The following is a 288,358-nucleotide window of genomic DNA, read 5'->3' as shown; positions in this document are numbered from 1 at the left end:
AGGACCTCCTTGGCCAGAAGGGGGTTATTATTATTACAAATAGAGGCTTTCTCTTCTACTATTTTCCGTAAAGTCTTCGGAATGAGAGGAACTGGGGAAAAACGTAGGCGGAAAGGTTCTTCCAACTCATTGAGAAAGCATCTATCACTGCAGGATTGTCGGAGATCTTCAGAGAACAGAACCTGCTTAACTTCTTGTTCGTTGCAGATGCCATCAGATCCCAGGACGGACAACCCCACTTGGCTACAATGCTTTGGAAGACAATAGGATTTAGTTCCAAATCTGCTTGGTTGACTATTTTCCTGCTCAGAAGATCCGCTTGAGTATTCGAGGAGCCCCTGATATGCAGAGCTTTTCAACTCCGCAAGATGTGATTCTGCCCATCTTGAAAATCTTCTTGCATAACTGCAGCAGGGGCCTGCTTCTCGTGCCCCCTTGCTTGTTCAAATAGAATACCGTGACAAGATTGTCTGAACGGATCAGCACTGACTTCCCTGACACCTCGGTCTTGAACTTGTACAGTGCTAACATTACAGCTTTCAATTCTTTGTAGTTTGAAGACTGTCTCATTTCTCTGGAGGACCAGCGGCCTTGCACCCATTTGTTCTGGAGGTGCGCTCCCCAGCCCTGGCCAGATGCATCCATCGTGATGGTTACTGAAGAGAGAAACTGGAATTTCTTCCCTTTGAACAGATTGCTTGAGTGAAAGCCACCATCTGAGGCTCTGCACTGTGGAGGGAAGATAACTTCAACTTCGCCCCCAACTGGTAGCAACTGCGCTGCCAAGCCTGGAGTAAATTCTGCTGAAGATCTCGGGTGTGGATATTCGCCCAAGGCACTGCATCCGCAACAGCTGTCAGGTGTCCCAGTGTTTTCATAACTCTGTGGACGGACGGTGAGGGCAGAGATATTAGTGTCTTCACTTCCTTTTTTAATAATTCCATCTTTGGTAGAGGAAGGTATAACTTCATGGAGATTGTGTCTATCAGGAAGCCGAGAAAAATCTTGGAAGTGGAAGGAATCAGATCGGACTTTCCCCAGTTTAACAGGAAACCTACAGACTGGAGAAGTTTTATGGTCTCTTCTAGATGATGCTGCAGACGACTCTCTGACTCTGCAACGACAAGCCAGTCGTCCAAATAAGGGAAGATCTGAATCCCCTGAAGACGAAGCTCCACAACAACAATGACAGCAATCTTTGTGAGATCCTTGGGGCAGAACACAAGCCGAACGGGAGGGCCTTGAATTGGAAATGGCAGCGTTCTTTTCCCCATCCTGATGGCGACTCTCAAGTATTTTCTTGACTGCAACTGGATCGGAATGTGGAGGTATGCGTCCTTTAAGTCCAGAGAGGACATAAACTGATTCTTGCTGAGGACCGCAGTAATGGACCTTATTGTTTCCATTTTGAAATGGATTTTTTTCATGCAAACGGTTCACATAGCGGAGATCTATAATTAAGCGGCTTTTTCCGTCGGGTTTGGGAACACGAAAGACTCTGGAGTGGACGCCGGTATATTCTTGATGAACTGAAACTGGTTCTAAGGCTCCTTTTTCCAGGAAACTCTTTTAAAAGCTGGATGATCCTCAGATCTCTTCCATCGTTGAGAAGAAACCTGTCTCTTGGTAGATGGTTGAACTCTAGGGCATAGCCATTGTGAACCACATTCAGTGCCCAACAATCTGAGGTAATCTGCTGCCATTTGGGGTAGAAGAATGCCAGGTGTCCTCCCACTTTCTGACCTCTGGCCGTCAGAATTCAGGTTTGGTAGATCTGTTATCGTCGGTCTTTTTCTAGACTTTTCCGTAGGAACCCAGTTCTACGATCAGATCTTCCACGACTGGACCGGCCTCTAAAAGTAGATCTTCTGGAATCTTGACCCCTGTAGGGGACGAAAAAATCTTTTGTCTTTGCGTTTAGGTTGTGGAAAACTTAATGCTTTATCTTCCATATTGGCCTCAAGAAGTTTATCGAGATGAGAGCCGAATAATTTGCCAGGTTCGAAGGGAAGGGAACACAGGTTACTCTTTGAAGAGGGGTCTCCAGACCAGAGTTTTAGCCATATGGCTCTTCTAACAGAATTAGCGAGTGCCATGTTCTTAGCAATAAGCCTTAAGGAGTCAACTGGAAAGTCGCAAAGAAATTCTGCCGCCAGTTTCAGAGACGGAAGTTGCCGGAGTAGATCTTCCCTGGAGACGCCATCTTCAATGTCTCTGCCTAATTGGCTGAGCCAAACCCTCAGAGCACGGGCTACAGGTACCGTGGCCATAGCTGCTTTATTCATGGAAGCGAGATACGTATGTAATCTCTTAAGCAGAGCATCCGCCTTTTTCTCCATAGGGTCTTTTAACAATGCTGAATCATCTGAAGGGAAGAAAGTATTTCTTGTTAATCTGGTTACTGCTGAATCTACTCTGGCAGGAGACTCCCAGCTTGTGGATTCCGCAGGATCAGTCTTTGTAGATATTCTTGAATCTAGATCCTAATTAATTCTGCCTACCGTTGCTACCCATTCTTTATGCATTATTGCATCTAGGTCCGGTGGCTGGGAAACACGGGAGCCTTCTTTTTAGGGAAATAGAAGAGATCATCCTCCTCAACGAGTACCGGATTTCTCCTTACTGCTTCCATGATATTTTAACTTCTTTTATTAAACGGTTTGCATCCTTTTTAGTAAACAGAAAATTATCTTCAATGAAGTGCGAATCTGAATCGGTAGAAATCTCGCCCTCCGAACGAAGAGACTCCTCAAGAAGATGATGGGGATAAACATGGCTTCTTTGGTCTCTTCTTTCTAGATGGTTTAAGAACTCTTTGAACAGAGACATCATTTATTTCTATTCGGCATCTGACGGATTATCTGGCTGAGTACAATGCTCACAAATATTGGAGGAATGATCCGCGGGTAACTGTGCAGACACGAGATACAGAGAGATGACTGAGACCTCTGTTTCTTTTTGGATGGCGAGGAATCCTGCGTATCGCGGTGACACCTGACACATAGATCCTGCGGAAATCATCAGGGAGCGGCTGCTCACAGGCCTGACACATCCTGTGTCTGCTCTTTCTGGCTCTCTTTTCCCCCCTGCTTGATGCGGTGGACATCTGCAAGTCAAGGGAGGAAAAATAAGTTATGGAGTAAAAGAGAAATACATCTTTCTCCAGAAGGTGAAAGGATCCACAAAAATACCTCTGAAATGCTGGAGCTCTGCTGCCTGGTACAAGGGCACCGAGCTCCAGCTAAAAAAACGCTTTAAAATACCTTTCAAGATTTGAATTTTGGCGCTCAAACAGGTCCAGGCGCGCCTGGTGACGTCATCCCGGAAGCGCCTGCGTGTCACGGTGCGTTCCACCGCGAAAACCGGAAGTTCGGCTCCTGACTTCCGGCCCGCAGCTGTAATCCGGAGAACCGGACCTGTTACCGAAGACCAGGGGCTTCGGGGATGGCGCCAGAGCGGTCGGGAGTGGAGCCAGGGACACCATGGCTATTCCCACTCCCACGGCCATAAACCGTGGTCAAGGTATTGCGGCCACAGAATTCTTCCTATAGGTGGGCTACATCCTATGTGGAAGAGGGACAAATAAAAAAAAACACGCCAAGGCATTCGGGGGAGGTGACCCTTATAGGGGAGGCTATTAATTTAATTAATTGATTACTTGTTTTACTAGGTGGGGCGGTCCTAGAAAGAAAATCTCACACTATAACCCATCTGTGCTGCCGTAGGACGATAGGGGAAATGTCAATGCTTAACCTTTTAAACAGACCTAGAGGGGGATCTCATTTGCAGACAGCTTGTTCCAGGGTGATTGTCCCTCATCAGAGCAGAGAGAAACTAGCTTAGTTCTGGGTGAGAGGCCTAGGTCAGGATCAAGGGACACTATTCCTTCTTATGGAGAGTTGCCTAGTGGGGTGTGAGGAGTCTTATAGGGTAGACGACGCTCCTCTGGGTTCTTGGAAAAAATATGTAAATTAGTTTTCCTTCTAAAAGGAATAGAAAGCTAAGGGGTGCCTAAGGTGGTGAAAAAATCTGCTACAAAATTTGCAGGGTGCCTATTTAATCGGGACATTCATCTTTGGAAAATCTGCATCAAATCATTACTTCATCTGTGCAATGTTAATTCGACAGAAGAATATAGAGGCAGGGATTGACTAATTTCAGCCCCATGGAACTACACGGGGGAAGTCTTTATGTTGGGATTTTCTGGCAGGATTTCCACCACAATATGAGGGAATCCAAATCCTCTGTAAAAATTTGCCTATAAGACTCTTCTCAACTTCTATGCACTCTCCATAAAGAGAAATAGACCCCCCCCCCCCCCCCGTCCCTCCAGAGCTGCATTTGTATTTTAACTTCAGAGCTTACTTTTCAAAGCATCATATGTTTGTGCATTGTCCTGCTCGTGGGGCTTGCTTCCTTTTTCTGTGGTCTTTTACCACTTGTATTTTGGGATTTCTGATGAGATGCTATGCATCTAGATGTCGATGAGCTGTTGATTCACTCTAGTGCCTGTAGCACCGTGTAGCGGCTGTCCTGCACCGATGACTCTTTGTTATTGTCTGCCTATGTATGTGTCATTCCTTACTGTAATTCTGGTATTCTATTCCTGAAGTTAAGGGTGAACAATATTCTGCAGCAGACACAGCTTTGTGGGACGATACAAATGAAGAACGATAAACCCTGGGTAGCGATGCTGCATGTGTGGCTGCCAGCTGAGGTATCGTCTTGAGTAATCCTTCAAGGGAGTGTAGTCAGGGAAGAAAAATTGCAGAAAGACAAAGAATGGCTTAAAAAAGTAAAACCTTACTGTTCCCTGGAACTCCCATTCCGACAATTTTGGGTCCCCGAGCGGATCTTTTACCTCTTGGTCCATTTGGACCCCTCAGCCAATCACTGGCTGCTGAAGTCAACCCTCTCCAGTGATTGGCTGAACGGTCGGTATTCCTGTGTCACGTAGAGCCCAGGCAGGGCAATCGGTAAGGTTGGAATGGGAGGCAGCAGGGGATCGGGGAAGTATTACTTTTTTCTACTTTTTAAGCCATTCTGACCCTTTAAAAAAAAAAAATCCAGGTCAGACAACCCCTTTAAGTAAGTCAGTGAATACTACTGGTATTAGTGCTGCTGGGGGCGTGACTTTTACTGTGAATGGTGTGACAGGCAGTCGGGGTGAACGGGTGATGGATGTGGTGGTGAAGCCGGTTACGCACATATCTGTGGTTAATGTATTTATCGGTGTAGGATATTTAGAGGCTCTTGTATCTAGTGATATGTGTGGCTGGGGGCAGGTGGCAGCTGTATATATATATATATGTGTGTGTCATGGAGGTGCACGTCTTGCTTACAGAATAAAGATCCATCGCTGCAGAAGACTTTGCCATCGGTATGTTCCATCATATGTCATTCTGTATTACTGTATATTACAACCTTATTACCTGGTCATTCATTCTGCATCTCCCATGTCGGTAGATGATGGATAGACAGATAGATAGATATGAGATATATAGATAGATAGATATTATAATATGATATAATAGATAGATATGAGATAGATAGACAGATAGATTAGATAGATAGATAGATAGATATGAGATAAGATAGATAGATAGATAGATAGATAGAGATAAGATAGATAGATAGATATGAGATAGATAGATAGATAGATAGATAGATAGATAGATAGATAGATAGATAGAGTAGATATGAGATAGATATGAGATAGATAGGAAGATAGACAGAATAGATAGATAATAGATAATATATAGGAGATAGATATGAGATAAATATATAATAGATAGAAGATAGATATGAGATTAGATAAGAGATAGATAATAGATAGATATGAGATAAGATAGATAGATAATAGTAGATAATATGAGATAGATAGAGATAGATAAGAGATAATATGACTTAACAGATAGAAGTAGATAATAGATAGATAATAGATAGAATTATAGGATAGATATGAGATAGATAAGAGATAAGATAATAGATAGATATGAGATAGATAGATGATAGATAGAAGAAGATAGATAGATAGATAGATAGATAGGAAGACCTAAGGATACTTAGTTGCTAATGTTTATTAGATAAAAGGACAATAATGTAAGTAGAGTAAATATTATACAATATAAACTTGCGACAGTAAAATTATGTGGCAACACTTCATATAAAATTCTGTATGTTTGTAGTTGACGTGCGCATTTAATCACTATCGTAATGGAATAGCATCTGTGACTAAAAGCTGCACTTCAGATACAAAATTGGAAAATAAGTAAATAGATGGAATTAATGCATAGAAGACGACCCTCGTATAAAAGCAACATTGGATATAAGTGAAATATAATATAACATAGGACCAATAAAATTTAGATATAAGTGTGGTCTTGATAAAAGTAAGAAACCGCAAATTGAAGGTAAAAATGCAATATGATATATTCTCCTAAGATATGTGGACTAAAAAGTAGAGATTCACTGTCCTGGAAAAATCATGAAGTTCCAGGTAAGGCAGGTGTCAGTTCAATATATCGAAAACGGACCCTGACAGGACAAAGATGCAGTTTATAGTGAATGGTGTCTTACACCGTAGGTGACTCGGCGGCGTCCCGCTTTCAGTCAGAGAGGGATCCCTTAGAAAGATGGTAAACAAGTTTAGGAACAGTCTTACCGGTTTTTGGAGGTTCCTCACGTGTGGAAGGAGCCTCAGCTGTCTATCGGAACTTTGCTGTTTTCCGCTGTAATCAGGTAGAACCCCCGATAGATGTTTTGGGTCACCTGTTAGTTATTAGTTTGCTGCACGCGGTCCCGCTTGTAACACGCGGTTGCGATGTCGCAGCTCCCGATGAGCAGTTTCAGACCAGCTTTATAAAGACGGTGTAGACTTGTTCCTCAATAGAGTCGGTGTGGTGCACTCACACAAAGTAGAGCTTGGGGGGTCAGACCAGACGCGTTTCGGGGCTAAGATATCCCCTTCTTCAGTGAAATATTATATTTCACTTATATACATTGTTGCTTTTATACGAGGTCGTCTTCTATGCATTAATTCCATCTATTTACTTATTTCCATTTTGTATCTGAAGTGCAGCTTTTAGTCACAGATGCTATTCCATTACGATAGTGATTAAATGCGCACGTCAACTACAAACATACAGAATTTTATATGAAGTGTTGCCACATAACTTTACTGTCGCAAGTTTATATTGTATAATATTTACTCTACTACATTTATTGTCCTTTTATCTAATAAACATTAGCAACTAAGTATCCTTAGGTGTGCCCAGTCATTTTCTTCATATCCAATTGCCTTTTAACAGCGGGGTGACGCTGTAGGACTGAGAGCACCCTTTTTTGGTGTGTCTACCACCCTGTGCATCCGACTTACATATTTATTAGATAGATAGATAGATAGATAGATAGATAGATAGATAATAGATAGATAGATAGATAGATAGATAATAGATAGATAGATATGAGATAGATAGATAGATAGAAGATAGATATGAGATAGATATGAGATAGATAGATAGATAGATAATAGATAGATAGATAATATATAGGAGATAGATAGATAGAAAGAAAGAAAGAAAGATAGATAGAAAGAAAGATAGATAGATAGATATGAGATAAATAGATAGATAGATAATAGATAGATAATATATAGGAGATAGAAAGAAAGAAAGAAAGAAAGATAGATAGATAGATAGATAGATAGATAGATAGATAGATAGATAAATCGAAGAAATTCCACGGCACTTCCAAGAAGTAAAATAAATGAAGTGACTTTATTCACCAGACATGCAACGTTTCAATCCGCTTCCTGGGATCTTTCTCAAGCAATGGCGGGAAGCGGATCGAAACGTTGCATGTCTGGTGAATAAAGTCACTTCATTTATTTTACTTCTTGGAAGTGCCGTGGAATTTCTTCGATTTATTCATTTGGAGCAGGATCGTCTCCTCAGCCACTGGCACTCCATCTATACGCAAGAAACTGCAGTGCTGCCCAACTCTCATTTTTTTCTAGATAGATAGATACAGACAAGAGATAGATATGAGATAGATAATTAGATAGATAGATAGTGTCGGGAGGAGCTGTTGCAGTGCTGGGACATAGAGACTTGCTGTAATCATTCCCGTCCTGTAGAGGGAGCCGGTTCCCGGCTACACATAACAAACTAAGAGCAGTTCAGCCAGTGCCTAGGAGAGCAGTGCAGGAGATCCAAAGAGTCCATTACCAGGCGGTGTGATGTGGCCAAGGGAGCAGTGGCAGACAGGAGAGAGCGAGAAGGAGCGGGCAGTGCAGGAGATCCAAAGCAGGGTCCATTACCAGAGCTCAGGGGTGGTGTGATGTGGCCACCCAAGGGAAGCAGTGCAGCCCAGACAGGTACAGAGAGGCTGCAGCAGGCACAGCATTATTTGGCACTGAAGGAAAAGTGCAACACGAACCCGTGCAAGGGAGCAGAGCGTGGAGCACATGTGTCAGACAAGCAAGGCCTCAGAAGTGCCCGGCCAGATTCTCCACTGCAGCAAAGAGAAGGGTCCTACCTTGGAGAGATTGAGATCCAGATACAGCGTCCCTATTGAATATAAATTTACCTGTTTCACAAGTACAAGAGTTCATCTCTAGATTGCAAAATCATCATTAATAAATCTGTTCCAGTGTTCCTTAGTTGTTGGAGTGAGTTTGTCGCCATCCACCTGCATATCCCATCCACCTACATACCTTACACATGGCGTAGTCGGCAGGATGGATTTGGATATGGCAACACAAGGTGCAGCATCCTCTGTGAGCGGGACACAGCCCATGATCCCAGTGGGGGCGCTTCTGAGTCACCTACCCAAGTTTATCGGATCCAATATGTTACTAGAAGACTTGAGGCTGGAGGGAGCCACACATCTATGTAATGTTGCCCCACATCTGGAAGCAGAGCTAGCCTTGAACACATTAGAAGGGGAAGCCATAAAGACAGTACTGGCGAGGCTCAGACAGATGTTTGAGCAGATATCATGTATCCTGGAAGATGTGTATGGGAATACAGTGTCTGAAGCTATGCTGAGGAACAAATTCTTCACCAGATACCAGGGGGAAGATGAAACATTGCCCCAGTATACAAATCGCTTGCAGGAGCTTATGACCTCACTACAAAGAAAAGAAATACAGGAAGTCACATCCTTCACTAATGCAGAAGTGGTCCTGCGAAATCAGTTTCTCCTTGGCCTACGGAGTCAGCTATTATGGAGGACCCTATGTGAAAGACTCAAGCTGAAGCCCCACATAACCTTACACCATGAAGCTATTACCCTGGAAAAGGAGGAACAGGCTGCAACAGTCCCAATAGCCCAGCGAACAGAGGTAACTCCCACCAAAGAGAAGAGTGTGGAGGCCTCGGTGTTATCATTGGAAGAGGTGAATAGAGAACTAAAGGAGGCATTGATTGTGAGAAAGTAGAGAGTGGCACCCCAGACTCATGATAGAGGACAAGCCAATCCCACACCCAGGAAGTTCCATAGAGGGGCCCTGTTAGTTGTGGGTTAGAGAAGACAGTAGTAGTTTGTGACGAGGCAGAACTTGGTTTACTTGTGTGGATTAAGTTCCAAACATACAAGACCATCTTGGTATAAAGAGAGAGAGAACCAACAAGTTTATTTTTACAGCTATACACAACTGGTAACCTCAACATACAGTGCCATCTACTGGTCAAGTGATATTAATACACAATACTGTATATGGTACATGCTGTTGCTCAACACCCCTTCTCAACGGCATGTGCATAGTTATACAACATTCAGTCTCTTTTGTAGAAAACAATGATGTTCCCTTGGCAAAGGTTTGGTGAGTGCATCTGCAGTCATCTCCTCTGATGGACAGTACTGGAAGTCCATAACTCCTTGTTTTTGGATGTCCCTGAGCAGATGATATTTTACATCAATGTGCTTGGCTCTTGGGTTAATCTTCTCAGAGTGTGTATGCTTTATGCATCCCTGATTGTCTTCAAACATGGGTGTGGGTTGTGACATATTCAGTCCCATGTCTAGTAGAAGTTGACGAATAAAAATGGCTTCTTGACATGCATGTGCTGCTGCTATGTATTCCGCTTCAGTTGAAGAGAGTGCAACAGTCACTTGTTTCCGACTAGACCAGCTTATGGTTCCTTGTCCATACTGGAAGATGTAACCACTTGTAGATTTGCGGTCAGTGGTGTCTCCAGCCCAATCGGCGTCCACATATACAATCAGTTTGGGTTTCACGATGGTGGAAGTCGCAGCTTCGTCCGATTTGTTCCCTTTAGGGACTGCATTACCCTCTTTACTGCGTTCCAGTCGCGTTGACACGGTGTTGCGACTTTCCCACTGCTACGGCGATGTCTGGTCTTGTCACGGTGGCAATGTATAGCAATTTTCCAATTGCCCTGCTGTAATAATCATTGTTAGGTAACAAGTTTTCTGTTCCATTGTTTTTCGGATAATCTGGTTCTATTGGTGTTCTCGCTTCCTTTGCATCTTTCGTGTGAAACTGTTCTAATATTTCTGTAATTTTCTGACTTTGGTTAAGAAGATAGCTTCCATCCTCTTCCTACTCTATTTGAATTCCTAGGTAGTGAGTAATGTTCCCTAACTCTTTCATTTAAAATTTTTGTTTCAATTTGTGAACTATTTGGTCAAAGTCCCCTTCTTGTTCAAAGCACGTCAAGATGTCATCAACGTAAATTAGGATGTATGTCCATTTATTCTCTTGATTCTTTGAATACAGACATGGATCTGCTTTACTTCTTGAGAATCCTTTGTTAACTTTTTCATTCCACACTCTCACCGCTTGCTTGAGCCCATAGATGCTCTTTTGCAGTTTGCATACAAGGTCCTTTTCCTTCTCAAATCCTGGTGGCTATTCCATGTATATGTAAGAGGGTGAAACCACCACCATTGCCTAAATACGGTTTCTAATCCTGTTGATGTAGATTTTTACTTGTTAGAGTTGTTATTGTGCTCTTTAACCATTAAAGGCCGCTGTTCCTCCACACAGTTAAGTATTTGAATATGTATAAGAGGTAAAGATGATGACTCATGCTGCTGCTGCTGTGAAGAAGCAGGAAATGGTGAGCAGAGCAGACATGTCTGGGCAGAGACTGGAAGACAGCATTGTGTGCCCTCCTCGCGTCAGTGGGACTTGGAGTGGCCAGGGTCACTGTTGGAAGTGACTGATGGCTATCAGCAATCCAGATTGTGTCCAGGAGAGAGAGGATCGGTTCCCGGAAGGCTGGAAGAGCCGTGGAACGGTCGGGGCTGCCATAAGAGGTGAAGTTACTCAGCCTAGAGAAGAAGCAGTCCACCATTTTGTGAGCTGTCTGAGAGGACCGTCTTATAGAGATCGCCTTGACGTGCGGCAGATGGGCTCAAATATTTTTGTACAAAATATATTTGCCAAGCATCTCTAATTTATTAGCATAGCATTTGCAATGTAATATGTCTTTGTACTTTAGTTAGTTTGCAGAGTGCGTTGTGTTGTTCTATTTGTGTTTTCAGCCATAGCGATGTGCACCTGCGCATTGGGGATGTGCTGACTAACCCCCTTTTCCCGGTGTGGATCCAGATTCTGTTCCTAGGGATGAGCATCGGCGTTCAGGAAGCTGATCAGACAGAGGGTAAAAGTTTAAGGTCCTGCAGGATCACCTGGTTGTGGCAGGACTTGCTGTTCGGTTTGGAGAAACCAGCGGATACAGTACATATGTCAGGTCAGTGACTCAGCGGCTTGGTATTGACTTGTAGGCTCTGCATGTGTGCCATCTGTCAGGGTCTGTTCCCAGTGCGGCACAGTATCGACTTGCAGGCTCTGCTGTGTGCGCCGCCCTGTTAGGGTTGTTCAGTTGGACAGGAACAGTGACTCTGAGCCTGGAGTATAGGGTATCCTGTGTACTTCTATATTGCTGTCTTTTTTACTACTGTTATTGCTGTGTTTATTACTACTGTTAGTAAAATTTCTGTTTTTCAACAAAAGCCGGTGTCTGTGTCGCTTTCCTCGACTGTGATTTTGCTGTATACTGGAGAGCCCACCCCGGTACATGGCTTACAACTAGATTCTCCTTGATGTCTCCATACAGAAAAGCAGTTTTGACGTCTAGGTGCTTTACTTGCATTCCCTTTCCGGCAGCAATGCTAAGGAGTCTTCTTATGGTGGAATGTTTCACAACTGGAGAAAATGTCTCATCGTGAGTATACCTTGGCAACTAATCTTGCTTTGTATCTATAGATGTTGACTTCTGCATCGTATTTCACTTTAAAAGTCCATTTGCTTCCGATAGGTTTGCGACCAGGAGGGAGTTCTGCCAGTGACCAAGTTTTATTTTCTTGAAGTGATTTTATTTCTTCTTCAGCTTCTTTTCTCCACTGATCGGCTTCCCTTCTCTGCAAAGTTTCTATGTCTTCCCAGGATGTTGGATCCTGTGTTTCAGCAGAGTATGATAACCTGCGGGTTGGTATCCCTTTTGTCACCCGAGAGGATCTTCTGATTTCTTGTTGTTCAGTGGGTTCTACTGGCTCGTTGATTGTAAGTTCCACTTCTTGTTCTGGTCTTGTCCTGCTTCGCATGGGTCAGCGTTTCTTGCTGATTCAGAACGCAAATCCTCTCCACATTTTTCAAGAATTGTATTATCTGGTGCTTCACTTTCATCAAAATAAACACTGCGGCTTACTGTGACCTTGTTGGTCTTTGGACAAAGGATTCTATATCTCTTACTCTGATCACTGTAGCCCACCAGATGGCCTTCTATGGCTTTGTTCTCCAACTTGGAGTGTTTCTCACTTGGAATGTAGGCATATGCTTTACAGCCAAACACTTTGATGTGCCCTACGTTAGGTTTTAATCCATCCTACATTTCATATGGTGTAGCTTTTGATGGGAGCCTGTTTTGTAGGTATGTTGCAGTCATTATCGCCTCTCCCCAGTATTTGTTAGGTAAGGCAGCGTCTGAAATCATACATCTGGTCATTTCTACAAGAGTGCGATTCTTTATTTCTGCTACGCCATTATGGTACAGTTGTTTGGTGTGTAATACCTTATTTCTGTAGGTATGATTCCATCTCTGTACTCATATATTCCCCTCCATTGTCAGTGCGTATTATTCCAGGTTTCCTTTGAAACTTGTTGCTTGTCATAGCTACAAACTCTTGAAGTTTTTCTAATGTCTCACTTTTGTGCTTCATCAGATACGTTATTGTGTACCTAGAATAATCGTTGATGAAAGTCAGTAAATATCTGTTCCCGCCGGGTGTGGTGGTTTTCATTGGTCCGTACACATCACTGTGTATCAGTTCCATGGGTTTAGCGGTTTTTCTCTGACTGGTCTGTGGAAGAGAGGTTCGGGTGGCCTTTGCTTTTATGCAACACGTGCACTTGCTGAGTATGTGGCAAGGCAACATTTTCATGTCTTCTGATAGACCTTTTTTTGCAAAGTCCTTTATAGCTTCTGGGTTTCGATGCCCCAATCTTCTATGCCACAGGTGGATGCACTTGTCATGTGGGCTATGAGTGGCCGCTTTAGCCTTCTCACTTTCAGTGACGAGTTTGTACAGATGTTCATTTAACCTTCCTCTTGCTAGAATTTGCTTTCCATTTTGAATTGTGCATTCATTACCTCTGAACTGGACAGTGAGTCCATTGCTTGCAAGGGTTTTAACTGATAGGAGGCTTCCTTCTAGACTTGGAACATACAGAACATTCTTTACAAGGATGCTCTGCTCGCCCCCTGATGGCGTTTTGAAGTTCAGAAATCCCTGACCATTACCACCGTCCGCTGTAACATTTTCCCCATTTGCTAGGAAGACTTTGTCTCGTCGCTTGTCATGTGACTTGTTGCCCCTGAATCAATGTACCACCCGTGTGAGGTACTATTCTGAGTCACTTTAAAGGCACCACTCCATGATGCACTTTCATTTTCTTTCATGACCGCTTTAGCTCTTTCTCTTGTGGGTAGCTCCCGCTTTCGTTGCTCAGCTTTCCAGATTGAACAGTTCTTTTTCAGATGACCGGCCTTTTTGCAGCAAAAACATACCCTGGTTCCTTTGCTTTGTCTTATGCCTTCCTTCATGCACCTTCAGAGCTGTCTCTGATCTCTCGTTCTCTTTACTTTGCAGATTTTCCTTTCTTCTGCTGTATTCGTCAATTAATTTTCCCTTAACATATTCTAGCGTCAGTTCAGTTTCCGGTCTAGTTTCTAGAGCTTTTATAAGGGCACTGTATGATTCTGGAAGGCTCCTACATGATTGTCTTTCATTTCTTCGCCTATTTCACCCAGCTGGTCCACAATCTCTAGCACAGCCTTTACATGTTCACCAATTTCCTGCCCCTTTTCCAGCCTGATCTTATACAGTTTGCGCAGCAGATATAGTTTACTGTTTAGGCTTGCACGTTCATGCAGTTTTTGTAATGCAGTCCACATACCTTTAGCTGTGTTTTCTTTCCTTATATGAATGAGTTGATCATCCTCCACTAACAGGCTTACGACTGCTTTTGCTTGCCTGTTTTTTCTGTCCCATTTTTCTGGGTTGTCATTGGGTCTGTGTGTATCTAGTAGCTGCCACAAGTCATCTTTGGATAACATTTCAAGCTTAAACTTCCATAGCCGGTAGTTGGCATTGTTGAGCTTTGCTATTGTAAACTTCATATCTGAAGCACTTGCCATCTTTCAGTGAATTGGATGCAGCTCTTGTTTCCTCGCACAGGATTTGGTAGGATCGTAGATGCAGCACTTACTTTCTTGTAGTTTTCCTTTTTTTAGTGTCTAGGGCTGGGCCCATAACCTGTTGGTTGTGGGTTAGAGAAGACACTAGTAGCTTGTGATGAGGCAGAACTTGGTTTACTTGTGTGGATTAAGTTCCAAACATACAAGACATTTCAGCAAACTGTAACAGCAGCCATCTTGGTATAAAGAGAGAGAGAGAGAGAGAGAGAGAACCAACAAGTTTTTACAGATATACACAACTGGTAACCTTAACATACAGTGCCATCTACTGGTCAAGTGATATTAATACACAATATTGTATATGGTACATGCTGTTGCATCCCCAACAGGCCCAACCTGTAAGAAGATGCTGCACATATAACCAGGAAGGGCAGTTATCCAGGAACTATCCCAACTGTGGCATTATCATCAACCAGAGACATTTAAACTAGTTCCACCTGTAACTGATTGGCAAATCGCAGGAAGAAGTACAGATTTGTGCCCGCTGCTGGAAGCCATGGACTTAGTGGGATAGAGCTCAGTTGTTACAACTAAGTTTAATGGAGTAAAACTGTTTAGTCTAGTAGACACCGGGTCACAAGTAATGTCAATGGCCAAGAAAGTCTTCTACACCCACTGTCACTTTACCCTGCACCAGGGAAGCGCTGACTATGTGAATCTGAAAGTTGCCAATAGTCTGCCCATTGCAAGCTGACATTGAGTTTTCGGGCCGGACAATGGAAAATAAAGGAGTGGTGGAGGTACAAAGGGCAATGGACTCTGAAGTCCCTGCAATACTAGGGATGAATGTATTGCGGGAATTAGAAGGACTGATGGCTTGAGAGCTGGGTCCCAAATATTGGAAGAATGTCCCAAATCTGAAACCACCATAGGTGGCCCTGCAGAGATTGTTAAAACAGTGCCAGTGCAAGCAGCCCTGTCTGGCCTGGTAGGAAAAGTGGGATTGTGAGAGTACCCTCTTAAAATTTTTTGAAGTGCAGGCTGGCCATGAAGTGTTGTTTACCCCCCTGCCAGTGGGCACCAGCCACACACTGGAAGGAGCTACAGTGTTGGTTGAGTCCATGCTACAGAAAGAAGGGATACCTGTGGGACAAACCTTGGGCATAGTCCAGGATTGCCAAGTACTGATTAGATTCATTAATGTTAATAACCACAGTGTGATCCTGGCACCCAGAGAACTGGTGTCAGATGTGTTTCCCATCCAAGAGCTGCAAGCCTTACAGAAACCTAGCTACCGTATCAAGACGACTGATATGGCCACCACCACCACCACCCTCACATTGTGCCTGAGTGAGGACTGAAATCTATCAGAATAACTGGAGAACAGCTCCTGAACGAGGTATATTTGGAAGGTGCCAAGATGATAGAAGAGGAGAGGGAGCAGTTGGTTAAGGTCCTGGGGTCGTACCCAATGCTTTTTCCCATCATGAAGCTGAATTTGAAATGACATAGACTCTGGAACCTGAAATTCCGACTGGAGATGCTTGGCCAGTACAGGGGAACTACCGGCAAACAACCCAGCTCTGTACCAGGAGGTCAGGACCTTACTGAAGCAGATGCAGGAAAGTTGCATCATCTAGCCTAGTAAGCACCCTTGGACCTCACTAATTGCACTTGAAGAAGAAGGATGGGACCCTGCGTGTCTGTTGACTATAGGCACCTGAATTCATGTACAGTCCATGATGCCTTCCCAGTGGCAGAAAAAGACAAAGAGAAGACAGCCTTTGTTACATCTATGGGGCTGTATGAGTTCTTCCAGATGCCTTTTGAACTGAACAGTGCCCCAGCTACCTTTCAGAAACTGATGGAGCTTTGCTTGGGTGACCTGAACTATGAATGACTACTGATCTACCTAGATGATATCATCATTTTGTCAAGCTTTGCAGTGCACCTAGAGAGATTGTTTATAGGAGAGCATTGAGTATCTAGCCAATGTGGTGACAAGAGGAGGAGTCCACCCCATGGACTTGAAGATTCAGGCCTTGCAGCAATGGCCAGTTCCCAGCAACTTCAGTGATCTGGGGAACTTCCTGGGACTGGTCGGGGATTATAGGATATTCATCAAGGATTTTGCCAAGGTAGCAGCACCCCTGTACACTCTACTCAATGGGTACTCGCTTGGAGGAACAAAAAGGAAACCCCTTACCTGGAATGAGGAGGCTGACCTGGTCTTTAGGGAGCTAAAGAAGTTATTGACCAGTTCCCCCATACTGGCCTATGCAGATTTCACAAAGCCCTTTGTGCTACAAACTGATAGGAGCCTGAAGGGACTAGAAGCTATGCTGACCCAAGAACAAGAGGGTCAAGAATGTGTGGTAGCCTAATCCAGTAGAAATCTGTGTGAGAGTGAGAAGAACTCTGACAACTACAGATCCCTCAAACTTGAACTGCTAGCAGTGGTGTGGGCGGCGACTGAAGAGTTTGCAGACATCTTGACGGGAGCAGAGTTTGTGTTGATGACCGATAACAATCCACTGGTCCACTTGAATGGTGGTTGATAGCCCCCTGAGACTTAGATGGGAGACCATTGAAAGAAGGTACAAGAGATATATGACATGGTCACCCAGACCCTGGGCCCCTGCACATTATATGCAAACAAGAAATTGAGGGAGCTTCCGTTATAGCTGGGAGATTGAATGATGGCATGCAATTGGACAGCCAGGATGTCTGGGAAGCTGCATTAGTGGTGGGAAACCATCCCATACGAGGTAGTCTGGCAACCCAATTCAACCATACCAGTGTCTGAGGTGAAACCTGAGGCTGTAACCAGGCTTGTTTGCGCAGTGCACCGAAATATGCTCAGGCCATGCATTTTTCTGAGAAGGGCTCCTGAGTCTATACCAGAGAGCTCCTCTATGACAGCAATGCTGGGGAAGAAGAATGGTGGTCACCACCTCAACCAGAGCTGGTCCCATTGGAAAGAAGGGAAGGACCAGTTGTGAATCAAGAGAAGAATGATGGTCCATCTGTGGAGTGTTCAGCTGTACTAGGACATTCATAGCATACTAACTGTAGTAGGATGCCTTCCCAATATTATGACTATGTTCTCGGTACCTAGGTTGCTGGGACGGCCACCCTCAAACCAGGGAGGGAAGGTGTAGTGTCAGGAGGAACTAATATGGTGCTGGGACATAGAGACTTGCTGTCATCATTCCAGTCCAGCTGAGGGAGCCTGTTCCCAGCTAGAGATAACAGGGAAGGACAAAGCCACATAGGAAGAGCAGTTCAGCCAGTGCCTGGAGAAGGAGAGGAGGGAAGTGCAGGAGATCCAAAGCAGGGTCCATTACCAGAGCTCAGGGGTGGTGTGATGTGGCCACCCAAGGGAAGCAGTGCAGCCCAGACAGGTACAGAGAGGCTGCAGCAGGCACAGCATTGTGTGGCACTGAAGGAAAAGTGCAACACGGACCAGTGCAAGGGAGCAGAGCGTGGAGCACATGTGTCAGACAAGCAAGGCCTCAGAAGTGCCCGACCAGATTCTCCACTGCAACAAAGAGAAAGGTCCTACCTTGGAGAGATAGACATCGAGCACCAGGAGGGTCCCTCGCCAACTAGCAGAAACAGTAAGTGCGGCCCCTGGGAGACTGTACAAAGTTATAAACCAATTCCACAAAGACAGTAGTTACACCATTCCTGCTATCAACTCAGTTTCTTAAAGAGACAGCGTCCCTATTAAATATTAATTAACCTGTTTCACAAATACAAGTTTTTATTGCTCTGCTGCAAAAGCATCTTTAGTAAAGCTGTTCCAGTGTTCCTCAGTGGTCGGAGAGAGTTTGTCGTCATCCACCTGCGTATCATACAGATAGATAGAGTAGATAGATAGATAGATAATAGATAGATGGGAAATAGATAGATGGGAAATAGATAGATAGATACATAAATAATAGATAGATAGATATGAGATAGATATATAGACAGACAGATATGTAGCAGAGGTAAAAGGAATGGTTAATGTGCAAAGTACAAAATGCCAAGAAAACTGAAATCTACTTTTTCAGTGGTTTTGAATGGCTTTTGTCAAGGATTAACACTGTGATGTTTTATCAATTCCTTAGAAATAGATTTATCCATGTAATATCTATCTAATCTATCTATATTTCTGTCTAATATCTAGCTATATAATATTTGTCTAGCTATCATCTGTTTTCTATTAATGTATATGATATGTCTATCTATCTATCTATCTATCTATCTATCTATCTATCTATCTATCTATCTATCTATCTCTCATATCTATCTATCTATCTATCTATCTATTATCTATCTATCTATCTATCTATCTATCTATCTATCTATCTATCTATTATCTATCTATCTATCTATTATCTATCTATCTCATATCTATCTATCTATCTATCTATCTATCTATCTATCTATCTATCTATCTATCTATCTATCTCATATCTATCTATCTATCTCATATCTATCTATCTATCTATCTATCTATCTATTATCTATCTATCTATCTATCTATCTATCTATCTATCTATCTATTATCTATCTATCTATCTATCTATCTATCTATCTATCTATCTATCTATTATCTATCTATCTCATATCTATCTATCTATCTATCTATCTATCTCATATCTATCTATCTATCTATCTATCTATCTATCTATCTATCTATCTATCTATTATCTATCTATCTATCTATCTATCTATCTATCTATCTATCTATCTATCTCTCTCATATCTATCTATCTATCTATCTATCTATCTATCTATCTATCTATATATCTATCCATACTACATCCATCTATGTTTTACCCAGTTTCCTGCCATCCAGACAGCGATTTTCTTGTTCTTTTCGGGGTTTTTTCTCCCTGCCTTTCCGTAGCCATAACTTTTTTATTTTTCCGTTCACATAGCTGTATAAGAGCTTTTTTTGCAGGCAAGTTGTACTTTCTAATGGCACCATTTAATATTGCCTACGATGTAGTGGAAAGCTGTAAAAAATTCAAAATGGTGTGCAATTGGAAAAAAAATCCTGCAATTCCGCACAATTTTAATGGTTTTTACGACGTTCTAAATTTTTATATATCTAAATATATTTAGATTTTCTTGTGTTTTAATACAAAAAAAATAAAAACTTTGTAAAAAATATTATTATCGCCATATTCTGACCCCCATAACTTTGGTATAATGCTCCTGTACATATAATGCTTCCTCCTGTAGTATACTACCCAGTATATATATTGCTGTCCTGCATTAGTATAATGCCCCCGTAGTATAATACCCCTCTATATATAATGCTCTCCCCCGTAGTATAATGTCCCTCTATATATAATGCTCTTCCCCATAGTATAATGTCCCTCTATATATAATGCTCTTCCCCCGTAGTATAATGTCCCTCTATATATAATGCTCTTCCCCCGTAGTATAATGTCCCTCTATATATAATGCTCTTCCCCATAGTATAATGTCCCTCTATATATAATGCTCTTCCCCATAGTATAATGTCCCTCTATATATAATGCTCTTCCCCCGTAGTATAATGTCCCTCTATATATAATGCTCTTCCCCCGTAGTATAATGTCCCTCTATATATAATGCTCTTCCCCCGTAGTATAATGTCCCTCTATATATAATGCTCTTCCCCCGTAGTATAATGTCCCTCTATATATGATACTCTTCCCCGTAGTATAATGCCCCTCTATATATAATGCATTTCTCACATAGTATAATGTCCCTCTATATATAATGCTCTTCCCCCAGAGTATAATGTCCCTCTATATATAATGCTCTTCCTCCGTAGTATAATGCCCCTCTATATATAATGCTCTTCCCCGTAATATAATGCCCCTCTATATTTAATGCTCTTCCCCATAGTATAATGTCCCTCTTTATATAATGCTCTTCCTCCGTAGTATAATGTCCCTCTTTATATAATGCTCTTCCTCCGTAGTATAATGTCCCTCTATATATAATGCTCTTCCCCCGTAGTATAATGCCCCTCTATATATAATACTCTTCCCCCGTAGTATAATGTCCCTCTATATATAATACTCTTCCCCCGTAGTATAATGTCCCTCTATATATAATGCTCTTCCCCCGTAGTATAATGCCCCTCTATATTTAATGCTCTTCCCCATAGTATAATGCCCCTCTATATATAATGCTCTTCCCCGTAGTATAATGCCCCTCTATATTTAATGCTCTTCCCCATAGTATAATGTCCCTCTTTATATAATGCTCTTCCTCCGTAGTATAATGTCCCTCTTTATATAATGCTCTTCCTCCATAGTATAATGTCCCTCTATATATAATGCTCTTCCCCGTAGTATAATGTCCCTCTATATATAATGCTCTTTCCCCGTAGTATAATGTCCCTCTATATATAATGCTCTTCCCCCATAGTATAATGCCCCTCTATATATGATACTCTACCCCGTAGTATAATGCCCCTCTATATATAATGCTCTTCCCCATAGTATAATGTCCCTCTATATATAATGCTCTTCCCCCGTAGTATAATGTCCCTCTCTATAAAATGCTCTTTTTCCGTAGTATATTGCCCCTCTATATATAATACTCTTCCCACATAGTATAATGCCCCTCTATATTTAATGCTCTTGCCCATAGTATAATGCCCCTTTATATTTAATGCTCTTCCCCATAGTATAATGCCACTCTGTATATAATGCTCTTCCCCTGTAGTATAATGCCCCTTTATATTTAATGCTCTTCCCCATAGTATAATGTCCCTCTATATATAATGCTCTTCCCCCGTAGTATAATGTCCCTCTCTATATAATGCTCTTCCTCCGTAGTATAATGTCCCTCTATATATAATGCTCTTCCCCCATAGTATAATGCCCCTCTATATATGATACTCTTCCCCGTAGTATAATGCCCCTCTATATATAATGCTCTTCCCCATAGTATAATGCCCCTCTATATATAATGCTCTTCCCCGTAGTATAATGCCCCTCTATATATAATGCTCTTCCCCTGTAGTATAATGCCCCTTTATATTTAATGCTCTTCCCCATAGTATAATGTCCCTCTTTGTATAATGCTCTTCCTCCGTAGTATAATGTCCCTCTATATATAATGCTCTTCCCCCGTATTATAATGTCCCTCTATATATAATGCTCTTCCCCCGTAGTATAATGTCCCTCTCTATATAATGCTCTTCCTCCGTAGTATAATGTCCCTCTATATATAATGCTCTTCCCCGTAGTATAATGTCCCTCTATATATAATGCTCTTCCCCTGTAGTATAATGTCCCTCTATATACAATGCTCTTCCCCCGTAGTATAATGCCCCTCTATAATTAATACTCTTCCCCCGTAGTATAATGCCCATCTATATATAATACTCTTCCCACGTAGTATAATGTCCCTCTAAATATAATGCTCTTCCCCTGTAGTATAATGTCCCTCTATATATAATGTTCTTCCCCTGTAGTATAATGCCCCTCTATATATAATGCTCTTCCCCCAGAGTATAATGTCCCTCTATATATAATACTCTTCCCACATAGTATAATGCCCCTCTATATATAATTCTCTTCCCCCGTAGTATAATGTCACTCTATATATAATGCTCTTCCTCCGTAGTATAATGTCCCTCTATATATAATGCTCTTTCCCCGTAGTATTATGTCCCTCTATATATAATGCTCTTCCCCCATAGTATAATGCTCCTCTATATATGATACTCTTCCCCATAGTATAATGCCCCTCTATATATAATGCTCTTCCCCTGTAGTATAATGTCCCTCTATATACAATGCTCTTCCCCCGTAGTATAATGCCCCTCTATATATAATACTCTTCCCCCGTAGTATAATGCCCATCTATATATAATACTTTTCCCCCGTAGTATAATCTCCCTCTAAATATAATGCTCTTCCCCTGTAGTATAATGTCCCTCTATATATAATGTTCTTCCCCTGTAGTATAATGCCCCTCTATATATAATGCTCTTCCCCATAGTATAATGCCCCTTTATATTTAATGCTCTTCCCCATAGTATAATGTCCCTCTATATATAATGCTCTTCCCCCGTAGTATAATGTCCCTCTCTATATAATGCTCTTCCTCCGTAGTATAATGTCCCTCTATATATAATGCTCTTCCCCCATAGTATAATGCCCCTCTATATATGATACTCTTCCCCGTAGTATAATGCCCTTCTATATATAATGCTCTTCCCCTGTAGTATAATGCCCCTCTATATTTAATGCTCTTCCCCATAGTATAATGCCCCTCTATATATAATGCTCTTCCCCGTAGTATAATGCCCCTTTATATTTAATGCTCTTCCCCATAGTATAATGTCCCTCTTTATATAATACTTTTCCCCCATAGTATAATGTCCCTCTATATATAATGCTCTTCCCCCGTATTATAATGTCCCTCTATATATAATGCTCTTCCCCCGTAGTATAATGTCCCTCTCTATATAATGCTCTTCCTCCGTAGTATAATGTCCCTCTATATATAATGCTCTTCCCCGTAGTATAATGTCCCTCTATATATAATGCTCTTCCTCCGTAGTATAATGCCCCTCTATATATAATGCTCTTCCTCCGTAGTATAATGCCCCTCTATATATAATGCTCTGCCCCTGTAGTATAATGTCCCTCTATATACAATGCTCTTCCCCCATAGTATAATGCCCCTCTATATATAATACTCTTCCCCCGTAGTATAATGCCCATCTATATATAATACTCTTCCCCCGTAGTATAATGTCCCTCTAAATATAATTCTCTTCCCCTGTAGTATAATGTCCCTCTATATATAATGTTCTTCCCCTGTAGTATAATGCCCCTCTATATATAATGCTCTTCCCCCAGAGTATAATGTCCCTCTATATATAATGCTCTTCCTCCGTAGTATAATGCCCCTCTATATATAATGCTCTTCCTCCGTAGTATAATGCCCCTCTATATATAATGCCCTTCCCCCATAATATAATGTCCCTCTATATATAATGCTCTTCCCACATAGTATAATGCCCCTCTATATATAATGCTCTTCCCCCGTAGTATAATGTCCCTCTATATATAATGCTCTTCCCCCATAGTATAATGTCCCTCTCTATATAATGCTCTTCCTCCGTAGTATAATGCCCCTCTATATATAATGCTCTTCCTCCGTAGTATAATGCCCCTCTATATATAATGCCCTTCCCCCACAGTATAATGTCCCTCTATATATAATGCTCTTCCCCCGTAGTATAATGCCCCTCTATATATAATGCTCTTCCCCCGTAGTATAATGTCCCTCTCTATATAATGCTCTTCCTCCGTAGTATAATGCCCCTCTATATATAATGCTATTCCTCCGTAGTATAATGCCCCTCTATATATAATACTTTTCCCCCATAGTATAATGTCCCTCTAAATATAATGCTCTTCCCCTGTAGTATAATGTCCCTCTATATATAATGCTCTTCCTCCGTAGTATAATGCCCCTCTATATATAATGCTCTTCTTTCATAGTATAATGTCCCTCTATATATAATGCTCTTCCCACATAGTATAATGCCCCTCTATATATAATGCTCTTCCCCCGTAGTATAATGTCCCTCTATATATAATGCTCTTCCCCCATAGTATAATGTCCCTCTATATATAATGCTCTTCCCCCATAGTATAATGTCCCTCTCTATATAATGCTCTTCCTCCGTAGTATAATGTCCCTCTATATATAATGCTCTTCCCCCGTATTATAATGTCCCTCTATATATAATGCTCTTCCCCCGTAGTATAATGTCCCTCTCTATATAATGCTCTTCCTCCGTAGTATAATGCCCCTCTATATATAATGCTCTTCCTCCGTAGTATAATGTCCCTCTATATACAATGCTCTTCCCCCATAGTATAATGCCCCTCTATATATAATACTCTTCCCCTGTAGTATAATGTCCCTCTATATATAATGCTCTTCCTCCGTAGTATAATGCCCCTCTATATATAATGCCCTTCCCCCATATTATAATGTCCCTCTATATATAATACTCTTCCCACATATTACAAACCGGATTCCAAAAAATTTGGGACACTAAACAAATTGTGAATAAAAACTGAATGCAATGATGTGGAGATGGCAAATGTCAATATTTTATTTGTAATAGAACGTAGATGACAGATCAAACGTTTAATCCGAGTAAATGTATCATTTTAGAGGAAAAATACGTTGATTCCAATTTTCACGGTGTCAACAAATCCCCAAAAAGTTGGGACAAGTAGCAATAAGAGGCTGGAAAAAGTAAATTTGAGCATAACGAAGAGCTGGAAGACCAATTAACACTAATTAGGTCAATTGGCAACATGATTGGGTATAAAAAGAGCTTCTCAGAGTGGCAGTGTCTCTCAGAAGCCAAGATGGGTAGAGGATCACCAATTCCCACAATGTTGCGCAGAAAGATAGTGGAGCAATATCAGAAAGGTGTTACCCAGCGAAAAATTGCAAAGACTTTGCATCTATCATCATCAACTGTGCATAACATCATCCGAAGATTCAGAGAATCTGGAACAATCTCTGTGCGTAAGGGTCAAGGCCGTAAAACCATACTGGATGCCCGTGATCTCCGGGCCCTTAAACGACACTGCACCACAAACAGGAATGCTACTGTAAAGGAAATCACAGAATGGGCTCAGGAATACTTCCAGAAACCATTGTCAGTGAACACAATCCACCGTGCCATCCGCCGTTGCCAGCTGAAACTCTACAGTGCAAAGAAGAAGCCATTTCTAAGCAAGATCCACAAGCTCAGGCGTTTTCACTGGGCCAGGGATCATTTAAAATGGAGTGTGGCAAAATGGAAGACTGTTCTGTGGTCAGACGAGTCACGATTCGAAGTTCTTTTTGGAAATCTGGGACGCCATGTCATCCGGACCAAAGAGGACAAGGACAACCCAAGTTGTTATCAACGCTCAGTTCAGAAGCCTGCATCTCTGATGGTATGGGGTTGCATGAGTGCGTGTGGCATGGGCAGCTTGCATGTCTGGAAAGGCACCATCAATGCAGAAAAATATATTCAGGTTCTAGAACAACATATGCTCCCATCCAGACATCATCTCTTTCAGGGAAGACCCTGCATCTTTCAACAAGATAATGCCAGACCACATTCTGCATCAATCACAACATCATGGCTGCGTAGGAGAAGGATCCGGGTACTGAAATGGCCAGTCTGCAGTCCAGATCTTTCACCTATAGAGAACGTTTGGCGCATCATAAAGAGGAAGGTGCAACAAAGAAGGCCCAAGACGATTGAACAGTTAGAGGCCTGTATTAGACAAGAATGGGAGAGCATTCCTATTTCTAAACTTGAGAAACTGGTCTCCTCGGTCCCCAGACGTCTGTTGAGTGTTGTAAGAAGAAGGGGAGATGCCACACAGTGGTGAAAATGGCCTTGTCCCAACTTTTTGGGGATTTGTTGACACCATGAAATTCTGATTCAACATATTTTTCCCTTAAAATGGTACATTTTCTCAGTTTAAACTTTTGTTCCGTGATTTATGTTCTATTCTGAATAAAATATTAGAAGTTGGCACCTCCACATCATTGCATTCAGTTTTTATTCACGATTTGTATAGTGTCCCAACTTTTTTGGAATCCGGTTTGTATAATGCCCCTCTATATATAATGCTCTTCCTCCGTAGTATAATGCCCCTCTATATATAATGCTCTTCCCCGTAGTATAATGCCCCTCTATATATAATGCTCTTCCCCGTAGTATAATGCCTGCATACCCCTCCTACGCTGGGGGGCATGATGATATAGTTATGAACACCCGGGTCAGGAGGCAGGCATTTGGGTCATTGCGGTGCCTGAGATGTCATCGTAGCCTCCTGCGCCATTCTACTGCCTCGTGGGCTTCAGGACTAGTGGCTTAAGGTCTATGAAGCTGAACAGCGGGGACAGGAGCTGAAAGCTCTCTTGTCATGGCAGAAGCAGGCCTGGTCTATGGAACTGAGGGACAATCTGCAGTTTTTATTGGTACCATTATTTGGTGTGTATAAAACACTTTTATTCAGTTTTTTTGGGAGATGAAGCAACGAAAAAACTGCGAATTGGACATTTTTATATTTTTTTTCTGTTATGTTGTTTGTTTTTATTTTTAATATAGGAAAAGTGGAGTGATTTGAATCTATCTATCTAGATTTTTTTTATGTCTTTCAAACCTTTTTTTTTAACATAAGATCGTCTAATCGCTTCTCCCATATACTGCAATGATTTACCATTTAGTCTATGGGAGAGTCACTCCGTTCCTATCAGTCTTATAATTACTGTACGTCACTCAGTGTATTTGTAATGAGTATTCTATTAAGCTGATGAATTTCATTTCACTGTCTGAATTTTGCTGGAAAAAGAAAAACTTCCAAAATTGTTGCCCCTGCTTTTAGAAATTCTATTTACTGCAGTGTAAACTATGTCAATCTTGTAGGAATTGCTTACACCCAGTCACCTGTCTGCGTTTGCTTACATTTTTGAATACTTTCCAGGAAATCTGATTTAACGTATTGTCTGTTCATCCAGGCATGTCATATACAATGCAGTCTGTGGGGTAGTGAATGTGTGAATGGTTATGCAAAATGTAAAAAATAAAAAAAATTAAAAATAAAAAAAATTAAAAACACTCTCCAACTATATTCAGAAGATAGCATACCCTGACCATGGTCATCATGCTATCAGACACAACTTTTCCTCATGTAAGTAAGTGAAGGAAAATTCTAAATTGGCATGCCCTGGTATCTCATGTGCCTTAAAGGGCATGTCCATCTTTCAACTCTATGTCCCTTTTAAAGGGTAACTGTCATGTTTTTATCAAAAAATCTATTTTAGCATATGTTACTGCTGCAGTAGAATTATGCATAAAACTATCTTTAGTTTCTTCACATGCCACTGTTTTCCTTGAGTTTTTCTCTTAGTTACGGCTGTTTAAACATTTACAATATGAGGATCTTCTCAAGATGGCTCCTCTGCCAGTTCTCTGAGGCCAAAACTGCTTTCCCTCACTTCCCATACACACTAGCTGTAGCCAGCAGCTCTCTGCCAGCCAATCAAATTGGATTACTGAGAGACACGCCTCCTCACTCTGAAGCCTAATGCAGGCATGCAGTGTGAAGGACCGCCCCTCCGTCTTCTGTTTATACTAAAAGGAAGACAGACAAGCCCTAGCAATGGTCTTTTAAGGTAGCAGTGGAATGGGACAGAGGACATTAATGAAAGCTGTTATTATAAGGTAATTACAGATCTTTTGATAATCATTAACAGACTAACTCAGTTATACATGCCTAGCTCTAATAAACTAGCAAATAAAAAACAAATATGACAGTTACCCTTTAAGGTTTATGTGCATTCATTTATAAAGATTAGAGTTTTTGTTTTTATGATACCGAGCTCAAAATCCCTGGCACAGACAGAGAGGAAATATAATAATGTGGCTCCAGTAACCAGTAAATATTCCTAATTTTTGTGTTATTACGGAGTTTAATTTAGAAACAGAGTACAGTAAGCTCCCCCTAGTGGTGGCTGTGGGAAGACAAAATTTTACCACAGAATTTTTTGTTTATTCAAGGAATTCATAGCTTTTTGTTAGAAAAAATGAGCTGGAATAAAATATGAAAAAAATAATCAGTGCAGATCTATCAAGGTTGGACCTGCATAAATAGTAGTAAAGGTGGACATTTAAAGAAATGAAGGACTGTATATTGTAGGGTGCTCAATGGACCCGGCAATAATTGCTATATGTGGTACGGCCATGGAGCTAGGGTCTTCAGAGAAGAGATAAAACTAGACCTTTTATTGAAATCCATAACAAAACAAACTTATGCTTAAAAATGCTGTATAAAATTTGGGGTATAAAAAAGGAAGAAAAAAATAAAATAAAAATGTACATTGAAAAATAAATAAAAAAGATAATAAACTGAAAAAACTTAAATGATAGAAATAATAAATAAATCATAACAACAAATAATGAAATGAAACTGCGCCATATAAAACATTAAAAAGGGTTATTCCAAGATTAATGCTAAAAATGAAATCGGAAATCGGACATCGTATAGTACATGACAATCTCTTTCTAATAAAGCTAGAACCAGCCCTGTACCTCACATGGATCCAGAGATCTCCACATTCATTGCTCTGCTAGATTTATTTCAAGCTGGTAGCTCAGGGGTGTGTCTTTTCTGCTGCAGCTCAGGGGGTGTGTCTTTTCTGCTGCAGCTCAGGGGTGTGTCTTTTCTGCTGCAGCTCAGGGGTGTGTCCTTTCTGCTGCACCTCTCTCCCTATCACAGCTAAGGGGCACATACTTTATGCTGTGGATCTCTCACTGTCACAGATCAGGGTATGTGTCCTCTCTGCTGTAATTGTCTCTTTGTCACAGCTCGGGGGTGGGGGGGGGGTCCTTTCTGCTGCAGCGCTCTCTCTCTCTCTCTCTGTAACTGTTACATTTTCTAACAGTAGAAAATGGTGGCAGTTTAAGGATAGAACTCAGCATGTGTGACCACCTAAGCACTGTTACTGAGGTAGTGAGAGAATCAAGGAAAAGAATAGACAGCAGGTGGCGCTATGCAGATACATCTTATTAAATAACTCAGTGGATGTACCAAATTTTAAATTACATACAATTACAAAAGTATTCCGATCCAGGTGCTCCAGAATAGTTTTCATGAGACAGTCCCTTTAATGAAACAAAATAAGAGTAAAAACTAAAAAAAAAACGAGTAAAAAAGATAAAGCAGCTTGTACCTCCTCCTGTGATGCACCAGCTGGATTCTGATCTAACACTTCATTAGCGGCTCGGCTCCTCATGTCTCTAATTAGATGCTTTATATTCCTGATTTCTCTGCACATGAATTACCGGTGGTTTTCTGCCCGGCCTCTAATTTTGTCCTCATCTCTCCCAGAAATAGACCGTCCTGTTCCGAATCTTGTATTTTTCATAATTCTGTTCAGCCAACCTCATTTCCCACTCCTGGACCCTAATGAAGAAATAGAAAGTGAGATCCTGGGGGGTTTCTCTGAGAGCTTCAGAAGGGCCGACCCAGATAACGTGCTCCGTCCTCATTCTCCACGCTTTAGTTGTCATTATACTGCTTTACCTAATGTCAGTCTATAGTCCGAAATTCATCACGTGGTGACAACCAATAATGAGGGTTGTCACTCTCTGAAAATGATGGGTAACTTCTCATCTACTCCAAGAGCGGAGAGATTATCTAAAGACTTAATCAATTTTTTTTACATTTAGATTTTTTTGGTACCCTGTAGATATAAAAATAACAATAATAATATTTTAGCTATATAGGGCCAAAGTGATCCTTCATAACTGTACTGCTGCTTAACCCCTAGGACACAGACTAGTTTGCTACTAGGCTAATCCGATGATTAATGTAAAATATGGAAATCGGACATCATATGGCACATGACAATATCTAACAAAGCTAGAACCAGCCCCTGACCACACATGGATACAGAGATCTCCCCATTCATTACTCCAATTGCTCTGGTTGGGTTTGGGATGGTCCCAACGCTATGCTGGGTCTTACAAACAACATTGAGGTGTCTCCCTGTGTTGCTGCTCTCTGGAAGGGATGGTAAGGAGTGGTGTACCCCAATGGGAAATAAATCCAGAGAGTCAGGGTCTGCAGTAAACCAGTGTACTTCTTTACTGGGGGAACTCAAGTGCAAACCAATACAAGTAAGGCACTGGGCTGGCTTCTCCAGTCTCCTTCTAGGTAGAAGAAGGTTTCATGCTAAGGAAATGCCTGAGCTAGCTGTCCCTCTCTTTCTCAGAAGGCTTTCTGCCTGGCCAAATGCTGGTGGCCCAGAGTGTGTGGCTCAGCATTCCTATCTCAGTGTCTTCTTCTGGTCACTCATGCAGTCTGGCATGGAGTTTCTCCTGCGAAACACTGGTCCCTATCAGAAGATGATTAAAGGCTCTGACTGCTCTTCTTATATACAATTTCTAGCTGAACTAAAGCTTTCTATTGGGAGGGGTTAGTGGAGAAGCACGGCCTAAACAGAAACATTGTTACTATTTCTGTCTGTCATAGACTTGTATAGAGCTTTAATGCATGTCTATGAGAAAGAAGCAGCAGGTTTTTTTTTAGACATAAACAAGTCTTCAGACATAAACACAAAGCTTATCCAGTCAGAAAAACCGTGTGTCTGTTTTTTTTATCCCTCCCAAACTATGCATAGTTAGAAAGTCATAAAGTCTCTCAGTATTAGCTGGCTGTGCATTAACCTTTTCCACAAAGCAGTGCAGCTAGAGTGTAATAACAGTGCAAATGAACATGATACATTGCGATAAACATATAAATGTAGTTCAACAATATAAAACAGCAGGCAACCACATAAATAACAGTGCAAGTTAACCCTTAAAACTGCTATAAAGAGTTGATGGCTTTGCCTAGTAGCAAAAACTGATCAGATCCTAACAGTGAAACGCGATGTGCCGGCGGTATAACAGTATGTCTCAGAGCATGAAAGGGTTAGTATTTTGATATTAAGGGGTTTGGTGGGGAAATATATATATATATATATATAGTCAGGTCCATAAATATTGGGACATCGACACAATTCTAACATTTTTGGCTCTGTACACCACCACAATGGATTTGAAATGAAACGAACAAGATGTACTTTACCTGCAGACTGTCAGCTATAATTTGAGGGTATTTACATCCAAATCAGGTGAACGGTGCAGGAATTACAAAAGTTTGCATAAATGCCTCCCACTTGTTAAGGGACCAAAAGTAATGGGACAATTGGCTTCTCAGCTGTTCCATGGCCAGGTGTGTGTTATTCCCTCATTATCCCAATTACAATGAGCAGATAAAAGGTCCAGAGTTCATTTCCAGTCTGCTATTTGCATTTGGAATCTGTTGCTGTCAACTCTCAAGATGAAATCCAAAGAGCTGTCACTATCAGTGAAGCAAGCCATCATTAGGCTGAAAAAACACAACAACCCCATCAGAGAGATAGCAAAAGCATTAGGCGTGGCCAAAACAACACTTTGGAACATTCTTAAAAAGAAGGAACGCACCGGTGAGCTCAGCAACACCAAAAGACCCGGAAGACCACGGAAAACAACTGTGGTGGATGACCCAAGAATTCTTTCCCTGGTGAAGAAAACACCCTTCACAACAGTTAGCCAGATCAAGAACACTCTCCAGGAGGTAGGTGTATGTGTGTCAAAGTCAACAATCAAGAGAAGACTTCATCAGAGTGAATACAGAGGGTTCACCACAAGATGTAAACCATTGGTGAGCCTCAAAAACAGGAAGGTCAGATTAGAGTTTGCCAAACGACATCTAAAAAAGCCTTCACAGTTCTGGAACAACATCATATGGACAGATGAGACCAAGATCAACTTGTACCAGAGTAATGGGAAGAGAAGAGTATGGAGAAGGAAAGGATCTGCTCATGATCCTAAGCATACCACCTCATCAGTGAAGCATGGTGGTGGTAGTGTCATGGTGTGGGCATGTATGGCTGCCAATGGAACTGGTTCTCTTCTATTTATTGATGATGTGACTGCTGACAAAAGCAGCAGGATGAATTCTGAAGTGTTTCGGGCAATATTACCTGCTCATATTCAGCCAAATGCTTCAGAACTCATTGGACGGCGCTTCACAGTGCAGATGGACAATGACCCAAAGCATACTGCAAAAGCAACCAAAGAGTTTTTTAAGGGAAAGAAGTGGAATGTTATGCAATGGCCAAGTCAATCACCTGACCTGAATCCGATTGAGCATGCATTTCACTTGTAGAAGACAAAACTGAAGGGAAAATGCCCCAAGAACAAGAAGGAACTGAAGACAGTTGCACATTGGCTTAGCAAAGCATCACCAGGGATGAAACCCAGCGTCTGGTGATGTCTATGCGTTCCAGACTTCAGGCTGTAATTGACTGCAAAGGATTTGCAACCAAGTATTAAAAAGTGAAAGTTTGATTTATGATTATTATTATGTCCCATTACTTTTGGTCCCTCAACAAGTGGGAGGCACATATGAAAACTGTTGTAATTCCTACACCGTTCACCTGATTTGGATGTAAATACCCTCAAATTAAAGCTGACAGTCTGCAGGTAAAGCACATCTTGTTCGTTTCATTTCAAATCCATTGTGGTAGTGTATAGAGCCAAAAATGTTAGAATTGTGTCGATGTCCCAATATTTATGGACCTGACTGAATATATATATATATATTTTTTTTAAAGCTGTAAAATGTTCACGTCTTGGTCCCAGCTGGACAGTCCATAAATGCCAGATAAGATCCTGATAGCCAATCACTTACTAAAGCCAGTCACCACTATAGGCAGTAACTGGCTGAAATGGCCTTTCCTGGCATTACTGGTGTGTTTCTCATGGCACAAACACTGGAATGCCAATAGCAAGGGGATCTATAAGTCTTATTCTTTTTTTTATTTTAAACCCTTTATGGCCCCTTTTATGAAAAATATTGTTTCTCCAAAAAATCCCTTTATTAATTTGTGTTCTTTGACATATAGTAAATGTACATCATGGATTGCAGTGCCAAGAGGCCTTCTGGAATTATCAGGGAGATCACAGGGTTACAGAAGCTGTGTCCATCTATGATTAGCAGCCAAGCTCGTGTTGTAACAGCTGGGAGCAAGCTAGCTCTGTTCTGGGCCATTTAACCCCTGTGGTCCATGGTCAACAGAGACCTTGGCATTTCTGGTTCTTGACGGAGTCTGTCCATTGGGGCCCCTGCTGTGTGATAAAAGGGTGCCAAGAGATTACCAAAACTAAGAGATTGCCCATCAGTGTCACACAATAATGCGTCAGAATTTGGCAGCACAATACATGCAATAAAACAGCTTCAGGTCCCCTAGTATTATTTCCTGGGTCTTGGACATTCGTAGATACTCTTTAATCGAAGCACAGAAAAGATAAAAAACTACAAGTGAGGCTGTGGTCACACTTTCTTCATGGTTTCCATTAATGGGGACTTGACAGCTAATTTTGCTAATTTAACATAATCTTTAAAAAGATCTTAACAAATTCTAGCATTTTACTAATTTATGGGGTTAGTCATAATTCCATTGCGGTTCCAGATTTTTGATGGCAAGAATAAAGCTGCAGATCCAAAAGTAATCAAACTCTGACCAAAAAACACCATTATTAATGTTGATCTTACCTATGGCCACTAGGTAATTTCCAGAACATGAAATTGATTGGTTTCCATCTGCACTAGTTTTTATAGATGACCCCATAACATTGTATGGCACAGAATGCACATGATCTACTACTCACAAGCCTGAAAACTTTATAGATTCCCACAGGCTGAAATATTGATTAGATTTTTAATTGATTTTTTCAAGGCCGTTAGAACAAGTATAGAGGGAACTCATGACATGAATAGATAAGTTGGAAATAATCTATTAGCACTTAAAGTGCCCATGTCATCTACAAAAAAAAGCAGTCATTTTAGGTTTTTCCTGACCTGAACTTGACTTGAGCAGCAATGTATCCTTCAAGAGATCAATCAGCCCTTCATAGAAGTCAATGGAGCTGAGTGTGACCTTGATGGTCATATTAGATTCCTATTGAAAATGCAAAAACTCTGCACATTTTATCCTATGAAGTGCCATGGTTGGAGACACAAATTTTAGGTAAAAAGACCATATAAAAAATGAGTGGAATTTTAAGAATATTGAATGCTTTGATTTTGTATATTTGCTTTTTGTCTTTCTGTGAAATTTTCTCCGTAGATCTCCTGTGATATCTTATTTCACAGATCCGCCTTGCTCAACATCTCAGTGTCTCCTGTTTGCTTTGCTTACTGGTGGCAGTGGTCTCCTTCACTGTTTCCGTGGCTCCGTCACTCTCTTTTCTTTGGCGTTCCTGGCTCTTCTGGCCTCCACATGAAGATTGAAGCTATACCTGGTGCACCCCAGGATGGGGATTTCGAATTTGTGCTAGCCACCGAGAAGGAATTTGAAGAAGTTGTCTCCATCTCCCATGGGATCTATGGAGGACTGGATTATCTGCCAAGTCGATACCACAGTTGGGTCAATGAGAAAGACCGAATGGTTGTACTAGCCAAGAAGGCAGGAGATGTTGTAAGGAAACACAATGGTTCAAAGACATTCTCATTACACTTTATGACCTACTGGGCTTCCCTCTTGCCCTACGGGTTTAACATACTGCTTACGACCATGGGTATATGTTGACTAACACTGCTGTCTCTGTCCATGGATACTGTCCTGTCCCTGTACTCCTTTCTTCAAGCATTGATATGGACTTTAGGAGGTCAGAAGGGCCATTCACACAGCCGTTGGTGCAACACAGAGAACTTGCACAATATATTGAACTTTGGTCACAAATGTGCCCTGATTTGCTGTGTCAGTGGTCCTTCCAGTCAATAAGTACCCTTAAATGACATTAACCCCAATGAATGAACAGGACTGAAGTCTCCAAATTAATCCACTCATCGCTTTACAATAAATGTTTTGGGCAAAAATTGAACTTCCCTATATTTTGTTTTGTTTACCCAAAAAAAAAAGACATCTGGATTAACAAAGGGAAACTTGGATTCCCCTCCCACCACCATTTACCCTTTTCCTGGTTGAACATAATGGACTTATGTCTTTTTCAACTGTATATTATGTAATTTTCTATATGTGGACAAAAAAGTTCAGCAAATATGCTGGTGGTTGGAAAATTCGTAAATACCTTTACATTGACTTACCAGCCATGATGGAAGCCATGACCATAAAGTTGCATAAATACATATAGAATTGTTAAAACCTAAAGAGTGGTCCATTATTTTAATACAGTATATCAATTATCTTTGGACCAAGAAAGGCTACATATTCTGGATGCCCAGTTGGTCACCCAAAAGGATAACCTGCACTGTAATGTTTACCCTCAGTTGTTTACAATGCCAACTACAAGAGATTTAGAGCCATCGCTAATAAATCTGTTCATCCTTTGAACTCGATTGGCTTTTATGGATGGAATATGGGCTTTGCTTGGAAGCCTACTTTGTATTGGCTTTAGTTAAGAGAACAAGGTGGTCCGGAAGCCTTCGTATGCTGGATGGCTCATTGGTCACCCAAAAGGATATGCAGCGCTGTAATGTTTATCCTCAGTTGCTTGCAATGACCTTTGAAGGAGATTTAAAACTATCACAAATAAATCTGTAGATCCTTTTAATTGTATTGCCTTCTATGGGTGGAACATGGATTTAACTTGGAAGCCACATCTGGTTTGGCTCTAGTTAAGAGAAGAGGGGGGTCCTGAAAGGCAAGTCTAGATTATTACATATACTGTAGTAGCCAAACTGAGAAAATACCCATTGAGATATTAGTCGAGTCCATCTAGATTTTTTTTGGACTGGGTCTTTTGCCACCCATATGGATGGCTGAGAAAGATCAGATAAGTATTAATTTTAATTGCCCTTGTGGGGGGCATGGTAGTAGACCAAGCAAATAATAGAGAGGGAAGCACTGAAGCAGCTTATAGAATCTGCATATACTATGTCAAAGAGATGTGCTGTCCCTAGTTCCATAGTGATGGCAACATAGGTTAGAGCATAGCATTCAATTCTTCTCATATGATGGCTTTACAATGCATTCGGAAAGTTTTTAGACCCTTTTCACATTTTATATTTATGGCCTTGTGCTAAAATAGAAAAATATTACGTCCCCCGTCCCCCCCATCATTCTGCACACAATACCCTATAATAATATATAATGAGAAATGAGAAGAGAGAATGTTGGAAATCTGTGTTATTAAAAAATAAGGAAAAAGGAAAAACTAAAATGTCACATTGAGATAAGTATTCAAACCCTTTAGACAGGACTTAGTTGAAGCCTCGTTGACAGTGATTACAGCCTCCAGTCTTGGGTATGATGTCACAAAATTTGCACACCTGGATTTGAGGATTTTCTGACATCCTTCTCTGCAGGTCCTCTCAAGCTCTATCAGGTTGAATGGGGACCATCAGTGGACAACCATTTTAGCTCTCTTCAGAGATGTTTGATTGGGTTCAGGTCAGGGCTCTGGCTGGGCCCCTCAAAGACATTCACACAGTTGTCCCTAAGCGACTCCTATTGTCTTGGCTGTGTGCTTAGAGTCATTGTCTTGTTGGAAGGTGAACTTTTGGCCCAGTCTGAGGTCCAGAGCAGTCTAGATCAGGTTTTTGTTAAGAGTATCTCTGTACTTTGCTCTATTCAGCTTTCCCTCAACCAGTCTCCCTGCCCCAATCACTAATGATGCTGCCACCACCATGCTTCACTGTAGGGATCGTATTAGACACGTGATAAACAGTGCCTGGTTTACTCCAGACATGTCACTTAGAATTGAGGCCAAAAATTTTAACCAGACCAGAGAATCTTGTTTCTCACAGCCTGAGAGTCCTTTAAATACATTTTTGCAGGCAGGCTATCATGTGTCTTTTTGTGAGAGGATTCTTCTTTCTGGCCACTCTGCCATAAGGCCCAGATTGATGTAGTTCTGCAGTGATGGTTGACCTTCTGGAAGTTTCTCCCATCTGCACACACAATTTACCAATAGGTTCTTGGTGACCACTCTTACCAAGACCCTTCTCCGCCAATTGATTAGTTTAGTGGTACACCCATTTAAGAATTATGGAGGCCACTGTGCTCTTAGGAACTTTCAGTGCAGCAGAAATGTTTTTTTTTTTTACCTGAAGATCTGTGCCTCCACACAATCCTGTCTCTGAGCTCTACTACAGGCAGTTCTCTCCTCCCTTGGCTTGGGTTTTTCATTGTCAGCTGTGAGACCTTATATAGACAGAGGTGTGTTTTTCCATGTGCAATCAACTGAATTTACCACAGGTGACTCAAATCAAGGTGTGGAAACATCTCAAAGATGATCAAGAGAAATGGGAGGCCCCAGAGCTAAATATCAAATGTCATAGCAAAGGGTTTGAATACTTTCAAAATTTTATTATTTTTATTTTAATAAATTTACAAAAATTTCTAAAATTCTGTTTTCACATTCTCATTATGGGATATTGAGTGCAGATTTATGGGGAAAATTAGATTTTTTTTTTATTTTAGCACATGGCCGCAACATAAAATGTGAAAAAAATGAAAGGTTCTGAAGACTTTCTAAATGCACTGTATATGTTCTCAAATAGATCTGTTTGGCTTATAACACAGATCTTTTTGTTTTTCTTAGAGTATGTAGATGCTAATATTTTCAACTTCAATACTAGATTGGCCTCCTTTCCATGTTTGTGGTTGACGGTGGTGAAACGGCTCTACTTGAAGGACTGCGAGTTGCACCATGGGAGCGAGGCAGAGGTGTGGCAGGGGTTCTGCAGAGGTTCTGTTGCCAACTGGTGAAGCATCGATACCCAAATGTCAAAGTCTTGAGGCTGACACGAGATGACAAGCTATCTCCAAAGGAGCTTGACAAGTATAGAGTCATTTCTAAACAGGTATGGCCATTGTATGGTGGGAGATGGTGGTGGTGGACAAGCCTTGCAGTATGAATCTACCAGCTTGGAAAACAAAAGTAGAACTTTAACAATATTTTTCTCTCTTGTTTCCATTCCCCCACTTTCCTGTCCTTGTTGACATTTACATTCCATCTTACATGTATCACACAGGGCATACTTCTTGTCCGTTTCAATGCACCTGAGTTTTCTTCTCGTTTGTCCTCCATACCACAGCCCTCTGGGCCATCTCGACCACCTGTCCTCCTGTCTCCTGAAGAGGTCTTTGCAGTTTTCTTGGAGCGTGGTGGCCTACTGAAAGACCTACTGCCCAACCAGACTCTCATCCAGGATTGGCAACCATTCCAAGCACTACCTGGGAACCATGACCTGTTACGCCGCAAGTCTCTTCGCTGGATGATTGATGATAGAGTTCGACCCCAGGTGGCCTCTCTCTGCACCCCACCATTCCCTATTCCAGCAGGACCGCTCTGTTTCTACCTCAACATTGATGTCTTTGGTTCTGGTTTGCAAGGGGCACAAGAGCAATTATTATCTCACTTAGCTGCCCATGTTCCCCTGCTGCCAGGAGATGTAAAATGTCAGATCTTCCTGCCCCCAAGTATGTGGAGGCCAATGGCTGAGTTTTGCACCTCCGTGCTGGGTGTCCAGCTGGATAAAGGTTACACAGAGCAATATCTTTTAGAGGAGGATATATAGAGGGACTTAAAGACCCCTAACAGTCTGCCCTAATGCATCCCCAATCTGCATTAAAATAGCCACTTCCAATGGCCAAGCCCACCCATTAGATGTATATCACACCTAGCCTCCTACTTGCTCATTACTACAAATGTATGTCTGCTAGTTTATGTGAAATAGAAATCCTAGACCACCAATACTCAACAACATATATGTGCATAGAGCATAAGAGTCATGGTGAATATCATTATATATTGTTATAGCTGGCTTCTCATGGGCGAGGCATCAAAAGCATATGAACGTGGCTAAGTGTTGATTGGATGAAGCTTGGGTAGTTTGTCCCTACTGGATTGTAAACTATGATATATATATTTATTTCCTTTTCTTACTGTCCTGCTAACATTGCACTATAGGTATGAGTGTACGTGTGTGTATATATATTAAACGATATATACAATATATATTTATACAGGGGGATCGGGGAGTGTACGGTATAATAAGGGAAAGGGGTAGGGATTTTATACTCTGCACTGAGATTTGTAAGTGTGATAAAATATTTCTATATTTATTGCACCTTTTTCAGATGGAGGGTAAGGCTGATGCCATGCACTGTGTATATATACATACACACACACATTTTTTATAGTGTAACCGCAGCTGTTTAGTTGTGATATTTATCTGTGTATGAGAGATATGTAGATTTATGCAATAATTTGCACTGCACATGCTGACGTTCGAGTCGACCTGACAACTTCACATAGCGGTAGCTGCCGTTTTGTAGACCAAAGCGGCTTTCTCTATATTAGAAAGGAAGAATGTTCATATATTTTTACGGTATATTAACATGAAGTGGCGGTATATGGATATACCAGCCTTGTACCATTAGAAGAGCACAATACGCAATTGCAAACATCATTATAGGTTAGGACCACCCCTGAGGATGAACGGATCAGGAAGAGTCACCATCCAGGGATCAGAATGGCCTTCTAAGTGCTTGTGTGCTGCAGGGAAAGCTTAGCGTAGCATGGCACCCAGTTAAAACAATGGGTGCCCGTTGACTTCAGTACATATTAGGGAGTCATGAGCGTTGCTTGACGAGTCTCCACCTAATAGGGCACCGCTCTTTGTTATCTAAGCTAGCCAACCTCAGCACTCATATAAATATTCCCCGGCAGCTACATGTAGTCACAACTAGATGTCACTACAAGGCCACCCACACCGTAGGGATCGATGGTGTCACCTTCCTCCCCACATATTACGCTTCTTTCCTTGCTGTTGCAGCTAATGCATTACAAATGTTATGTACACTTGAATATTGTGTTGCTTTGTACAATACTATGGATTTACTTGACAAGCTACTGAAATTTGCTATGAATCCTAGTGCAGCTATTGCTTTCTGTTATCTCCCATTGTTCAGTAAAGAACCAACCTGCCATGTCTTCCAGTCTTCCAACAGGAAAAAAAACACCCTCCACCGATGTCTCCTAACAATCCCAGCCCCCCTATTTATTCATCTCATTTGCCTATTGTTGTCTCAGACAAAGCAAGCTCATTGGCTGTCCATATCGTACACTATACAAATTTTTTTGAAGGTCTTTAAGTCAGAACTGGCTACTAAACATCCATAATGTGGAGCAATTGAAGGTACCCCAACAAAAAATTTCTATTGACATGGATGGATGTTTTTGTAAATTTCAAGGGGAACTCCACTTAAAGCTAAACACCTCTCAGCTGTTTAAAAAGCACTTAACTATGTTTAGATTACTTGGGTAGCTATTTTAATTTTAAAATTTGTGAAACCATTTTATATGGTTTTAGCCAGAAAGATGAGGTTGTCATGGCCGACCTCTGTAACTAAAATAATAAATAAACTGTTGTATAATGTTTAAAGCACTACTTTATAGGATAGACTTCCTATTTTTATCTTTTGTGTTGGTTATTTAAACCCCCAATCTATTATTCCCATTGGGTAGATACAAGCTTTAAATGGCTTGCATTGCTGCATTCTTTAACAGTGCCACCCCTTTACACTGGTTGTATGTGGCATTACAGCTCAGGTTCCATTAACAGATAATATCTCTTCATCAGGAGAGAAAAATGACTTGTGTCTAGAAGGCCAGTGTCACAAAATACAGTGTTAGGCCTCCTGCACACGACCGTTTCCCCCCCGCCCCGTTTACTGGCCATTTTTTGCGTTCCGTATACGGTCCGTATACGGAACCATTCATTTCAATGGTTCCACAAAAAAAACGGAATGTACTCCGTATGCATTCCGTTTCCGTATTTCCGTTTTTCAGTTTCGTTTAAAGATAGCACATGTCCTATTATTGCCCGCAAATCCCGTTCCGTGGCTCCATTCAAGTCAATGGGTCCGCAAGAAAACGGAACACATACGGAAATGCATCCGTATGTCTTCCGTTTCCGTTTTTGTTTCCGTTTTTTGCGGAACCATCTATTGAAAATGTTATGCCCAGCCCAATTTTATCTATGTAATTACTGTATACTGTATATGCCATATGGAAAAACGGAACAGAAACGGAAACACAACGGAAACAAAAAACGGAACAACGGATCCGTGAAAAATGGATCGCAAAACACTGAAAAAGCCATACGGTCGTGTGCAGGAGGCCTTATGGAACAACGGTTGTGGAACCACTATGCCAACTAATCGGTTTGGCGTGGGGCTAACCCTAACGGCGTTAGTCTGGTGCCTTCCTGGTATTTACCCTTTAACCTCTGTACAGGGATGTTGTCTTCGCTGTGGCTTAGCACCCAGACTGCTACCTCCTGGGATAACCCCGGTGTAGTTAGCAGCTGACACACATAGGTCAGAGACACTAGTACAAAGCACCAGAGGAACAGACAAGGCACTAATACAGAACCAGACAGAATATAGGTAAGAGTCAAAACATGGAGCACTGACACACAGACTACAAGAACCTAGACATTCAGACTTCAGGAACGGACTTCAGACTTCTGGAACAGACTACAGGAAACCAAACACACAGACTTTAGGAACAGACTTTGCACTACTGGAATAGACTACAGGAACCCAGACATAAAGACTTCAGGAACGGACTTCAGACTTCCTGAATATACTACAGGAACCCAGACAAACTTTAGGAATGGACATTGGACTACTGGAATGGAATACAGGAACACAGACATACAGACTTCAGAAATGGGAACGGACTTCAGCATAGGAATACTGGAACCCAGACATACAAACTTCAGACTTCTAGAAAGGACTACAGGAACCCAGATATATAGACTTCAGGAACTGAAACGGACCTTAGGAGAGGAATACTGGAACCCAGACATAAAGACTTCAAGAACAGACTTTGGACTTCTGGAACAGACTACAGGAACCCAGACATACAGACTCAAAGACTTTAGGAACCCCTTCAGATATAGCAGATACATGTGAAGAAACGTAGCAAGACGGACTTTAGGAACAGAACTCTATGACACAGTACAGACACAGCTGATCAGACAAGAACTAGAACTCATGAGCAAACAGAACTAGGACCGAATTCAGACAACCGATGAAACAGTCTTTACAGACTCCAGAAACAGATAGAACTAGGACATATATAGCAGACTTAACAAACTGATTAGTCAAACAGAGTCAAACACACAGAGCGGGGTGATTAAGTCTCGCAGAACCAAACTGAGGAGAGATACAAGAACATGGGTACTAATTCACACCTGCAAGTAACTGAGGCGAGGAGCAAAGAACAGTGGAACTAGTGTAAATTCACTTCCGGTGCCTGAACACACCATGGTGGTAATGCCAAAAATCATAATATATTGCTTTGGATGGCGGATCTATCATTTCCATGTTCCATGTGAATTGATTGTTTAGTCAGGACAGCCCCTATTGGTTCACTTTGGCATGATAAAGAAAAAGAATTGGGACCAGTTCCCCTGTCCTTTATAAGCCCCGATTAAGATCGGCTGCAAAAGAGTGGTGTGCTGTTGCATTGACGCTTATGGAGATTAGATCCAATTTATCCAAGTGGTGAAATGTGGTACTGCAAGCAGTTAAAAAATGTAAATTGCAATAACATATAAAATAAGCATCGAAAAGAATAAGGTGAGGAATCATTTTCATCATTAGAACATATATAACTGGGATGACCATTTTCAGGAGGGCAAAAATCATCTATGTACTAACCCTTGTATGTATATTTTGCTTTTAGGATGATGTCTGTGATAATCATACTGCCGTATTTCTAAACTGGCTTAAATGTGATATTATATATGTGATCGGCAAAATGATTAATGTTTATACATCTGTAAATGTAAAACAATGCAATATCTTACCCCAGCAGTAATGGAAACATCGGATCCACATAATAAGTCCTGTACATGCACTTCCTGAACCCATAAACAGCTTCCTGCAAAACCCGACACAGCTCTGATTATTCCCTCCATAATAAATAATACCGCCACAGCTCTGATCATTCCCTCTATAATAAATAATACACATCATAGTGAAGCTAGTCATGTACTCACCGGACAAAGCCCACCTACAGGCAGCCCATTCAGGTATGTAGGAAAATGTATCATTACAGAGCACTCAGAGAGTCTTCAGACACTTTCACTTCTTTCACACTTTGTTATGTTCTTTCACACTTTTGTTACGCCTTGTTCTAAAATAAAAAAGGTTAAAGTTTCATTCCGCATTCAATACCCCACGAGAAAGTGAGAACAGAATGCTAGAAATCTTTGCTAAAAGGAAAAACTAACATCTTGGATTGACATAATTATTCAGCCCCTTTACTCAGTACTTAGTTGAAGCCCCTTTGGCAGTGACTACAACCTCCAGTCTTCTTGGGGATGATACCACAAGGCCTGCACACCTGGATTTGAGGATTTTTATCCATTCTTCTCTGCAGATCCTCCCAAGTTCTGTCAGGTTGAATAGGGACCATCGGTGGACAGCCATTTTCAGGTCTTTCCAGAGATGCTCAATTGAGATCAGGTCAAGGCTCTGGCTGGGCCACTCAAGGACATTCACAGAGTTGATCCTAAGCCACTTTTGTGTTGTGTTGGCTGTCTGCTTATGGTCATTATCTTGTTGGAAGGTGAACCTTAGGCTCATTCTGAGGTCCAGAGAAGTCTGGATCAGGTTTTCATCAAGAATATCTCTGTACTTTGCTCTATTCAGCTTTCCCTCAACCCGGACCAGTCTCCCTGTCCAAGCTGCTGAAAAAAAAACAACCCCCTCCTTCCCTACCAAGAATAATGCTGCCACCACCATGCTGTAGGTATGGTATTGGTCAGGTATGAGCAACGCCTGGTTTACTCCAGACATGACGCTTAGTTTCATCTTGGTTTTATCAGACCATAGAATCTTGTTTTTCACAGTCTGAGAGTTGTTTTTTTTTTGCAAACTTCCGGTGGGGTTTCATACGTCTTTCACTGAGGAGAGGCTTTTTTTCTGGCCACTCTGCCATAAAGCCAAGATTGCTGGAGTGATGCAGTGAAGGTCGACCTGGAAATTTCATTGGTTTCTTGGTCACCTCTCTTACCAAGGCGCTTCTCCCCCGATTACTTAGTTTGGTGTGGCGGCCTGGTTGCTCCAAGCTTCTTTCATTTAAAAATTATGGAGGCCACTTTGCTCTTGAGAACTTTGAGTGCAGCAGAAATGTTTTTGCCCTCTTCTCCAGATCTGTGCCTTCACACAATCCTGTCTCTGAGCTCTGCAGGCAGTTCTTTCCTCCTCATGGCTTGGGTTTTGCTCTGATATACATTGTCAGCTGTGAGACCTTATATAGACAGGGAAGTGTCTTTCCAAATCATGTCCAATCAACTGAATTTACCACAATTCAACATGTAGAAACCTCTCAAAGAGGATCATGAGAAATGGGAGGCCGCAGAGCTAAATGTCAGGTGTCATAGCAAAGGGTCTGAATAAATGTCATGCAAAATTTCTAAAATTCTATTTTCACTTTCTCATTATGGTGTATTCAGTGCAGAATGAGGAGCAGTATTATAGTAGTTATATTCTTGTACATAGGAGTAATATTATAGTACCAGATAGTAAATGTTGTAAATATAGAATTTTATTATAGCAAAGCAAAACATCAAAATTACATACATAAGATGCAGGAGGACAGGGAACAAAAGGGGCAGGGAAGGGAAGAACGGCGCCACCCTGACCAAGGCACGCCGAAACGCGCGTTGGGGTAGCGCCATCCTGGTTGTCCCACTCCTGGTCTGTTTTTGGTGAGTCTCATCTGCATTTCCATCCTCATGGTTTCTTCCTATCTGGATGTCTACTTACCTGTTAGGCTTATATCTAGTGTGGCATGGTGTTTATTCTTTTTCCACCCTACAGCCCTTTATTTTTGTTTATGCCTGTGCTTGGTTTTTGCAGTTATCTTGTGACTCACCCTTTACTATGCACACATAGTTGATCTGCGGGTAGGTTATTTTTCCATATACATCCCGTTGATCCTATACATTCCAGTATTTCTGACCGGAGTGTCCCTCCCAGGGTGGCGCCGTTCTTCCCTTCCCTGCCCCTTTTGTTCCCTGTCCTCCTGCATCTTATGTATGTAATTTTTATGTTTTGCTATGCTATAATAAAATTCTATATTTACAACATTTACTATCTGGCACCTTGAGCTCCATTTTCTTTGCCGTTCTGATATTGTACTCGGGAGCTTGTGCCGAGTTATTTCTCAGGGGTGTCATTGTGGGTACATTGGGTGGGCACAGCCTCCCTTCTCCTTTCGACACTCCTGGGGTCTTTTTTCTGTAGTATTATAGTAGTTATATTCTTGCACATAGGAGGCAGTATTATAGTAGTTATTTTCTTGTACATACTGTAGGAGCAGTATTATAGTAGTTATATTCCTGTACATAGGAGCAGTATTATAGTAGTTATATTCTTGTACATAGGAGCAGTATTATAGTAGTTATATTCTTGTACATAGGAGGCAGTATTATAGTAGTTATATTCTTGTACATAGGAGCAGTATTATAGTAGTTATTTTCTTGTACATAGGAGCAGTATTATAGTAGTTATATTCTTGTACATATGAGCAGTATTATAGTAGTTATATTATTGTACATAGGAGGCAGTATTATAGTAGTTATATTCTTGTACATAGGAGCAGTATTATAGTAGTTATATTCTTGTACATAGGAGGCAGTATTATAGTAGATATATTCTTGTACATAGGAGCAGTATTATAGTAGTTATATTCTTGTACATAGGAGCAGTATTATAGTAGTTATATTATTGTATATAGGAGGCAGTATTATAGTAGTTATATTCTTGTACATAGGAGCAGTATTATAGTAGTTATATTCTTGTACATAGGAGGCAGTATTATAGTAGTTATATTCTTGTACATAGGAGCAGTATTATAGTAGTTATATTCTTGTACATAGGAGGCAGTATTATAGTAGTTATATTCTTGTACATAGGAGGCAGTATTATAGTAGTTATACAGGGAGTGCAGAATTATTAGGCAAGTTGTATTTTTGAGGATTAATTTTATTATTGAACAACAACCATGTTCTCAATGAACCCAAAAAACTCATTAATATCAAAGCTGAATATTTTTGGAAGTAGTTTTTAGTTTGTTTTTAGTTTTAGCTATTTTAGGGGGATATCTGTGTGTGCAGGTGACTATTACTGTGCATAATTATTAGGCAACTTAACAAAAAACAAATATATACCCATTTCAATTATTTATTTTTACCAGTGAAACCAATATAACATCTCAACATTCACAAATATACATTTCTGACATTCAAAAACAAAACAAAAAGAAATCAGTGACCAATATAGCCACCTTTCTTTGCAAGGACACTCAAAAGCCTGCCATCCATGGATTCTGTCAGTGTTTTGATCTGTTCACCATCAACATTGCGTGCAGCAGCAACCACAGCCTCCCAGACACTGTTCAGAGAGGTGTACTGTTTTCCCTCCTTGTAAATCTCACATTTGATGATTGACCACAGGTTCTCAATGGGGTTCAGATCAGGTGAACAAGGAGGCCATGTCATTAGATTTTCTTCTTTTATACCCTTTCTTGCCAGCCACGCTGTGGAGTACTTGGACGCGTGTGATGGAGCATTGTCCTGCATGAAAATCATGTTTTTCTTGAAGGATGCAGACTTCTTCCTGTACCACTGCTTGAAGAAGGTGTCTTCCAGAAACTGGCAGTAGGACTGGGAGTTGAGCTTGACTCCATCCTCAACCCGAAAAGGCCCCACAAGCTCATCTTTGATGATACCAGCCCAAACCAGTACTCCACCTCCACCTTGCTGGCGTCTGAGTCGGACTGGAGCTCTCTGCCCTTTACCAATCCAGCCACGGGCCCATTCATCTGGCCCATCAAGACTCACTCTCATTTTATCAGTCCATAAAACCTTAGAAAAATCAGTCTTGAGATATTTCTTGGCCCAGTCTTGACGTTTCAGCTTGTGTGTCTTGTTCAGTGGTGGTCGTCTTTCAGCCTTTATTACCTTGGCCATGTCTCTGAGTATTGCACACCTTGTGCTTTTGGGCACTCCAGTGATGTTGCAGCTCTGATATATGACCAAACTGGTGGCAAGTGGCATCTTGGCAGCTGCACGCTTGACTTTTCTCAGTTCATGGGCAGTTATTTTGCGCCTTGGTTTTTCCACACGCTTCTTGCGACCCTGTTGACTATTTTGAATGAAACGCTTGATTGTTCGATGATCACGCTTCAGAAGCTTTGCAATTTTAAGAGTGCTGCATCCCTCTGCAAGATATCTCACTATTTTTGACTTTTCTGAGCCTGTCAAGTCCTTCTTTTGACCCATTTTGCCAAAGGAAAGGAAGTTGCCTAATAATTATGCACACCTAATATAGGGTGTTGATGTCATTAGACCACACCCCTTCTCATTACAGAGATGCACATCACCTAATATGCTTAATTGGTAGTAGGCTTTCGAGCCTATACAGCTTGGAGTAAGACAACATGCATAAAGAGGATGATGTGGTCAAAATACTCATTTGCCTAATAATTCTGCACGCAGTGTATTCTTGTACATATGAGCAGTATTATAGTAGTTATATTATTGTATATAGGAGGCAGTATTATAGTAGTTATATTCTTGTACATAGGAGCAGTATTATAGTAGTTATATTCTTGTACATAGGAGCAGTATTATAGTAGTTATATTATTGTATATAGGAGGCAGTATTATAGTAGTTATATTCTTGTACATATGAGCAGTATTATAGTAGTTATATTCTTGTACATAGGAGCAGTATTATAGTAGTTATATTCTTGTACATAGGAGGCAGTATTATAGTAGTTATATTCTTGTACATAAAAGCAGTATTATAGTAGTTATATTCTTGTACATAGGAGGCAGTATTATAGTAGTTATATTCTTGTACATAGGAGCAGTATTATAGTAGTTATATTCTTGTATATAGGAGCAGTATTATAGTAGTTATATTCTTGTACATAGGTGCAGTATTATAGTAGTTATATTCTTGTACATAGGAGCAGTATTATAGTAGTTATATTCTTGTACATAGGAGGCAGTATTATAGTAGTTATATTCTTGTACATAGGAGCAGTATTATAGTAGTTATATTCTTGTACATAGGAGCAGTATTATAGTAGTTATATTCTTGTACATAGGAGGCAGTATTATAGTAGTTATATTCTTGTACATAGGAGGCAGTATTATAGTAGTTATATTCTTGTACATAGGAGGTAGTATTATAGTAGTTGTATTCTTGTACATAGGAGGCAGTATTATAGTAGTTATATTCTTGTACATATGAGCAGTATTATAGTAGTTATATTATTGTATATAGGAGGCAGTATTATAGTAGTTATATTCTTAACCAAATCTCTTTTTATTGAGACAGCAAATAGTTAGAAAGTGCAACAGTACAGCATACGCCATACGCAGATGGCATCAAATTAGTGCAATCATATATAACCGCAGCCAAATAAATGAGGGGGGGGGGGAATAAACAAAAATAGACATACAAGACATCGGATAGAGATAACGAAAACACAAACAAGAAGAGGGGAGGAAAAAAGGGGGGGGGGAATGGGAAGGAAAGGGGGTAGGTACAATGATGGCAGTATCAGTCAGACCCCTATAAGGTTGTTCAAGGCGTTAGGTGACGATATGCTTTCCAGGGGCTCCATATATCTAGGAAACGAGGGCGAGTGTGAGATTCCCAGTGAGCCAGCTCTTCAAAGCGACATATCTGATCCACTTTCTCTTGCCACATCAGCAGCGTAGGCGCAGAGTCGTTCTTCCATAGCAAAGGGATTAGCAGGCAGGCAGCAGTAAGAAGTAATGTTGGTAGGTTGTTCTTAGAGGGAGTAAGGGACACATTGGGGCACCAAAGCAGAACTAATTGTGCATTTAGACTTATATGTGAGTCACAGATGTGCCTGATTAAGCTCTCAATCTGTGTCCAAAAGGGACGGATTAGACTGCAGGACCACCATATGTGAGAAAGCGACCCCTTCTCTGTTCCACACCTCCAGCACCGATCGGGCATTTCCTGATTGAGATTATGAAGAAACTCAGGCGTTTTGTACCAACGTGTGAGTAGCTTAAAGGAGTTTTCCTGTATTTTGATACAACGACTGAATCCATGAGAATTGGAAAGGATAAATGCCTTTTCAGGTTCTGAGAGGTGGAACGAGAGCTCCTTTTCCCAGGCAGTTAGAAAGGACAGTGCCGGGGGTGTGGAAGAGAGAAGTTCCTTGTAGAGAGTCGACAAAGGCTTCTTCGGGGGGGACCGGCATAACTATCTTCTTTTCTAATTTGAGAAAATGAGGAGGCAGCACACTGTGTAAAAGCAGGGTGCACGTCCGGCAAATGTGGACCCGCACCTAGGTCCAATAAGCTAGAAGAAAAAATAGCCAGCAGCACTCCAGGAGATAAAGGCAAACGGTGGTTTATTGACCCAAAGTCAGACAAGCGACGTTTCGACAGCTTATTGCTTGACATGCTTGACAAAGACAGCAATAAGCTGTCGAAACGTCGCTTGTCTGACTTTGGGTCAATAAACCACCGTTTGCCTTTATCTCCTGGAGTGCTGCTGGCTATTTTTTCTTCTATCTTCTTTTCTAGCCATGTGGGTTCCTTCGAGCAGAAGGGAGGGAGTTTCAGGTTCGCAGTATCTTTGCGAAAGGCCGCAAGAGCCAGGAAGGATTGCTTTTGAGCCTCCGGTAAGGCCCAAATTGTGTCCCATGCCAAGTCCCCAGCCGCAGATACAATGTCCTGCAGTTTGTGATTAGACAACTGACGCCAGACCCCGGTAGGTGCAGAGGGAGGTGGGGGATTGGGGAATCTAAGATCTCTGGATCTGTATAATTTAGCCCACTCAACGAGCATGCCCTTCCAAATGAGGGAGGCAAAGGAATGTGAGGGCGTGCAGTTACGGAACCCCCATAGGACGAGAGTGTCCTTATATGTAACTAGGCCACGCTCTAGAGCTGTGCACAGGTTTGGGGAGCTTCGCGAAAGGAGAGAGAAGCACCTATTCAGGTGTGTTGCAGTGTAATACAGGTGGACATCGGAAAGGCCGAAGCCACCAAACCTCTTTTCCCTCGTCAACGTGGAGTAAGCTATCCTAGATGGTTTATTCGTCCAGAGGAAAAGGGAAAATCTTCTACGTAGTTCTCTAAAGTACGAAAGCGGGAGCCATATGGGTAATGTCTGCAGCAGGTATAGGAGCTTGGGAACAATGAAGGTCTTGAGATAATTCTTCCTGCCTATCCATGATATGAAAGGAAGTTTTACTGACTGTAGATGGGATGTAATTGAGTTAAGCATAGGGGTGTAGTTAAGGCTGAAAAGGTCGTTCAGGTTAGCAGAGATGTGAATCCCCAAAAATGTGATGTCCCGTGCAGCCCAGGTGAAGGGGGTGGAGCGTTTAAGCGACGCAACGAGAGCGGGTTTACAGGTGACATTCAGGGCAAGGGATTTGCTATAGTTTATTTTGAAATTGGAGACCCAACCAAATTCTTCAAAAATAGAGTGCAACCGGGGGAAGGATTTCTCCGGGTTGGTGGTCATAATAAGAAGATCGTCTGCAAACGCAGCCGTAAGGTGGGTGTGGGAAGCTTTCTGGAGACCTTCAATATCGGGATCTTGCCTGATTTTGCACAGGAGAGTTTCCATGACTATCACGAATAGCGAGGGGGAGAGAGGGCAACCCTGCCGAGTGCCATTAGTAATGGCAAAGGCAGGTGAAAGAGTGCCGTTGACTTTGACCCTGGCAGAGGGGGCCGAGTATAGAGAGAGAATAGCTGAAATAAGTTGATCAGGAAAGCCAAATTTTGACAAAGCCAGTGACATATACTGCCAGCTCACTCTGTCAAACGCCTTTTCTGCATCAGTGCTCAGCAGAGCTAGTGGAGTTGAAGTAGTCCGTGCCCAGTTCATAAGATGAAGGAGGCGAACGGTATTCTCATTGCCCTGTCTGCCAGAGACAAAGCCAACTTGTTCCTTGTGGATAACATCCGGGAGAACTTTTTGAATCCGTTGAGCCAGGATCTTAGCCCACCATTTAATGTCCGTATTAAGTAGGGAGATAGGGCGGTAGCTACCACATTGCAACGGGTCTTTATTCTCCTTATGAATAATGGTAATATGGGCTGTGAGTGATTGGGGAGGAAGGTGGCCACCCTCCAGGAGATAATTACATAAAGAGCTAAAGTGAGGGACTAGAACAGATTTAAAAGTTTTATAATAGGAGATGGTGAAACCATCAGGGCCAGGGCTACGTCCGGAGGGAATAGTGGCTAGAACTTTCAGGACTTCTGGGCCAGAGATAGGAGCCACTAGTTGGGAGGACTGGTCTGGGGATATGGAGGGAAGCTGAAGGGAGGAGAGGAACTTATTCGAGGCCTCCGCGATGGAGCAGGGAGATGATCCAGGAGGGGCCGGGAGGTTGTAAAGGTCTTCATAAAAAGCACAGAATGCTTTGGCTATGTCAGGGGTGGATTTAAGATGATTGCCCGCAGCGTCTTTAATTGCCGGGATGAAGGAGTTAGAAAATTGTTGTTTAGTTAGTGCCGCCATAAGCTTGTTCCCTCTGTCACCGTGTGCATATGACTTAAAGCGCGCACGTAGGAGCAACTTAGCCGAAGTAATGTTTAACATATCTTTTAGTTGAGATCGCGCGACCGAAAGCTCCTCCGCGAGGCTTATCGCTTGGGATTGCTTATGGCTGAGCTCGAGAGTAGCGATACGGGATAGGAGGGTAGACATGGCCTGGGCTCTTTGTTTTTTAATATGGGAGCCGAGAGCGATAAGCTCTCCACGGATCACAGCCTTGTGGGTTTCCCAGATTATAGCAGGTGAGGGAGGGGAGGGACCTGCGGTGTTAGTACTGAAAAACTCCTGGAGGGAGGTGGCTATTTTCTCAGATGATACCTGGTCCTGGATGATGGTTTCATTAAGACGCCAGTTCCGTTCCCGTGTAGGGAGGGCGGACAGCGATACCGTCAGAAAGACGGGGGCATGGTCCGACAACGTGATGCTGCCTATTCGGGTGTTTACAATTTGTTTGACATGTTCAGAGGAGAGAAAGACATAGTCTAACCTGTGGTGTGAGGACTTGGCATGGGAGTAGAATGAGTAGTCACGACCAGTAGGGTTCAGGGTACGCCAGGTGTCAATAACACCTAATTTACGTAGAGCCACCCTCAGGCGTCTAAGACGGACATGAGTGATAGCCGATCTCCCCGAGGAGGAGTCCAGGAGTGGGTCTAGAGTTACATTGAAATCTCCCCCTAGTATTACCATACCCTGTTTGAATGCAGCAAGCGCCGAGAGGGTCTGAACCAGCCATGCAACCTGTCCCCTATTAGGCGCGTAAATATTGGCCAGTGTAACCGGTGTGCCTGCTATAGAGCCCTTCACAAATAAGTACCGGCCATCAGGATCTGAGGAGGAGGCTGTAACCGCAAAGGGCACCTGCTTGTGAATGGCAATACTGACACCCCGGCTAGCATAAGTTTGCGCACTGTGGAACCACTGAGTGAACTTTTTGGAAGGAAGATTGGGAATCTTACCTGCCCGAAAGTGTGTCTCTTGAAAAAAGGCGATCGAGACTTTGTCTTTCTGTAGCAAGGAAATCACTTGGGATCTTTTGCACGGCTCGTTCAGGCCCCGGACATTAAGGGATGAGACTACAAGAGAAGCCATTTTAAATCAGTGGGAAAGCACATTGCAATTAAGGTCTGAGCGAACCAAGCAAGAACATTAAAGTGGGAAAAGAGGACACAAGAGGGGAAACACATGAGGGCAAAAAAGGGTAGACAAAACGGCAAACAATAATTCAAAATCACATAATGCAATTTTAAGAGCTCCACGGAGCGCCTGTGAACCAGAGGATCCTTTCTCATCACGGACTGGTGCCGGGATCCATCAGGCGGGGGGTCTCGTAGAGCCGGAATAGGCCAAGAAAAGGCCATCAGGTAACAAGGAAGTCAATGAGGGAAACATTGGCAAACAAATCCCCTGTGCAGAAGGGGTGGGAGGGGAGAGGTGAATAAAACTCAGGAAGGTAAGGTCCACAGGGAGGTGAACAAAGGCCTGAATACATCCAGAAAGGCCTTATCAAAAAACTAGGCGGCCCTGATGCATGTCCTGAACAGTAAAACAGAGGAAATCTTCAGGAGAACACCGGAACTATGGCCGGCAAGAGATGACAACTTTCACAGCAGAAAGGCTTCAGCGATGAGGAGAGCGTTCCGCAGCAGTGGAGGCTTGAAAACCCAGGCTGGAACGGGATTTCTTCCCGGCCGGTACAAGGGACCAGGTTTCTGCAGTCGGAGGCGAGGGTATAGGGTCTCCCTGGTCCGCTGGCATCCAGGACGGGATTTCAATCGGGGCTATACCCAGTGAGACCCAGGCCCCGGACAAGTCCTGGGGTGTGCGTATGGTGATCTGCCTTCCGTTTTTGAAGACGGCCAAGCCAAAGGGGAACAACCAGCGAAACTGGGTCCCGGAGGATCTAAGCGCTTCTAAAAGTGGACGCAAAATACGTCTTTTTGTCAGCGTGGAAGGTGCCAGGTCTTGAAAGAACTGCAGCTGCGCGCCTTCATATTCTAGACGGTCTGTCTCTCTACTGGCCTTCAAAAGAGCCGCAGTGTCCACAAAGCTGAGGATACCACAGATAACATCTCTCGGAGGATCTGAAGCTTTTGGCTTGGGACGAAGAGCGCGGTGTATGCGTTCAATAACAATATTCGCTGCTCTTTCTGGATTCAAAAGATTCGCGAATATTTCTTTCGCGACTTTTTCGAGCGCTTCCGGTGCGAATATTTCAGGTATGCCTCGGATGCGAATATTACGTTTGCGGCTGCGATTTTCCTGGTCTTCGATTCGCAGGAGGGCATCGTTAATGAGATCTTTATGCGCACCCAGGGTAGAGCATGTTTCCTCACTAAAGCGAATAATCGCATCTTGCGAATTTTCCAGTGCCGCGACTCTCTGGCCGATGGAACGGAGATCGGTCTTTATTTCCGCCAAGTCCTGCTTCAGGGGAGCCAGAGCAGAATCCATAACTTCGCGAAGGATCGCTTTTGAAAGATTTGGTCCCCGCCGTCTGTTTTTATATTCGGAAGCATCCGAAATACTTCCCGCTTCTGAGCAGTCTTCCGCATCAGAGTGGAGTGAGGGAGCCGGCGCCATCTTAGGCGTCCCTGCAGCGGTGCCCTTGGCAGCTTTCCTCAGAAATTGCTCCATGTCAGGCTGTTTGGAGCGGTTCACAGGTGGGTCGACAGGTTCCCTGGGGCGATCTCTCCCCGTTTTGCCCATTTTTAGCTTCTGAAAAGTGCTATTTAAGGGGGTTTGTGCCGATTAGGAAGAGGAGCTCAGTCACCAGCAGCCATGCAGCTCAGCGGCCAAACTCCGCCCCCCCTAGTAGTTATATTCTTGTACATAGGAGCAGTATTATAGTAGTTATATTCTTGTACATAGGAGCAGTATTATAGTAGTTATATTATTGTATATAGGAGGCAGTATTATAGTAGTTATATTCTTGTACATATGAGCAGTATTATAGTAGTTATATTCTTGTACATAGGAGCAGTATTATAGTAGTTATATTCTTGTACATAGGAGGCAGTATTATAGTAGTTATATTCTTGTACATAAAAGCAGTATTATAGTAGTTATATTCTTGTACATAGGAGGCAGTATTATAGTAGTTATATTCTTGTACATAGGAGCAGTATTATAGTAGTTATATTCTTGTACATAGGAGCAGTATTATAGTAGTTATATTCTTGTACATAGGAGGCAGTATTATAGTAGTTATATTCTTGTACATAGAGGCAGTATTATAGTAGTTATATTCTTGTACATAGGAGCAGTATTATAGTAGTTATATTCTTGTACATAGAAGCAGTATTATAGTAGTTATATTCTTGTACATAGGAGCGGTATTATAGTAGTTATATTCTTGTACATAGGAGCAGTATTATAGTAGTTATATTCTTGTATATAGGAGCAGTATTATAGTAGTTATATTCTTGTACATAGCAGGCAGTATTATAGTAGTTATATTCTTGTACATAGGAGCGGTATTATAGTAGTTATATTCTTGTACATAGGAGCAGTATTATAGTAGTTATATTCTTGTACATAGGAGCAGTATTATAGTAGTTATATTCTTGTACATAGGAGCAGTATTATAGTAGTTATATTCTTGTACATAGGAGGCAGTATTATAGTAGTTATATTCTTGTACATAGGAGGTAGTATTATAGTAGTTATATTCTTGTACATAGGTGGCAGTATTATAGTAGTTATATTCTTGTACATAGGAGGTAGTATTATAGTAGTTGTATTCTTGTACATAGGAGGCAGTATTATAGTAGTTATATTCTTGTACATAGGAGCAGTATTATAGTAGTTATATTCTTGTACATAGGAGCAGTATTATAGTAGTTATATTCTTGTACATAGGAGCAGTATTATAGTAGTTATATTCTTGTAAATAGGCGGCAGTATTATAGTAGTTATATTTTTGTACATAGGAGGCGGTATTACAGGAGTAATATATTTTTTGTACTTAGAGGGCAGTATTTTTTATACTGACTGTATGTCAATACCTACATAGACATAGTGTATAGACAGGTTATTAAACTACAAACAACCGTCTTGTTAGCAAAAGAGTCTTTCTTAAATACACATACATAAAAACATATACAATGGAGTCCCCACCATTCAGTGGGACAGCAATAAATAAAAGAGGGACAAGTGGGATGAGACTAGGTAATTAAATGTATAAATGGTAAGCATAGCAAAAATATCTTCCAACTGGTCACATACAACTTACATAGCTAAAATACTTAATCCAAAATAGGAAAGAAGGAAGAAAAAAAGTACAAGAGGTAATGGGTCTCCTCTACAAGCTGCACAAAAAATTTGAAATCCAGTCTATCATTGTGGAATCACAAATGATAATATAATGTTGTATATCCGGTCTATTGTAGTGAAATCACAAATATTAATGTAGAGGAGATCCAGAAAAGTCAAAACGGAAGCTTCACGGTTCACAATCAGAGTATAGCCAAATCCCCCATACCAGTGTCCCTCACTTACTAACGCGTTTTGCCAAATGGCTTCGTCATCTGTTTGTAAACTGGTAAACATTATATTATCATTGGTGATTCCACAATGATAGACTGGATTTCACATTTTTTTGTGCAGCTTGTAGAGACCCATTACCTTTTGTACTTTTTTTCTTCCTCCTTTCTTATTTTGGATTAAGCATTTTAACTACTTAAGTTGTATGTGACCAGTTGGAAGATATTTTTGCTATGCTTACCCTTTATGCATATAATTACCTAGTCTCATCCCACTTGTCCCTCTTTTATTTATTGCTGTCCCACTGAATGGTGGGGACTCCATTGTATATGTTTTTCTGTATGTGTATTTAATAAAGACTCTTTTGCTAACAAGACGGTTGTTTGAAGATTAATAACCTGGCTATACACTGTCTATGTAGGCATTGTATAATTCCGTGTGGCCCTAATAGGTCAATATATAGGTTTTGTTGACTGTATGTCAGTAGCATTATTGACAAGAGTATGGGAAAAGCAGGGAATTACATATTTAAAGTCTAAAGTAGAGAGTCAAAATCTTTTGCAATAAAAAATATGGTATTGGCATTAAATTTTAATTAGGTCCTGGTGTTAGGGGTAATAGAGGCTGTTCATGAGAAAACTTCTGATTGTTCCAAGAAGAATAGACTTAAACGACATAAGAGAACTTGGATATCACTTTTCACTGTAGAAAAAAAAAGCCAATGGCATCTGAAGGATAGTCAGGAAGCCTTATAAGGGTAAAGAATAAGATTTGCAGGATTGGTCCAGAGGTTTGAGTGGCGGTGATTCCAGGTCATTGCTTGGGGACAATTACAATATATCTAATGTATGAAAATTCACATTATGTTGAAATGTTTAGTTAAAAAAAAGTTCTCATTGGATACAGAAGAATTTCAGGTCATCTGGAGAATTGAATTTCACAAAAAGGCACTCAACACAAATCAGTAGGGCATGAAAACTCGATTAGCTGACCGATGCCTGATTGCGGACCAGGGATACTAGGTTGCCAGATCCTGCAGACCTGCCTCTGACACAGTAACTAGGGATGAGCGAACCCGAACTGTATAGTTCGGGTTCGTACCGAATTTTGGGGTGTCCGTGACACGGACCCGAACCCGAACATTTTTGTAAAAGTCCGGGTTCGGGTTCGGTGTTCGGCGCTTTCTTGGCGCTTTTTGAAAGGCTGCAAAGCAGCCAATCAACAAGCGTCATACTACTTGCCCCAAGAGGCCATCACAGCCTTGCCTACTATTGGCATGGCTGTGATTGGCCAGTGCACCATGTGACCCAGCCTCTATTTAAGCTGGAGTCACGTAGCGCCGCACGTCACTCTGCTATGATCAGTATAGGGAGAGGTTGCAGCTGCGACGTTAGGGCGAGATTAGGCAGATTAACTCCTCCAAAAGACTTCATTCTGTGATCGATCTGCAGCTGTGGATCATTGAAGTGCTATTATTGACTTGCTCACTTTTTTGAGGCTGCACAGAGCGTTTTTAGATCACTTTTTTTCTGGGGTGATCGGCGGCCATTTTGTGACTTGTGGTGCGCCAGCACAAGCTATCACCAAGTGTATTTAACCATCGATAGTGTGGTTATTTTGCGCTATATCCTACATCAGCTGCAGGCTGAGCCTGTGTCACCGAAGTGCATTTAACCATCAACAGTCTGATTATTTTTTGGCCATATACTACATCAGCTGCAGGCTGAGCCTGTGTCACCGAAGTGCATTTAACCATCAACAGTCTGGTTATTTTTTGGCCATATATTACATCAGGGGCGAGTTGAGCCTGTCACCCAGCGCCTAAAAAATAGACCTGACATTTCTATTCAACCAAATCTGCACAGTTTTAGCTGGTCAAGTTATTTGTAGTGACCGTCAAAGCAGACTTTTTGTTCTGGGTTGAAAAAGCATTCCCAAATTTGCCATTCTGAAAATAACTAGTTTGTGGTATTTCAGGCCTACTTGAAATCTATCCCAAAAAGAAAATCTTACATTGAAGTTATTGATAGTATCATTCAGAAAAACCTAAGACACACGCTAGCGTGCTGATAGAAGTGTCATTCTGTGATTAAACCTATAACTGTCACACAGCGCAAAAAAAAAACAGGTCTCACATCTCTATTCAACCAAATCTGCACAGTTTTAGCTGGTCAAGTTATTTGTAGTGACCGTAAAAGCAGACTTTTTGTTCTGGGTTGAAAAAGCATTCCCAAATTTGCCATTCTCAAAATTGTGGTGAACGGGAACAATGAGGAAAACATCTAATAAGGGACGCGGACGCGGACGTGGACGCGGACGTGGACATGGTCGTGGTGGTGTTAGTGGACCCTCTGGTGCTGGGAGAGGACGTGGCCGTTCTGCCACAGCCACACGTCCTAGTGAACCAACTACCTCAGGTCCCAGTAGCCAGCAGAATTTACAGCGATGTTTGGTGGGGCCCAATGCCGTTCTAAGGATGGTAAGGCCTGAGCAGGTACAGGCATTAGTCAATTGGGTGGCCGACAGTGGATCCAGCACGTTCACATTATCTCCCACCCAGTCTTCTGCAGAAAGCGCACAGATGGCGCATGAAAACCAAGCCCATCGGTCTGTCACATCACCTCCATGCATATCAGGGAAACTGTCTGAGCCTCAAGTTATGCAGCAGTCTCTTATGCTGTTTGAAGACTCTGCTGCCAAGGTTTCCCAAGGGCATCCACCTAGCCCTTCCCCAGGGGTGGAAGAGATAGAATGCACTAACGCACAACCACTTATTTTTCCTGATGATGAGGACATGGGAATACCACCTCAGCACGTCTCTGATGATGACGAAACACAGGTGCCAACTGCTGCGTCTTTCTGCAGTGTGCAGACTGAACAGGAGGTCAGGGATCAAGACTGGGTGGAAGACGATGCAGGGGACGGTGAGGTCCTAGACCCCACATGGAATGAAGGTCGTGCCACTGACTTTCACAGTTCGGAGGAAGAGGCAGTGGTGAGACCGAGCCAACAGCGTAGCAAAAGAGGGAGCAGTGGGAAAAATCAGAACACCCGCCGCCAAGAGACTCCGCCTGCTACTGACCGCCGCCATCTGGGACCGAGCACCCCAAAGGCAGCTTCAAGGAGTTCCCTGGCATGGCACTTCTTCAAACAATGTGCTGACGACAAGACCCGAGTGGTTTGCACGCTGTGCCATCAGAGCCTGAAGCGAGGCATTAACGTTCTGAACCTTAGCACAACCTGCATGACCAGGCACCTGCATGCAAAGCATGAACTGCAGTGGAGTAAACACCTTAAAAACAAGGAAGTCACTCAGGCTCCCCCTGCTACATCTGCTGCTGCCGCCTCGGCCTCTTCTGCTGCTGCTGCCGCCGCCTCGGCCTCTTTCTCTTCCTCCGCCTCTGGAGGAACGTTGGCACCTGCCGCCCAGCAAACATGGGATGTACCACCAACACCACCACCTGCGTCACCAAGCATCTCAACCATGTCACACGGCAGCGTTCAGCTCTCCATCTCACAAACATTTGAGAGAAAGCGTAAATTCTCACCTAGCCACCCTCGATCCCTGGCCCTGAATGCCAGCATTTCTAAACTACTGGCCTATGAAATGCTGTCATTTAGGCTGGTGGACACACACAGCTTCAAACAGCTCATGTCACTTGCTGTCCCACAGTATGTTGTTCCCAGCCGCCACTACTTCTCTAAGAGGGCCGTGCCTTCCCTGCACAAACAAGTGTCCGATAAAATCAAGTGTGCACTGCGCAACGCCATCTGTGGCAAGGTCCACCTAACCACAGATACGTGGACCAGTAAGCACGGCCAGGGACGCTATATCTCCCTAACTGCACACTGGGTAAATGTAGTGGTGGCTGGGCCCCAGGCGGAGAGCTATTTGGCGCACGTCCTTCCGCCGCCAAGGATCGCAGGGCAACATTCTTTGCCTCCTGTCTCCTTCTCCTACTACTCAGCTTCCTCCTCCTCTTCTTCCACCTGCTCATCCAGTCAGCCACACACCTTCACCACCACACCTTCAGCACAGCCCGGGGTAAACGTCAGCAGGCCATTCTGAAACTCATATGTTTGGGGGACAGGCCCCACACCGCACAGGAGTTGTGGCGGGGTATAGAACAACAGACCGACGAGTGGTTGCTGCCGGTGAGTCTCAAGCCCGGCCTGGTAGTGTGCGATAATGGGCGAAATCTCGTTGCAGCTCTGGGACTAGCCGGTTTGACGCACATCCCTTGCCTGGCGCATGTGCTGAATTTGGTGGTGCAGAAGTTAATTCGCAACTACCCCGACATGTCAGAGCTGCTGCATAAAGTGTGGGCCGTCTGTTCGCGCTTCCGGCGTTCACACCCTGCCGCTGCTCGCCTGTCTGCGCTACAGCGTAACTTCGGCCTTCCCGCTCACCGCCTCATATGCGACGTGCCCACCAGGTGGAACTCCACCTTGCATATGCTGGACAGACTGTGCGAGCAGCAGCAGGCCATAGTGGAGTTTCAGCTGCAGCACGCACGGGTCAGTCGCACTGCGGATCAGACCCACTTCACCACCAATGACTGGGCCTCCATGCGAGACCTGTGTGCCCTGTTGCGCTGTTTCGAGTACTCCACCAACATGGCCAGTGGCGATGACGCCGTTATCAGCGTTACAATACCACTTCTATGTCTCCTTGAGAAAACACTTAGGGCGATGATGGAAGAGGAGGTGGCCCAGGAGGAAGAGGAGGAAGAGGGGTCATTTTTAGCACTTTCAGGCCAGTCTCTTCAAAGTGACTCAGAGGGAGGTTTTTTGCAACACCAGAGGCCCGGTACAAATGTGGCCAGACAGGGCCCACTACTGGAGGACGAGGAGGACGAGGATGAGGAGGAGGTGGAGGAGGATGAGGACGAAGCATGTTCACAGCGGGGTGGCACCCAAAGCAGCTCGGGCCCATCACTGGTGCGTGGCTGGGGGGAAACACAGGACGATGACGATACGCCTCCCACAGAGGACAGCTTGTCCTTACCTCTGGGCAGCCTGGCACACATGAGCGACTACATGCTGCAGTGCCTGCGCAACGACAGCAGAGTTGCCCACATTTTAACGTGTGCAGACTACTGGGTTGCCACCTTGCTGGATCCCCGGTACAAAGACAATGTGCCCACCTTACTTCCTACACTGGAGCGTGATAGGAAGATGCGCGAGTACAAGCGCACGTTGGTAGACGCGCTACTGAGAGCATTCCCAAATGTCACAGGGGAACCAGTGGAAGCCCAAGGCGAAGGCAGAGGAGGAGCAAGAGGTTGCCAACGCAGCTGTGTCACGGCCAGCTCCTCTGAGGGCAGGGTTAGCATGGCAGAGATGTGGAAAAGTTTTGTCACCACGCCACAGCTAACTGCACCACCTCCTGATACGGAACGTGTTAGCAGGAGGCAACATTTCACTAACATGGTGGAACAGTACCTGTGCACACCCCTCTACGTACTGACTGATGGTTCGGCCCCATTCAACTTCTGGGTCTCCAAATTGTCCACGTGGCCAGAACTAGCCTTTTATGCCTTGGAGGTGCTGGCCTGCCCGGCGGCCAGCGTTTTGTCTGAACGTGTATTCAGCACGGCAGGGGGCGTCATTACAGACAAACGCAGCCGCCTGTCTACAGCCAATGTGGACAAGCTGACGTTCATAAAAATGAACCAGGCATGGATCCCACAGGACCTGTCCATCCCTTGTGCAGATTAGATATTAACTACCTCCCCTTAACAATATATTATTCTACTCCAGGGCACTTCCTCATTCAATACTATTTTTAATTTCATTTTACCATTATATTGTGGGGCAACCCAAAGTTGAATGAACCTCTCCTCTGTCTGGGTGCCGGGGCCTAAATGTGTGACAGTGGCCTGTTCCAGTGGTGGGTGACGTGAATCCTGATTCTCTGCTATGACATTAAGACAGATTCTGTGCTGACATAAGGCCAGATTCTCTGTTACGGGACCTCTCTCCTCTGCCTGGGTGCCTGGGCCTAAATGTGTGACAGTGGCCTGTTCCAGTGGTGGGTGACGTGATGCCTGATTCTCTGCTATGACATGAAGACAGATTCTGTGCTGACATAAGGCCAGATTCTCTGTTACAGGACCTCTCTCCTCTGTCTGGGTGCCGGGGCCTAAATGTGTGACAGTGGCCTGTTCCAGTGGTGGGTGACGTGAAGCTTGATTCTCTGCTATGACATGAAGAAAGATTCTGCGCTGACATAAGGCCAGATTCTCTGTTACGGGACCGCTCTCCTCTGTCTGGGTGCCGGGGCCTAAATGTGTGACAGTGGCCTGTTCCAGTGGTGGGTGACGTGAAGCCTGATTCTCTGCTATGACATGAATACAGATTCTGCGCTGACATAAGGCCAGATTCTCTGTTACGGGACCTCTCTCCTCTGCCTGGGTGCCTGGGCCTAAATGTGTGACAGTGGCCTGTTCCAGTGGTGGGTGACGTGAAGCCTGATTCTCTGCTATGACATTAAGACAGATTCTGTGCTGACATAAGGCCAGATTCTCTGTTACGGGACCTCTCTCCTCTGCCTGGGTGCCTGGGCCTAAATGTGTGACAGTGGCCTGTTCCAGTGGTGGGTGACGTGATGCCTGATTCTCTGCTATGACATGAAGACAGATTCTGCGCTGACATAAGGCCAGATTCTCTGTTACGGGACCTCTCTCCTCTGCCTGGGTGCCTGGGCCTAAATGTGTGACAGTGGCCTGTTCCAGTGGTGGGTGACGTGAAGCCTGATTCTCTGCTATGACATTAAGACAGATTCTGTGCTGACATAAGGCCAGATTCTCTGTTACGGGACCTCTCTCCTCTGCCTGGGTGCCTGGGCCTAAATGTGTGACAGTGGCCTGTTCCAGTGGTGGGTGACGTGATGCCTGATTCTCTGCTATGACATGAAGACAGATTCTGTGCTGACATAAGGCCAGATTCTCTGTTACAGGACCTCTCTCCTCTGTCTGGGTGCCGGGGCCTAAATGTGTGACAGTGGCCTGTTCCAGTGGTGGGTGACGTGAAGCTTGATTCTCTGCTATGACATGAAGACAGATTCTGAGCTGACATAAGGCCAGATTCTCTGTTACGGGACCGCTCTCCTCTGTCTGGGTGCCGGGGCCTAAATGTGTGACAGTGGCCTGTTCCAGTGGTGGGTGACGTGAAGCCTGATTCTCTGCTATGACATGAAGACTGATTCTGCGCTGACATGAAGCCAGATTCTCTGCTATGGCATGAAGAGACTGATTCTCTGCTGACATGAAGCCAGATTCTTTGCTATGGCATGAAGAGACTGATTCTCTGCTGACGTGAAGCCAGATTCTCTGCTATGGGACCTCTGTCCAATTGATATTGGTTCATTTTTATTTTTTTAATTTTAATTTTAATTCATTTCCCTATCCACATTTGTTTGCAGGGGATTTACCTACATGTTGCTGCCTTTTGCAGCCCTCTAGCTCTTTCCTGGGCTGTTTTACAGCCTTTTTAGTGCCCAAAAGTTCGGGTCCCCATTGACTTCAATGGGGTTCGGGTTCGGGACGAAGTTCGGGTCGGGTTCGGATCCCGAACCCGAACATTTCCGGGAAGTTCGGCCGAACTTCTCGAACCCGAACATCCAGGTGTTCGCTCAACTCTAACAGTAACCACTGCTGCTTTATGTTCTACCACATCCCAACGTGGCAAAAAAGGCCATTCTGATTGGTCAACTGTGAAGATTTCTTTACAACTGGCTGCGGTCCTGATTGGATGAGGTGGTGATCCATGGTTTCTGCGAGACCTGGAACGCTGGGTGGCGGTAAGCTATGTTTACCACGTCATCTCTTACGAAAACCATACAAAGCCACCTACCCCTGATGAAGATGGCACTGGAGATAGGGAAGAGCAAATGACCCTACAAAATTTCAGTTGGAATTATTTTATTATCATTATTTTTGTCCTTCTGCTCCCTCTGACATCATGTTGCCTTCCTGTTGGACTTTACAGATGGCCAGCTTCAAGGCGTTGCATCTGATGGCTGGTTTGTGGTCTGACTATAACAGAAATTGTGGCACTACTTTTTTTCTACATTTATTTATTCCATATTACACAAAGGAATCTAACAATGTTACATCTCTTTCTCAGCATAAATCAAGAAGCTCCAGATTCATTCTTTTTCTCTTTCCACCTTTCTTATCTTTGTTCCTTTACTCTCTCCCTTCTCTCTTTCTTCTCCCTTTTTTCTGTCTATCCCTCTATCCTCTAACTTTGCACACGCAGGAATAGAGGAAAGAGGAAGAAAGAAGAAGGAGGAGATAAAGGATAAAGGAGAGAGAGTGCAAGGAGATGGATGAGGAGGAAGGAAGAGAAAAGGCAGGGTGGGGGGATAGAAAGGGAAGAGGATATAGAAAGCAGAGGTTTGTGGTCTCATTCTTTTGGGGGTCTGGTCTGGATTGCTCACTCATAATTAACCTCGATATAAATAGTGCTAAAAAGTTTGTAAATTCCGATCTTTTCTCATTTTCACCTATGAGCCCTGACAAAGAGCATATTTAGGTCTTCACTGTGGACCTGGGAAATGAATGTGCTGTAAGCTCCCCAGTGGTTCTCCCTCAGACCAGACTCAGGCAGGTCCCACCCACACAGTATACATTGTACCAGTAAGGTGTAAGGTTGACATTACAGATCTCTGATGATCGATCTGAGAAAAATCTCTTCATAGAAGGTCAAGTCAATTCATCTTTAGTAATAACACAGCATGTAAAGGTCCTGAGATCTGTGTTGTCAGAATTATAGTTCCTTTTTGTTGGAAACCAATCCACCATTTTGTCTGGCAAAGTATCCTCCATTAGGGATTTTAAGGTTGGGGTAAAAATTAATTTTCTTGGAGAAAGGGGTGAAAAATTAGCAGGGCTGCAGTTGCATCTTGGCCTTGGATCCTCTGCCACATAAGAAGACACCAGTATTATAAATGGCACATGATAGGCTGGGGCATGTTACTGATTTTGCATTGGGGCCCAGGAGCTTCAAGTTGCACCTCTGAACATGAGGTATGTATGAACTGGATGGGAAGTAGGAACAAGAAATCAGCTTTTTCCGTTAGTGACCTATTATGTACTAACTGGTCACCTGGTATAATGATATGCAGAAACTCTCCATTGGCATTTTCATCCTCTTCTTCTCCTCCTATCTCCATATTAGTCTCCCATAACTGTACCGCTCTGCATTGTATGCCAACTTGCCTCAGTACAAAAGAAAAAGAAGACACATCAACCATAAGGTGGACACAGCCACGTGGCAGTCCCCATTCTCCCCAATGAAATGAATGAATGCAGTCACTAGTAGGGCTTCCATACATTTCCAGAACCTGGATAAATAAGGTGTTATACTATGGTAAGGCCAGAGAAAGGCACAGCTATAGGGGTGCAGGGGTGGAATTATCACCTGGGCCCTAGTACCTGATGGGCCCACAGGCTCCTCTATCACAAGAGGACACCAATATGATAAATGGCACATGGTAGGGGGGCTGTTATAGTCTTTGCATTATGGCTCAGAACTTTAAAATTACACATCTGCCCATGAACTCACCCATATAGGGTATTTCACATAATGTACAGACCAAAAGTTTGGGCACACCTTCTCATTCAAAGAGTTTTCTTTATTTTCATGACTATGAAAATTGTAGATTCACACTGAAGGCATCAAAACTATGAATTAACACATGTGGAATTATATACATAACAAACAAGTGTGAAACAACTAAACATATGTCATATTCTAGGTTCTTCAAAGTAGCCACCTTTTGCTTTGATTGCTGCTTTGCACACTCTTGGCATTCTCTTGATGAGCTTCAAGAGGTAGACCCCTGAAATGGTTTTCACTTCACAGGTGTGCCCTGTCAGGTTTAATAAGTGGGATTTCTTGCCTTATAAATGGGGTTGGGACCATCAGTTGCGTTGAGGAGAAGTCAGGTGGATACACAGCTGATAGTCCTACTGAATAGACTGTTAGAATTGGTATTATGGCAAGAAAAAAGCAGCTAAGTAAAGAAAAACGAGTGGCCATCATTACTTTAAGAAATGAAGGTCAGTCACTCAGCCGAAAAATTGGGAAAACTTTGAAAGTAAGGGCTATTTGACCATGAAGGAGAGTGATGGGGTGCTGCGCCAGATGACCTGAACCCAATCGAGATGGTTTGGGGTGAGCTGGACCGCAGAGTGAAGGCAAAAGGGCCAATAAGTGCTAAGCATCTCTGGGAACTCCTTCAAGACTGTTGGAAGACCATTTATGTATATAATTCCACATGTGTTAATTCATAGTTTTGATGCCTTCATAGTCATGAAAATAAAGAAAACTCTTTGAATGAGAAGGTGTGTCCAAACTTTTGGTCTGTACTGTATGTGTGGTCTATGAGTAATGCAGAAGATGGTGGCATCTGTTTTTGGAAACCAGTGGGTTGGGCCTGCAGGACTACAAATTAATGGAGGTCATTTATTAAAACTGGTATTTTATTCTGTCCCCTGCTGGCATCAGATGCACCACAATTAATAAAAGGAGTATGTTTCTTAATAATTGTGGGGCAGCTTTGCAGGTCTGTGCACCAGAACTGAAAAATAATGCCAGCAAGGTACAGTTGAGACTGTAAATTTCAGTTGTAATCTACTTGGTGTAGATTATAATAAATGTGCTGGGCTGGCTATAAGTGGGTCTGCCTGCTAATTTTTGGAAAACTTATGATCAGGGCAAAAAAGAGGGTTGTAACACCTCTTCTGAGGCAGTTTAATAATGACACCTAACAGCTTCAGTCATGCAAATGACTGAAGCACGAGTCACCAGTATTTAATGTCGGAGATTTATTGTACAAACGAAAATAATTGAGAAAGTCAGTAGGATGACTAGCGAAATGTCTTCAAGAAAACAACATACAAGTCCAGTTGCCCTATCCTTAAAAGGGCAAAACAAAATGCAACAATCAGTATAATAAAACTTTCTGTTAAAATGATGCATAAAAAGCATCAAAAAGATACCATAATTATTCTTCCCACAGAACAACACGCAAAACAAAGCCAACATGTAACGTACAGTGAAGAGTTGAACACAGCAAGACCTGATCGCCCCCGCTCTAGTGAACGCAGTGCTGTGAAATAGTCAAGTTGACATGCCGCCATCTACTAAAAGACGGTATTCGGAACATAATTATATATTTTGCATGGCAGCTTGTACACATGGAAATTTATTCCACCACCTCATGCTTTGGATTGGTGACAATACACGACTCTATCTACTCCACCTCTATTGCCCTGCCAACGGTTCATGGTTGTGTGGCTGCTCCTCTCCTCAGGAATCTGTTTTATTCCTTTGAGTGCTGGATTTGGGTAAGCTACTTGCCCGTGTATGTATGGAGGTGCTTGCATAGGATCTGCTCAAAGTTTTCTCACCTGTGTGATTTACAGCTTAGTTTCCTGAGGCTTCCTGGTTAGGACTGTCCATACTTTTGCTGGTCACAGGTTTTAGCACTTCTGATACTGGGCTATAAGTAAGGGTACTTTCACACTTGCGTTTTTCTTTTCCGGCATAGAGTTCCGTCACAGGGGCTCTATACCGGAAAAGAACTGATCAGGTATGTCCCCATGCATTCTGAATGAAGAGTAATCCGTTCAGTTTGCATCAGGATGTCTTCAGTTCAGTCGTTTTGAATCAGATTAGTGCCGGATCCGGCATTCAGAGTACCGGAATGCCGGATCCGTCCTTCCGGTATGCGCATGCGCAGACTGAAAAAAAGGTGAAAAAATAAATGCCGGATCCGTTTTTGCCGGATGACACCGGAAAGACGGATCCGGCATTTCAATGCATTTTTTCGACTGATCAGGCATTTTTAAGACTGATCAGGATCCTGATCAGTCTTACTAATGCCATCAGTTAGCATACATTTTGCCTGATCCGGCAGGCAGTTCCGGCGACGGAACTGCTTGCCGGATCTCTCTGCCGCAAGTGTGAAAGTAGCCTTAGGCCTCTTGCACACGACCGTATGCCCTCCGAGACATCCGGTCCGTGAGCGGGACATATGTCCCGGAGCGGCATTGATCGTGCGCACGGGAGTACACAGCATCATAGATTACAATGATGCTGTGAACGTCGGGTTGCCGGCGGGGCTGTTGTCCCGCACTCATAAGATCATATGAGTGCGGGACAATAGCCCCGCGGGCGGCCTGACGTGCACAGCATCATTGTAATCTATGATGCTGTGTACTCCCGTGCGCACGATCAATGCCGCTCCGGGACATATGTCCCGCTCACGGACCGGATGTCTCGGAGGGCATACGGTCGTGTGCAAGAGGCCTAAAGGAGAAGGTAAATCTCCTCTTTTGTTCCCCAGTGTGTGCTGTATCCTCTCATCTAGAGACCAATGTGTTGCAATCTAAGTATCTTGCCCGATCCAAGGAGGACTCAATTAAAGTAGGAGGATTTCCTCTTCTAAATAGACGCTCAGATAATCCTTTAGCCTGTGTTTCGAAAGAATCATCATTGTTATTAATCCGCCGTACGGAAGATTCGGTTTAAAGTGCCCAGGGTGATAACTAGAGATCAGCGATAACTAGAGATGAGCCGAATTTCACAAAGAAATTTGATTAGTCATAAAACGCATTCCATTGTTTGTAGCAGGTGCAATGACGGGAAATGGTGATCGTGCCGCCCCCTATTATTGAACCTCTCAGATGCTATGTTCATCGCTGATCGCAGCATCTGACATCAAAATTGAGGCCGATCAGGGGTTAATCAGGGTTAAAAAAAAATACATACTGTTACGACCAGTGGGTGGGACTCACTGGTCAAACCAGAGAGTGTGGATTCTCTGTGTCAACCAAGGAATGGCAGCCACTAACCCCTAGGGTGTTATTCAGCACTCTCACAGGAGACAGGACAGAACGTAGCAAGAGAGTCAGACAACAGGTAACGCTCCAATAGCTCAAGTTGCAGTAAGGACCGCAGTTCGTGTGAACTGAGTCCAATAGCAGACATTGTGGTGATAGGTGGTATTGTAGAGAAGACTGGAGTAAAGGCAGCAGCTGATGATGATGATTGTCAGAGGCAGATGTTCAGAGACAAGCTGGTATCAGATACACTGCCTGCCCAAAAAAAAAGTCGCTACCTTGATTTAACTAAGCAAATAGTCATGAGCCTCCTATTGGGTAATTACTAAATGGGCGATTATCTTTCAGCTGGCAATAAGTTATTTGACCCCGACTGGTGCAATGAGTTGCTTCTAATTTCTTAAACAACCATGGCGAAAGACACATCTCGTGGTCATGGAAAAGATGTTGGTCTGTTTGAGAAGGGTCAAATCATTGGATGCATCAAGCAGAGAAAACATCTAAGGAGATTGCAGAAACTACTAAAATTGGGTTAAGAACTGTCCAACGCATTATTAAAAACTGGAAGGATAGTGGGGACCCATCGTATTCGAGGAAGAAATATGGCGGGAACAAAATCCTGAATGATCGTGATCGGCGATCACTTAAACGTTTGGTGAAATCAAATCGAGGAAAAACAACAGTAGAACTCAGGGCTATGTTTAATAGTGAAAGTAAGAGCATTTCCACACTCACAATGCGAAGGGAACTCAAGGGATTGGGACTGAACAGCTGTGTAGCCGTAAGAAAACCACTAATCAGTGAGGCAAACCAGAAAAAAAGGTTTCAATTTGCTAGGGAGCATCAAGATTGGACTCTGGAGCAATGGAAGAAGATCATGTGGTCTGATGAGTCCAGATTTACCCTGTTCTATAGTGATGGGCACATCAGGGTAAGAAGAGAGGCAGATGAAGTGATGCACCCATCATGCCTAGTGCCTACTGTACAAGCCTGTGGGGGGCAGTGCTATGATCTGGGGTTGCTGCAGTTGGTCAGGTCTAGGTTCAGCAACAGTATGTGCTCCAAGAATGAGGTCCGCGGACTACCTGAACATACTGAATGACCAGGTTATTCCATCAATGGATTTGTTCTTCCCTGATGGCACGGGCATATTCCAAGATGACAATGCCAGGGTTCATCAGGCTCAAATTGTGAAAGAGTGGTTCAGGGAGCATGAGACATCATTTTCACACATGGATTGGCCACCACAGAGTCCAAACCTTAACCCCTTTGAGAATCTTTGGGATGTGCTGGAGAAGGCTTTGCGCAGCAGTCAGACTCTACCATCATCAATGCAAGCTAAAGGCTTTTTTTTGGTGGCAACTTTTTTTTTGGACAGGCAGTGTATTAGCGTGATACAGAGGATCAGACAGGCTCAGGATCAGACAGGTCCAGTAGTCGATGCAGGCAGCAGGCAAATGGTCAAACACTGGAGATCAGAACAGAACAACTTTGCTATTACTGTAACTAAATGCTCAGGCAACTTCCTGGAAGAGGAAGCTGCTATTTAACCTGCTGGGAGGCAGGAAGCATGCGCCCTTGGAAGCATAAATGACAGGAAGCAGCGGGTGCGCACCCCTATGGGAGGCAGTGTGGCCAGAGGACACATCTGTCAGGCACATGCCTGCCACATCTGGAGGAGACAGCAGCGAGGCAGAAGATGCTGGAGAGATGACAGGTGACACAACAGGAGGTATGGCAGAAGGCCCAGGCCTAACACATACTTACCTTATCCATTTGCTTGTGGAGAGGCCGCTGTGGAAATCTCGATTGAAGAAACCGCACAAAATCACTGATGATGTCACTGCATCCGGCCAGCACACTGACATGGTTAAGTCACACGTCACTGCGTGCAAGATTTTGCACGGTTTCTTCGCAAGCAAATGGATGAGATGAGTATGTTTTTTTTTATTTTACCCCCATTTCAGAAACAATAGATTAGGCTAGTTTCACACTAGCGGCAGGGGACTCCGTCAGGCTGTATCGGCGGGTGAACAGCCTGTCATATCCGTCCTGCCACTAGTTCACGTGTGCCCCCGGACTGCCGCTCCGTCCCCATTGACTATAATGGGGGCGGAGCGGAGTTCCGGCGGCAGCACACGCCGAGAGGCGGCCAGACTAAAAGTACTGAGCGGAACAGCGCTCAGCTCTTAGCCAGGCTATGAGCTGTGCGCTGCGATTGGCCAGCGCTACAGCATAGGAGAAAGAGACGCCGGCATGCTCAAGTGGGTGGAGCCTAACTATGACTATACCGGAGGCTATAACCGGAGAACGGAGCGGCGCCCGGGGATAATAGAGCGGCGCTCTACACGTCTGTATATTCAGTTTACATACTTGATTCTGATGAAAGGTCTTCTTTAAAATGTTGCCCCCATATTGATATTAATCACATTGCTATTCAAATACTCAAGAAAGGTGGCTCACTCCAGACGGGGTTCTGGATAAAGGTGCTGCTAGCCCAGTAAGAGGAACACCCTTCCTCTAGTAATATATGGCAAAAAGAAATCAAAGTGTAGGGCGAGCACTCAACACTTGGACCAAACAGATAGCAATATGATAAAATTTAATTAAATCACAATGGTATAACACGTGAACATATACCTTAAATCTACAATTAGCATATAAAAACAGAATTAAAATAAAAACTGCAGATGGAATGCATTGATAGTACTCAATAGAATGGCCACAGTTCAGGATAATGGTGGTGTCAGTCCCTTATGTAGACAACATGAGAATGGCGTGTATCTGGATTATGGCACTTCAATATCCAGGGTACACTGGGAGATATGAAGTGTTGCGGGTTATGAGGACAAATCCAGTGTTAATAGTGTCCAGTGTTAGAACGGCTGAACCCTACAGCTCCTACTCATGTGAGTAGGCGTGTCCCAATGTCCTTGGTTACAAGTAATACATAGTATACAGTCACCTTGCTCAGTCAAAATGACATACCCGTCCCATAGGATTCACAGATGGAATTGTCCTACCTCCGTTAGTGTGGCTCGTCGGTGCCTCTACAGACGTGAGCGGGAGGTGAGCGGGAGGTGGGCAAAAGGTGAGCGGCGTGGGACGCTGTCGGCGTCTAGCTCCTGGCTCCTGTGGATTACTGATCTCAAATCTCGCGGGATTTCGGACGTAGTGAAGAGAAAGCTGAGAATTCATCAATTACCGCTCTTCACTGCCCGGAGACAGACTACGTCCGAAATCCCGCGAGATTTGAGATCAGTAATCCACAGGAGCCAGGAGCTAGACGCCGACAGCGTCCCACACCGCTCACCTTTTGCCCACCTCCCGCTCACGTCTGTAGAGGCACCGACGAGCCACACTAACGGAGGTAGGACAATTCCATCTGTGAATCCTATGGGACGGGTATGTCATTTTGACTGAGCAAGGTGACTGTATACTATGTATTACTTGTAACCAAGGACATTGGGACACGCCTACTCACATGAGTAGGAGCTGTAGGGTTCAGCCGTTCTAACACTGGACACTATTAACACTGGATTTGTCCTCATAACCCGCAACACTTCATATCTCCCAGTGTACCCTGGATATTGAAGTGCCATAATCCAGATACACGCCATTCTCATGTTGTCTACATAAGGGACTGACACCACCATTATCCTGAACTGTGGCCATTCTATTGAGTACTATCAATGCATTCCATCTGCAGTTTTTATTTTAATTCTGTTTTTATATGCTAATTGTAGATTTAAGGTATATGTTCACGTGTTATACCATTGTGATTTAATTAAATTTTATCATATTGCTATCTGTTTGGTCCAAGTGTTGAGTGCTCGCCCTACACCTTGATTTCACATTGCTATTCAAGTAGTCAATAAGGAAACCAAATCCTCCATTGTGCGTAAACACTAGAGTTGAGCGTGAATATTCGAATCGTGAATTTTAATCACAAATATCGTCACTTTGAGAATTTGCGAATTTATATTTAGTGCTATATATTGGTATTCGCGAATAGTGTTGATTGCGAATATTCTAATCGCGAATTTGTCATGAATATCAGCACTTAGCAAAATCCCTAGCAACTAATAGGAAAGTTGTCTACCCTTTAGTGTTGATATTGAATATTCTAATCGTGAATTTACATTGCTGATTTCTGCTAACAAGTAAATAATGACTGGAGATCGCGAATTCTCAAATTTGCTAATTTATGGCGAATATTGCCTATCCCGCTCATCACTAGTAAACACACGATGAACACGTCATTGATATAACGTAGATTTGTGGATGGGTTGAATATACGGATTATCAGCAGTGCAGACCATGGATTTTTTAAGTATCGCCAGAAAGAGGTTGGCAAAAGTGGGGACCGCGGATGCCCCCATCTCTGTACCACCTGCTCTCAAACTGAAAGGAATTGTGCTGTAAAACAAACAATAATTCACATAGGTAATCCACATCTTTAGTTTCCTTACCACTAGATAAAAGATGGTGTTTGACATCAATAGGGATGCGTGTGTACAGGTTCTCTTCATCTATACTGGCTTATTTGAAATCTTAAGAAATTCACTGCTAGTGTGGGGTAACGCTTAAAACAAAATAATAATTCTTTATTGAAATAAAATTAAAAGTAGGTAGGAACAAAACACAAAATAAAAAGTACTGATGTAAAGGCAGGAGAGCTGCCACCTCCACATCAACTACATCACTCAAACGGTGAGTAGACATAAAGACCGCCCACACACATAAGTGTGACCATGGTGAGGAGGTACAGGAGGTATGGGGAACCAAAAATAGCCCCCACTAGTCCACCATGCGGGTCAATCACACGTGGAGCCCTCCCTCAACCCCAATAGTGGTCAATTAGTGGGTGGTTCCCCTAATTTCTAAAAGCTACAGCTGTGTAAGGATAGGTTGGGGTCAGCCATTGTTTGCTGGAGCTGACATACTACATTGTAAAAAAGGAACGGTATCCCTCTCACTTATCAGATAGTTGCTCCTATAGGCTTTACCCATGCCCGTTCACAGCACGATCACCCTGCCTGTTCCCTAGCTCTACGCGTTTCTGCTTATATTTGCATCATCAGGAGCTGAACAGAAGCATACACAGAGGATAATAAGAGGATACACACACGCTGTTGGTGTGGAGCCTCCGGCACTAGTATGGCGGTGCACGGCCGCCTGCGCAGCTCACATAAAATAACAAGTCCCCACCTACACAGGGCTGGTCGGGCTGGTATCCAATCAGAAGGAGGAGGGCGGAGAGGACAACCAGAAGGTGCCACTCACCTTCCCCCCGCTCCGCATACCTCATTGGCAGTGTATAGAAGATCAAAGGAGTCACACACCACATAGCCCACAGCGAAACCTCAACATTGAAATCACTAGGTTTATATGGATAATTAGATTATTGTCCACATTAATCGGCACCCTGATGCTACTAATACAAGGATCACCACAATATGCCTAGGTCATGTGGTAATTAAGTTGGCCAAGGGGTTTACCTAAGCTCGAAATATGTGGGCAGATTACAAGAACGATGTGAACGATAAATATTCGTTCAATCCCTTCGGGCGGAGCGTCTGAAGCCTGAATGTCCACTGCACTTCCGTTTGCAGTAATTTGGTGTCGATGTCACTGCCTCGCGAGGACATATGGATGGATTCGATACCCTGGAACATCATAGGCTTGAGTTCCCCCGGATGTTTCAACTCCACATGTCTAGCTATAGGAATGTCAGATTTGTTCCGGATGTCATTCAAGTGTTCACCCACACTTGGTTTTGCCCACATATTGCATGCCAGAACGACATGCGGCCAAGTAGACGACCCCCACCGTCCAGCAATTAATAAATGCTCTAATGGTATATGAACAACTGGTTACCATACTGGAGAAAGAATTACCCGTTCTAATTACTCCGCAGGCAATGCAATTCCCACAACGGAAAGTTACCCTTGCCCCGGATTTAAGCCACGTCACTAATTGCGGTTTTTTATAGAAACTGTGAGTAAACCTATCCTTTAGACTGCGTCCCCGTTGGAATGTAATAGTGGAAGTAGACCCCACTAAATGACCAACATCGGGGTCCAGTTTCAAGATACCCCAGTATCTGGTCAAAATGTCCCTGACCTCCCGGTGTGCCATATAAATATCCACAATCTGGATTTTGTCATCCGCATTGGTTCTGACTCGTGGATTGAGTAAGGATACCCGATTCACTCCCAGGGAATAGTGGTTTGCATCCCTAAGTACTGCTTCAGGGTAACAACGCTGCTGGAACCTCTGCTTTAGATCTACCGCTGCCTTCTTGAAGGCCAAGAGATTGGAACAGCTCCTGCGCACGCAATGGTATTGACCTTTTGGTATTCCCCTCTTTAATGGATGGGGGTGACAGCTGTCCCAATGCAGGAGACTATTTGTGACCGTTTCTTTACAAAACAAGTTGGTACTGATATTACCATCTGCACCACGTGTGATGCTTAGGTCCAAAAAGGTGATGCGGAAGGGGTCTATTTCCGAGGTAAAGAAAAGCCCCATGGTGTTGTCTTCGAGAGCGGGCACGAAATTGTGGAAGTCCTCCTGTGACCTGTTCCGTAAGATGAGAACATCATCAATGAAACGGGCCCAGAGCAGGATGCCCACATCGCCATTACTTCTCCAAAAACAACATCTCTCTCCCACAAACCTAGGTAGAAGTTGGCATAGGACGGGGCACAGGGGCTCACCATCGCCACGCCCCTCGTCTGATGGTACACCCGGCAGTCGAATATGAAGATGTGCTCAAGAATAAAACTTAGTAGTCAGACCATATATGCATTATGTGCCCGAAACTGGTTCCCCTGTTCCTGCAGGAATTGACCCACAGCATGACAGCCCGGTTGGTGAGGTATAGAGCTATATAGGGCCTCGACGTCGAGCCTTGCCAACATTACACCCGCGGCCACCTGGAGAACATCCAACTTTTTAAGGATGTCCATAGAGTTGCGGACGTATGATGGCAATGCCAAAACAAAGGGCCTTAAAATAAAGTCCACATACACACTAGATTGATGTGTAAAACAACCTGTGCCTGACACAATGGGCTGATCTTTTAGTCGGTCTAGGCCCTGGTGCACCTGGGGCAAGCTATAGAAGCAAGCCTGTTGTGGAAAGTGTAGTATGTCAGCTCCAGCCAACAATGGCTGACCCCAGCTCTTAAAAGCTGTACATTGACTTATAGGATAGCTGCCTTACATCTGGTGGCATTAGAGGCAGAGCTTGTTAAGAGCTCATTTGCATCCCTTCCCTCCCAGAATTCCAGAGGAGCATGTATGGACTATAAGTCTCCTTATACTGATTAAGGTGCTCTCCCCCTAAGGAGAGTTAGTTCCCCCCCAACCTCTTTCTAACAAAGCATGAACCAGCCCTGTACCTCACATGGGTCCAGAGATCTCCCCATTCATTGCTTCATTTTCTCTGCTAGATTATCTTCAGCATGGCAGCTCTCTCCTTGTAACTGCACCAGCTTCTAACATAAAATATGGCTGGCAACAGTTCAAGAATTAAACTGAGCACGTTCGACCAGCTCAGTTAGATGGACAAAAATAAGGAAAAGAACAAACAGAAGGTGGCACTATAAAGATGCATTTTATTGAATAACTCAGTGGCTATAGTACATTTTCAATTACATAAGTGTTCAGATCTAGGTGCTGGTTTGGAAAATGTAGAACATGTTTTGTGACAAACCTCTTTAAGAAGCAGAGGCAATGAGGTTAGTGCGACCAGATGAAAGAGGATCAGAAAGATATCTAAACGCACTGTAATGGCCTTCAAGGACAGTGAGAGTATACACCCGCTAAACAGTGAGGCAGGCTGCGTCCTGCGAAGTTACTGGACCAGAGCCGGACAGATTAACGTCTCTATGGTGCGTCAAGCATTAAGTTAAAATCTTGGCTCGTTGGACTTGCTGACATTGTTGAGATCCAAAACCCTTTCTGCAGGAAAAAGAAAGAGTAATTAAGTATTCAAGTGGTCAGACCGGGGTCTAAGAAACCTGAAGACAAAACCTCCAACCCAAAAAGGAGAACAAGAGCTGCATAGAAACACAGAGGAATCCAAGCACTAGGCCCTACACAGAAGCTGTTGATACAGATAATCACAGCAATAATTATACAGTGCCTTGCAAAAGTATTCACCCCCCCCCCCCCCTTGACTTTTTTCATATTTTGGTGCCTCACAACCTGGAATTAACATGGATTGTTTGAGGATTTGCATCATGTAATTTACAGAACATGCCCACATCTTTGAAGCAATCTTTAAGTCTGACCACAGATTTTCTATTGGATTGAGATCTGGGCTGTGACTCGGCCATTCCAACACATTTACATGTTTCCCCTTAAACCAGCCAAGTGTTGCTTTAGCAGAGTGTTTGGGGTCATTGTCCTGCTGGAAGGTGAACCTCCGTCCTAGCCTCAAATCATGCAGAGTGGTGCAGGTTTTGATCAAGAATATCCCTGTATTTAGCACCATCCATCTTTCCCTCAACTCTGGCCAGTTTCCCAGTCCCGGCTGCTGAAAAACATCCCCACAGCATGACGCTGCCACCACCATGTTTCACTGTGGGGATGGTGTTCTTTGGGGGATGTGATGTGTTGAGTTTTCACCAGACATAGCGTTTCGTTTGATGGCCAAAAAGTAAAATTTTAGTCTCATCAGACCAGAGCACCTTCCTCCATACATTTTGGGAGTCTCCCACATGCCTTTTCGCAAACTCACAACGTGCCTTTTTGTTTTTTGCTGAAAGTAATGGCTTTCTTCAGGTCACTCTGCCATAAAGCCCAACTCTATGGAGCGTACGCTTATTGTTGTCCTATGTACAGATACTCCAGTCTCTGCTGTGGAACTGTGCAGCTCCTCCAGGGTTACCTTAAGTCTCTGTGCTGCCCCTCTGATTAATGTCCTCCTTGCCCGGTCCGTGAGTTTTGGTGGGTGGACGTCTCTTGGCAGGTTTGCTGTTGTGCCATCATATTTGGTTATGATAGATTTGATGGTGCTCCTGGGGATCATCAAAGATTTTGATATTTTTTTCATAACCTAACCCTGACTTGTACTTCTCAACAACATTGTCCCTTACTTGTCTGGAGAGTTCCTTGGTCTTCATGGCAGTGTTTGGTTAGTGATGCCTCTTGTTTAGGTGTTGCAGCCTCTGGTGTTTATATGTAATGACAGATCATGTGACACTTAGTTTGCACACAGGTGACATCATTTCACTAATTATGTGACTTCTGAAGGTAATTGGTGGCACCAGAGCTTTTATGGGCTTCCTAACAAAGGGGGTGAATACATACACACATGCCAATTTTCTGTTTTCTTTAAACAATAATTTTATTTATATATTTTTCTCATTTCACTTCATCAACTTAGACTATTGTGTTCTGCTCCATCACATTAAATTCACATTAACAAAACATTGAACTTAATGCTGTAATGTAACAAAATACGAAAAAAGTCAGGGGGGGTGGTGAATACTTTTGCAAGGCACTGTATGTAGAGGGCTGCTGCAGTCTGGCAGAGCGCTCTAACTATCAGGATAATATACACCTCACCTGGCGCCATATTAGTACATCCTCATGCTGAGGGACCGACAAGCTCTCTCTGTATACAGCTTAGAACGAGTGTGTGTTTTCAAGACACAAAACCAATTCCTGTCTCTTCTTTACCTAGAAGAAAGAAAAAATACAAGGCGTCATTGCTCGGTGTCAGGTTTCTTGGATCACCTTTGTTGTGTGATTAAATGATCAATTTAGTATTAATTGCTTTACCTGTCTCTTCCAAATATACCTAGGGCAGGGTTTCTCAACTCCAGTCCTCGGGACCCACCTACCGGTCAGGATTTGAGAATATTCCACAGAATGAATACGTGGTAAGTCCTGATGCATGGGCACTAATTATATCACTTGCTCAATACTAAGGAAATCCTGAAAACATGACTGGTAGGTGGGTCCCGAGGACCGGAGTTGAGAGACCCTGACCTAGGGTAATAAAACCCAGGTTATACCAACATGGTCCATTTCACTATATACAAGAAGATGCATAACTTATACCAGCTGTACATATATAATTATATACAGGAGATACCCAGGTTATACCAGCATGGTCCATATCATTATATACTAGAAGATGTATAACTTTTACCAGCTGTACATATATAATCATATACAGGAGATACCCAGGTTATATCAGCATGGTCCATATTACAATATACAAGACGATGTATAACTTATACCATCTGTACATATGTAATTATATACAGGAGATAACCAGGTTATACCAGCATGGTCCATATCACTATATACAAGAAGATTTATAACTTATACCTGCTCTACCTATATAATTATATGCAGAAGATACCCAGTTTATACCAGCATTGCTCAGGTATAATCTTGGCATCATCTAATAATTATATGTTTAGCTGGTATAACTTATGTCTTCTTGTGTATAGTGATATGGACCATGCTGGTATACCCTGGGGATCTCCTGTATATAATTATACGCTTGCCAGCATATTTGATGAGGTTCTAGTGGGTTCTAGCGGGTCACAAAAAAAAAAAAATCAAGAAAACAGTAACGGCCAGCGTCTCTGCAGCTGTTGTCATCTGATGAAGCTTCTGATTTCTCTGACGTGTCAGATTCGGATGACTGTTAACTAAGTGATCTTTTCAAAGCTGACAAGGACAATATAGAATCTGAGAGAGATGTACAATGTAAGGCTTGAAGAGATAATGGCAGTAAATATAGAAAAAAGATCACGGCAGAGCCTCACCCTCATAATATCCCCTGGTCATCAGAACTATGTTTCCCCCCCTTTTTGGCTGGCTTAACAATAATGTCCTTCTGGGAACTAATGCTATGGAAGTTAGTCGGCACTCCTTGTCGAATGAAGGTGGTCCCTTAGTGGTAGACAATTCACAAAGTCAGGTATGACAGAACCACAGCACTCAAAAGTTGTCATGCAGATAATTTATTTTATCCAAATCAATGTTCATATAGAAACTGGCCAACGTTTCGGTCTAGCCTAGACCTTGTTCATGGCCTTAGTTGTAGCAATAGAGCGGTTACATGGAGGATGGCTTCTGGGAACTGAGCCACGTCAAGGCGCGGGATTCCCCAATGGTGGCATTATCATGACTTTTTGGATATACAGTGCTGCTCATAATTATACATACCCCAGGCAAATTTTGACTTAAAGTTACTTTTATTCAACCAGCAAGTAATTTTTTGACGAGAAATGACATAAGCGTCTCCCAAAAGATAATAAGACGATGTACAAGAGGCATTATTGTGGAAAAAAAACATTTCTCGGCTTTTATTTACATTTGAGCAAAAAATACAAAATGTTCCGTTAGAGAGGTGAAAAAGAATCCAAGGATCACCACCAAGGCCATCCTGGTGAATCTGGGCTCTGCTGGTGGCAATGTCTCAAGGCAGACAATCCAACGGACACTGCACAATGCAGACCAAGGAGGACACCACTTCTCCAGATAAGGCTCGCTTGGCCTTTGCAAAAGCTCATCTGGACAAAGAAGAAGACTTTTGGTCTTCTGTGTTATGGTCAGATGAAACAAAAATTGAATTGTTTGGTCACAATGATGTTTCCTTCATTTGGCGTAAAAAAAGGAGAAGCTTTCAACCCAAAGAACACCATCCCCACTGTCAAACATGGTGGTGGGAACCTAATGCTTTGGGGGTGTTTTTCAGCCAATGGACCAGGGAACCTAATCACAGTTAACGGCACCATGAAAAAAGAGCAATACATGAGGATTCTTAACGACAACATCAGGCAGTCTGCAGAGAAACTTGGCCTTGGGCACCAGTGGACATTTCAGCATGACAATGACCCAAAACACACAGCAAAAGTGGTGAAGAAATGGTTAGCAGACAACAACATTAACGTTTTGGAGTGGCCCAGCCAGAGTCCAGACTTGAATCCAATTGAGAATCTGTGGAGGGAGCTAAAGATCAGGGTGATGGCAAGAAGACCCTCCAACCTGAAAGATTTGGAGCTCATTGCTAAAGATGAATGGGCAAAAATACCTGTGGAGACATGCAAAAAGCTGGTCTGCAATTATAGGAAGCGTTTGATTGCTGTAATACCCAATAAAGGCTTTTCTATTGATTATTGAGAAGGGTATGAATAATTTTGGACTGGACACTTTTTCCTCAAATGTAAATAAAAGCTGAGAAATTCCTCCCCCCCCCCTCCCACAATAATGCCTCTTGTACATCGTCTTATTATCTTTTGGGAGACACCTATGTCATTTCCTGTCAAAAATTACTTGCTGGTTGAATAAAAGTAACTTTAAGTCAAAATTTGCCAGGGGTATAACTAATTATGGGCAGCACTGTATAAAGGGCCTTTACTCGAATATAAAAAGTATACAAATTAGTGCCTGCCTGCAAGGAGGGATCAACAGTATATCTGATGCCACCAGTGAAAGCGTGAACCTCTGTGATGGCTCAGCTAAATCAGACAATGCAGCTCTTTCTGTATCTATGCCCCTTGTGGAATTACTTATACTGAAACCCTTTGGGCCTATAATCACTGTACCTCTTCATATTTTTGTTCTGATACTTAGATGATCCATACAGTTTATGTAGATGCAACCTACGTACTGATTTATAAAGATCTATTTCAAATCCCACACCATCGAAAGTGTCCACCAAACCAAAGTTCAGGCCCTTAGATAGAATAGACAGGCAATCGTTATATAGTGGTATCCCTGTGACATTAATCACACTGGATTTTTTGTAATTGGCATTGTTCACATTCAGGACACCACCTTCCTCTTGAGATTCAGTTTTTTTTTGTTAGTTTTTTTGTGTATTTTCTTTTTTGCCTCTACCCCTTCTGATTCTCCTTCTAAAGGGGCATTCTTGGAGTCACCACTGTACTGAGCCATATCAGATCTTTGTCGCAAAGCTGAGGAGTCGTCTGAGGCGCTGGATTCAGATTCAGTGGTCCAGTAATCATATATTTTTTTCTTTATTTTTATTTTGCCTTTTTGGAGTCCAATCAAAAATCCTCCCATTTTCAAAGTCCTGTTTATCTCTAAAATATGTGTCTTTCTGTTTCTCCTTTATTTCAGCTTGTACTGGCACTAATTTCTCTTCTAGTTTTTTGAAGAACAGTTGTACTTGGTTTTCTGTTAATCTGGTTCTGAGCTCTGTCTTGGCTCTTTCCATGTTCTCTGCTTCCTGTACCTGTAACGGTCACGTCCACACACACACAGAGGGAAGGATAGTGACCACTGCGCTCCACCCTCACCCCTGGCCCTGCCTACTTGCCTCACGAGTCCTGATGACAGGGGACAACTGGACGACAGTCCCTAACTTAGGATACGTGCAGGGACGACAGACAAGACAAAATACGGAACATGAACGGACCGGGTCAGAACCAAGAGAGCTACGCAGTACAAAGGGTTAAGCAAAGAATGGTCAGGAGAAGCCGGGGTCAAATACCAGGAGAGTAGAGAAGTACAAGAGGAGTCCTAAGAGAGTGGTCAGGTGGGAGCCGAGGTCACAATACCAGAACGGATGCGCAGTACAGGAGGAGCAGGCAAAGGATCGTCAGGGAACTGAATCAGGTGAGTATTCAGTAGTCCAACAAATAGCCAGGAACCTAGAAATTAACAGGCAACCTGTGGCTAGCAGGCTGCCTGTATTTATAGTGGGGAGTGAGGGTCATGTGACGTGGCCAGCGTCACATGACCGACAGACCAACTAGTTGAGCACCGAGTGATCAGCTCGGCACTCAAGGCAGACTTAGGAGCAGGGAGCCACCCAGCAGTAAAGCCGCCCTGGGAATAAGGTCAAACACAGATCCTCATTCCCAAAGCTAAGCAACAGTTCTGCGGGCAATGGGGGACCGAGTGCACCTTCGGAACCCCGTTACAGTACCCCCCCTTTTACGAGGGGCCACCGGACCCAAGACTTCAGGCGATGGCTTTTCAGGGTGTTCTAAATGAAATTTACGAACCAGTCTAGGAGCATAAACCTCCCTGGCAGGTACCCAAGATCTCTCTTCAGGTCCATACCCCTTCCAGTGAATCAGGTACTGCAAGGAGTTACGCACCTTCCTGACATCCACTATTTTAGACACAACATACTCGACAGCATCATTAACAAGAACCGGCGGAGACGAGGCTTTCGATGGTACTACCGGTTCAAAATATTTTTTAAGTAGAGATTTATGGAACACATTATGAATGTGGAATGACTCGGGCAGCTCCAACCTAAATGATACCGGGTTAATCATCTCCGTGATCTTATATGGTCCAATAAAACGAGGAGCAAATTTTCTAGAAGCTACCTTGAGAGATAGATTCTTGAAGGACAACCATACTTTATCCCCAACCTGAAAGTTCACCCCCCTTGAACGTCTCCTATCGGCCTTGAGTTTTTGAGAACTTTGAGCCTTTTCTAGGTTCGATTGAACCCGGGCCCAAACTGTGCACAGTTCGGAGGAGAGTTTATCAGCTTCAGGGTTAGAGGAGGAGACGGACGACCCAGAATGAAAACGGGGATGAAAACCATGGTTACAAAAGAAAGGGGAGACCCCAGCAGAAGAATTGACACGGTTATTCAAAGCAAATTCAGCCAACGGAAGGAATTTGACCCATAATTGCTGGTCATTAGCAACATACAACCTCAGGAATTGTTCCACAGACTGATTAAGGCGTTCAGTCTGCCCATTACTCTCAGGATGGTAGGCGGAAGAAAAAGACAACAACATTTTACATCTTTGACAGAAGGCCCTCCAGAATTTGGACACAAACTGCACACCCCTGTCCGAAACAATATTTTCCGGGATGCCATGTAAACGAACAATCTCTCTCATAAAAATAGACGCCAGGGTTTTAGCATTCAGAAGTTTAGACAGGGGAATGAAATGAACCATCTTGCTACCCGCTACCCAAACCACAGTCTTACCCTCCGCCAGCGGTAGGTCAGTAATAAAGTCCATCGAGATATGGGACCAGGGTCTACTGGGGATGGGTAGGGGTCATAGGTTACCAGCAGGGCGAGTCCAAGGTGTCTTGGACCTGGCACAAACCTCACAGGCTGACACGTAGGGCTTGATATCCCTAGTTAGAGTGGGCCACCAATAAGATCTAGAAACCAGATCCTTAGTGCCCTCAACACCCGGATGTCCACAAAAGGCAGAATCATGACACTCACCCAACAGCTGGAGACAAAATTGTACGGGAACAAACAACTTATCTGTTGGGGTGGATGCCGGTGCCAGATGTTGTTCAGCCTTAATGCGAGCCGAGATATCCTGCGTTAGAGCCGCTAAGAAGATGTTTGCTGGTAGGATGGATTCAGGCGTCTCAGTGGGTTGAAAAGCATGGAAGCTCCGAGATAATGCGTCTGCCTTCACATTTTTACTTTCCGGCCTGAACGTAATGGAGAAATCAAAACGGGTAAAAAACAGAGCCCCATGTCGGGGATTCAACCTCTTAGCAGACTCGAGAAACATTAGGTTTTTATGATCAGTGACAACAGTTACTCGATGCCTTGCCCCCTCCAAAAAATGTCTCCACTCCTCAAATGCCCATTTAATAGCCAGCAGCTCCCTATTCCCTATGTCGTAGTTTCTCTCCGTGGGAGAGAATTTCCTAGAGAAGAAGGCACATGGTCTCAGGTTAGTGAGGCTAGCAGGACCTTGTGAAAGGACTGCTCCTGCGCCGTCCTCGGACGCATCCACCTCCACAATAAAGGGTCTCTCCTGATCAGGCTGGATCAGAATGGGAGCGCTACTAAATGCCTTTTTTAATGTTTCAAATGAAGAAATGGCCTTGGTAGACCAATTCTCCAAATCCGCCCCTTTCTTAGTAAGGTCGGTCAATGGCTTAGCAATTACAGAAAAATTCATGATAAATTTACGGTAGTAATTAGCGAAACCCAAAAACCGTTGTAAAGCCTTTAAGGATGAAGGCCTTACCCATTCCTTAATTGCTAAAACCTTACCAGGATCCATCTTAAAGGCGTGAGGAGTCAAAACATGCCCTAGAAACAGTATCTCCTGTACACCAAAGAGACATTTCTCTTGCTTAGCGGATAGCTGGTTCTCCCTCAACACCTCTAATACTTGTTTGACATAACACATGAGATTCGAAATCAGGAGAGAATATCAAAAAGGCGTCAAGATAGACAATAATAAATTTACCTAAGAACTCCCTAAGAATATCGTTCATTGAGTTTTGGAACACAGCTGGGGCATTGTCCAAAAGGCATCACCTGATATTCAAAGTGTCCTATCGGAGTATTGAACGCTGTCTTCCATTCGTCTCCCTCCTTCATTCGGATTAGATTGTATGCACCTTTCAGGTCAATCTTGGAAAACCAGGTTGCCCCCAAAACCTGGTTAAATAAATCCTGAATCAATGGGAGAGAGTATCTATTTTGGACAGTGATTTTATTTAATCTCCGGTAATCAATACAAGGCCTAAGACCACCATCCTTTTTTTTTTTAACAAAGAAAAACCCTGCTCCCATAGGAGAGACTGAAGGTCTAATATGCCCTTTAGCAAGGCTCTCCTTAATATAATCTTCCAAAGCCTTGCGTTCGGGCCCTGAAAGATTATAAATTCGCCCTTTAGGAAATTCGGTACCCTCTATTAGCTCTATGGCGCAATCATAAGGTCTATGGGGGGGTAGAACCTCTAGAGTAAGGGACGAGAACACATCAGAATATTCCTTAATAACAGAGGGTATTGTATTAGACCTTACTGAAACCCCAGCCTGGACCACGGACAAGCATGAGTCACACTTAGGTCCCCATTTCACCAACTCTCCTTTGGACCAATCAATTGTGGGGTTATGTAAACTGAGCCAAGGCAACCCTAGTACCACCTCAACCGGTAGGTTCTCCAGGACTAGAAGAGAACATCTCTCAGAGTGGCACACACCCACGGACAGAGAAATTTCAGAGGTACATGACCTCACCGTACCACCAATCAGGGGAGTAGCATCAATAGCCATGACATGGATAGGTGTAGGTAAAGCAAACATTGGAATACCCAATTTACTAGCAAACTCAAAGTCAATAAAGCTGGCCGCTCAACCGGAATCAATAAAGGCCTTACCCGGCCACTTATTAACCCCCAGGGAAATTGTTATGGGTACCAAAAGCTTACCTTTAGAAAAATCAGGGTGTACCTGGTCTTTAGGTTGTCTTGCCTTAGGAGACTTGTCAGAGAGGACCCTCTTAGTGCAGCACGCCAGACCTGCAGGGTATAGCGACAGTGAGGTCACGGTATGGGCAATCGAGGGTTTTCTGAGGAGAACCCTGGGCAGGCATGCAACAGTGAAGGAGAGGCAGACACTAGTTCCTCTGGGGCACACTCTGTAGTTAGGGACCAGGCCTGATGGTATGTGAGGTGCCCTGGATGTTGTAGGTGTTTTGAGTGCCTTAGGTAAGGTCCCTTTAAGGTTTGTGACGCCAGTGCCTGTAACGGTGGCACACCGATTTGTAGGAGGATTAAATGAGTACACAGTTGGTGAACCAAACGTTGCTTTACTTGATGAAAACAGTCCAACTTTGTACATGAAGTTACAGTAGATGATAATGCAGTCCCTTGAACAATACTCCACAAGCAGGTTTACTTTCAATAATGGCAGGTATTAATCATGCAAGATACTTGGAGGGCAAACAGTTAATACTTTGCAGTACAATGCTGCTCTCTCCCCTTCAGCTATTCTAGCTGGCTGGATCCCAAGGCCCGGATGCCTAATTGCTGGCTTTAATCCTTGGTATATAAATCCTTCCTCCAGTATTGACCCTTGCTCTTTCCTTTATAGTACTTATGCCCATCAGGTTACTTATCTGTACTTGTATTATCCTTGCTTGGTAGGGAAGCTGCAGGTTTCTCCCAGGAGGTCCATCCCTACTACTGGGGTAATCTTCTGAGCTAACTGAGGGTCACTTGATCTACAGGCAGGCTAGTAGATCACTACTACGACATAGGGAATAGGGAGCTGCTGGCTATTAAATGGGCATTTGAGGAGTGGAGACATTTTTTGGAGGGGGCAAGGCATCGAGTAACTGTTGTCACTGATCATAAAAACCTAATGTTTCTCGAGTCTGCTAGCCTCCTGGTTGTAGCTAGCAGCCAGGGCTATCAAGCTGCATGTCAGGAGGAGGCCCTCAGCATATCTCCGGCTGGTGCCTTCTCACTTCTGTCTCCACAGACTCCTGACTATGAACTAACTCCTCCCTGTCTGGGCCTGAACATTTATACTAGGGGCTCCCTATCTCCCTCTAGTGTCTAGGATGCCTAACTACACCCTAATAGACCTGCCATGCATAATACAGGGGAAACATTGCATGTAAAAACACATAGAAAATGCATTAAAGTGCACAGTCAAATGTAACATTACTGTCCCTTGTGAGCAGAAGTAAAACGCAAACCATTTGACCTTTGTGTAGTGCCCACGCCTACTTAGTGGGACACTACATTAGGACACTTGTTGATCCAATGGCCAGGATCTCCACAGTAGAAGCACTCTCCGCGTCTGCGACGAAGATTACCCCGGGTCATGCCAACCTGCATGGGTTTCTCGGTGGAGACCTCAGTGTTGTTCCTGGAAAAGGTCACTGGCTGGATCACCATCTGAGAACAGAACTGTTGATCTTGTCGTCTCTCTCTAACTCGTCTGTCAAGTCGGACAACTAGGGTCATCATCTCCTCTAAGGTCTCAGGAATTTGGTAATTGACTAATAGATCTTTTAAATTATGAGCTAGATCAGACCTAAACTGACTCTTCAGGGCTGGTTCATTCCATCCTGAGGGGACACACCACCGTCTGAATTGGGTGCAATACTCCTCCGCAGGGAGATGGCCCTGAACCAGTGCCCTAAGAGCCGTCTCGGCTACCAGGGCCCTGTCTGGTTCGTCATAGAGGGTACCCAGGGCCTGAAAAAACCCCTCCACAGAAGTTAGACAACTGGCCCCAGGAGGTAACGAAAATGCCCAGTCCTGGGGATCACCCTGTAGTAGAGAAATGATAATCCCCACACGTTGGCTCTCGGGACCGGAGGACACGGGGCGCAAACGGAAGTAGAGTTTGCAATTCTCCTTAAAGGAGAGAAACCTCTTCCGGTCTCCAGAAAAGGGTTCTGGGAGCTTGATCTGGGGTTCAAAATGTGGACTGGAGGGCAGAGGAGTGGAAGAACCTTGCCCTAACTCACAAGAACGGAGTTTCTCTCCTAGCTCCTGCACCATCTGTGTCAAGTTAGAGACATGGGCCTGTTAATCTGTAACGGTCACGTCCACACACACACAGGGGGAAGGATAGTGACCACTGCGCTCCACCCTCACCCCTGGCCCTGCCTACTTGCCTCACGAGTCCTGATGACAGGGGACAACTGGACGACAGTCCCTAACTTAGGATACGTGCAGGGACGACAGACAAGACAAAATACGGAACATGAACGGACCGGGTCAGAACCAAGAGAGCTACGCAGTACAAAGGGGTAAGCAAAGAATGGTCAGGAGAAGCCGGGGTCAAATACCAGGAGAGTAGAGAAGTACAAGAGGAGTCCTAAGAGAGTGGTCAGGTGGGAGCCGAGGTCACAATACCAGGACGGATGCGCAGTACAGGAGGAGCAGGCAAAGGATCGTCAGGGAACGGAATCAGGTGAGTATTCAGTAGTCCAACAAATAGCCAGGAACCTAGAAATTAACAGGCAACCTGTGGCTAGCAGGCTGCCTGTATTTATAGTGGGGAGTGAGGGTCATGTGACGTGGCCAGCGTCACATGACCGACAGACCAACTAGTTGAGCACCGAGTGATCAGCTCGGCGCTCAAGGCAGACTTAGCAGCAGGGAGCCTCCCAGCAGTAAAGCCGCCCTGGGAATGAGGTCAAACACAGATCCTCATTCCTAAAGCTAAGCAACAGTTCTGCGGGCAATGGGGGACCGAGTGCACCTTCGGAACCCCGTTACAGTACCGCAATGGCGCTTTTAATTGTTATTTTGGAATAAAGATATTTAGTGATGGCTACCGCTATCTTTTTTCTATATTTACTGCCATTTGCTACACTGACATCGCTGAGCACCTGTACCGCTGTTTTGTGCACACACTCCTGTCCAGGTGTATGTGGTGGGAGTTTGTTGCTGTGCAGATTCTTGCGTTACAGTGTAGCAGTTGCCGGTCAATGTCTCTACTCTTGATGAGGCTAGAAGAGATAAACAATTATTAAAGACAAAACATTTCCGGAGCATCCATCCAACGATTGGGATAAGCCATAAAAAAGTCAGATCTGACTGTGTGACAGTGTGTTATTCAAAAAAACATTTCTGTAACCTACCATTTCAGCCAGACTTTCTGTTTGGACCTCAGTTAGACAAAATTTTGAAAGCCCTTAATGAAGGTAACGTGGTTAGGTTTGCAGAATTTAGGACAAGAGGTTTAATCGGTAGGTCCTTTCAGAACCACATAAAACAATCCTCTAGGTTCATAAAAATTCCAGATATTCAGACAAGAAAAGACAATTTAGAACTTAATGAGAAGGAACACCTTTCAGAGAAAAGCAATGGTCATAAACTTTCAGATCTATGATGTCAAGTCTGGAGGTGCCAGGCTTCAAAAGTTTTGGCATCAATGGGCCATCACCTCCTCCAAAGCTTGGGTGGCCACTACTGAGCAAGGAGGATATTCTCTAGTTTTCTGGTCTTTTACTCCAGACAAGTTCCTACTCAGCCATGCAAAATCACCAATTGTGCCGAGGTTGATTCATCAATTTCTGCAGAAAAGGGCCTTAGAAAAAGGTTCCTCTTGCTGAAAGAGGCGAATGAACCTATTCCAGAGTTTTCCCAAGCTGAGTGGATGTTGGAGACTAGTAATAGACCTGTTTTATAAAAAAAATTCTTGTCAAAAGGAAATTCAAGATAGAGAATATTTATTCTGTAAATGCTGTGTTGGAGAGGATTATTTAGCCACCATAGACCACGGTGATGGACCATGTGATTGGACCATGTGATCTGACATCACCACAGGTCCTTTAGCCGGCAGCTCATGATTAAAGAAGTAAGAAGAGACCGGCAGCTACGCGATCAAGAGGAGAAGGTGAGTTAATTTTATTTATTTTTTTAACCCTCAATTGACCACCTACTAAGCATTCTGTATTAAAGAATGCTATTATTTTCCCTTCTAACCATGTTATAAGGGAAAATAATAACATCTACACAACACCGAACCCAAACCTGAACTTCTGTGATAAAGTTCGGGTCTGGGTACCACAGTACATTTTTTATCACGCGCGTGCAAAACGCATTGCACCCGCGCGATAAAAACTGAACAACGGAACGCAATCGCAGTCAAAACTGACTGAAATTGGGTACCTACTCGTGCGGGTTTGCCGCAACGCATCCGGACCTTATCCGGACACGCTCGTGTGAACTCAGCCTAATACAGGTTATATTAATCGCATTGCGAATTCAACTTAGAGCTGGGTTCCTAATGGTTGTATTGCTAGAATATAACGAAGATTGAGAATATAGTGCTATATTCGTTATATTCGTCAATTCTAGCAATACAACCATTAGGAACTCAGATCTAAGTTGAATTCGCAATGCGATTAATGCAGGTTATATTAATCGCATTGCGAATTCAACTTACCACACTCTGCGTCAACTACGTAATTTTCCATGGGAGTTTTGCCATGGACCCCCCTCCGGCATGCCACAGTCCAGGTGTTAGTCCCCTTGAAACAACTTTTCCATCACTATTGTGGCCAGAAAGAGTCCCTGTGGGTTTTAAAATTCGCCTGCCTATTGAAGTCTATGGCAGTTCGCCCGGTTCGCCCGCTCGCGAACGTTCGCAGAAGTTCGCGTTCGCCGTTTGCGAACGGAAAATTTTATGTTCGCGACATCTCTAGTGACTACCTGACAGAAAGTGACAACGAATCCACATCTTTGCACAGATTTGGCCTTTTAAAGGCATGTGGTCCTAAAATTTGGATCAGCTGAAAAACAGCCTGTTTCAGTTTAATCGTTATTTTCAATTAATTGAATGCTCAAAAAATGTTTTGTCTCACTCTCATTTCTTCTTGTTGCATGGTGAAGCTCTACTTGGAACCTTGTTAAGATCCAACAATGTAAAATATGATTTTTTGCTATTTTTCAAGTGGTCTTAAACTTTTGATCAGGACTATATATAGTGATATGGAGCATGCTGGTATAACCTGGGCATCTTCTGTATATGATTATATATGTACAGCTGGTATAAGTTATACATCTTCTGTATATAATAATATGGGCTATGCTGGTATAAGCTGGGCATCTTCTGGTTTATACGGAAAACCAACCTTCTCTTGCTATTGACATAGTGACCTGGAGGTGGCAGTGTTGTGCAACAGAAGAGAGTTCTAAATAGTAATATTTATCATGGATATTAGCGCGGAACATCAGTTTGATGTTGGGCAGAAATTGTGAACTGATCAAATTCATTTTCTCATTTCATCCACTTTGAATGACCTTGGAAGACCTCCAGAAGAACCACACACATTGGGTGAAAAGCAACCACAGAGACGTGATAAGTTTACATCCATTGGGATTAATTACCTCATCAATTGACTGACAGAAGAATTGTTACACGTCCTATGGCAGTACTCTCAACTTCAGCTATGATAGCCTCAACTATAAGCCAAAAAGGAAGAGCCTAAGCTCATGGACTCCACCATAGTACAGTTGACCAATATTTTTACAGAGGCAAAAATTTAAACTGCACCCCCCTATGCCAAATTTTCAATCTAACTCCTTCCCTCCAGCCCTACTGTTAAATACATACTTGACAACATTACATACAGCGCTACAAAACATACAGGGTAATACAGCACCACATACAGGACAGACCAAAAGTTTGGACACACCTTCTCATTCAAAGAGTTTTCTTTATTTTCATGACTAAGAAGGCATCAAAACTATGAATTAACACATGTGGAATTATATACATAACAAACAGGTGTGAAACAACTGAAAATATGTCATATTCTAGGTTCTTCAAAGTAGCCACCTTTTGCTTTGATTACTGCTTTGCACACTCTTGGCATTCTCTTGATGAGCTTCAAGAGGTAGTCCCCTGAAATGGTTTTCACTTCACAGGTGTGCCCTGTCAGGTTTAATAAGTGGGATTTCTTGCCTTATAAATGGGGTTGGGACCATCAGTTGCGTTGAGGAGAAGTCAGGTGGATACACAGCTGATAGTCCTACTGAATAGACTGTTAGAATTTGTATTATGGCAAGAAAAAAGCAGCTAAGTAAAGAAAAAAGAGTGGCCATCATTACTTTAAGAAATGAAGGTCAGTCAGTCAGCCGAAAAATTGGGAAAACTTTGAAAGTAAGGGCTATTTGACCATAAAGGGGAGTGATGGGGTGCTGCGCCAGATGACCTGGCCTCCACAGTCACCGGACCTGAACCCAATCAAGATGGTTTGGGGTGAGCTGGACCGCAGAGTCAAGGCAAAAGGGCCAAAAAGTGCTAAGCATCTCTGGGAACTCCTTCAAGACTGTTGGAAGACCATTTCAGGGGACTACCTCTTGAAGCTCATCAAGAGAATGCCAAGAGTGTGCAAAGCAGTAATCAAAGCAAAAGGTGGCTACTTTGAAGAACCTAGAATATGACATATTTTCAGTTGTTTCACACTTGTTTGTTATGTATATAATTCCACATGTGTTAATTCATAGTTTTGATGCCTTCATAGTCATGAAAATAAAGAAAACTCTTTGAATGAGAAGGTGTGTCCAAACTTTTGGTCTGTACTGTACCTCTACATGTCAGTAGGAAAATGCCCCCAATGTGTGCCAGTACAAAATGTACACCTTATAATGTGCGCCAGTACAAAAATGCTACTGTCAATAATGCCTAACCAATGTGTGACCACTATGCCTTTTGTTTCCAGGTCTGATCAGGTGGTGCTATATTACCATTATATATTGTTTTGTATGCACTGTTTACGAGCAGGTGGCAGTGTGTCTGGCAGTGAGCTATAGGTAGAATGGAATTAACCATTCCATCCTCTCCCCCTCCTTGGAGGAGTGGGTCACCCATTTCTCCAAGGGAAGGGGTGTCTGGCCTGTTCAGAGTTAGTTGGAGGTTGTTGGTCTTATCCAGAGGCTAGAGAAGTAGTGCAGTGCAGCCCTAGCCTAGAAGCCTGACAGGAAGCACAGCAGGCAATCTGCAGCCAGAGTCAAGTCAGCCCTAACCCAGGGGTTATAGGAGTTGCAGCTGAGGCCTGTCAGTCTACCAAAGTGTGGTCAGAAGCCCACCGGGCACTGAGCCTGCTATCAGTGGCATGTAGCCCAGATGAAAGACGCCCCTACAAGATATTACCTAAGAGGAAGAGTTCAGCATGGCGGTAATAGAGGATAAAACCCAGTTCACCTGCCAGTGCACCCTAAAACCTGCTGGAGCCATGCAGTTCCTACCAATTATGAACTTTCTGTGCAGCTGCTACGCAGCCCGACCTTGGAGTGCCAGATCCAGGTAGAAGCACCGTGACACCCCTTATAGCCACACCACTGCTTGGCATCCTAACTAGGGATGAGCAAATCGACTTGGAACCGAACCAGAGTTCGGGAAATGTTTTTTTACAGTACAAATTAATTTATGAAGTTATTACACAAAGTTTCGAGAGATCTCGTGGAGCAATAAATTCGGCTCATTGGAGCCAATACATTTTAATATTGGAATGAAGTTTTATGCGAATCGACTTCGGATGTTTCATCCGAAGTTGATTCGCTCATCCCTAATCCTAACCCTGGAACTAGTAGAGCCTCTGGGGATGGGCTCGCTTGCGCTCCACAGTTATAGCATGATGCTTCCACCACCATGCTTGACTGTAGAGAAAGTATTAGGCTGGTGATGAGCAGTGCCTGTTTTCCTCCAGACATGGCAGTTAGAATTGAGGTCAAAAGTTCGATCTTGGTTTCATCAGACCAGAGAATCTTGTTTTGCACAATCTGAGAGTCCTTTAGGTGATTTTTTGCAAATTCCAAGCGACTTTCGTGTGTCCTTTACTGAGGAGAGGCATCTCAGGTGCTGCGATCAGCGATAAACGCGGCATCTGACGGGTTCAATGACACGGGATGGTACAATCGCTGTTCCCCATCATGGCACCCGATATTTACAAAGAATTGCGCTTCGTGACTAAATAATTAGTCACAAAGCAAATTTTTTTGTAAAATTCGGCGATGGAGCCGAATCGAAATTTTCAAGAACTTCGCTCATCTCTAGCTGCAGTGATGGTTGACCTTCTGGAGTTTCTCCCATCTGCACACAGGATCTTTGAAGATAATTGTTTTCTTGGTCACCTCTAGTGATGAGCGGCATAGGCAATATTCGAATTTGTGATATTTCGCAATTTTTTGGCCGAATATTCGCTATAAATTCGCAAAATATTGAATTTGTGATCTCCAGTCATTGTTTACTTGATTGCGAAAATCTGCAATGTAATATATTTGCGATAAATTTGCGAAAACTTTGCGATAAATTCGCGATTAGAATATGCAACACTATTTGCGAATACGAATATATAGTACTATATTCTAAATATTTGCAAATTCTCGAAGTGGCGATATTCGCGATTAAAATTCACGATTCGAATATTCGTGCTCAACACTAGTCACCTCTGCCACCTAGGTCTTCTTCCCCAATTACCTAGTTTGGAGAAGCTGCGAGCTGTAGGGAAAGTCCTGGTTATTCCAAACTTCTTTCATTTAAGAATTATTGGGACCGAGTAAGGGGGCTGAGCTAGCAGAGCATGGTGCTGGACGCTTGAAGCTCGAGCTCCTGACCACATCACCCGGCCTAATAGTTACCCTGATGACTCACCCTGTCTAACCATTGGCAAACTAAGCAAAGAGAGAGGTAGGGAGTAGTGATGAGCGGCAGGGGCAATATTCAAATTCGCGAATATTTGGGCGAATATTCGCTATATATTTGAAAATTCGCCAAAATTCGCATAAAAAAACGCATAAAAACTGCATAAAAATTCGCATAAACTGTTATTTAAAAAAATAATAATATTCGCAATTACAAATATATTTTGCAATATTCTAAATATTCGTGAATTCTCGAAGTGCCGATATTCGCGATTAAAATTCGCAATTCTAATATTCGTGATCAACACTAGTAGGGAGCTGGAGCATACCCCGAGAACCAAAAAGTCCCAAGGGGACTTTAATAAATACTTAAACAAGAAGTTACCATCGCCGGCCTGCTGGGAAAAAATGGCAGCTGCTGAATCCCACGCCACAGCACAAGAGGAAGACTCAGATAATGGCAGCTCCTATGCCCTCTCTGATACACAAGGGGACCCAGACCTGATACCCATTACCAGGTCCTTCCTCAAGCAATCGCTGACCCAAGCCCTATCTCCAGTTATGAGGAAGCTAGCAGACATCAAGATAGAGGTGAAGCAGATTGGCTACAGAGTGGAAGTGCTCGAGGACTCTCAGGCCTCTATCATGCAGCGCAGCACAGCAGGGTGATGCAGTCTCAACTACAGGCTCTCTGCACACAGATTAATAAGGCCTATCTCTACCTGGAGGATCAGGAAAATCGTGGACAAAGAAAAAATATGAGACTACGCGGCATACCCCGTCGTTCCCCGCCGAGGCCTTAACTGAAACTGTATGCCAGATTTTTTCCACACTGGTGGGGCCTGAACGAGCCGCCACCATTACTATTGAGAGAGCACACAGGGCCCTTAGACCGAAGCCCCCTACGGGAGATGCCCCCAGGGACACAATATGCGCTCTGTTAAACTACCTGGACACTGCTGAAGTCCTCAAGGCAGCGAGAGAAAGAGACAACATCCTGCTAGAGAATCACAAGATCTTGCTTTTCCAGGACTTGGCTGCGAGCACCCTGACCAAACGCAGGGCCCTGCATCCTTTGATGGACATATTGAGAGCCAAGAAACTTCCTATTCAATGGCTATTCCCGTTCGACCTCAGTACCGCTATTAACGGCAGACAAATGGCGATAAGACACACGGACGACCTAGTCAAGATATGGGAGGCCTTGGAGATGTCCCTAATCAACATACCATCCTGGCTTCCAACAGCTGCCCTGGAGGAATTACCTAAAATCACCTCTCCATCGCCATGGCAGCTGGCTTCCAGATTCAAGTCACCGAAGAGGAAGTCTGCACCTGTGGACTGATGACCCTCTTCTTTCTCCCTTTATGGGACCCTTGATATATGTTTTATAACAATACTGTTAAGAACTTTATTAGCTACTTGAGAAGCTAGATCATACATAGTGAATGCTTCTAGGTTCAGTTTCCCTTATCACCACATATACTGTATGCGAACTGAAGACATCCTGATGCATACTGATCGGAATGCTTTCCATTCAGAATGCATTAGTATTCCCAGTATTGAGCCCTTGTGACGGAACTCAATACCGGAAAACTTTAACGCTGGTGTGAAAGTACCCATAGTCTTCCTCCAAGAGACACAAATTAGACACCGCCATATCCCTAATATGATGAGTAAGTGCTTTCCTGCTTGGTACCATTCCACATACTCCTCTACAGCCAGAGGAGTCTTCATTTGCATAGGTAGAAATATACCATTCCTCTTGTCAGCCCAGCTTGTTGAACCTTACGGGCGATACTTGTTCCTCAAGGGTAAAATATTGAATACCATGATAACCTTGCCTAACATATATGTCCCTAATGTTAAACAGGTCCAGTGGCTCCTCCAGACTTTGGATATTCTGAAGACTTTCACAGAAGGTACACTAATACTGGGAGGGGACTTCAACCTTACTCCAGATCACACCATGGACTCCACATCACCTTCTCCATCTACTACCAAAAAACTGATCCGTAGCTTACAGGTAGCGCTATCGGATTTTCACATCTCAGAGGTATGGAGGATATTTAACCCAGAGGGTAAGGATTACACGTTTTATTCCCCTGTCCATGGCTCTTACTAGCGCTTGGACTATATGTTTCTTTCCAAAAACTCATTACCCACAGCTCAGAACATAACCATAGGATCCATTACAATTTCAGATCATGCCCCTGTTATACTACAAATGATACTACAAGACCTTCCCCCCAGGGCCTGGTCTTGGAATCTAAATGATACTCTTATTGAAGAGTCGAGACCAACAGGAAATGTATAGAACAAAAGATCAAAGACTACTTTACCACAAATTACATCTCTCACACCGCCAAACCAATACTATGGCCGTCATTAGGGGCAACCTAATTGTAACGCCCCAGAGATGCATTACCACTTATGCACCCTGCCTGCTACTATCTCGAATAGGCTAGTGTCATGTCATTTATTCCCAGGTCCTGTACAACGTGGAACTATAATGACTGATTAGGGAGGTCAAACCGCGGTGAAGGTCTGCGCTCCAGATTACCAAAGGTAAGGCATGATTCAGGAGGTGGGTAATCTAAAATTTAATATTTATTGATAATGCAGATAAAATATGATTCCTAAATAAAGAGTGCAATAACAAACCTTGGGATAAAACAGATGAATGTACACTGGCTAACAGCCTAGGTGTCCATCCCAAATGAAAGATACATATAAACACTAAAAATAGTGCACGGCGGCACCAGAAACCAGTTGTCCTACCGGTACCGTGAGACAGGAAACGGAACGTTCACCCTTGACAATGCTCCTATAGCAGCTTCTCCATAAATGTTGAAAAAATGAAAAAGATGATGTCAGGCAGTGATACACAAGAGTGTAGGGTCCCTGTATAGGCCCTATGGCTGACTAGCAAGCATGACCCTGATTCTAAGATATGGGTAGCAGCCTCACCACAGGGCACTCGTCCTTACAAGGACGACCCCGTCCGGAACCTGTCCCTCCCGTCCTTTACCCGCGACACTATGGACCTATTGAAGCGGGTAGATGGAGTATGCATCGACGACCACTCTTACCTGGCCAGTGTCGATGTTGAGGCCCTTTATTCCTCAATACCCCACGAAGCGGGTTTGAGAGCAGTAGAATATTATTTGAGCATGCGGGGTCAACAGTTTGCGGCTCATAATGAGCTGGTTCTACAGCTGCTCAAATTCTTACTTACACACAATTTCTTTATGTTCGACGGTCGTCTCTACCACCAGCTCAGGGGCACGGCGATGGGTTGCTCCTGTGCGCCGTCCTACGCAAATCTGCTCCTGGGCTGGTGGAAGGCCGTAACCGTCTTTGGAGAAGGGGAGTCGATGACCGGGCCCGTTGCCCTATGGGCCCGGTACATCGACGACATTCTGATTATTTGGAACTCCAGCCATGCAGCCTTTAAATTATTTGTGGATTCGCTTAACATAAACTCTATCGGTCTCCGTTTTACATACGAGATTAACAAAGAAAAACTTCCGTTTTTAGATGTATGCATATTTAAAAACCCTGGGGGGGAACTCTCAACTAGCATTTATCGAAAGACCACGGCAACTAACTCAGTCCTCCATTGGCAGAGTAGCCATCCGTTGCCCCTGAAGCGAGGTATCCCCTATGGGCAGTATCTGCGCCTACGGAGGAACTGCTCAGGGGAGAACGAATTCAAAATCCAGGCGGCAGACCTCCGACTAAGGTTTCTAGCCAGAGGCTATCCCGACTGCATTTTGAAAAAAGCATTTCAGAGAGCGACCCACATCCACAGAGACACACTTCTAGTCCCTAAGCAAAAACAGGAGACAGAGAGGAAGGTACGGTTTATAACCACTTTTGATGGCTTAGCCAATAAATCAAGGGAGATACTTAACCGTCACTGGTCCATTCTTATGATGGACCCTGATATCAGTGATGTTTTACATGACTACCCACAAGTGACCTACTGACGAGGCAAGAGCCTCAAGGACTTGCTTGTGCATAGTCACCTCTCGCCACCTGCTGCCCCTGAGACCTGGCTGAGCCGGCGGCCGGTTGGCAGTTTCAGGTGCAGCGGCTGTGTAGCCTGTGACAGGATTGCCACAGGCAAGACCTTCTTCAGTAACAATCTCAAACGGACCTTTGATATCAGAGATTTTATCTCTTGCAGAACCGCAGGCGTGATATATAAGATCACATGTATTTGTAACAAGGAATACATTGGTAAGACCAAGCGTGAGCTGCGAAGGCGAATTGGAGAACATCTCCTTGATATAGAAAAAGGACGGGACACGGCTGTGGCCCGCCATGTGTGTGATTTCCACCAAGGCGATCCGCGAGTTATCAAAGTTAGTGGTATTGAGGCAGTCTCCCCCCCAAAACGTGGAGGAGACTGGGATAAAATTATATTACAGCGAGAAGCCCGTTGGATTTTTCTTTTGCGCACAGTTGTACCGACGGGCCTGAATGAACAGTTGAATTTCAGCTGCTTCCTATGATGGGACTAGCTGGGTCTAGCTCTATTTAGACGGTTTCGGCGTTCATTCAGGTCCACCTAGCCAATTTATGTCTTAATACTGGCTTGGTACAGTGGGAGTATCTATATATACTATGTCCTTGGTGTTTCAAACACCTTGAATCATTCCCTCAATTTTATTGTACTCAATGCTTTCCAATCTGTCCGATCTACTGGCCACCACATCTATGTATCAGTGCTTGTCATTGTCCAGATATTTTATCTTGGTTTATATTGACCGGTTGCCCAAATACTGTGTATTTTCTGATGGTCCGATTGGGGACCGTTGCACTTTGGGAGCGGGGTGAGTTCCGATCGCCCTGTTACCCAATAGTGATTACAGGTAGGAACGTTATCATTACCTTTCTGTATTGCTGCGGCTAACTTAGCTGGCAGCCGCGGCATCGCGAGATCTGGCGATGCCGCGCATGCGCAGGAGGTAGCCGGCATCTATGGCACTTCCGTGCGCCTCAAGCCTCGCTTCTGCCTCCGCAATGGGCGCATGCGTGGCGCTGACGTGCGAACGCACGGATGCACCCATTGGCCTGACTACTCTGTGGGCGGCAGAGGCGGCAAGTAGGTAAACTATTTAAAAGTGGCTGGCACGCCAGTATAGTTGGCGTCCCAGTTGTAGCTTTCTGCGCATCATGTAGCTGCACATCCATAGTCTCTCCATCTACTGTATAGAGACCGCCCCAGGAGTTGTCCACCATCTGGGCAAACCTCCATCACTGGCTGACGAATTCTGTCCAGGCTGGTCTCTAGGGATTGAGCACTTACCTTATACTCATCCCTGGTGTTCTTTTCTTTATCTCCCCTGATGAACTGCTTGCGGTATATACACATCTGTTTGCAGGCAGTGAAACATGCGTGTAGGGAGCCTTTTTTTCTAGATCCTTTTATGGACTTCTAGTCTTATCTTCAGGGACAGGTTCCGGACGGGGTCGTCCTTGTAAGGACGAGTGCCCTGTGGTGAGGCTGCTACCCATATCTTAGAATCAGGGTCATGCTTGCTAGTCAGCCATAGGGCCTATACAGGGACCCTACACTCTTGTGTATCACTGCCTGACATCATCTTTTTCATTTTTTCAACATTTATGGAGAAGCTGCTATAGGAGCATTGTCAAGGGTGAACGTTCCGTTTCCTGTCTCACGGTACCGGTAGGACAACTGGTTTCTGGTGCCGCCGTGCACTATTTTTAGTGTTTATATGTATCTTTCATTTGGGATGGACACCTAGGCTGTTAGCCAGTGTACATTCATCTGTTTTATCCCAAGGTTTGTTATTGCACTCTTTATTTAGGAATCATATTTTATCTGCATTATCAATAAATGTTAAATTTTAGATTACCCACCTCCTGAATCATCCTGTACAACGTGCATTTATAATCTTGTTATGTAACTGTTCAATTGTAATGTGCCTGGTTCACCAGCAGGTGGCAGCAAACACGGCAGAGCTATCTCATAGAGAATGGAGCTTTTACTTCCATTCTAACACCCCCCTGTAAGACCATGTACCGGGGTGGGCTCCCCAGGATACAGCGAAGTCACGAACGAGGAAAGCAACACCAATGCCAGCTTTTATGAAAACAGAAACTTTACTGAACGGAAGTATTAAACACAATCTCAAATGTAGTGAACATATAATAAAGTTACATACGCTCAGCCTAGACGCCAAGCCCTAAGATGGCCGACAGACACCACTTGCGATAATTTACCTATTGCGGGCACAACTATCACTGCCCCGCCGTACCGCTTATTACCCTAGGAAACTGAAACAATTGTGTGGGGTGCAAGATACAGGCATCTCCCGGTGCAGCACAAGAGCTCACAATCTTACAGGTTTATACAATAGTTTCCCTTCCCTTCTTCCTAAACGACACCGTGACACGTGTCCGTAATACCTCCAGTCAAGACGCTGGAGTTGCTGAAGTTTGTCCCTTGTTGATCCAGGAGCAAACTATAGACTTAAAACTAGTAGGTCCTGGTGTTGGGTAATTTCAGAATCTTTGTAACAGAATCCTTGCAGCCTGCCTCACACAGGATCCCTATCTGACTAACTAAATGCAGGCTAGATCACAGTCTCTAGTTTTTCCAGGCTCCCACAATATACTGCAGTGCGTGCATGATCTGGCTTATCGACCTGGGTGTGTTCTTCATCCAATGGTGACTTAAACCAAATAACAAGTCTGCCTATCCACAGTGAGGCCCTGCAGGGTCTGTAGTTCCGTTCAACAGATTTTCCAGCCTTTTAGGAACTGATCCTCTCTTTCCTGGATGGCATCTGAATTGCTGACAGTCATCAGTTCCTTCCCACAATGACTCTGGCCACTCCAGGTCTTACTGACACCTGGATGCCACTAGATGCTGCCTTCCAGATCCTGTCTCTACAAAACATGTCTGCCGAGTCATTTCCTGGTTCTTCTTCTCAGCTAGTAACCACACCTCTCAATGCATGTTTAATTACTTGCAGTATGTTAGCTGTGTGGGGAAACAGCGGCCTCTTGTGGCAAAATGAAGAATGACAGTTCTAATAAAGTAATGTGTACAGAAACAGTATGAGCTGTTTCTCCATCTTACACCCCCTCTGTGGTGTGGTTGGCGTGTCCCACTTGCTGCAGGGAGGGTGGAGTTCTAGTTAGAGGTCAGTGGAGAGTGTCCCCTGCTAGGGGAAGGAAGCAGAAGCATGTCCCTGTTGGACGTGCCTTGTTTAGGCTAGCTAGAGCACCCTAAGCTCAGCTGGACATGGAGGCAGAAGCTTGAAGCCTCTGAAGACAGGAAATATAGTTCCCTGGACCATTTTAGAGTCAGACTACAAGAGAGAAGTTGCAGCAGCCTGCAGAAGCAGAGATTCTAAAGCTTGTCAGCACAGCAGAGCCAGAGAGCACCAGACGTAGCAAAGATGAGTTAGCTTGCCAGTTTACATGCTAAAGCCTGCTGGGAACCAAGATAAAGCCTGAGTCTGTTTGGAGAAACGTTTATGCAAAGTAAAGCTGTTATCAACTTCATCACAAGGTCTGGACTCAATTTATTTCTCCATCCCCTTCTTCAACTACCCTTTTTCTGCTTTCGGAAGATAACGCCTGGGGTCCAGCGTATCCAGGTAGAAGCACCATGACACGTGCGTGCACCAACATTAAGGGACATTATAGGTTACCCTACACCACTCTGGCATTCCTACACCTGGGTACCATCTACTACATCACAAAAAATGGACCCTGTGCCCTTGTTGCTTAACTGCAACTGGAGTCACAACAAACATGTACTTTAAGGGGCCCCTTGCCGTGCTACTTCAATCTACAGAGAGGCAAAATGCTCTCAAATCCCTACGTTCCCAATTTAAATACTTATTGAACATTAAAACAACCAAGATAATGCACTCCCTGCACTTTAAATATTATTCCCATGGAGACAGGAGAGCTAAGGTTTTGTTTAACATGTTACGTTCCCAGAGGAATAAAACCTTTGTACATGCAATAAAGTTCAAGGAGGGTAATAGATAGTGATGAGCGGCAGGGGTCATTATAGCACTATATTATAGCACTATATTAGCTAAATTGCACTAGATTATAGCACTATATTAGCTAAATTGCTCTATATTCGTTTTTTTTTAGAATATTTGCTATATTGCTATAACTTTGTTTTTTCGAATATTCGTAATATTCTAAAACAAGAATATATAGAAAATATTCGAAAAAAAAAACGAATTTAGAGCCATTTAGCTAATATGGTGCTATAATCTTTTTTTTTTTATAGTTGTAATTTTTTTCCAATCTGAACTTCAGATGAGAAAAAAATTACAACTATTAGACAAAGAAGATTATAGCACTATATTAGCTAAATTGCTCTAAATTAGTTTTTTTTTTGAATATTCACTATATTGCTATATATTCTTGTTTTAGAATATTACGAATATTCTAAAAAACGAAGTTATAGCAATATAGCAAATATTCGAAAAAACCCGAATCTAGAGCAATTTGTACTTACACGGCACTCCACCAACAGCAGGCGTATCTAAGATATCATCCGCGGCTTGTTAGGTTCTTTGCGGTGAAGGTCCACGTTCATACGACACCACGCAGGGCTTGATTCCAGCAGACACCAGATGAGTCTGCTAGTATTCCCGACTTCTTTTGAATTAAAATTTCAGTAGATACAAGAGGCTTCTACCATAGTGAAGCTCCGATAACTATTTTAAAAGGTTTATTTAGTACATACTTACAAACATGCACTTTAAAATTCGCATAAAAAATCCCAGCGTCTTATTCTTTGCCCGACCCAGGTTTCGCTCCTTAAGCTTCGTCAGGGGCACACATCATCTCTCCCTCCCCCTTCTTTTTTTATTTGGTAGGCTAGAGTTAATCAAGCACCTGATGTGCTACTCCAGACACCTTCTCTTTTTTGTTTACTTAACCCTACACTTGGATCTCTTGGTTCTCAATGGAAAAAAACGCAGATCTTTAAGTCCTAATTCACATGGGAATAATCGTTCTACCAATTTTTTTATTTATTTTTTGGCTAATTTATAACGGCTTGCAGGTCAAAATCTACATTCAGGCCCCCTGGTTGTAGCGTACACAAGTCATATATCCACCTACTTTCTTTTTTATTAATTTTCTCTAGAAAGCTTCCTCCCCTCCAATGGTTTTGTACTAATTCCACCCCCATAAATTTTAGTCCCTCTGGGTTCTTTTGGTGATATTTTTTATAGTGCGCCGAGACGCCATGACTTTCCAGCCCCTTCTTGATATTTCTTATGTGCTCCTGCACCCGGACCTTAAGGGGTCTGATGGTACGTCCTACATACTGGAGGCCACAAGGGCACTCCAGTACATATACGACCCCCTTGCTATGACATGTCATCTCTCCCACTACTTCCAATTGTTTGCCTTCTACAATACTATTAACTATAGTACTATTTTGTAATCTTTCTTTTTCTGTTTTTACAGGCGATGCAAAAACCACACCAATTAAAACTATTTTTTATTTTTTTATTTTTGTCCTCAGGTCGGTTGGCACTATGTACTAATTTATTTTGTAAATTAGGTGCTCTTTTATAGATGACTAGTGGTTGTTCAGGAATTACAGGTCCAAGTACTGGATCATTTTTCAGGATGGACAAGTTTCTTTTAATTGCGTTTTTTAGTTCCCCAGAACATTGTGTGAACTGGGTTATGAATGAAAGACGGAAGTCAGTTGTGTTTTTCGGTATTTTTGGATTATTTGGGGTCTTCTCTCGTTGTTTGATTGTATCTTTTATACATCTCTCCAATTTTTCACTCTCATATCCTTTTTCTAGTAAGCGTTCTTTTATTATTTTACTCTGTTCTTTAAACATAGCTGTGTCAGTGCAGTTGCGGTGGATTCTCTGGACCTGTCCCTTGGGTATATTTTGAAGCCAGGGGGCATAATGGCAGCTGGTTAAATCTATATACCCGTTGACATCAGTGGGCTTAAAATAGGTTTTAGTTTTAAGCTGTCCTTCTTCCACATATATGGTCAGGTCCAGAAAATCCACCGAAACCGCACTAACAGTGCTGGTGAAACTTAGGTTCCATTCCTTATTTTCCAATCCTCTAATAAACATCTCCAGCTGATTTTTTTCCCCTTCCCATATCACCAGGCAATCATCTATATACCTTTTCCAAATTCTTAATGTCCCACTTTTTTGTATTTGTTCACCTTGGGGTCAATGTTTTTCCCACATGGTCATAAAAATATTTGCAAAACTGGGGGCGAATTTCGCCTCCATCACCGTTCCGACCTTCTGTGAGTAATATTGGCCCTTGAACCAAAAATAATTATGCTCTAGGCAGAATTCCACACAGCATACAATGAAGTCCGCTTGTATTTTTGTCATGTCAGGGTCATCGTACAGGGTATCTTTTATTGCTTGTAGTCCTTTGTTTTTTGGTATGATGGTATACAGGGAGGATACGTCGATGGTAGCCATCCACGTATTCTCCCCAACCCCCTGTAGTTCTTTTATCATTTTCACCACACAACCACTATCCTTCAAAAAAGACGGTGCTAGTGGTACGTATTTCTGTAAAAATTATCTATGTATTCCATGATCCTACTGGTCAGGGAATTTATCCCTGACACTATAGGTCTACCAGGGGGATTTATAGGGCTTTTGTGGATCTTCGGTAATACATAGATAATTGGGGTCGTAGGCTCTTTTATATTCAGATATTCCATTTCCTTTTAATTGAGTATGCCCTTGTCTCCTCCATATTTGACCAAATCTTGTAATTTATTCCTATATTCTGGGAGAGGATCTTTTTTCAACATAGCGTAGGTTTTGGTATCGCTCAACTGTCTCAATACCTCTGCTTCAAAGTCCTCGACATTCATCACTACTACCCCCCCCCCCTTTATCTGCAGGCTTTATTATTCTTTCCTGATTGTCTTGTAACATTTTTAGTGCATCTCTTTCTTTTTTGTTCAAAATACCTCCTTTCTTTTTCAGTTTTATTTTTTCCAATTCATTCAAAATGCTTCTTTTAAAAGCTTCTACGCACTCATTATTTTTGTTTTTTGGATAAAATTTAGATTTTTCTTTTAGGTCTGTATGTATGTATTCTATCTTCTGCTCTGCATTATTTTGGTTAGTAGTTGATTCTTTCCCTAAGAAGAATTTGGCTATGTTTAGTTTTCTAATATATTTATGTATATCCACAAAGGCATCAAATTTGTTTAAGTTCTTAAATGGCGCAAATTTTAACCCCTTTCTCAGCACCGCTTTCTCAGGTTCTGACAAGGTGTGTCTGCTGAGATTGAATATCCCGTCATTCACACCTTGCTTTTTTTGTTTGCAGATTTTGAGTTTTTTTCCCCCTCTTTTTCCTCTATAAACCTTCTTTTTTGCGGTGTATTGATGTTTTGTGTGGTTTTGTCGTTCCTTTCCTGGAGTTTCTCCAGTTTTTTCTGTTCTTCCCTCTGTATACCTTTGATCGCTTGGTGTGGAAAATTCTGTTTGTCTAACTGTCCTCCTTCCTGTGTTTTATCATATGGTCCCTCCCCATTTTTCATTTGTTGCACCATGTTCCCCTGTTTCTTTTGTGTGTCTTCTCTTACAAATCTATACGGATTTTCATTTCTATATTGCCGCCCATATTGTTGGTATGGTCTCATCGCTCTCGGCCACTGATAGTGATTCGTACTCCTTCTATATCCATTATAATTACTGTTATAGCGTTGTGTACTCCATGTATTCATAGGTGGATCCCCATTACTCTCACTTTTCCCCATTGGATCCCATTCCTCCCACCAATATCTGGGGTAACTGTTTGGTCTAACATTCACACTATTATTCTTTTCCTCGGTCTCTTTCTGCTCTCCATGTTCTGTTTTATTTACCTTTCTATTTATTTCTGACCTAAACCTCCACCTGTAGATTTTTTTCGTCTCATATTCTTCACACGTTTTTCGATTATTTTTCTGCTTTTTCTCTTTTATTTCTTTATCGATCACTGTGATGCTAGCTTGACATTTTTCACTTAGCTTGATATATTCTCTCTCTTTTTTAAAAGGTTTTAGTTTTTCTTGTAGTATTTCTATGTTCTGGCCTATGTTCTTTAATTTATTTCTCCGTATTTTTATAATGAATTCCATAGCTTTGAGAATACAATGGTTCATTAGTTTTTCCCATTCATCCATATCATTGGTATCTTCCGCGTTTAAGGGAAGCTGCCATCGCAGGCCTTCTGGGATCTTACCCTCTGCTAGGAATCTCTCAAGGGATAAGACTTCCCAGGTGGTCCTAATTTCTTTACATAGGTCTTTTTCTAACTCTAAAAACATATCCCTCATAATTTTCTCCTCCTTCGTTTTTTCATTAACAGAGAAGATATTCTCAACATCACAAACCATATTTGCTCTAAAATCAAAAATATCCATGATTGCTGGACTCGGCGATTGTCCCACCAATAATACAATAAGAAAGAAAGGTATTTAGTCACCAGTCCGCAACAATGTTCCGCTGCAGGTCCAAAGAGTGTTGTGGGATCAATCACACTTTCATGGAGTATACATATAGGGTTCGGACCGCGCGTGTCATAAATAGACGGTATACAAACAGTTTTTTTCTTTCTCCTCCTTTCAGAAAAAAACCGAGGTCTGCAGACGTCCTATTTGTATATATCCTGCAACTTATAAAAATTATAATAGTGTAAATCCGTACGGTTGTACTGCCCTGAAGTTATAGCAATATAGCAAATATTAAAAAAAAAACGAATATAGAGCAATTTGTACTTACACGGCACTCCACCAACAACAGGTGTGTCTAAGATATCATCCGCGGCTTGTTAGGTTCTTCGCGGCGAAGGTCCACGTTCATACGACATCACGCAGGGCTCAACCACGGACTTGATTCCAGCACACACCAGATGAGTCTGCTAGTATTCCCGACTTCTTTTGATTAAAAATTTCTGTAGATACAAGAGGCTTCTACCATAGTGAAGCTCCGATAACTATTTTAAAAGGTTTATTTAGTACATACTTACAAACATGCACTTTAAAATTCGCATAAAAAATCCCAGCGTCTTATTCTTTGCCCGACCCAGGTTTCGCTCCTTAAGCTTCGTCAGGGGCACACATCATCTCTCCCTCCCCCTTCTTTTTTTATTTGGTAGGCTAGAGTTAATCAAGCACCTGATGTGCTACTCCAGACACCTTCTCTTTTTTGTTTACTTAACCCTACACTTGGATCTCTTGGTTCTCAATGGAAAAAAACGCAGATCTTTAAGTCCTAATTCACATGGGAATAATCGTTCTACCAATTTTTTTATTTATTTTTTGGCTAATTTATAACGGCTTGCAGGTCAAAATCTACATTCAGGCCCCCTGGTTGTAGCGTACACAAGTCATATATCCACCTACTTTCTTTTTTATTAATTTTCTCTAGAAAGCTTCCTCCCCTCCAATGGTTTTGTACTAATTCCACCCCCATAAATTTTAGTCCCTCTGGGTTCTTTTGGTGATATTTTTTATAGTGCGCCGAGACGCCATGACTTTCCAGCCCCTTCTTGATATTTCTTATGTGCTCCTGCACCCGGACCTTAAGGGGTCTGATGGTACGTCCTACATACTGGAGGCCACAAGGGCACTCCAGTACATATACGACCCCCTTGCTATGACATGTCATCTCTCCCACTACTTCCAATTGTTTGCCTTCTACAATACTATTAACTATAGTACTATTTTGTAATCTTTCTTTTTCTGTTTTTACAGGCGATGCAAAAACCACACCAATTAAAACTATTTTTTATTTTTTTATTTTTGTCCTCAGGTCGGTTGGCACTATGTACTAATTTATTTTGTAAATTAGGTGCTCTTTTATAGATGACTAGTGGTTGTTCAGGAATTACAGGTCCAAGTACTGGATCATTTTTCAGGATGGACAAGTTTCTTTTAATTGCGTTTTTTAGTTCCCCAGAACATTGTGTGAACTGGGTTATGAATGAAAGACGGAAGTCAGTTGTGTTTTTCGGTATTTTTGGATTATTTGGGGTCTTCTCTCGTTGTTTGATTGTATCTTTTATACATCTCTCCAATTTTTCACTCTCATATCCTTTTTCTAGTAAGCGTTCTTTTATTATTTTACTCTGTTCTTTAAACATAGCTGTGTCAGTGCAGTTGCGGTGGATTCTCTGGACCTGTCCCTTGGGTATATTTTGAAGCCAGGGGGCATAATGGCAGCTGGTTAAATCTATATACCCGTTGACATCAGTGGGCTTAAAATAGGTTTTAGTTTTAAGCTGTCCTTCTTCCACATATATGGTCAGGTCCAGAAAATCCACCGAAACCGCACTAACAGTGCTGGTGAAACTTAGGTTCCATTCCTTATTTTCCAATCCTCTAATAAACATCTCCAGCTGATTTTTTTCCCCTTCCCATATCACCAGGCAATCATCTATATACCTTTTCCAAATTCTTAATGTCCCACTTTTTTGTATTTGTTCACCTTGGGGTCAATGTTTTTCCCACATGGTCATAAAAATATTTGCAAAACTGGGGGCGAATTTCGCCTCCATCACCGTTCCGACCTTCTGTGAGTAATATTGGCCCTTGAACCAAAAATAATTATGCTCTAGGCAGAATTCCACACAGCATACAATGAAGTCCGCTTGTATTTTTGTCATGTCAGGGTCATCGTACAGGGTATCTTTTATTGCTTGTAGTCCTTTGTTTTTTGGTATGATGGTATACAGGGAGGATACGTCGATGGTAGCCATCCACGTATTCTCCCCAACCCCCTGTAGTTCTTTTATCATTTTCACCACACAACCACTATCCTTCAAAAAAGACGGTGCTAGTGGTACGTATTTCTGTAAAAATTATCTATGTATTCCATGATCCTACTGGTCAGGGAATTTATCCCTGACACTATAGGTCTACCAGGGGGATTTATAGGGCTTTTGTGGATCTTCGGTAATACATAGATAATTGGGGTCGTAGGCTCTTTTATATTCAGATATTCCATTTCCTTTTAATTGAGTATGCCCTTGTCTCCTCCATATTTGACCAAATCTTGTAATTTATTCCTATATTCTGGGAGAGGATCTTTTTTCAACATAGCGTAGGTTTTGGTATCTCTCAACTGTCTCAATACCTCTGCTTCAAAGTCCTCGACATTCATCACTACTACCCCCCCCCCTTTATCTGCAGGCTTTATTATTCTTTCCTGATTGTCTTGTAACATTTTTAGTGCATCTCTTTCTTTTTTGTTCAAAATACCTCCTTTCTTTTTCAGTTTTATTTTTTCCAATTCATTCAAAATGCTTCTTTTAAAAGCTTCTACGCACTCATTATTTTTGTTTTTTGGATAAAATTTAGATTTTTCTTTTAGGTCTGTATGTATGTATTCTATCTTCTGCTCTGCATTATTTTGGTTAGTAGTTGATTCTTTCCCTAAGAAGAATTTGGCTATGTTTAGTTTTCTAATATATTTATGTATATCCACAAAGGCATCAAATTTGTTTAAGTTCTTAAATGGCGCAAATTTTAACCCCTTTCTCAGCACCGCTTTCTCAGGTTCTGACAAGGTGTGTCTGCTGAGATTGAATATCCCGTCATTCACACCTTGCTTTTTTTGTTTGCAGATTTTGAGTTTTTTTCCCCCTCTTTTTCCTCTATAAACCTTCTTTTTTGCGGTGTATTGATGTTTTGTGTAGTTTTGTCGTTCCTTTCCTGGAGTTTCTCCAGTTTTTTCTGTTCTTCCCTCTGTATACCTTTGATCGCTTGGTGTGGAAAATTCTGTTTGTCTAACTGTCCTCCTTCCTGTGTTTTATCATATGGTCCCTCCCCATTTTTCATTTGTTGCACCATGTTCCCCTGTTTCTTTTGTGTGTCTTCTCTTACAAATCTATACGGATTTTCATTTCTATATTGCCGCCCATATTGTTGGTATGGTCTCATCGCACTCGGCCACTGATAGTGATTCGTACTCCTTCTATATCCATTATAATTGCTGTTATAGCGTTGTGTACTCCATGTATTCATAGGTGGATCCCCATTACTCTCACTTTTCCCCATTGGATCCCATTCCTCCCACCAATATCTGGGGTAACTGTTTGGTCTAACATTCACACTATTATTCTTTTCCTCGGTCTCTTTCTGCTCTCCATGTTCTGTTTTATTTACCTTTCTATTTATTTCTGACCTAAACCTCCACCTGTAGATTTTTTTCGTCTCATATTCTTCACACGTTTTTCGATATTTTTTCTGCTTTTTCTCTTTTATTTCTTTATCGATCACTGTGATGCTAGCTTGACATTTTTCACTTAGCTTGATATATTCTCTCTCTTTTTTAAAAGGTTTTAGTTTTTCTTGTAGTATTTCTATGTTCTGGCCTATGTTCTTTAATTTATTTCTCCGTATTTTTATAATGAATTCCATAGCTTTGAGAATACAATGGTTCATTAGTTTTTCCCATTCATCCATATCATTGGTATCTTCCGCGTTTAAGGGAAGCTGCCATCGCAGGCCTTCTGGGATCTTACCCTCTGCTAGGAATCTCTCAAGGGATAAGACTTCCCAGGTGGTCCTAATTTCTTTACATAGGTCTTTTTCTAACTCTAAAAACATATCCCTCATAATTTTCTCCTCCTTCGTTTTTTCATTAACAGAGAAGATATTCTCAACATCACAAACCATATTTGCTCTAAAATCAAAAATATCCATGATTGCTGGACTCGGCGATTGTCCCACCAATAATACAATAAGAAAGAAAGGTATTTAGTCACCAGTCCGCAACAATGTTCCGCTGCAGGTCCAAAGAGTGTTGTGGGATCAATCACACTTTCATGGAGTATACATATAGGGTTCGGACCGCGCGTGTCATAAATAGACGGTATACAAACAGTTTTTTTCTTTCTCCTCCTTTCAGAAAAAAACCGAGGTCTGCAGACGTCCTATTTGTATATATCCTGCAACTTATAAAAATTATAATAGTGTAAATCCGTACGGTTGTACTGCCCTGAAGTTATAGCAATATAGCAAATATTAAAAAAAAAAACGAATATAGAGCAATTTGTACTTACACGGCACTCCACCAACAACAGGTGTGTCTAAGATATCATCCGCGGCTTGTTAGGTTCTTCGCGGCGAAGGTCCACGTTCATACGACATCACGCAGGGCTCAACCACGGACTTGATTCCAGCACACACCAGATGAGTCTGCTAGTATTCCCGACTTCTTTTGATTAAAAATTTCTGTAGATACAAGAGGCTTCTACCATAGTGAAGCTCCGATAACTATTTTAAAAGGTTTATTTAGTACATACTTACAAACATGCACTTTAAAATTCGCATTAAAAATCCCAGCGTCTTATTCTTTGCCCGACCCAGGTTTCGCTCCTTAAGCTTCGTCAGGGGCACACATCATCTCTCCCTCCCCCTTCTTTTTTATTTGGTAGGCTAGAGTTAATCAAGCACCTGATGTGCTACTCCAGACGCCTTCTCTTTTTTCTTCACTTAACCCTACACTTGTATCTCTTGGTTCTCAATGGAAAAAAACGCAGATCTTTAAGTCCTAATTCACATGGGAATAATCGTTTTACCAATTTTTTGGGCTAATTTATAACGGCTTGCAGGTCAAAATCTACATTCAGGCCCCCTGGTTGTAGCGTACACAATTCATATATCCACTTACTTTCTTTTTTATTAATTTTCTCTAGAAAGCTTCCTCCCCTCCAATGGTTTTGTATTAATTCCACCCCCATAAATTTTAGTCCCTCTGGGTTCTTTTGGTGATATTTTTTATAGTGCGCCGAGACGCCATGACTTTCCAGCCCCTTCTTGATATTTCTTATGTGCTCCTGCACCTGGACCTTAAGGGGTCTGATGGTACGTCCTACATACTGGAGGCCACAAGGGCACTCCAGTACATATACGACCCCCTTGCTATGACATGTCATCTCTCCCACTACTTCCAATTGTTTGCCTTTTACAATACTATTTACTATAGTACTATTTTGTATTCTTTCTGTTCTTTTTCTGTTTTTACAGGCGATGCAAAAACCACACCAATTAAAACTATTTTTTCTTTTTTTTTTTTTTGTCCTCAGGTCGGTTATCACTATGTACTAATTTATTTTGTAAATTAGGTGCTCTTTTATAGATGACTAGTGGTTGTTCAGGAATTACAGGTCCAAGTACTGGATCATTTTTCAGGATGGACCAGTTTCTTTTCATTGCGTTTTTTAGTTCCCCAGAACATTGTGTGAACTGAGTTATGAATGAAAAACGGAAGTCAGTTGTGTTTTTCGGTATTTTTGGATTATTTGGGGTCTCCTCTCGTTGTTTTATTGTATCTTTTATACATCTCTCTAATTTTTCACTCTCATATCCTTTTTCTAGGAAGCGTTCTTTTATTATTTTACTCTGTTCTTAAAAACATAGCTGTGTCAGTGCAGTTGCGGTGGATTCTCTGGACCTGTCCCTTGGGTATATTTTGAAGCCATGGGGCATATTGGCAGCTGGTTAAATCTATATACCCGTTGACATCAGTGGCCTTAAAATAGGTTTTAGTTTTAAGCTGTCCTTCTTCCACATATATGGTCAGGTCCAGAAAATCCACCGAAACCGCACTAACAGTGCTGGTGAAACTTAGGTTCCATTCCTTATTTTCCAATCCTCTAATAAACATCTCCAGCTGATTTTTTTCCCCTTCCCATATCACCAGGCAATCTATATACCTTTTCCAAATTCTTAATGTCCCACTTTTTTTGTATTTGTTCACCTTGGGGTCAATGTAATGTTTTTCCCACATGGTCATAAAAATATTTGCAAAACTGGGGGCAAATTTCGCCCCCATCGCCGTTACGACCTTCTGTAAGTAATATTGGCCCTTGAACCAAAAATAATTATGCTCTAGGCAGAATTCCACACAGTGTACAACCTGGGTCGGGCAAAGAATAAGACGCTGGGATTTTTAATGCAAATTTTAAAGTGCATGTTTGTAAGTATGTACTAAATAAATTGAATACTGGAAGACTGGCACTCTCAACACGTGGAGTCGTATGTTTAAGTGCAGATCACAAATTTATTAATAAGTACATAAAAGGTTAAGAATGATAAAAAAAATACATACATTAACAGTAAGTATTCACCATGTGGTGCCAATAATGACAGGTAATGTCAGAGTCAATATTAACTTCTTCTGTGTTATAAGTCCTTTTTTTATATAGTCATTCACATCATATCCACAAACTGAGAAAAAAGGAAAAAGATCCCCCTTCTTACTCTCCTTAACGGAAGAAGGTCCAATGATATAAATACTCCAATTGTAGTGAGCTTTGGGTATAGCGTTTCTTTTGTACCCCTTTTGTACCTTGTGGGCTTACCTTTATACCGGTCAGTCACTCTGTTGTTTCACAGTATGTTTGATAACAACCCACTATGTGGGCTTACCTCTCCTTCATGTCGGTCGGTCACTCCGATATTCTGGGGCCTGCTGAAAGCCGGCGTCCCGGCTGTTGCTTGGTCAGCGTCCCACGTGGATTCAGAGACGAATTTGTCGCTCCGGAAGTGACGTATCGGCACTAGGGTTTTGTGCGTTGATTTTTCTTCCGGCTTTCTATAGCTCAGACCTTGTTGCGGCCGGTTGAATTTACAGTGCACTGTTGTTCCATAAGATGTAGAAAGTATCTTCTTATAGATGGGTCATGTTTAGATCTTTGGTCGGATCACTGGAAACCAAACGCGTTTCGAGGACACCTCTCCTCTTCTTCAGTGGCAATGACCCTACTCCATGTTTAGTTGGTTTTTATACTCTTAGTTGGAAAATTCAAAAATCAGACATGGAGTATATGTCAAAACATTTCTTTCAATTATAAACGTTTTAAATGTCAGTTTTTCTTTTCTGACATACACCCTCTATGTCTTTACTCATTGGAGCTTCCATCCATTACATTATTCTTCAATTTTTCCATTTGCGTTTTTGTTGCGTTTTCGATGCGGTTTTTATATGATACATGCGTTTTTTTGGGGAAAAGTTGCAACTCACTTCAAATTGTAAAGTCCTTGAGGGATTTTGCTGTATGAACTTTAGTTAAGTTTTTATAGTGTTTTTTATCATTATTTTCAGGATGTATTCAATTTGTATCCAGATGACACACTTGTCATCTCTCACCACATATTGTGAAATATTAACTGTCATTCTATCAATATACATTGTTTAACCACCTCCGGACCGCTGTACGCAGATTCGCGTTCCGGAGGTGGCAGCCCTGCGCTCAGCGACGCATATACGCATCATCTCGCGTGAGCCGGGATTTCCTGTGAACGCGCGCACACAGGCACGCGCGCTCACAGGAACGGAAGGTAAGAGAGTTGATCTCCAGCCTGCCAGCGGCGATCGTTCGCTGGCAGGCTGGAGATGTGTTTTTTTTAACCCCTAACAGGTATATTAGACGCTGTTTTGATAACAGCGTCTAATATACCTGCTACCTGGTCCTCTGGTGGTCCCTTTTGTTTGGATCGACCACCAGAGGACACAGGTAGCTCAGTAAAGTCCCACCAAGCACCACTACACTACACTACACCCCCCCCCCGTCACTTATTAACCCCTTATTAGCCCCTGATCACCCCATATAGACTCCCTGATCACCCCCCTGTCATTGATTATACCCCTGTCATTGATCAACCCCCTGTAAAGCTCCATTCAGATGTCCGCATGATTTTTACGGATGCACTGATAGATGGATCGGATCCGCAAAACGCATCCGGACGTCTGAATGAAGCCTTACAGGGGCATGATCAATGACTGTGGTTATCACCCCATATAGACTCCCTGATCACCCCCCTGTCATTGATCAACCCCCTGTAAAGCTCCATTCAGATGTCCGCATGATTTTTACGGATGCACTGATAGATGGATCGGATCCGCAAAACGCATCCGGACGTCTGAATGAAGCCTTACAGGGGCATGATCAATGACTGTGGTTATCACCTCATATAGACTCCCTGATCACCCCCCTGTCATTGATCACCCCCCCTGTCATTGATTACCCCCCTGTAAAGCTCCATTCAGATGTCCGCATGATTTTTCCGGATGCACTGATAGATGGATCGGATCCGCAAAACGCATCCGGACGTCTGAATGAAGCCTTACAGGGGCGTGATCAATGACTGTGGTTATCACCCCATATAGACTCCCTGATCACCCCCCTGTCATTGATTACCCCCCCTGTAAAGCTCCATTCAGATGTCCGCATGATTTTTACGGATGCACTGATAGATGGATCGGATCCGCAAAACGCATCCGGACGTCTGAATGAAGCCTTACAGGGGCATGATAAATGACTTTGGTTATCACCCCATATAGACTCCCTGATCACCCCCCTGTCATTGATTACACCCCTGTCATTGATTACCCCCCTGTAAAACTCCATTCAGATGTCCGCATGATTTTTACGGATGCACTGATAGATGGATCGGATCCGCAAAACGCATACGGACGTCTGAATGAAGCCTTACACGGGCGTGATCAATGACTGTGGTTATCACCCCATATAAACTCCCTGATCACCCCCCTGTCATTGATCACCCCCCCTGTCATTGATCACCCCCCCTGTCATTGATCACCCCCCCTGTCATTGATCACCCCCCCTGTCATTGATCACCCCCCTGTCATTGATCACCCCTCTGTAAGGCTCCATTCAGACATTTTTTTGGCCCAAGTTAGCGGAATTTTTTCTTTTTTTTTCTTACAAAGTCTCATATTCCACTAACTTGTGTCAAAAAATAAAATCTCACATGAACTCACCATACCCCTCACGGAATCCAAATGCGTAAATTTTTTTAGACATTTATATTCCAGACTTCTTCTCACGCTTTAGGGCCCCTAGAATGCCAGGGCAGTATAAATACCCCACATGTGTCCCCATTTCGGAAAGAAGACACCCCCAGGTATTCCGTGAGGGGCATATTGAGTCCATGAAAGATTGAAATTTTTGTCCCAAGTTAGCGGAACGGGAGACTTTGTGAGAAAAAAAATAAAAAATATCAATTTCCGCTAACTTGTGCCCAAAAAAAAAAATTTCTATGAACTCGCCATGCCCCTCATTGAATACCTTGGGGTGTCTTCTTTCCAAAATGGGGTCACATGTGGGGTATTTATACTGCCCTGGCATTCTAGGGGCCCCAAAGCGTGAGAAGAAGTCTGGTATCCAAATGTCTAAAAATGCCCTCCTAAAATGAATTTGGGCCCCTTTGCGCATCTAGGCTGCAAAAAAGTGTCACACATGTGGTATCGCCGTACTCAGGAGAAGTTGGGGAATGTGTTTTGGGGTGTCATTTTACATATACCCATGCTGGGTGAGATAAATATCTTGGTCAAATGCCAACTTTGTATAAAAAAATGGGAAAAGTTGTCTTTTGCCAAGATATTTCTCTCACCCAGCATGGGTATATGTAAAATGACACCCCAAAACACATTCCCCAACGTCTCCTGAATACGGCGATACCACATGTGTGACACTTTTTTGCAGCCTAGGTGGGCAAAGGGGCCCACATTCCAAAGAGCACCTTTAGGATTTCACAGGTCATTTACCTACTTACCACACATTAGGGCCCCTGGAAAATGCCAGGGCAGTATAACTACCCCACAAGTGACCCCATTTTGGAAAGAAGACACCCCAAGGTATTCCGTGAGGGGCATGGCGAGTTCCTAGATTTTTTTATTTTTTGTCACAAGTTAGTGGAAAATGATGATTTTTTTTCTTTTTCTTTTTTTTCATACAAAGTCTCATATTCCACTAACTTGTGACAAAAAATAAAAACTTCCATGAACTCACTATGCCCATCAGCGAATACCTTGGGGTCTCTTCTTTCCAAAATGGGGTCACTTATGGGGTAGTTATACTGCCCTGGCATTCTAGGGGCCCAAATGTGTGCTAAGGAGTTTGAAATCAAATTCTGTAAAAAATGACGAGTGAAATCCGAAAGGTGCTCTTTGGAATATGGGCCCCTTTGCCCACCTAGGCTGCAAAAAAGTGTCACACATCTGGTATCTCCGTATTCAGTAGAAGTTGGGGAATGTGTTTTGGGGTGTCATTTTACATATACCCATGCTGGGTGAGAGAAATATCTTGGCAAAAGACAACTTTTCCCTTTTTTTTATACAAAGTTGGCATTTGACCAAGATATTTATCTCACCCAGCATGGGTATATGTAAAATGACACCTCAAAACACATTCCCCAACTTCTCCCGAGTACGGAGATACCAGATGTGTGACACTTTTTTGCAGCCTAGGTGGGCAAAGGGGCCCATATTCCAAAGAGCACCTTTCGGATTTCACTCGTCATTTTTTACAGAATTTGATTTCAAACTCCTTACCACACATTTGGGCCCCTAGAATGCCAGGGCAGTATAACTACCCCACAAGTGACCCCATTTTGGAAAGAAGAGACCCCAAGGTATTCGCTGATGGGCATAGTGAGTTCATGGAAGTTTTTATTTTTTGTCACAAGTTAGTGGAATATGAGACTTTGTATGAAAAAAAAAAAAAAAAAAAAAAAAAATCATCATTTTCCACTAACTTGTGACAAAAAATAAAAAATTCTAGGAACTCGCCATGCCCCTCACGGAATACCTTGGGGTGTCTTCTTTCCAAAATGGGGTCACTTGTGGGGTAGTTATACTGCCCTGGCATTCTAGGGGCCCAAATGTGTGGTAAGGAGTTTGAAATCAAATTCTGTAAAAAATGACCTGTGAAATCCGAAAGGTGCTCTTTGGAATATGGGCCCCTTTGCCCACCTAGGCTGCAAAAAAGTGTCACACATCTGGTATCCCCGTACTCAGGAGAAGGTGGGGAATGTGTTTTGGGGTGTCTTTTTACATATACCCATGCTGGGTGAGATAAATATCTTGGTCAAATGCCAACTTTGTATAAAAAAAATGGGAAAAGTTGTCTTTTGCCAAGATATTTCTCTCACCCAGCATGGGTATATGTAAAATGACACCCCAAAACACATTCCCCACCTTCTCCTGAGTACGGAGATACCAGATGTGTGACACTTTTTTGCAGCCTAGGTGGGCAAAGGGGCCCATATTCCAAAGAGCACCTTTCGGATTTCACAGGTCATTTTTTTACAGAATTTAATTTCAAACTCCTTACCACACATTTGGGCCCCTAGAATGCCAGGGCAGTATAACTACCCCACAAGTGACCCCATTTTGGAAAGAAGAGACCCCAAGGTATTCGCTGATGGGCATAGTGAGTTCATAGAACTTTTTATTTTTTGTCACAAGTTAGTGGAATATGAGACTTTGTAAGAAAAAAAAAAAAAAATCATCATTTTCCGCTAACTTGTGACAAAAAATAAAAAGTTCGATGAACTCACTATGCCCATCAGCGAATACCTTAGGGTGTGTACTTTCCGAAATGGGGTCATTTGTAGGGTGTTTGTACTGTCTGGGCATTGTAGAACCTCAGGAAACATGACAGGTGCTCAGAAAGTCAGAGCTGCTTCAAAAAGCGGAAATTCACATTTTTGTACCATAGTTTGTAAACGCTATAACTTTTACCCAAACCATTTTTTTTTTAGCCAAACATTTTTTTTTTATCAAAGACATGTAGAACAATAAATTTAGAGCAAAATTTATATATGGATGTCGTTTTTTTTGCAAAATTTTACAACTGAAAGTGAAAAATGTCATTTTTTTGCAAAAAAATCGTTAAATTTCGATTAATAACAAAAAAAGTAAAAATGTCAGCAGCAATGAAATACTACCAAATGAAAGCTCTATTAGTGAGAAGAAAAGGAGGTAAAATTCATTTGGGTGGTAAGTTGCATGACCGAGCAATAAACGGTGAAAGTAGTGTAGGTCAGAAGTGTAAAAAGTGGCCTGGTCTTTCAGGGTGTTTAAGCACTGGGGGCTGAGGTGGTTAAAATAATAAAAATCAATCAATTTTTATGATAAAGATCAATCAATCTCTTTCCATAAAAAATCAATTTACTAAAATGTAGACTGCACATATATTGTGATTCTCCATGTTTGTCTTAGTTCTATATATTGACATTATATAGTATCCTATTCGGACCATTCAGAGCATGTGGATTTCATCGACAAGCAGTCATCCAATAATCTATGCTATATGGATTAACCACTGATCCACGGGATAAAAGGATTAGCCTAACTTTGTTTCTCAAAATTATAATAATAATTGTTATTGAGATTATAGGCTTTTTCCCAAGACATGTTATATTGAGTGAAGAAAGGGGTACATGTGCTTGTCTCCAAGGGAGAACCGCAGTACTGATTAACAGTTAAACATGCGGTTCCCCATCGAAGAAAAGCAAATGTCCCATAGTCTTAAAGGAAGCCAAAGATCTCCAAATCTGCGTTTAGTCCTCTTGGTATGAGGCTTCCAAAATCATAAATTCGTTTTGATTCAGCCCTCGACATTTTTTCAATGTGATTGCCGCCCCTCCAGTCGTGATCTATCTGCTCCAGTGCTAGGAAGGAAAGTCCCCCGCCATCTTTGTTGTGAATTTCCTTAAAATGTCTGGATAGAGCATTATTTTCACAACCTTTAGTTATATTGTTAAGATGTTTCGAGATTCGTACCTTAAGTTGACGTTTAGTCCTCCCAATATATTGTTTATTGCATGGGCACTGGATCAGATAGATCACGCTGGAGGAGTTGCACGTCAAAAAACCTTTAATGGTCATTGAAAATGCATTCTGAGTTGAGGAAATTTTTTCAGTTTTTTTAGGGAATTTAGTTTTTTTACACCCTATACAGGATCCACATCTAAAAAAAACATCCGGTTTTAACCAATTTTGATTGGTTTTTTTCTTTTTCTTTTAACATTTGGTGCTATCTGGATGCCTAAATTAGGCGCCTTAGTGTAAGTTATGAGGGGATTTACTGGTAATAATGGACCAATAGTCTTATCATTGAGGAAATGATGCCAGTGACGTTTTATAATTCCAGTTATCTTTTTGGAGCAAGCATTATACGGTAAGATCATCCTAAATTCCGAATTTTGATTCGGTTTTTGTGTTTTATTTTCATCAAAAAAAGTGGTTCTATCCAGTTTTCTCACTTTGTCTAGTGCCTCATCCAATAATTTTTCTGGATAAAGTTTCTCTTTAAATTGGGTTGTCATTATAGAGGCTTCCTCTTCAAATTGGATCTCTTCCGTGCAGTTTCTTCTAATACGTCGAAACTGCCCGAAAGGAATATTCATAAGCCAGTTTGGCAAGTGACAACTTGAGAAAAGGATGAATCCGTTCTTGGCTGTGGGTTTGTGATAGGTGTTACAAACATATTTATTCCCTCTTCTAGTGATCTGAATATCCAAAAAATCTACTTTTTCTGTGTTTAATCCAGTTGTGAAGCAAAGATTATATTTGTTGTTATTAAGATCGTCCAAGAATTTTGATAAACTGATCGCATCTTTGCGCCAAATAAAGATAATGTTGTCTATATAGCGACGCCATAGGACCAGGTCCCCCCCCAGTTTAGGACTGATGTTTTCTTGTTCCCACTGGGCCAAAAACAAGTTGGCATAACTGGGGGCGAACCTGGTACCCATGGCGGTGCCCTTCAGCTGTAAATAAAAATCCGCCTCAAACATAAAATAGTTGTGGCGTAAGATATGGTCAACAAAAAATATTTTTTTAAACATAATTTTCTAATAAATTTTTGAATACTTATATAAACATTAAACTTATTTAGTTTGGTGGTGGGCGCAAATTTCAATCCTTTATTCAATAATGTGATCTGTTGTGAACTAAGATTAATAGTGCTAAAGTTAATTATATTACTTGAATCCATATCTAATAGTGTCTTCTGTGCTCTAATTTTCTTTTTTCCTCTTCGTGTCTTTTTGATTTTGGAGGATATTGTTTGTGATGTTGTTGCTGATTGTCTTGTGCATAATTGTTCTGTGTGTTGTATTCGTGTTTCCGTAAGTGTGCTTTCGCATAAGTAGGTTTCCTCTGCTCTTGAGGTGAAATTCTGTGTCTCAAGTTGTAAGGAGGTCTGTGTGGAGTTTGTATTATTGTGTTTTGTTCCGGTGAACGTGACCCTCTCCGCCGGAGTCTCGGTGGATGATGAGGGGGAGTTTGATCTAAAAAAGAATGCTGTGTCAAGGTTTCATAGCGCTATGAAACCTTGACACAGCATTCTTTTTTAGATCAAACTCCCCCTCATCATCCACCGAGACTCCGGCGGAGAGGGTCATGTTCACCGGAACAAAACACAATAATGCAAACTCCACACAGACCTCCTTACAACTTGAGACACAGAATTTCACCTCAAGAGCAGAGGAAACCTACTTATGCGAAAGCACACTTACGGAAACACGAATACAACACACAGAACAATTATGCACAAGACAATCAGCAACAACATCACAAACAATATCCTCCAAAATCAAAAAGACACGAAGAGGAAAAAAGAAAATTAGAGCACAGAAGACACTATTAGATATGGATTCAAGTAATATAATTAACCTGAGCACTATTAATCTTAGTTCACAACAGATCACATTATTGAATAAAGGATTGAAATTTGCGCCCACCACCAAACTAAATAAGTTTAATGTTTATAAAAGTATTCAAAAATTTATTAGAAAATTATGTTTAAAAAAATATTTTTTTAAAAATCCAGTAACTATCAGTAATGAACGAAATGACCCATTTACACATACTCAACTAAAGTGTAAATCAAAAAAATTTCCTAGAGCAGAAATAAGCCGTGAAATGATGACTTTCCAAAAAAATGTAGAAACAGATTTGGAACGGATGAAAGAAAAAAATTATAGTAGAAACAATCTAACTAGGGGAGAAATTAAAGCCCTACAGGAACTCCAGAAAGAAAATAACATAATAATCCGACCTGCCGACAAGGGCAGTGCCATAGTTATTTGGGGACAAGAAGAATACCACAATGAATGTATAAAACAACTTGCAGATCAGTCTACATACAAACTGATTAAAACAGATCCTTTGGTAACATTTAGGGCCTCTCTATTAGAATACTGCGATAGAGGGTTACAGCAGGGAATCCTTCAAGATTCTGAACATAAATTTATTATGGGCACACCGGGGAGATTGCCAATATTTTACTGTTTACCAAAAGTACACAAGGACCCGATCAATCCCCCCGGCCGCCCTATTATATCGGGAATAGGTTCCCTGACATCCAATCTGTCGCAGTATTTGGATACCCTGCTTCAGCCATTTGTCAAAAAAACTATGTCCCACATTAGAGACACCACACAAATAATCAGAGAATTAGAAGGTTTGGACGTCCAATCTGAATGGATTATAAATACACTGGACGTCCAATCCTTGTATACTGTGATAGATCATAAGCAGGGAGTTGAGGCCCTCAAAAACCAATTAAGAGGGGACAATACTTTAAAACTGGAGCAGATAGACTTCATTGTGGAGGGTGTTGACCATATCTTACGCCACAACTATTTTATGTTTGAGGCGGATTTTTATTTACAGCTGAAGGGCACCGCCATGGGTACCAGGTTCGCCCCCAGTTATGCCAACTTGTTTTTGGCCCAGTGGGAACAAGAAAACATCAGTCCTAAACTGGGGGGGGACCTGGTCCTATGGCGTCGCTATATAGACAACATTATCTTTATTTGGCGCAAAGATGAGATCAGTTTATCAAAATTTCTTGGACGATCTTAATAACAACAAATATAACCTTTGCTTCACAACTGGATTAAACACAGAAAAAGTAGATTTTATGGATATTCAGATCACTAGAAGAGGGAATAAATATGTTTGTAACACTTATCACAAACCCACAGCCAAGAACGGATTCATCCTTTTCTCAAGTTGTCACTTGCCAAACTGGCTTATGAATATTCCATTCGGGTAGTTTCGACGTATTAGAAGAAACTGCACGGAAGAGATCCAATTTGAAGAGGAAGCCTCTATAATGACAACCCAATTTAAAGAGAAACTTTATCCATAAAAATTATTGGATGAGGCACTAGACAAAGTGAGAAAACTCGATAGAACCACTTTTTTTGATGAAAATAAAACACAAAAACCGAATCAAAATTCGGAATTTAGGATGATCTTACCGTATAATGCTTGCTCCAAAAAGATAACTGGAATTATAAAACGTCACTGGCATCATTTCCTCAATGATAAGACTATTGGTCCATTATTACCAGTAAATCCCCTCTTAACTTACACTAAGGCGCCTAATTTAGGCATCCAGATAGCACCAACGGTTAAAAGAAAAAAGAAAAAAACCAATCAAAATTGGTTAAAAACGGATGGTTTTTTTTAGATGTGGATCCTGTATAGGGTGTAAAAAAACTAAATTCCCTAAAAAAACTGAAAAAATTTCCTCAACTCAGAATGCATTTTCAATGACCATTAAAGGTTTTTTGACGTGCAACTCCTCCAGCGTGATCTATCTGATCCAGTGCCCATGCAATAAACAATATATTGGGAGGACTAAACGTCAACTTAAGGTACGAATCTCGAAACATCTTAACAATATAACTAAAGGTTGTGAAAATAATGCTCTATCCAGACATTTTAAGGAAATTCACAACAAAGATGGCGGGGGACTTTCCTTCCTAGCACTGGAGCAGATAGATCACGACTGGAGGGGCGGCAATCACATTGAAAAAATGTCGAGGGCTGAATCAAAACGAATTTATGATTTTGGAAGCCTCATACCAAGAGGACTAAACGCAGATTTGGAGATCTTTGGCTTCCTTTAAGACTATGGGACATTTGCTTTTCTTCGATGGGGAACCGCATGTTTAACTGTTAATCAGTACTGCGGTTCTCCCTTGGAGACAAGCACATGTACCCCTTTCTTCACTCAATATAACATGTCTTGGGAAAAAGCCTATAATCTCAATAACAATTATTATTATAATTTTGAGAAACAAAGTTAGGCTAATCCTTTTATCCCGTGGATCAGTGGTTAATCCATATAGCATAGATTATTGGATGACTGCTTGTCGATGAAATCCACATGCTCTGAATGGTCCGAATAGGATACTATATAATGTCAATATATAGAACTAAGACAAACATGGAGAATCACAATATATGTGCAGTCTACATTTTAGTAAATTGATTTTTTATGGAAAGAGATTGATTGATCTTTATCATAAAAAAAGATAGATTTTTATTATTTTAAACAATGTATATTGATAGAATGACAGTTAATATTTCACAATATGTGGTGAGAGATGACAAGTGTGTCATCTGGATACAAATTGAATACATCCTGAAAATAATGATAAAAAACACTATAAAAACTTAACTAAAGTTGATACAGCAAAATCCCTCAAGGACTTTACAATTTGAAGTGAGTTGCAACTTTTCCCCAAAAAAACGCATGTATCATATAAAAACCGCATCGAAAACGCAACAAAAACGCAAATGGAAAAAATTGAAGAATAATGTAATGGATGGAAGCTCCAATGATTAAAGACATAGAGGGTGTATGTCAGAAAAGAAAAACTGACATTTAAAACGTTTATAATGGAAAGAAATGTTTTGACATATACTCCATGTCTGATTTTTGAATTTTCCAACTAAGAGTATAAAAACCAACTAAACATGGAGTAGGGTCATTGCCACTGAAGAAGAGGAGAGGTGTCCTCGAAACGCGTTTGGTTTCCAGTGATCCGACCAAAGATCTAAACATGACCCATCTATAAGAAGATACTTTCCTCATCTTATGGAACAACAGTGCACTGTAAATTCAACCGGCCGCAACAAGGTCTGAGCTATAGAAAGCCGGAAGAAAAATCAACGCACAAAACCCTAGTGCCGATACGTCACTTCCGGAGCGACGAATTCGTCTCTGAATCCACGTGGGACGCTGACCAAGCAACAGCCGGGACGCCGGCTTTCAGCAGGCCCCAGAATATCGGAGTGACCGACCGACACGAAGGAGAGGTAAGCCCACATAGTGGGTTGTTATCAAACATACTGTGAAACAACAGAGTGACTGACCGGTATAAAGGTAAGCCCACAAGGTGGGTTGTTACCAGATATAACTTAATTGTCAAAGTCTGCTTGGGGTACAAAAGAAACGCTATACCCAAAGCTCACTACAATTGGAGTATTTATATCATTGGACCTTCTTCCGTTAAGGAGAGTAAGAAGGGGGATCTTTTTCCTTTTTTCTCAGTTTGTGGATATGATGTGAATGACTATATAAAAAAAGGACATAACACAGAAGAAGTTAATATTGACTCTGACATTACCTGTCATTATTGGCACCACATGGTGAATACTTACTGTTAATGTATGTATTTTTTTTATCATTCTTAACCTTTTATGTACTTATTAATAAATTTGTGATCTGCACTTAAACATACGACTCCACGTGTTGAGAGTGCCAGTCTTCCAGTATTCAATATATTTTGCAACCGTGAAGGGTGATTCATTTATAGACTAGAGCACCTCATAGTGGGTGCGAGTGGGTGGAGCTATTTCCTATATTTTCCCTTATGTACTAAATAAACCTTTTAAAATAGTTATCGGAGCTTCACTATGGTAGAAGCCACTTGTATCTACAGAAATTTTTAATCAAAAGAAGTCGGGAATACTAGCAGACTCATCTCGTGTGTGCTGGAATCAAGTCCGTGGTTGAGCCCTGCGTGATGTCGTATGAACGTGGACCTTCGCCGTGAAGAACCTAACAAGCCGCGGATGATATCTTAGACACACCTGTTGTTGGTGGAGTGCCGTGTAAGTACAATTTGTACACTGCAGGGCAGTACAACCATACGGATTTACACTATTATAATTTTTATAAGTTGCAGGATATCTACAAATAGGACATCTGCAGACCTCGTTTTTTTTCTGAAAGGAGAAGGAGAAAGAAAAAAAACGTTTGTATACCGTCTATTTATGACACGCGCGGTCCGAACCCTATATGTATACTCCATGAAAGTGTGATTGATCCCACAACACTCTTCGGACCTGCAGCGGAACATTGTTGCGGACTGGTGACTAAATACCTTTCTTTCTTATTTTATTATTGGTGGGACAATCACCGAGTCCAGCAATCATGGATATTTTCTATTTTAGAGCAAATATGGTTTGTGATGTTGAGAATATCTTCTCTGTTAATGAAAAAATGAAGGAGGAGAAAATTATGAGGGTTATGTTTTTAGAGTTAGAAAAAGACCTATGTAAAGAAATTAGGACCACCTGGGAAGTCTTATCCCTTGAGAGATTCCTAGCAGAGGGTAAGATCCCAGAAGGCCTGCGATGGCAGCTTCCCTTAAACACGGAAGATACCAATGATATGGATGAATGGGAAAAACTAATGAACCATTGTGGTCTCAAAGCTATGGAATTCATTATAAAAATAAGGAGAAATAAATTAAAGAACATAGAAATACTACAAGAAAAACTAAAACATTTTAAAAAAGAGAAAGAATATATCAAGCTAAGTGAAAAATGTCAAGCTAGCATCACAGTGATAGATAAAGAAATAAAAGAGAAAAAGCAGAAAAAATATCAAAAAACGTGTGAAGAATATGAGACGAAAAAAATCTACAGGTGGAGGTTTAGGTCAGAAATAAATAGAAAGGTAAATAAAACAGAACATGGAGAGCAGAAAGAGACCGAGGAAAAGAATAATAGTGTGAATGTTAGACCAAACTGTCACCCCAGATATCGGTGGGAGGAATGGGATCCAATGGGGAAAAGTGAGAGTAATGGGGATCCACCTATGAATACATGGAGTACACAATGCTATAACAGCAATTATAATGGATATAGAAGGAGTACGAATCACTATCAGTGGCCGAGTGCGATGAGACCATACCAACAATATGGGCGGCAATATAGAAATGAAAATCCGTATAGATTTGTAAGAGAAGACACACAAAAGAAACAGGGGAACATGGTGCAACAAATGAAAAATGGGGGACAATATGATAAAACGCAGGAAGGAGGCCAGTTAGACAAACAGAATTTTCCACACCAAGCGATCAAAGGTATACAGAGGGACGAACAGAAAAAACTGGAGAAACTCCAGGAAAGGAACGACAAAACCACACAAAACATCAATACACCGCAAAAAAGAAGGTTTATAGAGGAAAAAGACGGGGGAAAAAAACACAAAATCTGCAAACAAAAAAAGCAAGGTGTGAATGACGGGATATTTAATCTCAGCAGGCACACCTTGTCAGAACCTGAGAAAGCGGTGCTGAGAAAGGGGTTAAAATTTGCGCCATCTAAGAACTTAAACAAATTTGATGCCATTGTGGATATACATAAATATATTAGAAAACTAAACATAGCCAAATTCTTCTTAGGGAAAGGATCAACTACTAACCAAAATAATGCAGAGCAGAGGAAAGAATGCATACACACAGACCTAAAAGAAAAATCTAAATTTTATCCAAAAAACAAAAATAATGAGTGCGTAGAAGCTTTTAAAAGAAGCATGGGGGCGTGGCTTGGAGCGCACCAGAGCGGACGCATGTCTCTGTAGCTCCGCTACTCACAGTCTCAAAGTGGCTCATAGGACTCCTTGACAGAAGTTATTACTAGCCTAACTTCTTTTCTAACATCTAAAGGCTTGAACCGTCATGCTCAAGATGCCGAGGAGCAAAAGAAGACCAGGAACCCCAGCTAAACTCACCAGTTTCTTCAGTCCGGCATCGCTCCAAAATGGCGCTGGAGCGCGGGAACCTACATCTCCTGTGCGTGAAGAAGCTGCTCCTGCCTTCGGACCTCTTCACAACTCACCAGCCGACAGTTCACCGTCCTGTACATCGGACAAATCACAAGGCAAGTCGCATTCCTCCTCTCTATCCCCTGTACACCCAGATCTTATGGGCGCAGGGAAAACTCATAATGCGGAGCCTATAACATTTGAAGCTATGAAAGAGCTACTGTCTGATCTAAAATCTTCATTTAACAATGACCTTAAGACAGCTCTCTCTTCATTAAAGGCAGACATTTCTGCCATAGGTGACCGCACAGCCCATCTAGAAGAGAAAATGGAGGAGTTTACAAATGATCATAACTGTCTTGTGGACGCTTATAACTCTGCTGAAGATGACATAGCAGCTATTAAGCTAAAATTGGCAGACATTGAGGATAGAGCCAGAAGGAACAATATCCGATTTAGGAATATACCAGAAACAGTACAGGACGAACAACTGCAGGACTATTTGATTGATCTGTTTTCAGCTCTGCTACCTCAAGCTTCCAATACAGATCTACTAATAGATAGAGTCCACAGACTTCCTAAACCTAAATCTATTCCACCTTCCCTGCCCAGGGACACCATAGCAAGGTGTCACGACTGTGACTGATCCAGACAGGTCTGGGAGGAGAAGGTCGCAGCGACTTGCTACTCGCGATAGCTTGTGAGTTTGCTCCATGGTTCAGGGTATGTCATCCGGGTTTTGCCTTGTGAACCTTTTTGTCCTGACTGGGAGTTTGTAGGCATCCTTCTCAGGTGAGTCCTGTCTGCCACTCCCAGCTACTATATTAGTTTCAGTTTCACTTGCAGTCATTGCCAGATATAGTCCTTACTTCCAGTTCTATTCTGACCTTTGAAGGAGATCGTTTGATGGTGTTGCTGTGGAGCTCTTGTCCGGCGTGGACTGTCGTGATTGGGATCGCCTTCTCTGCTCGTGACTGGATAAGTCTATCTCTGCTATAGTTTGTTTGTTGCTGTCTTCCCCTGCTGTTCTCCTAGACATGAGTGGTGGCCTTTCCCCACTCTAGGCTTGTTAGGGTGACTGAGGGTTTAGGCATCCTGCTCGCCGCACGGGTTCACACCCCGTCTAGGGTATCAGGGCAGACAGGTGCCAGCTTAGGGTTAGTCAAGGGTGGCCATACTATTCCCATCCGTAGATAAGGGTCCCCCTTCCCCTCCGTCTGGTGCGGGATAGCGGTCGTGACAGTATATCTGGCCTTTTAAAAAAATAAAAAAAAGTGACATTTCTTTTTTTTTTTGCTTGCTGTTTTGCTTTGTATTTTTCTGTTCCACTATGGATCCGGTTACGGTTTTGGTGAAACAATTACAGGGATTATCCCTTGAAGTGCCAGGATTAAAAGCAACAGTGCTGCAGCAGCAGCAGCAGCCATCCTTGGGTTCCACCGTTGCTACGGGAAACCAAGGTACTCCTGAGCCAAAAGTGGCTTTACCTGATAGGTTCTCAGGAGGGAGAGACCAATTTGTAACCTTCAGAGAAGCTTGCAAATTGTTCTTCAGGTTACGCCCTAGATCCTCCGGCGGTGAGGAACAACGTGTGGGCATTGTAATTTCTCTCCTGCAAGGAGATCCGCAGGCTTGGGCTTTCTCCCTACCATCAGACTCTCTGGCCTTACGATCAGTGGAGGAGTTTTTTGAAGCCCTGGGTCTCGTATATGATGACCCGGACAGGGTCTCACTGGCTGAGTCTAAGCTACGTAGACTTCAGCAAGAGAACCGGTCTGCTGAACTATATTGTTCCGAATTCCGTAGGTGGGCTACTGATACGTTATGGAACGACTCGGCCCTTAGGAGTCAGTTCTGCCAGGGGTTGTCTGAAAAATTAAAAGACACGCTGGCGGTATACGAGGTCCCTGGGTCTCTGAAGGCTGCTATGTCTCTGTCCAAAAGAATCGACAGACGACTCAGGGAGAGACTATTAAATTTTATGGAGGCCTCTATAGGGCAGGGATCGGTTTGTTATGATCCAGTCGAACCAATGCAAATAGGGGGCGCCACTAGACAGGTGAATCCTCCTAAGTTCCGCCGTAGGTCAGAGGTTTGTTTTCGTTGTGGGGGGAGGGGTCATTTTGTAAAGGTTTGTCCCTCAGAACCCAAGAGACCACAAACAAAGGAGCCGCCGGAAAACTAGAGTCCCCAGATTGTGCGGAGGATAACAGTCTGGGCATATTCGTTTCCTCCATACGCATGTCTCAGTTTTTGTTGTCCGATACCGTTGAGGCGGGCAATAAGACTGAGATCTGTTCCGTTTTTTTGGACAGTGGGGCGGGGGTCAACTTGGTGGATTCACGGTTTGCTCAGGCTCTGGGTTTTACTCCGGAACCGATACGCAGAACTATTCCTGTTTTTGCCATCGACTCCTCCCCTCTTACTCAGAAAGAGTTAACTCAGATCATCCATAATATCCATCTGCAGGTAGGGGACCTCCATAAAGAGCATATCTCTTGTTATGTCCTGGACGGTCTTCCGGCTCCTATGGTATTGGGGCTTCCCTGGCTGGTGACTCACAATCCAGTGGTGGATTGGCAGGCCGGGGAGATTGTGGACTGGAGTGAACATTGTAAGGACAACTGCTTGAGTAGTAGGTGCTCTACACTCTCTGTAACATCTTTACCTGCCTTTCTGTCAGATTTTATGGATGTGTTCTCTGAGAAGGGTTGTCAGGGGTTACCACCTCATCGTCCATATGATTGCCCGATTAATCTATTACCTGGGGCAAAACTACCTAAAACCCGGTTATACAATCTTTCCGGCCCGGAGAGGAAGGCTATGCAAGATTATATTTCGGAGAGTTTGGCTAAGGGACACATCAGACCCTCTTCTTCACCTGTGGCTGCAGGGTTCTTTTTCGTTAAAAAGAAAGATGGGGGCCTACGTCCTTGCCTGGATTTCCGGGAATTAAACCGGATAACTATCCGAGATTCCTATCCTCTTCCTCTCATTCCCGACCTCTTTAATCAGGTTGCTGGTGCTAAATGGTTCTCCAAAATGGATCTCAGAGGAGCCTATAACCTGGTTCGCATCAAAGAGGGGGATGAGTGGAAGACGGCTTTTAATACTCCGGAAGGGCATTATGAAAATCTGGTCATGCCATTTGGTCTTACTAATGCGCCTGCGGTATTCCAACATTTTGTCAACAATATTTTTAGTCACCTTATCGGGAGATTTGTTGTGATATATCTTGATGACATCCTTGTCTATTCCCCGGATCTGGATACACATAAGATCCATGTGAGACAAGTGCTGCAGATATTAAGGGCCAACAAATTGTTTGCTAAGTTAGAAAAATGTGTGTTCGCCGTAAAAGAACTGCCATTTCTGGGGTATGTGTTGTCAGATTCAGGTTTCCGCATGGATCCAGAAAAAGTCCGGGCGATTATAGACTGGGATCTGCCTGAGAACCTGAAGGCATTGCAACGCTTCCTGGGGTTTGCCAATTTTTATAGAAAATTTATAAAGAACTATTCCTTGGTGGTCAAACCACTGACGGACATGACCCGAAAGGGATCCGATTTTTCCAAATGGTCACATGCAGCCAAAACTGCCTTTGCATCTCTGAAGGAGAGATTCACCTCGGCCCCTATTCTCGTACAGCCAGATGTCTCGCTTCCTTTTATTGTAGAGGTTGACGCATCAGAGGTGGGGGTGGGAGCGGTACTATCTCAGGGCCCGTCCCCTGGTGAATGGCGTCCGTGTGCTTTCTTTTCGAAGAAATTGTCTACTGCAGAAAGGAACTATGATATTGGCAACAGGGAACTTTTGGCTATTAAGTTGGCTTTTGAGGAGTGGCGTCATTTTTTGGAGGGGGCGGTTCATCCCGTCACGGTGATTACTGATCACAAAAACGTATTATATCTGGAGTCTGCTAAACGTCTCACCCCTAGACAGGCTCGGTGGTCGTTATTTTTTACTAGGTTTAATTTTGTAATAACCTATCGCCCGGGGGCAAAAAATACTAAGGCGGATGCATTGTCTCGAAGTTTTTCTGGAGGGGGTGATGTTGAGGTACCAGAGCCCATTTTGCAAAAGGGGGTGGTGGTCTCTGCATTACACTCAGGTTTAGAGGGGAGGGTGTTGGAAGCTCAGGGGGACGCCCCGGCCTCCTGCCCCTCGGGTAAACTGTTTGTGCCAGAAAATTTACGCCTGGAGATACTAAAAGAACACCATAACTCCACACTGGCAGGACACCCAGGTAGTAGGGCAACCTCTGAATTAGTGTCTCGTCGGTTCTGGTGGCCTAAGTGGCGCCAGGAGGTGTTGAATTTTGTGTCTGCATGTGCTACCTGTGCTCGTTCGAAGGTAGATCATACTCGTCCGGCAGGGCGTCTTTTACCTCTAGCCATCCCCAACAGGCCTTGGACGCACCTATCAATGGATTTCATTACGGATCTACCAGTATCAGCGGGGAAAACTGTTATTCTTGTAGTTGTTGACAGATTCAGTAAAATGGTGCACTTTATTGCTCTTGCCGCATTGCCTAATGCTAACACACTGGCTCAGGTTTTTATTGACCACATCGTGAAGCTTCACGGGGTCCCTTCCGATATTGTTTCGGATCGTAGTACCCAATTCGTTTCTAAATTTTGGAAAGCTTTTTGTTCTCGTTTAGGGGTTCATCTGTCGTTTTCTTCATCTTTCCATCCACAGTCCAACGGTCAGACTGAACGTACCAATCAAAACCTAGAGACATATTTGAGATGCTTTGTTTCCGAAAATCAGGAGGAATGGTCATCTTATTTACCGTTAGCCGAGTTTGCCATTAATAATCGTCGTCAAGAATCCACCGATAAGTCACCATTTTTTGGTGCGTATGGTTTCCATCCTCAGTTTTGTACGTTTAGTGAGGGGGGGCCGTCTGGGATTCCCGAGGAGGAACGATTTGCGTCTTCACTTTCTTCAGTGTGGCAGAGTGTGCAAGAAAGTTTGAAGAGAATGGGTGGTAGATACAAACGTGTGGCTGATAGGAGGCGCTCTGAAGGTCCGGACCTTGGGGTGAATGACTTGGTGTGGTTGTCTACCAGAAATATCAAGTTGAAGGTTCCCTCATGGAAATTAGGTCAGAGATTTATTGGTCCTTTTAGGGTAATTAAGATCACTAACCCGGTGGCTTTTCGTCTGGAGCTACCTCAGACTCTAAGGATCCATAATGTCTTCCACAGATCTCTGCTTAAGAGATATGTAGAACCTCCTGAACCATTGCCACTACCGCCTCCACCGGTGGTTGTTGATGGCAGTCTTGAGTTTCAGGTGGAAAAGATTGTTGACTCACGATATGTTCGCCGCTCTCTTCAGTACCTGGTGCACTGGAGAGGTTATGGTTCCGAAGAGAGAATGTGGGTTCCAGCTTCAGAGATAAAAGCGGACAGACTCATTCGGGCTTTTCATAGCTCCCATCCGGAGAGGCCTGGTCTTGAGGGTCCAGGGGCCCCTCGTAGAAAGGGGGTTACTGTCACGACTGTGACTGATCCAGACAGGTCTGGGAGGAGAAGGTCGCAGCGACTTGCTACTCGCGATAGCTTGTGAGTTTGCTCCATGGTTCAGGGTATGTCATCCGGGTTTTGCCTTGTGAACCTTTTTGTCCTGACTGGGAGTTTGTAGGCATCCTTCTCAGGTGAGTCCTGTCTGCCACTCCCAGCTACTATATTAGTTTCAGTTTCACTTGCAGTCATTGCCAGATATAGTCCTTACTTCCAGTTCTATTCTGACCTTTGAAGGAGATCGTTTGATGGTGTTGCTGTGGAGCTCTTGTCCGGCGTGGACTGTCGTGATTGGGATCGCCTTCTCTGCTCGTGACTGGATAAGTCTATCTCTGCTATAGTTTGTTTGTTGCTGTCTTCCCCTGCTGTTCTCCTAGACATGAGTGGTGGTGACTAGTGCTCCCATCGGCCTTTCCCCACTCTAGGCTTGTTAGGGTGACTGAGGGTTTAGGCATCCTGCTCGCCGCACGGGTTCACACCCGTCTAGGGTATCAGGGCAGACAGGTGCCAGCTTAGGGTTAGTCAGGGGTGGCCATACTATTCCCATCCGTAGATAAGGGTCCCCCTTCCCCTCCGTCTGGTGCTTCACGACTGCTGCTGGGATAGCGGTCGTGACACAAGGATCCATTATTATCACATCAAAGATTCGATTCTTAAAGCTGCAGCCAAAAAGCCAGATCTCCCTGAACAGTTTCAAGAAATCTCACTTTTCACAGATCTTTCACCTGCCACCCTTGCCAGACGCAGGGAATTCATTAAGATCACACAAATATTAAGAGAGCAAAAAATTCTCTGCAAGTGGGGCTTCCCAGTCAAACTCATAGTTTACTACAATGGTCGCACTGCAGTGTTAATGTCTCCTAAAGAAGCTATGAACTTCCTATCTAAGAACGCTCTCATCAAAGATTCAGAAGAACCAAGAAGCCCTCCAAAGAAAAAACACCACACACTTGCCCAGGAATGGACAGTTGTAGGCTCTCCCAAAGCTAATACCTCTCCCAGATAAACAACTACTTCAATACTGGCTAGTACCTAGATAGTTGTTCTATTTTCAGTCTGACTCAAAATAGTATCAGACTGGTGTGATAATGTTAGAAGTAGATTATTTCTCTAATTATTACCACCACCTCCCATGTTATGCTAGCGACCTGGGGTCGCATTGGTTCACTTAGAACCGGACTTTACTATCTCAATTTTATATTCTTTATGTTTTTGGTTTTACTTTATTTTAATGTTCTGTTTAAATCTACTTGTTTGTGGTACACTGGTAGTTTATGGAATATTCCACCATTGCAGGTATACTCTATATTATATCCCCTCTGCGCACTTCTTTCCTCTACACTGCGTGCAGAATTATTAGGCAAATGAGTATTTTGACCACATCATCCTCTTTATGCATGTTGTCTTACTCCAAGCTGTATAGGCTCGAAAGCCTACTACCAATTAAGCATATTAGGTAATGTGCATCTCTGTAATGAGAAGGGGTGTGGTCTAATGACATCAACACCCTATATTAGGTGTGCATAATTATTAGGCAACTTCCTTTCCTTTGGCAAAATGGGTCAAAAGAAGGACTTGACAGGCTCAGAAAAGTAAAAAATAGTGAGATATCTTGCAGAGGGATGCAGCACTCTTAAAATTGCAAAGCTTCTGAAGCGTGATCATCGAACAATCAAGCGTTTCATTCAAAATAGTCAACAGGGTCGCAAGAAGCGTGTGGAAAAACCAAGGCGCAAAATAACTGCCCATGAACTGAGAAAAGTCAAGCGTGCAGCTGCCAAGATGCCACTTGCCACCAGTTTGGCCATATTTCAGAGCTGCAACATCACTGGAGTGCCCAAAAGCACAAGGTGTGCAATACTCAGAGACATGGCCAAGGTAAGAAAGGCTGAAAGACGACCACCACTTAACAAGACACACAAGCTGAAACGTCAAGACTGGGCCAAGAAATATCTCAAGACTGATTTTTCTAAGGTTTTATGGACTGATGAAATGAGAGTGAGTCTTGATGGGCCAGATGGATGGGCCCGTGGCTGGATTGGTAAAGGGCAGAGAGCTCCAGTCCGACTCAGACGCCAGCAAGGTGGAGGTGGAGTACTGGTTTGGGCTGGTATCATCAAAGATAAGCTTGTGGGGCCTTTTCGGGTTGAGGATGGAGTCAAGCTCAACTCCCAGTCCTACTGCCAGTTTCTGGAAGACACCTTCTTCAAGCAGTGGTACAGGAAGAAGTCTGCATCCTTCAAGAAAAACATGATTTTCATGCAGGACAATGCTCCATCACACGCGTCCAAGTACTCCACAGCGTGGCTGGCAAGAAAGGGTATAAAAGAAGAAAATCTAATGACATGGCCTCCTTGTTCACCTGATCTGAACCCCATTGAGAACCTGTGGTCCATCATCAAATGTGAGATTTACAAGGAGGGAAAACAGTTCACTTCTCTGAACAGTGTCTGGGAGGCTGTGGTTGCTGCTGCACGCAATGTTGATGGTGAACAGATCAAAACACTGACAGAATCCATGGATGGCAGGCTTTTGAGTGTCCTTGCAAAGAAAGGTGGCTATATTGGTCACTGATTTGTTTTTGTTTTGTTTTTGAATGTCAGAAATGTATATTTGTGAATGTTGAGATGTTATATTGGTTTCACTGGTAAAAATAAATAATTGAAATGGGTATATATTAGTTTTTTTGTTAAGTTGCCTAATAATTATGCACAGTAATAGTCACCTGCACACACAGATATCCCCCTAAAATAGCTAAAACTAAAAACAAACTAAAAACTACTTCCAAAAATATTCAGCTTTGATATTAATGAGTTTTTTGGGTTCATTGAGAACATGGTTGTTGTTCAATGCTAAAATGAATCCTCAAAAATACAACTTGCCTAATAATTCTGCACTCCCTGTATGTATTGCAACACGCCACCTTATTGCCGCCCATTGGAAATCTAATCAGATTCCTAACAATCTTGATGTCATTAAAATGGTCGAAGAAAACTGTTGGTATGAAGGAGTAGCTGCTTCCGCTCTCTTTAAAAAAGGGAAATTTTATAAACAATGGGGTATATGGTTGAAGAGCAGTTTTCACGCCAATTCCATTCTAGCAAATTCACTAGCCATATAACTAGGCTCTAGCTGGTTCACAATAATATTTCAAAGCCTGTTTATATTATTTTACAAATGTCACACTTGAGATATAATGAATACCTGTGAATATCCACATTAATGTACCACTTTCCGTTATCTTACGTTACTGTACTTTACTCAATCTTGTTTTTAGTATTACCACTAAAATACTGATCCTTTATGTGAAAATGTACTTTTTATAATAGGTATCAGTATATCTGGTTCGTTCATTCTGTATTATTTTATTATCCTATGCCACTCCCCCCTCCTCCTCCCTTACTCCCCCCCTTCCTCCCCTTCCTCCCTTATCCCATATTTTCTTCCCCTCCATCCCTTCCTTTCCCTTATCTACCCCCCCTCCCACTTTTCTCCCCCCCCCACAAACTCTCTCATGACTTTGTATGTAATCAATGCTTGATTTGTACCGATGTCATTATTCCTTAACCGCTTTACGTCCGCCCATAGGATATAAACGTCCTATGGGTGGACGTCTATTTCTGAAAGCACGTTTTAAAACGTCTTTTCAGAAATAGCAGCTGCACGCTAATCGTGCAGCTGCTGATCGGGTTGCCCACTGTCAGTGACAGCAGGGCAACCCTAAGACAATGCAGGGACAGTGCCCAGGTGTCCCTGCCTTCTAGATCGCTGCAGACACAGCGCTCACCGAGCGCTGTGTATGCAGAGAAGGAAGCGCTGTGCGCTTCCTGTTCCGGCCCGGCGGTCATGTGACCGCCGTGACCGGAGAGTGCAGGGGCTGTGTGAGGTCTCTCAGAGACCGCGATCAGCCCTGCTGTGAGGCTGTACAGCGCAGGATTGCTTCTGTACAGCCTCTCAAGGGGTGCATTTGTCCTGTAACTGAGGCTACTATGTCAGCCCCAGTTACAGGAGAAATCAACAGTGAAAAAAAAAAGTAAGGTAAATGTCCCCCAGAGGTCTGGTATGACCTCATGGGGGACGAAAAGTGTAAAATAAAAAAATAAAAAAATAAAAGGTTGAAAATAAAAAAATAAAAAAAAGTTTCACAAGTAAGGAATGAAAAAAAAAAGTTAAAAATAGAAAAAATAAAAAAAGTATACATATTAGGTATTGCCGCGTCCGTAAAAACCAGCTCTATAAAAATATCACATGACCTAACCCCTCGGGTGAACACCGTAAAAAAAAAAAAAAAAAAAACTGTGTCAAAACAAGCAATTTTTGTCACCTTGCATCACAAAAGGTGCAACACCAAGTGATCAAAAATGCGTATGTCCCACAAAATAGTACCAATAAAACCGTCACCTCATCCCACAAAAAATGAGCCCCTACATAAGAAAATCTCTCAAAAAATAAAAAAAACTATAGCTCTTAGAACATGGAGACACTAAAACATCATTTTTTTGGTTTCAAAAATGCTATTATTGTGTTAAAGTGAAACAAATAAAAAAAAGTATACATATTAGGTATTTCCGCGTCCGTAAAAAACAGCTCTATAAAAATATCACATGACCTAACCCCTCGGGTGAACACCGTAAAAAAAAAAAAAAACTGTGTCAAAACAAGCAATTTTGGTCACCTTGCATCACAAAAGGTGCAACACCAAGTGATCAAAAATGCGTATGTCCCACAAAATAGTACCAATAAAACCGTCACCTCATCCCGCAAAAAATGAGCCGCTACATAAGAAAATCTCTCAAAAAATAAAAAAACTATAGCTCTCAGAACATGGACACATTAAAACATAATTTTTTTGTTTCAAAAATGCTATTATTGTGTAAAACTTTAATAAATGAGAAAAAGTATACATATTAGGTATCGCCACGTCCGTAACAATCTGCTCTATAAAAATGTCACTTGACTGAACCCCTCAGGTGAACGCTGTAAAAATAAATAAATAGAAACTGTGCTAAAACAACCAATTTTTTGGTCACCTTGTCCCATATAGTGTTATAATGAATGATCAAAAAATCATATGTACCCAAAAATAGTACTAATAAAACTGGCACCTTATCCCCTAGTTTCCAAAATGGGGTCACTTCTTGGGAGTTTCTACTGTAAGGGTGCATCAGGGGGCTTCAAATGGGACATGGCATAAAAAAACCATGTGGAGTTCCTTTTCTTCTGCGCCCTGCCGTGTGCCCATACAGCAGTTTATGACCACATGTGGGGTGTTTCTGTAAACCGCAGAATCTGGGTAATAAATATTGAGTTTTGTTTGGCTGTTAACCATCGATGTGTTAAAGAAAAAAATTTATTAAAATGGAAAATCTGCCAAAAAAGTGAAATTTAAAAATTTGATCTCCATTTTCCTTTAATTCTTGTGGAACGCCTAAAGGGTTAACAAAGTTTGTAAAATCGGTTTTGAATACCTTGAGGGGTGTAGTTTCTACAATGGGGTCATTTATGGGGGTATCCACTATGTAGGCCCCACAAAGTGACTTCAGACCTGAACTGGTCCTTAAAAAGTGGGTTTTGGCAATTTTCTTAAAAATTTGAAGAATTGCTTCTAAACTTCTAAGCCTTCTAACGTCCTAAAAAAATAAAATGACATTTCCAAAATGATGCCAACATAAAGTAGACATATGGGGAATGTTAAATAATAAATATTTTATGAGGTATCACTTTCTGTTTTAAAAGCAGAGAAATTGAAATTTAGAAAATTGAGAATTTTTCAAATTTTTGGGTAAATTTGGGATTTTTTCATAAATAAAGGTGAAATTATTTGACTCAAATTTATGACTATCATGAAGTACAATGTGTCACGAGAAAACAATCTCTGAATGACTTGGAAAAGTAAAGGCGTTCCAAAGTTATTACCACATAAAGTGAGATATGTCAGTTTTGCAAAATTTGGCCTGGTCAGGAAGGGGGCAAATGGCCCAGATGGCAAGTGGTTAAATATTTTGAAAAAACTCAATAAAAATGTTTTGTTTCAAAAAAAATAAAAAGAAGCATTTTGAATGAATTGTAAAAAATAAAACTGAAAAAGAAAGGAGGTAATTTGAACAAAAAAGAAAGAGATGCACTAAAAATGTTACAAGACAATCAGGATATAATAATAAAGCCTGCAGATAAAGGGAGGGGGGTAGTAGTGATGAATGTCGAGGACTATGAAGCAGAGGTATTGAGACAGTTGAGAGATACCAAAACCTACGATATGTTGAAAAAAGATCCTCTCCCAGAATATAGGAATAAATTACAAGATTTGGTCAAATATGGAAGAGACAAGGGCATACTCAATAAAAAGGAAATGGAATATGTGAATATAAAAGAGCCTACGACCCCAATTATCTATGTATTACCGAAGATCCACAAAAGCCCTATAAATCCCCCTGGTAGACCTATAGTGTCAGGGATAAATTCCCTGACCAGTAGGATCACGGAATACATAGATAATTTTTACAGAAATATGTACCACTAGCACCGTCTATTTTGATGGATAGTGGTTGTGTGGTGAAAATGATAAATGAACTACAGGGGGTGGGGGAGAATACGTGGATGGCTACCATCGACGTATCCTCCCTGTATACCATCATACCAAAAAAACAAAGGATTACAAGCCATAAAAGATACCCTGTACGATGACCCTGACATGACAAAAATACAAGCGGACTTCATTGTACGCTGTGTGAAATTCTGCCTAGAGCACAATTATTTTTGGTTCAAGGGCCAATATTACTTACAGAAGGTCAGAACGGCGATGGGGGCGAAATTCGCCCCCAGTTTTGCAAATATTTTTATGACCATGTGGGAAAATACAAAAAATTGACCCCAAGGTGAACAAATACAAAAAAAGTGGGACATTAAGAATTTGGAAAAGGTATATAGATGATTGCCTGGTGATATGGGAATGGGAAAAAAATCAGCTGGAGATGTTTATTAGAGGATTGGAAAATAAGGAATGGAACCTAAGTTTCACCAGCACTGTTAGTGCGGTTTCGGTGGATTTTCTGGACCTGACCATATATGTGGAAGAAGGACAGCTTAAAACTAAAACCTATTTTAAGCCCACTGATGTCAACGGGTACATAGATTTAACCAGCTGCCATTATGCCCCCTGGCTTCAAAATATACCCAAGGGACAGGTCCAGAGAATCCACCGCAACTGCACTGACACAGCTATGTTTAAAGAACAGAGTAAAATAATAAAAGAACGCTTACTAGAAAAAGGATATGAGAGTGAAAAATTGGAGAGATGTATAAAAGATACAATAAAACAACGAGAGGAGACCCCAAATAATCAAAAAATTCCGAAAAACACAACTGACTTCCGTTTTTCATTCATAACCCAGTTCACACAATGTTCTGGGGAACTAAAAAACGCAATTAAAAGAAACTGGTCCATCCTGAAAAATGATCCAGTACTTGGACCTGTAATTCCTGAACAACCACTAGTCATCTATAAAAGAGCACCTAATTTACAAAATAAATTAGTACATAGTGCCAACCGACCTGAGGACAAAAATAAAAAAATAAAAAATAGTTTTAATTGGTGTGGTTTTTGCATCGTCTGTAAAAACAGAAAAAGAACAGAAAGATTACAAAATAGTACTATAGTTAATAGTATTGTAAAAGGCAAACAATTGGAAGTAGTGGGAGAGATGATATGTCATAGCAAGGGGGTCGTATATGTACTGGAGTGCCCTTGTGGCCTCCAGTATGTAGGACGTACCATCAGACCCCTTAAGGTCCAGGTGCACGAGCACATAAGAAATATCAAGAAGGGGCTGGAAAGTCATGGCGTCTCGGCGCACTATAAAAAATATCACCAAAAGAACCCAGAGGGACTAAAATTTATGGGGGTGGAATTAATACAAAACCATTGGAGGGGAGGAAGCTTTCTAGAGAAAATTAATAAAAAAGAAAGTAAGTGGATATATGAATTGTGTACGCTACAACCAGGGGGCCTGAATGTAGATTTTGACCTGCAAGCCGTTATAAATTAGCCAAAAAAATAAATAAAAAAATTGGTAGAACGATTATCCCCATGTAAATTAGGACTTAAAGATCTGCGTTTTTTTCCATTGAGAACCAAGAGATACAAGTGTAGGGTTAAAGAGGACCTTTCACCTGAAAAAACATTGTGAACTAAGTATGCTGACATGGAGAGCGGCGCCCGGGGATCTCACTGCACTTACTATTACCCCTGGGCGCCGCTCCGTTCTCCCGTTATGCCCTCCGGTATCTTCACTCACTAAGTTATAGTAGGCGGTGTCTGCCCTTGTCCTGTGGGCGTCTCCTTCTCCTAGGCTGCAGCGCTGGCCAATCGCAGCGCACAGCTCACAGTCTGGGAGGTTTTTTTCTCCCAGGCTGTGAGCTGTGCGCTGCGATTGGCCAGCGCTGCAGCCTAGGAGAAGGAGACGCCCACAGGACAAGGGCAGACACCGCCTACTATAACTTAGTGAGTGAAGATACCGGAGGGCATAACGGGAGAACGGAGCGGCGCCCAGGGGTAATAGTAAGTGCAGTGAGATCCCCGGGCGCCGCTCTATATGTCAGCATACTTAGTTCACAATGTTTTTCCAGGTGAAAGGTCCTCTTTAAGTGAAGAAAAAAGAGAAGGCGTCTGGAGTAGCACATCAGGTGCTTGATAACTCTAGCCTACCAAATAAAAAAGAAGGGGGAGGGAGAGATGATGTGTGCCCCTGACGAAGCTTAAGGAGCGAAACCTGGGTTGGGCAAAGAAAAAGACACTGGGATTTTTTAATGCGAATTTTAAAGTGCATGATTGTAAGTATGTACTAATAAACCTTTTAAAATAGTTACCGGAGCTTCACTATGGTAGGAGCCACTTGTATCCACAGGAATTTTTAAGTAAAGGAAGTCGGGAATACTAGCAGACTTATCTGGTGTGTGCTGGAATTAAGTCTGTGGTTGAGCCCTGTGTGGTGGTGTATAGACATGGACCTTCGCCGCGAAAAACCTAACAAGCCGCGGAGGATATCTTAGACACACCTGTTGTTGGTGGAGTGCCGTGTAAGTACAATCTGTGCACTGCAGGGCAGCACAACCGTACGGATTTACACTATTATAATTTTTATGTGTTGCAGGATATCTACAAATAAGACATCTGCGGACCTCGGTACTTTTCTAAAAGGAGAAGGAGAAAAAAACTGTTTGTATACCATCTATTTATGACACGCGCGGTCCGAACCCTATATGTATACTTCCTTGATTTTTGGAGGATCCACGGACATGAAAAAATAGTCGTTTTGGTGTCCGCCTGGCCGTGCGGAGCCAAACGGATCCGTCCTGACTTACAATGCAAGTCAATGGGGACGGATCCGTTTGACGTTGACACAATATGGTGCTCCTCCTACTGGTAAGTGACAGATCATTAAGCAATGCGCCGCACAGACCTGTCACTTACCAGTAGGAGGAGCTCCCGGCCGGTCACAAACAGCGCAGCAGGTAAGTATGATGCTTCTAATATTGCTAAGTAACCATGGCAACCAGGACTGCAGTAGCGTCCTGGTTGCCATGGTTACCGATCGGAGCCCCAGCGATTAAACTGGGACTCCAATAGGAACTCTCCGCTACCACCAATGATCGGGGGGGAGAGGGGAAGCCGCACACTGGCCACCAATGATATTAATACAATAGAGGGGGGGGGCGGGGGGGCCGCACACTGGCCGCCAATGACAATACAATAGAGGGAGGGAGGGGGGGCCGGGTGGGGCGCACACTGGCCACCAATGATAATACAATAGAGGGAGGGAGGGGCGGCCGGGGGGGGCGCACACTGGCCACCAATGATAATACAATAGAGGGAGGGAGGGGGGGCCGGGGGGGGGGGGGCGCACACTGGCCACCAATGATATTCAAACTGGGGAGGGAGGGGGTCTGCCCCCTGCTACCTGGCAGCCCCTGATCTCTTACAGGGGGCTATGATACGCACAATTAACCCCTTCAGGTGCGGCACCTGAGGGGTTAATTGTGCTGATCACAGCCCCCTGTAAGAGATCGGGTGCTGTCAGGCAGCAGGCGGCAGTCATGTACACAGTTCGTAGTATATTCTAACTTGAAGCGTCCCCATCACCATGGGAACGCCTCTGTGTTAGAATATACTGTCGGATATGAGTTTTCACGATGTAACTCAAATCCGATGGTATATTCTATCATAGAGGCGTTCCCATGGTGATGGGGACGCTTCAAGTTAAAATATACCATCGGATTGGAGAAAACTCCGATCCGATGGTATATTAACTCCTGACTTTACATTGAAAGTCAATGGGGGACGGATCCGTTTGCAATTGCACCATATTGTGGGGGGGGGGGGGGGGGGGGGGGGGGGGGCGGGGGGCCGCACTGGCCACCAATGAAATTAATACAATAGAGGGAGGGGGGGGGGGGCGCACACTGGACACCAATGATATTACAATAGAGGGAGGGGGGAAGCGGGGGCCGCACTGGCCACCAATGAAATTAAAACTGGGGAGGGAGGGGGGTCTGCCCCCTGCTGCCTGGCAGCCCCTGATCTCTTACAGGGGGCTATGATACGCACAATTAACCCCTTCAGGTGCGGCACCTGAGGGGTTAATTGTGCGGATCACAGCCCCCTGTAAGAGATCGGGTGCTGCCAGGCAGCAGGGGGCAGTCATGTACACAGTTAGTAGTATATTCTAACTAGAACCATCCCCATCACTATGGGAATGCCTCTGTGTTAGAATATACTGTCGGATTTGAGTTTTCACGAAAAAGCTTTTATGCAGACGGATCTTCGGATCCGTCGGTATGAAAGTAGCCTACGTACACGGATCACGGACACCAATCTTGTGTGTATCCGTGTTTTTTCACGGACCCATTGACTTGAATGGGTCCGTGAACCGTCGTCCGTCAAAAAAATACGACAGGTCATATTTTTTTTGACGGACAGGATACACGGATCACGGAGGCGGATGACAAACGGTGCATTTTCCGAGTTTTCAACAGACCCATTGAAATTCAATGGGTCCGCAGAATATCACAGAAAACGGAACAATGGCCACGGGTGCACAGAACGGTCGTGTGCATGAGGCCTTATCCATAGCGAGCCACGGTCCAACTGTCATGTCAAAAGTAGAAAAACCCTCTAAAAAATTTCACCTTTTTATTGTAAAGATGTTAACCCCTTAGTGACATAACTGATTTTAACCTTTAGTCTTCTTCAGTTTAGCTGTATGAGACCTTGAATTTTGCAGGACGAGTTGTGTTTTTTTCTAGGAACTATTTAAGGGTATATATGGTGTAGTAAATAACTTTTACTATTTTATTTTTTAGTGGGAAAGATAAAAAAAACAGCAATTTTAACATCATTTTGTGTGATTTATTTTTAAAACATTCACTGTGTGGTATAAAATTATGATGTTGGCAAATTTATTTTATGCACTTATATAGCGCTACTATATTCCGCACTGCTTTACAGACATTAGCATCAGGCTGTCCCCAATGGGGCTCATAATCGAAGGTCCCTATCAGAGTGGCCCTTTGCAGACGAGTGTGTCCGGATTAGGTCCGGATGCGTTGCGTCTGCGATCAGGAAAAATTGTGTGAGCAAGTACTCAATTGCAGTCAGTTTTGACTGCGATTGCGTTCTGATGTTCAGTTTTTATCGCGCGGGTGCAATGCGTTTTTACATTTCCATTGTTGTGCAGAAAGGGTTAAACATGTTTGAAGTTTAGAGACAAAACTGAAGAGACCGTAGAGAAAGCTCTGCAGATAAGCACGCTGCAGTCTCAGTTATGTGAGAAGGATGATGCAGATGTGGAGAAGGTGTTCATACTGCTGTATAGTCTCTGCCAGCACAGCCTGATGTGGGAAACTAGCCTTAGAAAGAAAAAGCAGTATCTGCCAAGGAGTTACTTGATGCCATGACTCTGGTGATAGAGCAGGTCAGGTGGGATGTGCTAATTAATCATAAGAGCCTAATAATGAGGAAAAAAGTTAGGGGTTATTAAAACCGGCTCGTAGGCAAATACCTGTCTGCTCTAATGTACCTCATCTGGGGAAATAGTGGATGTCCGCTACTTCCACTGTCTACAGTATGGACATCGACAAAACAGTTCTGTCCACAAAGACTTCTCAAGTATGTAAGGTGGGGTGTCTCATTACATGGGCAGAGACATGTTTCACTTCTGAGCACACACAGGGGTGTAACTAAAAAAGACTGGGCCCCATTGCAAATTTTCAAACAGCCCACTCCCGAGCAATTTTCCATCCCATGGCTAGTCAAGACACCCCAAACCTCCCCCCATTCATTAGTTATGCCTTCTTAGTGCCCCCACACAGTAGTGCTCCCCCTGGGGGCCTGCTGGAGAGATCAAGGTCGGGGAATGAGGCCCAGGACGTAATGGATGACAGACATCGCCTGGGTCCACAATAGTCATTATTACCATGTTTACTTGCAGTAGGAGGGCCTCTTTCATAACCCCTAAGAGAAGGAGATCACACCCCTAAGAGAAGGACATCACACCCCTAAGAGAAGGACATCACACCCCTAAGAGAAGGACATCACACCCCTAACAGGAGGACATCACACCCCTAACAGGAGGACATCACACCCCTAACAGGAGGACATCACACCCCTAACAGGAGGACATCACACCCCTAAAAGGAGGACATCTCACCCCTAAAAGGAGGACATCAAACTCCTAAAAGACAAAGGACATCACACCCCTATAAGAAGGAGTTCACACTCCTAAAAGGAGGACATTTCACTGGGACAGTGGGGGGTGATCCTCTATATTACACTAGAAATCTACAACAATCTTCGCTTTTCTCACCAGACTCAACGTCTCCCGTGATATTTAACGCCTTTCCTCACTGTCTCCAAGAGATTGCTACTGGACATTACAGGGAGGAGGTATAAGAGGACAGAACTACAACTCCCAGCATGTCCAGGCTGATATTATGTGATATCAGAGTACATTACAGGGAGGAGGTATAAGAGGACAGAACTACAACTCCCAGCATGTCCAGGCTGATATTAAATGGGTTGGCCACTTTCTGGCTACTGTTGATCAATGTATTTGTAAGATGAAAGAATTATAGTGGCTCTCCCGTTTTGGTTTCTGGATGTAGGTGCTCTGTTCTCAGACTACCACACAGTCTGTAGAATATACAGGTGAAACTCGAAAAACTAGAATATCGTGCAAAAGTCCATTTATTTCAGTAATGCAACTTAAAAGGAATTGCATTAATGCAGCTCAAAATTAGAATTTTGTGAAAAGGTTCAATATTCTAGGCTCAAAGTGTCACACTCTAGTCAGCTAATTAATCCATACCCCCTGAGCAAAGGGTACCTCAAAATTGTGACTTTGGGGCTTTATAAGCTTTAAGCCATAATCATCCAAATTATAACAAATAAATGCTTGAAATATCTCGCTTTGCATGTAATGAGTCTATCTCATATGTTAGTTTCACCTTTTTAACAGGGGCATAGCTATAGGGGGTGCAGAGGTAGCAGTCGCTACTGGGCCCAGGAGCCTGAAGGGGCCCAAAGACCCTTGTACCAAATAAGAAGACACCAGTATTATAGAAAGTGCATGTCGGTCAAGTTACACCTCTGGCTGGAGGGAAGGGGTTAAGTCAAGAATTTGGCATTGGGGGGGGGGCATTTAGATTTTTGCCTCAGGCAGCAGGAAGGCTTTGTGCGTCCCTGCCTCTGGCCACAAAGCACTGAGGGAAGGGGGGCCCACGCTGAACTCTTGCAGCAGGGCCCATGAGCCCCTAGGTACGCCCCTGCCTTTTAACCCCTTAAGGACCTAGGACGTACCGGTACGCCCTATTTCCCGAGTCCTTAAGGACCTAGGACGTACCGGTACGCCCTATTTCCCGAGTCCTTAAGGACCGAGGACGTACCGGTACGTCCTGACTTAAAATCGGAACTCTGGCGCCGCAGGGGTTAATCGGAACGGGATTTCGGCTGAAATCATTCAGCCGGCATCCCGTAACAATGCAGGGGGGGGTCATTTGACCCCCCCGTATCGGCGATCGCAGAAAACCGCAGGTCAATTCAGACCTGCGGTTTTCTGCGTTTCCGGTCCATTCGGGTGTCCTGTGACCCGATGAACCGGAAAAAGACTGCGATCGGTGGCGTAATTATACACCACCTATCGCAGTCCGAGGATTTGGAGAGGCGGTGCTGGCCCTGGTGCTGAATGCCGCTGTCCAGGGTGCTGATTGGTGCAGGGGAGAGAGGCGCGAGATTCAAACTTCCTGCGCTCCTCTCTCCCCTCCTCTTCCTGTCCAGCACCCTGACCGTGCAGCACCGTCCAGAACGAGCTCCTGTGTCCCCCTAATCGGCATCCATCACCCTCCTGCACCCATCGCCACCCAGGTAGGTTAGGGTCAGTGAGGGAGAGGCACCGTTAGGCAGGGAAAGAAGGGAAAAGTAAGTTAGAAAAAAAAAAAAAAAAAGTACTTTTATTCCAAACTTCCAAACTTCCATCTAACCCTAACCCAGACCCCTCCTGCCACTTGCCCCCCCACCCACTCCCCACCAGCCACTTCCCCCCCCCCCCCACCTGCCTCCCCCCCCCACCCACCCCCCACCAGCACCCCCCACCCCCCACTCACCACCACTTTTTTTTTTCTGCGTGCGCTGACTGGCCGGCACTTTTTAGCGTCCGTCCACTGTTAGCGCATCGCCCGCCCCACCACCCCACCGACCGCTGATCAGCGTTGTACCGCTGATCAGCAAGTTTTAACTTTTTTTTTTTCTAACACTTGCCCATTTTTTTGCCTGGACTTTTTAGTACGCGAACACCCGTTGCCCCCACACACACGCACATATAATAAAGTTTGCCACACACGCACACCTACACGCACACACACCCATGGCCCACCGGATGTTCTCGGCCGAGGAGGCATACGCCCAGATTGCCTCCGACTCTGAGAGCCCCAGTGAGGATGAGGATGACCCCACATTCCTTTTGTCATCCGCATCCTCCTCATCATCATCTGATGACGATGAGCCACCAAGGCGGCGGAGACGCCGCCAGGCGGAGCCAGGGGCCCCACATGCTAGGGATCCTGTGGCCCACCCTAGTACGAGCCGCCCTGGGGTTCGTACTGGTTTCCCGGCCCACCAAATAAGTCCACCGGAGCCCCCTGCCGATGAACTTAGCTGGTGTCCCCCAGTGGACTTTGAGCCTGAGATTCCGGATTTTGCTGGCAATCCTGGAATCCAGATTCCCACAGTGGGGTTTACTGAAATAGACTATTTTAGTTTTTTTTTCAGTAACTCACTGGTGAATTTGATGGTGGAGCAGACGAATCTGTACGCCCAACAGTTCGTCGCTCAAAACCCAGGCTCAGTTTTGGCTAGACCCGGTGGCTGGACGCCGGTCAGTGCAGCCGAAATGAGGACATTTTGGGGCCTCGTGCTGCATATGGGTCTAGTCCAAAAACCCAGTGTCAGGCAATACTGGAGTGGGGACATACTCTACCAGACCCCACTGTACAGTATGGTCATGATACGTCACCGGTTTGAGGCCATCCGGAAATGTCTGCATTATTCCGATAATGCAGCATGTCCCCCCCGAAGTGATCCTGCCTATGACCGGCTGTATAAGATACGGCCGGTCATCGATCACTTTGGGGCCACATTTCAGCAGGCCTACGTACCTGGAAGGGAGGTCGCGGTTGATGAGTCTCTCGTTGCGTTCAAGGGGAGACTCAGTTTCCGCCAATACATTCCCACAAAGCGGGCGAGGTATGGCGTGAAGCTATACAAAATTTGTGAGAGTGCCTCAGGGTACACTTACAAATTTCGTGTGTACGAGGGGCGAGATTCCCGTATTGAACCCCCAGAATGTCCCCCCACTCTGGGTGTTAGCGGGAAACTCGTGTGGGACCTTATGTACCCACTGCTGGATAATGGTTACCACTTGTACGTGGATAACTTTTATACCAGCATTCCCTTGTTCAGGTCCCTTGCCGCCAGATCCACGTTCGCTTGTGGGACCGTGCGGAAAAATCAACGCGGCCTCCCTGCCTACCCCCTCCAGGTACCTATCCCCAGGGGTGAGACCCGTGCCCTTACCAGTGGAAACCTGTTGCTGGTCAGGTATAAGGACAAGAGGGATGTCCTTATGCTGTCCACAATCCACGGTAACGGCACCACCCCTGTCCCTGTGCGAGGTACCGCGGCAACGGTCCTCAAGCCCGATTGTATCGTCGACTACAATCGGTATATGGGAGGAGTTGATCTCTCTGATCAAGTCCTCACGCCATATAACGCCATGCGCAAAACCCGGGCATGGTACAAAAAAGTTGCGGTCTACTTGGTACAGGTTGCCATGTACAACTCTTTTGTACTATCCCGAAGCGCTGGCAGCACAGGGACATTCCTCCAGTTCTATGAGGCAGTCCTCAAAGACCTGATCTTTTCGGACCGGGAAAGAGCAGGCCGGAGTACCTCGGGAATTGGAGGCGCCCGGATCGTCCCTGGCCAACACTTTCCAGGTGTGGTCCCCCATACTGGAAAGAAGGGACGAACCCAAAAAAAGTGCAGAGTGTGTCACAAGAGGGGGATACGGAAGGACACCACTACTCAATGTGACACTTGCCCCGATCATCCGGGCCTCTGCATTATCAATTGCTTCAGGGAGTATCACACTTCCATGGAGTACTAAATTTTTATAATCCTCAACAGTCCACTAGAGAACATAAAACACTATGGCTCTCAGACTTTGGAGACACGGAAACAATTTTTCTTTCCCCAAAAAATATTAGTTTTAGAGCAGGCATCCTCAAACTGCGGCCCTCCAGATGTTGTAAAACTATAACTCCCAGCATGCCCAGACAACCTACAGCCATCAGCAGGGCATGGTGGGAATTGTAGTTTTACAATATCTGGAGGGCCGCAGTTTTAGGATGCCTGCTTAGTGTCTCCAAAGTCTGAGAGCCATACATATTGGGCATCGTCGCGTGCGTAAAAGTCGTCGCTATAAAAATAACTTTTGACCAAACGCCTCGGATGAACGGTGTTAAAAATATAAAATAAAAACTGTGCCAAAACACCAATTTTTGGGCAAAATTTCAATTTGAATCCATTTTGCCGGTAATAAAGCAAGGGTTAACAGCCAAACAAAACTAAATATTTATTGCCCCGATTCTGTAGTTTGCAGAAACACCCCATATGTGGTCGTAAATGGCTATATAGCCGCACGGCAGGGCATAGAACGAAGGGAACTCCATATGGTTTCTGGAAGGCAGATTTTGATGGACAGTTTTTTTTTTGACACCATGTCCCATTAGAAGCCCCCCCTGATGTAGCCTAGACTAGAAACTCCAAAAAAGTGACCCCATCTAAGAAACTACACCCCTCAAGGTATTCAAAAGTTACTTTACAAACTATGTTAACCCTTTAGGTGTTCCACAAAACCAAATAGTGAATGTAGAAACAATTTTAGAATTACATTTTTTTGTTACATTGCCTCAAAAAAGACTAATATAGAGCAACCAAAAATCAAATTTACCCCAAAAATAGTCCCAAAACAACAACCACCTTATCCCGTAGTTTCCTAGATGGGGTCACTTTTATGGAGTTTCTACTCTAGGGGTGCATCAGGGGGCTTGAAAGGGTACATGGTGTCAATAAACCAGTCCAGCAAAATCTGCCTTCCAAAAATGACGTTCCCCTTCTTCTATGTCCTGCCGTTTAGCCAAATAGTAGTTTACGACCACATATGGGGTGTTTTTGCAAACTACAGAATCAGGGAAACCCATTTTGAGTGTTGTTTGGCAGTTAACCCTTGTTTTACTCCTGGAAAAAATTGATTATATTGGAAAATTTTCCAAAAAATAGAAATTTCAAAATTGTTTCTCCATCTGCCATTAACTCTTGTGGAACACCTAAAGGGTTAACAAAGTTTGTAAACCCAGTTTTGAATACCTTGAGGGGTGTACTTTCTTAGATGGAGTCACTTTTTTGAAATTTCTATTCTAGGGGTGCAACAGGGGGCTTCAAATGGGACATGGTATAAACAAAACCAGTCCTACCAAATCTGCCTTCCAAAACCCATATGGTGTTCCCCTCCTTCTATGTGCTACCGTTCGGCCAAACAGTAGTTTACGACCACATATGGGGTGTTTTTGCAAACTACAGAATCAGGGCAACCCATTTTGAGTGTTGTTTGGCAGTTAACCCTTGTTTTACTCCTGGAAAAAATTGATTATATTGGAAAATTTTCCAAAAAATAGAAATTTCAAAATTGTTTCTCCATCTGCCATTAACTCTTGTGGAACACCTAAAGGGTTAACAAAGTTTGTAAACCCAGTTTTGAATACCTTGAGGGGTGTACTTTCTTAGATGGAGTCACTTTTTTGAAATTTCTATTCTAGGGGTGCAACAGGGGGCTTCAAATAGGACATGGTATAAACAAAACCAGTCCTGCCAAATCTGCCTTCCAAAACCCATATGGTGTTCCCCTCCTTCTATGTGCTACCGTTCGGCCAAACAGTAGTTTACGACCACATATGGGGTGTTTTTGCAAACTACAGAATCAGGGCAACCCATTTTGAGTGTTGTTTGGCAGTTAACCCTTGTTTTACTCCTGGAAAAAATTGATTATATTGGAAAATTTTCCAAAAAATAGAAATTTCAAAATTGTTTCTCCATCTGCCATTAACTCTTGTGGAACACCTAAAGGGTTAACAAAGTTTGTAAACCCAGTTTTGAATACCTTGAGGGGTGTACTTTCTTAGATGGAGTCACTTTTTTGAAATTTCTATTCTAGGGGTGCAACAGGGGGCTTCAAATGGGACATGGTATAAACAAAACCAGTCCTGCCAAATCTGCCTTCCAAAACCCATATGGTGTTCCCCTCCTTCTATGTGCTACCGTTCGGCCAAACAGTAGTTTACGACCACATATGGGGTGTTTTTGCAAACTACAGAATCAGGGCAACCCATTTTGAGTGTTGTTTGGCAGTTAACCCTTGTTTTACTCCTGGAAAAAATTGATTATATTGGAAAATTTTCCAAAAAATAGAAATTTCAAAATTGTTTCTCCATCTGCCATTAACTCTTGTGGAACACCTAAAGGGTTAACAAAGTTTGTAAACCCAGTTTTGAATACCTTGAGGGGTGTACTTTCTTAGATGGAGTCACTTTTTTGAAATTTCTATTCTAGGGGTGCAACAGGGGGCTTCAAATGGGACATGGTATAAACAAAACCAGTCCTGCCAAATCTGCCTTCCAAAACCCATATGGTGTTCCCCTCCTTCTATGTGCTACCGTTCGGCCAAACAGTAGTTTACGACCACATATGGGGTGTTTTTGCAAACTACAGAATCAGGGCAACCCATTTTGAGTGTTGTTTGGCAGTTAACCCTTGTTTTACTCCTGGAAAAAATTGATTATATTGGAAAATTTTCCAAAAAATAGAAATTTCAAAATTGTTTCTCCATCTGCCATTAACTCTTGTGGAACACCTAAAGGGTTAACAAAGTTTGTAAACCCAGTTTTGAATACCTTGAGGGGTGTACTTTCTTAGATGGAGTCACTTTTTTGAAATTTCTATTCTAGGGGTGCAACAGGGGGCTTCAAATGGGACATGGTATAAACAAAACCAGTCCTGCCAAATCTGCCTTCCAAAACCCATATGGTGTTCCCCTCCTTCTATGTGCTACCGTTCGGCCAAACAGTAGTTTACGACCACATATGGGGTGTTTTTGCAAACTACAGAATCAGGGCAACCCATTTTGAGTGTTGTTTGGCAGTTAACCCTTGTTTTACTCCTGGAAAAAATTGATTATATTGGAAAATTTTCCAAAAAATAGAAATTTCAAAATTGTTTCTCCATCTGCCATTAACTCTTGTGGAACACCTAAAGGGTTAACAAAGTTTGTAAACCCAGTTTTGAATACCTTGAGGGGTGTACTTTCTTAGATGGAGTCACTTTTTTGAAATTTCTATTCTAGGGGTGCAACAGGGGGCTTCAAATGGGACATGGTATAAACAAAACCAGTCCTGCCAAATCTGCCTTCCAAAACCCATATGGTGTTCCCCTCCTTCTATGTGCTACCGTTCGGCCAAACAGTAGTTTACGACCACATATGGGGTGTTTTTGCAAACTACAGAATCAGGGCAACCCATTTTGAGTGTTGTTTGGCAGTTAACCCTTGTTTTACTCCTGGAAAAAATTGATTATATTGGAAAATTTTCCAAAAAATATAAATTTCAAAATTGTTTCTCCATCTGCCATTAACTCTTGTGGAACACCTAAAGGGTTAACAAAGTTTGAAAAAACAGTTTTGAATACCTTGAGGGGTGTAGTTTCTAGAATGGGGTCATTTTTGGGAGGTTTCTATTATCTAAGCCTCACAATATGACTTCAAACCTGAACTGGTCCATAAAAAGTGGGATTTTGAAGATTTCTGAAAATTTCAAAATTTGCTTCTAAACTTCTAAGCCTTGTAACATCCCCAAAAAATAAAATATCATTCCCAAAACAATTCAAGCATGAAGTAGACATATGGGGAATGTAAAGTCATCACAATTTTTGGGGGTATTACTATGTATTACAGAGGTAGAGAAACTGAAAATTTGAAATTTGCTAATTTTTCAAAATTTACGGTAAAAATTGTATTTTTTTATGCAAAAAAATTAACTTTTTTGACCCAATTTTAGCAGTGTCATGAAGTACAATATGTGACGAAAAAACAATCTCAGAACGGCCTGGGTAAGTCAAAGCGTTTTAAAGTTATGAGCACTTAAAGTGACACTGGTCAGATTTGCAAAAAATGGCCTGGTCCTTAAGGTGAAAATGAGCCTGGTCCTTAAGGTGAAAATGAGCCCGGTCCTTAAGGGGTTAAGTTGCATTACTGAAATAAATGAATATTCTAATTTTTCGAGTTTCACCTGTATAGTATTAAATTTTTAATATTAACAGGCACTCGATCATCAGGAATTGTACCAAAAAAATATTTATTATATCAAATAAAAATGAATCAATATCAGCACAAACATCCCAAAATTATAAAATGCTAATAAAAATATTAAAATTAGTCTGTAGAAAAAAGGTATATTAGGCCTCATGCATGGGCAACATCCGTGCAGCGGGCCGGACCCATTCAACTTGAAAGGGTCTGTGGTATGTCAGTACTGCAAAAAAATGTCATATTTTTTTTGCGGTGCGGAACCACGGAAAGAAACACCACAGAAGCACTCTGTTGTGCTTCCGGTGTTCCGTTCCCGTGACTCAGTTCCGCATCTCACTTGAATGGGTCCGCATCCGTGATGCGGGGTGCACACGGCCAGTGGCCGTGGATTGCCGATCCCGCCATTTGCAGGCAGCAATACGGCCACGGCCGCCCAACGGCCGTGTGCATGAGGCCTTATACAGAGATCAGTTATGTTTTTGCCTGTCCAACCAAGAGACAAACAGTGTGTTGCTGGCAATGTGTCTGTCACCAGTGATGGCCACTTCGCAGTGTTCGCCAGCGAACACATGCAGGCTGCCATCTTGACTCACCCGTCCGGCGATGCAAAAGTACAGGGCCGTCTTTAATATTAATTGGACCCTGGGCAAAATTTACTTGGGCCCCCTGGATCCTGCCTTCCCACACCCTAGCATGCAATCACACCCTCCACCACAACACACACAAAAAAAATCCATATACCTGGTAGAGTCCAGTGAATGACTGTAAATACTTCCAGTTCTGACGACTCCAGCGGCTCAGGATCAGTGCTCGGGGCAGCTGGGCTCAGGCTGGAAGTGGGCACCGCTCTGCAGGAAGGAGACCGAGGCTCGGCTCACCCTAGTGTTACAGTGCACCCCAGCACCCCACAGTATGCAGTATAGCACCCTATAGTATATAGCACACCACAGTATGCAGTATAGCACCCTATAGTATACAGCACCCCACAGTATGCAGTATAGCACCCTATAGTATACAGCACCCCACAGTATGCAGTATAGCACCCTATAGTATACAGCACCCCACAGTGTGCAGTATTGCACCCTATAGTATACAGCACCCCACAGTATACAGTAGAGCAGTATAGCACTCCACAATATACAGCTCCCCACAGTATACAGCACCTCACGGTATACAGCACCTCACAGTATACAGTATACAGTACCTCACAGTATACAGTTCCCCACAGTATACAGCCCCCACAGTATACAGCACCCCATAGTATACAGTAGAGCAATATAGCACCCCACAATGTACAGTAGAGTAGTATAGCATCCCACAGTATACAGCACCCCATAGTATACAGTAGAGCAGTATAGCACCCCACAGTATACATCACCCCATAGTATACAGTAGAGCAGTATAACACGCCACAGTATACAGCACCCTACAGTATACAGTAGAACAGTATAGCACCCCACAGTATACAGCACCCCATAGTATACAGTAGAGCAGTATAGCACACCACAGTATACAGCCCCCACAGTACACAGTAGAGCAATATAGCACCCCACAGTATACAACACCCCACAGTAGAGCAGTATAGCACCCCACAGTATACAGCAACCCAACGGTATACAGCACCCCACAGTATACAGTAGAGCAGTATAGCACTCCACAATATACAGCTCCCCGCAGTATACAGCACCCCACAGTATACAGCACCCCATAGTATACAGTAGAGCAGTATAGCACACCACAGTATACAGCCCCCACAGTATACAGTAGAGCAATATAGCACCCCACAGTATACAACACCCCACAGTAAAGCAGTATAGCACCCCACAGTATACAGCAACCCAACGGTATACAGCACCCCACAGTATACAGTAGAGCAGTATAGCACTCCACAATATACAGCTCCCCACAGTATACAGCACCTCACGGTATACAGCACCTCACAGTATACAGTATACAGTACCTCACAGTATACAGTTCCCCACAGTATACAGCCCCCACAGTATACAGCACCCCATAGTATACAGTAGAGCAATATAGCACCCCACAATGTACAGTAGAGTAGTATAGCATCCCACAGTATACAGCACCCCATAGTATACAGTAGAGCAGTATAGCACCCCACAGTATACAGCACCCCATAGTATACAGTAGAGCAGTATAACACGCCACAGTATACAGCACCCTACAGTATACAGTAGAACAGTATAGCACCCCACAGTATACAGCACCCCATAGTATACAGTAGAGCAGTATAGCACACCACAGTATACAGCCCCCACAGTATACAGTAGAGCAATATAACACCCCACAGTATACAACACCCCACAGTAGAGCAGTATAGCACACCACAGTATACAGCACACCATAGTATACAGTATAGCAGTATAGCACTCCACAGTATACAGCACCCCAACAGTATAAAGTAGCTTCCAGTATATTAGTATAACAGCCCCTGTCACCTTTTCCTGATGTAATCTTCACACAAAAAAGCTCTACAAGTCTGGCAAACTTCTCCTGCAGCAACACTCCTGGTAGACAGGACCTTTGATGACCTCATAGCCATGTGACCAGTAATATTGCTAGGTTACTGTTCACATGGTGATGATGTCATCTAAGGTCCTTAAGAGAATCACAGCTCTCACAGTTCGCTGCCTGGAGTGCCGGCAGGCTGGCATGGCATGGCAGCAACCCCCTGTGTAGCTGACAGCCTGACACCCAGGGCAGTGGCCAGCAGGGCTCAAGAGGCATCTGCCTTGGGCCCCCCAGGAGCAACTGAGCCCGGGGCAGCTGCCTCTTTTGCCCCTTGTTAAAGATGGCCCTGCACAGGTAAGCCCTTACTTGTGCCTGTGCCGGGAGCCGGTCTGAAATCACATGCGGTCACCGGGAGCAGGCAGTTCCGAGAACAGCCCGATGAAGTCCCCCTCAGCCCAAAAAAGATAACTTAATTCAGATGTTGGTAATCGTAATTTGTGGTATATATATATTATGTCTTTTGATGAATATGAATGATGGTTCAGTAAATAACTTGGTTAGTTGTCAATACATTATGTATATGTTTCTTATTTTACAAAAGGTTTATATGTTGCGGCATTGTAGACTTTCTCAGGAGTTGGTCTTCTATATAAGCCAAATTCCACTCCTGGATCCAATCTCCTTTACTATATATATATATATATAGCGCGCTGTCATTCGGTATGCCTTGGCTCTTTATATCAGGGATTATGTTGCTGCATCAGATTATGACAGTACCGGGGTCTCCAGGGGCGTAACTAGAAGTGACTGGGCCCCACAGCAAATATTTGTAAGGGCCCCCCCCCCCCCCCAGCGCGCTTCGCACCTTCCTCCTCCTGTGTAAACCCCACTCCTTTGGCACAGTGTAGCGGTATACTGTATATTGTGGGGCACAGTGTAGAGGTATACTGTATATTGTGTGGCACAGTGTAACAGTATACTGTATATTGTGTGGCACAGTGTATGCTATATGTGTATAACAAACATATTTCACATGAAAACTTACAGTTACTTGGCTTGGCCCTTGGGGATCTCGGACGCCACTTCCACACTTGGTCGGGGGCTCGGTGGAGCTGATGTTGTGCTTTATCCTAATGAGAAAGATTTCATAATAAGGATTTGGAGAAGGGGCAGTGGGGTCGCAGAGCAGGGAGAGGCTGGTGCTGCTACTAGGGGGTCATACCATGGGGGAGTAATAAAGCCCACCATAATGCCACCCCCAGTAGGAATAATTCTCCTTATAATGTGACAGTGCAAAAATACCCCCTTGTAATGCCCCCAGTTGAGCTAATGTCCCCATAGTGCCCCCATAATGTCCCAGTATAAAATACCCCTATATAGTTCCCCCAGTAAATGCCCCTTAGTGCTCCTCTCCCCCCTTCCTGCTAGTGCCCCCCATAATGTACCAGTATAAAATGCCCCATATATAGTGCCCCAGTAGATGCCCCTCAGTGTCCGGCCTCTGATAGGCTGCCGGCCTAGTGTCCCCCATAATGCCCCCCCATCATGTGCCAGTATCAAGTGCCTCTCTCCCCCCCCCCCCCACATGTCCCAGTATCATAGTGCCATCTCCCCCCCCACAAAAAAAGTGCCAGTATCAAGTGCCTCTCCCCCCCCCCATGTGCCAGTATCAGGTGCCAACCCCCCCTTCCCCCCAGGTGCCAGTATCAGGTGCCAACCCCTCTCCCCCCCATGTGCCAGTATCAGGTGCCAACCCCCCCTCCCCCCCCAGGTGCCAGTATCAGGTGCCTCCCCCCATGTGCCAGCATCAGGTGCATCCCCCCATGTGCCAGTATCAGGTGCCAACCCCCCTCCCCCCCCAGGTGCCAGTATCAGGTGCCAACCCCTCTCCCCCCCATGTGCCAGTATCAGGTGCCTCTCTCCCCCCCAGGTGCCAGTATCAGGTGCCTCCCCCCATGTGCCAGTATCAGGTGCATCCCCCTATGTGCCAGTATCAGGTGCCAACCCCCCCTCCCCCCCCAGGTGCCAGTATCAGGTGCCAACCCCTCTCCCCCCCATGTGCCAGTATCAGGTGCCTCTCTCCCCCCCAGGTGCCAGTATCAGGTGCCTCCCCCCATGTGCCAGTATCAGGTGCCTATCCCCCCCCATGTGCCAGTATCAGGTGCCAACCCCCCCAGGTGCCAGTATCAGGTGCCAACCCCCCCTTCCCCCCCAGGTGCCAGTATCAGGTGCCAAACCCCCCCCCCCCATGTGCCAGTATCAGGTGCCTCTCTTCCCCCCCAGGTGCCAGTATCAGGTGCCTCCCCCCCCCATGTGCCAGTATCAGGTGCCAACCCCCCCTCCCCCCCCAGGTGCCAGTATCAGGTGCCAACCCCTCTCCCCCCATGTGCCAGTATCAGGTGCCTCTCTCCCCCCTCCCCATGTGCCAGTATCAGATGCCAACCCCCCCCCCCAGGTGCCAGTATCAGGTGCCAACCCCTCTCCCCCCCCCCAGGTGCCAGTATCAGGTGCCTCTCCCCCCCCCCATGTGCCAATATCAGGTGCCAACCCCCCCCCTCCCCCCAGGTGCCAGTATCAGGTGCCAACCCCTCTCCCCCCCATGTGCCAGTATCAGGTGCCTCTCTCCCCCCCCCCATGTGCCAGTATCAGGTGCCTCTCCCCCCCCCCAATGTGCCAGTATCAGGTGCCACCCCCCCCTCCCCAGGTGCCAGTATCAGGTGCCTCCCCCCATGTGCCAGTATCAGGTGCCAACCCCCCCTCCCCCCCAGGTGCCAGTATCAGGTGCCTCCCCCCATGTGCCAGTATCAAGTGCCCCCCCCCCCCGCTCCCCCATGGCAGTAACAGTCGGGTATTAAAAAAAATATATATAAACACTTCTACTTACCTCCATGTCAGCGATGCGATGCAGCCTCTTCCTGTGTCCTGCCCTGTATGTCCATATATGGAGTCAGTGCTTATATTTCAGAAAAGGTTTCTGCTGGGATTCAAACCCACAACCTTCTGTATCAGAGGCAAAGCATCTAACCACTAGACTATAGGAGACACTTTGCTGCTGACTGAAAAAAATTGAGACTTCTACTGTTATAGCTGGCTAAGTGTACATCTATACACATGACAGCTGCTCATTTATAGAGATATAGCAGAGCTGAGTGTGCTGGGACAGCTGTCATATAGAGATATAGCAGTGCTGGGTGTGTTGGGGCAGCTGTCATGTGTATAGCTGTACACTTAGCCAGCTATAACAGTAGAAGTCTCATTTTTTTTCAGTCAGTTGTAATGCAGCCTTTATGGTTGTGAGGGTTAATGCTTTGCCTCTGATACACTCAGACTTTGGAGGTTGTGCGTTCGAATCCCAGACACATCAGAAGACTTTAGGAGACAGAAAGATTAGATCATATTAGCGAGGGAGCCTGGTCAGCTGCTGTGAAGGGGCCCTGAACAGTTAAGACATCGATAGAACTTGAAAATAAACTGTCACACACGCTGCCGACGCCGAGGCCCCCTTGGCAGCCCCGAAGCAGCTGCTTCCCCTGCTTCCCCGGTAGTTACGCCACTGGGGGTCTCTCTGGATTACTGTAGTCTTGCCATACACGTTTCAGAGAAACCAGCTGCTTCCTCAGTGGCTCCGATCAGTAATCCATATATCGCTACTATGTATACCCAAAAACATGGGTGGAGTAGATTACTCTCTGGGATTCTGTTAAAAAGTGGAATGGATCCTCACATTGTTCTGGTTATGCCTTCAATAAATATACTAATAGATGTAAAAAATATGTTAAAATTGTGTACAAATAAATGAACAGATTATAGAGATATCTATACCAATTTACTTACACCTATTATATTTATAGTTTATACATATATTTTAGGGTTGGGCGAACCCGAACTGTAAAGTTTGGGTTCGTACCGAACTTTAGGATTTTTGGACCCCGGACTCGAACCCGAACATTTTTGTAAAAGTTCGGGTACAGGTTCGGTGTTCGGCGCTTTCTTGGCGCTTTTTTAAAGGCTGCAGAGCAGCCAATCAACAAGCGGTTAACTGTCTGACCTTAGAAGCCATCACAGCCATGCCTACTAATGGCATGGCTGTGATTGGCCAGTGCAGCATGTGACCCAGGCTCTATATAAGCTGGAGTCACGTAGCGCTGCACGTCACTCTGCTGTGCTTAGTGTAGGGAGAGGATGCTGCTGGTAATTTCAGGGAGAGAATAGGAGAGAATCTTTGTTCAGAATGTGAATCTAACTCAGCGATCTACATAGATTGTGTTGTGTGGGTGCAGGGCACAATCTTTGCCCTGCCCTGAGCCCAGTGACCGAAAAATAATATTTTATGCAAGCTCAGTGCACCAGCACTGCATCTGAGCTTTTGTGACATTGAAATCCGAACTTGAAAAACTGCACTAATAATCTGGTTGTAAAAAATCACGCTTTTTTGGCAATATACAACATCTTGTGCATTCGCAATATTAGTCAGTGCAATTTAAGCTAGAAATACAGCCATAATTTACAGTTTTTTTTTAAAAACACCCTTTTTGTGCAAAATACACTATTTTACATCCCTAGCTGCATCTGGACATGTGAAATTCAAACGTTATATACAGCTTTCATATTCTGTTAGTAAAAAAACACACTTTTTGGCAATATACAACATCTGTATTAGTCAGTGTGTAATTTAAGCTAGAAATACAGCCATAATTTTCTTGGTTTTTAAAAACTCTTTTTTACCAAAATACATAATTTTTCTGGCCTTGCAGCATCAGCACGTGTGAAATTCAAGGGTTATATACTGCTGTCATATTCAGTTATTAAACAAACACCCATTTTGGGCAAAAAAGTTTATTTTGCAGCCTTTGCTGCATATGTCATTGTGAGATACAGCCTTTACATAGTGTGGTTCTATTCAGTTATATGAAATACAGCCATTTTGAGCACAGATCTTTAATTGTGGCCTAGTGTGGGTCAGGGGGCGTGTGAGATACACCCTTTATATACAGGGGTTATATTCTGTTATTTGAAATACAGCCATTTTGGGCACAAATCTTTAATTGTGGCCTAGTGTGGGTCAGGGGGCGTGTGAGATACACCCTTAATATACTGGGGTTATATTCTTCTATTAATAAAACACCCTTTTTTGGGCAAAATACACAATATTTCAGGCCTTGCAGCATCAGCACATGTGAAATTCAAGGGTTATTGTAACGGGGTTCCGAAGGTGCACTTGGTCCCCCATTGCCCGCAGAACTGTTGCTTAGCTTTGGGAATGAGGATCTGTGTTTGACCTCATTCCCAGGGCGGCTTTACTGCTGGGTGGCTCCCTGCTCCTAAGTATGCCTTGAGCGCCGAGTTGATCACTCGGTGCTCAACTGGTTGGTCTGTCGGTCATGTGACGCTGACCACATCACATGACCCTCACTCCCCACTATAAATACAGGCAGCCTGCTAGCCACAGGTTGCCTGTTAATTTCTAGGTTCCTGGCTATTTGGTGGACTACTGAATACTCACCTGATTCCCTTCCCTGACGATCCTTTGCCTGCTCCTCCTGTACTGCGCATCAGTCCTGGTATTGTGACCTCGGCTTCCACCTGACTACTCTCTTAGGACTCCTCTTGTACTTCTCTACTCTCCTGGTATTTGACCCCGGCTTCTCCTGACCATTCTTTGCTTAACCCTTCGTACTGCGTAGCTCTCTTGGTTCTGACCTGATCCGTTCATGTTCCGTATTTTGTCTTGTCTGTCTTCCCTGCACGTATCCTAAGTTAGGGACTGTCGTCCAGTTGTCCCCTGTCATCAGGACTCGTCAGGCAAGTAGGCAGGGCCAGGGGTGAGGGTGGAGCACAGTGGTCACTATCCTTCCCCCTGTGTGTGTGTGGACGTGACCGTTATAGATTAACAGGGCCAATAACTACTGTATCATGAATCCTCTTACTACCCTGACTGACCATGTCTCTAACTTGACACAGATGGTGCAGGAGCTAGGAGAGAGACTCCGTTCTTGTGAGTTAGGGCAAGGTTCTTCCACTCCTCTGTCCTCCAGTCCACATTTTGAACCCCAGATCAAGCTCCCAGAACCCTTTTCTGGAGACCGGAAGAGGTTTCTCTCCTTTAAGGAGAATTGCAAACTCTACTTCCGTTTGCGCCCCGTGTCCTCCGGCCCCGAGAGCCAACGTGTGGGGATTATCATTTCTCTACTACAGGGTGATCCCCAGGACTGGGCATTTTCGTTACCTCCTGGAGCCAGTTGTCTATCTTCTGTGGAGGGGTTTTTTCAGGCCCTGGGTACCCTCTATGATGAACCAGACAGGGCCCTGGTAGCCGAGACGGCTCTTAGGGCACTGGTTCAGGGCCATCTCCCTGCGGAGGAGTATTGCACCCAATTCAGACGGTGGTGTGTCCCCTCAGGATAGAATGAACCAGCCCTGAAGAGTCAGTTTAGGTCTGGTCTATCTGATAATTTAAAAGATCTATTAGTCAATTACCAAATTCCTGAGACCTTAGAGGAGATGATGACCCTAGTTGTCCGACTTGACAGACGAGTTAGAGAGAGACGACAAGAACGACAGTTCTGTTCTCAGATGGTGGTCCAGCCAGAGGCCTTTTCCAGGGACAACACTGAGGTCTCCACCGAGGGACCCATGCAGGTTGGCATGACCCGGGGTAATGTTCGTCGCAGACGCGGAGAGTGCTTCTACTGTGGAGATCCTTGCCATTGGATCAACAAGTGTCCTAAGAGGGTCCTCTCTGACAAGTCTCCTAAGGCAAGACAACCTAAAGACAGGTACACCCTGATTTTTCTAAAGGTAAGCTTTTGGTACCCATAACAATTTCTCTGGGGGTTAATAAGTGGCCTGGTAAGGCCTTTATATTGATTCTGGTTCAGCGGCCAGCTTTGTTGACTTTGAGTTTGCTAGTAAATTAGGTATTCCAATGTTTGCTTTACCTACACCTATCCATGTCATGGCAATTGATGCTACTCCCCTGATTGGTGGTACGGTGAGGTCATGTACCTCTGAAATTTCTCTGTCCGTGGGTGTGTGCCACTCTGAGAGATGTTCTCTTCTAGTCCTGGACAACCTACCGGTTGAGGTGGTACTAGGGTTGCCTTGGCTCCGTTTACATAACCCCACAATTGATTGGTCCAAAGGAGAGTTGGTGAAATGGGGACCTAAGTGTGACTCATGCTTGTCCGTGGTCCAGGCTGGGGTTTCAGTAAGGTCTAATACATTACCCTCTGTTATTAAGGAATATTCTGATGTGTTCTCGTCCCTTACTCCAGAGGTTCTACCCCCCCATAGACCTTATGATTGCGCCATAGAGCTAATTGAGAGTGCCGAACTTCCTAAAGGTCGAATTTATAATCTTTCAGGGCCCGAACGCAAGGCTATGGAAGATTATATTAAGGAGAGCCTTGCTAAAGGGCATATTAGACCTTCAGTCTCTCCTATGGGAGCAGGGTTTTTCTTTGTTAAAAAGAAGGATGGTGGTCTTAGGCCTTGTATTGATTACCGGAGATTAAATAAAATCACTGTCCAAAATAGATACACTCTCCCATTGATTCCGGATTTATTTAACCAGGTTTTGGGGGCAACCTGGTTTTCCAAGATTGACCTGAAAGGGGCATACAATCTAATCCGAATCAAGGAGGGAGACGAATGGAAGACAGCGTTCAATACTCCGATAGGACACTTTGAATATCAGGTGATGCCTTTTGGACTCAGCAATGCCCCAGCTGTGTTCCAAAACTTAATGAACGATATTCTTAGGGAGTTCTTAGGTAAATTTATTATTGTCTATCTTGACGACATTTTGATATTCTCTCCTGATTTCGAATCTCATGTGTCTCATGTCAAACAAGTATTAGAGGTGTTGAGGGAGAATCAGCTATCCGCTAAGCAAGAGAAATGTGTCTTTGGTGTACAGGAGATACTGTTTCTAGGGCATATTTTGACTCCTCACGCCTTAAAGATGGATCCTGGTAAGGTTTTAGCAATTAAGGAATGGGTAAGGCCTTCATCCTTAAAGGCTTTACAATGGTTTTTGGGTTTCGCTAATTACTAACGTAAATTTATCATGAATTTTTCTGTAATTGCTAAGCCATTGACCGACCTTACTAAGAAAGGGGCGGATTTGGAGAATTGGTCTACCAAGGCCATTTCTTCATTTGAAACATTAAAAAAGGCATTTAGTAGCGCTCCCATTCTGATCCAGCCTGATCAGGAGAGACCCTTTATTGTGGAGGTGGATGCGTCCGGGGACGGCGCAGGAGCAGTCCTTTCACAAGGTCCTGCTAGCCTCACTAGCCTGAGACCGTGTGCCTTCTTCTCTAGGAAATTCTTTCCCACGGAGAGAAACTACGACATAGGGAATAGGGAGCTGCTGGCTATTAAATGGGCATTTGAGGAGTGGAGACATTTTTTGGAGGGGGCAAGGCATCGAGTAACTGTTGTCACTGATCATAAAAACCTAATGTTTCTCGAGTCTGCTAGGAGGTTGAATCCCCGACAACCCCGATGGGCTCTGTTTTTTCCCCGTTTTGATTTCTCCATTACGTTCAGGCCGGGAAGTAAAAATGTGAAGGAAGACGCATTATCTCAGAGCTTCCATGCTTTTCAACCCACTGAGACGCCGCCTGAATCCATCCTACCAGCAAACATCTTCTTAGCGGCTCTAACCCAGGATATCTCGGCCCGCATTAGGTCTGAACAACATCTGGCACCGGCATCCACCCCAACAGATAAGTTGTTTGTTCCTGTACAATTTCGTCTCCAGCTGTTGGGTGAGTGTCACGATTGTGGAGGTCCGGGTGTTGAGGGCACTAAGGATCTGGTTTCTAGATTTTATTGGTGGCCCACTCTGACCAGGGATGTCAAGTCCTACGTGTCAGCCTGTGAGGTTTGTGCCAGGTCTAAGACACCTAGGACTCGCCCTGCTGGTAACCTACGACCCCTACCCATTCCCAGTAGACCCTGGCCCCATATCTCGATGGACTTTATAACTGACCTACCGCTAGCGGAGGGTAAGACTGTGGTTTGGGTAGCGGTCGATAGGTTTAGCAAGATGGTTCATTTCATTCCCCTGTCTAAACTTCCGAATGCTAAAACCCTGGTGTCTATTTTTGTGAGAGAGATTGTTAGTTTACATGGCATCCCGGAAAATATTGTTTCGGACAGGGGTGTGCAGTATGTGTCCAAAATTCTGGAGGGCCTTCTGTCAAAGATGTAAAATTTTGTTGTCTTTTTCTTCCGCCTACCATCCTGAGAGTAGTGGGCAGACTGAACGCCTTAATCAGTCTGTGGAACAATTCCTGAGGTTGTATGTTGCTGATGACCAGCAATTATGGGTCAAATTCCTTCCGTTGGCTGAATTTGCTTTGAATAACCGTGTCAATTCTTCTGCTGGGGTCTCCCCTTTGTTTTGTAACCATGGTTTTCATCCCCGTTTTCATTCTGGGTCGTCCGTCTCCTCCTCTAAACCTGAAGCTGATAAACTCTCCTCCGAACTGTGCACAGTTTGGGCCCGGGTTCAATCAAACCTAGAAAAGGCTCAAAGTTCTCAAAAACTCAAGGCCGATAGAAGACGTTCAAGGGGGGTGAACTTTCAGGTTGGGGATAAAGTATGGTTGTCCTCCAAGAATCTATCTCTCAAGGTAGCTTCTAGAAAATTTGCTCCTCATTTTATTGGACCTTATAAGATCACGGAGGTGATTAACCTGGTATCATTTAGGTTGGAGCTGCCCGAGTCATTCCACATTCATAATGTGTTCCATAAATCTCTACTTAAAAAATATTTCGAACCGGTAGTACCATCGAAAGCCTCGCCTCCGCCGATTCTTGTTAATGATGCTGTCGAGTATGTCGTGTCTAAAATAGTGGATGTCAGGAAGGTGCGTAACTCCTTTCAGTACCTGATTCACTGGAAGGGGTATGGACTTGAAGAGAGATCTTGGGTACCTGCCAGGGAGGTTCATGCTCCTAGACTGGTTCGTAAATTTCATTTAGAACACCCTGAAAAGCCATCGCCTGAAGTCTTGGGTCCGGTGGCCCCTCGTAAAAGGGGGGGTACTGTAACGGGGTTCCGAAGGTGCACTCGGTCCCCCATTGCCCGCAGAACTGTTTCTTAGCTTTGGGAATGAGGATCTGTGTTTGACCTCATTCCCAGGGCGGCTTTACTGCTGGATGGCTCCCTGCTCCTAAGTCTGACTTGAGCGCCGAGTTGATCACTCGGTGCTCAACTAGTTGGTCTGTCGGTCATGTGACGCTAGCCACGTCACATGACCCTCACTCCCCACTATAAATACAGGCAGCCTGCTAGCCACAGGTTGCCTGTTAATTTCTAGGTTCCTGGCTATTTGTTGGACTACTGAATACTCACCTGATTCCGTTCCCTGACGACCCTTTGCCTGCTCCTCCTGTACTGCGCATCCGTCCTGGTATTGTGACCTCGGCTTCCACCTGACTACTCTCTTAGGACTCCTCTTGTACTTCTCTACTCTCCTGGTATTTGACCCCGGCTTCTCCTGACCATTCTTTGCTTAACCCTTTGTACTGCGTAGCTCTCTTGGTTCTGACCTGGTCCGTTCATGTTCCGTATTTTGTCTTGTCTGTCTTCCCTGCACGTATCCTAAGTTAGATTCTGTCGTCCAGTTGTCCCCTGTCATCAGGAGTCGTGAGGCAAGTAGGCAGGGCCAGGGGTAAGTGTGGAGAGCAGTGGTCACTATCCTTCACCCTGTGTGTGTGTGGACTTGACCGTTACAGTTATATACTGCTGTCATATTCAGTTATTAAACAAACACCCATTTTGGGCAAAAAAGTTGATTTTGCAGCCTTTGCTGCATATGTCTGTCACCGCCAGTTCTGTGAGAAGGTCTAGCAGACGTTCTTCTCTACCTCTTGTATGATGTTCTTTGTTTTGGTTTTACTTTCTCATCTCCTTTCCTTCTGCCAGGTGTCACTTATTTAGACATAATCGTCTTCCTTTATATTCCCTCCCATACTGCCTCACTTTGCGGTTTATACTACTTCCTGGGTGAAGTGTTCACTGCTGGAGGCTGTGTCTGCTGTTAGCTCAGATAAGTCCTTTACTTTATTGTGTTTGCTTTCTGGCTTGATTCTAGGTGACCCTGACTCCCTCCGTATTAAGTGCAGGGAGCCGGTGGTCGTGTCCCCTCACTATTAGAGGGTTTTCAGGTGTCACACAGGCTTAGGTACGTGGGCATGCAATCGTCTACCATCGAGACCCTTGTATGTGCATAGCAGTCAGGGAGAGTTCTTAGGGTTTTATAGGGCTCACCTATAAGCTCCTTAGTTTGGGATCAAGCCAGTCGCTCGTTTATTTATAAGTTCCAGCTATCTGCAAATCTAATCCATGACATTATAAACCGTCATAACCATCTTAAGCATGGATCCGGTTTCAGCCTTGATTAACCGCATGCAAGGTCTTTCGCTGTAGGTAGCAGATCTCCGTAAAACTGTGTCTCAGTTTCAGGTGACCGGTTCTGCTGGCGTTCATGGAGTTTGTTCCGAGCCTCAGATCTCGCTCCCGGATACGTTCTCCGGGGGTAGTGAGAATTTTGTTCGCTTTAGAGAGGCTTGCAAACTCCTTTTTTGCCTACTTCCCCATTCCTCTGGTGATGAGGGGCAGAGGGTGGGAATCATCATCTCGCTGCTCAGGGATAATGCTCAGTCTTGGGGCTTTTCGCTGCCGGTGTTATACCAAGTCCAGGATAGGCGTGAGAGAGTCATTGCCAATGGTCGCCGGTCTCTGGGGAGTCAGAGTGCAACCCTGACAACTATAGCTTCTTTAAAATGGAATTACTGGCACTGGTGTGGACGATGACCGAAACGTTCACGGAGTATCTGACAGGTGCAGAGGTGACCGTGATGACTGACAACAACCCGTTAGCACAGCTGGAGAATGCCAAGAACGGTGCGCTTGAGCACAGGTGGTTGCCTCGCCTTTCTAAGTACTATTACTGCATCAAGTTACGGTCAGGTAGGGAGAACGGCAACGCAGATGCACTCTCCCGAGTCCCTGTAGGGTTGTCGACTCAGAGTGCCAGTGAAGAGCTAGAGGACACTGATTACCCATGCTCCAGGACGTGGCACATTCAAGTGGGGTGGCGTCCTGGATCTCAATGGCATTGGGAAACACGTTGGCTGAGTCGAAGGGAGTCCAGAATAGCTGTAAGCACCTGTGGAATGTGAAAGAATGGGTCCAGACCAAGATCTGGCCTCGGCCAGAAGAGCAGGCCCGTGTGACTTCAGAGGGCCAAAAGTTGTTGAGACAGTGGGATAAGCTGACTGTTACCCAGGGCCTCCTGTATCGGACCATATACTTGCAATCAGAGTTGCAGTACCGGTGACAGATTATCATGCCCATGTCATTGGGACCGGAGGCTACCTGGAAAGCCCATGAGAGGGGCGCCCATTTTGGGAGCGACAAAACGTTCAAGTGGCTCCACCGACTGGTATACTGTCCAGATCTGGCAGACATGGTGGCCGAGGCATGTCTTAAGTGTTGGCCCTGTGGGGTGAACAAGAGTTCTGAACAGCGAGCTCCTGTCCAGGCCATCTGGACCTCATCGCCCCTAGAGCTCCTTATGATCGATTATGTACAGATTGGGTACACTGCACTCAAAACAATAGCCATAAGGCTAATTAATTCTGTTTTAGGCCTACATTCTTTCTTTTTTCTTTTTACATAAATAAAAATTTAAACCTTTATTATTTCCATTTAAAAATCAACACATAAATAAATATATTGTCTTCAATGTTGTATTTTTATCTTTAGTGTTTTTTTGTTATTTTTGATCTTTTTAGAGAGTTTACAGTACTAATAGCTGAGTATCAAAATATAAAAGTGGTGGCTGTGTTATTTAAATCACACCATCGCTACCAAGTGTCAGATTAGCAACTGTAAATAATTTACTTCTTAATTGCAACTTTCATGTGTTGGATTGTTCTTATATACAATTTACTTTGTTGCAAAAAATCCCTTCAGTTTTAGCTTACCTTAAATTATCCTCTCCTGATCTATTAGAGCTAATCTACTATTCATAGTTCTTTTCTCAGCTATATACTGCTCCTCTTTACATTAGGAGCTCTAAACCCCTGAAGACGTCACATTGTGGTGAAACATGTTGGGGGAGCTCTGTTATTTTAAAATCACATAACTATAGTGTTTGTTATAACTAGGAGATTGACCTGCAGGCGTTCCCAGCAGTGTTAGAAGCACATAGAAATGTAAAGAGGACCAGAAAGAGCTGAGAAAAGAACTATGAATAGTAGAGTAGCTCTAATAGAGCAGGAGAGGATCATTTAGGATAAGCTAAAACTGAAGAGATTTTTTGCGACAAAGTAAATTGTATATAAGAACAATCCAACACATGAAAGTTGCAGTTAAGAAGTAAAGTATTTACAGTTGCTAATCTGACACTTGGTAGCGATGGTGTGATTTATATAACACAGCCACCACTTTTATATTTTGATACTCAGCTATTAGTACTGTCAACACTCTAAAAAGAACAAAAAGAACAAAAAAGACTACTATAAGTGCTTAGCAAAATAGCAGTATATTGATCCGCCAACCGGGCGGCTTCCTCCAATGAAGCAGGTTCCAGATCCATCACCCATTCTTTCACATCTGCTCAATGTAAGGAACTGCTCTTGAATCATAACATCCTTTAGTCCATCAAAGCTGGTGATTTTCATCCCCTCCAACCCATTGTTGGAAAATAGTAGATAACTTGGCCACAAGTCCACAGAAGCATTGTGCTTTCAGCTTCTGAACTTTTGTCTTTGAGCCTCTGTGGAAATGTTAAAATGTTGCAGCAGGGCACTTTTGTTTGCCTCATATTCCTGATCCAGTTCAGGGGGAAGATCTACAAAGGTTTCAAAGTTTTTCCTTTCAGTCCAGATGTTAAGTACTGCGCCCAATGACTGCGGGGCAGCTGGTACTGTCTGTAGGTTTTCTCAAATCCTTGCAAGAAACTGTCCGTCATTTTCCAAAACAGTGGCCTGTGAAAACTAGTCTCTCTGGTCTCTCGTTGCCTGGACATTTTAGCAAGCTGAATTCTGTAGCTTGGCGTTCTGCAGCGTCTCTCTGCTGAAATTGTTGTATAAGCTTTAGCTTTGCATCCAGATCCACTGGGCCAAGACATTTTAAAGCACTTTGTAGAAAAGTATCCATAGCACTATCCGGATGTGAGCAGATAGAATCCTCAGATAATTGTACAGCCCATGACGCAACTTCCACAGCCAGACCAGTCTCGCAAAACTCTCGTTCATCGGGAAATCCGATCGTTTGTACACACCAAAACGATCATTGCCCAGTAGCAGATTGTGCCATGTAAACATGATCTCCTGTACAGCAAACGAGTCCTTATGGGGAAGAGCGATGACATTAGTGATCGCTCTTCCCCATACTTTGGAGAAGATCGCTGCATGTAAATGCACAGGTCTTCTCCACTAGTGATCAGCAGATTATTAGAAAGGAATGCTTCCTTCCCGACAATCTGCTGTAATATCATATATATTAGACGGGCAGATTTTCTGCCCAATAATGGTTGACGAGTGTTCCTATGAATGCTTGTTAGCGATGATCTGGCAGTCTAATACTGCCTCCGATTGCTTGTCCATTGGACAAATCATATCTTTTGGCATGCTGAAAGATCTGGATTTGCTAGTGGCAGACCATGCTGTGTAATCATGATCTGCCGCCGGCATACTGCTCTCCTGCATGGGGACGAGCGATGGCATAACGATCTCTCTTCCCCATGCTGCTGAGGACATCTCTGCATGTAATAGCAGCAGTGTCCTCTGCTAGCTATCTGGCCACTGCCGTGAGGGAATGCTTCCCTCCTGACAATCGCTTGCAGCATTGGGGTGTCTAATACACCCTTTGGTGCCCAATTGTTGGGCAGATTATCGGGAATGAAAGTTCCTACAAATGCTCCTTCCTGATAATCTACCTGTCTAAAGGTGCCGCAGATCATCCGAAGACTGAACGAAATTTTCATTCATTGGGTGAAGTGATTGTTGGTGCAGACACCTAAATCACCATTTCTGGGCAGCAGATCATGCTGTCCAAACAGCGATCTGCTGCCCAGTAACAATATATATGTATGAGGATGAGTGGTAGCAGCAGCCATCGCTCGTCCTCATACAGCGGAGGTGATCTCTGCATGTATATGCAGCTTTTCACCTCCACTAACGAGCAGCCACTTCCTTTACGACAATCGTCTGCTCATCGGCACAATGTAAATGCACTTTAAATAGTTAGGTCCTATTTGTAGCGTTTTGTTTTGCTGGCCATAAGCGACATCAATATCCCATAACATGTAGAAGGTGCGCTCATGGATACATACCGTACAATGTATTTGGGTACGAGCTTACAAAGTCTGTGGTGCAGCCAGCAGATTGTGGGGCATAGCTCTTATTGGGAATTCTGCGATGGAGTGGGAGGAGTGGGCACTGCAGGATTAATGACATTCGTGCAGCTGGGGGAAGAGGAAACTCCTTCTGGGCTGTGATATATAGACTTGGTTTATAATGTGTTGTAGTCTGATGTAAAGGTTCTGAGGGACTGTCTTTTTTTCCTTCTATGTTTCTCATGCTCATGTAAAGCATTTTTCTGGTATGCTTTTTTCCCTCTTGTGCACCAATTACAAAAGTTTTTTTTCCACCCCCTCCATAGTGGTAGAGGGAAGATCCTTCTGGTCTCTCTCACATTTACTGGTTTTATGATGTTTGTATGTCTGAAATGTGACAGCCCCACCACCTCCCACATACAGTACTGTAGAGTGAGCATCTGACAACAGGAGGAAATGTTACCGGACATCATAGTTCTCAGCCAGACCCCCAGTCCTACAACCACATAGCTGAAAATTGATGTAGTATATACTGCTATTATTCTGTGAGCTATTAGTAGGCCCAGAGGACATCTGGTCCTTGTGCTACTTGTTAGCTTTTCAAAGATCCTCAGTATAGGAAGGGCTCAGAGTAAAACTGGTAAAAAGGCAAATAGACAAAATTCCCTTGGCCAACAGATTGCAGTTAAAGGGGTTGTCCGGGTTCAGAGCTGAACCTGGACATACCCATAATTTCACCCAGGCAGTTCCCCTCACAAGAGCATCAGAGAATGCAAAGGCTCTTTTTTTTACAATAACACTGCCGGGCGGAAGCTTCCGCCCAGCAGTTGGTTCGGTGACGTCACTGGCTCTGATGGGCCAGCTTTAGCGCTGCCCCAGCCGTTTTACGGGCTAAGGCAGCGCTAAAGCCTGCCCATCAGTGCTGGTGACATCACCGGGCTCACTGCAGGCCAGCCTCCACCTGGCCTCCACCTGGCAGCCCCAAGGAGAGCCCGGTTCGTCACCGGAACTCCAGAAAATGCCTTTGCCCTGCGGGATTCAGATTTAATGGGTGGAGTCCATGGAGGGGGCTGAGACATGGGAACTTGTATTTCATGTAGAGCATGAGGAGTCTCCTTCTTGCTTTCTCCTTCGAACAGCTCTTACTTCAAGAACAGGTTGGATTACATCTACTTTCTGTGTATGTCTAGTATAATATCTCAGGAGGCTTTATAGATATTTTCAGCCTGTTACTGACCACATTTGCTGAGTATCCAGGGAGGACAGGACAGGAGGCTGCTGTGTGCTGGTGTCTTCTGTGTAATGTGTTGTGATTGTATCTTAATGTCATGTCCATTGCTTTGTCACCTCTATAAGTATTTTTAGAGATAAGTATCTGCCAGGGTTGTAGGTTGCCCGTGAAGTGTTCTTAGGACTGGAGGGAGTGTATATGACCCACAAGGTAAGTGCCGGAAAACGCAGATAGAAATCTCCCATTTCCAAGTCACATTTCCTTTATCCATAGCGAGCCACCGTCCAACTGTCACATCAAAAGTAGAAAAACCCTCTAAAAAATGTCACCTTTTTATTGTAAAGATGTTAACTCCTTAGTGACATAACTTATTTTAGCCTTTAGTCTTCTTCAGTTTAGCTGTATGAGACCTTGAATTTTGCAGGACGAGTTGTGTTTTTTTCTAGGAACTATTTTAGGGTATATATGGTGCAGTAAATAACTTTTACTATTTTATTTTTTGTGGGAAAGATAAAAAAAATGCAATTTTAACATCATTTTGTGTGATTTTATTTTTAAAGCATTCACTGTGTGGTATAAAATTATGATGTTGGCAAATGTATTTTATGCACTTAGATAGCGCTACTATATTCCGCAGTGCTTTACAGACATTAGCATCAGGCTGTCCCCAATGGGGCTCATAATCTAAGGTCCCTATCAGAGTGGCCCCTTGCAGACAAGTGTGTCCGGATTAGGTCCGGATGAGTTGCGTCTGCGATCAGGGAAAATCGTGCGAGTAAGTACTCAATTGCAGTCAGTTTTGACTGCGATTGCGTTCTGATGTTCAGTTTTTATCGCGCGGGTGCAATGCGTTTTTACATTTCCATTGTTGTGCAGAAAGGGTTAAACAGGTTTGAAGTTTAGAGACAAAACTGAAGAGACCGTAGAGAAAGCTCTGCAGATAAGCACGCTGCAGTCTCAGTTATGTGAGAAGGATGATGCAGATGTGGAGAAGGTGTTCATACTGCTGTATAGTCTCTGCCAGCACAGCCTGATGTGGGAAACTAGCCTTAGAAAGAAAAAACAGTATCTGCCAAGGAGTTACTTGATGCCATGACTCCGGCGATAGAGCAGGTCAGGTGGGATGTGCTAAATAATCATAAGAGCCTAATAATGAGGAAAAAAGGTAGGGGTTATTAAAACCGGCTCGTAGGCAAATACCAGTCTGCTCTAATGTACCTCATCTGGGGAAATAGGGGATGTCCACTGCTTCCAATGTCTACAGTATGGACAAAACAGTTCTGTCCACAAAGACTTCTCAAGTATGTAAGGTGAGGTGTCTCATTACATGGGCAGAGACATGTTTCACTTCTGAGCACACACAGGGGTGTAACTAAAAAAGACTGGGCCCCACTGCAAATTTTCAAACAGCCCACTCCCGAGCAATTTTCCATCCCATGGCTAGTCAAGACACCCCAAACCTCCCCCCATTCATTAGTTATGCCTTCTTAGTGCCCCCACACAGTAGTGCTCTCCCTGGGGGTCTGCTGGAGAGATCAAGGTCGGGGAATGAGGCCCAGGACGTAATGGATGACAGACATCGCCTGGGTCCACAATAGTCATTATTACCATGTTTACTTGCAGTAGGAGGGCCACTTTCATAACCCCTAAGAGAAGGAGATCACACCCCTAAGAGAAGGACATCACACCCCTAAGAGAAGGACATCACACCCCTAAGAGAAGGACATCACACCCCTAACAGGAGGACATCACACCCCTAACAGGAGGACATCACACCCCTAACAGGAGGACATCACACCCCTAACAGGAGGACATCACACCCCTAAAAGGAGGACATCTCACCCCTAAAAGGAGGACATCAAACTCCTAATAGGATGACATCACACCCCTAACAACAGGACATTTCACTCCTAAAAGGAGGACATCTCACCTGGACAGTAGGGGGGTGATCCTCTATAGTACACTAGAAATCTACAACAATCTTCGCTTTTCTCACCAGACTCAACGTCTCCCGTGATATTTAACGCCTTTCCTCACTGTCTCCAAGAGATTGCTACTGGACATTACAGGGAGGAGGTATAAGAGGACAGAACTACAACTCCCAGCATGTCCAGACTGATATTATGTGATATCAGAGAACATTACAGGGAGGAGGTATAAGAGGACAGAACTACAACTCCCAGCATGTCCAGGCTGATATTATGTGATATCAGAGAACATTACAGGGAGGAGGTATAAGAGGACAGAACTACAACTCCCAGCATGTCCAGGCTGATATTAAAGGGGTTGGCCACTTTCTGGCTACTGTTGATCAATGTATTTGTAAGATGAAAGAATTATAGTGGCTCTCCCGTTTTGGTTTCTGGATGTAGGTGCTCTGTTCTCAGACTACCACACAGTCTGTAGAATATACAGGTGAAACTCGAAAAACTAGAATATCGTGCAAAAGTCCATTTATTTCAGTAATGCAACTTAAAAGGAATTGCATTAATGCAGCTCAAAATTTGAATTTTGTGAAAAGGTTCCATATTCTAGGCTCAAAGTGTCACACTATAGTCAGCTAATTAATCCATACCCCCTGAGCAAAGGGTACCTCAAAATTGTGACTTTGGGGTTTTATAAGCTTTAAGCCATAATCATCCAAATTATTACAAATAAATGCTTGAAATATCTCGCTTTGCATGTAATGGGTCTATCTCATATGTTAGTTTCACCTTTTAATAGGGGCATAGCTATAGGGGGTGCAGAGGTAGCAGTCGCTACTGGGCCCAGGAGCCTGAAGGGGCCCAAAGACCCTTGTACCAAATAAGAAGACACCAGTATTATAGAAAGTGCATGTCGGTCAAGTTACACCTCTGGCTGGAGGGAAGGGGTTAAGTCAAGAATTTAGATTTAGATTTTTGCCTCAGGCAGCAGGAAGGCTTTGTGCGTCCCTGCCTCTGGCCACAAAGCACTGAGGGAAGGGGGGCCCACGCTGAACTCTTGCAGCAGGGCCCATGAGCCCCTAGGTACGCCCCTGCCTTTTAAGTTGCATTACTGAAATAAATGAATATTCTAATTTTTCGAGTTTCACCTGTATAGTATTCAATTTTAAATATTAACAGGCACTCGATCATCAGGAATTGTACCAAAAAAATATTTATTATATCAAATAAAAATGAATCAATATCAGCACAAACATCCAAAAATTATAAAATGCTAATAAAAATATTAAAATTAGTCTGTAGAAAAAAGGTATATTTGGCCTCATGCATGGGCAACATCCGTGCAGCGGGCCGGACCCATTCAACTTGAAAGGGTCTGTGTTATGTCAGCACTGCAAAAAAAGATGTCATATTTTTTTGGCGGTGCGGAACCACGGAAAGAAACACCCCAGAAGCACTCCGTTGTGCTTCCGGTGTTCCGTTCCATGACTCAGTTCCGCATCTCACTTGAACGGGTCCGCATCCGTGATGCGGGGTGCACACGGCCGGTGGCCGTGGATTGCCGATCCCCCATTTGCGGGCAGCTATACGGCCACGGCCGCCCAACGGCAGTGTGCATGAGGCCTTATACAGAGATCAGTTATGTGTTTGCCTGTCCAACCAAGAGACAAACAGTGTGTTGCTGGCAATGTGTCTGTCACCAGTGATGGCCACTTCGCAGTGTTCGCCAGCGAACACATGCGGGCTGCCATCTTGACTCACCCGTCCGGCGATGCACAAGTACAGGGCCGTCTTTAATATTGATTGGACCCTGGGCAAAATTTACTCGGGCCCTCTGGATCCTGCCTTCCCACACCCTAGCATGCAATCACGCCCTCCACCACAACACACACAAAAAAATCCATATACCTGGTAGAGTCCAGTGAATGACTGTAAATACTTCCAGTTCTGACGACTTCAGCGGCTCAGGATCAGTGCTCGGGGCAGCTGGGCTCAGGCTGAAAGTGGGCACCGCTCTGCAGGAAGGAGACCGGGGCTTGGCTCACCCTAGTGTTACAGTGAACCCCAGCACCCCACAGTATGCAGTATAGCACCCTATAGTATACAGCACCCCACAGTATGCAGTATAGCACCCTATAGTATACAGCACCCCACAGTATGCAGTATAGCACCCTATAGTATACAGCACCCCACAGTATGCAGTATAGCACCCTATAGTATACAGCACACCACAGTATGCAGTATAGCACCCTATAGTATACAGCACCTCACAGTATGCAGTATAGCACCCTATAGTATACAGCACCCCACAATATACAGTAAAGCAGTATAGCACCCCACAATATACAGCTCCCCACAGAATACAGTAAAGCAGTATAGCACCCCACAGTATACAGCAACCCAACGGTATACAGCACTCCACAGTATACAGTAGAGCAGTATAGCACTCCACAATACACAGCTCCCCACAGTATACAGCACCTCACGGTATACAGCACCTCACAGTATACAGTATACAGCACCTCACAGTATACAGCACCCCACAGTATACAGCCCCCACAGTATACAGCACCCCATAGTATACAGTAGAGCAATATAGCACCCCACAGTGTACAGTAGAGCAGTATAGCATCCCACAGTATACAGCACCCTATAGTATGCAGTATAGCACCCCACAGTATACAGCACCCCATAGTATACAGTAGAGCAGTATAGCACCCCACAGTATACAGCATTCTACAGTATACAGTAGAACAGTATAGCACCCCACAGTATACAGCACCCCATAGTATACAGTAGAGCAGTATAGCACCCCACAGTATACAGCATTCTACAGTATACAGTAGAAAAGTATAGCACCCCACAGTATACAGCACCCCATAGTATACAGTAGAGCAGTATAGCACACCACAGTATACAGCCCCCACAGTATACAGTAGAGCAGTATAGCACCCCACAGTATACAACACCCCACACTAGAGCAGTATAGCACCCCACAGTATCAGTACACCATAGTATACAGTATAGCAGTATAGCACTCCACAGTATACAGCACCCCATAGTATACAGTAGAGCAGTATAACACCCAGTATACCCCACAATATACAGCCCCTGACAGTATAAAGTAGCTTACAGTATATTAGTATAACAGCCCCTGTCACCTTTTCCTGATGTAATCTTCACACAAAAAAGCTCTACAAGTCTGCCAAACTTCTCCTGCAGCAACACTCCTGCTAGAAAATGACCTTTGATGACCTCATAGCCATGTGACCAGTAATATTGCTAGGTTACTGTTCACATGGTGATGATGTCATCTAAGGTCCTTAAGAGAATCACAGCTCTCACAGTTCGCTGCCTGGAGTGCCGGCAGGCAGGCATGGCATGGCAGCAACCCCCTGTGTAGCTGACAGCCTGACACCCAGGGCAGTGGCCAGCAGGGCTCAAGAGGCAGCTGCCTTGGGCCCCCCAGGAGCAACTGAGCCCGGGGCAGCTGCCCCTTTTGCCCCTTGTTAAAGATGGCCCTGCACAGGTAAGCCCTTACCTGTGCCGGGAGCCAGTCTGAAATCACATGCGGTCACCGGGAGCAGGCAGTTCCGAGAGCAGCCCGATGAAGTCCCCCTCAGTCCAAAAAAGATAACTTGATTCTGATGTTGGTAATTGTAATTTGTGGTATCTATATATTATGTCCTTTGATGAATATGAATGATGGTTCAGTAAATAACTTGGTTAGTTGTCAATACATTATTTATATGTTTCTTATTTTACAAAAGGTTTATATGTTACGGCATTGTAGACTTTCTCAGGAGTTGGTCTTCTATATAAGCCAAATTCCACTCCTGGATCCAATCTCCTTTACTATATATATATATAGCGCGCTGTCATTCGGTATGCCTTGGCTCTTTATATCAGGGATTATGTTGCTGCATCAGGTTATGACAGTACCGGGGTCTCTCTGGATTACTGTAGTCTTGCCATACGCGTTTCAGAGAAACCAGCTCCTTCATCAGTGGCTCCGATCAGTAATCCATATATCGCTACTATGTATACCCAAAAACATGGGTGGAGTAGATTACTCTCTGGGATTCTGTTAAAAAGTGTAATGGATCCTCACATTGTTCTGGTTATGCCTTCAATAAATATACTAATAGATGTAAAAAACATGTTCAAATTGTGTACAAATAAATGAACAGATTATAGAGATATCTATACCAATCTACTTACACCTATTATATTTATAGTTTATACATATATTTTAGGGTTTGGCGAACCCGAACTGTAAAGTATGGGTTCGTACCGAACTTCAGGATTTTTGGACCCCGGACATTTTAGTAAAAGTTCGGGTTCGGTGTTCGGCGCTCTCTTGGCGCTTTTTGAAAGGCTGCAGAGCAGCCAATCAACAAGCGGTTAACTGTCTGACCTTATAGGCGATCACAGCCATGCCTACTAATGGCATGGCTGTGATTGGCCAGTGCAGCATGTGACCCAGGCTCTATATAAGCTGGAGTCACGTAGCGCTGCACGTCACTCTGCTGTGCTTAGTGTAGGGAGAGGATGCTGCTGGTGATTTCAGGGAGAGAATAGGAGAGAATCTTTGTTCAGAATGTGAATCTAACTCAGCGATCTACATAGATTGTGTTGTGTGGGTGCAGGGCACAATCTTTTTACCCTGCCCTGAGCCCAGTGACCGAAAAATAATATTTTATGCAAGCTCAGTGCACCAGCACTGCATCTGAGCTTTTGTGACATTGAAATCCGAACTTGAAAAACTGCACTAATAATCTGGTTGTAAAAAATCACCCTTTTTTGGCAATATACAACATCTGGTGCATTCGCAGGATTAGTCAGTGCAATTTAAGCTAGAAATACAGCCATAATTTACTGTTTTTTTTTAAAACACCCTTTTTGTGCAAAATACACTATTTTACATCCCTAGCTGCATCTGGACCTGTGAAGTTCAAACGTTATATACAGCTTTCATATTCTGTTAGTAAAAAAACACACTTTTTGGCAATATACAACATCTGTATTAGTCAGTGTGTAATTTAAGCTAGAAATACAGCCATAAATTTCTTGGTTTTTAAAACACTTTTTAGCCAAAGTGTGAGATACACCCTTAATATACTGGGGTTATATTCTTCTATTAATAAAACACCCTTTTTTGGGCAAAATACACAATTTTTCAGGCCTTGCAGCATCAGCACGTGTGAAATTCAAGGGTTATATACTGCTGTCATATTCAGTTATTAAACAAACACCCATTTTGGGCAAAAAAGTTGATTTTGCAGCCTTTGCTGCATATGTCTGTCACCGCCAGTTCTGTGAGAAGGTCTAGCAGACGTTCTTCTCTACCTCTTGTATGATGTTCTTTGTTTTGGTTTCACTTTCTCATCTCCTTTCCTTCTGCCAGGAGTCACTCATTTAGACATAATCGTCTTCCTTTATATTCCCTCCCATACTGCCTCACTTTGCGGTTTATACTACTTCCTGGGTGAAGTGTTCACTGCTGGAAGCTGTGTCTGCTGTTAGCTCAAATAAGTCCTTTACTTTATTGTGTTTGCTTTCTGGCTTGATTCTAGGTGACCCTGACTCCCTCTGTATTAAGTGCAGGGAGCCGGTGGTCGTGTCCCCTCACTATTATAGGGTTTTCAGTCGTCACACAGGCTTAGGTACGTGGGCATGCAATCGTCTACCATTGAGACCCTTGTATGTGCATAGCAGTCAGGGAGAGCTCTTAGGGTTTTATAGGGCTCACCTATAAGCTCCTTAGTTTGGGATCAAGCCAGTCGCTCGTTTATTTATAAGTTTCAGCTATCTGCAAATCTCATCCATGACATTATAAACCGCCATAACCGTCTTAAGCATGGATCCGGTTTCAGCCTTGATTGACCGCATGCAATGTCTTTCGCTGGAGGTAGCAGATCTCCGTAAAACTGTGTCTCAGTTTCAGGTGACTGGTTCTGCTGGCATTCATGCAGTTTGTTCCGAGCCTCAGATCTCGCTCCTGGATACGTTCTCCGGGGGTAGTGAGAGTTTTGTTAGCTTTAGAGAGGCTTGCAAACTCAATTTTCGCCTACTTCCCCATTCCTCTGGTGATGAGGGCCAGAGGGTGGGAATCATCATCTCGCTGCTCAGGGATAATGCTCAGTCTTGGGGCTTTTTGCTGCCGGGGGGGGCACGGCCCCTCCGATCTGTGTTTTTTTTGTAGCCCTGGGACAGATATATGATGACCCGGATCGTATTGCTCTGGCTGAATCTAAACTGCGTTTTTTATGCCAGGGTAAACAGTCCGCAGAGATATATTGTTCTGAATTTTGGAGATGGGCAGCTGATACTTGTTGGAATGATGCTGCACTCCGAAGTAAATTTTGCCATGGTCTTTCGGAAAGATTGAAAGATGCATTCGCTTTTCATGAGAGACCAGCGGCCTTAGAGTCAGCACTGTCTCTAGCTGTTCATATTGACAGGCGTCTTAGAGAGAGAGAGGAGACTACTCTTTCCTGTCATATTCAGCCCAAGGACAGTGGAGCTGTCTCATTTAGTGCGCAGGGGTCTCAGTCTGTCTCAATCCCCTCTGAGGAGGAGGCCATGCAGCTGGGTTTGCTTGCCTCTGATAGTAGAGGATTCAGCTCTCAGAGGAGGGTTTGTTTCTGCTGGGGGGTATAAATCATTTAGCTAATGTTTGCCCCTCTAGGAGATTCATGAAGTTTTCTGAGGGTAAAAAAAACCTCTAAAAACTTTCCATTTGCTACTATTGGCAAGGTTGATACGGAAATTGAAGGATTGACGTTTGCTTGTAGTTCCCATTTTCTCCTACCTGCCAGGGTGGCGCTAGACCGCAAGAACATTGTTTGTGATATTTTTGTAGACAGTGGAGCAGCTGTCAATCTCATTGATAATCAATTTGCAACAACGCATGGTTTGCAGGTATGCACTTTGGAAAAGGATATATGTCATGACCTGCGTACACAAAGGGAGGGAAATGGGAAGGCCCTGTCCAAGGGAGAGGGAAAGGTGGTGACCCCTGACTTACCTTGAGGCTGGCACCTGACTGCCCTGACGTCCCTAGACGGGTTCCTCACCCGTACGCCGATCACGTGCCTAAACCCTGGCTTTCCCTAAGATGAGCCCTACGTAGTGAACGGGGCGGTGGGAACACTAGTCCGCACCACTGACACTAAAAGGAAAACACCAAGTAGAGGACAGACAACACAGACAAAACATATAATCCCAGGTGGACGACAACTGCAGACAACAAAAGTCCAACAGGGATCCGGAGGGTAACGTTCTGGAACAACAACCAGGGAACACAGCTACACAGCTCCAGTGGGTCAGTATAGAAGTCCAGGCAGGAAGCTCTATATCTGGCAACCAGAGAAGTGGGAGAGGGGAATATAAGGAGGTTGGGATTACTGGACAAGAAACAGCTGAGGAGAAGGAGCTACGGATCCCTGAGTGAGCTAAAAAGGGTTGCAAGGCAAACCCAGGGTTGAAAGGCAAACCCTCGTGACAGTACCACCCTCTCTACGAGAGGCCTCCGGACACTCAGGACTAGGTTTCTCAGGATGAGAGGCATGAAAAGCCCGAACTAACCTGTCGGCGCTTACCTCAAACGCTGGAACCCACATTCTTTCCTCGGTACCGTAACCCCTCCAATGCACCAGATATTGAAGAGAGCGGCGGACCCGACGAGAATCAACAATTTTGGATATTTGAAACTCTAGATTACCATCCACAACAACAGGAGGGGGTGGCAGCGGTGACTGTTCTAGAGGTGGAACATACTTCTTGAGTAACGACTTATGGAAGACGTTATGGATTTTAAAAGTCTGAGGTAGCTCCAGGGAAAAGCCACGGGGTTAATGAGGGCTACTATTTTGTAAGGGCCAATGAACCTAGGACCCAGTTTCCAAGAGGGAACCTTTAATTTAATATTCCTAGTAGACAACCACACATAGTCATTCACTCCTAGGTCCGGACCTGGCGACCGTCTCTTATCAGCCATGCATTTATATTTACCTCCCATATTTTTCAAGTTAGCTTGTACCTTTTGCCAAACAGTTGAAAGAGATGACGAAAACCGTTCCTCTTCAGGAACCCCTGAAGACCCCCCCTCTTCGAAAGTACAGAAATGGGGATGAAAACCATATGCACCAAGAAATGGTGACTTGCCAGTGGATTCCTGACGGCGATTATTTATGCCAAACTCGGCTAACGGTAAATATGATGACCACACCTCCTGGTTCTCAGACACAAAACACCTTAGATATGTCTCAAGGTTTTGGTTGGTACGCTCAGTCTGTCCATTCGACTGAGGATGGAAAGGCGAGGAAAAAGACAAGTGTACCCCCAAACGGGAACAAAAAGCTTTCCAAAACTTAGAAATAAACTGGGTTCCCCGATCCGAAACAACATCGGAAGGGACCCCGTGAAGCTTCACGATTTCACTGATGAATACCTGAGCAAGAGTTTTAGCATTAGGTAGTGCGGGTAACGCAATGAAGTGTACCATTTTACTAAACCTGTCTACTAATACCAAGATAACTGTTTTACCCGCAGACAAAGGTAAGTCAGTGATAAAATCCATTGACAGATGTGTCCATGGCCTATTAGGAATGACAAGTGGCAATAAAGACCCTGCAGGACGTGTATGAAAGAGTTTTGCGCGTGCACAAGTAGAACAAGTAAACACAAAATCCATTACATCCTGACGCAACCTTGGCCACCAAAAACGACGAGACAATAGCTCCAGGTTGCTTTACTACCCGGGTGCCCAGCAAGTGCCGAATTATGATGTTCCTTTAATAATTCGAGACGCAGGTTTAACGGTACAAACAATTTCTCTGAGGGGCAAGAGACCGGGGCGTCCCCCTGGGCCTCTAACACCTTCCCCTCCAGAACAGAGTGTACAGCAGAGACAACCACTCCTCTTTGTAGAATGGGTACCGGATCACTCACATTACCCCCTCCAGGGAAACTACGAGATAATGCATCCGCCTTAGTATTTTTTGCCCCAGGACGATAGGCAATAAGAAAGTTAAACCTGGTAAAAAATAGCAACCACCTAGCTTGTCTAGGGGTGAGACGCTTAGCTGATTCGAGATACAGAAGGTTTTTGTGGTCTGTAATCACTGTGACGGGGTGGACTGCCCCCTCTAAAAAGTGGCGCCATTCTTCAAACGCTAGTTTAATAGCCAATAGTTCCCTATTGCCAATATCATAGTTCTTCTCCGCTGCAGATAGTTTTTTAGAAAAGAAAGCACAAGGACGCCATTTGCCAGGAGACAGACCCTGAGACAGTACAGCCCCCACTCCCACCTCTGACGCATCTACTTCAACAATAAAAGGCTGGGAGACATCAGGTTGGATTAATACAGGTGCCGAGGTAAACCTCTCTTTTAGAGAGGAGAAAGCAATTTTGGCAGCGTCAGACCATTTAGAAAAATCAGTCCCCTTCCTAGTCATGTCAGTAAGGGGTTTGACAATCACCGAATAATTTTTAATGAACTTTCTATAGAAATTTGCGAAGCCCAAAAACCGTTGCAGTGCTTTGAGGTTCTCAGGAAGATCCCAATCTAAAATTGCCTGGACCTTCCCAGGATCCATACGGAAACCTGAAGCAGATAATAAATAACCTAGGAACTGTATTTCCTGAACGGCGAAGACACACTTTTCAATTTTTGCATATAATTTATTCGTCCGTAGGACCTGCAGTACCTGTCTGACATGCACCTCATGTGTTTTCAGATCAGACGAATAAATTAAAATATCATCTAGGTATATCACCACAAACCTGCCGATAAGATGACTAAAAATGTCATTAACGAAATGTTGGAAGACAGCAGGAGCATTGGTCAGACCGAAAGGCATGACTAGATTTTCATAATGTCCCTCAGGGGTGTTAAAAGCTGTCTTCCACTCATCCCCTTTCTTGATACGAATCAGATAGTAGGCCCCCCTAAGATCAAGTTTGGAGAACCACCTAGCACCCGCAATCTGATTGAACAGGTCAGGAATGAGAGGAAGAGGGTATGGGTCTCGGATGGTTATCCGGTTTAGTTTGCAGAAATTTAGGCAAGGACGCAGGCCCCCATCTTTCTTTTTAAGAGGGTCTGATGTGTCCGTTAGCCAAGCTCTCGGAGATATAATCTTTCATGGCTTGTCTCTCGGGACGCGAAAGATTATATAACCTGGTCTTGGGTAATTTTGCACCGGGAATCAGGTTAACCGGGCAATCATAAGGACGGTGAGGTGGTAACTTCTGGCAACCCTTTTCAGAAAAAACGTCCTCAAAGTCCGAGACAAATGTAGGGAGAGTAGCTATGGAAGCAACTAAGCAATTGCTATTTAAGCAATTTTCTCTGCTATGCTCACTCCACTCCAATATCTCCCTGGCCTGCCAATCCACCACTGGATTGTGCGCTACCAACCAGGGAAGACCCAATACCACAGGAGTAGGAAGCCCCTCCAGAACATAACATGAAAGACACTCGTTATGGTGGTCCCGTACCCGAAGGTGTAAGTTATGGACAATGTGAGTGAGGTTTCTCTGAGACAGAGGAGCAGAATCAATAGCGAATATGGGAATAGGTTTCTGTAGCGTACAGAGAGACAAACCCATAGTGCGGGCAAAATGGGCATCTATCAAATTTACCCCTGCTCCACTGTCTAGAAAGAAAGAAATAGTCTCCTTCTTAACACCAGAAACAACAGCTGCTGGCAACACAAATTGAGATGTACGAATGGAGGAAATGTATTCCCCCCCGGCTGACATCCTCCACATAGCCTGGGGTTTGTAGTTCCGATGGTCTTTTGTTTTTTAGAAAGGAAGGACAGACATTAATGAAATGACCCCTCCCCCCACAGAAGAAACAAACCCCCTGTCTACGGCGAGCCTCAGGAGGACGGACCTGACGAGTAGTTCCTCCTAGCTGCATAGGCTCTTCTAGGTCCGTACAGACTAACTGCTGCTTCGGAGGGGTTACCAATTGCTCTGGATTTTTCAATCTGTCCCTAAGACGTCTATCTATTCTGATAGAAAGGGACATAACAGCATCAAGGGAAAAGTGGGTCTCATACAGCGCAAGCGCATTCTTAACCCTTTCGGATAACCCAGAGCAGAACTGACTCCTGAGAGCCGGGTCGTTCCACTGGGTATCCGTAGCCCACCTACGAAACTCTGAGCAATACTCCTCTGCTGGCCGCTCTCCCTGTCTGAGTCTCCGTAATTTCGACTCAGCCAGGGCGACTCGGTCAGGGTCATCATATATGAGACCCAAGGCCCCAAAAAACTCATCCACTGACCGGAGAGCCTGGGAATCAGTGGGTAAAGAGAACGCCCAGGATTGCGGGTCCCCCTGAAGCAGGGAAGTTACAATCCCCACCCGCTGTTCCTCATTTCCAGAGGAGTGCGGGCGCAGCTTAAAATATAACTTACAGGCCTCACGGAACGTCACAAATTTGTCCCTTTCCCCAGAAAATCTGTCAGGAAGAACAACCTTGGGTTCCGCTGCAACCTGGTTAGCTATAGCAACCGCTGGGCTTGCGGTCTACTGCAATTGCTGCTGTTGCTGGAGGACCGACGCCTTCAATCCTGCCACCTCCATAGACAGGCCTTGAAGTTTTCTTGTCAAAGCAGCAATAGGATCCTTGCTGGATTCTAGATAGGCAGAAAGAAAAAGTAAATATTATTTTTTTTTTCTACCTACACAAAAATAAGGGCCAGATATAATGTCATGACCGGCGTACACAAAGGGAGGGAAATGGGAAGGCCCTGTCCAAGGGAGAGGGAAAGGTGGTGACCCCTGACTCACCTTGAGGCTGGCACCTTTCGGATAACCCAGAGCAGAACTGACTCCTGAGAGCCGGGTCGTTCCACTGGGTATCCGTAGCCCACCTACGAAACTCTGAGCAATACTCCTCTGCTGGCCGCTCTCCCTGTCTGAGTCTCCGTAATTTCGACTCAGCCAGGGCGACTCGGTCAGGGTCATCATATATGAGACCCAAGGCCCCAAAAAACTCATCCACTGACCGGAGAGCCTGGGAATCAGTGGGTAAAGAGAACGCCCAGGATTGCGGGTCCCCCTGAAGCAGGGAAGTTACAATCCCCACCCGCTGTTCCTCATTACCAGAGGAGTGCGGGCGCAGCTTAAAATATAACTTACAGGCCTCACGGAACGTCACAAATTTGTCCCTTCCCCCAGAAAATCTGTCAGGAAGAACAACCTTGGGTTCCGCTGCAACCTGGTTACCTATAGCAACCGCTGGGCTTGCGGTCTGCTGCAATTGCTGCTGTTGCTGGAGGACCGACGCCTTCAATCCTGCCACCTCCATAGACAGGCCTTGAAGTTGTCTTGTCAAAGCAGCAATAGGATCCATGCTGGATTCTAGATAGGCAGAAAGAAAAAGTAAATTTTTTTTTTTTCTACCTACACAAAAATAAGGGCCAGATATAATGTCATGACCGGCGTACACAAAGGGAGGGAAATGGGAAGGCCCTGTCCAAGGGAGAGGGAAAGGTGGTGACCCCTGACTCACCTTGAGGCTGGCACCTGACTGCCCTGACGTCCCTAGACGGGTTCCTCACCCGTACGCCGATCACGTGCCTAAACCCTGGCTTTCCCTAAGATGAGCCCTACATAGTGAACGGGGCGGTGGGAACACTAGTCCGCACCACTAACACTAAAAGGAAAACACCAAGGAGAGGACAGACAATACAGACAAAACATATAATCCCAGGTGGACGACAACTGCAGACAACAAAAGTCCAACAGGGATCCGGAGGGTAACGTTCTGGAACAACAACCAGGGAACACAGCTACACAGCTCCAGTGGGTCAGTATAGAAGTCCAGGCAGGAAGCTCTATATCTGGCAACCAGAGAAGTGGGAGAGGGGAATATAAGGAGGTTGGGATTGCTGGACAAGAAACAGCTGAGGAGAAGAAGCTACGGATCCCTGAGTGAGCCAAAAAGGGTTGCAAGGCAAACCCAGAAAGCTACCATTAAGAATCAGCCCTATCTTTATACATAGAGCGCGCAGCCACCCGCTGCGACTTCCTGACCCCGGGTATAACGGAGTCAGGCGTGGCTCTTGACACCCTCGTGACAATATACCTGTTTTTGCTATCGATTCTGCTCCACTTTCTCAAAGATCGTTAAAGGGCATAGTTCACAATATCCGTTTGACTGTGGGTAATGCTCATGTTGAGGATATGTCATGTTTCGTCGTAAACGGATTACCTACTCCTCTAGTGTTGGGGCTACCCTGGCTCACTAAACATAATCCCACCATTAATTGGCAAGCAAGGCAAATAAATGGTTGGAGTGAGTTTTGCAAAGAGAATTGCCTCACGGCATCTCTTTCAGAGGTTTCTACCAAGACTGTGCCATCTTTTCTCTCAGAATTTTCGGATGTGTTTTCCGAGAGTGGTGTCCAGGAGTTGCCCCCTCACCGGGAGTACGACTGCCCTATTAATCTCATCCCAGGCGCCAAGCTGCCAAAATCACATCTATACAATTTCTCCCAACCTGAAAGGGTCGCTATGTGTACTTATATCTCTGAGAGCCTGAGAAAGGGACACATCCGACCCTCGAAGTCACCTGTTGCCGCTGTTTTTTTTTTTTGTTAAGAAAAAAGATGCTTCTTTAACCGCCTCACGTCCGCCCATAGGATATAAACGTCCTATGGGTGGATGTCTATTTCTGACAGCACGTTTTAGAACGTCCTGTCAGAAATAGCAGCTGCACGCTAATCGTGCAGCTGCTGATCGGGTTGCCCGCTGTCAGTGACAGCAGGGCAACCCTAAGACAAGGCAGGGACAGTGCCCAGGTGTCCCTGCCTTCACGATCGCTGCAGACACAGCGCTCACCGAGCGCTGTGTCTGCAGAGCAGGAAGCGCTGTGCGCTTCCTGTTCCGGCCCGGCGGTCATGTGACCGCCGTGACCGGAGTGTGCAGGAGCTGTGTGAGGTCTCTCAGAGACCGCGATCAGCCCTGCTGTGAGGCTGTACAGCGCAGGATTGCTGCTGTACAGCCTCTATAGGGGTGCATTTGTCCTGTAACTGGGGCTACTATGTCAGCCCCAGTTACAGGAGAAATCAACTGTGAAAAAAAAAAAAAAAAAGTGAAGCAAATGTCCCCCAGAGGTCTTGTATGACCTTATGGGGGACGAAAAGTGTAAAAAAAAATAAAAAAAATAAAGGGTTGAAAAAATAAAATAAAATAAAGTTTGACATGTAAAAAAAAAAAAGTTCCCAAGTAAGGAATAAAAAAAATAAAATAAAAATAGAAAAAATAAAATAAAATAGACGTATTAGGTATCGCCGCGTCTGTAAAAACCAGCTCTATAAAAGTATCACATGACCTAACCCCTCGGGTGAACACCGTAAAAAAAACCAAAAAAAAACTGTCAAAACAAGCAATTTTTGTCACCTTGCATCACAAAAGGTGCAACACCAAGTGATAAAAAACGCGTATGTCCCACAAAATAGTACCAATAAAACCGTCACCTCATCCCGCAAAAAATGAGCCCCTACATAAGAAAATCTCTTAAAAAATAAAAAAACTATAGCTCTTAGAACATGGAGACACTAAAACATCATTTTTTTGGTTTCAAAAATGCTATTATTGTGTTAAAGTGAAACAAATAAAAAAAAGTATACATATTAGGTATTGCCGCGTCCGTAAAAACCAGCTCTATAAAAATATCACATGACCTAACCCCTCGGGTGAACACCGTAAAAAAAAAAAAAAAAAAACTGTGTCAAAACAAGCAATTTTTGTCACCTTGCATCACAAAAGGTGCAACACCAAGTGATCAAAAACGCGTATGTCCCACAAAATAGTACCAATAAAACCGTCACCTCATCCCGCAAAAAATGAGCCCCTACATAAGAAAATCTCTCAAAAAATAAAAAAACTATAGCTCTCAGAACATGGACACATTAAAACATAATTTTTTTGTTTCAAAAATGCTATTATTGTGTAAAACTTTAATAAATGAGAAAAAGTATACATATTAGGTATCGCCACGTCCGTAACAATCTGCTCTATAAAAATGTCTCTTGACTGAACCCCTCAGGTGAACGCTGTAAAAATAAATAAATAGAAACTGTGCTAAAACAACCAATTTTTTGGTCACCTTGCCCCATAAAGTGTTATAATGAATGATCAAAAAATCATATGTACCCAAAAATAGTACTAATAAAACTGGCACCTTATCCCCTAGTTTCCAAAATGGGGTCACTTCTTGGGAGTTTCTACTGTAAGGGTGCATCAGGGGGCTTCAAATGGGACATGGCATCTAAAAACCATGTGGAGTTCCTTTTCTTCTGCGCCCTGCCGTGTGCCCATACAGCAGTTTATGACCACATGTGGGGTGTTTCTGTAAACCGCAGAATCTGGGTAATAAATATTGAGTTTTGTTTGGCTGTTAACCATCGATGTGTTAAAGAAAAAAATTGATTAAAATGGAAAATCTGCCAAAAAAGTGAAATTTAAAAATTTGATCTCCATTTTCCTTTAATTCTTGTGGAACGCCTAAAGGGTTAACAAAGTTTGTAAAATCGGTTTTGAATACCTTGAGGGGTGTAGTTTCTACAATGGGGTCATTTATGGGGGTATCCACTATGTAGGCCCCACAAAGTGACTTCAGACCTGAACTGGTCCTTATAAAGTGGATTTTGGCAATTTTCTTAAAAATTTGAAGAATTCCTTCTAAACTTCTAAGCCTTCTAACATCCTAAAAAAATAAAATGACATTTCCAAAATGATGCCAACATAAAGTAGACATATGGGGAATGTTAAATAATAAATATTTTATGAGGTATCACTTTCTGTTTTAAAAGCAGAGAAATTGAAATTTAGAAAATTGCGAATTTTTCAAATTTTTGGGTAAATTTGGGATTTTTTCATAAATAAAGGTGAAATATTTTGACTCAAATTTATGACTATCATGAAGTACAATGTGTCACGAGAAAACAATCTCTGAATGACTTGGATAAATAAAGGCGTTCCAAAGTTATTACCACATAAAGTGAGATATGTCAGTTTTGCAAAATTTGGCCTGGTCAGGAAGGGGGCAAAGGGCCCAGATGGGAAGTGGTTAAGACCTTGTCTGGATTTCAGGGAGCTGAACTGTATCACGATTCGTGACCCATATCCGCTTCCTCTGATCCTGGACCTGTTTAACCAGATTGTTGGGGCTAAAGTTTTTTCTAAGTTGGATTTAAGAGGGGCATACAACGTAGTCAGGGTCAGGCAAGGGGACGAATGGAAGACGGCCTTCAATACCCCTGAGGGTCATTTAGAAAATTTGGTTATGCCCTTTGGTTTGATGAATGCTCTGGCCGTCTTCCAACATTTTGTGAACAGCATTTTTTTATCATTTAATGGGGAAATTTGTACTGGTGTATCTAGATGACGTTTTGATTTTTTCTCCTGATTTCAAGACTCATCAAGACCACCTGTCAGGTCTTGCTGATTCTGCGGGAGAATAAATTGTACGCTAAACTGGAAAAATGTCTGTTTGCAGTTCCGGAGATTCAATTTCTTGGTTTTCTTCTTTCCGCTTCTGGTTTTCGGATGGACCCTGAGAAGGTCCGCGCTGTGCTTGATTGGGAGCTTCCTGAGAATCAGAAGGCGCTGATGCGGTTTTTGGGTTTTGCCAATTATTACAGAAAGTGCATTTTGAATTATTCCTCTGTTGTTAAGCCACTCACTGATATGACTACTATATGCCCGGAGAATCTGGCAGGTATTTATCTTCTGCTCTGTCTGTCTTCTGCTTGATATGGGCCTGACTAGCTGAGGAGGAATTTGGCTTCTCCTGGTCTCTGGATATGTACTCACAGCTTGGCTCACAGGGAATGCTTCTTCTTGGAAGCTGGAGATGGCTGCTTTTCTTGTCAACCAGCTGAGGCTGATGGCTCAGGCTGGGAAGAGTGATCTTGGCCTCAACCGAGACTTGATCCTGTCTTGGGATCCCTGTTTCTGGGAGCTCCTACTAACACAGCCTTCCCCTAGCCAGGGTGGCTGGTACACACTGGATCTAACTGGTTTCTTCCCTCCCTTGCTGCAGGGCGTGGGACCAGCCCACTTATGCTCCTAGAAGAGCGGGAGCTAAACACTGGAATGAACTATTCCAGTCTAGCTATGCTAAACTGAACTAAACAAATTGCTGCCACCTGCTGGTGTACATGGATATTACAGCATAATATATGAAACAGGCTTAGAAAATACATATAATGGAAAATGCAATGTTGGACTACACAAGATGACATACATATGCACCTGACATGTTGTAGCAGGGAGAAAGAGTTTAGTGACATACTCCAGGATGTTACAGATGCTCTTAAAGCCTTTTCTAGTATTAAAGAGAGTTTTGCTTCCGCTCCCATTTTGGTACAACCTGATATCTCTCTACCTTTTATTGTTGAGGTGGATGCTTCCGAGGTGGGTGTGGGTGCGGTCTTGTCTCAGGGTCCCTCTCCTGCCAAATGGCGACCGTGTGCCTTTTTCTCAAGGAAACGATCATCTGCAGAGAGAAATTACAATGTGGGAGATAGGGAGTTGTTGGCCATCAAATTAGCTTTTGAGGAATGGCGCCATTGGTTAGAGGGAGCCAGACACCCTATTACCGTGTTTACCGACCATAAGAATCTGGCCTACTTGGAATCGGCCAAGCGTCTGAACCCGAGAAGGGCCAGATGGTCTTTGTTCTTTTCTAGGTTTCATTTTGTGATTACGTTCCGCCCTGGGTTTAAAAATGTGAAGACGGATGCCCTGTCACGTTGTTTTCCGGGAGGCGGGAACTTTGAAGACCTGGCTGAAGGGGTGGTCATCGCTGCTCTTTATCCTGATTTGGAGGCAGAGGTTCAGGCAGCCCAGGCAGAGGCTTCTGATCTTTGTCCTCCTGTGAGGTTGTTTATGTCTCTAGATTTACGACACAAGGTTTTTAAGGAGCACCACGATACTGTCCTTGCTGGGCACCAGGGGAGTAGATCCACAGTGGATCTCATTGCTCGGAGATTCTGGTGGCCGGCTCTTTGTAAGACTGTTGAGGGTTTTGTGGCAGCCTGCGAGACCTGCGCCCCTGCCAAGGTCCCTCATCAGGTTCTCTCCTCCCGTTACCCATTCCTTCCTGTCCTTGGACGCATCTGTCCATGGACTTCATTACGGACCTGCCTCGTTTCTCGGGGAAGACTGTGATTCTGGTGGTAGTGGACCGTTTTAGCAAAATGGCACATTTCATTCCCTTTCCTGGGTTACCCAATGCTAAGACGCTGGCGCAAGCGTTTGTTGATCATATTGTTAAATTGCAATGCATCCCTTCAGACATCGTTTCTGATATGGGCACGCAATTTGTTTCCAGATTCTGGAAGGCCTTCTGTTCTCACTTGGGGGTTCAGTTGTCGTTCTCTTCTGCTTTTCACCCGCAGTCGAATGGTCAGACCGAACGTGTCAATCAGAATCTGGAGAAATATATGCGCTGTTTTGTGGCGGAGAATCAGGAGGATTGGTATTCTTTTTTGTCCCTTGCTGAGTTTGCTTTAAATAACCGTAGCCAGGAGTCCTCTGATAAGTCACCATTTTTTGGTGCATATGGGTTTCATCCGCAGTTTGGGACATTCTCTGGAGAGGGGTCTTCTGGTTTACCTGATGAGGAGAGATTTTCCTCGTCTTTGTCATTTATTTGGCAAAAGATTCAGGGTAATCTGAAGAGGATGAGTGAGAGATATAAGCGTGTGGCAGATAAGAGATGTGTGCCTGGTCCGGAACTGAATGTGGGTGATCTGGTGTGGTTGTCTACAAAGAATATCAAACTGAAGGTTCCCTCCTGGAAGTTGGGTCCTAAGTAGAGTTGAGCGAACACCTGGATGTTCGGGTTCGAGAAGTTCGGCCGAACTTCCCGGAAATGTTCGGGTTCGGGATCCGAACCCGAACCGAACTTCGTCCCGAAAACGAACCCCATTGAAGTCAATGGGGACCCGGACTTTTGGGCACTAAAAAGGCTGTAAAACAGCCCAGGGAAGAGCTAGAGGGCTGCAAAAGGCAGCAACATGTAGGTAAATCCCCTGCAAACAAATGTGGATAGGGAAATGAATTAAAATAAAAAAAAATAAAAAAAATGACCCAATATCAATTGGACAGAGGTCCCATAGCAGAGAATCTGGCTTCACGTCAGCAGAGAATCAGTCTCTTCATGCCATAGCAAAGAATCTGGCTTCATGTCAGCAGAGAATCAGTCTCTTCATGCCATAGCAGAGAATCTGGCTTCATGTCACCCACCACTGGAAGAGGCCACTGTCACATATTTAGGCCCCGGCACCCAGACAGAGGAGAGCGGTCCCGTAACAGAGAATCTGGCCTTATGTCAGCGCAGAATCTGTCTTCATGTCATAGCAGAGAATCAGGCTTCACGTCACCCACCACTGGAACAGGCCACTGTCACACATTTAGGCCCAGGCACCCAGGCAGAGGAGAGAGGTCCCGTAACAGAGAATCTGGCCTTATGTCAGCACAGAATCTGTCTTCATGTCATAGCAGAGAATCAGGCTTCACGTCACCCACCACTGGAACAGGCCACTGTCACAAATTTAGGCCCAGGCACCCAGGCAGAGGAGAGAGGTCCCGTAACAGAGAATCAGGCCTTATGTCAGCGCAGAATCTGTCTTCATGTCATAGCAGAGAATCAGGCTTCACGTCACCCACAACTGGAACAGGCCACTGTCACACATTTAGGCCCAGGCACCCAGGCAGAGGAGAGAGGTCCCGTAACAGAGAATCTGGCCTTATGTCAGCACAGAATCTGTCTTCATGTCATAGCAGAGAATCAGGCTTCACGTCACCCACCACTGGAACAGGCCACTGTCACACATTTAGGCCCAGGCACCCAGGCAGAGGAGAGAGGTCCCGTAACAGAGAATCTGGCCTTATGTCAGCGCAGAATCTGTCTTCATGTCATAGCAGAGAATCAGGCTTCACGTCACCCACCACTGGAACAGGCCACTGTCACACATTTAGGCCCAGGCACCCAGGCAGAGGAGAGAGGTCCCGTAACAGAGAATCTGGCCTTATGTCAGCACAGAATCTGTCTTCATGTCATAGCAGAGAATCAGGCTTCACGTCACCCACCACTGGAACAGGCCACTGTCACACATTTAGGCCCAGGCACCCAGGCAGAGGAGAGAGGTCCCGTAACAGAGAATCTGGCCTTATGTCAGCACAGAATCTGTCTTCATGTCATAGCAGAGAATCAGGCTTCACGTCACCCACCACTGGAACAGGGCACTGTCACACATTTAGGCCCAGGCACCCAGGCAGAGGAGAGTGGTCCCGTAACAGAGAATCTGGCCTTATGTCAGCACAGAATCTGTCTTCATGTCATAGCAGAGAATCAGGCTTCACGTCACCCACCACTGGAACAGGCCACTGTCACACATTTAGGCCCAGGCGCCCAGGCACCCAGGCAGAGGAGAGAGGTCCCGTAACAGAGAATCTGGCCTTATGTCAGCGCAGAATCTGTCTTCATGTCATAGCAGAGAATCAGGCTTCACGTCAACCACCACTGGAACAGGCCACTGTCACATATTTAGGCCCAGGCACCCAGGCAGAGGAGAGAGGTCCCGTAACAGAGAATCTGGCCTTATGTCAGCGCAGAATCTGTCTTCATGTCATAGCAGAGAATCAGGCTTCACGTCACCCACCACTGGAACAGGCCACTGTCACACATTTAGGCCCAGGCACCCAGGCAGAGGAGAGAGGTCCCGTAACAGAGAATCTGGCCTTATGTCAGCACAGAATCTGTCTTCATGTCATAGCAGAGAATCAGGCTTCACGTCACCCACCACTGGAACAGGCCACTGTCACATATTTAGGCCCAGGCAGAGGAGAGAGGTCCCGTAACAGAGAATCTGGCCTTATGTCAGCACAGAATCTGTCTTCATGTCATAGCAGAGAATCAGGCTTCACGTCACCCACCACTGGAACAGGCCACTGTCATATATTTAGGCCCAGGCACCCAGGCAGAGGAGAGAGGTCCCGTAACAGAGAATCTGGCCTTATGTCAGCACAGAATCTGTCTTCATGTCATAGCAGAGAATCAGGCTTCACGTCACCCACCACTGGAACAGGCCACTGTCACATATTTAGGCCCAGGCACCCAGGCAGAGGAGAGAGGTCCCGTAACAGAGAATCTGGCCTTATGTCAGCGCAGAATCTGTCTTCATGTCATAGCAGAGAATCAGGCTTCACGTCACCCACCACTGGAACAGGCCACTGTCACATATTTAGGCCCAGGCACCCAGGCAGAGGAGAGAGGTCCCGTAACAGAGAATCTGGCCTTATGTCAGCGCAGAATCTGTCTTCATGTCATAGCAGAGAATCAGGCTTCACGTCACCCACTACTGGAACAGGCCACTGTCACATATTTAGGCCCAGGCACCCAGGCAGAGGAGAGAGGTCCCGTAACAGAGAATCTGGCCTTATGTCAGCGCAGAATCTGTCTTCATGTCATAGCAGAGAATCAGGCTTCACGTCACCCACCACTGGAACAGGCCACTGTCACATATTTAGGCCCAGGCACCCAGGCAGAGGAGAGAGGTCCCGTAACAGAGAATCTGGCCTTATGTCAGCGCAGAATCTGTCTTCATGTCATAGCAGAGAATCAGGCTTCACGTCACCCACCACTGGAACAGGCCACTGTCACACATTTAGGCCCAGGCACCCAGGCAGAGGAGAGAGGTCCCGTAACAGAGAATCTGGACTTATGTCAGCACAGAATCTGTCTTCATGTCATAGCAGAGAATCAGGCTTCACGTCACCCACCACTGGAACAGGCCACTGTCACACATTTAGGCCCAGGCACCCAGGCAGAGGAGAGAGGTCGCGTAACAGAGAATCTGGCTTCATGTCAGCACAGAATAAGTCTTCATGTCATAGCAGAGAATCAGGCTTCACGTCACCCACCACTGGAACAGGCCACTTTCACACAATTAGGCCCCGGCACCCAGACAGAGGAGAGGTTCATTCAACTTTGGGTTGCCCCGCAATATAATGGTAAAATGAAATTAAAAATAGTATTGAATGAGGAAGTGCCCTGGAGTAGAATAATATATTGTTAAGGGGAGGTAGTTAATATCTAATCTGCACAAGGGATGGACAGGTCCTGTGGGATTCATGCCTGGTTCATTTTTATGAACGTCTGCTTGTCCACATTGGCTGTAGACAGGCGGCTGCGTTTGTCTGTAATGACGCCCCCTGCCGTGCTGAATATACGTTCAGACAAAACGCTGGCCGCCGGGCAGGCCAGCACCTCCAAGTCATAAAAGGCTAGCTCTGGGCTGGCCACGTGGACAATTTGGAGACCCAGAAGTTGAATGGGGCCAAACCATCAGTCAGTACGTGGAGGGGTGTGCACAGGTACTGTTCCATCATGTTAGTGAAATGTTGCCTCCTGCTAACACGTTCCGTATCAGGTGGTGGTGCAGTTAGCTGTGGCGTGGTGACAAAACTTTTCCACATCTCTGCCATGCTAACCCTGCCCTCAGAGGAGTTGGCGTAACACAGCTGCGTTGGCGACCTCTTGCTCCTCCTCTGCCTTCGCCTTGGGCTTCCACTGGTTCCCCTGTGACATTTGGGAATGCTCTCTACCAACGTGCGCTTGTACTCGCGCATCTTCCTATCACGCTCCAGTGTAGGAAGTAAGGTGGGCACATTGTTTTTGTACCGGGGATCCAGCAGGGTGGCAACCCAGTAGTCCGCACACGTTAAAATGTGGGCAACTCTGCTGTCGTTGCGCAGGCACTGCAGCATGTAGTCGCTCACGTGTGCCAGGCTGCCCAGAGGTAAGGACAAGCTGTCCTCTGTGGGAGGCGTATCGTCATCGTCCTGTGTTTCCCCCCAGCCACGCACTAGTGATGGGCCCGAGCTGCTTTGGGTGCCACCCCGCTGTGAACATGCTTCATCCTCATCCTCCTCCACCTCCTCCTCATCCTCGTCCTCCTCGTCCTCCAGTAGTGGGCCCTGTCTGGCCACATTTGTACCTGGCCTCTGGTGTTGCAAAAAACCTCCCTCTGAGTCACTTCGAAGAGACTGGCCTGAAAGTGCTAAAAATGACCCCTCTTCCTTCTCTTCCTCCTGGGCCACCTCCTCTTCCATCATCGCCCTAAGTGTTTTCTCAAGGAGACATAGAAGTGGTATTGTAACGCTGATAACGGCGTCATCGCCACTGGCCATGTTGGTGGAGTACTCGAAACAGCGCAACAGGGCACACAGGTCTCGCATGGAGGCCCAGTCATTGGTGGTGAAGTGTGTCTGATCCGCAGTGCGACTGACCCGTGCGTGCTGCAGCTGAAACTCCACTATGGCCTTCTGCTGCTCGCACAGTCTGTCCAGCATATGCAAGGTGGAGTTCCACCTGGTGGGTACGTAGCATATGAGACGCTGAGCGGGAAGGCCGAAGTTACGCTGTAGCGCAGACAGGCGAGCAGCGGCAGGGTGTGAACGCCGGAAGCGCGAACAGACGGACCGCACTTTATGCAGCAGCTCTGACATGTCGGGGTAGTTGCGAATGAACTTCTGCACCACCAAATTCAGCACATGCGCCAGGCAAGGGATGTGCGTCAAACCGGCTAGTCCCAGAGCTGCAACGAGATTTCGCCCATTATCGCACACCGCCAGGCCGGGCTTGAGGCTCACCGGCAGCAACCACTCGTCGGTCTGTTGTTCTATACCCCCCCACAACTCCTGTGCGGTGTGGGGCCTGTCCCCCAAACATATGAGTTTCAGAATGGCCTGCTGACGTTTACCCCGGGCTGTGCTGAAGTTGGTGGTGAAGGTGTGTGGCTGACTGGTTGAGCAGGTGGAAGAAGAGGAGTAGGAAGCTGAGTAGGAGGAGACAGGAGGCAAAGAATGTTGCCCTGCGATCCTTGGCGGCGGAAGGACGTGCGCCAAACAGCTCTTCGCCTGGGGCCCAGCCGCCACTACATTTACCCAGTGTGCAGTTAGGGAGATATAGCGTCCCTGGCCGTGCTTACTGGTCCACGTATCTGTGGTTAGGTGGACCTTGCCACAGATGGCGTTGCGCAGTGCACACTTGATTTTATCGGACACTTGTTTGTGCAGGGAAGGCACGGCTCTCTTGGAGAAGTAGTGGCGGCTGGGAACAACATACTGTGGGACAGCAAGCGACATGAGCTGTTTGAAGCTGTGTGTGTCCACCAGCCTAAATGACAGCATTTCATAGGCCAGTAGTTTAGAAATGCTGGCATTCAGGGCCAGGGATCGAGGGTGGCTAGGTGGGAATTTACGCTTTCTCTCAAATGTTTGTGAGATGGAGAGCTGAACGCTGCTGTGTGACATGGTTGAGATGGTTGGTGACGCAGGTGGTGGTGTCGGTGGTACATCCCATGTTTGCTGGGCGGCAGGTACCAACGTTCCTCCAGAGGCGGAGGAAGAGGCCGAGGCGGCGGCAGCAGCAGAAGAGGCCGAGGCGGCAGCAGCAGAAGAGGTAGCAGAGGGAGCCTGAGTGACTTCCTTGTTTTTAAGGTGTTTACTCCACTGCAGTTCATGCTTTGCATGCAGGTGCCTGGTCATGCAGGTTGTGCTAAGGTTCAGAACGTTAATGCCTCGCTTCAGGCTCTGATGGCACAGCGTGCAAACCACTCGGGTCTTGTCGTCAGCACATTGTTTGAAGAAGTGCCATGCCAGGGAACTCCTTGAAGCTGCCTTTGGGGTGCTCGGTCCCAGATGGCGGCGGTCAGTAGCAGGCGGAGTCTCTTGGCGGCGGGTGTTCTGATTTTTCCCACTGCTCCCTCTTTTGCTACGCTGTTGGCTCGGTCTCACCACTGCCTCTTCCTCCGAACTGTGCAAGTCAGTGGCACGACCTTCATTCCATGTGGGGTCTAGGACCTCATCGTCCCCTGCATCGTCTTCCACCCAGTCTTGATCCCTGACCTCCTGTTCAGTCTGCACACTGCAGAAAGACGCAGCAGTTGGCACCTGTGTTTCGTGCTGAGGTGGTATTCCCATGTTCTCATCATCAGGAAAAATAAGTGGTTGTGCGTTAGTGCATTCTATCTCTTCCACCCCTGGGGAAGGGCTAGGTGGATGCCCTTGGGAAACCCTGGCAGCAGAGTCTTCAAACAGCATAAGAGACTGCTGCATAACTTGAGGCTCAGACAGTTTCCCTGATATGCATGGGGGTGATGTGACAGACCGATTGGCTTGGTTTTCATGCGCCATCTGTGTGCTTTCTGCAGAAGACTGGGTGGGAGATAATGTGAACGTGCTGGATCCACTGTCGGCCACCCAATTGACTAATGCCTGTACCTGCTCAGGCCTTACCATCCTTAGAACGGCATTGGGCCCCACCAAATATCGCTGTAAATTCTGCTGGCTACTGGGACCTGAGGTAGTTGGTTCACTAGGACGTGTGGCTGTGGCAGAACGGCCACATCCTCTCCCAGCACCAGAGGGTCCACTAACACCACCACGACCATGTCCACGTCCGCGTCCGCGTCTTTTATTAGATGTTTTCCTCATTGTTCCCGTTCACCACAATTTTGAGAATGGCAAATTTGGAAATAGTTTTTCACCCCAGAACAAAAAGTCTGCTTTTACGGTCACTACAAATAACTTGACCAGCTAAAACAGTACAGATTTGGTTGAATAGAAATGTCAGGCCTGTTTTTTTGCGCTATGTGACAGGTATAGGTTTAATCACAGAATTAGACTTCTATCTGCACGGTAGCGTGTGTCTTAGGTTTTTCTGAATGACACTATCAGCACCTTGAATGTAAGATATCCTTTTTGGGATAGATTTCAAGTAGGCCTCATATACCAGAAACTAGTTATTTTGAGAATGGCAAATTTGGGAATAGTTTTTCAACCCAGAACAAAATGTCTGCTTTTACGGTCACTACAAATAACTTGACCAGCTAAAACAGTACAGATTTGGTTGAATAGAAATGTCAGGCCTGTTTTTTATTTGCGCTATGTGACAGGTATAGGTACTTCTATCTGCACGGTAGCGTGTGTCTTATGTTTTTCTGAATGACACTATCAGCACCTTGAATGTAAGATATCCTTTTTGGGATAGATTTCAAGTAGGCCTCATATACCAGAAACTAGTTATTTTGAGAATGGCAAATTTGGGAATAGTTTTTCAACCCAGAACAAAAAGTCTGCTTTTACGGTCACTACAAATAACTTGACCAGCTAAAACAGTACAGATTTGGTTGAATAGAAATGTCAGGCCTGTTTTTTTTTTTGCGCTATGTGACAGGTATAGGTTTAATCACAGAATCAGACTTCTATCTGCACGGTAGCGTGTGTCTTAGGTTTTTCTGAATGACACTATCAGGACCTTCAATTTAAGATATCCTTTTTGGGATAGATTTCAAGTAGGCCTCATATACCAGAAACTAGTTATTTTGAGAATGGCAAATTTGGGAATAGTTTTTCAACCCAGAACAAAAGTCTGCTTTTACGGTCACTACAAATAACTTGACCAGCTAAAACAGTACAGATTTGGTTGAATAGAAATGTCAGGCCTGTTTTTTTTTTGCGCTATGTGACAGGTATAGGTTTAATCACAGAATTAGACTTCTATCTGCACGGTAGCGTGTGTCTTAGGTTTTTCTGAAGGACACTATCAGCACCTTCAATGTAAGATATCCTTTTTTGGATAGTTTTCAAGTAGGCCTCATATACCAGAAACTAGTTATTTTGAGAATGGCAAATTTGGGAATAGTTTTTCAACCCAGAACAAAAAATGTGCTTTTACGGTCACTACAAATAATTTGACCAGCTAAAACAGTACAAATTTGGTTGAATAGAAATGTCAGGTCTATTTTTTAGGCACTGGGTGACAGGCTCAACTTGCCCCTGATGTAGTATATGGCCAAAAATTAACCACACTATTGATGGTTAAATGCACTTGGGTGACACAGGCTCAGCCTGCACCAGATGTAGTATATGGCCAAAAAATAACCAGACTGTTGATGGTTAAATGCACTTCGGTGACACAGGCTCAGCCTGCAGCTGATGTAGTATATGGCCAAAAAATAACCAGACTGTTGATGGTTAAATGCACTTCGGTGACACAGGCTCAGCCTGCAGCTGATGTAGTATATGGCCAAAAAATAACCAGACTGTTGATGGTTAAATGCACTTTGGTGACACAGGCTCAGCCTGCAGCTGATGTAGGATATAGCACAAAATAACCACACTATTGATGGTTAAATACACTTGGTGATAGCTTGTGCTGGCGCACCACAAGTCACAAATTGGCCGCCGATCACCCTAGAAAAAATGTGATCTAAAAACGCTCTGGGCAGCCTCAAAAAAGTGAGCAAGTCGATATTATCACTTCAATGATCCACAGCTGCAGATCGATGACAGAATGAAGTCTTTTGGAGGAGTTAATCTGCCTAATCTCGCCCTAACATCGCAGCTGCAACCTCTCCCTATGCTTGAATCAGCAGAGTGACGTGCAGCGCAACGTGACCCAAGCTTATATAGAGGCTGGGTCACATGCTGCACTGGCCAATCACAGCCATGCCAATAGTAGGCAAGGCTGTGATGGCCTCTTGGGGCAAGTAGTATGACGCTTGTTGATTGGCTGCTTTGCAGCCTTTCAAAAAGCGCCAAGAATGCGCCGAACACCGAACCCGGACTTTTACGAAAATGTTCGGGTTCGGGTCCGTGTCACGGACACCCCAAAATTCGGTACGAACCCGAACTATACAGTTCGGATTCGCTCATCCCTAGTGATAACCAATATAAACCTAATATTAGGCGATATAAACCTAATATCAAGCGATATAAACCTAATATCAAGCGATATTAAATTAATATCAAGCGATATAAAATTAATATCAAGCGATATAAAATTAATATCAAGCGATATAAAAGGGGGCGTGTAAAAGGGGCGTGGTACCTGTCACTTTGACGAAACATATACTCTCTTACTACTATTGTGCCCTCTTATCACACCATGTGCAGTGCCCCTAGTAATTCCCTGTATTGTGCCCTCTTATACTCTTTTATCCCGTCACGGCAGTGTTATCCGGTCATAGTATGGCGGTGTTATTCGTTCACTATGCAGAGGTGTTTTCCGGTCAATGTATGGCAGTGGTATCCAATATCTGGATAACTGTATCCCTTTCCCTGCCCACGCCATCCTTTTTTAGACCTGGCATGAGCGGGAAAAATATGCAGATTGCGGTGCTAAGGACCTGTGCGCCACAATCTGTGTCAGAAATACACCTAACATAGACGTATTTCTATATAATAAATGACCACCTAATTGTATTATTATTTAGGGGTAGGGATAATATCTTTATATTATATAGATTCTAGTGTATTATACTGTGCCCTGTATTTCCCAGTAGAAAATGATCCTTGGGAAACAAAGTCCTCATCCCTGACCACTAGGACCAGGTAGCGCTCTGTCAGTACATGGCGGCCTCCCCTCTCCGCCACGCTGCTCCGGTTTGTACTGGTGCTTATTCTGATACTTGGGCTGGTTTCACATCCTATTTTTGCCATCCATTTATTGTATACCAAAAATATATGCGTTAACAGATGCCTCAGACTGATGCCGTACAGTGGCGTCCGTTCACCATACAGTTCCATGGTAGAAATAAAATTTACGTTAACATATGCATTTTTTTAATAGACTCTGCAGAATACAAAAACGTGGAGTGCTTCACATTTGTATACATGAAACCGATAGGAAATAAAAAATTTCTAGCCTCCAGCAGGGCACATTTCTGATAGTTTCCCTTTTAAGATGCTTAAAAATGGCCCTTGATTAAAATACATATTTTTTGTGGGAATTTTTGACAATGATCTTCCTCTGATATATCACTGTCCATGTTGTGGGACTATTTGTGTACTTCTAGTAAGTGTTTGCTGGCTGCAAATATGAGCTGAAGGTTTTTCAGGTTCGCCTGCCATTACAGTGAATGGGGCCCGCCGCGTACTTGCGGGTTGCGAACATTTGATCGCGTCCCGGACGATGCTCAACCAGTGGGTATTGTTTTCTCCTCCAATACGACCAGGTTAAGCATCTGCTGCTGAGGAGCAGGACCAACTGTCATCCCTCCTGATACTTCCAGCTGCAGTTGGGTATCTGGGCCGGCTGTCCAGCATCCCTGAAGGGTCGGTAGAGAGACCTCGGTCCCATCTCCACCTGCCAATTGGGGTTCCTTCCAGGACCAGTCTATGAGGTCCCTCTATTAATTGAGAAGAGAGACCAGCTGTCTCCTCTTCCGGTATTTCAGGCTGCTGCTGGGGAGAGAGACTGGTTGTCTCCTCTCCCTGTAGGGTAAGCTGCCGCTGGGGAGTCAGACCGACTGTCTCGACTCCTGGTAATGCCACTTGGTGCTGGGTAGCGGGACTGACCGTCTCCACTCTCAGTGATGCTTGTTGCTGCGGGGACGAGGGACCTACAATCTCCTCTCCCCGTGAGGCTAACTGCTGCTGGGGAGAGAGACTGGTTGTCTGCTCTCCCAATAACATACTTGACCGCTGGGGAGTAGGACCGAGTGACCCTACTCTCGGGAACTCTGGCTGTAGTTGTGGATCTGGTCCGGCTGCCCAGCATCCCTGAAGGGCCGGTAGAGAGACCTCAGTCCCATCTCCACCCGCCGACTGGGGGTCCACCCAGAAACAGTCTATTAGGTCCCTTACCTCCACAGCTGGTAGTGAAGCAGGGGATACCTCAGTCAGGTATTCCCAGCTGTAGGGTTGTAGGTCTGGGAATGCCACCCAGTGTATATTGGGGCCGAATTGAGCTGAGATGGTATTGGTAATCCTGCTCCAGCTCCCACTCCATTGTCACTAGAGATGCCAGGTCTTGTCTCACCTCTCTCGCTGTAGCCCAATCATGCATAGCCTCCCTGTAGTCATAGATATCCCAGAACCGGGACTCTCCAGCATTTCCAAACTTTGGTTCTGCGAAGGCCTCAAACAACAGGCCAGGGCCATTGTAATGATTACCCTCGGGCCTGTTATGATCAGCCATCCAGGGGTAGTGCCGAATCGAGTACCACCAGAGTGCCTGGTAGGCGTTGTCTAGCCAAAGCTCCTTCCATACCAGGCTCTCGAGTTCTGTCACTCACTCATCCAGGGGCTGCTCTCCCAGGTGGGGCATTCGCAGGGCCACTCGCATCTGCAACCACTGGGGAGACTCTCGCCCCGCTGACGCTGTACGTCCTCCAGGGCCTCGTGCCAGATTCCTTTCCGGACTGCATCCCTCCAGTCTGGGTCATCCTTCTCTTCATAGTGGAACTAGCTGATTCCATACTGCTGTATGCCTTCAACTTTGTAAATCCACAAACGGTGTCTCCGAGCTGCTTCTCCTCACACTAGGACGCCATCCCACTACTGCCACCAATGGATCTCGACTGGGTACCTCTGTTGATGGATGCTCCTAGTGCTTCCCAAGGATTCCAAGCACTCCACTTGACACTGTAAGCACTGCCGACCCCACGAACCGCCGCAGCTTGGCTGGGATCTCGCCGTCTTCCACCCACACTGGGCCCAAGACCAGGATCCAGCTTCCAGTGGGTAGAACTGTGTTGTAATCCCAGGGGAGTATAATACAGATAGAAATCCCTATCTGTTCCCCACCATACATGAGATGAGACTCTATGTTGAGGGTAAAACAGGAACTGACTTTATTGAAGTCTAAGGCCCCATTCACACGTCTGTAGCGTGTTTTGCGGATCCACGGACACCGGCAATGTGCGTTCCGCATTTTGCGGACCGCACATCGCCGGCACTTATAGAATATGCCTATTCTTGTCCGCAATTGCAGGACATGTTCTATTTTTTTGGGGAACGGAATTGCGGACCCGGAAGTGCGGACCTCAATTCCGTATCCGGGCAGCACATCGTGCAGCCCCATAGAAATGAATGGGTCCGCAAATTCCGGAACGAAATTGCAGACGTGTGAATGGGACCTAACTCAGTATATATACAGTCAAGAAGTCTAACAACATAAATCAATCAACCATGAACAGCATGCAAACAGACATCCCCCCCAGTATCTTAATGAATGAATAGGGAGAGAGGAGACACATGTGATGGGATTATCTCCTGAGTGTATCATAGGGTGATCTACTCATCTACATCGGAGTCGGCTACTTCTAGAGTCAGCTATTTTAATCCCATCACTAACACAATCAGTGGGAGTCTCAGTGCAGAGTTAACCCTTTTTGTGTTGCTGGATTCACACCCTTCACCTTTAGTGGGCAATAGGAAATATGTGGCATATAAACTCTACACATAAATCAGGGTTCATAGTTCCTTGTAACCCCAAAAGGTCTGAGGGGGTCTCCATAGTTCTGGGTCCATAGTCCATAGGAAGGAGGCTAGTCCTCAGGCTTCTCCAGCAGCCCCAGTGACGGTTCAGTCCGTCACACTAGTATTCAAGTTCCTAATAGTCCCTCAACTGTAATAAAGCCCACCATAATGCCCCCGGTAGTAATAATTATTTTTATAACTCTTTGGCCCCTTTCACACGGGCGAGTATTCTGCGCGGATGCAATGCGTGAGGTGAACGCATTGCACCCGCACTGAATACCGACCCATTCATTTCTATGGGGCTGTTCACATGAGCGGTGATTTTCACGTATCACTTGTGCGTTGCGCGAAAATCGCAGCATGCTCTATATTCTGTGTTTTTCACGCAACGCAGGCCCCATAGAAGTGAATGCGGTTGTGTGAAAATCGCAAGCATCCACAAGCAAGTGCGGATGCGGTGCGATTTTCACGCACGGTTGCTAGGAGACGATCGGGATGGAGACCCGATCATTATTATTTTCCCTTATAACATGGTTATAAGGGGAAATAATAGCATTCTGAATACAGAATGCATAGTAAAACAGCGCTGGAGGGGTTAAAATAAAAATAAAAATAATTTAACTCACCTTAGTCCACTTGATCGCGCAGCCCGGCATCTCCTTCTGTCTCCTTTGTTGAATAGGACCTGTGGTGAGCATTAATTACAGGAACACGACCTTTGATGACGTCACTCCGGTCATCACATGGTACGTCACATGATCTTTTACCATGGTGAATCACCATGGTAAAATATCATGTGACGTACCATGTGATGACCGGAGTGATGTCATCAAAGGTCCTGTTCCTGTAATTAATGCTCACCATGTTATAAGGGAAAATAATACAATCTACAGAACACCGATCCCAAGCCCGAACTTCTGTGAAGAAGTTCGGGTTTGGGTACCAAACATGCACAATTTTTCTCACGCGAGTGCAAAATGCATTACAATGTTTTGCACTCGTGCGGAAAAATCACGGGTGTTCCCGCAACAAACCCGCACATTTTCCCGCAACGTTCATGTGAAAGAGGCCTTTGTGTAACAGTAGAAAAATGCCCCCTTATAATGTGCGCCAGTACATAAAAGTGCCCTGTTGTGTGGCAGTATAAAAAATACCTCCTCTTAGTGCCCCGTAGAGCCAATGTCCCTATAGTACCCTCATAATGTGTGCCAATGACCCCTACTGTGTGCTCAGAAAACTCTCTTAGTGCCCCCAAATTGGCAAATTGCGGTCCGCAATGCACGGGCACCGACCGTGGGGCAGCCACAAGCGCATCGTTCCGCAAAAAGATAGAGCAAGTTCTTTCTTTTTGCGGTGCGGAAGCACAGAACGGAACACCAGAGGAGCACTCCGTAGTGCTTCCGTGGGGTTCCGTTCCGTACTTCCGTTCCGCACCATTCCGCATCTCCGTATTTGCGGACCCATTCAAGTCAATGGGTCCGCATCTGTGATCGCACATCCCCATGCTGTGCTTTGATCTAAAATTGCTTCTCAGCATGAGGGCGCATTCCACCACTGTAGTGTTTTACAAATCCGCAAACTGCGCAAATGGATACAGGCGCCGAACACCGAATGCGCCGAACACCGAACCCGGACTTTTACGAAAATGTTCGGGTTCGGGTCCGTGTCACGGACACCCCAAAATTCGGTACGAACCCGAACTATACAGTTCGGATTCTCTCATCCCTAGCGATAACCAATATAAACCTAATATTAGGCGATATAAACCTAATATCAAGCGATATAAACCTAATATCAGGCGATATTAAATTAATATCAAGCGATATTAAATTAATATCAAGCGATATTAAATTAATATCAAGCGATATAAAAGGGGGCGTGTAAAAGGGGCGTGGTACCTGTCACTTTGACGAAACATATACTCTCTTTCTACTATTGTGCCCTCTTATCACACCATGTGCAGTGCCCCTAGTAATTCCCTGTATTGTGCCCTCTTATACTCTTTTATCCCGTCACGGCAGTGTTATCCGGTCATAGTATGGCGGTGTTATTCATTCACTATGCAGAGGTGTTTTCCGGTCAATGTATGGCAGTGGTATCCAATATCTGGATAACTGTATCCCTTTCCCTGCCCACGCCATCCTTTTTTAGACCTGGCATGAGCGGGAAAAATATGCAGATTGCGGTGCTAAGGACCTGTGCGCCACAATCTGTGTCAGAAATACACCTAACATAGACGTATTTCTATATAATAAATGACCACCTAATTGTATTATTATTCAGGGGTAGGGATAATATCTTTATATTATATAGATTCTAGTGTATTATACTGTGCCCTGTATTTCCCAGTAGAAAATGATCCTTGGGAAACAAAGTCCTCATCCCTGACCACTAGGACCAGGTAGCGCTCTGTCAGTACATGGCGGCCTCCCCTCTCCGCCACGCTGCTCCGGTTTGTACTGGTGCTTATTCTGATACTTGGGCTGGTTTCACATCCTATTTTTGCCATCCATTTATTGTATACCAAAAATATATGCGTTAACAGATGCCTCAGACTGATGCAGTACAGTGGCGTCCGTTCACCATACAGTTCCATGGTAGAAATAAAATTTACGTTAACATATGCATTTTTTTAATAGACTCTGCAGAATACAAAAACGTGGAGTGCTTCACATTTGTATACATGAAACCGATAGGAAATAAAAAATTTCTAGCCTCCAGCAGGGCACATTTCTGATAGTTTCCCTTTTAAGACGCTTAAAAATGGCCCTTGATTAAAATACATATTTTTTGTGGGAATTTTTGACAATGATCTTCCTCTGATATATCACTGTCCATGTTGTGGGACTATTTGTGTACTTCTAGTAAGTGTTTGCTGGCTGCAAATATGAGCTGAAGGTTTTTCAGGTTCGCCTGCCATTACAGTGAATGGGGCCCGCCGCGTACTTGCGGGTTGCGAACATTTGATCGCGTCCCGGACGATGCTCAACCAGTGGGTATTGTTTTCTCCTCCAATACGACCAGGTTAAGCATCTGCTGCTGAGGAGCAGGACCAACTGTCATCCCTCCTGATACTTCCAGCTGCAGTTGGGTATCTGGGCCGGCTGTCCAGCATCCCTGAAGGGTCGGTAGAGAGACCTCGGTCCCATCTCCACCTGCCAATTGGGGTTCCTTCCAGGACCAGTCTATGAGGTCCCTCTATTAATTGAGAAGAGAGACCAGCTGTCTCCTCTTCCGGTATTTCAGGCTGCTGCTGGGGAGAGAGACTGGTTGTCTCCTCTCCCTGTAGGGTAAGCTGCCGCTGGGGAGTCAGACCGACTGTCTCGACTCCTGGTAATGCCACTTGGTGCTGGGTAGCGGGACTGACCGTCTCCACTCTCAGTGATGCTTGTTGCTGCGGGGACGAGGGACCTACAATCTCCTCTCCCCGTGAGGCTAACTGCTGCTGGGGAGAGAGACTGGTTGTCTGCTCTCCCAATAACATACTTGACCGCTGGGGAGTAGGACCGAGTGACCCTACTCTCGGGAACTCTGGCTGTAGTTGTGGATCTGGTCCGGCTGCCCAGCATCCCTGAAGGGCCGGTAGAGAGACCTCAGTCCCATCTCCACCCGCCGACTGGGGGTCCACCCAGAAACAGTCTATTAGGTCCCTTACCTCCACAGCTGGTAGTGAAGCAGGGGATACCTCAGTCAGGTATTCCCAGCTGTAGGGTTGTAGGTCTGGGAATGCCACCCAGTGTATATTGGGGCCGAATTGAGCTGAGATGGTATTGGTAATCCTGCTCCAGCTCCCACTCCATTGTCACTAGAGATGCCAGGTCTTGTCTCACCTCTCTCGCTGTAGCCCAATCATGCATAGCCTCCCTGTAGTCATAGATATCCCAGAACCGGGACTCTCCAGCATTTCCAAACTTTGGTTCTGCGAAGGCCTCAAACAACAGGCCAGGGCCATTGTAATGATTACCCTCGGGCCTGTTATGATCAGCCATCCAGGGGTAGTGCCGAATCGAGTACCACCAGAGTGCCTGGTAGGCGTTGTCTAGCCAAAGCTCCTTCCATACCAGGCTCTCGAGTTCTGTCACTCACTCATCCAGGGGCTGCTCTCCCAGGTGGGGCATTCGCAGGGCCACTCGCATCTGCAACCACTGGGGAGACTCTCGCCCCGCTGACGCTGTACGTCCTCCAGGGCCTCGTGCCAGATTCCTTTCCGGACTGCATCCCTCCAGTCTGGGTCATCCTTCTCTTCATAGTGGAACTAGATGATTCCATACTGCTGTATGCCTTCAACTTTGTAAATCCACAAACGGTGTCTCCGAGCTGCTTCTCCTCACACTAGGACGCCATCCCACTACTGCCACCAATGGATCTCGACTGGGTACCTCCGTTGATGGATGCTCCTAGTGCTTCCCAAGGATTCCAAGCACTCCACTTGACACTGTAAGCACTGCCGACCCCACGAACCGCCGCAGCTTGGCTAGGATCTCGCCGTCTTCCACCCACACTGGGCCCAAGACCAGGATCCAGCTTCCAGTGGGTAGAACTGTGTTGTAATCCCAGGGGAGTATAATACAGATAGAAATCCCTATCTGTTCCCCACCATACATGAGATGAGACTCTATGTTGAGGGTAAAACAGGAACTGACTTTATTGAAGTCTAAGGCCCCATTCACACAGCTGTAGCATGTTTTGCGGATCCACGGACACCGGCAATGTGCGTTCCGCATTTTGCGGACCGCACATCGCCGGCACTTATAGAATATGCCTATTCTTGTCCGCAATTGCGGACGAGAATAGGACATGTTCTATTTTTTTGGGGAACGGAATTGCGGACCCGGAAGTGCGGACCTCAATTCCGTATCCGGGCAGCACATCGTGCAGCCCCATAGAAATGAATGGGTCCGCAAATTCCGGAACGAAATTGCAGACGTGTGAATGGGACCTAACTCAGTATATATACAGTCAAGAAGTCTAACAACATAAATCAATCAACCATGAACAGCATGCAAACAGACATCCCCCCCAGTATCTTAATGAATGAATAGGGAGAGAGGAGACACATGTGATGGGATTATCTCCTGAGTGTATCATAGGGTGATCTACTCATCTACATCGGAGTCGGCTACTTCTAGAGTCAGCTATCTTAATCCCATCACTAACACAATCAGTGGGAGTCTCAGTGCAGAGTTAACCCTTTTTGTGTTGCTGGATTCACACCCTTCACCTTTAGTGGGCAATAGGAAATATGTGGCATATAAACTCTACACATAAATCAGGGTTCATAGTTCCTTGTAACCCCAAAAGGTCTGAGGGGGTCTCCATAGTTCTGGGTCCATAGTCCATAGGAAGGAGGCTAGTCCTCAGGCTTCTCCAGCAGCCCCAGTGACGGTTCAGTCCGTCACACTAGTATTCAAGTTCCTAATAGTCCCTCAACTGTAATAAAGCCCACCATAATGCCCCCGGTAGTAATAATTATTTTTATAACTCTTTGGCCCCTTTCACACGGGCGAGTATTCTGCGCGGATGCAATGCGTGAGGTGAACGCATTGCACCCGCACTGAATACCGACCCATTCATTTCTATGGGGCTGTTCACATGAGCGGTGATTTTCAAGCATCACTTGTGCGTTGCGCGAAAATCGCAGCATGCTCTATATTCTGTGTTTTTCACGCAACGCAGGCCCCATAGAAGTGAATGCGGTTGTGTGAAAATCGCAAGCATCCACAAGCAAGTGCGGATGCGGTGCGATTTTCACGCACGGTTGCTAGGAGACGATCGGGATGGAGACCCGATCATTATTATTTTCCCTTATAACATGGTTATAAGGGGAAATAATAGCATTCTGAATACAGAATGCATAGTAAAACAGCGCTGGAGGGGTTAAAATAAAAATAAAAATAATTTAACTCACCTTAGTCCACTTGATCGCGCAGCCCGGCATCTCCTTCTGTCTCCTTTGTTGAATAGGACCTGTGGTGAGCATTAATTACAGGAACACGACCTTTGATGACGTCACTCCGGTCATCACATGGTACGTCACATGATCTTTTACCATGGTGAATCACCATGGTAAAATATCATGTGACGTACCATGTGATGACCGGAGTGATGTCATCAAAGGTCCTGTTCCTGTAATTAATGCTCACCATGTTATAAGGGAAAATAATACAATCTACAGAACACCGATCCCAAGCCCGAACTTCTGTGAAGAAGTTCGGGTTTGGGTACCAAACATGCACAATTTTTCTCACGCGAGTGCAAAATGCATTACAATGTTTTGCACTCGTGCGGAAAAATCACGGGTGTTCCCGCAACACACCCGCACATTTTCCCGCAACGTTCATGTGAAAGAGGCCTTTGTGTAACAGTAGAAAAATGCCCCCTTATAATGTGCGCCAGTACATAAAAGTGCCCTGTTGTGTGGCAGTATAAAAAATACCTCCTCTTAGTGCCCCGTAGAGCCAATGTCCCTATAGTACCCTCATAATGTGTGCCAATGACCCCTACTGTGTGCTCAGAAAACTCTCTTAGTGCCCCCAAATTGGCAAATTGCGGTCCGCAATGCACGGGCACCGACCGTGGGGCAGCCACAAGCGCATCGTTCCGCAAAAAGATAGAGCAAGTTCTTTCTTTTTGCGGTGCGGAAGCACAGAACGGAACACCAGAGGAGCACTCCGTAGTGCTTCCGTGGGGTTCCGTTCCGTACTTCCGTTCCGCACCATTCCGCATCTCCGTATTTGCGGACCCATTCAAGTCAATGGGTCCGCATCTGTGATCGCACATCCCCATGCTGTGCTTTGATCTAAAATTGCTTCTCAGCATGAGGGCGCATTCCACCACTGTAGTGTTTTACAAATCCGCAAACTGCGCAAATGGATACAGGCCCATGTGCGTTCCGCAATTTGACAGGGTGGCTTTGTCTAGCAGCAGGGTTGCTGTTTGATTGCTGGCTTCTGCCACCCGCTGATGCAGTGCTGCAGCGTCAGTAGTTGCCACATGGTACTGCTCCAAATTAGAATAGGTCCCACTCAGCCAGGGTGGCTTTGTCTAGTAGCAGAGGTGCTGTTTTACTGCTGGGTCCCACCGTGCCGTGCCACATTAGTGTAGGTCCCACTCAAGGAGGCAACCTTGGCGTGGTGAGTGGGCTTATACACTCTGATCAAAACGTGTACCAATGCCTCATGTACAGTATGTATATCAGGGGGTTGTATACCATTTATTACGTGTTGTTGTTTTTTTAGCTCAGAGGGTGTGAGAGGCTTCAAAGAGTCTTTCATAACGACATGTTTTTTTTTTTTTTTACTATCAAACCTGCAAAAAAAATCTTGGTTGTGAATGGTGAAAGGATTTGTACCAAGATTAAAACGTATCCCCAGTATAAGGGACAAGTATCGGATAATGTCTGACTGCTGGGAACCCTATCAATCTCAAGAATGATGGTGGACTTTGCCTGATTAAACTTCTTCTCTTCTTCTTTCAGCTGAGACTCTGGTCTAGATCGTGCAGTGACACCATGTCTGTTCCGACTTCAGTTCCAAAAATAGATTTTTCGTCTGCAACGGCAGAAGACTATGAAGAACTGATGTCTATCTCTATTGGGTTATTTAACGGAATGGACTATTTGCCTGGGATGTACCATAAATGGCTGAAGGAACCCCAGAGAAGAATGTTCGTGGCCAGGTGTGAAGGGAAAGTGGTGAGTAGAAAAGAGTAAATTATTGATGATGGTCACATTTATGAAGAATATTATTAGGGAGAGGGAAATAAGCCACTGCTAGACACCTCTGGTAGAGTCTTATCTCCTGCAGGACCATAGGATCAGACATGTTGAAATCCAGCATGTCCAATCATTTTTTTAGCCCCTGTGGGTGGGGTCGCTCCATTTCATGCATTATCACTTGGCCAGTGATGCGGCCCGGCTCATCCCCCTCTTGTTTGATGGACAGTCCCTGAGAATTTATAGCTGGTAGCGGTGAAACAGGAGGCGCCAGGTCTACTGCACAGAGTGGCCCCACCCACAGTGCACCAAAAACCTAATTTGCTTAAAATTAATGTATTTTTCAGGATTAGAGGACCAGATTTACTACAAAGTTTATTAGGTATACGTTAAAATAAAGGGGGAGGGTATGCGAGCCCTTCCTCAATGTGTACAAACAAACAAACAAAAAACCGACGGTAAACTAGTCGATACTCTGAACTGTAAATGTGGACCACAAAGTAACTCCTCAGAGTTCACTTACGTAACAACAGTGGGATTGTTGGCTGTCTCAAGGGATATAACCCGGAGTGTACGCAGCTGACTAACGCTCTGCACTCTGCAGTATATAATAACTGGTATCTATTGATGAAGTGTGTCTTCAACATGAATAGGTTATTGGTTAACGCCTCTCCGAACCAACCAAGTGCCTCAAACTATGAGAGTCCAGCCCCACCATTGAGGCCCTCCCATTTTCCAATACTGTCATATACCACCAGCTTCTAGGATCTCCCATCGCCACGACTGCCGCGACAGCCACACATGTCCGTAATCCACCCCATCCCCCAATTTACTACCATGTCAGCCTCATTACATCACCCCAAGACCTCTCTCTTTTAAAAAAATTTTTTTTTATAAACCTTAGGTTGGTAGGGCGGGAGTTCTTTTTCCTCCAAAATGGCACCCGCTCGCCCACGGTCACCTCCTTTTAAAACCTAAATCCCACCCTCTCTATCTTCCTAACCACCCCCTCTCCACATTTATTAACCACCTCCCGTCCGCCCATTGAATATAAACGTCCAGGAGGTGGTTCTCTATCTCTGAATGGACGTTTTAAAACGTCCATTCAGAGATCGCAGCTGCACGCTAATCGTGCAGTGACAGCAGGGCAACCCTTAGAGAAGGCAGGGACAGTGACCAGGTGTCCCTGCCTTCTAGATCACTGTATACACAGCGCTCACCAAGCGCTGTGTACACAGTGCAGAAAGCGCTATGCACTTCCTGTTCCGGCCCGGCGGTCATGTGATCGCCGGGACCGGAGAGTGCAGGAGCTGTGCGAGGTCTTTCAGAGACCTTGATCAGCCCCGCAATGAAACTGTATTGCGCTGTATTGCGCTGTACAGCCTCTCTGGGGGGTGCATTTCTCCTGTAACCGAGGCTACTATGTCAGCCCCAGTTACAAGAGAAATCAACAGTGAAAAAAATAAGTGCAGTAAATGTCCCCCAGAGGTCTTGTATGACCTTATGGGGGATGCAAAGTGTAAAATAAAAAATAAAAAAATAAAGTGTTAAAAAAATAAATAAAAAAAAAGCTTTCACATGTAAAAAAAAAAAATCCCCATGTAAGGAATACAATTTTTTTTAAAAAATAGAAAAAATAAAATAAAATAGACATATTTGGTATTGCCGCATCCGTGACAGTCAGCTCTATAAATATATCACATGATCGACCCAGTCCGATAAACACCATTAAAAAAAAAAACTGTGTCAAAAAAAGCCATTTTTGTCCCCTTACATCACAAAAAGTGCAACACCAAGTAATCAAAAAGGCGTATGTCCCACAAAATGGAACCAATAAAACCGTCACCTCGTGCCACAAAAAATGGGCCCCTACATAAGAAAATCACTCCAAAAATGTAAAAAATATAGCTCTCAGAACATGGAGACACAAAAACAAATTTTTTTTGGTTTCAAAAATGCTATTATTGTGTTAAAGTGAAATAAATAAATAAAAGTATAAATATTAGGTATCGCCACGTCCGTAACAACCAGCTCTATAAAAATATCACATGACCTAACCCCTCGGGTGAACACCGTAAAAAAAATATATATAAACTGTGTAAAAAAAAGCTATTTTTGTCACCTTACATCACAAAAAGTGCAACACCAAGTGATCAAAAAGGTGTATGTCCCACAAAATAGCACCAATAAAACCGTCACCTCATACCAGAAAAAATGAGCCCCTACGTAAGAAAATTGCTCAAAAAATAAAAAAAACTATAGCTCTCAGAACATGGACACATTAAAAAAAAATTTTTGTTTCAAAAATGCTATTATTGTGTAAAACTTAATTAAATAAGAAAAAGTATACATATAAGGTATCGCCACGTCCGTAACGATCTGCTCTATAAAAATGTAACTTGACCGAACCCCTCAGATGAACACTGTAAAAATAAATAAATAAAAACTGTGCTAAAACAACACATTTTTTGGTCACCTTGCCCCATAAGGTGTTATAATGAATGATCAAAAAATCATATGTACCCAAAAATAGTACAAATAAAACTGGCAACTTATCCCCTAGTTTCCAAAATGTCATCACTTCTTGGGAGTTTCTACTGTACTGCGCCTTGCCGTGTGCCTATACAGCAGTTTATGACCACATGTGGGGTGTTTCTGGAAACCGCAGAATCTGGGTAATAAATATTGCGTTTTGTTTGGCTGTTAACCATCAATGTGTTAAAGAAAAAATTGGATTAAAATGGAAAATCTGCTAAAAAAGTAAAATTTAAAAATTTGATATCCATTTTCCTTTAAAGGGGTTATCCGACTTAAATAAGTCTATTCTAATTGCATTTATTGTAGACCAGTGAAAGATTCTTAAAATCACTTTCATTACCTATCTATCACTGTTTGGCCAGTTCAGTTCAGGGTCATGTTACACCTGACGTCAGTAAGCCTGCTCTGCTGGTGACGTCTCGTTTACAAGCTTTTCCCTGCTTGAGGGAGTGTCCAGGCTGTGTAAACGAGACGTCAGAGCCTCTGGTGCCCTCCCCCCTCCAGCTCTTGTCACTGCCTCGGCTCTGCTATGCGATCGCTCATGTGCAGTACAAACCAGAGCCGAGGCGATCTCTTCTCCAGCAGCACAGGGTATGTTTGTCCATCCTGCATTCACTGGGGCTAGAGGTGGCAGTTTGTAAACGTTCCCCTCTGCATCTGGGGATCGTTATTACAGCCCTGGTCCCCCCCCCCCCCCCACACTAGTACACATTCAACACCCCCTGGGAAATATAAATAAATTATTGGCCATCATTATTATCATCATCATCATCATTATTCAGCTATTTGAAATCCTTATCTGCCACCAATATATGGATTTATCTAAGCAATATCCATATTAAATATAAATTTGAATAATATAGATATTGCTTAGATACAGATAATGCTAATGATATTTTCACACTAGCGGCAGGACGTATCCGACAGGCTGTTCACCCTGTCGGATCCGCCCTGCCGCTATTTGACGGTGCCGCTGGACGGATCCGTTATTGCAATGCACTTCTAGACGGATCCGCACCTGGATCCGTCTACAAATGCTGTCACTTGTCACACTGATTGGCGGATCCAGCAGGCACGCAGCTCTGACGACGGAGCTGCCTTGCGGATCCGGCGTTGCAAAACAACTGAAGGACGGATCCGCCCTTCCGGTCTGCGCATGCGCAGAACATGAAAACTGTGAAAAAGACTGCAAGAGGGATCCGTCCATCGACATGGCAAGCGGATAGACGGATCCGTTATTGCAATGCATTTCTAGACGGATCCGCACCTGGATCCGTCTACAAATGCTGTCAGTTGTCACACTGATTGGCGGATCCGGCGGGCAGCTCCGACGATGGAACTGCCTGCCGGATCACACTAACGCTAGTGTGAAAGTACCATAAAAAGTCGAAAATCCAGGACTTTTAGTCAAGTGGCCGCTCGCTGTGCACTGCCGTGCTGCGCCATAGCTCCACCACCGTCCCCTTTATAGTCAATGGGGACAGAGCGGCAGTCCAGCGGCACGGCAAAATAGCGGCTGGCCGGATCCGACAGGGTGAACAGCCTGTTGGATCGATCCTGCCTCTAGTGTGAAAGTACCCTTAGGCTCCATTCACACATCCGCAAATGGGTCCACATTTGTTCTGCAATTTTGCGGAACGGGTGCGGACCCATTCATTTTCTATGGTGACGGAATTTGGAATTAGTGCAAATACGTCCTCCTTGATATACTGTAATAACAGAAAGAAAATTTAGACTAGAAACAAGACCAAACATGAAAGAAGTGTATGTAAAATAACATAACTTAGGCTACTTTCACACTAGCGTTCGGGTGTCCGCTCGTGCGCTCCGTTTGAAGGGGCTCACGAGCGGCCCCGAACGCATCCGTCTGGCCCTAATGCATTCTCAGTGGAGGCGGATCCGCTCAGAATGCATCCGCCTGCCAGCGCTCAGCCTCCGCTCAGTGAGCGGACACCTGAACGCTGCTTGCGGGTGTCTGCCTGGCCGTGCGGAGGCGAGACTTATAATGGAAGTCAATGGGGACGGATCCGTTTGAAGATGACACTATAGGGCTCAATCTTCAAGCGGATCCGTCCCCCATTGACTTTCAATGTAAAGTCTGGACGGATCCGTTCAGGCTACTTTCACACTTAGAAATTTTTCTAAGTTATAATGCAGATGGATCCGTTCTGAACGGATGCAAACGTCTGCATTATAGGAGCGGATCCGTCTGATGAAACATCAGACGGACCCGCTCCGAACGCTAGTGTGAAAGTAGCCTTACACTGTGCAGCTGCAATGTGACAGGGAGGTCTTCTGCCCTATGTGTGTATTTATTTATTTTTATGCAAAGTGCAGAGCAGGGGGCGGGGAAGGTCAGGTTGTTCACGCCCAGAAATATTCATGAGGCAGAGCTCAGGCTTTGTTGGTACACGCCCCCTCACCTTGTACTTGAGCATGTAAACAAAGCAATGACAGGACCATGAAAAGGTGCAAATATGGGTTTTAACTTGATGAAATCAAGCTTAACCAAATTATATGTATATCCTGATGGATTTTAAGTGTTTTTTTATTTTTTTATTATTAACTCGGATAACCCCTTTAATTCTTGTGGAACGCCTAAAGGGTTAACAAAGTTTGTAAAATCGGTTTTAAGTAACTTAAGGGGTGTCGTTTCTATAATGGGGTCACTTATGGGGGTATCCACTATGTAGGCCCCACAAAGTGACTTCAGACCTGAACTGGTCCTTAAAAAGTGGGTTTTGGCAATTTTCTTAAAAATTTTAAGAATTCCTTCTAAACTTCTCACCCTTCTAACGTCCCCAAAAAATAAAATGACATTTCCAAAATGATGCCAACATAAAGTAGACATATGGGGAATGTTAAGTAATAAATATTTTATGAGGTATCACTTTCTGTTTTAAAAGCAGAGAAATTGAAATTTAGAAAATTGCGAATTTTTCAAAATTTCTTGTAAATTAGTGATTTTTTCATAAATAAAGGTGAAATATATTGACTCAAATTTATGACTAGCATGAAGTACAATGTGTCACGAGAAAACAGTCTCTGAATGACTTGGATAAGTAAAAGCGTTCCAAAGTTATTACCACATAAATTGAAATATGTCAGATTTGCTAAATTAGGCCTGGTCAGGAAGGGGGCAAATGGCCCAGATGTGAAGTGGTTAACCCATCCCTTCCTACCAAAACCTCTCATATCGGCCTCCCCTTACCTCACGTCCTAGTCCGGCCTCTCTTATTACCAACCACTATCAGTTCAGATAGCATGTAACCAGACACCTAACAACTACAAGGCCGGGATCTAGTTGAATTCAGTGGGTAATATAATGTTAGCCTCCCCACCAATATTATATAGTCCCCTCACTGCCTCTATTATTGTGCAGTAGGATTGTCTGGCTACAATAACATAGCGGGTATCTACCCTATGTCCCCATGAAGAGGTAGCGCTGAACCTGTGCCCTATTCACTGCTCTACATTTCGCCAAATAGGCTCATCAGGAGCTGGGTAACCAGAGTTCGGGACAAACAAACATATAGAACGCCGTATGCCTCATGTGGTGAGGCTACGGTATCGGCGCTAGGGTGGCCATGATACGGCCGCCGCTCACAGCTTGTCAAATAGGGGGAACCCCTCCCCCAACGGGGCAGATCCAGTGGTTGCCAGCGAATAGGAGAGCGGTAGGCGTGTCACACAGACTGAACGCCTCCGCCACCCCCCCCATCTCGGCGACGCGATCCTCTATAGAGTGTAAACACACTCCCATATGTCAACAGGGACCAATCGGCGGTAAAATACATACTGACAGGCATCAGCACCAAAGGTTCTGTGAAGCTAAATTACGGATGTATAGATACAGTAATAGGGAAATAACCAGCAGATCTGTTAAGACCAAAAGGTGTGCCACTAGACTTATATCACTGATCCCAGGGGTACAATGCTACCACAGGTACACAGTAGGCACACCATATACTGCAAAAATGTAGTGTATGGATTACACTGCATACCTCCTTATGTACAGAACAAAGAAAGACCATAAGGGGGACAGTTAGTTGGGACTTCTACTCAAAGGGTACAAAGTGAGGTCCAGCAGAACCAGATATCACCTTTAAATGAAACAAGTATATGAGATGTGTTCATTCAGACCTCCTGGACGTGTGGTTCGTAGCCTGAACGTCCATTCTGCATCCTTCTGTAACAGTTTGGTATCAAAGTCCCCTCCTCTAGGAGTTCTTCTAATGACCTCAATACCTTGAAATCTGATCACCTCCACGTTACCAGAGTGGCTTATGGAGATGTGACGTTCGATAGGGGTATCCGCATCATTGCGGATATCGTTGAGGTGTTCCCCTATCCTCCGTCGGAACTCCCGTATGGTTTTGCCTACATACTGGAGGCCACACACACACGTTGCCAGATAGATGACCCCTCTGGTTCTGCAATTTATGAATGACCAAATTGCAAATCTTTTTTGTGTCACAGTACTGATAAAACTGTTCCCCCTCTCAATCGAACCGCATGCCACACACCCACTACAGGGGAACGTGCCCTTCAGTTGGCGATCGAGCCACGTCCCCGGTTGTGGGGGTTGTAAAAAAACTGTGCACCAAACGATCTCTTAAACTGTGGCCACGGCGAAAGGTAATACTTGGGGTATCACCTACAAGGTGTCCCACATCTGGGTCCAATTTAAGGATGCCCCAGAAGCGGGTGAGGACCTCGCGTACATCTCTCTGAGCCTCATCAAATGTTGTAATAATCCAGACTTGGTTATCATCGCTACCTCTGGTACATGTACCAGCAGTGTATCGCGGTTTACAGCAAGTGAATGCTGGTATGTGTTTGTCAAGACCTGTCATGGATATCCCCTATCCGTAAACCTACTCTGAAGGTCCCTAGCCACCACCCGGTAGTCTGCCACCCTAGAACAGTTTCTGCGTAATCTTAAGTACTGCCCTTTGGGAATACCTTTTTTCAGAGCTACAAGATGGCAACTGTCCCAACGTAGGAGGCTATTAGTGGCTGTGTCCTTCCGGAACAGACGTGTGCCTATATTCCCTTCAGGATCCTTAAAGATGTTAAGATCTAAAAAGGTGATGTGGTTTTGATGGATTTCCGACGTGAAATATAGTCCCAGGTCATTCTTATTCAGGTCAGTCACAAAGTCTTTAATGTCACTCACACTCCCAGACCATAGGATCAGCACGTCGTCGATATAAAGTAACCACAGGCCTATGTGTTTGATCCATCTGTTTTCCTCCTCATTAAAAAACGCTTTCCGTTCCCACCAGCCCAGGTAGAGATTGGCAAAGGTCGGTGCACATGGGCTACCCATTGCCACTCCCCTGAGCTGGTGGAACAGGCGGCCATTAAACAAAAACACTTTATGTTCCAGAATAAACCGTAATAACTCCAGTACAAACTCATTGTGCCGCCACAAGTGCATACCCCGTTCTTGTAAAAAGGCCCCCACAGCCCCACAGATGGATCAAACACATAGGCCTGTGGTTACGTTTAGAGTTGAGCGGACACCTGGATGTTCGGGTTCGACGGGTTCGGCCGAACTTCGGAAAAAAGTTCGAGTTCGGGACCCAAACTTGACCCCGAACCCTACTGAAGTCAATGGGGACCCGAACTTTTGAGCACTAAAATGGCTGTAAAAATGTCATGGAAAGGGCTAGAGGGCTGCAAATGTCATCAAAATGTGGTTAAGAGCATGGCAAGTGCTCTGCAAACCAATGTGGATAGGGAAATTACTTTAAACAACATAAAATACGTAAAATTAAAAAATAATAATCTTGCTCTAGGAGGACCAGGTCCATATGCAGAAGGAGGTTGAGGAGGCGGTGTAGGTGGAAGTGGCGGTGGAGGAGGAGGAGGTAGCCTACACTGCATTTTGTTTTAAAATTTATTTTTATTTTTTTAAATTAGGGTACACCCCAAAACATTGGGAAATATAACCCACCAGTCGTGCTAAACACACGTTCAGACAATACACCGGCTGCAGTGCAGGCCAGCACCTCCAAGGGGTAAAGGGCAAGCTCAGGCCATGTGCCCAATTTGGAGATCCAGACGTTGCAGGGGCTGACCCCTGTCAGTTAGTTCGTGTAGGCGTGTGCATACTTACTGCCCCACCCACCATGTTGCACGTCCCTGTGATGTTCATGATCCACTTTCAATGCTTTTTTATGCGCCTACCATGGTGATTACGGTTGGCGGGGAATCAGGGTTCCAGGTCAGAGAGGGAGCGTGAGAAAAAGAGACCAAATTTAAGGGAGATAAATTTCTAAAAAAAAATTGGGATCGAGAAGAAATGTGGGAAAAGCTATTGAGGCGCAAATGTGGGACAAATTACAGAAGCCCAAATGTGGGCCAAAACAGTCAAGCGGAATTGTGGGAAAAGCTATTGAGGCGCAAATGTTGGCCAAAAGAGTATAGCGGAAATGTGGGACAAAGTATTGAAGCTTAAATGTGGTACCACTTGTTTAAGTTTAAGCATTGAATCAAAGGAGGTGGCGCGCATCAATTAAAGAAGCATTTCAGAAATTTTATTCCCTGTCACCTATGCAGAGCAGGGGTTTATTCATGTCTAAAATTGTATAATGTGAACCCAAGAATGTAACAGAAAAATTACAGAAATTAATTAACCTGTCTACTTGGTAGAGCAGGGGTCTATGACAGAAAACAATTGTTTATTGTCACCCTAAATGTAAAATTAAAATTATTGAAATTTATGAAGCTGTCAACTAGGTAGAGGAGGGGTATATTACACCCAAAAATTGGTGAATTTGACCATTAAATGTAACTGACAAATGTTATTTATTTATTTACCGGTCTAATAGGTATAGCAGTGGTACTTCCCACCAAAAAATTGCTGAATTTCACCAGAAAATGCAACTGACAATTATTATTTTTTTGTTAACCGGCCTACTAGGTATAGCAGTGGTACTATACACCAAAAAATTGGTGAATTTCACCAGAAAATGTAAATGACAAAGTAGTGAAATGATATAAAATAAAACACGTACAAAAAAAATAATGGATTTATGAGGTGGAGTTCCATATGGAGTAGGAGTTTGAGGACGCGGCAGTGCGTCTACCAGCGTGCGCTTGTACTCGCGCATCTTACAATCACGCTCCAGTGACGGAATTAAGGACGGTACGTTGTCCTTGTAACGGGGATCCAGCAGCGAGGCCAGCCAGTAAGCAGCACAAGTTAGAATGTGGGCAACTCAGCGGTCGTTGCGGAGACACTGCAGAATGTAATCGCTCATGTGTGCCAGGCTGCCCAGAGGCAACGAAAAGCTGTCCTCTGTGGGAGGTGTATCGTCTGTGTCCTCTGTATCCCCCCATTCCACCCACCAGTGATGGCCATGAGCTGGTCTGGGTGCCACCCGGCTGTGAACATGGTTCCTCCTCCATCTCCTCCTGTCAGGGCCTTTGGTTTGCGCTGTGACACTGTTGCCACACTTGCGGTTGCCCGCGGCAACGTGTTGCTGTGAGAGCATGCGGTGGCAGTGTCTCGGCCTTCTGGGTGATTGCCGGTACATGGTTGCACACGCATGCTGTTGCCGGTGGTAACATGTGGATTAGTATCCTTGTGTGTGCACTTCCCCTTTAAGTGGCTTCCTTCCCTTGTCTGGTGTTGGAAGGGTTAACTCCCTTCCTAGTGTTTTGTGAACACTGGGTTTATGTGTGTGTGGGTGTGTGGGTGTGTGGGTGTGTGGGTGTGTGGGTGTGTGGGTGTGGTCACTTGGGCTTCTTATACCTGTGGCTTCAGGTCAGGAGTCAGTTCTACTCCAGCCTTGGTGTGTGCTGGAGTTAAGCTCCTTGTCTGGTTATTCCATCTGTCCAGTGAGGGCAACCCTTTTGGTCATAGATGTTCCTATGGTGTCTCACGTTTATTGCAGCTATGGTTGTCCTGGGTTCCTGTGTGGTTCGTGGTGTGTGCTGTGTCCTTTAATGTTGGTGTGGACACTAGCACTTGTGCACGGGTTCCAGTCAGTGTGTCTGTGGCAGGTAAGTGTGTTACTGGTTTCACTTACCTGCCATCTCCTTTTACTGTATGTGTTTCCACTCCTTGCAGCCTGGCCTTAGTTAGAGACTCCTGTTCCTCCGTGTTGTGGATGAACAGGTAGTCTCTCCCCTGCTCCTAAGTGAGGGATTTCCAGGGCGACTCAGGATATTAGGTATCCAGTGTATGAGCCGTCCCTCCATCGGGGTCCACTCACATGGTGAGGAGTCAGGGAGAGGATTAGGGATGCGGTAGGAGGTGACCTGCTCCCTTATCACTCCTTTTGAACAGGCTGATCCCCTTTATCCTTTGACACTGCACGGTGGGGGGTTTCCCCCACTCCCCGCCATGACACCTCCTCCTCATCCTCCACCTTGTCATCCTCCAGAACTGTGCCCTGGCTGGACAATTGTGTACCTTGGGTTTGTGGGTGCAGGAACCCACCCTCGGAGCCACTTGGGAATGACTGGCCGGAAACCCTACAAAATGATCCCTCTTCCTCCACCTCCTCATGTGCCACATCCTACCATCATTGCCAGGAGCGTTTTTTCAACGAGGCATAGAAGTGGGATAGTAACGCTGAGAGCGGCTTTATCGGCACTGGCCATGTTAGTGGAGTACTCGAAACCGCGCAACAAGGAACACAGGTCTCGCATTGAGGCCCAGTCATTGGTGGTGAAGTGGTGCTGTTCCGCCGAGCGACTCACCCGTGCGTGCTGCGACTGAAACTCCACTATCGCCTGCTGCTGCTCGAACAGTCTGGCCAGCATGTGCAAGGTGGAGTTCCACCTTGTGGGCACGTCGCATATGAGTCGGTGAGCGGGAAGGCCGAAGTTACGCTGCAGCGCTGACAGGCGAGCAGCAGCAGGGTGAGAACACCGAAAGCGCGCACAGACGGCCCGCACTTTATGCAGCAGCTCTATCATATCGGGGTAAGTTTTAAGGAATCTCTGCACCACCAAATTCAGCACATGCGCCAGGCAAGGGATGTGCATCAAATCGGCTAGTCCCAGAGCTGCTACGAGATTTCACCCATTATCGCACACCACCAGGCCGGGCTTGAGGCTGACTGGCACAAATCACTCATCGGTCTATTGTTCAAGGCCTGTCCACAGCTCCTGCGCGGTGTGGGGTTTGTCCCCCAAACAGATAAGTTTAAAACTGTCTGCTGTCGTTTACCCCTGGCTGTGCTGAAGTTGGTGGTGAAGGTGTTACGCTGACCGGATGAGGAGCTGGTAGAGGATGAGGAAGCAGAGTAGGAGGAGGAAGCAACAAGAGGCAAACTGAAGCGCCCTGCAATCCTCGGTGGTGGAAGGACATGCGCCAAACTGCTATCCGCCTCAGGCACAGCCGCCACTGCATATACCCAGTGTGCTTTTATGGAGATATAACGTCCCTGACCGTGCTTACTGGTCCACGTATCCGTAGTCAGGTGCACCTTGCCACAGATGGCGTTGAGCAGTGCACACCTTATTTTGTCCCCTACTTGGTTGTTCAAGAAAGGGATGGCTCGCCTTGAAAAGTAGTGGTGGCTGGGCACGACGTACTGTGGGACAGCCACCGCCATAAGGCCTTTAAAACTATCCGTCTCCACCAGATGGAATGAAAGCATTTCAAAGGATAGTCATTTAGAAATGCTGGCATTCAGGGCTAGGGATCGCGGGTGGGTAGGGGGGTACTTCCTTTTCCTCTCCAGCGCTTGGGAGATGGAGAGCTGAACGCTTCCATGGGACATTACACTTATGTAATGTTATTTAAGAAATTAATATCCACAGTATAGCACTTAGAATTGATTGTCGTTACAGGATATCCGCATATTGATATAATTTGTTATGAATTGACCATTTAGCAACCTTTCTGGACTATTTCCTTTATAGACTAGACTAAAGCAATGGCCGGACTGAGGGGGGGCGGAGCACCCTTTAGGGGAGGCCTACATGACTAGGGTTTGGTTTAGTGAGCTGGAGGGGAGGGTGGGTCAGAATAGGGTAGTGGGAGGGCTATAGGTAGGGATGGAGGTTAGGATAGGTAGTTTGAGCTGGGGGGGTGGAGTTAAGGGGTTAAATAGGGTGAGAGGAGGAAGACAGGGGGCCATTTTAGGTTGAGAGAAGAATGGAGCAGCTGGAAGTCATGCTGGTGGAGTTGCGGGCGGCAGCGGAGGTGAGGGGCCCAGCATGGGCTCAGGAGCAGATCCGGACGCTGCTGAGGGGGTCGGTGGAGGCGCCTGTTCTGCCTCCACATCCGGCGTTACAGCCGCGGCGGGCCAGGCCGCCGGCGCGCCTGTCGCCATCGGCTTCCCCCTCTCGGGCTCACCACCGCATTAGGAGCCCCTCGCGGGACCCTCCACGTCGGGCGCCTATGACTCCCGCTTCTTCCAGGCCGCGACGTGGGAGGAATCCTCTCGGTAGGCGGAGCCTTGCGGGTGGCCGGTCGCGGCCATCTTCGCCATCATGTGAGGTCGGCGTGGGAGCGGGACCTGGCACTGCGGGCGCCTCCGTAACTCCAGGCACGGAGGCGGCCCCTCGGTGTGGGAGGTCCGTTCGTCAGCGCGGGGCTGCTGCAGGAAGGTCCGTCGGTGGCAGCAGGCCTCAGGATGCTGGCAGTGAAAGAGGCTCCGCCCCCAGGAGCGCGTCAAACCCTGAAGTTAACCCCGGCGTCTCTGGTCCGTGTGGGGCCAGGGGACAGATGACAGCCAGTACAAGGAGCTGTTCTGAGGGGTCCTGCTGCGGGGTGCATCCCTGCCCTGCCGGGAGGCAGGGTGAAGAGGAGCGGTACGGCGTCTTGGTCTATCCGGAAGAGGACGTCCCGGGTCCTAGCGGGATCAGGGGACAGCGAGATGGGGACGGTTTGTCGCGGAGGAGTGAACGTCTGGAGTCCGGACTTGCGGCTGATGGGGACACAGCACCCAGGCAGCCAGGTGAGATTTCGTTGGGACCGCTTGCGCAGGTAGTGCAGGGTGTGGGGGCCGGGGTGGGGGGTGGCTCCCAGTTAGATTTGAGTAGGGGTTTGGGTCAGTTGTTGGGGGGTTTGGCGGGATTGGTGGCGAGTTGAGGTTTGAGTGGGGGGACTCCGTTACAGGCCTGGGGGGTGCACGGTGTGGCTGCAGGCGCGGGGTCGTCGGGGGAGCAGCAGCAGCGAGGGTTGCCGGGCGTGGGGGTGTCGGTGCAAACACAGGCGGGGACGGATGGGGAGGAAGAGGCTGTTCGGGTGGATGATAAAGCGAAAGGGGAGGTTTATGTTTGTTTTCGAGGGCCCGTTGGGGGCGCATTTGAAGTCTGAGGTGAGGGAGAGGATTTGGAAGGGGGAGTACGTGGAGATTTTCTCCCTGCTTCCGTTAGAGCGTTTTAATTTGGATAGGGTGCGGAAGGAGGACGGTAAGAGGGAAGAAGAGGAAAAGCGCCGTTATAGGCTGATACCGCGGACGTTTGCAAATTGGCTGCAGGCGTTTGCGATATTAGTAAGTGTGATTGGGGAAAAGGCGCCGGAGGCGTGTTCAGGGTTGTTTTGCTATTTGGACGCAATGTTTGCGTCTATGCATGGTTGCGCTATGACGAGCAATTCCGGCAGCGGAAAGCGGTGCGCCCTGAGATGCGGTGGGACCATAAGGACATCGCCTTGTGGTTGAAGTTTACGGCCCCGGTGCGTGCGGTGCAGCCCTTTCGGGGGGACGGAAGTAGTGGGGGGACAGGCGGTACGGCGGTTGCCTCTGCGAGGGGACTGTGTTTTGCCTTCAATGAGGGAAACTGTAGGTTCGGCGCTAAATGTAAATTTAAGCACGAATGTTCCGGTTGCGGAGGGGCTCATGGGGCTGCGCGGTGTTTTAGGGGGGGCAGGCAGGCTGGAGCCGGTGGGAGAGGGGGAGATAGTGCTGGTAAAGGGGGTGACGTCGGTGCGGCTGGTAAAGATGCAGCCGTACTTAGATAGGTACCCCAATAGAGAGGCCGCGAGATTGTTGGGTTTGGGTTTTGCGGAAGGTTTTAGAATTCCGTTTGTGCCAGATGAGGCGGTTTTGCTTAAGAAAAATTTGCGGTCAGCTAGGGAGCATCATGAGGTAGTGGGGGAAAAGTTGGGGAAAGAGGTGCTGCTCGGGCTGATGGCGGGTCCATTTTTGGCACCGCCTGTTAACAATTTGAGGGTGTCAATAAATTTCGCCTTATCCATCATTTGTCGTTTCCGAGGGGCTCCTCGGTTAACGATGGGATTGACCCGGCAGTTTGTTCAGTAGTATATACGTCATTTGATGCGGCAGTGGGTTGGGTGAGGCGTTTTGGGGCAGGGGCGTTGATGGCGAAGACGGACATTGAGGCGGCGTTTCGGTTGTTACCGGTTCACCCGGAGTGTCAGCATTTGTTGGGGTGTTTTTGGGATGGGGGGTTCTTTGTGGATCGTTGTTTACCCATGGGGTGTTCGCTGTCGTGCGCTTACTTCGAAACGTTCAGCTCGTTTCTGGAGTGGGCGGTTGTGGACTCGTCAGGTTGTGATTCGCTGATTCATTACCTGGACGATTTTTTGTGTATTGGCCCTCCTGGTTCGCGGGTTTGCGCTTTGTTGTTGGAAACGTTGGGCTCTGTTTTTAGGAGGTTTGGGGTTCCGTCCTGGGCATAGTGATTGATTCGGTGAGGATGGAGTGTCGGTTGCCGGAGGATAAGCTGGAGGATCTGAAAAGTTTGGTGGCAAGGGCGATTCGGGTGAAGAAGTTGCAGTTGAGGGAGATTCAATCGCTTTTAGGGAAGCTTAATTTCGCTTGTCGGATAATGCCCATGGGTCGTGTGTTCTGTAGGCGGTTGGCGCAGGCGACTGCGGGGGTGGTAGTTCCGCATCATTTTATCCGGTTAGGAAGGGAGCAGCGGGCGGACTTACGGGTTTGGAATTCCTTTCTGGACCAGTACAACGGTCGCTCGCTGTTTATGGGGGGAGTGGTGGAGGCTTTTGATTTTGAATTATTCACTGATGCGGCGGGGGGATCAGGTTTTGGGGCTTTCTGTGGCGGTCAGTGGTGTGCTGGAGTTTGGCCGGCGGCTTGGGTTGAACGGGGTTGGGTGCGGAATTTGGCTCTGTTAGAATTGTTCCCCATTGTGTTGGCGGTTTTGTTGTGGGGGGAGCGTTTCCGGGACCGGAAGGTGCGTTTTCACTGTGACAATATGGGGGTGGTTCAGGCGATTAATGGCCTGTCGGCATCGTCGCCGTTGGTGGTGCGGCTGATGCAGCGGTTGGTGTTGAAGTGCTTGTCGCTTAATGCCTGGGTTGTGGCGGTGCATGTGCCTGGGGTGGAGAATTGTATCGCTGACGCCCTTTCTCGTTCACAGTGGACTCGTTTTCGGCAGTTGGTTCCGGAGGCGGACGCGGTTGGTCTGGAGTGTCCGGGTTGCCTGTGGGAGCTGTTGGAGGAACGTTAATGGGGCTTGTTCGGGCGTCCTTAGCTCCGGGTACGTGGGATCTGTATATGATGGCTTGGAGGGCCTGGGAGGATTGGTGTTCAGTGTTGGGAGAGGGAACTGAGGAGCCGGAGTTGGCGTTGTTAATGTTTTTGGGTCATGGTAGGGAGCAGGGTTGGTCGGTCAGCAAGGTTAATGGTTACATGGCGGGGTTGGCTTTCGGTTTTAAGGCTCGGAAGATGGTGGATGTCACGAAAGCGTTTCTCGTGGTGCAGGTGCTGAAAGGGTGGCGGAGAATGGGTGCGGGGGTGGATGGGAGACGGCCGGTTTCGTTTGGGTTGTTGATTCAGTTGGGGGGTCAGTTGAGGGGTGTTTGTCGGTCAGAGGGGGAAGCACGGTTGTTCCGGTTGGCTTTCTCGCTGGCGTTCTTTGGGGCGATGCGGGTGGGGGAGTTAGTCTGTCCTTCGGTGAGTCGAGCGGGGGGTTTGTTAAGAGGGGATGTGGAGTTGTTTGTGGACAGAGTGGAGTTTGTCATCCGGCGGTCAAAAATGGATACGATGGGGAGGGGTCGGAAGGTGGTGCTTTTTCAGATTGACAGTTGCGATATGTGCCCGGTTCGCTGTTTACGGGAGTATGGGTTGGGGGCCGGGGGGGTGGCGTCCCCCTTGTTGGTCCATGCGGATGGCTCCTTTTTGTCTCGGTTTCAGTTCTCGGCGTTTTTTTCTAAATGTTTGATCCGGGCGGGGGTGGATAGGTTATTCTAGCCACTCCTTTAGGATTGGTGCGGCGACGGAGGCTGCTAGGTGGGGCCTCCTTTTTTCATTTATATATCTGAAGAATGTCTTATCCCCTTTTTTCATAGACTGAGCTAGTTTTTCTTCTGCCTGCGCTTTAGAAGTTCTTATAACTTGCTTGGCCTCTCTCTGCCTAATCTTGTAGATTTCCTTATCTTCATTGCTCTGTTTTTTTTTTATAATTACAAAATGCTAGCTTTTTATTTTTAATGATTTGGGCCACTTCTGCTGAGTACCACAGTGGTCTCTTCCTTTTTTTGCTTTTACTGACAAGTCTAATGCAATTTTCTGTTGCCTTCAATAATGCACCTTTTAAGTAGTTCCCTTTCTCCTGGACTCCATGTAATCCGTTCCAGTCTGATAAGGACTCATTTATGACTAATTTCATTTTTGAAAAGTCTGTTTTTCTAAAATCTAAAACTTTTGTTTTTGTGTGGTGGGACTCTTTCACAGTTCTTATAATAAACCACACTGACTGGTGATCACTAGATCCCAAGGTTTCGCCTACAATGACATCATATACCGAATCCCCATTTGTGAATACCAAATCCAAAATGGCCTCCCTCCGGGTTGGCTCCTCAACCACTTGTATTTATATCGGACAAATTCCGAATATTTGAAAAAGGTGCCTTGCATGGATTTTGCACGTTATATTGCATACAAGAAAGGAATGCCAATACTATTATAAGGAATAGACTGACACTTTTGGCTTGCAATATTTTTGCACATTCAGGACGTATGGTCCCCTTCTTTTTGGACTTTTTTTTGAGTTTTTATTGAAGTTTTACATTTTAGGTATTTTTAGGGACTGATATTGTCTCCGCTGCAGCGATTGTTATTTTAATATTGTATTGTATTGTGATGTTGTATTTTAATATATTTTGGCAATTAAATATTGTGTAACAACACTATTACTACTTCTCTATTTTCATGCGAGTGAGTGCCAGTCTCATACTACATAATATATACTTTTTATTACGCCTTTGTTGATTTGAGTGAATCAATTTGAGACTAGAGCACCCAATCCAGAATTGTAAGGGGAGTGAGAGGTTTGTCTATACTACTTTTTACATTGTGGAGATGCTTGGTGACCCAGGTGTTGGTGTTGCTGGTAGATCCTCTGTTTGCGGGGTGGCAGGTGGCACTTTCACACCAGAGATGGATGAAGAGGCCGAGACTGCAGCAGAAGAGGAAGCAGGAGGAGCCAGACCGTTCTTGGTTTTTGAGGTGTCTACTCCACTGCAGCTCGTGCTTTGCACTTTAATGCCTGGTCATGCAGGTTGTGCTCAGGTTCAGAACGTTTATGCCTCGCTTCAGGCTCTGATTGCACAGCGTGCAAACCACTCGTGTCTTGTCGTCAGCACATTGTCTGAAGAACTGCCACGCCAGGGAACTCCTTGGAGCTGGCTTTGGTGTGCTCGGTCCCTTGCTGAGGTGGGCAGTAGCAGACGTACTGTCTAGAGGACGGCCGCTCCGCTCTTGCACCCTGCTCCCTCTTCTGCTGTGCTGGTGGCTCTGTGCGACCACCACCTCTTCCTCCGAACTACATAGGTCACTCGCATGACCTTGATTCGCATGACCTCATCGTCCTCCACATCATCTTCCACCCAGTTTTCACCCCTGCCTTCCTTGTCGGTCTGCACACTTTCGAAAGCCCCAGCAGTTGGCACCTATGTTTTGTCATCATCCGAGACGTGCTGCGATGGTCCTCCCATGTACTCAACTTGAAAGATAAGTGGTTGGGCATCGGTGCACTCAATCTTTTCCACTTCTGGGGCAGGGCTAGGTGGATGGCCCTGGGAAACCCTGCTAACAGTCATAAAAAAGCAGAAAAGACTGCTGCATGACTTATGGCTCAGACTGCTTGGCTGATTTGCAAGGGGGTGAGGTGAAAGACTGATGGACATTGGCTGCAGGTGCCAACTGTGGTCTTTCAGCAGGAGACTGGGTGGGAGACAATGTGAAGGAACTGGATCCACTGTCAGCAACCCAATCTACTATCGCCTGTACATGTTCAGGCCTCACCTGTCACAACCTTGTGTTAAGGTCGTGGCTTTATTTAGTTGCCTGCGGCAACATTTAATGGTGTTTTCCCTGATTTGGTGTGCACAGGGTTAAACTTGTTGGAGTGTGGTGGGTGTGACCTCAGGCCTCCTTATATGTTGGTGTGGTGGAGCCTGAGGTCAGTTTGAGTTTGATTGTTGTCAGTCTGTGTTGGAGCTCTGCTCCCTGGCTGAATGTGTCATGCTGTGTGAGCCACCCTTAGTTGTTATTATTTGTGTCCTTTTCCTGTACCCTTCCTCTCTAGTTTTGTTGTAGTTTTGGTGTGGTCCCTGTTTGGAGGTTCGCATGGTGGTGTGATTGCTCCGGAAGGGGCTTGCTTTCCCGGAGGGGTTTAAGCGAAGGCAAGACTGTGGGTTTCCCAGCCTGGAGCCTCCGTCCATCTCTGCTGCAGTAGGTAAGTGTTTATAGCATTGTTATGTTGCTGTGTGACTTACCTGCCGTACTGTTTTACCCATAGTCTTGCATCCTGTCAGCTACTGGGCCTCTCGAGACGCCTGTCATCCGTGTCATGGATGCACAGGTATTCTATGCCCTGTCATCATCTGTAGGGCAATGCAGGGATTCCTAGGTCTCTAGGCATGTGCGTATGAGTCCTCTTACCACTGAAGGGGGCTCATACAGTTAGGAGACTAGGGCCTGTTGAGGGAAGCGTTAGAAGGTGACCAGCTCCCTTTTCCCTGCATTGCGTCCTGGTAGCCAGAGCATTGTGCGATGGGGCGTTCCTGGACTCCCCGTCGTGACATCACCATTTGTAGAGCAGCATTAGGCCCGACCAAATGCCGCTGCAGGTTTTGTCGCCTACTCGCACCTGAGGAAGGGGTTTCACTTGTGCGTGTAGCTGGCACAGATCGACCACGTCCTCTCCCTGCAACAGGAGCTCCACCAGCAGCACCACGACCTGGGCCACATCCCTTATTTGACGGTCTCCTCATATTTTTTGAATTTAGGATCTTGCCCTAAATGGGTGTTTAATTAATAGTAGAATAGAACGACAGTATGTAAAGGGTGTATCTCACACGGCCTGATCCAGACTAGGCCTCAATTAAAGATTTTTTTTGCCCAAAATGGCTGTATTTCAAATGTCTGTATTTCAAATGCCTGAATCAAACTCCTGTATGTAGAGGGTGTATCTCACACGATCTGAACCAATGTAGGCCTGAATTAAATATTGGTGCACCAAATGGCGGTATTTCAAATGCCTGAATTAAACCCCTGTATGTAGAGGGTGTATCTCACACGGCCTGAATCAGTGTAGGCCTGAATTAAAGATTTCTTTGCCCAAAATGGCTGTATTTCAAATGCCTGATTCAAACCCCTGTATGTAGATGGTGTATCTCACAGGGCCTGAACCAGTGTAGGCCTAAATTATACACTGCTCAAAAAAATAAAGGGAACACAAAAATAACACATCCTAGATCTGAATTAATTAATTCTTCTGAAATACTTTGTTCTTTACATAGTTGAATGTGCTGACAACAAAGTCACACAAAAAAAAAAATGGAAATCAAATTTTTTAACCCATGGAGGTCTGGATTTGGAGTCACCCTCAAAATTAAAGTGGAAAAACACACTACAGGCTGATCCAACTTTGATGTAATGTCATTAAAACAAGTCAAAATGAGGCTCAGTAGTGTGTGTGGCCTCCACGTGCCTGTATGACCTCCCTACAACGCCTGTGCATGCTCCTGATGAGGTGGCGGACGGTCTCCTGAGGGATTTCCTCCCAGACCTGTACTAAAGCATCTGCCAACTCCTGGACAGTCTGTGGTGCAACGTGACGTTGGTGGATAGAGCGAGACGTGATGTCCCAGATGTGCTCAATTGGATTCAGGTCTGGGGAACGGGCGGGCCAGTCCATAGCATCAATGCCTTCGTCTTGCAGGAACTGCTGACACACTCCAGCCACATGAGGTCTAGCATTGTCTTGCATTAGGAGGAACCCAGGGCCAACCGCACCAGCATATGGTCTCACAAGGGGTCTGAGGATCTCATCTCGGTACCTAATGGCAGTCAGGCTACCTCTGGCGAGCACATGGAGGGCTGTGCGGCCCTCCAAAGAAATGCCACCCCACACCATTACTGACCCAATCCCAAACCGGTCATGCTGGAGGATGTTGCAGGCAGCAGAACGTTCTCCACGGCGTCTCCAGACTCTGTCACGTCTGTCACATGTGCTCAGTGTGAACCTGCTTTCATCTGTGAAGAGCACAGGGCGCCAGTGGCGAATTTGCCAATCTTGGTGTTTTCTGGCAAATGCCAAACGTCCTGCACGGTGTTGGGCTGTAAGCACAACCCCCACCTGTGGATGTCGGGCCCTCATATCACCCTCATGGAGTCTGTTTCTGACCGTTTGAGCAGACACATGCACATTTGTGGCCTGCTGGAGGTCATTTTGCAGGGCTCTGGCAGTGCTCCTCCTGTTCCTCCTTGCACAAAGGCGGAGGTAGCGGTCCTGCTGCTGGGTTGTTGCCCTCCTACGGCCTCCTCCACGTCTCCTGATGTACTGGCCTGTCTCCTGGTAGCGCCTCCATGCTCTGAACACTACGCTGACAGACACAGCAAACCTTCTTGCCACAGCTCGCATTGATGTGTCATCCTGGATAAGCTGCACTACCTGAGCCCCTTGTGTGGGTTGTAGACTCCGTCTCATGCTACCACTAGAGTGAAAGCACCGCCAGCATTCAAAAGTGACCAAAACATCAGCCAGGAAGCATAGGAACTGAGAAGTGGTCAGGTCACCACCTGCAGAACCACTCCTTTATTGGGGGTGTCTTGCTAATTGCCTATAATTTCCACCTGTTGTCTATTCCATTTGCACAACAGCATGTGAAATTGATTGTCACTTAGTGTTGCTTCCTAAGTGGACAGTTTGATTTCACAAAAGTGTGATTGACTTGGAGTTACATTGTGTTGTTTAAGTGTTCCCTTTATTTTTTTGAGCAGTGTATATTTCTTTGCCCAAAATGACTGTATTTCAAATGCCTGAATAAAACCCCTGTATGTAGAGGGTATATCTCACACTGTCTGAACCAGTGTAGGCCTGAATTAAATCTTTCTTTGCCCAAAATGGCTGTATTTCAAATGGCTGTATTTCAAATGCCTGAATCAAAACCCTGTATGTAGAGGGTGTATCTCACAGGGCCTGAACCAGTGTAGGCCTAAATTAAAGATTTCTTTGCCCAAAATGGCTGCATTTTAAATGGCTGTATTTCAAATTTTTATGTAAAAAAAGTGTGTTTTTAAAACCCCAGAAAATGATGGGCGTATTTCTAGCTTAAATTGCACACTGACTAATCCAGATGTTGTAGATTGCCCAAAAAATGGTGATTTGCAATATCCCAAAAGCTCAGATGCAGTGCTGGTGCACTGAGCTTGCATAAAATGGCCGCCGCCGCCGCCCACCTAACTAACAGAATTATAAAAGTTTTTTTTTTTTGTCAATGGGCTCAGGGCAGGGTAAAACGATTGTGCCCTACACCCACACAACTATTTCTCTGTAGATCGCTGAGTTAGATTCTCTCCTATTCTCTCGCTGAAATCACAAGTCCAGCAGCATCCTCTCCCTACACTAAGCACAGCAGAGTGACGTGCAGATGTGACTCAAGCTTATATAGAGGCTGAGTCACATGCTTCTCTGGCCAATCACAGCCATGCCATTAGTAGGCATGGCTGTGATGGCTTCTAAGGTCAGACAGTTAACCGCTTGTTGATTGCAGCCTTTCAGAAAGCGCCAAGAAAGCGCCGAACACCGAACCGGAACCCGAACTTTTACTGAAATGTTCGAGTTCGGGTCCAGGGTCCAAAAATCCTAAAGTTCGGTACGAACCCGAACTTTACAGTTCGTGTTCGCTCAACCCTAGTCATAATAGAAGTCTATGCCGGTTATAGACTTCTATTAGGGCGGAATGCCTCTTATAGTTTTCCGTGGTGCATGCCGCCATAGAATTCCGTTATGGTCAGACTCAGTGGTAACGGAATCCATTACGGAATTCTCAGATAACCCGAACGCTGAACTTGCAAATCGCAAGTTCGCTCAACACTACCCATAATTATATATATATTTAATTTATGCATTCATTTTATTATTCTAAGCAATGGGGGGGGGGGGGGTGATTTACATTTAAAAAATATATATATATCCGAAATATATCCGATTTTCTTGCTGTCTATAAGTGGGTAAGCACTAGTTACCATACTTGGACTTTGCACCCGTCCTTCCTTTTTTGTTATACCATCAATTCCGGTGGTGCTGCCGATAGTTTTTTTCATTATATATATATATATATATATATATATATATTTATATAATATTTTTATTTTTATATAGATGGTTTAACCCGGAAGTGCGCTTCTGGGTTTTTCAGCCTTCAGTTACCAGGATTAGAGATTGCCCTGCGCGTTCGCGATTCGCTTTACATGCAAACATATGGCGATGTCCGCCAGCGCCATATTCTTTTGCATTGCTCCGAACTTTGACCCATGACACATCCATCAGGTGGGATAGGACAGCCAATTGAGACATTTCTGCACAAGCACATGGGCACATCCCCACCCTATAAAAGAACCCGATCTGGCAGCCATTTCTTGCTGCACATTTGTATACATCAAACCGATAGGAAAAACGTGATGTGAACCCACTGGGTGGGGGGCGTACTAAAATTTTCTGTGGGGCCCAGTCAGTTCTAGCTACATCACTGCACAGCTCCTTCTCTCCTCCAGGCCCGGCCCAGCAGTGACGTCATGACGTGTGTCTCACTGCTGCAGCGGGCCTGAGGAGAGCAGGAGCGCAGGGAGCTGCAGTTAGTGAATGACAGGACCGCCGGCTCCCCTGCGCTCCAGCAATGATAGGTATGTGAGGGGGCCACTGGGGGGGTCATTACACTGTGAGGGCCCCTTACACAGTATAATGACCTCCAGTGCCCCCCATTTAGTATAATGATCCCCACTTACCCTCCGTTAAGTATGATGACCACCAGAGACCTCATTCAATATAATGACCCCCAGTGCCCCCTCCATACAGTATAATGACCCCCAGTGCCCCCTCCATACAGTATAACCCCATGTGTGGGGGCCACTGGGGGTCATTATTCTGAATGGGGGGGGGGGGGGGGGCTGGGGTTATTATTCTGAATAAAGGGCCACTGTGGGGTCATTATACTGTGTGTGGGGCCACTGGGGGTCCTTATACTGTGTTTGGGAGCATGGGGGGGTCATTATACTGTGTGAAGGGCCACTAGTGGCCATTAAACTGTATAGGGGTCACTGGTGGTCATTATACCATGTAGGAGCCACAGAGGGACATGTAAATGTACAAAAATGCCTCAAGGGGGCTCACTAGGATTTATCGCCTGCCTCCAGCCACATAATCACAAGTTCTTCTCTGTCAGGTGAATGGCTAATGTTTGGGGCCTGTACTCCCATGGCCTAAAATAAAAATTTTCTAGGCTCCAGCAGGGCACATTTTTGAGAGTTTCCCTTTAAGACGCATAAAAATGGCCCCTGATTAAAATACATATTTTTTGTGGTAATTTTTGCCAATGAGCCACCTCTGGTATATCACTGTCCATGTTGTGGGACTATTTGTGCACTTCCAGTAAGTATTTGGTGGCTGCAAGATTTTTAAGGTTCGCCTGCTATTAAAGTCAATAAGGCCCGCCGCAAACGCGCAGTTCGCTAACATTTAATCGCGAACGCGCGTTCGCGAACCATACCGGCTGATGTTCGTTCATCACTAGCCATGATCACGGCATCTAAAGGCTGTAATGACCCCGATTGACATTATTGACAGTCGCGGTCATTAGCGGCGGGCCTCTGCTGTTTGAAACAGCAGAGAAAATCTGGCTATGGGACACATAAGCAGGCGCCATGTTTAAACTTCGTTCCACATCACTCCATCGTACATGTAGGGAGTTGGTAGCGAAAGAGTTTATGAAACCATATTGAAAAAGTCTTCTGTAAGGAGTGAACTGCCGTTTAGGTTGATGTCCTACATCTATTACTTTTGGGATATGATATGTCAGCATGTTCCAATTAAACAGGGGAAAAGTTAGGAGGATGTTTCATAGTTTAGTTGTATCATGTAAGAACCTGCTGAAAGCATTATATTTTAGGCATGAAGCTGCTTTTGAAATTTACGGCCGACCCCAGTATAATAATCATCACAAATATCTCTAATCGGCTGCTTCTATATGTGTGGTTGTGCCATGGTTGGCAGGATGGTTCCTTGCAAATTGTATGACCTGCCATTATATTCCTTCAAGATAGATTCAAGGACACGATCCAGAGGGTATTGGCTAATACCGCACATTCACACTACATACAAAAACCTGTTGCAAGAAGATTCTGTGCTCGTCCAAGTGTGTGCACTAAGGGTATAAACACACAGTGCCATCCACATCTTCTGACCACACCACCTGTCTCTATTATCCACCATCTTGTTTGTGTAACACCCCAGAGTTGTGTTACTACACACCTCTTCCCCACTACTATTTCCTAAGAGCCTTTATAATGTCATCTGATATAATTTACATTATGTCTTCCACAAATGTGCATATAAATCCATGTTAAATGTAATTGTTCCTGTAGTTTGCCTGGTTACCAGTAGGTGGCAGCAACTCATTGGCAAGTACAGTTTAGTGAATCTGAGCTGGAATGGATTATTCCAGCTTAGCTCCCCCTCTGTGAGAGAGTGGGCAGTTCCCACATCCTGCAGCATAAGTGGAGATGGAAGTTAGAGTCAGTGTAGCCTCCCCCCTGCTAGGGGTAGGGTGTGTGATAGCGTCCAGGAGTCCCCCTGCATAGGGAAGACAGCAAGGACCTAGTCTCTGCTGAGACTTAGTCATATACCCAGTCTGAGCACCTTCAGCTCTGCTGGATGAGAACAGCAGAAAACTACAGACCACCTCCAAAGTTCCAGGAAGAAAGCATCCACTGAGAATCCATCTGTGAGATAAATCCAGAGACCTAGAATCAGCCAATTCCTCCTCAGCTAGTCTGTCCCCACAAAGAAGAAGCTATCAGATAAGTGCAGAAGCTAACCCTGCCATAGTTACAGAGCTACCAAGCAAACGTTTTTATCCTGCAAGCTCCATATTTAAAGCAGAAGTATTCATTCCTGCCAATGTTTCCCGAAACCTGCTGGGACCAAGAGACCAAAGCTGTATACTGCTTGGATGAAAGTTATGTCAAGTAAAGCAACGTTTGAACTTCATCTAAAGGTCTGGACATCATTTATTCTGCCAAGTTCCTCTATTACTCCTACTATCACTACACTCAAATCTATTGCAAGTGAGCCAAGAGCCCAGCCCTACAAATGTATGAGATCCTACAGAGACATTACAGGCCATTACACCACTCTGGCATTCCTAATCTGGGACTTGCGTTATAATACCTTGGAAGGGCCCTGAGATAGTACCCTGCGCACGCTGCAATTGGCGTCACGACAAATACAGAATATTAAGTATCCTGGCCACTGCATGTGCACACAATGAGAGATTACCAAGATCTGACCTGAAGCTCCGTGACCTTATCTGCCTGCTGCTTATTAACATTACGTCTTATATCTGCACTGTACAATAAATCTAACAAAATGCTGAAATAATTTGCAGGCCTTAACCCTTCACGCATTTTCGTGTACATCTACGTGGGGGAATGTGGTCTTTTGCTGTATTCCCACGTTAATGTACTTGCCTTGATTGAGCAGGCGCATCTCCTGCACTCGCCCGATCAGCAGCAGGGGCCTGGCTGTTACGACAGATATTTCTCTTATACCTTATCTCTGTGGAGCCTCCTCTCCTGATTTTGGCTCAAAATCACTGACCAAACACTGATGTGTGAATGAGGCATAAAACAGTTCAGCATATATTGTACTGTAGTGAAACAGTGGGACAAAAATAAAAGTGAAAACATTTTTTTATAATAGAAAAAATTGGTTTCAAGTGTCAAAATAGCCATTTTTTTATTTTTTTTAGGGGGGGGGGGGGGTTCCAATCTGTGGAGACTTCAGCGTCTCATCAAATGTGAAATGGTGCCCAAAAACAATTCCAAAAAAAAAATGTACCCTCCAAAAATCATATGGAGCTCATTCCCTTCTGACCCCTGCTGTGTGCCCAAACAGTTTACAACCATACATGAGGTGTTTGTATTCAGAAGAAAATGTTTAAAGGGTTTCTGTCACCCCGCAAAACTCATTTTTTTTTTTTTGGATAGTTAGATTCCTCATAGTGCGATATAGGAGAATATAATGCTCTTACTTACTTTCATGTGGCCGATTCTTTATAAAACGAACTTTTATAATATGTAAATGAGGGCTCTACCAGCAAGTAGGGCGTCTACTTGCTGGTAGCTGCTGCAGAAATCCGCCCCCTCGCCGTGTTGATTGACAGGGCCAGCCGTGATCTCCTCCTCCGGCCGGCCCTGTCAGTATTTCAAAAATCGCGCGCCTCGCGTCATTCGGCGCAGGCGCTCTGAGATGAGGAGGCTCGTATCCTCAGCACTCCCTCAGTGCGCCTGCGCCGATGACATCACCGAAAGAGAAGACGTCATCGGCGCAGGCGCACTGAGGGAGTGCTGAGGATACGAGCCTCCTCATCTCAGAGCGCCTGCGCCGAATGACGCGAGGCGCGCGATTTTTGAATTACTGACAGGGCCGGCCGGAGGAGGAGATCACGGCTGGCCCTGTCAATCAACACGGCGAGGGGGCGGATTTCTGCAGCAGCTACCAGCAAGTAGACGCCCTACTTGCTGGTAGAGCCCTCATTTACATATTATAAAAGTTCGTTTTATAAAGAATCGGCCGCATGAAAGTAAGTAAGAGCATTATATTCTCCTATATCGCGCTATGAGGAATCTAACTATCCAAAAAAAAAAAAATTAGTTTTGCGGGGTGACAGAAACCCTTTAACTAAATTTGGTATATATATATTTTTTTCTTTTTGTTAGTAATTACACATTTATTTTGTGCCATACATTTTTTACAATTACAAAAAAAAAATATAAAATATATAAATTAAATTTAGCCTCTATATCTGATACATTTCTGCCAGGATTTGAACTCCCAACCTTCTACATTAGAGCCAAGAACCTTAACCACTCCGCTATACAGCTACATGGTAACCTGCGGTTAAATATAAAATGATACTTCTGCTGTATAGGAATACTTACTACATGAGAAATTACTATTTGGTTTTTCTGACACAGTTTATCATTTAGCTTTATAGCTGAGTGGTTAAGATTCTTGCCTCTAATGTAGAATGTTGTGAGCTCAAATCCTGGCAGAAACATTTCAGAAGTAAAGGCTAAATTAGATTTAAATACACTGGTGTCCCCAAGCACTGACTCCATATATGGACATAGCTATATATGGAGTCAGAGCAGGTACTCCTAAGCGCTGACTCACACTGGAGGATTCCCCCACTGTACAGCGATCTTCTGCATAGACCTCAGTAGGACCCGGCACCCTCCCCTCTTCAGAGCAGGGGGAGCCTGGTTTAATGCTCGGGTTCTCCCATAGACTTTTATTGTGCTCGGGTGCTCGATCAACACTACTGATAATATAAAAAAATGTTTCCATTCACTGTCAAAAGGAATTCAAACACAAAGTATACTAGAAAGTTGAAGATGTGTTCATAAAATATGACAAAGTACTGCTTGTATGTCCTTCTGTATGGTCAGATCTTAGAGCAGAAACTCCATGACCTACTCTATTCTCATCTTGTTCTTCTCCTTATGGATCGTCAGGTGGGCTTTGAGTCATTCATACTGGTTGATGATGGAACTACTGCTGTGGTGGAAGATATTCGTGTAGCTGCTGAGATGAGAAGACGTGGAGTGGGTGGAGTGATTCAGAGGTTTTGCTGGGATGTTATGCTTTCTGACCACCCGGAGGTTAAAAGAGTTCTATCCGCTGTAGTTGGGAATCCATCAGCTATTATGGTGAAAACATGCAAAATGATCACCTGTAAGGTAGGTTCAATCTTTCTTTTATATTTCTTTATTATAATTTATAATTTTTTTAATTTATAATTTTTTTGCTCTTTATTTAATAGCATTTCAGCAATAAGAAAAAAAAAATGCAGAACCCACAATGTAAGTGTTCCTCCCCATAATCCCCTTGAGCAGAGAGATAAAAACTTATCTAGATTATTCACTTTTTTCTGATTCAACCACGACGTCCAAGAGTCAATAAATTCCTCATAATTAGTTAAAAAATTATAAAATTATAAATAGTGTGGGGTTTCGCTCTGGTAGATAGGGTAAGCGGACGCAGAGGCAAAATACAAGTTCTTAACTCCAACTTCAGTGTTTATTCACACTTGCGGCAGTTGCACAAAACAACACGTCACTTTGTAGTCTTTGGTGTTAATTCACACACAAATGGGCAGTTCAATTTGCACAGAACAACATGTCACAGTCTTTGGTGTTAATTCGCACACTATGGAAAGTTCATATTGCACAAGTCACCTTGCTAGCAGTTCTGCCTTCAGTAGTCCACAGCAGGCTTTAGGGGGCCTGCTCCCCCTGCACATGGCTCTCAGCCCTCCAGTCCGGCACAAAATCTCAGATCCCAACACAGAGACTCAGCTGCTTAGCCCAGCTGACTATTTAAAGACAGCCAGGTGCTGCCAAAACCCGGACCGGCACTTAAACTCCGGTCCGGTATTTGACCTCACATGGCTGTAAATCAGCCCAGCAGCAGATACTGGGTAGTGATGAGCGGCAGGGGCTGTATTCAAATTCACGATATTTTACATTTTTCAAGCTGGTATAAGTTTTCTGAGACTGGAGAAAATGGTTGGCACGGCAGAACATTAGAATAACTTTATATGCAGATAGAGTCAAGTGCTCCAATATATTCGCGATTACGCTAATCGGCAGTGATTAGAATATTTTATCGCACTACGTGCAACTTCACATTTTAGCAGGTCTGACTACAGTTTACTGATTGGTGCACTAAGTATTGTTGTGAACTTGACATTGCTTCCTTCTCATTGGCCCACAAGCAATTCGGTATTCGAATATTTGTGCTCAACACTAATGCTGGGAGGAAAATACCTGCCTTCCCAGACAAAACCCCTCACTGTGTCACATACCCCCCCCCCCCTTTGTTCAACCCTGAGGGGGTGAACATGCGCCGGACAGTGTACCTGGGACAGGGCATCCGTGTTTCTCTGTAACTGGCCTGCCCTGTGTTCCACCGAAAACTTAAAGTTTTGTAAGGACAGAAACCATCGGGTGACCCGGGCATTTCTGTCTTTAGCCTGGCTCATCCACTTGATAGGGAGTGGTTAGTCACCAAGCAAAACTTTCTCCCTAAAAAATAATAGCGGAGAGGCTCAAGTGCCCACTTGATAGCCAGGCACTCTCTCAACACTATACTGTACCGGGTCTCGGCTGGAGTGAGCTTACGGCTGAGGAAGACAAGGGGATGCTCCTCCCCATTGACTTCCTGAGACAGTACATCACCGAGGCCTACTTCGGAGGCATCAGTCTGTACTATAAACTCCCTTTTGAAGTCAGGCTTCACCAAACCCGGGGACCCAGAGAAAGCGAAGACTGCAAAGCGGAGAAAGCCTCTTCCGCCCGATCAACCAAGTGAACCAGCACTCACTTGTGTCCCTTCAAGAGCCCTGTCAATAGCTTGGCCACCGTAGTAAAGTGGGGATCAAACCTCATCTAATAGCCCACCATTCCCAGGAAAGACTTTACTTGCCTAGTGGTGACAGGTCGGGGCCAATTTCTTATCGCCTCTATTTTGTTTACTTGGGGTTTGATGACTCCACGCCCAATGACATACCCCAGGTACTTAGTCTCCTCTAACCCTATTACACATTTTTTCGGGTTAGCGGTTAGTCCAGCCTTTCGAAGGGAGTCCACTACAGCCTGCACTTTGGGTTGGTGACTTTCCCAGTCGCTACTGTGGATGACAATATCGTCCAGGTAAGCCGAAGCATACCGACAATGTGGACAAAGCACAATGTCCATAAGTCGCTGAAAAGTGGCGGTGGTGCCATGCAGACCAAATGGTGACACCTTATACTGATACAGCCCCTCAGGTGTGACAAATGCAGTTTTCTCTTTGCCAGCCTCCATTAAGGGCACCTACCAGTACCCTTTCGTAAGGTCCAAAACAGAAAAGTACCATGCTTGTCCTAACTTCTCGATTAGCTGCCTAGCCAGGAACTTACTGACCACGGTCGGCACCAGAACAAAAACCCAATCACCCGGGTTAAAGATCCGGACCCGAGCCTGCCGATTATAGACCCGACTCTGGGCTCGCTGAGCTGCCTCTATATGCTCCCTAACAAGAGGCAACACTGTCTCTATTCGATCTTGCATCTGGGTAATAACTCAATAAAAATTTTATGTGGAGTGAGTTGTTGTTCCCACGCCCCTTTAGCCACATCCAAGAGACCGCGAGGGTCTTTGCCATATTGCAGTTCGAAGGGCGAGAACCCAGTAGAGGCCTGGGGTACCTCTCACACTGCGAACATGAGGCTGTGGCATTAGAAAAATTTTGATATCTCTGACTTTTAGTCTAACCAGATTGTCTATTACTCTGTACTTTCTCTAGCGCCGTTCTATGGAAACAGTAGGTTTAAAGGGAGTCTGTCACCACATTTGAGCATATTAGACTGATCAAATAGCGTTATATGTGCCACCCAGAACTTAAAAACGGTACCTTTGTTGTATCTAATGGAGTTTTCTTTCAGCCAAAAATGAACTTTTAAGATTCTGTAAATGCGCCCTCTCAAGTGCCCAGGGTGGCATCTCAATCGTCCGAGCCCCAGGCAGCACCTCCTCAACGGCTCATAACCCCGCCCTCCGTGTGCCTCTGCCCGCACGTTTACTCTCCTCCTCTCTCCTTTTCCACTGCGACTGCGTGGTCAAATTCGTAGCGCAGTGGAAAAGGAGAGAGGAGGAGAGTAAACGGGCGGGCAGAGGCACACGGAGGGCGGGGTTATGAGCCGTTGAGGAGGTGCTGCCTGGGGCTCGGACGAATTGAGACGCCGCCCTGGGCACTTGAGAGGGCGCATTTACAGAATCTTAGGTTCATTTTTGGCTGAAAGAAAACTCCATTAGATACAACAAAGGTACCGTTTTTAAGTTCTGGGTGGAACATATAACGCTATTTGATCAGTCTAATATGCTCAAATGTGGTGACAGACTCCCATTAAAGAGCACACCAAATGCTTCAAATAACTTCTTTATTAACTTCAACGTTTCTTCATATAACACTGCCGCCTCCGCAGCAGATAGTCCATGTACATAACACATGTTGAATAGATATCACAAAATGACGGTATGATTAAGATGGTGGTTCAACTGTTCAATCTTGTTATTCAACATAAAATGTTATATATATTTCTCTCTTCAGTATCTGTACTGTCACTTTAAGTTATTTAAGCACTTTATGAGAGGTATATCTGAGGTCTAGTAACTAATAGTTCACTTGCAGTATGTAGTTAGCAGTGACTTTTTGCAGATTGGTTGAGTATGATCTGGTATGGTTATATGCAATTTGGATTGCAATATGGAATCTGAAGGCTTGCAATTGTATGCTTGCAATTTGTAGCTTGCAATTAGTATTTGCAATTGTAGGGTTGCAATTGGTGGAACTGTAAGTAAACATACAGTACAGACCAAAAGTTTGGACACACCTTCTCATTCAAAGAGTTTTCTTTATTTTCATGACTATGAAAATTGTAGATTCACACTGAAGGCATCAAAACTATGAATTAACACATGTGGGATTATATATATAACAAACAAGTGTGAAACAACTGAAAATATGTAATATTCTAGGTTCTTCAAAGTAGCCTCCTTTTGCTTTAATTACTGCTTTGCACACTCTTGGCATTCTCTTGATGAGCTTCAAGAGGTAGTCCCCTGAAATGGTTTTCACTTCACAGGTGTGCCCTGTCAGGTTTAATAAGTGGGATTTCTTGCCTTATAAATGGGGTTGGGACCATCAGTGGCGTTGAGGAGAAGTCAGGTGGATACACAGCTCATAGTTCTACAGAATAGACTGTTAGAATTTGTATTATGGCAAGAAAAAAGCAGCTAAGTAAAGAAAAACGAGTGGACATCATTACTACCGAAAAATTGGGAAAACTTTGAAAGTAAGGGCTATTTGACCATGAAGGAGAGTGATGTGGTGCTGCGCCAGATGACCTGGCCTCCAAAGTCACTGGACCTGAACCCAATCGAGATGGTTTGGGGTGAGCTGGACCGCAGAGTGAAGGCAAAAGGGCCAACAAGTGCTAAGCATCTCTGGGAACTCCTTCAAGACTGTTGGAAGACCATTTCAGGGGACTACCTCTTGAAGCTCATCAAGAGAATGCCAAGAGTGTGCAAAGCAGTAATCATAGCAAAAGGTGGCTACTTTGAAGAACCTAGAATATGACATATTTTCAGTTGTTTCACACTTGTTTGTTATGTATATAATTCCACATGTGTTAATTCATAGTTTTGATGCCTTCATAGTCATGAAAATAAAGAAAACTCTTTGAATGAGAAGGTGTGTCCAAACTTTTGGTCTGTACTGTACATATATATATATATAGTTCAGTATACAGTTCTAAACACAATACTAACAATATGAACATTATATAACTGTTTTAAATACCTATATTGGCCTCTTGTTACCAAAAAACTCAGCTCTCAGTGGAGTGAATGTCTCTTCAGCTCCTGTCTCTTGTGAATAATGATGCTAGCAGCAGGAGCTGGAGGAATTCCCAGACAGGCTGTGTGTGAGGCTGGCTGTGATTGGTGAAAACTCTTGCTGTGTGAGAAGCTGGCTGTGATTGGTCTAGAATTCTGCCCAGCAACAACAGATTAACACTATACTTTCTGTTGTTTCTGCTGTGTCACTGAGTTTACCTTACACTATAAAAAGAATCTTAAAGGCAGATTATCTTTTCTGCTTCTGTGAACACAAAATATAACAGTTATATGATATCCAAAACATGATGTCACAGTGAATAACTCTGCTTTTGTCTTTAACACATAAACATAGGAACTGCACTAAGGCTATTGGCAGGTCTAGCTGTATAGTAATGGACGAAGTTCGGCCGAGACGGTTTGCGTCGGGCACCATTCACTTTAATGGCAGGCGAACCTGAAAAAACTTCAGCTCATATTTGCCGCCACCAAACACTTACTAGAAGTACACAAATAGTCCCACAACATGGACAGTGATATCCAGAGGGGGATCATTGGCAAAAATTCCCACAAAAAATATGTATTTTAATCAGGGGCCATTTTTATGCATCTTAACCGCCTCCGGACCGCCTAACGCAGGATCGCGTTCCGGAGGCGGCAGCCCTGCGCAGAGTCACGCATATATGCGTCATCTCGCGAGACGCGAGATTTCCTGTGAACGCGCGCACACAGGCGCGCGCGTTCACAGGATCGGAAGGTAAGCGAGTGGATCTCCAGCCTGCCAGCGGCGATCGTTCGCTGGCAGGCTGGAGATGTGATTTTTTTAACCCCTAACAGGTATATTAGACGCTGTTTTGATAACAGCGTCTAATATACCTGCTACCTGGTCCTCTGGTGGTCCCTTTTGTTTGGATCGACCACCAGAGGACACAGGTAGCTCAGTAAAGTAGCACCAAACACCACTACACTACACTACACTACACCCCCCTGTCACTTATTAACCCCTTATGAACCCCTAATCACCCCATATAGACTCCCTGATCACCCCCCTGTCATTGATCACCCCCCTGTAAGGCTCCATTCAGATGTCCGTATGATTTTTACGGATCCACTGATACATGGATCGGATCCTCAAAACGCATACGGACATCTGAATGGAGCCTTACAGGGGGGTGATCAATGACAGGGGGTGATCACCCCATATAGACTCCCTGATCACCCCCCCTGTCATTGATCACCCCCCTGTCATTGATCACCCCCCTGTAAGGCTGCATTCAGATGTCCGTATGATTTTTACGGATCCACTGATACATGGATCGGATCCGCAAAACGCATACGGACGTCTGAATGGAGCCTTACAGGGGGGTGATCAATGATGGGGGTGATCACCCCATATAGACTCCCTGATCACCACCCTGTCATTGATCACCCTCCTGTCATTGATCACCCCCCTGTAAGGCTCCATTCAGATGTCCGTATGATTTTTACGGATCCACTTATACATGGATCGGATCCGCAAAACACATACGGACATCTGAATGAAGCCTTATAGGGGGGTGATCAATGAAAGGGGGGTGATCACCCCATATAGACTCCCTGATCACCCCCCTGTTATTGATCACCCCCCTGTCATTGATCACCCCCCTGTAAGGCTCCATTCAGATGTCCGTATGATTTTTACGGATCCACTGATACATGGATCGGATCCGCAAAACACATACGGACGTCTGAATGGAGCCTTACAGGGGGGTGATCAATGACAGGGAGGTGATCACCCCATATAGACTCCCTGATCACCCCACTGTCATTGATCACCCCCCTGTCATTGATCACCCCCCTGTCATTGATCACCCCCCTGTAAGGCTCCATTCAGACATTTTTTTGGCCCAAGTTAGCGGAAATTTTTTTTTTTTTCTTACAAAGTCTCATATTCCACTAACTTGTGTCAAAAAATAAAATCTCACATGAACTCACCATACCCCTCACGGAATCCAAATGCGTAAATTTTTTTAGACATTTATATTCCAGATTTCTTCTCACGCTTTAGGGCCCCTACAATGCCAGGGCAGTATAAATACCCCACATGTGATCCCATTTTCGGAAATTAGACACCCCAAGGTATTCGCTGAGGGGCATATTGAGTCCATGAAATATTGAAATTTTTGCCCCAAGTTAGCGGAAAGGGAGACTTTGTGCCAAAAAAAAAAAATTTCTATGAACTCGCCATGCCCCTCATTGAATACCTTGGGGTGTCTTATTTCCAAAATGGGGTCACATGTGGGGAATTTATACTGCCCTGGCTTTTTAGGGGCCCTAAAGCGTGAGAAGAAGTCTGGGATCCAAATATCTAAAAATGCCCTCATAAAAGGAATGTGGGCCCCTTTGCACACCTAGGCTGCAAAAAAGTGTCACGCATCTGGTATCGCCGTACTCAGGAGAAGTTGGGCAATGTGTTTTGGGGTGTCTTTTTACATATACCCATGCTGGGTGAGAGAAATATCTTGGCAAAAGACAACTTTTCCCATTTTTTTATACAAAGTTGGCATTTGACCGAGATATTTATCTCACCCAGCATGGGTATATGTAAAATGACACCCCAAAACACATTGCTCAACTTCTCCTGAGTACGGAGATACCAGATGTGTGACACTTTTTTGCAGCCTAGGTGGGCAAAGGGGCCCACATTCCAAAGAGCACCTTACGGATTTCACCAGCCATTTTTTACACATTTTGATTTCAAACTACTTACCACACATTTGGGCCCCTAGAATGCCAGGGCAGTATAACTACCCCACAAGTGACCCCATTTTGGAAAGAAGACACCCCAAGGTATTCGCTGATGGGCATAGTGAGTTCATAGAAGTTTTTATTTTTTGTCACGTTAGTGGAATATGAGACTTTGTAAGAAAAAAAAAAAGAAAAAAAAAAATCATCATTTTCCGCTAACTTGTGACAAAAAATAAAAGTTCTATGAACTCACTATGCCCATCAGCGAATTCCTTAGGGTGTCTACTTTCCGAAATGGGGTCATTTGTGGGGTGTTTGTACTGTCTGGGCATTGTAGAACCTCAGGAAACATGACAGGTGCTCAGAAAGTCAGAGCTGCTTCAAAAAGCGGAAATTCACATTTTTGTACCATAGTTTGTAAACGCTATAACTTTTACCCAAACCATTTTTTTTTTACCCAAACATTTTTTTTTATCAAAGACATGTAGAACAATAAATTTAGAGAAAAATTTATATATGGATCTCGTTTTTTTTTGCAAAATTTTACAACTGAAAGTGAAAAATGACTTTTTTTGCAAAAAAATCGTTAAATTTCGATTAATAACAAAAAAAGTAAAAATGTCAGCAGCAATGAAATACCACCAAATGAAAGCTCTATTAGTGAGAAGAAAAGGAGGTAAAATTCATTTGGGTGGTAAGTTGCATGACCGAGCAATAAACGGTTAAAGTAGGGTAGGTCAGAAGTGTAAAAAGTGGCCTGGTCATTAAGGGTGTTTAAGCTAGGGGGGCTGATGTGGTTAAAGGGAAATTCTCAAAAATGTGCCCTGCTGGAGCACAGAAATTTTTTATTTCCTATCAGTTTGATGTATACAAATGTGATGCACTCCACGTGTTTGTATCCTACAGAGTCTATTAAAAAATGCATACGTTAACGTAAATTTTATTTCTACCATGGAATTGTATGGTGAACGGACGCCACTGTACGGCATCAGTCTGAGGCATCTGTTAACGCATACATTTTTGGTATGCATTAAATGGATGGCAAAAATAGGATGTGAACCCAGCCCTAGTATCAGAATAAGCACCAGTACACAGCGGAGCAGCGTGGCGGAGAGGGGAGACCGCCATGTACTGACAGAGCGCTAAATTGGCCTGGTGGTCAGGGATGAGGACTGTGTTTCCCAAGGATTATTTTCTACTGGGAAATACAGGGCACAGTATAATACACGAGAATCTATATAATATAAAGATATTAGCCCTACCCTCGATTGATAATACAATTAGTTGATCATTTATTATATAGAAATACGTCTACGTTAGACGTATTTCTGACACAGATTGTGGTGCAAAGGCCCTTAGCACCACAATCTGCATCTTTTTCCCGCTCATGCCAGGTCTAAAAAAGGATGGCGTGGGCAGGGAAAGGGATAAGTTATGGCCATCCAGATATTGGATACCACCTCCATACATTGACCGGAAAACACCTCTGCACAATGACCGGATAACACTGCCATACCGTGACGGGATAAAAGAGAATAGGAGGGCACAGTATGGGATGGGGGGCACATTCACATGACCCTGTGATATTAGAAGGTCCTTATAGTGAATGTGGTTCCTACGCCACCATAATGAGAAGCAGAGAAATGAGACAAGGGTGTGATTATGTGGATAGAGAGAAAAATGTAACTGTCGGCTAGTTGTGACAACCGCATGTTGATGAGAAAGAATCACAAAGAGGTTTACTTAAAGAAGAAAAAAAAACATCTCTGACTCTTGGTAGTGTGCATGTGGTGGTGGAGCAAGCAGATATGCAAGCTCCATGTAATACTCGTTTTTTCCTTCCAGCTATGGTGGCGCTAGACTCAAGAAAATTTATTGTTGAAGTATTCATTGACTGTGGTGCTGGGGTAAACCTTATTGATTTTATTTTTCTTCAAAATCTGGGTCTAAATACTTGTACTTTAGAAGAGAGATTCCGGTTTTCGCAATTGATTCTTCCCCTCTTTCTCAAAGGAGTCTCACTCATATTGCTCATGGTATTCAGTTAAGGGTGGGTGATTCACATGTTGAGATCATGTCTTGTTTTGCATGAAGGACTTGTCCGCTCCTATAGTCTTAGGTTTACCGTGGTTGACAAAACATAACCCAATTATAGATTGGCAAGCAAGACAGATCATTGGTTGGAGTGAATTTTGTTCGGACAATTGTCTTGGCACATCTGTCTCTGGTGTGTCTACTACGGCTTTACCTCAGTATCTCTCAGATTTTGCGGATGTCTTTTCGGAGGGTGGGTCTCAGGAATTGCCCCCTGCTCGTGACTATGATTGTCCAGTTAATCTCATCCCAGGTTGCCAAAGTCTCGGCTTTTCAATCTTTCTCAACCTGAAAGAGAGGTCATGCGGAAGTATATTGCCGGGAGTTTGGCAAAAGGTCATATTAGGCCATCTAAGTCTCCGGTTGCAGTTGGTTTATTCTTTGTAAAGAAAAAGGATGGATCGCTGAGACCTTGTTTGGATTTCCGGGAATTGAACCGTATTATGGTCCGTGATCCGTATCCCCTTCCTTTGATCTCCGATCTTTTTGATCAAATTGTTGGAGCCAAGGTGTTCTCCAAGTTGGATTTAAGAGGGGCCTACAATCTGATCAGAATCAAGGAAGGGGATGAGTGGAAAACGGCCTTCAACACGCACGAGGGTCATTTCGAGAATCTGGTTATGCCTTTTGGGTTAACTAACGCGCCAGCGGTATTTCAGCGATTCGTCAATGACATTTTCCATCATTTTGTGGGGAGGTTTGTGGTAGTTTACTTGGATGACATTCTAATTTACTCTCCTGATCTGAAGACCCATCAGGATCACGTGATACAGGTTTTGTCGATGTGTGTTTTCTGTGCAGGAGCTTCCGTTTCTGGGATATCTGCTTTCTGACTCTGGTTTTCGTATGGACCCCGAAAAGGTCCTGGCGGTTCTGGAATGGGACCGACCGGAGAATCAGAAAGCTTTGATGCGGTTTTTGGGGTTTACTAATTATTATAGAAAATTTATCTTGAACTATTCTACCATTGTAAAACCTCTGACCGATATGACTAAGAAGGGCGTCGACGTCTGTCTGGTTGGATGAGGCATTGCAGGCCTTTTCGGCTATTAAGGAATGTTTTGCGTCTGCTCCCATTCTGGTGCAGCCCGATGTGTCTCAGCCATTCGTGGTCAAGGTTGATGCATCAGAAGTGAGGGTTGCAGCAGTGCTGTCGCAGGGTTCATCTCCTGGCAAATGGGTTCCGTGTGCTTTTTTTCTCCAAGAAGCTCTCGGTCGCCGAGAGGAATTATGATGTAGGAGATAGGGAATTGCTGGCCATCAAATTGGCCTTTGAGGAATGGCGTCACTGGTTGGAGGGGGCGTCTCATCCCGTTACGGTATACACTGATCATAAGAATTTAGCTTACCTGCAATCTGCCAAGCGTCTGAATCCTAGACAGGCTAGATGGTCACTGTTCTTTTCCAGGTTCAATTTTGTGGTTACTTTTCGCCCGGGGGTTAAAAACGTCAAGGCAGATGCGTTGTCTCGCAGTTTTCCTGGGGGATGTGATTCAGAGGATACTGCTCCGATTTTGGCTGATGGGGTGGTGGTCTCCGCTCTGTACCCCGAATTGGAGATGGAGGTGTTGGGAGCCCAGGAGGGGGCTCCTGGTTCTTGTCCCCCAGGGAGGTTGTTTGTTCCTGATGGACTGCGATACAAGGTATTCAAGGAACATCACGATACTGTCCTTGCTGGACATCCTGGTGGTAAGTCCACCTTTGATCTTGTGTCCCGGAGGTTCTGGTGGCCCGGGTTACGTAAGAGTGTTGAGGATTACGTAGCAGCTTGTGAAACCTGTGCATGGTCAAAGGTTGCTCACACTCAACCTTCTGGTTCACTTCTTCCTTTGTCTATTCCGTCACGTCCTTGGACGCACTTGTCTATGGACTTTATTACGGATCTGCCCGAGTAAAACAGTAATTTTGGTGGTTGTTGACCGTTTTAGTAAAATGGCTCACTTTGTATCGTTAGCTAGTCTGCCCAATGCCAAGACTCTTGCTCAGATTTTTGTGGATAATATCGTGAAATTACATGGCATTCCCTCAGATGTGGTTTCTGATAGGGGCACGCAGTTTGTCTCCAGGTTTTGGAGGGCGTTCTGCTCTCTGCTTGGTATTCAACTTTCGTTCTCTTCGGCTTTTCATCCGCAGTCGAATGGGCAGACAGAGCGTACTAATCAAAACCTGGAGACCTACTTGAGGTGCTTTGTGGCTGAGAATCAGGAGGAATGGTCCTCATTCTTATCCCTAGCAGAGTTTGCTTTGAATAACCGTAGGCAGGAGTTCATGGGTAAGCCGCCATTTTTTGGCGCATACGGTTTTCATCCTCAGTTTGGTACCTTTTCTAGGACTAGTTCCTCTGGGATGCCAGAGGAGGAGAGATTTTCTTCTGCCTTGTCTTCTATCTGGCGGAGGATCCAAGTGAATTTGGAGAAGATGGGTGAGAGGTATAAGCGAATGGCTGACAAGAGACGTATGACCGGTCCGGACCTGTGTGTGGGTGATTTGGTGTGGTTATCTACTAAAAATATTAAACTGAGAGTACCATCTTGGAAACTGGGTCCAAGATTTATTGGACCTTACAAAATATCTGCGGTGGCCAATCCAGTAGCGTTTCGTCTGGATCTTCCGCAGACTTGGAGGATCCATGATGTGTTCCACAGGTCTTTACTGAAGAAATATGTGAAACCGGTGGAACCATCGCCATTGCCTCCTACCCCTGTTCTGGTTGATGGAAATTTAGAGTTCGAGATTTTTAGGGTTCTTGACTCAAGAGTTCTTCGGGATTCCCTTCAGTACCTGGTACACTGGAGGGGATACGGCCCTGAGGAGAGGATGTGGGTTCCGGCTGTGGATGTTAGGGCCAGCCGACTGGTGAGGGCTTTTCACAGATCTCACCCGGATAAAGTTGGGCCTGGGTGTCCGGAGGTCACCTGTAGAAGGGGGGTACTGTCATGCCCTGCTCAGGTTATGTGCGGAGGTCTGCCAGGTTAGCAGCACGTGTGTAGCCTTTTGTTTTTATTTTGGAGTTGAGCTGTATCCGCCTCCCTTCAGGTGCACTGGGTGGGGTCGTTGGTATGAGTCTAAATTACACCCACTCTGTGTCCTGTGTGGGTTATAGCTTTTGTCTTGCTCAGTGGAAGGAAGGAAGGATTTGCTGTTCCTGCTCAGTAACAAGATAAGTTGGTTTTGTTTTTCTTGTGGTTGTCTGTCTAGGCTGTTAGAGAGACGCCTGCCCCTCCAGGTCCTGAGGGAGCAGGCTGCCTCTTTCCCCCTTTCACCATCTTAGGGATTTTAGGGAATCTTCAGCCTAGGCACGGGGACACGTTAATTCCCACCTTCAGGGTCTGAACGTGGGCATAGAAGTCTACGGAGAGCTGGTAGCGATTTGTCAGGAGGTGACCTTTATCCCCAGCTTCTTGCCTAGACACTTGTTTGGTGGTATTCTGTGTATCTTGTATCCTGTCCAGCGTGACAGACACTGGTTAGATTTGCAAAAAATGGCCTGGTCCTTAAGGTGAAATATGGCTGTGTCCTTAAGGAGTTAAAGGGCTGGAGTCGAAGAATGGTTATTTAAGTAATATATTTTTTTTTTTGTGGGGTTTTTCAGTGTGGTGTTTATAATAGAGGCATCTGACGGACACCTGCATTACTATCACTAGGTGTTAGTGTCGGCCAGCGGTGTTTTTCTACCCTTGGGCTGACATTAACACCCCAACCCCCATTTTTATCTCTAGAGAGACAGACCCAGATAAATGTAACTCTATTGGTACAGCACTAACTCCATCCAATCTTTATCTGCACAATCCGACCCAATCCCCTTTATTCCCCCTTACGGTGTGTTCACATGTCGGACTTTGATGCTGTCAAAATCTGATGCAGAAACCACTGCAGTTGTTCACTTTGAGGGCCGTGGAGCCACTCGTGGTTTAGCGCACTGAATTGAGCTAAACCTCAAGCGGACACCTGTCACTGCTTTAAGCGGCATCCATCTGGACACAGTGGCAAGTGGGAAACCCCTATCTTTGCGCAGTCACAACTTTAAACTGCTGGTCATGAAATGCAGTGCTTCTATTAAAAACAATGTGAGGCAGACACCATGCGGCGGCTGCTGTTGGAGTGTTGATTCTGCGTCTGCACCAAAATTCAGCTAGCTATTGTGACGGTCACATACACTACACACAGGGGGGAGGATAGTGACCACAGCACTCCACCCTCACCCCTGGCCCTGTCTACTGGCCTCATAAGTCCTAATGACAGGGGACAACTAGACGGCAGTCCGTAACTTAGGATACGTTCTGGGAAGACAGACAAGACAAATAACGGAACGTGAACGGACCGGGTCAATACCTAGAGAGCTACGCAGTACTAAGGAATGAGCAGAGAATAGTCAGGAAAAGCCGAGGTCAAATACCAGGAGAGAAACAAAGTACAACAGGAGTCCGCAAAGAATCGTCAGGGGGAAGCCGGGGTCCGGATAGCAGGAGAGATGTGCAGTACAGGAGGAGCAGGCAAAGGATCGTCAGGGAACAGGATCAGGTGAGTATTCAGTAGTCCAACAAATAGACAGGAACCTAGAATTAACAGGCAACCTGTGGCCAGCACGCAGCCTGTATTTATAGTGGGGTCTGAGGGTCATGTGACGTGGCCAGCGTCACATGACCGACAGACAGACAAGTCGAGCACCGAGTGATCAGCTCGGCGCTCAAGGCAGACCTAGGAGCAGGGAGCCTCCCAGCTAGCAAAGCCACCCTGGGAGTGAGGCCAAACACAGATCCTCGCTCCCGAAGCTAAGCAGCAGGTCTGCGGCTGATGGGAGACCGAGTGCGCCTTTGGCGCCCCGTGACAGTACCCCCCCTTTTACGAGGGGCCACCGAATCCAAGACTTCAGGCGATGGCCTTTCAGGGTGTTCTAAATGAAATTTTCGAACAAGTCTAGGAGCATGAACCTCCCTGGCGGGTACCCAAGATCTCTCTTCGGGTCCATACCCCTTCCAGTGAATCAGGCACTGTAAGGAATTACGCACTCTGCTGATATCCACTATCTTAGACACCACATACTCGACAGCATCACTAACAAGAACCGCCGGAGGCGAGGCTTTCAATGGTACAACAGGTTCAAAATACTTTTTAAGTAGAGATTTATGAAATACATTATGAATGTGGAATGACTCGGGTAGCTCCAGCTTAAATGATACCGGATTAATCACCTCCGTGATCTTATACGGTCCAATAAAACGAGGAGCAAATTTTCTAGAAGCTACCTTGAGAGATAGATTCTTGGAGGACAACCATACTTTATCCCCAACCTGAAAGTTCACCCCCTTGGAACATCTCCTATCGGCCTTGAGTTTTTGAGAACTTTGAGCCTTTTCTAGGTTCGATTGAACCCGGGCCCAAACTGTGCACAGTTCGGAGGAGAGTTTATCCGCTTCAGGGTTAGAGGAGGAGACTGACGACCCAGAATGAAAACGGGGATGAAAACCATGGTTACAAAAGAAAGGGGAGACCCCAGCAGAAGAATTAACACGGTTATTCAAAGCAAATTCAGCCAACGGAAGGTATTTAACCCATAATTGCTGGTCATCAGCAACATACGACCTCAGGAATTGTTCCACAGACTGATTAAGGCGTTCAGTCTGCCCATTACTCTCAGGGTGGTAGACTGAGGGCAGAAAGCCCTCCAAAATTTGGACACAAACTGCACACCCCTGTCAGATACAATATTTTCCGGGATACCATGTAACCGTACAATTTCTTTCACAAAAATAGACGCCAGGGTCTTGGCATTCGGGAGTTTAGACAGAGGAATGAAATGAACCATCTTGCTAAACCTATCGACCACTACCCAAACCACAGTCTTACCCTCCACTGGCGGCAGGTCAGTAATAAAGTCCATCGAGATATGGGACCAGGGTCTACTGGGAATGAGTAGGGGTCATAGGTTACCAGCAGGGCGAGTCCTAGGTGTCTTAGACCTAGCACAAACCTCACAGGCTGACACATAGGACTTGACATTCCTAAATAGAGTGGGCCACATATAAGATCTAGAAACCAGCTCTCTAGTGCCCTCAAAACTAGTGATGAGCGGCAAGGGCAATATTCGAATTCGCGATATTTGCCATATATTCGAGAATTCACGAATTCATGATCTAAACATTATTTTCTTGATTGCGAAAATTCGCATGAACTGGTATTTAAAAAAAACTCGAATATTCACGATTACGAATATATTTTGCGATATTCTAACTATTTGAAAATTTTCGAAGTGCCGATATTCGCGATTAAAATTCGCAATTTTAATATTCGTGATCAACACTACTCAAAACCAGGATGTCCACAAAAGGCAGAATCATGACACTCACCCAACAGCTGGAGACGAAATTGTATCTGGACAAACAACTTATCTGTTGGGGTGATTGCCGGTGCCAGATGTTGTTCAGCCTTAATGAGAGCCGAGATATCTTGGGTTAAGGCTGCTACGAAGATATTTGCTGGTAGGATGGATTCAGGTGGTGCCTCTGTAGGCTTCACGTTTTTACTTCCAGGCCTGAAAGGCCTGAAAGTAATGGAGAATTCAAAACTAGTAAAAAACAGTGCCCATCTACCCTGACGGGGATTCAACCTCTTAGCAGATTCGAGAAACATAAGGTTCTTATGGTCATTGACAACAGTTACACAATGCCTTGCCCCCTCCAGAAAATGCCTCCACTCCTCAAATGCCCACTAAATGGCCAGCAACTCCCGATTCCCTATGTCGTACTTTCTCTTGGTGGAAGAAAATTTTCTGGAAAAGAATGCACACGGTCTCAGGTTAGTTAGACTAGCAGGACCTTGTGAAAGGACTGCTCCTGCGCCATCCTCAGACGCATCCACCTCCACAATAAAAGGTCTCTCCTGATCTGGCTGGATCAGAATGGGAGCGCTACTGAATGCCTTTTTTAGTGTTTCAAACGAAGTAATGGCCTCAGTAGACCAGTTCTCCACATCCACCCCTTTCTTAGTAAGGTCGGTCAACGGTTTATCAATTACTGAAAAATTCTTAATAAATTTACGGTGGTAATTGGCAAAACCTAAGAACCGTTGTAGATAATATAGTAAGGCAGCTCTCACCTGCGTTTTTTATTTCAAACACCCTTTGTGCACGGATGCCAAGTATCCAGCTCAATTCAGGTGAAATTATAGTTGACCTTTATTCCAGCGTTAAAATCCGTAATAAGTTCTTTTACGGATGAAGGCCTTACCCATTCCTTAATAGCTAGTACCTTACCAGGATCCATCTTGAAAGCGTGAGGGGTCAGGACATGCCCTAGAAACAGTATCTCCTGTACACCAAAGACACATTTCTCTTGTTTAGCGGACAACTGATTCTCCCTCAACACCTCTAATACTTGTCTAACATGAGACACATGAGATTTGAAATCAGGAGAAAATATCAAAATGTCCTCAAGATAGACAATGACAAATTTACCTAAAAACTTTCTAAGAATATCATTCATAGTGTTTTAAAACACAGCTGGGGCATTGCTGAGTCCAAAAGGCATAACCTGATATTCAAAGTGCCCTGCATGAGTATTGAACGCCGTCTTCCATTCGTCTCCCTCCTTGATTCGGATTAGATTAAATGCCCCTTTCAGGTCAATCTTAGAAAACCAGGTTGCCCCCAGAACCTGGTTAAATAAACCCGGAATCAATGGGAGAGAGTATCTATTCTGGATAGTGATCTTATTCAATTTCCGGTAATCGATACAAGGCCTAAGACCACCATCCTTCTTCTTAACGAAGAAAAACCCCGCTCCCATAGGAGAGACAGAAGGTCTAATGTGCCCCTTACCGAGGCTTTCCTTAATATAATGCTCCATGGCCTTGCGTTCGGGCTTAGAGAGATTATAAATACGCCCCTTAGGAAACCTGGCACCTTCTACTAACTCTATGGTGCAATCATAAGGTCTATGGGGTGGTAGAACCTTCGGGGTAGGTGATGAGAACACATCAGAATATTCCCTAATGACCGTGGGTAATATATCAGATTCTACTGAGACCCCAGCTTGTACCACAGACAAGCACGAGTCACACTTAGGTCCCCATTTCACCAACTCCCCACTGGACCAATTAATAGTGGGGTTGTGTAATCAGAGCAAAAGCAACCCTAGTACCACCTCGACCGGTAAGTTCTCCAGGACTAAGAGGGAACATTTCTCAGAGTGGCACACCCCCACGGTTAAAGAAATCTCTGAGGTACATGACCTCACCATACCACCTACCAGGGGAATGGCATCAATAGCCATTACATGGATAGGTGTAGGAAGAGAAAAAATTGGAATACCCAGTCTAATGGCATACTCAGTCAATAAAGCTGGCCGCTGAACCAGAGTCAATAAAGGCCTTACCCGGCCATTTATTAACCCCCAGAGATATTGTTATATGTACCAAAAGCTTACATTTCGTAATATCAGGGTGTACCTGGTCTTTAGGTTGCCTTGCCTTGGGAGACTTAACGGAGAGGGCCTTCTTAGGACACAGGTTGCTCCAATGGTCAGGATCTCCGCAGTAAAAACACACTCCACGTCTGCAGCGCAGATTCCCTTGAGTCATGCCGACCTGCATGGGTTCTTCGGTAGAGACCTCAGCATTGTTTCTAGGATAGACCTCAGGCTGGACCACCACCTGAGGAGAGAACTGTCATTCCTGTCGTCTCTCTCTAACCCGTCGGTCAAGTTGGACTACAAAGGTCATCATCTCCTCTAGAGTCTCTGATAGCTGATAACTCACTAGAAGATCCTTTAAGTTATCAGACAGACCTGACCTGAACTGACTCTTAAGTGCTGGTTCATTCCATCCTGAGGGAACATACCACCTTCTGAATTGGGTGCAATACTCCTCCGCAAGTAGATCGCCCTGAACCAGAACCTTTAGAGCAGTCTCTGCTACCAGTGTCCTGTCTGGTTCATCATACAGGGTACCCAGGGCCTGAAAAAACCCTCCACTGATGTTAAACAACTGGCGTCAGCAGGTAAAGAAAATGCCCAGCCCTGGGGATCACCCTGTAACCGGGAAATGACAATGCCCATGCGTTGACTCTCGGGGCCAGAGGATAAGGGGGCACAAACCGAAAAAAAGTTTACAATTTTCTTTAAAGGAAATAAACTTCTTACGATCTCCAGAAAAGGGCTCAGGAAGCTTAATCTGGGGCTCTAAATGTGGACTGGAGGCCTGAGGGATGGAAGTACCTTGTCCTAGCTCAAAAGAACAGAGTTTCTCCCCTAGCCCCTGCACCATTTGCGTCAGGTTAGAGACCTGGTCAGTCAGGGTCACCAGAGTATTCATGATACAGTGGTTAGGTTATGGCCTGTTAATCTGTGACGGTTACGTACACTACACACAGGGGGGAGGATATTGACCACTGCGTTCCACCCTCACCCCTGGCTCTGCCTACTTGCCTCGCAAGTCCTAATGACAGGGGACAACTAGACGGCAGTCCCTAACTTAAAATACGTGCTGGGAAGACAGACAAGACAAATAACGGAACATGAACGGACCGAGTCAATACCTAGAGAGCTACGCAGTACTAAGGAATGAGCAGAGGATAGTCAGGAAAAGCCGAGGTCAAATACCAGGAGAGAAACAAAGTACAACAGGAGTCCGCAAGGAATCATCAGATTGAAGTCGGGGTCAGGATACCAGGAGAGCTGCACAGTACAGGATGAGCAGGCAAAGGATCGTCAGGGAACAGGATCAGGTGAGTATTCAGTAGTCCAACAAATAGCCAGGAACCTAGAATTAACAGGCAACCTGTGGCCAGCAGGCAGCCTGTATTTATATTGGGGTCTGAGGGTCATGTACGTGGCCAGCGTCACATGACCGACAGACAGACAAGTCGAGCACCGAGTGATCAGCTCGACGCCCAATGCAGACCTAGGAGCAAGGAGCCTCCCAGCTAGCAAAGCCGCCCTGGTCTGCGGCTGATGGGAGACCGAGTGCGCCTTTGGCGCCCCGTGATAGCTAATTCCACAGAGTAGTTTTTCCCCCTTATAGAATGCCCCCTCAGTGCCCTATATAGTAGAATACCCCCTTACTGTCTTCACACAGTTGTTATGCCACCTTAGTTTCGCCTTTACAGTAATGCTGGCAATCAGTGTATAGCCTAAAACTGTGCTGTCCCTGAAGTGACCTCCTAACACTAGTTCTTTCTTATTAATGCTGCCCCCTTACAGTTGTGCTGCCCCTGTAGTTTTAAGTTAGTTAGTTAGTTTAGTTTAATTGGTTAAAAAAATATATTGCCTAGCCCCGCTTCCCTGGTGAACACAGTACATCATCCCCAGGCCAGTGTGGGTCCTACTGAGCATAGCAGGTGCCATGTCACCAAATGATTACTGCTACTGGGGCACAGGACTGCAAATGGAGAAGCTGGGAGAAGACCATTTCCTTCTCTGGTGTATCTGAGATATAGTCCAGGAGGCTAATAGGGTGCAGAAATGCACAGTACTAGAGTAGGAAGTGCCCATACTGCACCATAAAAAAGGGACTGAACATGTTGCACAAAGTACTGGGAACTAGAAGGTTCATTGGGAGGATGCTGAGAAGAGCTGCCTGCATCATAAATTACACTCCTACAACATTGAAGAGTTCAAGCAAGAAGAGGTGGTTTTCCATGGCTAATACAAAAGATGTAGTTTCTGTCGGGACTAGTTTAGCAAGCCATGATGTGCATGGTTCCTGGCTCAGCATACAAACCCATAGCTAGGTGGAGTATTTAAGTCAGTTAATCATTGCCAGTTGCCTGTGATTGTGTAAAGTGGCTCTTTTTGTGCTTCGAATAGCAACGGAGCGAGGTGCAGACATAGCGTAGTGCGGATTGACTTGGGGGGAAGACTGTAGGCTAGGCTAGGGTTAATGTGGTTGGGAATGGTATTGGAAGGGCTGGTTTAGACTAAAGAAGGGTGGAGTTAGCAAGGTTGGCGGGCTGTATATAAAGTGTAGAGGGAGGGGTTTTGGGCAGTTGCCAGTTGAGAGTGCGTGAGTTTCCCACTCTCCCACCCTGGTAGTGGTTAGGTACTTGATGGCAGCTTATAAAGGGCTGCTTGATATGAGATCCTGGGGAGCAATACAATGGTTAAGAGATGCATGACATGTTAGAGCCTGCATCTGATGTGGATGGTTAATGCCGAGGATGGGGCTCCTGTTTGGGCTAAAAGGCCTACAGGGGGAGATTTGGTGCCCTGGGGTCGGTGAGTGCGGCCAAGGGTAAGTTTGAAGTATAAGGGGAGACGGTTAAGGAGGATACAGCTTGTTTGGGTTGCCCTCCAGGATCCTTGGTCACGGTGCAGTAGGTGATAACGTTGACAGATGTGTTAAAGTGCCTGTTATTATTACTATTCATGTTATATGGTGTAAGATGTTGCTTATAATGTATGGAATAATAAAATCTGGCTGTCATGGTCATTTTCACCAAAGCAAGTTGGTGTCGGTATGATTATTTAAGAGGAAGGGGTTAGGTAGTAGGAGCCGGAGAAAATTCTTCCATCCTATTAACCCCTTAAGGACACATGACGTACCGGTACGGCATGTTTCCCGAGTCCTTAAGGACACATGACGTACCGGTACGTCATGTGTTGTTCCGATCAATGCCGCCCGGCCGGCTGTGATCGGAACAAGGTGCCTGCTCAAATCATTGAGCAGGCACCTCGGCTAAATGCGCGGGGGGGTCCCATGACCCCCCCCATGTCCGCGATCGCAACAAGGGGGGGTTGCGGGCGGTGCAGGGGGGGTTGCGGGCGGTGCGGGAGGCGGGCGGTGCGGCAGGTGGGATCGCGATCCCCCGCCCGCCTCCCATTGAATAATCGTTGGTGTACAGTGGGTATACCAGGGTGTCAGAACATTGCTGACACCCTGGTATAAACGGCTGACATCGGTGATGCGATGTCAGCCATTTAACCCTTTCCATACAGCGGTCCATACGGACTGCTGTATGGAAAAGGTTAACAGCTCAGGGAGCTCCCTCTCCGATCGGGGGGCTGCTGTGCCTTTGCAGCCCCCCGATGGGAGAGGGAGAGAGCTCCCAGACAGCCCCCCGCCAGCCCCGTCCTCACCCTTCCCCATCTGCGAAGTTGTGGCAGACGGGGAAGGTTCCCATGGCACCAGGTCGCCTTCTCAGGCGTCCTGCTGTCCATGGTGCTGAACAGATCTGTGCTGAAGGCATAGATCTGTTCAGTGTAAGTAAAACCCTATATAGAGTACTGTACTGTATTATACAGACTTCAGACCCACTGGATCTTCAAGAACCAAGTGGGTCTGGGTAAAAAAAAAGTGAAAAAAAGTGAAAAATAAGTAAAAATCTAAAAACACATTTATCACTGATTAAAAAAATAAATAAAATTCACTACACATGTTTGGTATTGCCGCGTCCGTAACGACCTGATCTATAAAACGGTCATGTTACTTTACCCGAACGGTGAACGCCATAAAATTAAAAAATAAAAAACTATGATGAAATTGAAATTTTGCCCACCTTACCTCCCAAAAAAAGGTAATAAAAGTGATCAAAAAAGTTGCATGTACGCCAAAATTGTAACAATCAAACCGTCATCTCATCCCGCAAAAAATGAGACCCTAATTAAGATAATCGCCCAAAAACTGAAAAAACTATGGCTCTTAGACTATGGAAAATGCATTTTTGAAATCTGAGATATTTAAATTATCTGTTAAACAAACTCCAGCTAGGACTGCTGCAATGCCACTGCCACAGAGGACCCCCAGAAATGGCAGATGGGTTACTGTAGGTTCTGGAAGACTTAGAGTGGTGGATAGAAGACATGTCCCACAGTCGGTGGTTCTCCATAATTCATTTGCAGCACTCTCAGAATGTAAGGACAACATGGATATGGACTCAAGCACAGAGGGTGAGAAACCATCGACTCCTATGTCTAATGTATGCAAGACTGCAAGGACAAAAAAGATAAAGTGAAGTCTCAAAGGAAGCAGCTGTTGCTGGGTTATTCAATCATAAGAAGTGTGGAGCTTAAAGAAAATGGTTTTGTGAGATGTCTCCCTGGGGCTACTGCTAGAAGAGATAGAAGACGTATTATTAATATTGTTAAGCAAGCAAAGCAGGAAGGGGACGTGGATGTTCTTGTCCATCTAGGGACTAATGACCTGGCTTGCAATGAAGTGTCAGAGGTGAAAAAATCTTTTATCACACTTGGTAATGATGTACAGGATTTTGCATCCACCATTTCATTTTCTGAAGTTCTGCCTGTGCATAATGTTCAGAATGATAGGCAGAGGCGCATAAAGGAGTTCAACATATGGCTTGGTAAATGGTGTCAAGACCAAGGATTTGGCTTTGTTTCTCATGATAGCTCTACTTGGAATAGAAAGGAACTGTACAAAAAAGATGGTTTGCATCTTTCTCTCAAAGGAACAAATGTACTTAGTGAACAACTCCAAGAATTTGCAGAAGAGTATTTAAACTAGGAAGGGGGTGCAAAAGAGTGAAAATAAAAGAGTCCAATTGCCCCCCGAAACAATGCCAGAACAGGTCAGAAGCACAGAGGTTAAGAAATGATAAGCTCAGAGTCCTGTCTACAAATGCTCGCAGTTTAGGTAAAAAAATCAATGAACTTGGGTCAATAATGGCATCTGAGAATGTAGATTTAGTGGCTGTTACGGAGACATGGTTTAATGAAAGAAATGACTGGGACATAACCATACCAGGGTACTCTTTATACAGAAGAGACAGAGAAGGCAAGAAAGGAGGAGGAGTGGCCCTGTATGTGAAAGATAGCATTAAATCTAACCTAATACAAGTTGGTGAGGCCAACATAGAGTCAGTTTGGGTTACGTTGCAGTTTGCTAACCATGCAGTAACTCGTGTAGGTGTGATATATAGACCACCTGGTCAAGTTAAAGAACTAGATGATCTACAGGGAGTGCCGAATTATTAGGCAAGTTGTATTTTTGAGGATTAATTTTATTATTGAACAACAACCATGTTCTCAATGAACCCAAAAAACTCATTAATATCAAAGCTGAATATTTTTGGAAGTAGTTTTTAGTTTGTTTTTAGTTTTAGCTATTTTAGGGGGATATCTGTGTGTGCAGGTGACTATTACTGTGCATAATTATTAGGCAACTTAACAAAAAACAAATATATACCCATTTCAATTATTTATTTTTACCAGTGAAACCAATATAACATCTCAACATTCACAAATATACATTCCTGACATTCAAAAACAAAACAAAAACAAATCAGTGACCAATATAGCCACCTTTCCTTGCAAGGACACTCAAAAGCCTGCCATCCATAGATTCTGTCAGTGTTTTGATCTGTTCACCATCAACATTGCGTGCAGCAGCAACCACAGCCTCCCAGACACTGTTCAGAGAGGTGTACTGTTTTCCCTCCTTGTAAATCTCACATTTGATGATGGACCACAGGTTCTCAATGGGGTTCAGATCAGGTGAACAAGGAGGCCATGTCATTAGATTTTCTTCTTTTATACCCTTTCTTGCCAGCCACGCTGTGGAGTACTTGGACGCGTGTGATGGAGCATTGTCCTGCATGAAAATCATGTTTTTCTTGAAGGATGCAGACTTCTTCCTGTACCACTGCTTGAAGAAGATGTCTTCCAGAAACTGGCAGTAGGACTGGGAGTTGAGCTTGACTCCATCCTCAACCCGAAAAGGCCCCACAAGCTCATCTTTGATGATACCAGCCCAAACCAGTACTCCACCTCCACCTTGCTAGCGTCTGAGTCGGACTGGAGCTCTCTGCCCTTTACCAATCCAGACACGGGCCCATCCACCTGGCCCATCAAGACTCACTCTCATTTCATCAGTCCATAAAACCTTAGAAAAATCAGTCTTGAGATATTTCTTGGCCCAGTCTTGACGTTTCAGCTTGTGTGTCTTGTTCAGTGGTGGTCCTCTTTCAGCCTTTCTTACCTTGGCCATGTCTCTGAGTATTGCACACCTTGTGCTTTTGGGCACTCCAGTGATGTTGCAGCTCTGAAATATGGCCAAACTGGTGGCAAGTGGCATCTTGGCAGCTGCACGCTTGACTTTTCTCAGTTCATGGTCAGTTATTTTGCGCCTTGGTTTTTCCACACGCTTCTTGCGACCCTGTTGACTATTTTGAATGAAACGCTTGATTGTTCGATGATCACGCTTCAGAAGCTTTGCAATTTTAAGAGTGCTGCATCCCTCTGCAAGATATCTCACTATTTTTGACTTTTCTGAGCCTGTCAAGTCCTTCTTTTGACCCATTTTGCCAAAGGAAAGGAAGTTGCCTAATAATTATGCACACCTGATATAGGGTGTTGATGTCATTAGACCACACCCCTTCTCATTACAGAGATGCACATCACCTAATATGATTAATTGGTAGTAGGCTTTCGAGCCTATACAGCTTGGAGTAAGACAACATGCATAAAGAGGATGATGTGGTCAAAATACTCATTTGCCTAATAATTCTGCACGCAGTGTACTAGTTGAAGAAATAGCTAAAATGACAATGAAAGGAGAAGTTATCATTATGGGAGATTTCAATCTTCCAGATATAAACTGGAAAACCAAAATAGCAAGTTCTACCAGGAGTACAGATATTCTAAATTCCCTACTGGGGTTATCTCTACAACAAGTGGTTGAGGAGCCAACCCGAAGGGAGGCCATTTTGGATTTGGTATTCACAAATGGGGATTCGGTATATGATGTCATTGTAGGCGAAACCTTGGGATCTAGTGATCACCAGTCAGTGTGGTTTAATATAAGAACTGTGAAAGCCCCACCACACAAAAACAAAAGTTTTAGATTTTAGAAAAACAGACTTTTCAAAAATGAAATTAGTCATAAATGAGTCCTTATCAGACTGGAACTGATTACATGGAGTCCAGGAGAAATGGGACTACTTAAAAGGTGCATTATTGAAGGCAACAGAAAATTGCATTAGACTTGTCAGTAAAAGCAAAAAAAGGAAGAGACCACTGTGGTACTCAGCAGAAGTGGCCCAAATCATTAAAAATAAAAAGCTAGCATTTTGTAATTATAAAAAAAACCAGAGCAATGAAGATAAGGAAATCTACAAGATTAGGCAGAAAGAGGCCAAGCAAGTTATAAGAACTTCTAAAGCGCAGGCAGAAGAAAAACTAGCTCAGTCTATGAAAAAAGGGGATAAGACATTCTTCAGATATATAAATGAAAAAAGGAAATTAAAACAAGGAATAACTAAATTAAAAACAAAGGACGGAAGGTATGTAGAAGAGAATAAACGGCTAGCCGACTGCCTTAATGAATACTTCTGTTCAGTTTTTACAAAAGAAAAAGAAGGAGAAGGACCTCCACTAGAAAGGATGACTAATAAATAGTTTGATGCATGTGTCTTTACAGAGGAAGATGTTCTAAGTTTGCTGTCTAAAGTGAAGACAAATAAGTCACAGGGGCCTGATGAGATACACCCAAAATTATTAAAAGAGCTTAGTGTGAGCTGGCAAAACCGTTAACAGATTTATTTAACCAATCATTAGTAACAGGAGTCGTCCCGGAAGATTGGAAATTGGCAAATGTGGTGCCCATTCACAAGAAAGGTAGTAGGGAGGAATCGAGCAACTATAGACCAGTGAGTCTGACATCAATAGTAGGCAAATTAATGGAAACCCTATTAAAGGATAGGATTGTGGAACATCTAAAATCCCATGGATTGCAAGATGAAAAACAACATGGGTTTACTTCAGGGAGATCATGTCAAACAAATCTTATAGATTTTTTTGACTGGGTGACTAAAATAATAGACGGTGGAGGTGCAGTAGACATCGCATATCTAGATTTTAGTAAGGCTTTTGACACTGTCCCACATAGAAGACTTATCAATAAACTGCAGTCATTGAGCATGGACTCCCATATTGTTGAGTGGATTAGGCAGTGGCTGAGTGACAGACAGCAGAGGGTTGTAGTCAATGGAGAACATTCAAAACAAGGTCATGTTACCAGTGGGGTTCCACAGGGATCTGTACTGGGACCAATTTTGTTTAATATCTTCATAAGTGATATTGCAAAAGGCCTCGATGGTAAGGTTTGTCTTTTTGCTGATGACACAAATATATGTAACAGGGTTGATGTTCCTGGAGGGAAACGCCAAATGGAAAAGGATTTAGGAAAACTAGAAGAATGGTCAGAACTCTGGCAACTGAAATTCAATGTGGATAAGTGCAAGATAATGCACCTGGGGCGTAAAAACCCAAGGGCAGAATATAGAATATTTGACACAGTCCTGACCTCAGTATCTGAGGAAAGGGATTTAGGAGTAATTCTTTCAGAAGACTTAAAGGTGGGAAGACAATGTAATAGGGCAGCACGAAATGCCAGCAGAATGCTTGAATGTATAGGGAGAGGTATAAGCAGTAGAAAGAGTGAAGTGCTTATGCCGCTGTACAGAACACTGGTGAGACCTCACTTGGAGTATTGTGCGCAGTACTGGAGGCCATATCTCCAGAAGGATATAGATACTCTAGAGAGAGTTCAGAGAAGAGCTACTAAACTAGTACATGGATTGCAGGATAAAACTTACCAGGAAAGGTTAAAGGACCTTAATATGTATAGCTTGGAAGAAAGAAGAGACAGAGGGGATATGATAGAAACTTTTAAATACATAAAGGGAATCAACTCGGTAAAGGAGGAGAGCATATTTAAAAGAAGAAAAACTAGTTTTAAATTAGAGGGGCAAAGGTTTAAAAGTAATATAAGGAAGTATTACTTTACTGAGAGAGTAGTGGATGCATGGAATAACCTTCCTGCAGAAGTGATAGCTGCAAATACAGTGAAGGAGTTTAAGCATGCATGGGATAGGCATAAGGCCATCCTTCATATAAGATAGGGCAAGGGGCTATTCATAGTATTCAGTATATTGGGCAGACTAGATGGGCCAAATGGTTCTTATCTGCCGACACATTCTATGTTTCTATGTTTCTATGAAACACTAAAACATGATTTTTTTTGTTTCAAAAATGAAATCATTGTGTAAAACTTACATAAATAAAAAACAGTAAACATATTAGGTATCGCCGCGTCCGTATCTACCGACTCTATAAAAATATCACATGACCTAACCCCTCAGGTGACCACCAAAAAAAAAAAAAAAAAGAACTGTGTAAAAAAAGCCATTTTTTGTCATCTTACGTCACAAAAAGTGTAATAGCAAGCGATCAAAAAGACATATGCACCCCAAAATAGTGCAAATCAAACCATCTTCTCATCCCGCAACAAATGAGACCCTACTTAAGATAATCGCCCAAAAACTGAAAAAACTATGGCTCTTAGACTATGGAGACACAAAAACTTTTTTTTTTGTTTTAAAAATGAAATCATTGGGTAAAACTTACATAAATTAAAAAAATTGTATACATATTAGGTATCGCCATGTCCGTGACAACCTGCTCTATGAAATTACCACATGATCTAACCTGTCAGATGAATGTTGTAAATAACAAAAAAAAAAAAGGTGCCAAAAAAGCTATTTCTTGTTACCTTGCCGCACAAAAAGTGTAAAAATATAGAGCAACCAAAAATCATATGTACCCTAAACTAGTACCAACAAAACTCCCACCCTATCCCGTAGTTTCTAAAATGGGGTCACTTTTCTGGTGTTTCTACTCTAGGGGTGCATCAGGGGGGCTTCAAATGGGACATGGTTTCAAAAAAACCTGCCTTCCAAAAACCGTATGGCATTCCTTTCCTTCTGCGCCCTGCCGTGTGCCCGTACAGCGGTTTAGGACCACATATGGGGTGTTTCTGTAAACTACAGAATCAGGACCATAAATAAGTAGTTTTGCTTGGCTGTTAACCCTTGCTTTGTAAATGGAAAAAAATATTAAAATGGAAAATCTGCCCAAAAAGTGAAATTTTGAAATTGTATCTCTATTTTCCATTAAATCTTGTGCAACACCTAAAGGGTTAACGACGTTTGTAAAATCAGTTTTGAATACCTTGAGGGTAGGGATGAGCGAACCCGAACCCGAACCCGAAATTTTGGGGTGTCAGTGACACGGACCCGAACCCGAACATTTTTCGTAAAAGTCCGGGTTCGGTGTTCGGCGCTTTCTTGGCGCTTTTTGAAAGGCTGCAAAGCAGCCAATCAACAAGCGTCGTACTACTTGCCCCAAGAGGCCATCACAGCCATGCCTACTGTTGGCATGGCTGTGATTGGCCAGTGCAGCATGTGACCCAGCCTCTATTTAAGCTGGAGTCACGTAGCGCCGCACGTCACTCTGCTATGATCAGTGTAGGGAGAGATTAGGCAGGTATTTACTCAGCAAAAACACTTAATTCAGTGATCGATCTACAGCTGTGGATCATTGAACTGCTGCTATTTAATTGCTCACTGTTTTTAGGCTGCCCAGAGCGTTTTTATGTCACTTTTTTCTTGGGTGATCGGCGGCCATTTTGTGTCTTGTGGTTCGCCAGCACAAGCTGCCACCAAGTCCATTTAACCATCAATAGTGTGTTGTTGTTTTTTTGCTATATCCTACATCAGGGGCTTGGCTGTGCTTGCTATTTTATTGAGGGGTAAAATACAATTGGCCAAAATAGCAGTACCCTAAATCTGGTGTTTCAGCTGTGGCTAGCCAATTGTAATACTGTCTGCTGTCTGCCGAAGCACAGTTTTTGTTCTGGGTTGAATACAATTCCCAACTTAGCAATCCCCTAAATATATTTTTTCTGCTATCAGGCCAAGTTTAAATTGATCCATAAAAGGGTATATTAGATTGAAGGTGCGGATAGTGTCATCCTCAATAACTTCACACGCTGCCGTGCATTTCCAAGTTTAAATAATTCTGTCCGTAAACGTATACCTGTCACCCAGCGCCTAAATAATAGGCCTAAAATTTATATTCAGCTAAATCTGTGTTTATTGCTGAGGCTGGTCAATTTATTTAGTGTCCGCCAAAGCACAGTTTTTGTTCTGGGTTGAATACAATTCCCAACTTAGCAATTCCCTAAATCAGTGGTTTCTGCTGTATCAGGCCTACTTTAAATCTATCCATAAAAGGGTATAATAGATGAAGGTGCAGATAGCGTCATTCTCAATAACTTCACACACACGCTACCGTGCATTTCCAAGTCTAATTCTGTCCGTAAACGTTACCTGTCACCCAGCGCCTAAATAATAGGCCTAAAATTTATATTCAGCTAAATCTGTCGTTACTGCTGTGCCTGTATTAGTGTAATACAGTACCTAAATAGATAGCCAGATAGTGTTAGGTGCCTGTAAAAAAAAGGCCTGAATTTGAATTCAATACATTGGGCCAAAAAATTTTTTTCTTATTGTGGTGAACGGTAACAATGAGGAAAACATCTAGTAGGCGACGCGGACGCGGACATGGTCGTGGTGGTGTTAGTGGACCCTCTGGTGCTGGGAGAGGACGTGGCCGTTCTGCCACAGCCACACGTCCTAGTGTACAAACTACCTCAGGTCCCAGTAGCCAGCAGAATTTACAGCGATATTTGGTGGGGCCCAATGCCGTTCTAAGGATGGTAAGGCCTGAGCAGGTACAGGCATTAGTCAATTGGGTGGCCGACAGTGGATCCAGCAGGTTCACATTATCTCCCACCCAGTCTTCTGCAGAAATCACACAGATGGCGCATGAAAACCAAGCCCATCAGTCTGTCACATCACCCCCATGCATATCAGGGAAACTGTCTGAGCCTCAAGTTATGCAGCAGTCTCTTATGCTGTTTGAAGACTCTGCTGGCAGGGTTTCCCAAGGGCATCCACCTTGCCCTTCCCCAGCGGTGGAAGACATAGAATGCACTGACGCACAACCACTTATGTTTCCTGATGATGAGGACATGGGAATACCACCTCAGCACGTCTCTGATGATGACGAAACACAGGTGCCAACTGCTGCGTATTTCTGCAGTGTGCAGACTGAACAGGAGGTCAGGGATGAAGACGATGCAGGGGACGATGAGGTCCTAGACCCCACATGGAATGAAGGTCGTGCCACTGACTTTCACAGTTCAGAGGAAGAGGCAGTGGTGAGACCGAGCCAACAGCGTAGCAAAAGCCAAAGAGGGAGCGGTGGGCAAAAGCAGAACACCCACCGCCAAGAGACTCCGACTGCTACTGACCGCCGCTATCTGGGACTGAGCACCCCAAAGGCAGCTTCAAGGAGTTCCCTGGCATGGCACTTCTTCAAACAATGTGCTGACGACAAGACCCGAGTGGTTTGCACGCTGTGCCATCAGAGCCTGAAGCGAGGCATTAACGTTCTGAACCTTAGCACAACCTGCATGACCAGGCACCTGCATGCAAAGCATGAACTGCAGTGGAGTAAACACCTTAAAAACAAGGAACTCACTCAGGCTCCCCCTGCTACCTCTTCTGCTGCTGCCGCCTCGGCCTCTTCCTCCGCATCTGGAGGAATGTTGGCACCTGCCGCCCAGCAAACAGAGGATGTACCACCAACACCACCACCACCTCCGTCACCAAGCATCTCAACCATGGCACACGGCAGCGTTCAGCTCTCCATCTCACAAACATTTGAGAGAAAGCGTAAATTCCCACCTAGCCACCCTCGATCCCTGGCCCTGAATGCCAGCATTTCTAAACTACTGGCCTATGAAATGCTGTCATTCAGGCTGGTGGACACAGACAGCTTCAAACAGCTCATGTCGCTTGCTGTCCCACAGTATGTTGTTCCCAGCCGCCACTACTTCTCCAAGAGAGCCGTGCCTTCTCTGCACAACCAAGTATCCGATAAAATCAAGTGTGCACTGCGCAACGCCATCTGTGGCAAGGTCCACCTAACCACAGATACGTGGACCAGTAAGCACTGCCAGGGACGCTATATCTCCCTAACTGCACACTGGGTAAATGTAGTGGCGGCTGGGCCCCAGGCGAAGAGCTGTTTGGCGCACGTCCTTCCGCCGCCAAGGATCGCAGGGCAACATTCCTTGCCTCCTGTTGCCTCCTCCTCCTACTCTGCTTCCTCCTCCTACTCGGCTTCCTCCTCCTCTTCTCCCACCTGCTCATCCAGTCAGCCACACACCTTCACCACCAACTTCAGCACAGCCCGGGGTAAACGTCAGCAGGCCATTCTGAAACTCATATGTTTGGGGGACAGGCCCCACACCGCACAGGAGTTGTGGCGGGGTATAGAACAACAGACCGATGAGTGGTTGCTGCCGGTGAGCCGCAAGCCCGGCCTGGTGGTGTGCGATAATGGGCGAAATCTCGTTGCAGCTCTGGGACTAGCCGGTTTGACGCACATCCCTTGCACTTCGGCCTTCCCGCTCACCGCCTCATATGCGACGTGCCCACCAGGTGGAACTCCACCTTGCACATGCTGGACAGACTGTGCGAGCAGCAGCAGGCCATAGTGGAGTTTCAGCTGCAGAACGCACGGGTCAGTCGCACTGCGGAACAGCACCACTTCACCACCAATGACTGGGCCTCCATGCGAGAACTGTGTGCCCTGTTGCGCTGTTTCGAGTACTCCACCAACATGGCCAGTGGCAATGACGCCGTTATCAGCGTTACAATACCACTTCTATGTCTCCTTGAGAAAACACTTAGGGCGATGATGGAAGAGGAGGTGGCCCAGGAGGAGGAGGAGGAGGAAAAGGGGTCATTTTTAGCACTTTCAGGCCAGTCTCTTCGAAGTGACTCAGAGGGAGGTTTTTTGCAACAGCAGAGGCCAGGTACAAATGTGGCCAGACAGGGCCCACTACTGGAGGACGAGGATGAGGAGGAGGTGGAGGAGGATGAGGATGAAGCTGCCTGCGCAACGACAGCAGAGTTGCCCACATTTTAACGTGTGCAGACTACTGGGTTGCCACCCTGCTGGATCCCCGGTACAAAGACAATGTGCCCACCTTACTTCCTACACTGGAGCGTGATAGGAAGATGCGCGAGTACAAGCGCACATTGGTAGACGCGCTACTGAGAGCATTCCCAAATGTCACAGGGGAACAAGTGGAAGCCCAAGGCGAAGGCAGAGGAGGAGCAAGAGGTCGCCAACGCAGCTGTGTCACGGCCAGCTCCTCTGAGGGCAGGGTTAGCATGGCAGAGATGTGGAAAAGTTTTGTCAACACGCCACAGCTAACTGCACCACCACCTGATATGGAACGTGTTAGCAGGAGGCAGCATTTCACTAACATGGTGGAACAGTACCTGTGCACACCCCTCCACGTACTGACTGATGGTTCGGCCCCATTCAACTTCTGGGTCTCCAAATTGTCCACGTGGCCAGAGCTAGCCTTTTATGCCTTGGAGGTGCTGGCCTGCCCGGCGGCCAGCGTTTTGTCTGAACGTGTATTCAGCACGGCAGGGGGCGTCATTACAGACAAACGCAGCCGCCTGTCTACAGCCAATGTGGACAAGCTGACGTTCATAAAAATGAACCAGGCAAGGATCCCACAGGACCTGTCCATCCCTTGTGCAGATTAGACATTAATTACCTCCCCTTAACCATATATTATTGTACTCCAGGGCACTTCCTCATTCAATCCTATTTTTATTTTCATTTTACCATTATATTGTGGGGCAACCCAAAGTTGAATGAACCTCTCCTCTGTCTGGGTGCCGGGGCCTAAAAATATCTGACAATGGCCTGTTCCAGTGGTGGGTGACATGAAGCCTGATTCTCTGCTTTGACATGAAGACTGATTCTGTGCTATGACATGAAGACTGATTCTCTGCTATGACATGAAGCCTGATTCTCTGCTATGACATGAAGCCTGATTCTTTGCTATGGGACCTCTCTCCTCTGTTTGGGTGCCGGGGCCTAAAAATATCTGACAATGGCCTGTTCCAGTGGTGGGTGACATGAAGCGTGATTCTCTGCTATGACATGAAGCCTGATTCTCTTCTATGGGACCTCTCTCCTCTGTCTGGGTGCCGGGGTCTAAATATCTGACAATGGCCTGTTCCAGTGGTGGGTGACATGAAGCCTGATTCTCTGCTATGGGACCTCTATCCAATTGATATTGGTTAATTTCTATTTATTTTATTTTAATTTTAATTCATTTCCCTATCCACATTTGTTTGCAGGGGATTTAACTACATTTTGCTGCCTTTTGCAGCACTCTAGCCCTTTCCTGGGCTCTTTTACAGCCTTTTTAGTGCCGAAAAGTTCGGGTCCTCATTGACTTCAATGGGGTTTGCGTTCGGGACGAAGTTCGGGTCTGGTTCGGATACCGAACCCGAACATTTCCGGGAAGTTCGGCCGAACTTCTCGAACCCGAACATCCAGGTGTTCGCTCAACTCTACTTGAGGGGTGTAGCTACTTAGATGGGGTCACTTTTATGGAGTTTCTACTCTAGGGGTGCATCAGGGGGCTTCAAATGGGACATGGTGTAAAAAAACTAGTCCAGCAAAATCTGCCTTCCAAAAACCAAACTTTCATTCTATGCCCCGCTGTGTGGCCGTACAGTAGTTTACCGCCACATATTGGGTGTTTCTGTAAACGGCAGAGTCAGGGCAATAAAGATACAGTCTTGTTTGGCTGTTAACCCTTGCTTTGTTAGTGGAAAAAATAGGTTAAAATGGAAAATTAGGCAAAAAAATGAAATTCTCAAATTTTATCCCCATTTGCCAATAACTCTTGTGCAACACCCAAAGGGTAAACAAAGTTTGTCAAATCAGTTTTGAATACCTTGAGGGGTGTAGTTTATAGAATGGGGTCATTTTTGGGTGGTTTCTATTATGTAAGCCTCGCAAAGTGACTTAAGAGCTGTAGTGGTCCCTAAAAATTGGGTTTTTGTAAATTTCAGAAAAATTTCAAGATTTGCTTCTAAACTTCTAAGCCTTGTAACATCCCCAAAAAATAAAATATCATTCCCAAAATAATTCAAACATGAAGTAGACATATGGGGAATGGTAAGTCATCACAATTTTTGGGGGTATTACTATGTATTACAGAAGTAGAGAAACTGAAAATTGAAATTTGCAAATTTTTCCAAAACTTTTGGTAAATAAGGTATTTTTTTATGCAAAAAAAAAATAAAACTTTTGGCTTCATTTTACCAGTGTCATGAAGTACAATATGTGACGAAAAAACAATCTCAGAATGGCCTAGATAAGTTTAGGCATTTTAAAGTTATCACCACTTAAAGTGACACTGGTCAGATTTGCAAAAAAATGGCCTGGTCCTTAAGGTGAAATAGGGCCGAGTCCTTAAGGGGTTAAGTCATATGCTTTATGTCTGAACTGAAGATCTGCTTGTCAACACTGTGTACCTATCTTGGCTTGTTTTCTTGATTTAACCCCTTGTTTCTTGATATGGCTTCTGATTTTCCTGCTATTCTGACCGTGTCAAGTTTCTGCATTAGCCAATCTGCTGTTTAGGCACAATCTGTCTCTCCTGGTTCTACAACTCTTTGCACCCTTTCTGGTCTTTCTAGAATGTCTGCTTCCAGTGAACTTGCACCAATTTTCTGCTACCTTACTCCAGACATAATGTGATTTTTCTCCAGTCCAACTAGCCTTGCATCAAGTTCTGGTGAAGAACCTAGTGTTAACCTTAGCTTCCTATTAACAGGAGTGTATAAGGAAGACTAGTGGTCATTTCTAATTTTGCTGACTGAAGTTCTGAACTGTGACCATAGTATTTCCTTACATCATATTTAGTCAGATGAGTTTCTGCTACCACAACTGTATCTGGTCTATTTTTAAACACTGCTATAAGCTTAAGCCTACCTTTTAGCCCCTTAGTATTCCACAATGGCACCTTCAGCCTGTCTGCACAGGGAAGAAAAAGGAAGAAAACCATGCATCTCTTTGCTTGTGGAGAATCCAATCTCACCCCAAAACCAATTAACAGGTCCCTTAGTCAAGTATAGCAAAATAAACCCTCCCCCACCATATCTTATCAACGTTAATATTTAAATAGCAATTTAACTATACTAACAAACCAATGTTGTAATAAAGTTCTGCACCTTGTCATTAAATGTCCAGTGTATCATACTGTATCAAACTGGGATCATCAATAATATATAGAAACACAGAAACATAGAATGTGTCGGCAGATAAGAACCATTTGGCCCATCTAGTCTGCCCAATATACTGAGTACTATGGATAGCCCCTGTCCCTATCTTATATGAAGGATGGCCTTATGCCTATCCCATGCATGCTTAAACTCCTTCACTGTATTTGCAGCTACCACTTCTGCAGGAAGGCTATTACATGCATCCACTACTCTCTCAGTAAAGTAATACTTCCTGATATTACTTTTAAACCTTTGCCCCTCTAAATTAAAACTATGTCCTCTTGTAGCAGTTTTTCTTCTTTTAAATTTTCTCTCCTCTTTTACCTTGTTGATTCCCTTTATGTATTTAGCAGTTTCTATCATATCCCCTCTGTCTCGTCTTTCTTCCAAGCTATACATGTTAAGGTCCTTTAATCTTTCCTGGTAAGTTTTATCCTGCAATCCATGTACCAGTTTAGGAGCTCTTCTCTGAACTCTCTCCAAAGTATCAATATCCTTCTGGAGATATGGTCTCCAGTACTGAGCACAATACTCCAAATGAGGTCTCACAATGCTCTGTAGAGCGGCATGAGCGCCTCCCTCTTTCTACTGGTAATGCCTCTCCCAATACAACCAAGCATTCTGCTAGCATTTCCTGCTGCTCTATGACATTGTCTGCCTACCTTTAAGGCTTCTGAAATAATGACCCCTAAATCCCTTTCCTCAGATACTGAGGTTAGGACTGTATCACTGATTTTATATTCTGCTCTTGGGTTTTTACGTCCCAGGTGCATTATCTTGCACTTATCGACATTAAATTTTAGTTGCCAGATTTTTGACCATTCCTCTAGTTTTCCTAAATCCTTTTACATTGGGTGTATCCCTCCAGGAACATCAACCCTGTTGCAAATCTTTGTGTCATCAGCAAAAAGACACACCTTACCATCGAGGCCTTCTGTAATTTCGCTGATAAAGATATTAAACAATATGGGTCCCAGAACAGATCCCTGAGGTACCCCACTGGTAACAAGACCTTGGTCTGAATATACTCCATTGACTACAACCCTCTGTTGCCTGTCCCTCAGCCACTGCCTAATCCATTCAACAATATGGGAGTCCAAGCCCAAAGACTGCAATTTATTGATAAGCCTTCTGTGTGGGACAGTATCAAAAGCCTTACTAAAATCTAGATAAGCGATGTCTACTGCACCTCCTCCATCTAGTATTTTAGTCATTATAATAGTATGAGCAGAGCAAAAGTATTACAACTTAATTGGCAAACAGGTAATACATGTGTTTAAATGTTCAATCTTCTTCAATTTACAAACTTTCATTATTTGACTATTGGTTGGAATAACTTATCTATTTTTTTAATCTGTTTATTTTTTATGTTTCCTATGTTTTTTTTTTTTTTTTTTTCGTTTAGAGATTTGATTCGGCTGCATTGCCGAATAAAATAAAATAAATTAGCTTGAAGACTTGTTTCGTCATGCAGTGCATTTCTTTGTAAGTACCAGGCGCAATGACTACTGGGGATGGCAATTGTTCCACCACCTGTCATTCAACCCTCTCAGATGCCAGGTTCATTGCTGATCGTGGCATCTGAGATTATTATTAAGGTCTTACAGGGGTTGATCAGTTAAAAAATAAAATAATAAATTGTACTTGCCTTATCCATTTGAGCACAAAGAGGCCATCGTGGCCATCTTGCTTAAAGATCCAGCACAAAATCTCATACAGCGGGGGATGTCATGGGTCCCCGCGCACAAGATTTTGCACTGGAACTTCAAGCAAGATGGCTGCAGCAGCCTCTTTGCGCTCAAATGGATGAGTTAAGTTTGATTTTATTTTTAATGCCATTTCAGAGAAAATAGTTTTGTTACCATGAAGCATGAGGAAATTTGGCTTCCTAGCAAATAGAATTTTCCCTGAAATTTGGATTGAAGTCCACTTTGATTACTTCGATTTGCTCAGAACTAGTTTTGTTGTTTTCCATTTGTTCCTCTTCTACTTTTATAACAATTCATCTATGTATTGCATTAAATCTTTTGAATCTGAACCTCTCTCCTATGTTCATTGTGTTCCCTATTAGGCAGTGATACCTGGACTTGTTTCTGCTGACCAGTTGGAAGCAAAACTCAGGTTACTGGAGTCTCGAGTCAATAATGAAGACAGATCCAAAAAGCTATCTGTTCTGGGACCAGAGGAAATTCTCAGATTCCTTGAGGAGTCAAAGACGAGAGAGCAATTGCTTCCTGGTGGATTGCTGATTCAAAGTTGGTCTCCTGTTGCCGCTCAGAAGTCCAACCTAGATCTTCTACTGAAACGAGAGATTGTCTGGATTTATTCACATCCTGAGGATTCTAGTGACTCTGCATCTTCTTCCAAGGTCACACCTGGCAGTAATGGCTCCCAAGCCTCTCCAGAAGGGTTTCTTAGCCTTGGTTCTCAACCATATCCAATGCCTTTTGCAGACAGATTATGCTATATAGATATCGACCTGTTTGGAAATGATCCATCTTGTGCTAAGGTCCATGTTCTAGAGCAGTTGAAAATCGGAGTAAAAGGATTGCCGGCAGGGAGTGGTGTACTATTTATACTATATGCAGAGGAGAGTCTCCGGACTGAGCTTGTCCAACTGTGTGAAGGGTTAAATATACAATATTGTATTAGGGAGCAGATTATTTTTGAATGTCCGGTCTGATTGAATTCCACTTCCCAGTCTCGGCAAGTTCTTATTTTGCATTTAAAGGGTTTCTACCACCAGAAATACTGTTATGTAGCTGACTGATATAGCGATGCGCTAATGTCAGCACTACATAACAGTACGTTTCTAACGTTAGTCCCTGCAGCCGTTTTTGTTAAAAAAGCACTTTTATTATATGCTGATGAGCCTCTAGGTGCTATGTGGGCGTAAAATCAGCACCTAGAGGCTCCGTCTACTCACGCTCTATCCCGCCCAGGTCCAGTGTTGTGCCCACCCAGCTCCTCTTGATTGATGTCACGGTCCGCCGCATCGCTGCCGAAATCCCGTGCCTGCGCCGTTCACTTCTGTTTTCGGCGCAGGCGCAGTGAGTGAATGATGCGATCCTGGTGCCGGATTCCTCACTGCGCCGACTACGTCACAGTGAGGAAGCCGGCATCAGGAGAGCGGCCTTCACTCACTGCACCTGCGCCGAAGACAGAAGTGAACGGCACAGGCACCGGATTTCGGCAGCGATGCGGCTGACCTTGCCATCAATCAAGAGGAGCTGGGCGGGCACAACACTGGACCTGGGCGGCATAATGGGTGAGTGGACGGAGCCTCTAGGTGCTGATTTTACGCCCACATAGCACCTAGAGACTCATTAGCATATAATAAAAGTGCTTTTTTAACAAAAACGGCTGCAGGGACTAACGTTAGAAACATACTGTTATGTAGTGCTGACATTAGCGCATCGCTATATCAGTCAGCTACATAACAGCATTTCTGGTGGTAGAAACCCTTTAAGAATCTGTCCAAAGACCGCATTTCTATGGCCTCTTTCACACGAGTGGGTTTTCCACGCGGGTGCAATGCGAACGCATAGCACCCACACTGAATCCTGACCCATTTATTTCAATGGGTCTGTGTACATGAGCTTTTTTTAAATTTATTTTTTACGCATCAGTTCTGCGTGGCGTGAAAAAAGCAGCATGTTCTATATTCTGCGTTTTTCAAGCAGCCCTGGTCCCATAGAAGTGAATGGGGCTTCAGTGAAAAACGTATTGCATCCGCAAGCAATTCCGGATGGAATGCGTTTTTCACTGATGGTTGCTAAGATATGTTTGTAAACCTTCAGTTTTTTTATCACACACGTGAAAAATGCATCAAAATGCATTGCACCCGCGCGGAAAAAACTGAACGCAATCGCAGACAAAACCAACTGAATTGCTTGCAAAATGGTGCGAGTTTTACTGAACGCATCCTGAGCCAATCTGTATCGTTCGTGTGAAAGGCGCCTATAGGTTTGATGTTAAAATGCAGTGCTACATGCTTTTCAAAACATTGATTCCTATGAATCTGTCTTACATTCCTTCAACCAAAAAGAATCCTACAGATTAGGAGAATCGGTGTTTAATCTCCATTGTGCTGTTGTCCATAACAAGGAAGAGAAGCCAGATATGTTCCTATGAAGACCTTGGAAAAAAAATATAAATTTCTGATTCGTTTTGTTTTTTACTTCACCTTCAATAAAAACTACAGTTGTAATTTTACGATTGTCCCGCAAAAAATGATTCCTTACACAGCTCTGTAGATATAAGAATAAGAGATGTTAATATGGAGCGTGATCAAAAGATACGTGAGTACAAGCGCACGCTGGTAGACGCGCTGCTGGTGGCATTCCCACCTGACAGCGGGGGCACAGTGGAAGCACAAGGCGAAGGCAGAGGACGAGAAAGAGGTCACCAACGCAGCTGGGGCACCGCCAGCACCTCAGAAGGCAGGGTTAGCATGGCCGAAATGTGGAAACGTTTTGTCTGCACGCCACAGCAACCGGCACCACCAGCTGATATGGAACGTCTTAGCAGGAGGCAGCATTTCACCAACATGGTGGAGCTGTATGTGTGCACACGCCTACACGTACTAAATGACGGGTCTGCCCCCTTCATCTTCTGGGTCTCCAAATTGGGGACATGGCCTGAGCTTGCCCTTTACGCCTTAGAGGTGCTGGCCTGCCCTGCAGCCGGTGTATTATCTGAACGTGTGTTTAGCATGGCAGGGGGCGTCATCACAGACAACCCAGCCGCCTGTCCACAGCCAATGTGGACAAGCTCACGTTCTTTAAAATCCCTCAGGACTTGTCCGTACCTTGTCCAGAATAGACAGGTATACCGGCACTAAGCAGCCATTGTTATACTGCAGCGCAATTGCTCATGTTTGTATTTTGGATATTTCACACTCTTTTGGAGTGTACCCTAATTTTACAAAATTAAATTAAAACCAAAAACTTGTGTTGGCTATCTCGTCATCCTCCACCGCCGCTTCCACCTACTCCGCTACATCCACCGCCTTCTCAAACTCCTACTCCATATGGAACGCCACCTCATAAATCCATTTTTTTTTGTACGTGTTTTATTTTATATCATTTCACTACTTTGTCATTTACATTTTCGGGTGAAATTCACCAATTTTTGGGTGTATAGTACCACTGCTATACCTAGTAGACCGGTAAAAAATATAAATAAAATTGTCAGTTACATTTTATGGTAAAAATAACCAATTTTTGGGTGTATAGTAACACTGCTATACCTAGTAGGCCCGTTAAAAAAAAAAATGTCATTTACATTTTAGGGTGAAATTAACCAATTTTGGTGTGTATAGTACCACTGCTATACCTAGTGGACCGGTAATAAAAAATGTAAAAAATTGTCAGTTACATTTTCTGGCCAAATAAACAAATTTTTGGGTGTATAGTACCACTGCTATACCTAGTAGACAGGTTAAACAAAAAAAAAATTGACATTTATATTTTAGGGTGAAATTCACCAATTTTGGTGTGTATAGTACCACTGCTATACCTAGTGTACCGATAAAAAATAAAAATTTAAAATTGTCAGTTACATTTTCTTGCGAAATAAACAAAATTTTGGGTGTATAGTACCACTGCTATACCTAGTAGACAGGTTAAACAAAAGAAAAATAATTGTCTTTTACTTTTTCGAGTGAAATTCACCAATTTTGGTGTGTATAGTACCACTGCTATACAAATGAAAAGAAGGCCAGCAGCACACCAAGGTTTTCAACAAAAAAATGTGAAGTTTATTCCTCCAGAGTCAGCAGCGACGTTTCAACAGCTTGTTGCTGTCTTTCTCAAGCTATGTGCATATGTGTTGCAAACATGCAATTTAAAGGTGCATCAATTACACAATTCAATTTAAGACAATTTATCCATACAAAGGAAAATTCATCTGTTACGTGGTTCATCATATTCAACAAAATACATACATTATGCCTCAATGTTACAGAATACAATACATACATAAAGTGTATAAAATAATTCATACTGTGTATAGTATAGGGCATAAACTCTAAATACCCTTCATTAGTGCAGGTGTGTTATCCCTAATCACCACGTTAAAACTCACAATTAGCTGATGCCCCGTGCTGAGCCGGCATCATGGTCCCGGCGGCGTCCCCGTTCCCTCTCTGCGCATGCGTCAGAAACACAAGTCTCGCGACGCTACATGCGCAGAGAGACAAGCCAGAACCACAACCAAGATGGCCAAGCCTGTCCTCCGGCCGGTGTGCGCATGTCCATGTGTAAGTATCGGCCTCCCATAGATGGTCACATGAGACGGATCACATGATCGGATAACCAAGTAAATAAACTTTAATGAGAAATCCACATATTAGAATCCAGGTCAAGACTGCTGTGTATCCTGGACCCCCACAAAAAACAAATGTGGGAATCCAGGACCCAGCGTCCTATCAACCTAATAACTGGCCACAATATCACCCTCACATGCGCATAATGGGGGAGACAGGTAACTGGTGACACCGACTGTCCGCTGCAACGAACCACTCACTGTCAAACTAAGGCAGTGGCGACGTCACAAGGGTCCCCCCTGTGAACCGTCGCCCACCCAACAGGTGCCCGCTACCCCCCAAATACAAGCACACAGGGTGTAAATGCCAGAACAAAATTAATTAGATAAGAAGGAAAAGCATAACATTTTATAAGGAGAACCACATGGAAATATCTGGGTAAGTGCCGAACTACCATGGATTATGTCCCACATCTGCATTGGAGCAACAGTCAGGCCACCATGCACGTGGATAAGGTCGTGAAGAACTGTGGGTAACCACCCGGATTGGCGATGTCTCCCTCACAGCACAGAGCACCAGTCTTGATCATGATCAATATATAGATCTAAAAACAAAGAAAGATTTTTTACAAAAAAATCCCCAAAAAATGTATAACTTGGTTGTTATTGACACATATACATTTAACCCACAGAGGGTGAGGACCCATGCGTGACACAAGAGGGACAACACTAATCAACCCTAAAATCGACATTCAGCCCATTGGGCCTCAAGGTGTTTAAGGTGAAGATCCAGAATAGCTCTCGCTTTTTAAGGAGGGCTTGTCTATCCCCCCCACGCCTTCCTAATTCTATCTGTTCCAATATGCGGAACCTTAGATCTTTCTGTGTGTGTCCTACTTCTTTGAAGTGTTTAGACACCATCTTTTCCTTTCTGATGGAATATCGGTGTTGGTTTAACCGTGTCTTCAAGTCCCACGTGGTTTCCCCAATGTACCACTTCCCACAAGGGCAGGTCAGTTGGTAGACCACGTAGGACGAATCACACGTCAAGTATTGGTTGATTTTGACCAATTTGTTAGTGGCCGGATTAAGGAACATGTTCCCTTTAATCATGAGGTTACAATTGATACAGTGATAGCAGGGGTAGCAGCCAGTCCGCGTGGAGCCACACATTGTTCTCACACTGGTCTTGGCACTACCCACATCCGACTTCACCAACCTGTCCCCCAAATTGCGTCCTCCGCGGTAGGAAAATAAAGGAGGAGTTTCAAACTCCTCGACTTGAGGGAAACTATTCCCTATCATCCTCCAGTGTTTCCGAATGACAGCCGCTATTTGTGGACTGTCAGCCGAAAAACTGGGAGATGAATGGAATACGGGGTTTTTTGGCGACCAGTTTAGTATTGGTAGTAATCCCTTTATCGTGCACTCGCTGAATGCTATCCCTGATCAATTTTTTGGGGTACCCACGAGTGGCAAATCTCTGACCCATTTCGGTGAATCTTATATCTCTGATGTACTCATTCTTCACGATCCTCTGGACCCTGAGGAACTGACTAAAGGGTAATGACCGGATCATGGGACGAGGATGATGACTGTCATAGCGCAACAACGTGTTTTTATCAGTGGGTTTCACAAACAGGTCAGTCTCCAACCCCCGTCCCATGATCCGGACCTCCGTATCAAGGAACTGTAGCCTATCAGTTGAATGGACCACAGTAAATTTCACTGTCGGATCGACTTCATTGAGAAATGCGTGGAACGCGAGGAGGCCCAACGTGTCGCCCGTTCACACCAGGAAGATATCGTCGATATAGCGCCACCACCCCAGAACATGTCTGAAGTGGTGGCTGCCATATAAAGACGACTCCTCAAGGTGGGCCATGTAGATGTTAGCGTAAGTGGGCGCCACGTTGGACCCCATCGCCGTCCCACGCATCTGCACATAAAAGTCGTCCTGAAACAGGAAGTAATTTTTGGTTAAAACAAATCTCAATAAAGATAACATGAAAGTTTGGCAGACCTCAGTGTAATCAGATGTTTTAAGGCACGTTTCCACAGCCTGGAGGCCCAACTCATGGTCAATCGACGTGTATAAACTACACATGTCGAATGATACCAGAGTGGCGCCCACAGGTATATCGAGGGCACTAATCTTGGATGAAAAATCACCTGTGTCTCTGATAAAAGACTTCGCAGAAATGGCATATTGACGCAACATCCTATCCAGGAAAATAGCCACATTGCAAAAAAGTGACCCCCTCCCGGAGACGATTGGGCGTCCGGGGGGGGGGACACCAAGCTCTTGTGAATTTTAGGCAAGGTGTATAAGATGGGCGTGCTTGGTTTGTCACAATATAAATATGAGAAAAGTTTATCATCAATGATACCAGCCCCCAGTAGATTAAATTTTGGATCCTGCGTGACCCGCTTATACACCTGGGCATCATTAAGTTGACCATAGATCTCCCGGGTGTACTCACTGGTGTCCATAACCACAACCCCACCACCCTTGTCGG

General features: G+C 44.4%; 2 protein-coding genes across 3 annotated transcripts; both read left to right on the top strand.

Moving 5' to 3' along the window:
- Nucleotides 1-34,464: 34,464 nt before the first annotated feature.
- On the top strand, nucleotides 34,465-39,225 carry LOC120987266 (histidine N-acetyltransferase-like). Of its 2 annotated transcripts, none has more exons than XM_040415851.1 (3): nucleotides 34,465-34,784; nucleotides 37,910-38,134; nucleotides 38,369-39,225. In XM_040415851.1, the coding sequence occupies exons 1-3, from the start codon at nucleotides 34,587-34,589 to the stop codon at nucleotides 38,849-38,851; spliced, it is 906 nt and encodes a 301-aa protein (XP_040271785.1). In that variant the 5' UTR covers nucleotides 34,465-34,586; the 3' UTR covers nucleotides 38,852-39,225. The 2 variants fall into 2 exon arrangements, with proteins under 2 accessions (XP_040271785.1, XP_040271784.1); XM_040415850.1 differs by having other exon boundaries at nucleotides 38,306-39,225.
- A 241,861-nt stretch (nucleotides 39,226-281,086) lies between these two features.
- LOC120988641 (probable N-acetyltransferase 16) lies at nucleotides 281,087-282,255 on the top strand. The gene is made up of 2 exons (XM_040416235.1): nucleotides 281,087-281,170; nucleotides 281,644-282,255. The coding sequence occupies exons 1-2, from the start codon at nucleotides 281,087-281,089 to the stop codon at nucleotides 282,253-282,255; spliced, it is 696 nt and encodes a 231-aa protein (XP_040272169.1).
- Nucleotides 282,256-288,358: the final 6,103 nt, after the last annotated feature.

Source organism: Bufo bufo, chromosome 1, assembly GCF_905171765.1.
Source record: "Bufo bufo chromosome 1, aBufBuf1.1, whole genome shotgun sequence".
In the NCBI taxonomy this organism is placed as follows: Eukaryota; Metazoa; Chordata; class Amphibia; order Anura; family Bufonidae; genus Bufo; species Bufo bufo.
This window is presented reverse-complemented; position numbering and strand designations above follow the sequence as displayed.

Bases quoted from the DNA above. Each gene is read 5' to 3' on its own strand.
- LOC120988641 (XM_040416235.1), top strand. From the start codon at position 281,087: ATGGCAATTGTTCCACCACCTGTCATTCAACCCTCTCAGATGCCAGGT. The intron at 281,171-281,643 runs GTCTTACAGGGG...GTTCCCTATTAG, and splicing joins CATCTGAGATTATTATTAAG to GCAGTGATACCTGGACTTGT.
- LOC120987266 (XM_040415850.1), top strand. From the start codon at position 34,587: ATGAAGATTGAAGCTATACCTGGTGCACCCCAGGATGGGGATTTCGAA. The intron at 34,785-37,909 runs GTAAGGAAACAC...CTTCAATACTAG, and splicing joins CCAAGAAGGCAGGAGATGTT to ATTGGCCTCCTTTCCATGTT. The intron at 38,135-38,305 runs GTATGGCCATTG...TGTATCACACAG, and splicing joins ATAGAGTCATTTCTAAACAG to GGCATACTTCTTGTCCGTTT.